Source organism: Coturnix japonica, chromosome 5 (genome assembly GCF_054131305.1).
Source record: "Coturnix japonica strain WE chromosome 5, WE-NBRP24, whole genome shotgun sequence".
In the NCBI taxonomy this organism is placed as follows: Eukaryota; Metazoa; Chordata; class Aves; order Galliformes; family Phasianidae; genus Coturnix; species Coturnix japonica.
The window spans coordinates 22,077,172-22,365,529 of record NC_140667.1 but is presented as its reverse complement, the minus strand read 5'-3'; the positions used below and the strand labels follow the sequence as shown (position 1 = coordinate 22,365,529).

The following is a 288,358-nucleotide window of genomic DNA, read 5'->3' as shown; positions in this document are numbered from 1 at the left end:
ATCTCCATCAGATTTCCTCCTGCTTTATCCATCAAGAAGCCTCTGACCAACTTTGCAGTTTCAGTGCTGAAAAACTGAGTTTTCAGAGAGAATAAGCAGCAGTCAGGAACACAAGGCTGCAAGTCAGGGAATCCACTGCTGAAACAACAGTTCCATGAAGGATAATTTGGACAGTTGGGAAAACGAAGGAAACAATTGCCCAGAGCTAACTGAAAGGAGTACTCACAGGAGACATTCTCTCAAATTTGAATGTTACTTTTTCAGCTGCGTTTTAGAAGAAGGTTCTGCCATTTCTAATCTGGAGATTGAAAGCTGCATGGAGAAAAAAATACAGCTTCCTGGGGCAACCACAGGCAGGCTCTTGTGTTTTTCACCACAGTGGAAGTGGCTAAATCCTGAAGCTGGTTCAAGATCATTTAGATTAGAACTGTCTGCAAGGCTGTCAATAATGGTGTTGGTTGGAGTGTGAAGTGTGAAAGACTTATTGCTCTATTTCACATAGGACAACATTGATTCTGACTAACAATTACCTGATAAACTTGACTGGGACAAAGACAGATCTGCCCTGTGATCTCGATTTGAAAACTTCAAAACAACATATATTTCTGCAAACAACACAAACAATTCCCAGTTGCAACTATTTCAAAGGAAGACACAGAGATCAGGTGGGTCTCAGTGGTGCAACAAAAAGGATATCATAAAAAAAAATGGACTCATGCCACTCTTTACACTTAACTCATTGTCAGTCATCTTGGTAGAAGACAGCTATTCTGACAGCTGTAAGCTGTTTTCTAAAAAGGTTATTTTTGTAGAAAGCGTTGGTAAGATCTGTTTGTTTCTTGACTGGAATGTCTGGGTATGTGATTTTGTGTACCAACCATTTTTATTGAAGAGTTGACTGAAATTCATATAGCAGAAGTGTTATAGAAAACATTCCAAAAACAGAAGAAAACTTAAGGGTCACACACAACCTCTAGAGGAGAACATGAAAAGAAACATCATTTTTGAACTCCAGCCCTAGAAACTGAGAGTCTCTCTTATCTACAACATTTTCCTGGTTTTCTTTCTGTCTCTAAGTCAATGAGCAGGATCAAGCAACCTTGCCATAGGGAAAACAGTTCCTGTGGTGCTCTTGATATTAATACTACAAAAAATACTGCAAACTGATTCACCATTTAGAAATATGTACTACCACATCTGAGGTACTAACAGCTTCTACTGATACGAATGCCCAGCAAAACACCCCAATATGCTAAATGACCAGAGAGAGACTGGCTCACAGTCTGTCTAGTGTGACTTCTCACCAATGCCTTTCTGACAGACAGAGGAAACGAGATGAAATTTTGACCAAAATGGAAATATGGAAAGATAGAACAAGGGGTCAATTGTTGCTGCCAAACTGTCACTTTGCATGAGTCACTGATTCAAATACACATTCATGGAATAGAGCCTATTTTTTTTCAGGGTTTTACCTAAAAAATATAAGAAAAACCAGATTCGTACAACAGGTGGTTCCTCCTATAATAACCACCCAGGATTAGACCACAGGCCTTAGATTCATTCTCCTCTCCCTGACAGGGACCCAAAGCAGCTGCCTGGAAAAGCACATAAGAATAGGGAAGCACGTGCAATATTTAACCTGTGATTTGAATCTGAATCCTTCCTGAATCTTCTCTGTAACTTTTACAAGGAAAGTTGGAATTTAATCTCTAAACCAAGCACATCCAACCCACAGTCCCTGGGCAGCACATGGTCTGGTCCAGCCTGTCCTGCAGCCATCCCCTGCCCTGCACCATCATGGCAGGGGCTCTGCCCTGCTGAGTGGCATGGCCCAGCCCTGACCACGCATCCATTGCTCACAACAATCAAACAGCGTTGTGTGGTTGGAACCATCTGGGTTGAAACCATGGGCATGGGGAAGGGGCAGTGCACTGCTGACTCAAGCGATGGCAAATAACTTTGTGCACTTTGATACACTGGCTAAACACAGCCCTGTGAACAGCAAAACACATGCAGCCTTGCCTTCTGTTTTGGCAAAGAGATTTCAGAATAAGAATCAGTTTAAAGATCGTAAAAAAATAAAATAAAAATAAAAATAAAAATCAGCAACCTCAGGCATGGCTCCCATGGTGTTTTGCTGCAGATGTGAATGCCCAGCTTTTCAGTAAGTCAGGCCACAAGGTATCAGGTTGGGTATACAGGAAACAAGAATGATGTACCTAAAGATTGTGTATATTTTCAGCTGCATAAACAGCAAGATCAGCTTATATTTGGAAACTTATTTTTCTTCATTAGTTTCTTCACTGAGAGGGAAGGGAGCATATAAGACAACTTCTTTCAGTATGTAACACGGATTCATTTACAAAATTTAATCAGAAAATTATCCAGAGATCACTCAAAATAGCTTATCCTGTATGTAAAGATTTAAAGGCAACTCCAAAATAGAATTGGATAGAACTAAGTTTATAGCCAACATCCATTTCATGGCTTTGGGATCTTAACACAGCTAGAGACCTCATTTTAGCTGACAGTACAAAAACCCAATGCTTCTCTCTTCAAAATACCCATTATAGCAATGGAACCATAAAAACCAAAACTGTACTGTAAAAAAAACCAAAAACAACTCTAAGAAGAAAGAGTAAAACAAATATTGTTGCCTCTAGGAGGCAGCATTTTATTGCAAATACACTTAATGTATAATTCAGTGTTTTGACACCACAGGATTTTCAAATCTCCTGTGATTATTAAAAATTATATAGCAGAAAAGAAATAAACATTTACACTTGCAGAGGAGATATATGTGTAAATATGAGCTCTGCTTCTCCAACCAGACAGATCCAATTCTTAGATGAAATAGAGAAAGTTGGGCACAAAAGTGTTCCTTGCATTCCTGTTCTCCTAGGTTTTCAATAGCGAGTTAGAAGAATTTGACAGAGAAGCTGAATGTTTGGCTCACTTATCTACTCTCAGCAGGATACCCTCCCCATGTAGGAAAACAATTGCTCATTTGCTTAAGTCTCAGCTGTTAACAGGACTCAAACATAAGCTTGCATGTGCCAGTTTCCTGAACTGCATCCTTCAGCTGCACTGGCAGTGATTTGGCTTTCTTTTATTCATACAGCTCTAATCTGAGCTGGAGATATCATTTTCCTGCAGGACCATTATTACTAAGACACTAAGATCTCACGCTAAAGCCTTACACCTGAAGAATCATAGACCTTGTTTTAGTGCTGGGCTTTGTGGTGTGATGCGAGCATGGAACAATAGAGAAGGCAAGAATGGTTTGTGGCTTGTGTCTTTTGGACACATCAGAAACTAAGAAGCTTTCATGACAGTGAGTTGGCTACATCCTTGACTTCAGTGGTCTCTAGAAGGATGTAAAAAATTATTTTCTAATTTATTCTCTGATAGCTCAGCAATGCAAATTGCTCCCACAGTGCAGTTTGGTAATGGGGACTCACTGTGGTCCTCTGGTCCAACCCTCTGTACCACTCACATACCATTCATCTTCTTCAGTTTAATCATAGAACAGCCTGTGTTGGAAGGGACCTCAAAGATCATCTAGTTCCAGCCCCCTGCTGTGGGCAGGGTTGCCAGCCACTAAATTGAGCACTAGATCAGGTTGTCCCAGGCCACATCCAAGCTTGCCATTAACTCCTTATTGAATGAAAATAGTTCCTTTAAAAGCAAGTTGCACATCATCAGCCTCCATTTCAAAACTGTCCAGTATGGAGAGCCCTCCACAATTCCTTGGAAACATTTCTCAAGGAATTCATGCCCACTGTTAGAAATCTGCAGCATGTTTCTAGCCTGAGTTTGTCTGCCATCAGCTTCCACCCACTAGATCTTGTTAACACTTTGCCTGAAAGAGAACCTCTATTATAAAAGACTTAGGTATTTTGGCTGAGCAAACCCTTAGCCTTTTCACTGACCTTGAATCACATTCTAATTCACTGCCCCCTGAACCTCTATCATCCATATACCTCTTTCATGATCTCCTTCCAAATTGCCCAGTGAGTTTGTGCTGTGTACCAAAGAGCGGGGTGCAGTGTTGTTCCACAGCAGTCCCACCAGTGCCAAACTCAGGTGTTTCACACCCTTCCAAATTCTTCTCAGTTTTTCCTTTTTATCTCCTATGGATCACACTACTTGATGGTGTTTGCTTTTACAGTTTTGTTTTTGAACTTTCTCATTTCATTAACATTGAATACAGAGAGCATGTGCCAGGCTATCTGATACCATTTAGTTTTATAATTAAGACAGTATTGCAGGATTTGAGACTCTGCTTCCCAAGTATGCATCTTATGATGCCACAGGGGACACAAGTCCTGTACCACAGCCAGATTTACAGTGGATACTGATGATGGAAACCACTTAGAGCACTGTACCACTGTACCCATTTACACCAGCTGAAGCACCGCAGCTTGAAGCTCACTTTTCTTGGGACTGAGCACTGTTTGTCTCCTGTTCAGAAAATAATTCTTTGTTCTTGTCTTAATACTTTCATTTACTTGACTAGTATGTATGGCTCTGCTTCAGCGACGGTGATGGATAGGCAAAGCCCACGTTCTTCTCACAAATTTTTTTTTTTTTTCTTATAATAATGTTGAGACAACTGCTTTATCTTATTGGGACTGCTAAAGATTCTTTCAGTTGTCTGCAATATTTCACCATCTGGTGAAGTATTTGTAAATACTTCACCAGAAGACAAAATCCCTTTCTTAAATCTCTTATAACCTGATGGCACAGCGTACAAAAACTTGAGGAGGGGGATATAGTCATCTTAAGCATAAATCTTTTACCTTCACTTTTGGTTTTGCTGTGCTTCATTTTCAGATGAAATGCATGATAGCCATAGATGGTCCTTCGCCATCAAATGACTATCTCAGTACCTATGTGTGGATGGCACAAACAACTTGCTATTAGCTAGCAAGCTATTTTAGACCATCACCCCTTTCAAACAGTCCAATTTCCATAGCACTGGATTTCAGATTCTCATAACAAGTCAACACAAGAGAAAACATTAGCTTAAACCTTCAGGCTAATTTTGCTGGTATGAGCATTTCTCTTTCCTGTTTAACTCACACTTCTGCCTGTTGAAATGCCTCAGTAAGAATCAGAGTATTTCTGCCAAATACCAGCCCTGACAGAGTGGGTTGACTCAGGGAAAAATGTCTGCAACCATCATCTTTCATTCAGATGTATGTGAGTTTCCCCTTATGACAGGGAAGGATCCTGGGAGTTCACTTTGTGTCTTCTACTGATAGAATAAAAGCTGCAAACCACTGACCTCCTTATTTTAATTGTTGGCAATTGCATTAAGGAGATTTTTTTTTTGTGTGTGTGTGTGGTAAGGCATGAACTGCCACCAGGGAGTATAAAAGCCCTTCTAATTCTCCATGTGATTTGTACTAATAATTCTTCATTCACAGAGCTGATGGACAGAAAACCCCAAAATATCAGTGGAAAAATATCAAAGAAGAAAGTATAAGCATCACAGATTGGCCAATACCTTACATTTTGTCATCACCGAACATTCATATCCTGAAGTATCAGAAGCTGAAAATCATGCTGAGGAGACAGTTAACAACTGAAGGGGACGAGGTACATTCAGCTTCATTTTTTTCTCTGATGTTAGCATTATTTTCAGCCTAAGGAAATCAGTTGTGTTTTCATCCAATGTAATGTCAGCACAGAAACTCAGACTCTTGAGCAGACCTACAGCACTGATGTTGTCCTTAGGCAACTTACCTCTCACTTGGTTCTGGAAATTATATTAGGTTGTAAAAATCAGCAATGAAACTATCAGCCCCACAGCATGATCCCAGAACTGACAGCAAAGAGAACAGTGGAAATGCTGTAGTGCTCAGGGTAGAAGGTGGGACCCACCACTCCTACTGCATTCCTTCAGTGCCCAAAGGAATGATGGCTCTGTTAACAAAACCCATGTCTTTCTTTGCTTTACCTATAAAGATGCAGACTACTGTTCAAGGTGCACACTTATTTTCCCTTGTCTTACATCTCCTTGGTGGTATTAATAAATCTAGACAGTGCAAATCATAGAAGTAGAAATGTGTTGTATGCTGGAATTCATCTTATAATCATGTATATGCTCTGTCATTCTTACATGTATTCCTGTACTAGAAAATACATGGTTAGAGAGACTGTAAAATATGTTTTAAGGTCTGAACCAGCTCATAATGTTTAGCTTGCAAATACAGGCTTTCATCTTTTGACATTGGCAAGTCTCTTACCAAAGGTAGATACAACAGACAAAATAAATAAATAAATAAAATACACGTGGTTCTGCACCACTTCAATGTGACTGTTCAGAAAGTAAGTTTGTTACCCTGGCCTCCTTTTAGCTTATAACTGCCTAAAACAAAAAGGAGAGATTGTATTATTTGGTACTGAAACAAGTAGCAAGTGAAAACCTGCCTCTGAATTATGTTGATTGCCCACTTTTTTTTTTTTTTTTTTTTTTTTTTTTTTTTTTTTTTTTTTTTAGAACAGGATGTGCTGAAAATAAGCAACCTTTACAGACATATGCAGTGACTGGTTGTGCCAAAGCTAACTGAATTATATATCTGTACCAGTTATATGCATCAGTACACCCAGAAAATCCTGCAGTCTTTGGCCTGCTGCTTGTAAAAGATCAGATACTGCTAATATTCCATGCTTAGCAGGAGTTTTGTTTTCCTAGCAATAGCTAGGAAAGGCAGCAAATGGTTGCTACATTGCTGTTATTATTAAAATATAGCATCTTCTGTACATTTTACATTTCACAGTACATACAATTTCTGGCAGTGGAAACTTAATCTTCATGTACGAGCCACTAGAAAACATCTTGAAGATATATATTATTAAACTATTTCTTGCAGACAATTTTTATCTGTCCTTCTTTCCACAGCCTGTTGTAAGCAGTTTTTTATGTAATTCTCAGAACAGCTTGTAGCAAACACATGAAAATTGCATCTCATGGATGGGCTGGATGCCTTCTCTACTCCAGATCTCTGCCAGCATATTCTACCCTTAACAATGTCTTTTTCCTTTCTGTATGATTTCCAAACATCAGGGACCTCTGGTTTAGCTGTCTCAGATTTCATTAGCACCTTTAGAAAGCACCCATTCCGTAGAGGAAACCAAAGACATTATAAACACTGCATCCTGTCCTTTTTGTTCTCTCACAGATTCTCCCTTCTCCTACCTCCTTCCAGCAGTCATGAAAGACCCTGACAACATGGCAAATTCACAGAATCATAGAATCATTAAGGCTGGAAAGACCAGTAAGATTATCCAGTCCAACCATCAGCCCACGCCTGTTACTGCTCTAGACCATGTCTGTCCCTCAGAGCCACATCTACACCTTTTCCAAACATGTCCAGGGAGAATGACTCCACTGCCTCCCTGCGCAACCTACACCATCTCACCTCTTTTCCTGAGAAGACAATTTTCCTAATATCCAACCTGAAATTCTTCAACTTCAGTATAAGCCCTTTTGTCACTCTAATTACAATGTAACGCTTCAACTTTGGGTGAATGATGTACTTGCACATATTTGGCAAGTAAAAAAATATTACAAAAGTCTGCCACTGTCACATAAAGATCAGCTCAGCTGAGTAAAGCATGAGGATGCTGTTCAAGGCATTAGAAGCTCCTCAGCCAGGAAGACTAAGAAGCAAAGAAAGTGTTTATCAGACTACTGGATGTGGTGTTCTTCCCACTACTGAGATATGCCAGTGACCCAGACTGCTCTTTTATGCTCTCGCATAGGCAGAAGACAACTCTAGGTTTTCCTTCTGTGGGCAGAGCTGGTAAGGTCTGTTTCCATGGGCTCAGCAATATAGCAGAGAATTGTCTCTGAATAAGGAGTATATCATGATCCTCTTCTTGAAAGGAACCAAAGGAGTTGGAAAGCAAGGGTCAAAGCTCGTATCTGGACAAGCCTATTGAGCAAGCAGGGAGCAAGATGATAGAATATGCAGTGTTAAAGAGAAGACTTTACCACTGTGAGTTGGACGTGCAAGGGAAGGTTTGTGAGAGGAAGGTGAACATGTCATCTATGATTGAATAAAGGTGAGTGAGTGGTCATGATTAATGAGTAAAAGAACCAAATAAGTTAAAAAAGTCTAAACTTGAGCTACGAAAAGTGTGTATATACATATACATTCTAAACAGTTCTATGTATAGAGTTTACTCTTTTTCCTGATCCACAGACTGAAGCTGTATTCAAAAACAGAGAGACAAAGAAAATAGAACCGGCTACTTTTTCCAGACCCATTTAAGGAACATTTGGAATCTTGCTTACTAGTTTCACTCCGGCCCAGTTATATACTGACCCAGAATTAGAACCATCTTCAGGCTGCTGGGTAAAAGTAAAGTACCTTGTAAAGTACCCCAGGAAATGGTTATTCGTGCCACATGAAACACACTTGGAAACTGAATTGATTTTCCTCTTCCCCAACTTGAGCAGTCTGAGAAAGAAGGAAAAAAAATAAATGAGTCAAAGCAAGTCTGAGAGAAGTGTGTGGCCCTGCAGGTCTATTCAAGTGAGTTCTTTCACTCTGTTCATTGGCTCACTGCCTGACACTGGTGTAGTAAGCAGTATGACTAATACTCAGCATATGCTGTTTGCTCTCTCATTCTCTCCAGAGGAAAACGCATATGTATTAGTGAGCCTTGTTTGATAGGATTTTCTGCTGTCTTTTGGACAGAAATGTTGTTCTGCACTAATGCTGGAGAAAGAAGCTCTGAAAGGGGCAGACCTGCACTCAGAGGGGGAAGGATATGATGTGTGAGACAGTGTTTAACTCTTGCAGTTGTTCATTCCCCCACCCTTCGAAGAAAGGTGTTTTGCCTGACACAGGCTTCGTTCTGACTATAGCACTCTCATGCATATCATAACCAGGGGAGTGCTTTTGACAATCACTATATTTACGTTAAAATAGAAAAACCTCAACCTCTTGAGCAAATGAGCAGGCTAGCCGTCAGAAAGACAGCTGGAGAGCTGATCAAATATTTGGATGCTCTTTCTCTGAGTTAGCTAGCAAGGCCCAGCCCCTTCTGCTGACGTCTTTCCTCTTTATCACACATCAGACTTTTCCCAGTGGAGATGGAGAACAGGCTTCAATGAAAACTGCCTGTTTGCAGCTATATGGATATTACAGCCACCACAAGCACTATTTCCACCACCTGACCTGGAGCAGAAACATCATTAGCAGGATAGAAAGGGAATCTTGTTGCCTAGCAAAGGTGGAATGATTTATCTCTGTCTCTAGATTGGTCCCTTTTCCTTGCTGCACTAGAGAATTGTTTTCAGACTTCCAAGGAGAATGAAGCCAGGCTAGAAATCGGAGTGGATGTAAAACAGCTGTTCTCCCAGGGAGGAGAAGGAGTCACAGGTTTTCATTGCTTTTTGTTCCTGTGCAGCTCAGGACAATGGTTTTGTCTGCCCCAATTATTGCCCTTGGGGCTACCTTAGGGACTGCAACTAGCATCCTTGCCCTCTGTGGTCTCACCTGCTTCTGCAAATGCAAGCAACCTGGGAAAGAACTCTCAGAAAAGGACCAAGACGAGGACACAGAAAATGCTAAGCCCAGTGTGCTTCAGCCAGCCCAGCAAGTAAGACACTATCTCTCACTCTATGATTATTTTTTTTTTCTTTAAATGCTGGGGGAGAAGGTGTGGGGGTAGAATGCAACTTCTCTATTAAGCTGTTCAGCATGTATTTTATGCTGCCTATTTATTTGCTTACTGTGTTCAGAATATATCACGTTAATGGGAGGAGGACTGAGGGGAACAGAGATAGGAGCTGGGTGACACACAGAATTATCAGAGCAGCAGATAGAGAGAGAAAGCTGCTAATGGTAAAAACAGGGGAGGAGGTCTGGAAATGCTGCTCAGCTGTCAGTCTGGTCAAGGGAAATCATTTCCTGATAACAGAAGACTGGACTTTACCAGGTGGCACACAGCATTACAAAGACAAGACTCCTGCCAGGATCTCCTGTACCAGCTATTTACCTAGCTCTGTTCATAGTGTCTTGTGGTTCCTGCAGGATAGTTCCCTCTCAACAGCTGATTTTCTTGTTAAAATCATCCCTCTTTGTCTCTCTGCCCCTCTAACAGGGGCGATTAATTATTGGTGAAGTTAAAACCAGGCATTGAAGTGATAATAAAAATGATAGTGAGAATCTGTGTTGTGATGACCGGACAATCTCAGCATGCTAAGGATTGCTTTGTTACTCATTGTAAGAGCAGTGTGAAATACTAGTAATGCCAGGCATCCCTGCACAATCCTTCTTTCTTGTTAGAATCCAGAACATCCCCTTATTTAGTCTTGAGACCAGTGCAATAGAAAGCAACAGGAATTACAGGACCCTTCTAGTACATTTATTAAAGGGAATCTCTCCTTCAAAGGGAATTGTTTGATTTGGTTTATTTTATGCTCATTGCCATCAGCATGAGCTATAGCAACCTGTATGTCTCTGAAAGTATTACCTGTTGGCTGTTGCTCTTGAAGCTTATATGTGCCTAAGCCCATATCACTCCCACCTGACTGTTCAGCCAAATGTTATGCCACAGAAACCAAGTTCAAAGGCTGGTGATCCTCTGTATAAAAGCCTTCATTTGCCTTTTAATTACCTGAACTGCTTATTATTTTTGTACTAAAGATAGTAGCAGGAGTCCTACCTGATCTCCTCTGTAATGTGTATAATTGTATATTTAGTCTTTCTCTGGGTATTACTCTTCAGATCTCAATAAAGAAGAGCTTCACTCATGCTCCTGTTGCAGATTATTCTGAGGAAAGATGACCATATCTATATGAATTGTAGTGTAACATATGATGCAGAATAGCATCACAATAGGTTCTGATTGCTGGAGGATGGGAGGAGACTCCACTGACCATGACTGAATGAACATCTGCACCAAGCTTAGGACTTCTCCAGAGATTGCTGTTAATTCTGACCATTTTTCCACAAGTGTGGTCAGCACCTTCTAATATTGGCTTGCATTCTCCTAGGATGAATTTCAGCTGCTCTCTGCCCTCCTTGCAAAAGATTTGACAGAACTATCAGTCTCCTTTCTTTCCTAACCCATACAACTTCTGTATAAAAGGGTGTGCAATAATGTTGAGATCTTCCAAATTCACTGTTAAAGTGAGTGAGAAGTGTGGATCTTTGACAGTCATCATCACTTTGCATAGCATTTCCCCCCCCCCCCCCCCCCAGTCTTTTGTACAAAAGATTTGTTGTTGGTTTTTTCCTCTTAAAAACATCTCAAATTCAGACAGCCTTTTGTGAAACACTTTGGTAAAGCATTAATAAACACCAGAGCCTGTCCTTCAAGGTGTTACCCTTTTTGCATGACTGAAATAACACTAAGTTATCAAGTCCAACCATGCCCCCAAATACAATTAAGACTTCATGGGTTATAGTCCCCACAACATTTCTACACATATCAGGTTTTGCCACAACATAATCCAGTGTTTGACCAAATTACTCAGCCTATTCTCAGTGAATAACTCTTACCCAAATGACTTAATGTTTTTAGCATTATAGACCTTCTTATTTTCTTTAATAAATCTGGACAAAGTACAGCAGCCAAATGAACATTCTGTTACAGAAAGAGCAAAATGTTCATAGTTTGTATATTCTGTATCTTTAACAATTCTTTCCAATTTAAATAGTTTTGTTGCCAGGCACGTGCATTCTCCTGTGCTTTCACTGAATCAGAATTAGCCTTCTTTCCTTGAAGGAATAAATCTCAAATTGAATTCTGAGCTTGTGCCTTAGTTACATCCTCTGCATCTATGTTTATAAATTGTCCTGTTGGGACTTCTTTCCAACTGCATTAGCTTTATTATACAGCCTTAGCGCTGTATGTCCTAGCCAGTGTTTGGCATACTTAATTACTGGAGCTTATCAGGGCCACTGATTCTGATAAACAGAGATGACAATAGAAAGATTAAACAAGTCTGCATTTTGTTTACTTGGCACATTTCCCATACCACTGATGCTTGTATATGCTATAGATAGAGGCTCCCCATGGACGTGCCTGCATACTTGAGAAGGAAGAGTTCAAACAAAAAGATATATCTACAGAACTATTACTAACTGCTGTAGATGTGCAAAGTATCAGCAAAAGGTGCAGGTTAAAAAGCATAAACACATCCATCAGTGGCAGCAATCTGATGCATTGGCTGAATGTCAATATCACAGACCAAGAAGGGTCAGCTGAAGCCTCCTGGCTAATTCACACACGTTATGCAGAACTATATGGTTTTTTCTGTATTTAAGATATTGCTGCTGCAAAGAGAACTTCCATAGAGCACAGCTCTGCAAGTAGCTTAGCAGACAACACTAGGGAACAAATCTGGCAGCAAAAACAATGAACAGTTGGAAGAGGTTGGTGAGCTAGTCCCACTGTGCTCACATGTCTCTCATCTTTAATTCTACTGAGCAGACATGCTAGAAGAATATTTAGACCCAGTGGAGCTCTTAGTTGCTGAATGCTGATGGATTTCCTGGCTAAGCGTCTTCCTTATAGCAAGTGGAGGAAGAGACTACACTAACAATACAACAAGTTCGCATGGTATTTTTCCCCATCCCAAAGGATTCCAAAGTGTTTTACATGTGAGATGCCCATGGCTTGCTGTTGTGGTGGTCAATTGCTAGAACAGCAGCCTCATACAGTGGGGTCAAAAGAGAAAGAGTAGGCACTGGTTGCCATAACACATGCTTTGAGAGTTTAGAGTTGCAGAACAAAAACATCCTGTTTCTTCAAGCTATTGTCTACTAGTTCCTAACACATTTTTGTTGGTCTTAGATATGAAGAATTTTGATAAGTTACTTCAAACTTCCTGTGTATTTTAGGACTGATGAGCCTTACTTCTCTAAAAGAGGGAATCTCGCTACATCATTATTATAAACCAGCACTATATGACTTACATAATGCCTAAACTTGCTGAACGCTAGGTGGTTATCTGCATACAGTGATGCATTTCTTTTTCAGCTCACTCCTGTTTCAGTGTCCTTAAAATTAGGTAAGAGAAAATGCTGTTATATAGTGGATTTCCTAAATATCAGTGCACCAGCTGCCTTAAGATAGATTGAGGGACCTAATTAGCTCTTTGTCACTGCAAAAATCCATGTAACTGCAGTGCTATGATCTCCAAAAGCAGAGTACTGACTCAAGATCTAGAGACCAAGACTGTTCTCTTTCTTCAGCACTACTTCTTGAGGAATAGCTCAAGATGTACAAATTGGGACCACAAACTCCCAACACAGGCAAATGCTCCAGGGCACCATCTACATTCTTTATTAATAGAAAACAATGACACTAATGAAAAACTTTAATTACCATTACAAATACTTCTGGGCTCACCTCCATTCTACACTGAACATAGAATAAGTTAGCAGGCAGTGGGGTTGGAAAGAATCCCAGTGCACAGTAATCAAACAAGATGGCAGCCTTACTACCACTTTTTCATGCTTTGGAAATATTAGCAAAATCTGATGAGAGGGTCAGACTCATCTGCTAGTCAGCTTTTGTTCTTTCCTGTTGATGAAGCCAAATATAAATGAATCAGGAGCAATTCCAATTGTAAGTACATGGGAGCCTTTCATGAGATATGAAGAAAAGATGACTGTTGTATTCCACTAAAATATTTTTCATTGCTAGGAGAGAATATAATCCTTTATGTCAACCTTTGCCTAGTCTGTCAAGGCATTACAGCATTTTTCAAGGTCTCCTGTTGCCATGTTCAGCAATCATCAGATAAATAATGTTATAAGAACAATCTCAAACAAAACGTCAGTCCCCATATAACAAAGGAGCAACATACTTCTAAGATCAGGTAGAACTCTGGTCCTCAGAGCCAACAAATAATTCCAGAGAATGGTAGGGCCACCAACTCTGCTATTTTTGGCATGCTATTGCAGGGCTGGTCTGCTAAAGCATGTCTCGTTCAACATGATTGCTACATGTGCTATGTGAGAGCCATGCCTTTGCCTTCCTAATGCTTTCTACAAGTTTACTTGAAATGCTGTATAAAACAGAGGTAATGGTAAACTCTTAGGCAAAAAGACACACACACCAACTAGACAACCAACAGATTTGGCGAGAAAATCTCTTGACACACAGGAAGGCAGTGGTTTCCCTAACCCAAGAAACAATGGCAGCAAGAATGACCAGGGACACCATCTTATCTCCCTTTGTATCACCTCACTTGGCAGAGGGAGATTAAGAAGAATTAGTGAAAAATAATAAATACTGTCTTACATTTTCAGTTCAACATTAAGAAAACTGCAGAGCCAGTCCAGCCTCGAGCTCTCCTGAAGTTTCCTAACATTTATGGCCCCAAGCCTGTTGTAACTTCACCTGAAATAGTTAACTACACGCAATACTCCTTGAAGACAACAGAAGAACCAGCCACTGTAAAACACGCTGTTTTGGATGAGAACAGGATGAAGATACAAGTCAATGAAGAATTGTTTGTTCTCCCTCAAAACGGTAGGAACATTTGGTCTTCAGACTATCAGAAGAAAGATTTCTATTCAGAGTGTAGATCTTTAAAACTTTTGAACATTATATGATTGTAGTTAGAGTAATAAATGAGGAAATGAAGACATTGGGTGCTTTTCACTCCCCCATCATGAGTACTGTGAGCTCTCTTTTTAAATGCATGTGTAAATATTAAGTAATCATGGAGCACATCGGGAAATTTAAGTAACAAATCCATAATTACAACAGACTGTATTCTTTTTACCTAACTACTTGGTTGTCATTACATTGAAAAGCATATATTCAGTGTGAAACTTTACCAAGAGCTGCTGCCACAATATGGGTGGAATACTTGGTCAAAACTAAGCGGTACTGCTCCTCTAGAAACCCTGTCAGCTGTCCAGCAACAGCCCTTATCAGGGACATTGGTGGAATGAGTTCAAGTTTATACTTCATTTGCCCTGCCTCTTCATTCCACCAGTTCTATGAGATGTTCTTGGTTTGCTGTAATGTGAAGCGAAACTATAGGCTGACACCACTTTTCTTTTTTTTTTTTTTTTTGGCCATACAGCATTCTTGTTTCTCAGCCAGCCCAAAAGGTAGCATGCCAAAGCCCAGAACATAAAATTCCTGGAGGCTAAGAGAAAACGTAATGCTAATTATATACATCTGGGTTGCTTCCATAATGATTTTCACCTCCATAGTTGTCACTTTAAGCAACATAATTGACTCTTATGGGTACTATGTTACCATACTAATGAAAACTTCCTGACAATTTGCCAGAGACACAATGCTATCTGTCATAATGTTTTTTATTGTTTTTGTTGTTGTTGTTGTTTTTGAAAGAGCTCTTTTTAATTATATTACCTGTGTATGTATTTTTGTCCTTACGGGAGGAAGAATGTCATATTAAAAAAAAAAATCACTTAAAGCCCCTCCACTTAACACCTGCAAGTACAGAAAACTAAGGAGTACCATGGTATAGTGCTACAGTATGATGAAAAGTACAACAATAACAGTGCAGCAAATCAGGTCAATCCCAAACATAACAACTGTAGATGGAGAAATAGGAAAAAAAAGAAAACCTACTTACCTTTAGAAGACCTCAGGTAGGCAAGTCTCCAGTAAACCATCCTTGTTTCCACTGCCAGCCCTTAAAAGAGTTCTGTAAAGGGGTGGATCCTGGCTCCACTCCTTCCGGTCACTCAGGAGTATCGCTTGCAGCTGAGCTCCCCTAGGTTGGCCCTGTTTTCCCACCAGCTGCTCTATTATTTTCTATGTGAGTCAGAACTGACCTTGCAGATGAAAGATTTTGATGACAGAAAGATGTGGCTTCCCTTTTAGTCTTGCCTCTTACTTTATTTCAGTATAAATGTGTACACAGCTTCAAAACTGTACACGGAGAAACTGCCTCACACCTTCGCAAGCTCACTATCCTCAACATGGTCAATTGCTATTGGGATAGATGTCATATTGGCTTTCTGTGTGAAAAATACTGCAGTGTTAAAATAAATTTTAAAAAAGGTTATATAGGCTTGCATTAATACAGTTGTGTGGTAGCTCTAAAGCAGACTCAAATTCTCATTAAAAAATACAAATGTGTAATACAACAACATGCATAAAAGATTTATATAAAACAATACGGTAACAAGCAAATAGTTTAGGCACCTTGGCTTCAGCATAAGGTGAAAGAGTAAAGGTGAAGCACCTCAGAACACATGGTGGAGGGAGCAGGAAACTTATCTGGGTGCTGTGGAAGGAACTGGAAGTGTGAGAAGTCAGCAAGAAGGAGATATGATGAGGGAAGAAGGAGGAACAGAAATGATATTCCTGCATATAAAGTAAAGTGCAGGAATAGTAAGAGATTTAGATTAATTGAGTCAAGACAAGGTGGATTTGTTCTTCCTGGAAGGTAAAGACTTCCTTGCTAATGAGGTTATTTCAGTTCCAGGTGTGGTAAAGGATGTGTGTGTCACAGAGCACTTGAAGCCCGAGCGGGCAGCCAGCTGTAACCAGGTCCCTGAACTGCGCTATTCCCTCACATATGATCAACAAAAAGCTGAGCTGCGTGTGGCCCTTCTGGAAGGTAAGGGGCAGTAATCTGTTACTGATTATACCCTACTTGGACTTCTTCAGGACTATCCTTTGTGAAAGGTATTTACAGTCAATCTTTCCTTTCCAGCTATGCACGGCAAAATGAGCATTGACCAAGATGCTGGCTGCCATTGCTACATACTGGGCACACTAGTGAGCAAATCTGGCATGACTGAAGCCCAGACAGAGCTGAAAAAGAAGGTGCTTCACACCCTCTGGGAGGAGGCCCTGCGGTTCCCGTTAACTGAGGAGGAGATGCAAGAGGGGACTCTGACTCTCACCTTGAGAAACTGCGACAAGTTCTCCAGACACAGCATTGTGGGGGAACTCAAACTGAACCTTGCTAACATGGAGGAATTCGGGATGGCCCAATGGGAAAGACTAAAGACCCCAGAGAAGGTACGGACTCAGTCTGTATCACTAGTCCAGAGGCTCTAGTTATTGTGTGCACAAGAGAAGCCTTTTTCCAATACAGCTGCATGTCCGTAGGTGGGTGGCTTGTTGTATCTGGACCCAGGTCTGGAGAGGCAATGTGTGACTGCAAAGGTGATGTACTAGAACTCTGTGTTGACCTAACCGCTTCAGAAAGCAATCAAAAGCCCATCAGCCCATCCCTTTCATCTACAGCTCCCGGAATTTAAGATGTGTTAAACCTCCCTTTCCTCCTCCCTCAATTACATGATAATCTAACACTGATATCTGCAATTCAAAGCCTATGTCTGGAAGTTACGTGCGTTTCTGTGTGTAAACAATGTAGGGACTGTGGTAGCAAAAGTTCAGCTGCTACGTTGTGCCTCCTCTGCAGAGCTGGGTGTGGGTAAGGCATCTGATAGCAGCCTACTTCATACTAAAGAAAGATCTCTGGCTGAGAGAAGGGCAGAAGATCTGGCAACTTTTGCTGCTGAAAAAAAATGGAGGACTAAAATAAATTATTCTCATGTGAGTCATAGTTACTTAAAACCTTGAACCATGATAAATAGAGCCCTCCATTCTCCCCCCATCTACTGCAGTATCCACTCACTCCATTAGCGACAAGTTCACAGAGATGGTTGGTTTTCACTCATGTATACCTGGCAGAGTCCTGGCATACAGGGTACTCCACGTATACATAGAAACAGGACAACACTCATTTCTCAAGCAGGCTGACAGTGCAAGGTTAATGCTAACCATACTGCTGAACTGTACTGCCCCAGTTTGAGCTGAGGATGTGCAGTGAAAGCTGAATTTGCGTCATCTGGGACCTAAGAGAGCCAACCCTTGCACAGACAGCTTCTATACAGATCCTGAATCATTCATTCAGAACCAGAGCAGGAGGCAGTGAGGAAGAGCTGATCAAAAAAAGAGCAGCTATTTTTGACAGCATCCATCCAGGAACAAAGTTAGTGGGCTTTGTTTAAAGTCTGACATTTCCTTGAAAAGCCATGAGCTGCAGAAATTTCATTCCTGTACTCTTGGTAATTCTCCCACACAAGGGAAAGAGCTCAGAGGGGAGCTTGCAGCTAACCAGGTAATGTAATTAGTATTCAGGAATTCACAGAGTGCTGTGGGCAATGCAAATCACAGATATTGCAGTCTGATGTCCTTATCTTGTCTTCCTTCCCTCCCACTGCTTTGCTAATGGCAGTGATGATAGTGGTTGCTTACATAGCACCTTTCCTTTTGTGATTTCATGGTGCTCTGCACAGTAACTCACCACTGTCCCCGTGATGCCTGTTATCCTCAGTCCACAGAAAGAGGGAGAAGGAAAAGAACCTCTGGCTCAGTCTCATCACGCAAATCTCCAGCAGAAACCAACCATTACGGTTTTGGTTTCATGTGGTTACAGGGTGGTCAAGAACTCGATCAGAATATTAGAAGATAAAAAGACATAAGCAGAACATGTGGTGTGTGTGCACAATGAGTACATCTGCACGTGAGTGTATGTGCATTTACAGCCTGCTGCTGCACCCAGCTTCTCATCCTCTACAGCATTTGCTATGCATGGAGCTACAGTTACCAGCTTCTAGCCAAAAGCTACAGTGAGGCTTTGTGATATACAGGGTGGATATGTAAACAAAAGCAGTTCATAATTTGCCAAAATTATGGTCTTGTATTAAGATGATATTTGTATTTGTCAGGGACACACAGCCATTTAAATCTGCCTCTTTTTTTGTTTCTTTCTTAAGATGCACTTGCATTTAGGGCAGGATTTATTTAAGTGAAACATATACAAGCCCTTTGTTGCTACCTGAGTGCATGAAGGAAGATTTACTCGGACTGATCTGAGATTGAATTTCAGGCTTCCTTGCTAATAGCCTCCCACCTGAGTTGTGCACAACAAATAAGTCATTCAAACCAGACAGTGATGACAGCCAAGCTTTCTGGAGAGTCAATCACCTCACAGGGAGCATATGGAAGGCTTGTCCTTGCCTGTAGAAAGTAACCCGGTGAAAACATAATTTGAAATATTTATGGCTCACTTAGAACTGCAAGTGGAGAGCACAGAAATGGCCTAGAGGAGGGCAGTCTGTCCTAAAGCTTGTAGATCACACTAAGGAGTCCAAAGGGAGTCTATTGAATTGGCATTGGTTTCTGTGTCTCTTCTGGATCATTAACCTCACACTAAAACAGATTTCTGTCACAATCTTGCACTTACGGAGAGTAACTTACATCCTTCTCGCCCCTCAACATTTCCTTCCTAGCATGGCAGAGGTGCTGCTTTCCAAGGCAAGCTCAGCTGGCAGGAGGTCGTTTCCCTCTTTTTCTGCCTTCAGGGATATTTGTACAGTACAAATGAGAGAGGGGAATAAAGGCCAGGAGGATAAGAGGACAATTGCTAATGGGAAGAAAGGAATCAAATAATCCAAAGCTAAAATACATGTGGCCCCGTGAAGTGAATGCTTGATTTTACAGAGCATCTGCCCCAAAGATAATCCTACTGGGCAACAGGGATAGCTGTTCACAGGCTGCAGGGAGGCTGGAAGAGAGGAAGAGCACTGTGCTGAGCTGATGAGGGTTTTAGGTTGGCTGTTTGTTGTTTTTTTTTATCACCAGATAAGGTTAACAAAGAAGGTTCAACACCAGCTCCAAGGTAGCTGGGTGGCACAAGCCAAGGCATCACCTACTCTTTCCCAGTCTGACAATTAAGCAGTGGGGACCTGGGACCATGTCTGGTCAGAGACCCCTCACAGGAGTGATGAATGATTAAAAAGAGCAGTAATTGAAGTAGGGGACATAAACCAAGTACAGCTAGATAGTCTGTCACAAAATGATGGAATACTTACACAGAGTTCAGCCCCAAATTCTTGTCTGATTAAATATTCCACTGGAAATAGCTGTTAGGAAACAGTACATAGAATCATAGAAAGGCCTGAGTTGGAAGGGACCTCAAAACCCACTCAATTCCAACCCCTTGCCATGGGCAGTGCTGTCACCCACCAGCTCAGGCTGCCCAGGGCCCCATCCACATCCAGGGAAGGGGCATCCACAGTTTCACTGGACAGCCCCTGCCAGTGCTTCACCACACTTTGAAGAAAGAATTTCATCCTAACATTTAACCTAAGTTTCCCTCAGTTGCTTTCCAGTAGCAAAAGAAAGGAGTAGTCAAAGTGTTCTGGTCCCAGTAAATGAGGTCTCTTGAATATGTTGCCTGGTTTGTTCTGATCCAGTTTAACTGGAAAAGTCTCCTGTACTGAGACAGGGAGACAGTTTGGTCAGTCTATGACCTTAAATTCATCCCCTTGTGTTATTTAGTTTTCCTAATGTTAGACTTAGATTGCACACAAAATTAACTCTTTATACATCTCAATTTCCAGGAGCCATCTACAGGCCATGGGGAAGTTCTGCTCTCTATCAGCTATCTGCCAGCTGCAAACCGCCTGCTTGTGGTGATTATTAAGGCTAAAAATCTCCATTCCAAGCAGCTGAAAGATCTTCTTGGAAATGGTGAGTGGGATAGCAAGAAAAACTGAGATTAATATTTCTGCTATGAAGTAAATCTAGAAAGAAAGTGGAAAGTATGGTGTTTGCCAGAAAAACGTTTGGTGTTTGCTAACGAGATTTGAACAATTTTTAAAAGGAAAAGCTAAAAAACCCCAAGATCAGTGTTGCTCATATTCTCTTACTCAGCCTGTTGTCAATAGTTAAAGTTCTCTTGCATTCATTTCATTAAATGTTCATTAATACAGTCTCCCTGATTTCTTTGTAGATGTTTCTGTCAAGGTGACCCTGAGGCACCAGTCCTTGAAGCTGAAGAAGAAGCAGACCAAACGTGCAAAGCACAAGATCAACCCTGTCTGGAATGAGATGATCATGTTTGAGGTGCCTCAAGAGCTGCTGCGTGCCTCTAGTGTGGAGCTGGAAATGCTGAGCCAGGATGGTGCTGGGCAAAGCCAAGTGCTCGGCAAGTGCAGCCTGGGTTTGCATGTCACAGGCACAGAGAGGAACCACTGGGAAGAAATGCTGAGGAACCCCAGAAGACAGATTGCCATGTGGCATCAACTCCACATGTAGGCATGCTATGACTACTGCCAACCAGATTTCCACCAAGCCTCTGAGCGTGGGGAAATAAGCTGCATTTCACCTTCCACTCTCCCATCCACCAAGTGGCCCAGCACAGCATTCTTCTCAGGCCACCCGCTCTGATTGCCAAAGGAAACTGTCTGGAAAATGTACTTAGAGGACAATGGCTCACCCTACCAAGTGGTTCTCTTAAACAAAGGGCCTGGCTGTCTGGGTGATTTGAATCACTTTTGTTAGCTTGCCCACTGTCGTTTCTTTGAGTTCCCAGTTTCTGCAGAGAAGCTGAGGGGATTAGAGGGATCACAGAAATCTCAGCTGTTCTTTGGCATCTGGCACTTTCACCCAAGCTCAGTGGTGAGGGCTGGCTCCATAACATGCAGCAATCATTTTGCCAGTCACTGTTTTTCATAATGCTTTGTAAGATTGTAAGAAATGAAGATCACAAAATTAATGCTGACTTCTGACCCAAAGCAGTAGTATGGAAGAGAGAGAAGCTAGGTGGAAGCATAGATGAATGTGCATTAGACGGATATCTAGAAGTACAGGAACAGAGGAATAAGAGAGACAGCCATACTGTCACCCAGTGTAGTCTTTGAAGCAAGCACTGCCAAACAAGAAGTCAAATATTTTTCTTCACTTTTGTTTATTAGAGTGTTTGATACCTTAGCTTTAGGGTTCATGAAAACTGTTGAAAGCATGAAAGTTTCAGAATCCTCTACATCATCCATGAAGACCCTAAACATGGACAGCAAGTTATTACTGATATTACTTCCAAAAACATGGACCAAATCCTTCTGCTTACTGACCTTCTGTTTGGGAATTTCTGATCTGAAAACGTTTCAAATACAGTAATTGTATTCCAGGAAGTATCTATACAAAAGAAGTGGGATCCTTTCATACCTTAGCATTTGATTGATGGTCTTGGTTTGAAGTTAACTATCACACCCAATTCTCATACCTGCATTACTTGAAGAAAACCCTTCAGAACGGTCATATATTTCATCACTTCCAGACAGAAGGAATTCACCACCCAGACATACTCTCTAGAGCTTGCTTTTTTTGTGTGCACTTTCAAGATCTGATGTGGCTTAAATGTTACTGTTTACTGTTCTTTTTGTGTCTGGATGGATTGAAAAGCTGGCACTGCCAGCAATTATGTTACAATCACATAAGCACAGATTGTTCTGCTGCTTTATTTCAAGTAGTAGACACAGCTTTGAGGGACTTGTATGGGGACAAGACATCCAAAAGTCTGAAAACAGGATCATATGTTTTGTAGCACTGAAATACTCTGAGAACTTCAATTTTTGTAGGGTTAGTATGATTCCCTGTTTAATTCAAAATATTAAACTGGGCTTTATCTTGAATACATTCCATTTTGCTGATTTAGCCAAACAAGTCTAGTAAGTTGTCAGGTGAAGGCTAACACCCTGCAGTGAAAGGGGAAACAACCAGAACCAGTCTCTGAAAATTGGCTGAAGTGTCAAGCACAGAAGTTTGTGAACAGAGGAGTGAAGTTCAGCTGGAAGCCACTCACTAGTAGTGACTGTGGTGGTATTGGGGCCAACTCTGTTTAACATCTTCATTAATGACCTGAATGACAGGACAGAGCACACCTTAAACAAGTTTGCAGAGGATACAAAACTGAGTGTAGCTGTTGATACACAAATTTCTTGTGCTACTTTTCAGAAGGATGTGAACAGGCTGGAGAAATGGACTGACAAGAATGTTTAATAAAATGAAAGGTAAAGTCCTGCAGCTGAGGAGGAACAGCACCATGCAACACCACAGGGCCGGGGAAAACCACCTGGGAAGCAGTTTTGCAAAGAACTTGGGGCCCTGGTAGAAGCCAAGTCAAACATAAACCAGCAGTGTACTTTTGCATCAAAGAAGTACAACAGTGCCTTGGGTTGCATTATGAAAGCCATTGCCAGCAGCTCAGTAGGGGTGATTCTACCCAGCACTGATGAGGACAGACCTGAAGTGCTGTGTCCCGCTCTTGGCTTCCAAGGTGAGAAAGATTTGGATTTACATGAACAAGTGCAGCAAAGGGCCATGCAGATGATTACAGGAGATAAGCATCTTTTGTATGAGGAGAAGCTGAGACCTGACACCATCTAGTCTGGAGAAGAGAAGGCTCAATGTGTATAAGTACCTGATCTGGAAGAGGAAAAAAGAAGAGACAGGCTCTTCTCAGTAGTGTCTGGTGACAACATAAGAGGAAATGGGCACAAATCACAATACATATAATTGTAAGTAAATGTGAGAGAAAAATTCAGACAGAAAGAGAGAGAGAGAGAGAGAGAGACTGAGAGAGAGAAGATGATTAAACAGTGGATCAAGTTTCCAAGAGAAGTTATTGGTCCTTGGAGACCCCTGAAACCTGACTGGACATTGTGTAGTAGATGTAGACATCTACTGTAGTTTATACTGCTTTGAACAGAGATGGGACTGGACAAGGTGTTCTCCAGAGGTCCTTTCCACTCTCAGAGGCTGTGTGACTCTGAACAGATCAACAAGGTCAATGAACAGTGAAGAAAACTATCTTTACATTGCTACTCTCATTACTGGGTGGCGTAGCAGCGAGTTACTTGATCGCTTTGAAGAAAGAGATAAAAACAGCTTTGACCAAACAAACAAACAAACAAGCAGACAGAAAATTAAATAAATGAATGAATAAATAAGCTACCGAATCTTATAAGGAATGGTTTAATCTCTGCTACTGCTCCACTGGCTAGGGGAGGTTTAATTAGAAAAAAAGAAAAATGACTTTGTTTTATGGATTTTTGTTTTATTAAGAAAGAGCTGTAGGATTCTGTGATTAAAGTAAACATAGCAGAAACTTAGTTGATAGCAAATTCTCAGTAGTTTCTCTGTTCTGTGTTCTGTTGTCTGAAGATATGCCTATAGGTTTGGAATAATTATTTCCATTTAAGTGCAACATTTGTTGTCATGTTGGCCTGTTCTTCCTATAGTTCCTGGCATCAATGTAATTCTTCCTTCCTTTTAGTATAATGATAAGAAGAACAACTTCATGGTATGATGCTATTTGGCTGGCAATGAAAAGCCTGAAGGGCCAAATATTTGTCTTGCTGCCAAGAGATTTCTCCAGTTCTGCCTCCTGCTTATTTTAATGAACCTTTTATAACATCTTGGTGACTGATTGTAAACAGCATTATCTGCCTCTGCCCCTGGTGATTTTGGCACACCCTGTAATTAGATAACAATCCTACAGCACCTAAGAAATAGCCCCTTGAAATCTGATTTTCCTGTGAAAAATATAATGTCCTCTTTTATAGAAGAGAAAGATATGTGTAGACACTTAACCACAAAATAGTCTTAAGGCAAAAGTGGTGTCATCAGAGTTAAAGGCTGGTGTTGTTCCTTCCTTTGCTGTATGCAATTGAAACAGAGAACAAATGTATGCATCTCTCCTGACTGGATCTTTTTTACTGTCTGGCATTTTAGCCTAGGAAGAATGCTTTTTGCATTCAGCTTAGTCTTAAGAGGCTGCCAGGTGTTGATTTAATGAGGCAGGAGCTGTTCTAGGGACTGAAAGGCAGTGCAGTTAAGGGTGCTGGCTCCCATGAGCAGAAGGAATGTTGCGTACGTGTGGTACTGGAGGGGCAGGGACGCCCAACCCTGGCCCTTTTGAACTTTGTTAATAGGAGCTGTTTGTCGTCAAATTCCTGCTCCTGTTCAGTGCCCTGCTGTTATGCCATGAAACTGCCTGTATCAGGCAGTGCTTGAATGCCCCGAGCCCCAGCACCCCATGGCTGTAGGAACTAAATTGGCCTGAGCAGATCAACTGTAGAGCTACTGTGTGAAATGGCAGCATATTATATATATAAACAAAAAGTATCTGGAAATTCCCTGTGTCATCACGTTTGAACTAGGTGATCATAGTGGTCTTTCCCAACCTTAATGATTCTATGATTCTATAACGGGTGACAATAGGTTATGACAATTAATGTTCTTAAGTAATGTGTTTGACCAAGAAGCCAGGTCAGTAGATTCCCCAGTGGCAATTCAGTGGTTGCACTGATCCTTCTGCCTGCTATTAACCCATTAATATGAAGAAATGTTAAGGCTGGAAGCAAACAAGCTGTGGAGATAAAAAAACAAAACCAAAAAACACTACCACCATCAAAAACAATAACAAAAAATACCCTTAGGAATTTGTGCTACTGTAGGAAAGATTAAAAAAGCACACAGATAACTGATAGTCCCTAAAACACAGAATCATAAAATCACTAATGTTGGAAAAGACCACTAAGTTCATCTAGTCCAACTGTCAACCCATTGTCATTACTACCCTTGGCACTTTCTCCAGTTATAAGGGGCAGTGGTTGCAGTTGTCCTGTAAATGGACAAAGTATTTCCTTCAGTTCTTGTCCCAAGTATACTTGAATGCTGATGGAAACCATGTTCACTTTGCAAACAGGAAACACATTGGAAGTTAATGGAAAATTCACTTCAACAAGTCTGGGATAAGGCTGGGAATACTTTCAGGTTCAACTCTTCTCCCAGGCGTTATTCTGCTTTCAACATTCTGAACAAAAGCACTTTGAATTTTGCAAGGATTTGTCATCAGTACTGTGTGTCCTGAGATACATTTTTTATCAGAAAGGAGGAGTTTGCAGTTTGAGCTTTACAAATGCAGCCTGAAGTTTGTCCGCATTTTCCTGATGTCTGTGAATCTGATTCTGGACATGATCCCCACCAAATGGCATGCAGGAAACTGTAAGTCACATTACTTACCTGATTCCTGTAATGCCCACTTGAAAAGGCAAATTGTGCAGCAATTTCCCCCCTCTGCAGCATGAAAACAGGAAGGCTGAAAGTTGTATACTACGCATTATAGTCCAGCTGCCCATCGCTGGCAAGCACAGGAGGCACAAAGAGCAATGTGGTGGGAAACAGTCTAAAAATGATATCAATAGCAGGGCTTGAGATAAGCACAATGACATTTAGTTAAATCTGGGAGCCAAGGTGCCTTGGACTACACTCCTTAGGAGGTCAGTTTAAAGTTTGGTGGGACTGAAGGGCAGAACTTTGGCAGTACCTTTTATGAATTCTCAAGTGTAACTAAATCTCAAGATAAATTTAGTTCATTTGCTGAACGATAAGCATGATGAGCAAAAACTAATACTAGACACTATATTGTTTCTTCTGTTGGTAATATCAAACTGCACAACAGTAGCAAAGTGAAATAGTGCTTCATGGCCTTCCAGCATGAGAAGGCTTTTCTGCTTACTCAGTCCTTCAGCGTCCAAATGTGTGTATTGCACAGAGCAGATATTGTTTGTCAAGATGATATTGTATGCACAGTCCAAAGCACAAACAGAGCATGAGATTCAGTCTTTGTGTCTACTGTTAGAGCACAAAATGTAAATCACCACAAGTAAATAATTCCAAACTGTGTGCGCATTGTGTCTGTTTGTTTACTGCAGGGTAAGGCCCCTGTGCTGAAGCTCACAAGCTGAGGGGCAAAACACTGCAATGAGGCAACAGCAAGTCCTGTGTGCAGTCCACCAAGGGCTGGGTGTGTGGTGAGAAGGGAGCAGCCAGGAGGGGTGTCCTGTTCCGGCCAAACACAGGAAAGCTGTTGGCTTTCAGCAGGGTGGTAACTAAGCAAAGCTATAAAGGTTTTCCTGCAGCTGCAAAGAGGTTAGGGAATGGGATCTGGCAACCAGCTTCCTTCCAGACACTGGCATCATCTCTGAAAACAAGCTAAGAAGTGAATTTGGATTTAGTCTTGTTGCTGGTCTTTGTACTTTCAAGGGAATGCTGATGATACTCTGCAAACCGTGTACCTATGAGAAAATTCCTGCTTAGCTGACCTAATACCATCACTGTTTCCTAACAAGGCACAGAGATCAAAAGCTGTACATAAAAGTAAGAGAAAAAGAAACTGGGGGCAGAAATGGGAGATATTTACCTCACTGACAGTTTGGGGGCACTCTGTCAACCACCACAGTCAATGTTCAAGCACAAGAGAAGCCAAAAAGTGAGTCTGGGAGGGGGCAGGGGAGGTGGAGGTGTGTGGGCTGCTGCCGGCCCCACAGAGAGGGCTGCACCTCCTGTGCCCACCATGTCCCCCACACTACTTGCCTGCCCTGCACCATCCCCCCAGAAACAGCGAAGGCTGACAGCAGCACAGACAACAAACTTGTTTTTTCCCTTGGATCAAAACAACTTCAAACGAGGGACTTCAGAGAGCTGAGAAGCCTAGTTAGCACAGATGCTGTTCTGCGGGAGCCTTTGATTGCCGGATATTTTTAGAGACCCTTTAAACGAGCTGTGGCTGCGTTCATATGGCTGCAGTTCTGCTTGCAGCAGTCAACGTTTCTCTGTGCCTGCTGCCCTGAGCTGCCATGGGGCCAGCCCTCTGCCACAGCCCGTTTTCCCCACAGACCTGCCACTTCCAGGAAGGGACAACACCTTTGTTTTTTTGCTAAACTAAGTTCTGAGTGCCAGCCTGTAACCACAGCCATCCCCATGGAGCATGTCCAGGACACCAGCAGAGCTGGGGAAGAGCACGCCAGGCGTTAGTGCTATGACAACCATCACAGAGGAATTTTTCAATTTCCTTTTCACTCATACTGACATGAGAATTAGTGGTCCTAAAAATGAAGGGCAAACTTAGTCCTAGATCAGATAAATTTGTGCAGGCTTCCCTTCCTCACAGTGACTCAGACTGTGCACTTTGCGTGAAGGACTCTTGCTTTTAAGTCCTTGGTTTGAAGCTATCAGCAAGGAGGCAGTCACTGCCAACAGCAGTGGTCAGGTGTCCGCAGCACAAAAAAATGGAAGCTAATAACAAATCAGCAATGGATTTTGATTGCTAATCCTACTCTTCACGCACTGTTGACCTACTGAAGACAAAGCACTGTCCTGCCTTGTATGCTACTGATTGATGAGCAAAGATGAAACTCTAAGGATGAGTTTTCCATCAATGGCTTTGGAGTGTCCAGCAAACCCTGTGCCTGCTGAGCTGGATCTAAGCCCTGGGTGATGCCAGGTTTTGCTGGGTTTACTTACTGCTCAGAAACAGACTTTAATCACTGCAGTGAAAGCTGCCAGGAAATGGCACATTATTTGTAATTGCTCCATGACTTCAAGGTATCCACTAAAAAAAACCTTTTATAAATGAACACTAATTTTTGGCTATTTTAATTTCTGAGTCTGGAAACTGCCTCTTGCTTCCAGTCCCTGTGGCTCTCATTGTTTTTGGCTGAACTGTGGGGAATTCAGTTCTGAAACCAATGCACAACCATCCTCCAAAAACCATTTATACCCTTGAGTGCGTGCTTTCACCCAAGGCCCACCTCTCTCCTCAGCTTGTGAGTCCCCTTAGCCCAAACCTCCTCCAAGGCCAGAATTTGCATTTACTTTCATCTGGTACCAGCAAATTGCCCAGCACCAATGTGTTGTGAACTGAGCAAACATGACTGGGCACAGCAAATCACCAGTTTAAATCCTCAAAGCAGAACCAAGCCTTTATACCATACATAGCTGCTGGAGACCTCACTGCCATCTTCCAGTACTAGAAGGGAGCTTAGAAGCAGGAAGGGAATAGACATTTTACCTGGATTGATAGTGATAGGACAAGGGAGAATGGCTTCAAACTAAAAGAGGGAAGATTGCCAGCAGGCTAAATAACTTTCCTATATCACATAACACTGGTTATCCATGGGTATCCATTTTCAGGATCAACTGGAAAACTGTAGATCCTTCCAGATCTTTAAGTTAACCTCCAATCATAATATAAAGAATTAGCAACCCAACTAGATCAATTTAAATGTTGTTGGTTTTTTGTTTTTTTTTTGTTTGTTTTTATTAACAATCATTTTACATTACAAGGATAATATGACAAAAGGAAGTTCTCGTGTACATACTATGATATATCAACATAGCTCTATTCGTATCCAGTGTCCTAGGTCCTTTCACACAGGTACTATAAAGCATAGTCTGTAAAGTAATAACATTTTAATGTTCTCCAAAAGAGTGATATTAACATATTAATACATATGTAGTAATAGACTTCTAGATATTTTTCTCTCATTGTGTGTGTGTGTGTGTGTATGGTGGGTGAGTGAGAGACAGCTTGAAACAGTTCAGCAGGGCTGTGCTTGGGTGGGGGTACAGAGAGGTCTGGGACAAAACTTTCTGCTTTCTGGAAGCAAGAAAGAGAAACACATCTTGTCAACAGTTGGGTGAGGACCCCACATTGGCAGAAAGCTTTGCAGCCCTCCCATAGCATCTGGGACATTACAGCATTGGAGATGCATTCCCCTACCTGGCACAGCGAGCTTATTTGACGTGAGGTGCAGTGCATCAGAGTCCGTGGCCTGGCAGCAGTGTGCCCGCTTGCCAGGCCTGCATGAGTGTCAGTGGCATCTGGAGGAGGGGGCTGGGGAGAGGAGACCCTCCATGAGGTTGGTGAAGAACGGGGCCGGGAACTGCCCGCAGCTGAGGCGGGACACGGCTGAGGTGGATTACCAGTTGTGTGGAGGCAAGAAGCCTGGGGGTGTGGAGTTTGGGGGAGCTCGCACAATGCGATACCAGTGTAACCAACGGTCAGGATAACGCCCACCCTCCTCCCAGAAGAAGGTGAAAATGACAACGGAGAGAGCAGTGAGGGGCTGCCAGGCCCCGCCAGTGCCTGCCAGCCCAGCAGCAGCCTGTCTTTGTAGCAGCCCACCATGTGGCCGGGCCTCTGAGGAGAGGTGCATGGACACAGCATGGCTGACGTGCCACGGCCACTTTGTATTGGCTGCTTGGGCTCAGCACAGTGCCCTGCCAGCTCTGATCCTGTAACCGTCCCTCATGCATAAAGCGTTGGCTTTCCTTGCCCTATTCCAGCTCCATCGCTGTGCTTCTGACCGACAGCCACATGCGAAAGAGGGCACAAACACATGGTTGTTCCGTGCTGTGCTAGCGATGGAGGATGGGAAAAGCAGAGCCACATTTTTGCAGCACGGGTATGCTGAGCTGCCAACCACATCCGTGCAGAGACAGAAAAGTGCATATGAGGGTGGGATATGTGTCTGTCCAGCTGTGAGCACGCTGGACCTTACAAAGGCTTACTCAGAAGACAAGGATACTTGAGCGTGTTCCCACACTGAGACATTCCCATTAGACAAACCTTATCAAGCACTTGGTTAACATGCCAACAGGGGACCCACTGCCCTAACTGCAGCTAAGCTTCCCCCTGCAGAGTGCTGTACATGTAAATGTAGGCCTCAGTGTATGGCTAAAACCATCCCAAAGTCCAACGTCTTCAGTGTTACATGCCTTGTGCCAGAACACAGGGCCAGCCTTACACAAGGTTGGTTGATTCTATCATCTCTATATTATATCTTTATATCTATTGAAAACATAGAAATATATAAATATATAGGATTTTATTTATAGATATATAAGCGTGTGATTTTATCTTTTGTATGGTGTGTATATGTACTGGGATGTGCGTATATACAATATATAGACGGTATGCATATGTACTGTATACATACACTAGCTTACATGCACACACATCATACATGTCTCCAAGGGAGACAGGAATTGCATAGGCATTACTGCATTGAATACAATGGCTGGGGGAGCAACGTACCATTTCTCTGCTTTTAAGACCTCTTTTGACAGGGCTGAGAGGGGAATCTGCAAAAGCAGAGCATGTTGCTGCTTATTTGCAAGCCTGTTTTGGTTGTTTTACCCATTGGTCAAACAAACAGCAATACGGATAAGATAAGAAGGAAAGGGGACACCGAAGACCCTGCGGGCCACCTGGTTGAGTTTGTGCTATGAGAAAGAGATAGATGGAGCCTCAATCATGACTCAGAATTCCTATCAGCAAGAGCTCAACTGGCACGGGGGACACAGCCAGGGTCAGCGCAAGCCCCAGCGCAGAAGACACGTAGGTACCCTGTCCTCTGCCGCTCATCCTGCGGCTCCCGCGTGCTGCTGCTGGTATAGGAAGAGCTTTGGTCTCTTGTTTCATAAAGATTATCCCTGTTGAGTTCGGTCTTGTGGCCGGAGGGCGCTGGCTGCTCCAGCCATCGACGAGCCCTGCAGAAGGACACGTCTGCATGTGCTTCATGGGTTCTGCTTTGCAGCAGGCGGTAAGAGTCAAGGAGCCTGAGCAAGAAGTGGGTAGGGGAAATTGGCAACCCAAAAGCCCACAGGCCAGAAATAAAAGCTCTGGGGTCTGGAGAAGTGCGTATTATTCACAGTCACATGCCCTAGCTAGGAAGGGGAGGAGAAGATAAAGACTTCATCTGAGAAAAACAAAACCTTCTCTCTGCTACTGCAACTGCTCATGAAACTGTGAGCAACACATACAAAACAGCTTCCCCTCTGTTCAGAGCAGCAGGAAGGCACTGATTAAAGCTGAAGTACCGCGACCTCCCACTTGGGTCGGCCTCTCTCTGCCCTCCAGGTACCCTCCCTGCCTCACAGCCCGGAGCTGGCTGCACACAGAGCACCAAAAGGCACCTGCTCTCAGGCAAGGCTGGCCAGACAGGGCACCGAAAAGCCGAGGGCGCTTTGCATTGTTATTCCTCTCCCCCTCCCGCAGCCTTGCTCGTGCCGGCAGTCACGTTTCCATCCACAGGACTATCCATGTGAGTAATAGCTACAGATCTGAGATAGGCGGATAAACCTGGAGGGAAAGCTTGCAAAGCACCTGTGCTTGTCTAGTACAAAGGCTGCGTCTATTTTCTGATGGGGGATGATGGGCAATTGTTTGCATTATTGCTGCAGCACCGAGCACTCATTTCCCCCAATAACCAATGCAAAGGATCTCTGACCTTTGCTGTTCACAGCTATCTGCAATGTCCAGTCATGGGAAAATGCTCTTCCTGTGGACACTGCTGCTCGCAATTGCACGCAGAGTTATCACAAAAGAAACAAGTGCTTTCCCTTTTTCTGCTGGAGAAAAAGCCACCCACTGCTACTGGGAATAAGTACCTGGGAGAAAGATGTCACTGATGGGAATGGGATTTGCAAAGCAACCAACAAGGAGAGACAACAGGAATCATTTCTCAACAAGTCCCTGGTGGCTTTTACCTTGCTGATCAAGGCAGGGCACCATTTTCTCCCCAGCAGCAAAAAAGCAGAAGTGCTCAGAGTCTGCACGCAGGTGGTTCAGGTGGCTCAGAACAAGCACTGGGATGCTGCCCCTGCTTACTGAGGTTCCTGGACACTGTTGCCAAGTGCTCCTTCCCTCACATAGGCCAGGCCATTTGATGGCCTCCATGAAAAAAGCCATGTTCCAAGGAGCTTTCAGTGCCACTAATAGAAAGGCAGATCATTTCCTTTTCTCCCCCGCAAAGAGGTACAGAGTTGAGCAAAGAAGTAAATTAAAAAAACATGGGAGGAGGGAAATTGCCTTGCCAGCCTCCCTAGCACCCAGTGCAGCTTACAGAAAGTCTCTTCTTGTTATTTTTACTCCCTCTGCCCCAGTTTCCCATGCATCTGTGCACACTTGAGCAGTACTTTTCCCCATCTGCCTGTCTCTAAACATCCAAGTTTACCTCGCTCATCTCTGGGCCAGAGGCTCATGAAGCAGCAATTCTTCTACAGGGACTTGCTTTTTGCTTTTTACATCTCCTCAAAGCGTATCTAATGGGAGGACCTGCCAGCTCCCTGGAAGGAAACAGCTCTGGCAGCTTTAAGGCAGCACCATCAGCAGAGCCACAGACATCTTGTGCACAGAGATCCCTGTGCTGTGACCACACAAAGAGCTGCCTTGCTCACTGTGCCAGAGGGTTTCCAGCTTAACTCTTGCTCCTTTAGATAAATGTGTCAATTTGATCACATAACTTATCAGGAAAGGCAGGACAAAAAAAAAAAAAAAAAAAAAAAAAAGTAATTAAAACAGTTTATGCAAATGAAATAATTTTTTGCTCACTAGGTGTTGCATATTGATACCTAGGCTTAATGCCCTGGCCTTGCTTGCAACATGCCTAAAGGCTACAGGAGGCAAACCAGGGGCCCTGGCACGTTTGCTCCAACTGTCCCAATGAGCCAGAGATGGGCAGCACGTGCTGTCTGAGGTACAGAATGGGGGAAAGTGAGTAAGTGCTACAGATCGCAACACACTGGCCTTGCAGGGGCTGCTCTGCCCCTCTTCAACTGCTTTGGGGCCAAGCCAGAGCAGAGGACGGAAGGGTTTGCCCTGTGAGTGCTCTAAGCAGGCTCCACCTTTCCTCCTCTACACAGGGATAGAGGGGAAGCATTTCCAAAGCTCTGACAAACACCAGGTGAGCCGTGTCCATGAGTCTGAGAGCTGATATGGTTTGCAGTGGCTTTGCTGCACACTGGTGTCCATTGTGCAGGTCTACTGAGTTCAAATGGGTTAGTGGGAGGTGAGATCTAGGTAGAAGTGCGTGTTTTCCTGGGGAAGACAGTGTGTGAACCCTGGCAGTGAAAGTGACTCCGAGAGAGATCGGTTCCAAACATGCTACATCTCCATTGAAAACAAATGAAAAAGTTTAAAAAATAAAATAATATTATATATATATATATATATATTTATATAAATGAAAAGCTATCAACTAGCAGCAATGGTTCTAGAGATATCTTAGCACCAAGACCAAGGGCAGGGGGGTAACAGGAGAAAGGACAGGTTCAGTGTTGCTGATACCACCATCATGTTTCCAAACAACACAGCTTGGCACAAAGCTCATCCCTCTGGGAAGTGAGAACTTGTCAGCTCAGAGACCTTCTGAACAACAGCTTCTCACTCCCATGATGGTCTGGTCAGGTTGGTGCTGTCCATGCCACATCAGCGGGGCAAGGCACTAGCATCTGTGGAGTTTTTGCACCTTGTTAGTTTCTTTCTTTTTCTATTTTTTTTTTCTATTTTTTTTTCTATTTTTTTCTTTTTTTTCTCTCTCTTTTTTTTTTTTTTTTTTTTCTTTTTTCTTTTCTAACCTGAAGTGATACTGTGTGAACATGTGGAGCTCATTTACTTTAAAAGAATAAAACAACAAAGAACCCCAAGCCCACAGAACAATCTCCTCTGTGATAGAAGGTGCAAGTCCCCTATTCACATTTTGGCTGGACTCCGCATCCCTTCAAGAAAGGAAGAAATATTTCACAGGAAGAAGCAGAGCATCCCTTCTTCCTGCTGTCATCAGTCTGCTGTGCTGTGGAACATGTTACCTTGGTCACAAGAGAATACGTGAACCTTTACAGGACATCATCACATGTTTATAATCCAAGATAATCTTGCATTGATAGCCCCTGCCACCAAACTGCAGCAGGTTTTTCTTTCAGTTATTCCAAACAAAACAAAACAAAACCCCCACAACGGTCTAGGATTATAAAGACATAGTATAAATAACGTAAATTTAAAGAATATAATTTTTTTAAGCCTTTGAATCTCTGCCCAGAGATGGCTTTTGACTCATTGGCTGTCTAGCTTCCACAGCAGCCCTGGTTTTGTATGAATAGTTGTGTGTGTGTATATATATATATATATATTTATTTCCTACAATATAAAAATATAAATGCAAAAATTTCCCCCTGCCTTCTCTATTTTGCTATTTTATAGTCTGCACATGACATCATGTTATAATATACGTATGATAAACTGGTACTACGGTTATCATAAAAGGAGCTGAAAGCCAAGTATTACTCTACAGCTCAAAAGTAGGGAGAACTGAGAAAGGGGTATCACAGTTTAGTGGAGGCATCTGTTTCTGAATCAGAAAAAAACCAAAATCCTGGCCCCAGCCTTTCCAGAATCCCAGAAGTCTCTGTGAGTGCAGAAAGCTTCCACTCCAACAGAGAGAACCAGATGGAGCTGGAAGATCCAGGGACAGCATAAACACACAGGATGCTCTGTCGAAAATCAGAAATCTGACGGTCGTCAACAAAAGGTTCAAATGGCTCAATAACTGAACTGAACTACGAAAAGAGAGGCAGAGATTGAAACTGAAAACAACAAAAAACACAAAACCCAACCCAACAAACTGACAACACACATATAAAGGAAACCGCCGGGAGGAGAAGGCCAACAAAGACCCGTCATCTAGCTTATAGATTGTTAGGTTTGAACATGTAGAGTATGGCCCCAGCACATGCTTCTAAAGAATGAAATGTTGCCACCTACACTGCAGCTGCCATGGTCGGAGACACCAGTAAATTTCTAAACATTGTCTCAATCTTTAAAATTCTGCTTAGCTTCTATCAGACGCACATCGTCTTATTTTTAAAATTTTCAGTGTGGGTTTTTCCTTAATATATATAATATATATATATACTTTATATAATATATCAAAGTTTAGAGTATAGATTAAAAAAAAAAAAAATTCAACAGCTTTCAGATCTGAGACATTCCTTCCTAAATATCGGGGTAAAACTCAGAGCCATGGTCCACACTCTGCAACATCGGCTTCTGATCGAGAGATGACATCCTGCTCAGCATTTCAGCTGACAGCGCATAACTGTTGCCCGACTTTTCCTCGAACCAACTATCTAGTGCCCGCTTGCAATCAAAGTTGGCAATGGGTGGCCCGTTGACAGCAATCGTCAACAGGTCACTGAGCTGCTCCAGTGTGAGCCGAGAGCGGTTATTTTTGCGCACTCTCTGCAGGGCATTGCGCCCCTTCTCACAGCAGGCCGATGAGGTGGGAAGGACTTTGAGGATCTGAACTATTTTATTTAAGAGAGGGAATCTCTGTTTGTATTTACAAATGTGACTGAGTAAGTCTTTAAAACCATTTTTGGTATAATAATCCACCTTGAGTTCTCGCCACTCCATCAGCAAACTCCCTTGGGTGTCCATTCCCTCTCTGCAAACCTCTCTGGAAAAAGATGGGACTGTCTCCAGGTGTTCAAATATTTGTACCATATCCTCCTTCCCATAGCTCATGAGCTCATCAGTGCTTCTGGGCCAAGCTGCAAGGTCAAATACCTGACAGGCTTTCACAAATGTCCGGCTACGAGAATCGAACCTTTGGGCTAGGATCACCTGGGTCTTCTGGCAGATCTTTTCTCTGATTGACTGGAATTTGGCTTCAGCCACCCGTAGGTTTTTCACAGCAATACCATTAAAGCTTTCACGGAAGTTTTCCTCAAATTCCTGCAGGTACTCCCCTGGTGAGTCTGCTAGCCGACTGATCTCCTGAATAGCTTCCTCTATTTTATCATCCACTTGCGACACAAGAAGGTACTCCCCTTGGAAGACATAGGCAAGACGTGAAAGTACAGCAATCACATCCAGCAGGAAGTAGATAAGTTTAATTGACTGGTAGTCCATCAGGAACTGCAGGAGGGCCAAGGCAATCGCAGAAGCATCTGCCCTTTGGGTCTGGCCGCTGACATCCTTGAGATGGGCCACAACCTCAAGGTAATCCTTGATGAGAGCGTTGAGCACATTCTGCTCCCCAATGATCCATTTCACTGCTCGAATGTCACCCAAGAACTCAGTCTCCTCACACAAGGTGGAAGCAGTGACCCTCAACTCGCACATGAGTCGGGGAGAGTAACGATAGAAACTGAGCAGCTGTTTCAGATTGTTTTCCAGCTCCTCCAGGCATGGCAGTTCTTTCCCACTGATTGCATCCAAAATCTCCAGATGGGGTCTGTGTACCATAAAGGGCAAACAGAGAAGCCATGGCAAAGTCTTTCTGATTGTCATGAACAAGTTTGCTCTCAGGCTGGCGGTAATGTTAGCACCATCAACACCCAAGCCAATAGTTGGCTTCTCATCCTGCAATCGAATTCCCAGGCTGGAAAAGGCCCTGTCTAATGCTTGGAGGTAACTGTCTGTTGTAGAAAAGCCCAGTTCCTGAAGAGACAGGAATTCAGTTGCTGGAGGCCCATCACTGCTTGTGTACTGCACATACACTGCAACTGTGTCAGCAAGCACATCATCACTCTGCCCATCCAGAATGATGCTGAGGAAGGGAGACTGTCGGATGCGTTCAACAAGGTCCTCCCGAAGAGCCCGGGCAATATGGTGGATTAAGATTTGGCAGTCACCTTCATTCATGTATTGATCTACTACCTTGAGTTCACACTTTCTCAATAGTTCTGCCAGAGGCCGAAAGTCATAATAGGGCCTGCCCTCCAGTGCCAAGTGGTAGGCTGTATTGAAGAGCAAAGTCATATTTCGGCACATCTCTTCTGTCTTCTCTGGGTGCATTCTGAGCTTGTAAAGCTGCAGGCACTTTTTGTGGAGGTTGCTCTGGCTGTGAAGTTTTATTGTGTGTATCTTGAACTGCTTCGAGCCAATGATGAAAGCTGAAGTCCGAGAGGATTGCACTGTGTATTGCCTACAGACATGGCACCACATTTCATTCAATGTCGGGGAGTACCGCAGAAACCAGAACTTCTTAAGCCACTCTTGCTTAAACCGCCGTATCCTCCGTCCCGTTGCAGAAGACATCTTGGAAGGCTCATCTGTAGCAGCAATCATTTCATTGGAAACTGATTCATCAGCAGAATCCACCTCCTGGTCATCATCCTCCATGATGGTGGGAACAGAGATGATACTTTCTGAAGCTGGAAGAAAAAAAAAAAAGGAAAAAAAAAAGGTATAATAAGGCATTTACCAAGACTCTAAATTAGAGAAACACCCTACAAGTGATGGTAGAATGCTGCCTGACAAGCTGGCCACACTCTGCCCACAACCACAACAGTTAGAATTTGAATAACAGCTTTGAAGAAAACATTTATCAATGTATCTCCTTATGAACTTAGTCTCCAACATGCCACAACAGACAGGAAGAAATTATATTACATCCTGACTATTTGCACAATGCATGGTGTGACCCAAATGTTCCCTTGGTGAAGGCTCCTGCTGCTCAATAGCATGTTCCTGGAAGAAATGAAACATCTTCAGAAAGGGACACATGTTTGTGTTAAGGCAGTGGAGAAAACAGAGTGCCTTCCAATGAGGAACACAGCAGGACATCATTTCGTACACAAAGAGCATACATTCCAGTGTTAACCACTGAGTCAATTCAGACTTTCAAGCACTGTTTCCTGGTAGCATGTAAGACACTGTGGATGGGATTCCGCTGAAAAAGAATGCATCAAAGATACAGCAAACAAACTGTCTGCAATGGAATGTCTTTTTTATTGGCAGTGCATGATTGATTACAACGGCAACAAATAGAGCAAGTTGTCGTACAGAGTCTTTCCCATACTTCCCAGTCTTCCACAGTGCCCACAATGTCAGCTGTCCCATTCGTTCACAAAACCTGACAATGAACCTCCTATGGAAACATTTGTTCACCTGAATACTCAGAGCAAAATGCTTTAGATGGGTACACCGCACACAGGCATCTCAATACTTTCCTTAGGCAGGGTTTGGAGAATGCTGATACTTGGCAAGGCTTACCTGTGGGGTCTGAGAACTCTTGGAGCTCAGATACCTGTGGTGGTAGCACAGGTGGCTCGGGTAATTTCCCAGATCTCAGCATGTCTAACTCAGCCTGTAGCTCTCGGATTTTCTTCTTCAACCGGATGCAATTCGGGCAGAAGGAGGTGGTAGGAATTTCGTGGGAGTTGCCTTCTGCAGAAGCCAGTGACAGCTCGGTAGGGCTGTCTGCTTTCAGAGACAGAGGCTCTTCTTCCTCATCTTCAAGGACTCCCACTTCTTTGGCAGAATTGAAAGAGGAACCATGAGCGGCCTTCCACTCCTCTTCGCTTCGGTTTCTGCTGAGGTTTAGGGAGCCGTGCTGCATGGCATTGCCACACCTCTCAAAGATCTCTTCAGCATGGTATTTAGATGTTGCTCTTGTGGAAAGCGGTGTACTTGTTGCTAACTGTTTCTCTTCAAATTTGGCAGACTCCAAAGAAGCCTCCAGGACATCTTTGAAGATGAGGTCAATCTTTTTTTTCTTGGTTTGGGGGTGGGTTTCCCCCTCATCATAGCTGCGCTTATAGGGGCTCTTCCCTTGCTTCAATGTGGTGAAGTGGAGTGGACCCCTTGTGTCTTCTTGATTATCTGCATTCTTTTCTGACTTTTCCTTCTGTAACTTTTTGTCTCCTAGAAAGGAAAATGAGGGGTGGGGATTATCACTGGGAACCAACCAGCATCTTTCAATCTAAAACTCAAATGAATAAAAAAGAACAAAAAGGCAGACTGAATCCCCGCAGATCTGTAGGTTGTGTTACAAGCCAGGGAATTGAAACAACAGTGGAAACCGAGGCTCGCAAGAGAAATAGCCCTACTAATGGGCATGTCTGCAAAAACAGAGACAGTCCTGGGTAGCCACAGCAGAATAGGACCCACACACTTTAAAGAGAAGAGAAACTATAGGCAGCTTATTTAACGTAGTGGTATAACCAATCTGCGCTGGAAGGAGCCTACACAGTAATCACAGTGGAACCTAACACCCAGAGCCCAGTGCCACTTTGACTGGCTGGAAGACCTGTGCCTGTTTTGACTTGGTAAAAGGTATCAAATGCAGTGCAGCAAGAGATTCAGACTGTTTCACGAGAACCCCAGCATCAGTGCATGCCACAGCACAAAGATTGCAAACCATATTACTCTCCTTCAGCTTGGAGGCTGCTCCAGAAATGCAAAGGCAAAGGAGTAAAAATAACTTGCACATTTAAATCCCAAGGTATACAATGTCAACTGAGCTATAACAGGTGTATGCCTTCCAAGGATTGGGCATTTAGCTTGTGCCAGCAAAGTCTAAGAGCATGGCCATTCAGTGATTTAAAAAAAAATAATAAATGCAACCTCATACAAATTATTAATTCCTTAAAATAAAGGGAATAGCCATATTTCCTTACCTGGAAATTCAAAAGACGATAGGTTTGGTTCAATTTCCATCATTCTTCTATCTTGTAAATAACTTCAAGCATTGATGGCTTCCCAAACAAGACGCTGCTTTATGCTGTATTTGCTTTTGTATGCTTTTAAAGAATATTCATGCTTTCATAAGAGTTACGGAGCAAAAGCTACCACTCCCCTCTAAGAAGAGCAATTCTAAGAATGCAGAAAAGATGCAAGACTCAAAACAGTTAGAGTAAGGCACCGTAAAAAGTGCTGGCCTGGATGGCAGGGGTATGTACTGGGTTTCGACGCCAGCTGGGAACCCCAACCATTTCTTGTGTGAATTCGTAACAACAGATCTGGTTTGCAACACGTCCTGTTGAAGATTTTCTATGGACAGAGCTTTGGGTCTCTGTCCTAACATTTCCCCTATTACGGACTGTAACAACTACTGGAAGGGATTTAGAGAATGGATCCTTCTTCTTTTTCTGTGATTTCTTCCCCTAGCCAACCTAACGATTTGGCCCTACGAGAAAGCTAGAAAACACACAACAATTCCTTGTATTACAGTTCTCAACTCCATTAATGAGGTGGCTCAGAAACTACTAACAGAAACAGAACCTGGGGACCATGCTACTTTTTTTTTTTTTTTTAAGTTAGTAGAGCTTGCCACTTCACTTGACAGGCTCACCTGCAGGGAATTTAGAGTCTTTTAAACAGAAAGCAGACATACAGATTTTTATGCCTTTCTCTGATCACCTCCAAGTGCCTGCCTGGCCATGGCTGCAATGCTTCTCCAGCCTAGCACGTCATGCTCGCTTTGAAGAACACCTCTGCGCTCCTTTAGCAAATGCATCACAGAGCACAGCTGGCTGCAAGATAAGCTCATGGAGATGTCAGAGGTTTCCAAGAGGGTCTCTTCAGCCACTTGGGCTTCCACTTGAGCGTGTGGTAGAATATGGTGGGTCCACAGGGGCCCAGAGGCAGATCTCTACATACTCATAGCAGCTGAGCAGACTGTGAATTATCACTTCAGTTCACACAAACAACAGCACCATGACAAACTGACTAAAGGCAAATGCGGTAGGACAGGATGCTTGCTTCTGCCCCTCTACACTATGGCTGCAACACAGCTTCTCTGAGGACACAGCCAGTCTTCTGCAGTACTTTCAGACAGTATTAAGTCATCTGGACAACTAACATCCGCATGAGATGTGTACCTAACCACTCAGTGATTTATAAGATGATTAACATGAAAACACGCATTCACACCAGTGTTAATTCAGATGTGGGAATTGCCCAAGAACAGCCATCAAGATGTAGTGCTGCAAGTGCATAAGAACTCCAAGGTGATGGAGGACAACCAGCTTTTTCAGGACAACTCGTCCACCCCATGCTTAACGAGGAGACACCTTTTACCAAGTCAAGGCAGCAACCGCAGCAGTGTAATAATATACATGGGACTCTTAATTAGAAAGTTATATTTAGTGTGGCTGCCCCTCTGAGGCCCTGCTGCTCTGTGGCAAGGCCTGGAAAGAAATGCCCTTAAATTAACTTCAGGTCTCGGCATTGTACAGATGAACAGATGCATTAAGAATTTTTGCCTTCCTCTAAAGCTTCCTGTGTTGCTCACATTACATTGACCTAAAGGACCGCTGGGTTTGTTCCAGCATGACTATTGCTAAGATAAGATAATGATTTTCATCCAGGGAAGAATAAAGCTGACAAGTACAAAGCCTCCTGTACTTTGTACAAGCACTCTAAGGTTGTGAGACTAAGGAGTCTCTAGCTGATGTCGCGCTGATCCCACAATATCTTTCTGAAGAAAGAGGAGATAAATTAAGCCAGGAAAATGAACATACAAACATACCAAGGAAATCTCTCTTACGCATACACACAAAACCAGCCAGAGTTTCCTCACAAGAGCCAGAGAAAGCATCATGGTCAAAGAAAAACCCAGTGCCATGGGATCACCAGCTTGGCAATTCTCAGGTCACAGAGTCTTGTGATGGAGGAGCTCTGTGCTCCCTGGGCACCGTATCAGGCTCTAGCAGCACAAAGACGATACAACACAACACGATACAACACAACATGACGCAACATACATAATTATTTCATGAACTCCAAGATGGTGTTAACATCATTCTTCTTGTACCCCCATACATTGCAGAACTGGAGGCTCTTGCCAAGACATGAGCTGCTTGTAGAAACGCAAGTCTCCTTGCACAGGCTGGGCATCACCTATTTCACCCACTACACTTGGTACAATGAGGGTGATGGGCAACAAAGACTGGGGAGAGGGCAGAAAGAGGGGGACTCACCTGTTGTGAGATTTCTGTTGATGGTCTCCTGGGACATACTATGCAGCCGCTTCATGTAATCCTCACTGTACCAGACCCGCAACTTCTCCCCAGGCCGGATGTCACGACAGGCACGGAAGTAAATCCTCTCACTGTGCTGGAAGGCCATCAGGTTCTGCTCCTTCTCCTCCCGGGATATGATCACGTACCTGAGGGTAGGGTGACAGGGCAGGCATGAAGCACAAACTTCTCTCCTACAGCCCCCCTTGCAGTGGGATGATAACCACGATGAGACCAGAATGACCTGAAGAAATAGCCATCGACACAGCCAAACTGGAAAGCATGAAGTTATAAGTAATGGTGTGCAAACTGCCAGAGGTACACGACAACAAGCATGGACACCCAGGGAACACCAAACCAGTGAGTCCATTTCTGCTGGGAAAGGGACTACAACAACGTACATCCAACCTGAAGGAGTATCTGCCAGTCATAGAGGTACAGTTTCTCAGTGGCAGAAGCTTCTTTGCCTAGTGATAAAAGCAAGGACTTCTGGATTCTCCACCATCACTTCACATCCCAGGCCTCCCTTGTTCTTGGGGACATCCTGAATATGGCAGGATTCTGCCAGTCTCTTCCCCATGCATCATCTTCATTTCTAAGAGAGTCTGTATTTCCTTGCTTCTCTCCTCTTGGACAAGCAAAACTGAGATGCTCAGAGAGAGATACACATTCAGTGTGCATAGGGGTATTCACTGACAGTCCAAAAGGAAATGAAGGTGTCAGTACTGGAAGGTTTTGCACTTGGACATTCAGCCCCGCAAATCTGGAGAAATCCTAACTGCCTGAAACACAACACTGCACTGCAGGATCTCCCAGCAGTGCTGACAAAAAGATCGCTTTCTGAGCATGGGATTTGTTTTCCTGATTTATGTCAGCAAAGTTTCAGCACAACAGAAACACAACAATTCACCACTCCAACCAACTTTTCTTCTGTGCACATTGATAAGACAAACATCTACAAGCAGGACCATATTATTCACCCTTTCACTCCTTGTTTTCTTGTCAGCAGACACGAAAAGGCTTGGTAATAATGGCTTCAGCTGCTGCCACTCACAGACTGATAACAATTGCCTGGGACTAGAAGACCTCAGAGCAGATCTGACTGGTTCACAGCTGAAAACTGCTTCCTGTCTTATGCCACTTGCCTCATTTATTTAGCACTTCCAGCTGCAGTGACACTAATGGAGGTGAGCACCATGCTGCCACTAGTTCTTGACCAAAAAATTGCTTATGGCTCACGAGTATTTCTCTGGCTTAAGGAAGCTGTCAATTTCTCCCCGAATGCTCTCTCCTTTTCTGGCCACAAGCATGCACGGATAAAGGCACTTGCCCTTGTGCATGAGATCACACTAACACGTAAGGTCACAAGCTCACTCAAACTTCCCACAAAACACAGAAAACACACTGGCAGTGTGTCAGACTGCCCACAGTTCAAGCAGTTCCAGTTTTAATGCCAAGCAACTGTGCACATGCCTGCAATCAGCTGTATTTTTCCCATGTTTGTTACCAGGATGCTCTGCAATCTTCAGCAGCTATTTAAGCAGCCAGCACAGGCGTTGCCAAAAAAGGCCAAACACTGACTTTTATTAACACTTTTTTTTTAAAAAAAAATAAAAATCACAAAACCAAATAAACCTTAGACCTCCAGCTTGTGCATTTGAGAAGGGATTGGAGCAGTGGGCTGGGAAGGAGGTTCTATGATGGTGCTCAGTTGCTATGCCAGGCTAACACTTCTGCCATTATTCACTGCCCTGCTAAAGCTGTGGTGGGCATTCAGACGGCCCTACCACAGCACTTTTGAGATGCGGCCATTTGCCAACATCAGTCTGATGCTCTGCAGCACAGGTGATTCTCAAAGACGCTCCCCCCAGTACCAGCAAAATGCCATGCTGCTTTCTAGTGACAGCCAAGGAGAGATCTTGCAGCTGTTCCACATCCCTCTGCTGCCCATGCCCTGCAGTCCCTGCTGCCTGCTAGCAGCACATCACCCAGCCATGTGCTCTAGCCTCCTGCCCGATGGCCACCGGAACTTGGAAACCTCACCAGGAAAGAGCCCTTAGCTGACAGCTGCTGAATAATCTGGCCTTTACTGCATTTCTTCAGCGCTGCTGGCAGCTAGGAGATGGTTTTGAGAAAGAAAGGTTTGTATCTGCAATGCTTTCCGGAGGTAATGTGAACGTGGATGAGATCATCCAATAAAAGAACATTTTTCCTGCCAACGCTGTCCAGCCCTGACTTGTTAGCCCTACAGGCACAAATTACACAGGTTAGGAAGGACTGTGACAAATCTATATGCCACTTTCAGACTAACGTGCTGCACAGGGCTGCTGCACATCATGGGTTTGAGGCAGGAGCATTCTTTTGGCCATAGGGAGCCATCTAAAACTCAGAGCCTGCTCAGCAAGGCAGGGACATGAACTGCCTCCTGAGGAGAGCCCCAGCCCAAAGCTCATAGCACAGAGGCAAGAAGCCACCTTAGTTCAGACATCTGAGAGAGGCAAGGCACCTCCAGGACAGAGAGTGTCATAAGAGCCCCCAACCCCTGCAGAAGCCAAGATGGGACCACCACTGTGGCAGGCCCTGCTACCTGGAGCTGCCAACTCAGACAAAAACTGCCATTTTGTCTGTCCTTAGGCACAGACCTCCCAGTACTGGGATGGACCAAGCTCATGTCAAGGCTTGAGAGCAATGCAGACTCTGTCCAGGCTGCTCAGGACAGGCCGTGTGACAGTTCTGGTACCAAAGGACAGCAGCTATAAGCTCCTGCTTGCTGCTGCAAGGCTTGGACCAACCCCACAGCTCCTTGCTCTGCAGGACCACTCTTCCTGCAGCCTTTCCAGCTCATCATTCTTTTCTAAACCACAGCTCTCTCAGGAAACCAATTTACCAAATTTTGGGTTAGTCCAGTGTGCACACTTTAAAAAAACAACTATCCAAGTGTTTTCTAGCTGACAGGGTACATTTTACCCCAGCCTCAGCAACCAGGAGAGATGGTGAGGAACAAAGGGAGACCCCCACAGCCAGGGGCTCAGGCCTCTAACCCTCTCCCCAGGATTTGCAGTATGCCTTCCCCTTCCCTCTGCTGACATCCTGCCAGCACAGAATACCACCAGGAAAAGGCCACATGCCTTTCCAAAATGGATGTGAGAAGCATCTCTGCAATGGGAGGTGCTGCAGCAATACTGCTTGAGGCCTATGGAGTGCCATCAACACCACACTCACCTTGGCCTTCTGATGCTGAGCACTCCTGAAGAGATTCATCACCTGTGACGGGTACAATCCAGAGTGACTTGATGCATGTTCAGACAAAAATTTGCTGAGAGAAACAAATGACTCAACGGCAGCTCTGTTAAAAGTGTTATATATTTATTGTAATCGTAACAAAAATACTTTGAGAATTTTTTAGCATGGACAAGACATGAGGATAGTGGGTTGAGCACAGTAGTTTGCTTTGACACGAGCACTTACTTCAACAGCCAGTTAACATACTGTGTACAAGAGTAAGTATCCTTAGCGAGCCAGTACAGAAAAGCCACTCCACTGAGGGGTCTACACAGGACAGGCAAGAAATCCCCAGATCTGGGCCAATTTGCAACAGTTCATAGAGGAAACTGTGGGAGAACAATCTACAATTTCCCCCTGTGGGGGGCTGTACTGACAACTGCAGTTCCTGTGCCAGGACTACACATTCTCTCTCTAAAGCCTTTTGCACAGGCAAACTGATGGCAGCAATGATACCAACAGCATTCCTAATTCCCCAAGAGCTCAGTACTGCAGGGAGCCTCCTCCTCTGCTGACCTGAGGGTTCCTGCATGGAAGGAACTTCCCCCCGCACCCTCAGACAACATCAAAGGAGCTAATCGCATCAAGTATATCCATGGGAGAACATCAGAAGGGACCAAATATTATAAAAATATAAAATATTATCTCTGATATATAGCAGCAGCACTGTAATGACTCAGAAAGCCTTTAAAACATATCACCATTTTTCAGTTCTCTGTGATTCATATTATGAAATCCACTTCTAGCATTTTCCCCAACATTTCCTTTAAGAAGCCATGTTTGCAGAATACAAACAGTACAAGAGAAGTAAAAGGATGTCCTCTCAGGAAGGTAAGCACTACAAGGAGCTTCCTCTGTACGAAACCAAAGTGGGCCACTCTTCAGAAGAAAGGAAGGTTCTCTCTTAACTAGAGCTCTGCTTCCTTGAACAAGGGCCTTTTACCACACCACTAAAAATAAATTTCTTGAGTTAGAACTACAGAACAACTAAAGAGAAAAAAAGAAAAAGCACATCAGGAATGTCTGACGCAGGAGACATACAGTCACTGGAGAAGCTAGTGCACTATGTTTTCAAAGGACAGGCCAAACAGATTAATGAAGAAGATCCTCCAAGAACACATATGACACCCTTCTCCTACTCTGTGCTGCCTATGTTCAGTTCCTGCTGAAATTTATACAGCTTTTTGGTCAAGCCTATAGCTCACACGTGGAACGATGCTGGGCACTCACATTGATTTGAATAGTTTTCTGCAATCCATCTGTACCCACAATAGGACAGCCCAGAGTGGTGTGCTAATTGCGTGCAGGTACCACCTCAATGCTCTTCCCTGCTGGGGCATGACATGATAATAACCCAGACATATTCAGAGATGGGGCAGCACAGTAGGTGCAGATGTGCAAATCAAGCAGGGAACAGTCATGCTGTAAAAAGAGCTGCCAAATACATTACCTCCACCTGAGGTGACATTATTAAAGCCTATTTTCAGAATTGGAATTGTACATGGAAACATCACACAGGAGTAAAGAACTAAAATGTTTTAACTGTTCTTTCTTGCATATGTATGGGAGTAGGAAGCAGTACTAAGATAACACGTTCAAGATCTTATACTATATAGCTTGGAATTTAGATGTAAACTTTTCACAATAGGAGACTATAGCACAGATTCCATCCCAAATAATACTAAGCAAGTCCAAAGCAATTGTATTGAAGTCAGAGTCACAGTGACACAAACAAACTGTTCTCAAGGGCAGAAGCCCTGTCTCTTCCCTTATTTCTAGGCAGTCTCTTAGATACTATGGAGAGAGAGGTGGTTCAAAACTGAAGATTACAACACAAAAGAAAATAATATGATATAATTGTGTTTAAGAGCCATCACATACGAAATAATCTCATTTTAACTTCAGCTGTGAAAGGAGATGTAAGTTTCACGTAGACTGGAGGAGAAAAAGATTAAACTCTTATTTGAATGCATGTGGTACTACAGCATGCAGGCACATACCAGATCAGCCCTTCTCAGCAGTCTAATGCCATGAAGAGCTTGGATCTCCTCTCTTGTCATTCTGATGGCAGAAAGATCTTGCTGCATTGTGCTTGCTTCCCTTCCTTGCACATGCTCTGCTTTTACATACCTTTTCCCACACCTATGCCTAAGAGTCACAAGTAAGCCCTGAATTGCCCATTATTACTGAGCACAAGATAAAAATAATGAGCAAGAAATCTTTAGAGCTGTAAAGGATGCACCTATTAGTTAAGACTCCACACTGTGCATATGGTAATTTGCAGGAAGATGATGGGAAATCAGTAGTAGGGTCAATCTGTAGGTTGATAACAAAGCGAGTTCTCTAGGACACTGTCTCAGTAAATAATGATTTGCAGGCACAGTAAGAGATAATGATTCCTACTGCATCCATCTCTTAGCTTATAAAGCACTTAAAGCATGGGGAAAATAGTTATATCTTCTAGTTTCTATGAATAGGAAGATGCCCTACATCCCAAGCTCTGTAAGGCCTGAGATTCCTCTTTGTCAGTGCAGGGGGACAGCCATATTACTCAGCTGCTGTAATTCACAGTGCTTTGTTAGATGTTAGCAGAGGGACAGATGGGTTGGGTTTGGCTGCTAACCTTCCCCGCATAGTCTGAATATACTTGGAGAGGCCATGAGAGCATGCAGCAGCTCTGGACAGGGAAACCTTCTTTACTTTATTTAAAGCAGACTAAATATTGTGTTTTCTCTTTCGTGATCTGGTAGTCCGTGCAGGAGTGGTCTGTTTTGGAGGCAGTTGGTTACACTCTGCACCGGGCTCAGGGGGTGGTTTTGAGCAAGCTGCTTGCAGAATAGGCCCCCACTTGACACTAGGGCTCTGCATCCTATGAAAACTCTGGACTCCATCACGGATTTCTGATAGGGTCTGGCACATTTGGCCAACCTGGCTGGTGAGGTCAGTCATCTTCTGACCAATGACATGCATGCTTTCTGCCATGTCCCTTTGAATAGCCACCAGCTCCTGGCAGAACTGCCTGAACAGGTCTGTTTGTTGCAGGTGGGAATGAAGAAGCTGGCGATCAAAGCTGGAGAGAGGCGGGCTCCTTGTCCGGGGACGTGGGGATCTGCAGGATGAGGAGGTGCGCGGTGAGGGACGGTGCAGTTCCTGCCTTTGGCTGATAGCTTCTGAGTGCTCCGACGAGGAAGAGGTGTGGAGGAAGGAGGGCCTGGAGAGATGACTGATTTCTACACTGGCCCTCTGCAGCGATGAGGAGTGGTGCTCCTGAGAAGTTCCTGGCATCTCCTCCTCTTCATCAGCTTAAACAAAAGAGGAATCAGGAATCATTAATGCGAAATCCCCCACAACTCTGACTTCTGTTTCAAGATATTACAAAAAACATGAAAAAAAGTCTTCCCCCACCCCTGCAGCCTGTAGCTCATGGTGAGTAAGTCAACGTGCACTTGCTGCAATGTTAGCAGCTGGTTAACAAGCCTCATTACAGAGGCCTGAAGAGCAGGTGAACTCATCCAACAGAGAAGGAATCCAAGCTGCCATGGTATCCTGCAAATAACATTACTCATAACTAGAAGATAAGTCAATTTCAGACAGTAGCAATGACTCACTTTCCCCAAAACCACAACTAGCTAGAACACTCCAATTTTTTGGAGGGACAAAGGTTCTTGGCCATTAGTCCAGCTCCAAAACATCCCTGACACATTTTGTTCCTTATGCAGAATTGCTGCACCCATACTATTTCTTACATCCTCATCACCAAGAAAGACATAGACACAGAACTCACTGCTCACAAAGTCTGTACTGCAATGTGGCTTGCCACCTCTGAGCAAGGTAACCACACAGGCAGGCATAGAAGAAAAACAAAAACCAAAGCAAAATAGCACTGAAAATTTCTTATTAGACTGATAAATATCTAGTGATTTGTCAGTTTGTGTGAGCAACCATGCCAAGCATAAGAAAAGATGTCATTTCTCTTGTTACAACTGCACTCTACCTGCTTGCTCAAGGAATATTAATTTTACCTCTGAAACAGAACAACTGGCTTCCAAGATAAATGTAAAGAATGACCACGTACCACTTGTCACTACTTGAAAGATTTTTCTCCTTGCATTCCTACTAGCACTGTTACATCAGATAAAAGATTTTGTCCTTACTTTCCTACTAATATTGTTATGTCAGATATAAGTTAAGATCTAATGTGGTAGGACAGTGCCATCCGTCAAGTATTAGTTACATTGTTTCCAACAAGCTATCCCTTCCTTCTCTCCTGTGTATCCCTAAAAGCTCACAGACCAAGAAGTTCCACTTCCAGACAAGGAAAACATAAGTATGCATCTGGGGAAAGACTCAAAAACCAGTTTGGAGTTCAACACTGGAAGGTATCCAAGAGTTGTAGTGCAAGAAGATTAACTTAGAAAGTGGGGTCAGTAGTTTCTTAAAAGAAATGTTGAGAAGGGAGCCACTACCATCTACTTTTTCCAACAGTACTTGCACTGAGCCTTCAGACTGCTAGCAAGAAACCATTACTGGCCTGGCTTCATAGCACAACTGTTGAGGATCACTGAGCTACCCCCAGGAGCCCTTCTGAAAGACAGTCACCATGCAGTGATCCACTAGTGGTAGGCAAGGGCTCACAGCTTGAGAGCATTGCTATTTTAATGTGATACATGCAAGACGAAGAAATCCTAATCCTTCACAAATACTCCTTCACAGACTGGAGGCAGTTGTTCTTCATCTACTGTTGTTCTCTGTCTTGTAGGATTAGATCAGGCTTATGATCTGTTAAGAAAGTGGAATCCATTATCTACCCTTAGAAGACAGAATGAAAAAGGACTAGATAATCAGATAAGGATGATCTCAACTTTCCTTCAATCCATCTCATCACCCCATAATCACCAGAGAAGGCAGGACTGCCTTGAAACAAAACACTGCAGCACGACCTGGCTTGACGGGCAACACAGCACCTCACAAAACACACAGTGCTCTTCCAGCGTCAAACTGAGAAAGGCAAGCATAAGACAAAGAGGTGTTAAGGCAGTAATACTTACAGCTTGTTGACGGGCTGTCAACCACATCCAGATCCGCTCTCCGGAAGCTGTGCACATGGTGTGATGAATGCAGCGTTGACTCAATAGCTCTCTCATGGGCGGTCAGTACGATGGCCGAGGGCCGCCCCTTGCTGCTGGGGCTAGAAAGGGATCTCTGCATGAATGCCAGTTTGTCCTTGGTCCTTCTCTTCATGTCGTCCCATCTGTGTTTAATGTCTTTTACAGACCTGGGGACCTGGCTGACTGATGTGATCTGTCTGGCTATGTCTTCCCAGATCTTGTCCCTGTCAGCATGAGACAGACGCACTGTCTGCCTCCCAAATAGCATAGCTTCATTTCGGGTCACCTCAGTGACCAGAATGTCCAATTCTTCTTTGGAAAACTTGGGCTTCCTCTTTCGTTCAGCCATGTTCCTTGAGTTGAACATCCCATAAAGCACAATTGGATAAAAGGAAATCAGCACAAAGCATCCCCCTCCATCCAACAACTTGACCAGTGTTGCACTTGGGCAGAGGAGTTTGGTGGGATCAAGCTACCCCCTCACCTGTAACAACCTCAGTTTTCTCTCAATCGTACCACGAAAAGGTAGCCACTTTGTTTTTAAGAAGCAACTTTCAAGCTTTAAAAAAAAAAACAAACAACAAAAAACAAATACCAAGCGAGACCAGTGTGAAAGAGCCTTCCTAGCTTTACAGTTATAATGCAGTTTTACATTTAGCCTGATGCTGTAGCATAAGTATGAGGATTTCAGTACTGCTTCATTATCAGCTTCTGCAGTTTGTGTACAGAAAAAAGAAAAAAAAAAAAGCAAGAAGACTTTCAATTGAATTCATGAATTAGCTGCTAAGGTGACATTGCTTGAAAACAGGCTCCTGAGGAAATATAAAGGTTTGAAACGTACCTTACTGTTCTGCCTGGCAGAACACACAAGGCAAGCTTACATCACCCTCTCTATTAAAACTCATAGAATCTCATGCAGAGGCTACACTAAATTAGATTTTTATTTTTTTTTTTTTTCCCCAGGGTAAAGAGATCTTAAGCAGTTCCATTGGCAATTTCTGTCCTTTGTTCTTCCTAAAGAAAAGTCTCTTCTTCAGCACCAGGTACTGAGCTTCCAACATTTGTCTGCTTCAGAGCGACCATTTATTTTACCAGAAATGGTTGCCATTTCCTATTGTTCTCAAAAGGAATGAGGCCACCCACTTGCTTTTCTTGGCCAGGCTTTGCTGCCATTGCTGCTGACAGGAGCCCGTGCCTAGCTTCTACTGCTTTAAGAGAACAATGTGTAGCCTAAGGCCATTGAGAAGAAAAAAAAAACAAACAAAAAACCAAAGTTTTAGTCCTAAATATTGTTTTTCATTGGGGTCAGTAAGGGGGAAGAGCAGATCTACTCCCTATGGAAGGAGAACATACCACGTGAATATGTTGTTCTATATATAAACAAATGGGATTACAGACAGAGGAGTAAACCACGGCTTGGGCAATGAAAACCTGTGTATAAATAAGCAATGTAGCACTGGAGAGATCAGGCAGCCACAGACAAGCTGGGCCATGGAGAAATCCTAATGCCTGCCTTTATCTGAACACCGGCAGAGCAAAATAAGAGGTCAAAATGTGCTTTAGAAAGACTGTTTTTTCATGTCTTCAAACAGTTAAAAGCAAGTATGACTTCTTTTTATGAGGTCAACTTTTTCAGTGTTCACGTGATACAGTTCTAGGAATTTTAAATGGAAGAATTTTAAAATGAAATCTGTGTCAGCACGGACTTCTGGTTGAGAACACAACAAATTTGAGGTAGAACACTTCAGTGTTAACAAAAATCACTCCCAAAAGTTGTTACTGCAAACCTAGAAAACTAATGTTTAGAAAGGATACCAAAATGTAACACGGTAGAAAGAAAACATCTTAAGAGTTTGGACACCTAACAACCTTAGTACTGCTCTGAAGCATCACCGTGAGATGGAATATCTATCTGCTTCCCCATATGCTTTCTCTTTTTGGTCCTAAATTAAGTGAAAGCAATGAAGCTGTCGTTAGTATTATTGTCATCTTAGGGAAAAAAAAAATCCCACTAGGATAGCTCGGGACTTCCTCTTCCAATTAGACTTAATCCTAAAATCCTGGCTCCATGTCCTCTCACAGAGAGACTTCAGCAACCTCAAAATACTTTCTGAAAAGTTAGTACAAGCCAAAGGCCTCTGCTGTTTTCTTACTCATTCCATGCTGGTGATGGCCCTGCTGGAACCTCTTGCCTTTCAGCACTGCCATGGCTCAGCAGAAATGAAAGGCACACTTCTGGACTGCAGACTAAGAAAAGCTTACAGAAAGGCAAAGCAGCTTCTGTCAGCCATCATCCTTGTTTCTCCTTCATGCTGCATGTACCCACAGAACTATTAAACACTTCATGCATAGAAACAAGACCCCAGTGAAAAGCTCCTCAAGTGAAAAGGAGTAACGATATTTTGTAAAATGTCCCTTGGTAGAGAAGAGCCTGCAAAACATAATTCACTCTGGAGTTGCTCAGACCCTTCTAATGAGATTAGGAAATCCGTGCTCTCTCTACCCTGCAGAATCCATGGCTGCTGTCATCAACACAGCTGCACCAATGGGGCATTTTCACCCCTTTTTGCCCTTCCCAGACAGAGTTATCTCATCAGGCACATTCAGCACAACCTGGGGCAGACTCAGCTTTCAGATTTCAGGGCTTCCTCTCATTAGCTCCAAGAGGACTTTGGTCAAAACTATTTAAGACTATGCAAGTACTGCAATAGTACACTAGCCACATAAAGAGTTCCGGCCACTTTTAATCATGAATTCAATTAATGTTAGCTTCCCAGTGGGAATATTAACCTCCTCCTCCTAAAAACGCAGACAGTTTTACTGCTTTCTCTCAGTGATCTTTGTCCCTTCATGCACTTCCCCTAGCATGCAAGTTATCACATGAAACAGTCACTGTTAGCTGCAGGCACCTCGATGGGGATGTTGAGTGGCTTTTACCAGGCTCCAGAGGAAGCCCAGCAGTAGGGCTATGAATTTACAACTTAAGCCAGGTCAATCTGGAAGTGCAAGACTACAACTAACAAACCAAAAGTGAAGTCATAAACTACAACAGTGGGCACTTGATCACTCTACAAAAACATTAAACAGCTCTACTTTTCTTTGCCTCTAAGAAGCAAGCATGTAATTTCTTCAGAGCCCTGGGAAAAGAAATCTACAGTGATTATATGCTGCAGCACTTCAGTATCCATTTGCACTGCATAGCTTTCAGTCTCTAGCACCTAAGAACCTTCTATCAAGTGGAAAAATTAACAGAGACCAGTATATGAAGCTCAACAAAATGACTCATGTATAGATTGGTGGCTTTTCCTGAACACACAGACAGACAGTGATCCTAATATCTATAAGTATGCATATGTACACAAAATAATTATTTTTGAAGAGGTCTTGTAAAATCAATAGAGCAGTTCATTGCTTAAGAACCTATTGACCCAAGACGGTCCTATTTTGAGCAGGCTAATTTACAGAGATCCCTTCCAAAATCTATTATTCAATGTAGATCAACATGCACATGTCTCCATTATAAGGAGGATAGAGGAAGATACACAGAACGATCTTGTACCCCATGGCCTTTTTTGTCACTGTGATTGGAGGGAGAAGGAGACCAAGAGGAAGGCAAAGGACAAAGAGATGAAGAAATCTTGCACTAACCTTTTCACAGGGGCTGAGGGAGAGGATGAATTTGAGCTGTGCCAGAAACCTGAGAACTGAGATAGTCACATGTAAGAAAGGAGAGACTATATATACCAAAATCAGCCTGGAAACTCCACACGAGGCACAGCACTCCAGCAAGTTGTTTAGGCACTACCAGTTTGCAGATGCTTCCTTATCTTGTACCTCAATCCAGGCAAAGTGATACAAATATATGGTGGGAGAGTTTCCTGGATTTTCTTTCTTAGTGTCTTTCAGTTTCTGGTCAGATTTATTTATTTATTTAAGTAATATACCCATAAACCAAGTAACAGAACTTCCTCAGAAGCAACCAGGAGCAACAGTTGGTGGTTTGTGTCCAAGAAAGCAACAATTTCATCTGAGTGTCACCGTGATTTGTGGTGTTCGGTCATTGAGTCCCCAGAAACGAAACAACAGAGGAGGAGGTTTACACACATCCCTACAGTTCAAAGCCATGAAGTTTTGTACAGTAGTAGAAACAGCAGTGCTTTACACTAGACAAAGCATTATTCTGGTGCCAGTGGCCAGATTAAGAGAACATGCTCTCAGCATCAGGAGCTTCTCGACTGATTGACTAAGGAGGGAAAGGGCAAGAGGATGTTACCATTGCCATGCCATCTGCTATGCTTTGTACTCCTTCCTTCCTTCCACTGCCCTGGGTAAACTTAAAACAGCAAGTGCTGTGATGTACAAATTGTTCTCAGAGGGAACATGAAAATGGACTCAGATGTGGCAGTCAAACAACAAAAACAATAGCCAGATCTACAAGAAGAGAGAGGAGTCAGACCAAGCTCCCCTCCCCATGCCATACCCACCTACCCAGAGGGTGAGTAGATCTGCTTTGCAAAGCACTCCATCTGTGAGTGATGGCAAAGAGCATCATCTGAAAAACAAAAAGAGCGCTGTCTACAGCGTCCTGCAAGTACAATTTCTGTGGGTAATCTCTGTGACACATAACGTCTTCGCACAGGATATCGTGGGCATCTCTATTTGAAAGCTGGTTATGTACAAAAGCAGTGATTATTGAAGACTGGTATCTTCACATGTACTGTCAGTCAGCCTCCAGGTAATACTGCTATTTGAAACATTTTTCAAGAGTAAAACCAGGAAGATCAGTAAGGTTGGTATAGCCTGCACATGCCCTCCAAGACATACTTCCCTGGAAGAGCTGCAAACACCCTCTTAACTCCCCCTGCCCTTTTCACAGTTTCAACTTCCTTGCTTTTCAAGGCTGTAAAAAAATAGTCCAGATCATACTCATCTTTAGATGTAATCATAGCAAATACATGTTTAAATGAGAACAGTCCATTCTTTGGTGCTGGGACCATGAGTAGAGCCCATATAAATCCAGATATCAAACTGATGTCAGCGGTACTAGAAAGAACAGTTAATCATACAAGTTTTGCTTTCCAAGATTGTTTCCTCCCAGTTTCACTGTCATCCAGCCCACATAAAGAAGTGATATAATAAAAGCAGAAAAATCTCACAGATTTCTAAGTTAATTATTTAATTCAATATACACATTGTCCCCTTACCTAATTGTCCCCTGCACAGCTGCTTCTTTTTGGAGCGACAACTCCAGTTTCAGCATAGGACTAAGGGTTTCTCCCATCCAGTAGTAAACTGCCACAACTACCGGAATACTTACATAAGAATGAGATCTGCTAAACCTCACAAGCATACCTGTTAAAATAGCTGCTATCAGTGCACAGACTCAAATGGAGCAAGAGTTGATACAACCAGCTTTCATCAGCTACATTGGTCTTGCATCCGCCTGTATTTTGTGCCTCTAGTGACTTGACAATTGAAATTCTGAGACATCTGGGCCAAAAAACCAGTTAACTTCAACACTAACTTCATCTTTTAAAAAAATAAATAAATAAAGCCTTCTTGACAACAGCTGCCTCCAAAATTCAATGCCTGAAAGCAGGATTGGTCCAAATGTGGGACTGGCCACAGTATGCAATGATGTCCCAGTCCGGTGACTCACAAGGAGTCCTGCACAAGGACACTTCAGAGCTTTGACTGTGCCTCAAGAGGCTGCAGAAATGACCTACATATGCGGATATTTGAAGCACTGCGTTGTTTTGCAGACGTTTTCTCTTACCACTTCAGTCAACAAACCAGAGCCAGCTGCACTCTTGGTTCAATACTCTTATTTGGGTCCTGCTTTCTCAAGTCCCTGGGCCAGCAGAGGGAGCGCAAGCACACTCACAGTCCCTGCATTAGGAGCTGCAGCAACTCACACCATGTTTCTCTTAACACAGCAGAGCTGATACTACTAATGACAGTCATCACAGACAGCTGTTTCAAGTGAAACTCAGATCGGGGAAAAAAAGCACATCTTTCTATGTCTGTCAAACAGGAAAGGACAAAAACCCCAAACAGAATAAATTACTTTGGGGATCATGCAAAGCATTTTTCAAATTTCTGAACATAAAGGAAAAAAAAAAAGAAAAAAGAAAAAAAAAAAAGAAAAAAAGGAGTGAGATCGGCCAGCATTTCTAAAGGTGGATAAACAGGCTTTTCTTTATCATTTGTCCTCATTCCAGAAAACAACCATCCTCTATACACATCCTTGTTTTAGTTCCTGTCATTGAAACTGACTCGGAAGGGGTTCTCAACACAGCAAACCCTGAAAGAATGTGAGCAAAATCTCCGTGGAAGTATCTGTTGTTCAGGTTTGTTTTCCTGTCACACAAAACAAGGAGTGTTTGATGGCCTCTCTGGAACACAAAGCCCCAGAAGGGTAGAAAGAAGAGAGCTGGACTCACCTCATCCAGTTTGCTTTGGTTTCATCTGTCCCATCAATGGATTTGTAGCGGTTGTTCTTGTCAACTATCTGCAGGACAGAACAAATGCAGCATATGAACTGGCTGGTTCTGACAGAAGGCAGACTTTGACTTCCAGATTGGCTCTGCTTCCAGCCTCAATTCAGATCATGAAACAATGCATGGCAGTTGAATCAATGAATCTAAACTTGCCCAGTCCTGCAGACTGCTGCACTGGATATTTGTGTGGAAGCCACTCTGAACTAAGAGACTTCTTCCCATTACAAATACCTGTAACATGGCACTATGGATGCAGCTGACAAAATGGCTAAGTCCCCAAATACATAAGATGAACCTCCCCTACATGCCAGAGCTGATACACACATTCATTTTACAGACAGAAGAGTGTGAGCAGTATTTCATACTAGAAGCTCTCTTTTTTTCCCCCACCTAGAATTCAAGTCCCACACCTTATTTCCAACAATAATTAGTACTTGTTGATGACTCTGTCTCTAGAGATATCTGTGATATGTCAGCCTCACAGGCTAACAGAAGTCTGTGGTAGTAGAGTAAAAAAAAGACAATATCTGGTACATGTAGATCAGTTCCTGATGGATTGGAAGAGCTGCATCTATTCTTTTCAAAGTGATGATCAGAGTGGAGGTTGTGCTGGACAAAGCTTAGAGACTGAGTGGGGATGGAAGAGAATGGCAAGAGGGAGAAAAGAAGCAAGCTCTGCTTTCTGTAGCTGGTGTCATGACATCTGATCTTCTTTTGCTTATCTATACCCTGAAGCTAATAATTATGGCAGGTCAATCTTTGCCTATCAACCACATGGGTCAGCATAAGAGCTTCAGGGAAGGAGGAAGATGGCTAAGTTCTGGCTCCATGACCCACTAAGTGCCAGCTCTGGGCTGGAAAGTAATTTCCTTAGGGAGACTGCTCACTCACCAGCCACGAGAAGAATCCTGCAGACTTGTCCTGGCTAGAGATCTGCCCCTCGTATGGCCCGAAGATATGACCTTTGGGGATCACCTCGTTCATACAGCGCACGTCGTTCTCCCCACTGGGCTCTTTCACCACCTCTATGCCAGGCGGGATGGTCAGTGCTGCCCGGTCAGGGATGCCAACAGGCACTGGTGTGTCAGAGACGAACACAGGGGGGCCGTGGTTGGGGCACTCATCCACAAAGTATTCCTGGCAGGACTCACAGACTGTGGGAGGGAGGGGAGCAGGGGTTAGGTTGGGCAGACATGACACCCACTCTGGCTCGAACAACACGTGGTGCTGAGGTCAGCTCACCTCACCCTCCTATTCTATCCCCAGCTCAGCCAAGACCAAAGTGGCAGGTAGAGCTGAAATCCCCATCACCATGTAGTCTCGCTACTTGTCTCATCACATGCCTCTCAGCAACCGCTCTGCCCCAGCTCATACCTGTCCATCCCAAACCTGCACGCTCTAACAAAAAAGCTTCTCTCTCCCCTCACACAAGCACCAGCAGTGAATGCTGATTTACCACTGATGGCTTCATGTACAGTGAAACCCACTCACTGTCTGCAAAGTCAGAACAGGGAGACTTGCTGGTCACACACCCAATGGGAAGGAAAACCAATGTCACTGAAGAGAAATACCCTCATACTATGTCCTTCATCCTGATTTGGAGACAGGAGATGGCATTCCTAATCAAATGCATCTTCTTCAGAGAGTAGGCACATTTGTCCCCGGCTTTTTCTTTCCCTGCTTCCTGCCCCAGGACAACAGGCTGCCAGTTAGGGAAGCCTGAGCTCCATACAAACAGAGGTACTACTGTTCTCTCACTAACAGTACACTTACACCAGAAATCCACTTGCTGGAAACTCTTGGTCATGATCAAATCCCGTTTCCCTTTCAGTTTCTTGGGCTCCACATCCATGGACTGTGGATCAGGCCTTCCAGAGCTGGGGAGGAAAACAACAGAAAGACAACTTTAACCTACTAAAACCTGGGAAACCAAACAGAGGAACAGAGAAAACGAGGCCATGGGGGCAGAACAACTCAGTCCTCATACCTGCAGCAGAGAAATGATTCAAATTGTAACCCACGCTGCCAAAAGACAATATTTGAGATACCTTCTGGCTAGAGCCTACAGGATTTTGTGGCTTCAGCTAGAACACCTCCATGCATAACATGCAGCTAGCCCACCCACCCATTAGATACATGCAGAGAAAATTCCCACCAGCAGAAAGGTTGCTTTGCTCTACTAAAGCCCTGGAATGTGTTGGCCAAAGGCAAGGCATGGTTCTCCACACAAGCCAGCACCACAAGGCTGGATGTGAACTAGAGCATGCAGCAGACATGCCTAGCACATGAAAGGGTGACATCCCTGCCAAATACCTCAAGGAAAATCTCACTAGTGAGAGTTTTAGCAGCTTTGTGAGGTTCAAGTATGGATGATGAGAGAAGAGGAAAGAGTGCATCTGACTAAAGCTCAGCTGCCTACCAAGGTTGTCCATACTCCTGGTCCCGGTGTGGAGAGCAGGCCTCTGTTTTTATTGTCACCATCTCTCCTAAGGAAGCCTGGGTCTGGTTCAAACAGTCCTTCAAGTTTTCACTCATGTTCTGAAAAAGGAAGGAAGGAAGGAGAAAAGTGAGCATCCAGGAAATCACAACCCTCCCCGTTCAGATGAGGATCCAACCAGCAGGCCTCCCCACAGCACCAAGAACAGCCATCAGGACAATGCCAGGGCATCATCACACAAAAGTAGGTGTAAACTCCTTTCTACCATGAGAAGAAAACAGCAGATCAGTTGCACATCAGGCAAAGAATGTGAAACACCACAGAGGAACCTGAGGCACGGGGAATGCAAAGTATGCTCCACAGAAAAGGTACATGTGGAATTTAAGACTTATGGATAGGTTGTGTTACTGAAACACCGAGCATGATTATTTCAGAACAAGCCTTTGCAGACAGATTGCCAAGGAGAAATACAAACGGCGATGTGAACCAGACCCTGTCTGCAAATCTAACATATGCCGGTCTTCTTTTGTGAGCAGACCAAGTTTTCACATATGAAGATGGAGCTTTCTGTGTGCTCCGGACACCTCTGACAGGTAGGTAACAGCCTACTGCAAGACCCTAAAGTGACTGCACAGGTCACGTTCCCAGCCTTCCCATCCCTTGCAATGAATAAAGCTGAGTGATCACCATCACTCTTGTAAAGCACAGGGTGCTGCAGTGAAAATGCTTTTCCCTTAACCCTCCACAAGAGCCAGGAACCTCTTAATTATGTAAGGCAGAAAGCTTCAAATTGTTAACACCCCACACTTCTTACTACAGGGTGCTACTGAAAAAAAAATATTGATGTGGAAAGTGATAATAACTCAGAATTAGTTTAGCTAAGATTTTATTGCAGGGTCAGTACAAATCAGAGCATCACAGCTCAAGCAAGAAACGAGGCTGAGTAAGAGCTGCTTGTCTCTTCATTCCATTCATCTTAAGATCTTATCCAAAGCACATAAGCTGGCTGTTCTGAGGCCTAATACCAAATTGGACAGCTTTGCAGCTGCTCCCCAGACCCCATGACCCCCTTTTTCCCTTTTGCTGCACATCCACAGCACCTGAAAGAGAGGCTGCAGCAGCTGAGCTGCCAGCTTCTGTCAAGAAAATCAGTGGAAGAGCTCATCTTCATTATGACTTGACTGGATACCCTTAAAAGTCATGTTCACAGGCCACAAATCCTTGAAGACAGGAATTCTCTTATGCTGCACATGCTTGTGGAGAACTGAGTACTGTGGAAATCTGGTTTGCGCTTGCACATTGTTTACAAGAAGAAGGAAGTCTACTCCCAGCCTTTGCAGCCCTTCTTTGTGCTAGGGGAATAAATGATTAATTTTTCCAGCCCGACTTCTCACATGCCAACCCACTGTCTGAAAGACCTTTACCACATGCATACTTAGGAAGCACCAGTTAATGTTCATACAGCACTCTGAAAGCAGAGCCTCAAGATAAGTGCAAGCAAATAGATACAAACATGCACGCTTTAAGAGACTGTGTTTCATGATGTCCAACACAAGATAACATTTTCTTTTCAAATTACTATACACAGTCAGAGGAAAAGTGGTGGGGTGTCTCAGCATTTCAGAAGGGTAAGCCCCTCACCTGCATTCCCCAGAGCAAGAACAAAGCCTTCTGGTCCTGTCTCTACTGGAGCTACATGCGGAGGCTACTGGCTTTCCTCTAGGAGAAGCAACAAACTTCCTGAGAAGTTTGCAGAAAAGCAGCTCAGGAGAAAAAAAAAGGGCAGCAGCTGCATGTATGTGTGTGGGGTGCTGCTTAAAGAACAAAAAGAAATGGATGCTGCCCCACAGCTGGTAGCTGTGGGGCCTGTGCTGGCACAGGAGAGGAATATGCTGGCAGTGGTGCAGACAATCTGCAGAGAATGCTGCCGAAATAAAAGCTTGGAGGACAGGGCATCTGGAACTTAAATGCTCACAAAGCCCAAGGCTCTTCAGTAGGAAGAGCTGCAGACATATGTCCCTGTGAGCAGACAATGGCTTCCTCTTCCTTGAGGGATTCCTGCTTTATGAAGCAAGAGGGACACCAGGGCTGTGCAGGCTGACCTCCTGTGCAACGCAGGCTGGGGCACTTCCTGGAGTCAGTTCCTGGTTCAACTACAGCACACCTCCAAGATGAGCAGGAGGAAAAAAGAAATAAAATATCTAGTCTTGGTTTCATAAACGGAGGTTCCCATTCCACTGTACAGCATACTTCCCAGCCCTTCATTCTCATGGTCCTTCCTGAAGTCACTCCAACTTATCAGTTACATTCCTGACAGCCATGTTCCTGCGCAGGCTGAAGCAGTACCTTGCACTGAGACACCATCCCCCTGATCAAGATCTACACGTTTGCATCCAAATTCCGCATTTACTTTCTGACCATTGTGCACAGCTGGGATTTTATGTCTGGCAAAACACCTCACAGCTCCAGGAGTCCTTGATCCTGCAAAGCTGTCAGGCAACAACCCCTTTCCTGGGTGTCCCACTAAACATAGGTTCACCTAGTCTGCTGTTTTCTTATCCAGTAAATGTAAGATCCCAGGCCTGTTGCTAACTTGTTTGTTTTCATCACCTGTGATTCTCCCAGACTTTGTGTTGACCACAAAGATCATCAAAATTAACTTCATGTTTTTCTCCAGGACACCGATAAACTTGTTGACAAATGAATCCTAGCAGACACTGATAGAGATACACCTGGACAAGCGTGGTTCTCATTGTCATCCTGCAACCTTTCATTTGGTCAGGTTTTCACTCATGCAGTGTGCCACATTACATCATCCTGGCTGCTTATTGAGGTACAATTCCCATGCACTAAAGACTTAAGGCATACCAACACGTTTACCTTTATCAATCCAAACCACAGCAATGTCACCAAAAAATAAAAAAGAAAAAAATCCCACTACATCTGAAAATACTTATTTTCTGTACAGATAGAGCATTATAATTGATGTCCCCTTCAACCAAACCAAATCCCTAGCATTATTATATTGTTTTACAGGTGCCTCACTCCAACAACAGGAAGCCTGCATCAGATAGAAGGTAACCTAATATCCCAGTTTGGCCAGAGTAAACTTAGTATTAGCTTACTTATTTATGACTTCATCGCTAGCACTGAACATTTTTTTCAGTCTAACTCATTATGAATATATATATTTAAAAGAAAATGTTTTTAGCATTTCTGGCCCACAGAGAGCTGCTCAGCCAGCATTTTAACATCCCTTAATTCAAGCTAGACAAAACAGATAACTTAAAAATGTTCTGCTTTAGTAGCTGTTGTTTAGTTATTTCCCAAGCTACTGTTACAACAGAGAGCACTGCACTGCTGCTGTAACTGGCTGACTTAATCGGATCACAATACTATTCCTCGAGGGAAAAAATATTCCCCATTTCTTCAGTTCCAGGTGCCTGTAGATGACCCTGCACTTAGGACTCTTCTAGGTCCTGGTGCATGTAAAGCTGTTGTTAATTTTTCTTAATTTTACTGCCCACTGTTTCTTCTTGCTTGCCCTTTCCCCCTAGTTTTCCACAACTACAAGTTTCTAAGGCACACTCCACACATTTCACATCCTTCCTGTACTTCATTATTTGAGCACTGATTATTTATTTTTTTAGCTATGTTTTTACACTTAAAGATGAAGTTCCTTTGGAGACTTCAGATAACAGAGAAGCAGTATGTAAGCACAAGCAGAGTGGACTGCTTTGGTTAGCTGCTGAAGGCATTCCCAGGACACACATGTCCCTGCAGCTACCAAGACACTCAGCCCTCCTAATGCCAGCATGCACACAGCCTACTGCAACGTCCCAGCAGCGCGTTGTCAATCCCTAAGTCAGAGGGATGCTGTGAGGATTCAGGTGCTGTCTGCACACAACAGCAGCTCCTCTGGACAAGAAAGGCAATCATGGTAGGAGGCACAACAACCATCTGAAGGCCCCAGACACCAGGTGGCTGCTGCAAATCCCAATGGGCGCAGACAGTGCCACACAGTCTCCCATTCTCATTACAAAGTATACAACAGCCTGTAACGTTGTAACACACCTACAGTGCCACACAGCCTCTCCCATTCTTATTACAAAGTATACAACAACCTATAACATTGTTACACAACACAACTAAAGATCTGCCTGGGCATTATAATCTCCCCAACAATAAAGGAAACAGTAAACACCAGCCCATCTGAGATGTGAAATGCGTGGAAAAAAAAAAAAAAAAGAAAGAAAGAAAAAAAATCCAAATGGGCTCTGGCATGAACAAACCTGTGAATTCCTGTCCTCAAGAATGCCGTCTTTATCACTGCCCCTCTTGTAGTTATTAGTTAACAGCCACAGACTCTTATCTGCCTGGATCAGGCTCCAAAACAGAGCTTTAATTTTACATTTTACTGGCACGTTTCCCAGATTTGGACATTCTTGCATGTGAAATAGCCATATAGGAATCCATCCCCTCCTCACTGCACAGCTCATTCCTTCTATTTCTCACTGCCGGCCTTCTAGAGGTCATTGCCTCTTCTTCTAACATTTTGCACAGCTTGTATAATATTTCAAAGTGCAGGCCCATGCATTAAGATGAACTTTAATTCACACTTTTTTCTCTAGTTGCATATTATTACCAGAAATAGTAATCCAGAACACTCAGCTACTGATAAGCCAAGGCGGGGAATAAAGCACTGCATTCAAGGCTCTGAGCTGCCCCCCAACAGCCACCAACAACCTGTGGAGACAGTTTTCCTCAAGATGCACTCACTTACCGAGGTCCTTGGTCATGCCAACCCTTTCAGGCCACTTAATAAAGTATCAGCTGGCCATACAGCCCATGGCACAGACAACACACACCTCAGGAGACCCCACCAAGTAACTGGGAGAAGCAGACTGTTTGAAGGAGGACCCTCCACGGAGAGCCTAACCCCGCACTATGATTCCTTGGCTTAACATCCCTCTGTCAAAGTACAATGCTCCTCTGGGTGAAGCTGCACTGCGTCCCAAACAGTGACACACTAGTGACCTGCCCCCTGCTTGCTACAATGTCAGCTGATGAGTACTGGGCTCTTCCATAACAGCTGCAAAGCACGGCTGAATGCATCCTTGTGTGGTGGGATGTAGGCTGGGGCACTCACAAATTCAAACTTCACTAATACAAATTACAGGGCACAGGCAATGCTGGACTTGAGCAGCGTGGCCTGCAAACAGGACATGGCTTAATCGTTACCAATTATTCCACTACAATCAGTAGCCGTGAACTCAACAAAAGCATAAGACATTTTCTTTCAGTTTTGAATTGTCAAAACACAGAATAAGACAAGGACTACAAGAATACTGGAAGCACCACCAATTTTGCTAGAGTTTTCTGAAGAAGTTTTGAGAACAACCTTTAAAACCATGGGACTTAATCTGTTTTACAGCAGGGAATGCTGTGAGTTGTCAGAGGTTTCAATGACCAGCTCAAGACCAGCAAATGAGATAACAGCATTTGGGTGCCATGACATCGATTTCCCAGTGTCGTTCCCATTGCAGGAAGCCAAAGAACATGGAAATTTCTATCTCCTCCATTTGTTTCCAATAGATGCAAGATAATTTATCACTCTTGTTTTTCCATGGTCTGTTAGCAAAACACACCATTGAAACCTGTCACCATCTTCCTCAGGATAGACCTGTTTCAGAGTAGGAAGACAGAAAAGTACTTCTGAGCTAATCCCCAAATTAGGATAAATTAGTTTGTCTTATTGAACTCATGGTGACTTCTAGTCAAGGTGGAAAACGCACTGCTGAATTTAAAGGATTTGACATCAAATTCTATATTCCAGTCAGTCCACAGCATTTGCCCTCTGCTGATCCAGGAGCACGAAGCATTATGGATCAACAGAAGGCTCTGCAAACTGGATGATTTGGTGTAATTTCTATACATTAAGTGTTGAGTAAGGATATATTTGCACAGCAGGATGCTGACGAAGTAAAGCTCCCATGCAAACCAAGCCTCTGAAACAGCTCAGTGTGCTGTGGAGCAAAGACAGCTGCTACTGCAACTGGAAGAATTTGCAAGAGACTTGCGGTTTTTAAAAGACATTGAAAACAATTCTCTTAAACTGGAAACTTATCATTTTTGGTATTTGGATCTCAGCACAGATCGCCCAGATTCATAGTTTAAAGGCAGAAGAGAGAATTAGGTCAACCTGACTGATCCCTTGCAAGTCACATGCCCTTACCTTTAGCCTATAAAGCCTATACAAAAATCTCCCAGTCTAGCAAGGAAGGGGAAGAGAAGCCAAGAGCATTTCATTTCAATTGCTAATTGCTGTCGCTGACAAGTTATGCATGAATCTCTTTAGTTTTGGGCACCAGTCAGCAGTTATTTTAAAGTGCCCTGCAGCCTTCTGGAATTGACTGAAGCACTCAGTGCAACAAGGGGCTGCTTTAAGCAAATGGACAGAATTACTTTTGGAGTTAATGGCTGTAAGAAACCTCACCATCTTTGGTCAGGACTGCCAGTTGCACTCCTTTGCCTTTGGCTTCCCCAACATAAATACACACCTACATGCACGAAGTTAAGCAGGAACAAAAATTCAGTACTAAAACAAGATGCCATTCCACCAGCATTTTTCTACCCGAGGGCAGAACAAGAACTCCATCAAGTGACAGACATAAGTGTTGTTCCTTAAGGCACTACTTAAAGGTGTTTTGATGGTGATAATGGTGTTGAACAAAAACATACAGAACTGAGCCTTGGATATATCCCTGTTCAGAACCTTCACAGCTTTCCAGCAAGGTGATCTTCTGTGTCACTGTTCCAATTTGCCCTACATTATTTTAAGATGCTGGCATCAGAAAGCCACACTGATGTAAGGCTGAATCTGAAATAAACAGGAAGACTACAGACATAAAACCTTCTCCTTGACCCTACTCATTATTACATCCCTATCAGCACGTCCACACTCATGGCAGTCTTTTTCTGCTAGAACCTGGTACAGAAAGCTTTGGTGAGCTGCCTGCCCGTTCTGACCCATTCTTGTAAGTGACAGATTCACAGATCAGGTTCAGGTCACCCCTCTCCAAGTTCATAAAACCATTTTCAAACAGACAAGTGGAGTTATCTCAGCAAGGCCACCTACCAAAACTAATTGCATAGCTGTTCTGCCTCTGTAAATAGTTCCAGATCACCAAACGTATTTCAGCTACACATTTCACCAGTGGTGAGTCACACTTTCTTCTACATCATGGAATAGGTGTCAAACAGAACTGGCTTCTCTCTTGTCCTCATTTGAAGGGAAAGGGTCACCAAGCCTACTTCTTTAAAAATGCAGCTCTGCATATCATATTGCAGAGACTCTTCTGTAGTGATCAAGCCCCAGCTTAAAATAGCTCGATTATATGCTCCCCTCATCTAGCACGGCAATGCCAGAGACTTGATCTTTCAGAGGTGAAAAACCACTTTCTACACTCATCTTAATCCACACGCAGCTGATTTATTTGCACTCTAATTCTGTCCTTTAGCTCAAAGCATCCTCAGAGCATCCTTCACCCTCCTCACTGTTTATACTGCCACTTCAGTTTACATATTGGATGCTGACTCCCTATCAGTCACTACCTTTAGCTCCTAAGTCATTTGTATTTCACTGGCTTACTCCAACGTTAGCTATTACTTGGGTTTTCATGCACTGAGTTAACTGCCTTATGTAAAATCTAAGTATATCACATCCACGTAAATTTCTTTAAACCAACAGTAAGCTTCATAAAGAACAAAATACCGTTTGAGGAGTATAAAACACTTTCCATAACACTGAGTCTCAAGCACAAATCGCTCTACGCTTACCCTGGCCCGATGGCATACCATCCAAGCCATCATTTCCTTGCCCATCCACGTGGCTATTTTCAGGACTGTCTCAACAAGATCACTCTTTCAGCCTCTTGGACTTTCTGTGATATGTGAAGAGAGACAAAAAATGAACATCAACAAGCTCCAAAGACCCTCTCATTAATCTAGTGCTTTCTTTGCTTCAGAGGAACGTGCTCAGATATCTTCTACTATTCTTGCCTGCGGAAAGATAGGAAGTTTGAAGTGAGGCCACAGCTCTAGGCTGGGAGAGGGAATAGACCCTTAGAAGAGGTCCATCAACATTCCACAAGGCACACAGAGGAAACCTAAGCCACTATGCCAGGCCCTGCCAGCCTGGGGCCCCACTGGAGGCCAGCTGCTCCAGCTAGCCCATGCCCTACATGGGCCAGCTAACACTGGCCTCAATGCATTTAACATTGGTGGAGGTAAACAGGGAAAGGGAAGGGAAGGTGTGGGGGCGGGCAGGAAGCAAACCCCAGACGCTGCTTTCTAAATAGCAGATGTGGCTATTCTGGCTAGCATACTTCCACTTTAATTTCTAACCCACAGAGATGGGAAATGATTCATGAAAAATCAACAGGATAAAATTAGCTGGAAGGCAGAGAGATAATTCGTGCAACCCAACCGTCACGGGCTGAAGTGCCAGCACTACCAGCACTGCCTGGCATTTTAGCCTCCGGTGCCCTTCAGTGGCTGGCATCAGGCCAGCGATCACATATATTTCCTTAGTCTCTGAACTATCCCCTCTGTAGAGCGTATGCACCTTACAGTCACACAGACTTTCACTCAACACTTTTAGTTCAAGGGTTTCTTTTTCCCCTGCTACCTGCAGTACTGCTTTTTTTTTTTTTTTTTTTTTTTTTCCCTCCTGCTGGTGAATGTTTTGTGGTGGTGGATGGGGCAGACAGGCAGCACAGAAAGGCTTGCACACACGTGGCCAAGCAATGCACGAAATTCAAACCGCCCGACCAAGTCCAAAAGTTCAGCGCGCTTCACCAGAGTGCCCTTTCCCTGCACAAAGCCAGGAACAGACACAGCAGCGATACCAACAACAGCTCTGTCTTTGTATAGACTACTGATTTTAAAGAAACTGCTTCTGAATTTTGTCACATGAAAGCACAAACCACAATTTCATCTTTAATATGGCCACACGATATTGGGTTTTTTGAGCAGCTGGCATTACTTACAAAACACACCCACAGTTAAATACCCTGAAGGCAGGTGAGACACCCTCAGCCTCCCATCAGGCCCCAGGGCTTTCAGACTGGCCCTATCCCAGCACCCCAACTTCAGGCTTCAGGTATCAGCTGTCAAAGCCTCTGCAGCAGAGCACGTCAACCCTCCTAGGCAAGCAGTCCTGATTGTAATGAGAATGGCCATTCTCTGGGACCTATGGGTACAGATGCAACAACATAGAAACCTGGTATTGTTTGTTCAGTTGGTACCTGTTCATTTCTGTGGCTGTGGCTCCTTTCTTCCTATAGATTCTACCTTCCTCCTCCTACACCCCAAGTTATGTGGGTGGAAAATGTAAAAGTCAGAGTAAATCATACTTTCAACTGTTCCTAAAATTCCAACAAACTAGCTCAGCCTCTGAAAAGCACTAAGGAACACAGCAAGCAGAATGAGAGCAAATCAATTGTTCTACAAAGGCAGGGAAAGCAAAAGCAAGAGCCATATTTATTTCTTCTCGTTTGTACCCTCTCGCAGGCTATTAGGGAGATAAGATCTCACAGCACAACAGACATTATTCAGGGCTGGTAAATCTGTCTGCAGGTTAGGGGCTCATATTACACGGCTTGGACAAGCACTGGCCAAGCATGGGTCACCCCGACCCCTTTCCTTGGTGCAGGCAGCAGTCCAGATACTCCCAGTGTCAGATCTGCCAAGAAATCAGATATCCGTGTGCTGAATTCACCACCACCATCACTTGATCCGCACATTCCCTTCCATACAGAGAGGGGTGTTCAGCCCCCACACATCCTAATGCAGCAAAAAACTTTCCAGTAGGGGCTAAGTACCTCTGGTCCACCCCTTCAACACCCCCATCAAGCGCGTCTTCGACGTAAAGGTGTTGGGTTGCACAGAAACAGCTAATCCTTTACACTGAGGGCATTTCTAAAACGCTGGTTTAGTGGAAGCACAGAAGAAGTCGTTCAATTCCAGGCCAAGAAGAAGAGGGAGCACACTGCAGTGACTTTGTGCATGCAAGTCAAGGAGGCTACAAAAATTCACTGACTACCTCAAGAGAGCTCAAGGGCAACATTTCAACACCGGACTGCAGAATGAGACTATGGTTAAAGAGAAACAGAACTGACAGCTAAGTCCATCAGAGCTGAGGAGCACGTTAGCATCTGATTTAGTTGGTGCCAGCTCTCAACACATCTAGGGGATGCATGCAGTAAGCGGATCCACCTTTCTGGAGGTGCCGTCATTGCAATGGCAATGCAGTGCTGGCTGGCAAGGCTCTGCAAGAAGCCAGGTCCTGCCGTACCCCATCAAACAGTCCTTCTCTGCTTGGCTTAGAAGAGATTTGTTGAAGAACAGAGCAATTTACCTATATGCCATACATATGAAACCTTTCTGTGCAATCATAAAGGGAATTTAAAAAAATAATAATAAAAATCAGTAACCAAGAAGTTTCTATTCTTCAGAAACTGACTGACCTCATTATGGGCTCAGAAAACCCAAAAACAAACACTGCATGCCTAGACGAGTACATGACAACTCCAGAATGTATTTTATTGTTCACAAAAGTTTGTCATCAGTACTGGTTTTTCCTTCAGATGGTTTCCAAGTGTTTTCATTAATTTCCACTGGATGGATGAGAAGACTGGACCCTGCAAACTGCGGCATTTTTAACATCTGTGTTAGTCTTTCCAAACAACATGTCTCCAATTTAAGGAAAACAGCAGACCACATGAAGTCATCTCCAGCAGTTTTGGAAGGAAGAAACACAGGAACAAAAACCTACCAGAGACCCTGAAGTACAGCGACACGGGGATGCCAAGGGTTATCTGAATGAAAAGTGTAAAGAGCATTGTGCCAGGAGAGAAAAGGTAACGCCGGGCAAAATCAGGATGCCCTTAAGGATGACGGTACATACAACCCATCTGTTCAACTTTCCAGTTGCAGGGCTGCATATAAGTCCACTCAGCATATTAATACATAGTTTATACAACACATTTTCAAAATAAAGCCTCATTGTACTGAGAGGGAATGCACTGGACAGTGTTTCAAGCCTGGAAACAGCTGATGTCCCTGACCAACACTGGCTCCAATTACTGGCCTTCAATATGATACATATTAAAACAGAGGTCACTGGGTGCCAGCACACACCACATGCCCACAGCACTCCAGCTTGCACTCAGGAGGGTTGGGCAGGGCTCACCTGGGACCTGCATGCACGTGGGCTCCTGGAGCAAGGCAGGATGCTGCTGGCAGCATAGAGGAGCTCAGCCTTGTCACTGCTTACTTTTGTCCCTCCATTGGTGAACCCTTCCTGCAGCACCATAGGACCTGGCTTCTGACAGATGCACCAAAGTCTGGAAATCCATTCTCCATCAGCCTCAGCCCAAGACACCTATATCTCTTCTGAAATTGATCCTCTGTGCCAACATTGCACCAGCCTGAACTCCTTCACCAACAACTCTTATTATCATGCAAGTTCCTAAAACGTATTTCTCAGGGGAAAAACAACTACCAATGCACAAGACATGGTGAGCTTTGTCCAATAACAAACTAGTTTTTCCTGTGCAAATGATAGATGTAGAACTACCCTGGCTGAAGAGCCAAAGCCTATGGAGGAGAGAAGGAAGGGGGCAGAGAAATGAAAATGTCTGTCAGTGTGCTCAAATGGGATGACTTTGCTTGTAATACCCTTCTGATGGGCCCCTTATTGATGGCTGTTTGTGACCGAGGGATTGTGCTGAAATGCTGCTCTGCAGTATGCATTACTGATCCCTCTCTGGAGGCTGCCAGTTCCTGCAGACTACACCTTAAACCTTAAATTATACGTATAATGTTTTTACCTTCTGACTACAGAGAAGCTGTTCCGAGCGTGAAAGGCTGGAGCGCTGCCTCCCTGTGCTGTGGGCAGAGGAGCCCTTTGAACAACAGCTCCCGGGGATGTGGGCTATTCCTCTCACAAGCACAGCACCAACCAGGAAATATAACTGCAAAGGCTTAAGAGGCACCTGACTTCGTGAAATAGTGCAGAAGTCAGAGAAAGGACAGGAGAGACTCCTCAAAGAGCCCCAGGCTTCACTCAGCTGCCCCCCACCAGTATGGCTCTGCCTCACCTCAGCCCTGGGGACAGAGGGACCCGTGCTCAGAGAGCTCCAAGCTGCAGTAAGGATGCACTTCCAGCCTACCCAGGTGTGGGCCAAAAAGAAGAAAGCTGACTCTACATCTCTTAGAACGCCAGAAAGCTGCAACCCAAATTGAGGAATAAAGACAATTCTTCGCTTGTTTTGGCTTTCTAATGAAAATTTGTTCTTCGTAGGTCACAGATATGCATTCTCAAGGCTAAGGAAGTGTCAGAAACATCCACCAACTTTCTCACCGTAGAGAACAAGTCATTGCCTCTCAGTTACTCAGCCCTGAATCCCCAAACCAAGCTCTAGCAGCCTCTCTCTTCACTTTGAATGTCAGTGTTATTACTCAGTTATCAACCAAAAACCCCAATCATTTTGTCTTCAGAACAACTTTTAGTTTCTTCATGCAAACCTTCACACCAATGCCAGCATCACATCAGCAACAGCCACTTCAAAGATGTAGTTCAGATGCCACGAACCAAAGGCATGTTCCAGTGGCCAAGGAAGCATTTTAAGAGCAAGTTATTCCTACCAGCAACCAGCAAAGCTCACAATGAGAAGGAATTCCTCACAAGCTGGCTCAGTAAAGTGCTGTGCTTTGCACTTGGTGTGCCAGGTTGAACTCCAGCATCTCCTGCTGCTACCTCGAATCCCCTGCCTGCGAGCCCAGCCAGCCCCAGCCTGCTTGGCCAGCACAGCCCTTCTGCAGCAAGATGGGCTGCCCCGATGCGGTATCTCTGACTGCAGCATTCCCTGCAAGGAGCAGACACACACCATCTCAGTACTTCCCTCTCTGATTACAATCTGCACTCAACAATAAGAATGCACTGTCCTCATCAGGGATGCATTTCTATTGTCAGGTTTATACACAAGGCTTTAGAAAGCTTAAATAGTCATTTCCCTTTCCACTTTCATTGCTTATAGAACTCACCATTGCACAAGGGGAAATTTAGGGGTTTGAAACCTTGCCCAGGTGGCCTTGCTGGGAGCTGAGTCCCAGGGATAGCAAACAGGCTGCTCAGCACAGCACACCTGGAGCTATGCCTTGCTACCTGCAGCACAAAAAGCAACGCCTGGGCTGGCCTTGCGTGCTCTGTATTTCCTGGTGCTACAGAAAGACATTAATTGTGGGGAAGAGGAAGCAGTGCCAAGCCAACAGCTTTGCCCACGGGCACCAGCAAGGCTGTGTGTACACAGCTGGGGATCTGCAAGGGGGAGCAGAGCTGGAATCCCCTCAGGGACACGCGGAGGAGGAGACGTGGGTTTCCTTGTGGCTCCAAACATCGGCTGCTTACGGAGCGTTCACGGAGAAGTAAAAAACATTTATCAGCTGAAAAAGAGTGCTGAAAAAACACCGTCGGGGCTCCGACCAGGTGAAGTTTTTCACGCAACTAAACACACTAGTTGGGGCGGGCAGCGCAATGTCAACTTTTCCACTTCCCACCGAGCGGGATCCGGCAAACAAGCGCGCTGTTAAAGACAGGACAGACGGATTTTCCGCAAGCACAGAACGCAGCCAGGGCGTGCGGCAGGAGCTGGCCGCATGCAGCAATCCCGCGCCCGACCGGGGCTGGAAGCGGTCCTCAAACTTCCAGCCCTGCCCCGCGCCGAGCCGAGTCGAGCCGCGAACAACTTCCAGCCCCACCCGCGGGTCGCTCCGCCCGACCCAGCCGGGCCCCGGCTCCCGCGCCCCCGGGGAGCGCCCCGCGCCGCCCCGCCCCGCCCCCGCCGTCCATTGGCCGCCGGCTCCGTCACTCGCGGGCCCCGCTCTCCGCCGCGGGGGGAGGGCGGGCGCAGCAGCCGCCGCGGTGCGGGTGGGAGCGGAGCGGAGCGGCGGGGAGTGGCGGGGCAGGGCCGGGCGCCTCCCGCCGGGGAAGGGCGAGGGGGAGAGGGGCGCAACCGGACGGCGGGGCGCCGCGGGCTCCCCGTTCCCGCAGCCCTCCGGCGCGACCCCCGGGCGGGGCCCTCGTGCCGCCCGGCCCCTTCGCCGCCTCCTTCCTTCCCCCCCACCTCCCCCGCCCGTTCTCCGCAGCCATTTTCGTGGCCACCTTGGCTACCAGCGGGGCTGACTCACCTCGGCGCTGCGGGCGCGGGGGGCCCGCCTCGGCGTCCGGGGACCCGCTCCGCCCTGGGGGGGCCCGGCTGGCTGCGCGCTGCCTCCCCGCCGCCCCGCCGGCCCCGCTCGCTAGTCGCAGGCGAGGACGGGTCCCGGGGCCGGGCCGGGCTCGGCGGAGGCGGCGGCGGCTCCCTCCCTCCCGGCCGTGACCACCATCTTATTAGCACAGGAAATGACATGGAGAACGGAAGAGAGGGGCGTTCGGGGGCCGAGCCCGGGGACCCCCCGAACCGGGGGGAGGCGCCGCCGGCCCGCCCGGCCCGGCCCGCTGGGGCTCCCCGGGGCCGCCGCGCTCCCGCCTTCCTGCAGCTGCCCGCCCGGTGCTGGAGCCCGCGGGGAAGCGGGAGGAGGGAGGGAAAAAAACAAAAACGGCCACAAAACCCGCACAAAGCAGAAAAACAACACCAGCGAAATCCAAACCGTCCCCGCTTCCCACCTCCTGCTCCGGAGCCTGCGAGTCCCGTGCGGAGCCGGCGGCGATCTGTAGCCGCCCCGGGCGGGCAGGGGCTCGGGAGGGGGGGGGGGGCTTTTAAGGACTGAAGCGGCTCCCGGGCAGGGCGCGGGGGGAGCCCGCGGCTCAGGGACTTGGCCCGGCCCGGCTCGGAGGGGCTGCCCTGCGCTGGCCCCGCGCCGCCCTCCCGCAGCGGCCACCTCTAGCACCTGCCGCCGGGCCGGGCTGCGGGAGCCGCGGGGAGCCGAGTCTGAGCGGCCCCCGGCGGGCGGTGAGTGCCCCCGAGCCCCGGTGTCGTCGCGTCCCGTGGGGGACGCGATGTTCCGTGCTCGCAGAGCTTCGCTGCTTTCAGCCCACCGCCCCATAAAGCAGCCCATCAGACGGCAATGCCACACCGAGCCGTGCCTCGAGCTCTGCCCCCAGCTCTGCCATGAGGCCGGGGGCAGCGTGCTGACTGACAAAAAGTAGGCGTAATTTAATCAACAGAGGAAGCATGTCTCACCAATAAAACAAATTCTAAATAAAACCATCTGCAAGCATTAAGTTTGAAACAATGCGAACTGCTTAGCTGCCCTGCCAAGAGAGGCACGGTGGGGGGTAAGGAAGGGGGTAGATAAATGGCCGTAATTTTCAAGTTCCTTTGGTTGACAATGGGCTTGGATGCAAGCAGGGCTGCGGTGACAATGTGCCGGCTTGGGTGCTCGGAGCTGCTTCCTTCTGCAGCCCTGAGAAACACCCTCCTCCGAAATCCCAAGGAGTAACATTCTTTCCTAATATCCTCCATCCTGAGGTTCACGCTTGAAGGAAAAAATAAGTGAGGGTATGGAACAGCAAAGCACAAAGCAAAACCGAGGCCCTCGTCTGCCACCCCTGAGCTGCTCCTGCTGCTGTCACGGGAGGCTCAGTGGTGGCAGAAGCTCTCTTAAAAAGACTGCTTGGGTGATTATTCTGAAGCTTGTTTTCCAGACCCCCAGCTGCAGAGCGCTGTTTATTCCCCGTTTCTAACCTCTCCAGGGAGGATTCCTTCGCAGAGGGTAAATCTGCTCTGTAATTGTACCCCTCAGCAGTAACCGCAGATAGATGGACGTCAAGGCACTTGCACTTGCCTGGGACAGGCGTACCATGAGCTGTCAGCACCTTCCGGCTCCTCAGAAATATTAGAGATCCGAGCAGAGCTGCCCTGGTTTGCAGTTTCTGTGTGCTGAAATGTGTGAGAACTTCACTCCGCTGGCAGCCGGTCCGACAATGGGCTTGTAAATATGATTGATGAATGAACTGTGAGAAAAAGTAATAATTAAAAACACAATAAAAATTGTGGAAGTAATACAAACGCGTGCTGAACGCCAAGTTAATTTGAAGTAATAGTTTTGTTGTAGCTGCTGCAGTCTGGGGCTGTAAGAGCAGGCTCGAGGGGAGGCATAAAGCTTTTATTTACAAAGAAATATTTAAGTACAATATAAATAACAGCTATTAAGTCTCTTTGCAAACATGGGCAATTGGGAGGGAGACCCGTTGTCTTAATGTGAGCCCCATATGTTTAATAGTCAGGCAATAAAAAACCAGTAGAGGTGGTTTTGTGCCTTTTTCTTTGAGAAGCTCATCACACAAGGAATGTAGTGCAAACTTGCCATATCTTTACAAAAGTATCACCCTTTTGGCTCAGAAAGGCACCCCTTCTTCAGCAAATCACCTCCTCCCTCATTTAGAAGCTGTAGGATTAATCTTTCCTTCGGGTGCTTGGGCACTCCTTGCTGCCATTGATCATGTTCAGCCTCAGTCCACCAGCACAGCCATCCCCCTTCAGCTGCTGCTGCACTTGCAGAAAATAATGTTAAAGAAGGAACTGCCAGTTAGGAATGAGGTAACGAGGTGTCAATTTTCCAGTGTTAGACTGTCAGATCTGTTCCTCCATGAACTGCTGGATGCTCTCCCAGAGAGACAAAAGGGTTCCTTTACCAACACTGAGCTTTTGGCCAATGGCATTAAAAATACCGTGTGCAGAAGTGGATGACACGGAATCCAGCTTGCCAACAACTGTGCTCTAGTGGCTGTCAGAGCTAGTGATGCTGTGGGCTGAAGGAACTTCGTACTTTTTCTCATCTTGATGTACGAGCCTTTCACCATTACAGGCAGATGTGTTGGCAATGCAGTGCTCTCCAAGGCTGCATGGATGTCACTGGGTTAAGCCTGATGAACAGGCCACTAGAAGGCCACAAAACACTGCTGAGTTCAGTAGCAAAGCAAGAGGCTGGTGGGCAAGAGTCCAGTCTGGGGAATGTGACCTATCCAACTTTTTCTCTTCTCTGGTCCCTGCAGGACTTCTTCCACACAGCTGGAACCTGAGATTGGCCTCATATTTGCATGCCCACCATGGGCAGTGTTGGCTGTAGGACTTCCTGCTCTGCCCAGCCCCAGAGCTGTGAACTACTGAGTTGCTATGAACTCTCCTCAGTTTTCCAGCGCCCCCTTTGAAGTACAGTTAGGGTCTACCTACCCTGAAATACATATGGGTACAAATGGCTTGTTTATTCTTTGCTTTCACATCAGCTCAGCATTGTGTCATGTCATTACTCTGCGTGCCCCCAATGAACTATCTATCCTTTCATACTCTTCAGAGCCCATTGCCCAAGGGCTGGCCACTACCCCATGGGGATGGGCTCTCCCTGCACCCGTGGCATTGCCATTTCCCTCAAGACCCCTTTTTGTGAATGGGCCCATGCTTGTTAAATCAAGCACTCCCAGATCAGATAGCATGACACTGCCTCTTCCCAGCTTGCTAATCTCTGTGTCACTTGTGAATTTTATCAGCAGTAATTTTATATTTAACTTTCTGGTCGCTGGTTAAAATGCTGAATATGTTAGATATAAATACTCCTCTTTGAAAGTCCATCTCTATTTGCTGGGGGTTCTCCACTGGCAATTACATTTTAAGAGCTGAAAGAAAACCAGCTCTTCATCCACCTAATGGGTGCATTTTCAATATAAATCATACTATTGTGTGTCACTGGCACTGTTACCAGGTTTCTGTAATGGTGATGTGCAGTTTATTCCTGCTCCAGGGGGTTTCTTTTTGCAGAATCTGCACTGGCTTCCCTTGAGCTGCATGCCAAGTGGTGGGACATGAGTACTCCTGCCATGGAACCAACACACCATTGAGAGGAGAGCTGCAAATGCTTTCAGCTCCATGGCACCTTCTGTGGTACAGAGTAACTCCATGCACTGCTGCATTCTCTCCTTGGGATATTTAGCAGTTCATCACCAGGATTTTATCAGTCATGGTACATTTATTAACCAAGGGGCACAGTTTGTGTGATGCTGTCATTGCTCTTATACATCTCACATTGTATTCTACATCTACATCAGCTTCTCTGCATCCCCTATGCACTCTTTACAGCAGAGGCTGAGAACTCTGCTCTAACTGTATTGGAAGAGAACAACACTGCTCAAGAAGCTCTCACAGGTGAGACATGCAGCCATCCAATGCTTCCTGCACACAGCATTTATTAATACCTCATTTTACTGGGAGGTGGCAGGAGTGTTGCACTCCCATTATTAAGACAGCATGTTACAGGCAGTCTATGCCACAGTTATCTATTGTATGTTATCACTAACGAGCTACTTTATTAAAGGAATTAATTCACTGGATGACCAGAGTACTAACGCAAATTGTTCCAGCAAACCTTTGCAGGCAGAGCCTCCACCTCTCACTGCTGCCCGAGTGTATTATGTTACTGGCACTACATCATGAGAACATGATCTATAAACCTCAGGATTCTCTCATCCAAACAGGAGATGTGTAGATCAAATTTAGCTTTGAATTAAAGTTTTATTTAAAGGAAGCATTTGTCTACGTCAAATAAATCCTTTGGTGTGAAGTCCTCGAGAAAAAAAAATATGTATATAAATAAGTAATTTCCAACTATTTCATACAGTTCTAATGCTTTACAGTCTGAAGATAATTGTAAGTAGAAACTAATTACAAACAAAAAGGAAAATGACCGTCCAGATCTTATTGTCTGTAATGAGTGGAAAATTGGATATAATTATAAACCTCTGATTTTTGCTGAACTCAGCTGCTGATAATTGCACAATAAAGATAATCAAATTGCTTTTTAAAGCACGTTTGCTTAAAGGGCAGCACATTGCCCTTATCTAAGGCACTGAAGAATGGAAAGGGAAAACAGCCTTGATTTTCTATTAAGCTCTGGATCTGAAAACCACAAAAACAACAGTGGCACAGGACTATGCTTTTACCCGCACGCGTGACACTTGGTATTTTCCTTAAAGCATCTGATGACACAGCTTTCTCAGCTTTCATTTTAAAAATAGTGCTTTCTTGTCCTCTGACTGGGAGGTGGCAGAAAGCCCGAGCTGATACACAAAATATTTCAAGATTCCCAAGCCAGAAGTAACTAAAAGGCAACTGCCTTTTTGTACTTCAAGTGCTGTCGCTTTAAAGCTGGTTCTGTCTGAGTGGCTGTTGGTTGTGTTTTGTCTTATCCCTCCATGCTCCCAGAACTCCTGCAGTGAGATTGGGGCGAGAACCATCTTCTATTTGTTATTTGCAGGTGCAGCACTGGGAGCTTCTTACAGTCTATATATTGTACATTAGTACTAGTAATATTAATGACTATGACGACTGGTGTTTTAAAGCCCAGAACTGACTTTCTCTGAAGCAAGAGCACTGACAGTACAGATCCTTTTTAAGAGGTAGAGCTCCATTAATGTTCCACTGAGCTGAAAATCATATTTCCATAGACCTCTAGGAGCTGCACTGCAAGAACTTTTAGAAAACACTTGAAGATTTATCTTGTTTTCTTAACACTCCTTTTCTCAGAGCGTGAGCTTCATCTTTCAGGTGCATTTCAAACTGGATTGGGAGGACTGGTTTGAGAGTTTAAAAACAAAATAACCAGCCTAGTTTTGGCTTCTGCAAAAGGTAGATGTAGTCATCTTGTAGTTTCCATTGCTATGTGCCTGGGATGGAGTTGGTGAAGAACTCAGGGTCTGTAGGTGAGATTCAGTCATGTGCTGCCAGAGGAAGCTCTAGAGTGTGTTACACTGCAGTTCGGAAAAGTATCTCCCTCTCTTGTGGATAATATGCTGAGCATAGGACAACCCCTGTGGGAAATATTTCTGTCCATTCCCAAGCATTTTCTTCTTGTTTATTTCCTTTGTTTCTGGCTGGTTTGCAGAGCCATTTCCAACCATGTTTTCTCCTTTCCAGTTTCCTGCTTGACAGACATCTTCCAGACAGTTTTTCATTCTGTATTTCTTTATTGATTTATTATTATTATTATTAGATAGAACTAGAGAATATGAGAGTTTCTCATGGAACACAGAGATTCCTTTTGAGAGTAAAGTTCCTCCCTTTTGGTTGTCAGAAATTTGAGGCTACACACATTTCTTAATTTGGAAGATTAAAAATTAAAACAAAGGACGTCAGAAAATTAGGCATTTGTTTTTACAGACCGAGATTAAAAATGATTTTGTTTAGGGCTGCTTTAGCAATTTCATTACCAATTCCCTCTGGGCTGCTTGGTTACTATCACTACCGAGAGGCAAAGCAGAAAGGAGGAAATGAAATGTTAAAAGATGAGTCCACTCACTTTATTCTCCATTAGGAACACATTAAATAGCAAGCAGCCACAATCATGTTTGCTAAATATATAGTTTTTTAAAGATGAATATTAAAGGATATTAGGATATTTCAGAGCAAATAGAGCTATCTTCAAGCAGGCAGCCTCAGCATGGATGCGCTCATGCTGCAGTCACAGCACTAGGACCACCCACCAGCCAAGCAGAGAGCCCTCAGCTTTTACATACTGTACTTTTACATCACAACACAATAATTTCTACGCCAAAACTCTTACGATCATTTCCTGTGACTTCCTGTATATCATGGGTTTCTGAAGTGCTTCTTCTCATTTTAAAAATATGAGAATTTGCATTGTGTTTCATCAGCCCAGATGGGGTAGGTCTGTGTTAGCTTACATTTTAAATTGTATGGTTTTCTTTGATATTTTTTACTCCAGGAAATGAGTTTCCAAAGATCCCTTTATATACGGAGATACTGATCCATGATGGTCTTGGCTCTACTATTATGATTATTATTACTATTATGATTATTATTAATATTATGATTATCTACCATCCATAATACTCTTTAAGCTAAAGGAGGAGAGATTTACATTACATGTCAGGTGCAAATTTTTCTCTGAGAGAGCAGTGAGACACAATTGCCCATAAAGCTGTGGGTCCCCCATCCCTGTAGGCATACAAGGCCAGGTAGGCTGGATTCCTGGGCAGACTCATAAGATGGGTGGCAGCACTGCCCACGACAGGGGTTTGGAACTGGATTGGCTTTAAGGTCCCTTCCAACCCAAACCTTTCTATGGTTCTATGATTTTCTGCACGACCAGACTTTGTTCAGAGTTCTGTTGTTACACAGTTTCTCCAGCAAGGGGCAGGGGAGATCTTCATCTGAATACTGAAACTACTGCAGGGGCTTTCTTGCAAAGCTACTTCTTGGAAGTCCAGGTTCTACAGGTTTTTGTGTGTCTGGGCCACCTAGAAAGGCTGAATCAAATAAATACTCAAGATGCAGGCTGTTCTGGTGCTATCCCCATGGTATCATTCACACTCACTTTCTGAGCAACCAGCTGACCTTTGCATGCTCAAAGGAGCCGTGATCTGACCCTAAGGGCTACCAATGAACACCATGAAAGCCCTGAGTGATGTCTTCCCCTTCTTAGTGCCCTTCACACGTGAGCACAGCATAAGCCTGATTGTAATTGCAAGTTCATGGAGGAACTGCACAGTCCAAGTATGTCCCTACTGCAGTGTCAGAATCTTCGGCTGCTGCAGCAGGTGTGTTGGACAAGAGAATAAGGAACAGCATGGCTTACTGAGCTGCAGCTCCCTGGGACTCAGATCAGCTGTCACAGCTAAGTGGGAAGCATTTCTCGCTCTCCTACAGTCCCTGATAGCAAAGGTCTTGTGTTTTTTGCTGAGATTCATTGGGCACCACTGCTGCTTTAGGTTTGGTAACTGCCTGCATTTCATCTTCCTGTCAAAAGCTGACAAAGCTTTTTCCCGGGGCCTGTGTTTACCTGCCTGCCTGGAGAAAACGATGCAGTGAGTAGATAAGTCAGCCTTCATGCCCAGGAGGAAGCAGGGAAAAAGCTCTAAATGAGCAAGTACTGAAAGAAATAGCAGGTGTTCAAACACCCGAAGGAGAGCAATATGTCTTTCCCAGTTCCCCACACACAAATGCTCACAGACGATTTCCTCACACAATTCCCCATGTCTGAGTAACTTGGGGTTTCCTCTCCTCTGCACAAATGCATTATTGCACCACTACGTGCACCCTTTTCAAGTGCCCAGGTCCTCCTCCATTAGCTGAAGCTGCACTCAGAATCATGGAAAAAATAGAAGGATCATCTTCCTTCTCATGTCCTCATGCATGACCCCAGTGCCAGAATCCCTGTTACCCAGAAACACAAAGTGCAAGCTTTGCCAATTGATAGAGAAAACAAGGCCCATATGTTCACTTACTTGTGCCCTTCCTGGGATGCAGCCTGCCCTCCCAGTGCTCAGTCGTACAGCATTTGGGAAGATCTGCCTTACTGAAATCCAGCACCCAGGCACAACTCAAAAACTAGGAGAGCTTTTTGGAACATCTGCCCTTGCAGAAAACTTGCTGGCTTTTTATTTGTCTGTATTGCCCACTGAGTACATGCCTGGCCAGCATGTCACACAGCTGTGTGTAGGATGATCCAACCAGGGCACCTGCTAGGCAGGACCACATCTGTGTATCAAAGTCTACATTTTCCCTCTGGCCTTAGCTGCCCTCGGCAGCCCATAACTGTTGCCCTGTCAGAGTCTGTGTTCCCACAGTACTGCTCAGAATAACATTTTTCTGAGTGCAGCCTTCCCTCTACCAATGTAACAAAGTTCACCTGTGCAAATACTCCCCATCACCTGCACCCTGATGGTGCTTGTTTTGGTATAAGCATTATTCTGAGTGCATGTTCTGAAAATCCCACTGGTTAATTTTGTACTCACCACATCCTGTGTTGTATTGCTCATTGCTTTGCTTAGAATTTGTTTTTGGTTAGCAGACTGACAGGTGCTTTTGTTGTCCTGTTCATGCTTTACAGGTGCTAACAAAGTTTACAGCCCTCTTTCCCAAATCTTATTCAAAATTGGCATTAACTCTCCAGAGAAATCTTCAGGGAGCTTTTAGAAACCTCTTGTGCATTATCTGATTATCCTGACTTAGGAATATTTAATGCTAGGAAATGATATTCAGCAACTTTTCTTGTTAACATAAAATAAAATCATTCATTAATCTCATAGGATCCAATATGCCACCTAGTTTCTGTAAGAAAACTGAGGATAGAGATTTAGTGGGTACTGCTGACTTTTTTTTTTCCCCCACTGCAGCAATATTAGATATTTTGGAAGATAACTCCGTATGATAAAAGATATATAACAATTTCAGGATTTCCTTTGTTCTCAGAACATTTTTATCACATTATCTGTCTCAATAGTGTTGAGTCATAGATATGCCAGTGCTCCTTCCAGCTCCCAGTACAGCCTCCTCTTCTTCCCTTTGGGGCTCCCTTGCAGAAGCACTCACAGGCAGCCTGTACACTCATTATTCTAACTGTATGTCTGCAGAGCTCTCCTCAATTTAGATATTTTTCAAAGAGCAAATATTTTTAGCTACTGAAAAACTATGGTAGCTTTTGTAATCTGTAGGGAAGGTTTGTTTGTGGGAAACTTTCCTCATAATTACTTTAACTTGTAGGCACTGCCTGGTTTTACACTGTTGGGTAAGGACTGCAGTGTGTATGCCCACTACAAATTTACTCTGGTTCTGCTTGTATCTAATATATAAATAGTATAATCTGATGGCACAGGAACTTCTGCTTGCTTGGCTGAACCACCCAGCCATGCCTGTCGGCACAAGATGGGAATGTGGAGGAATAAGTCACAACCATATCATTGAAAAACTGATATGGCCAAAACCACAGGGAAACAGCAGCAAGATTTCTCACATTTAGGCCAGATCCCCAGGCTTGGGCTGCATAAACGTCCTCCCCCTGTGCTTCCCTACAAGCACATACCCATACATGTAGGATCTGCGCTGCTCAGCCTATGAGGGAACCAGAGACATGCAGTGATGTTCCAGGACTCATGTTCCAGCAATTAAATAAAAAAAATTCTCTTTCCTGCATTTTCTCCTCCTGTCAGTACGAAGCCTAGTGAGCACACTGAAGTCCTGGGTGGCTGGTTTTGTTGCAGCACTAGAATGTGGGACGATTATTACCTTGGAAGAGAGGAGGAAGCCTAGAGAAGGTATCTGAATTATTCAGCTCACTATAATAAGAAGAGAGCCGCTCTTTTCTGCTTCACAGGCACCTACTGGAATTATGATCTGATTAAAATGGAAACAAGTTTTGGCCTTTACAGTTCTCTGCTCTCTGAGGAACAGAGGCTTAGAGAAGCTTTTTTGATAAGCTTTGCTAAAATAGGAGCAGAGCAGCATCTGCTAGCTTAGCATTCTGCCTCTGGTTTAGAGACCCAGGAAAGTCCACAGGCTGCTTCCATGGGACCCAGGGAAGGAAGAACAGGAAAACTGAGCCAAGGCTTTGCCTAAATTTTCTGCGATGCTACCTGTCTGCCCAGGTTGCTGAAAAAATTTGGAGTCCTCAGCAGAATATTGGTGGAAAGCTACGAAGCACTGCATTGAAAACAGGGGGAAATGGGCCCTTCTTGAAGGCTTTAAAGGAACACGAGGGGGAGCCAGACTGTTGGGTGGCCCCTTCTCAGCAGCAGAGGGAAATCTGCCTTTATATGGTGAGACCTGCTTTCAAGGGCAGTAAGGATATATGGAAGCAGCCCAGACAGACTAGAAAGCTGTACTTAACGCTGTGTGTTAGATCTCTTATGCAGCTGAAACAAGAGGTAGAAACAAAACATCTTTTCCTAACCTGGAATAGTCTCAGGACAACAGATCTTGTTGGAAATATGGACAGCCTTTTGATGACTCATTGTTTTGAGATCTGTCTTGAGGGGTTCAAAGAAGCACAGGAGATTCATCTATATTTAAGCTGTTACACAAGAGAGACATGGCTATGTTCCTAGCTAACACTGAGAACTGCAGCCTTGGTTCATCCAAGAAATAACAGAATGCACCTTCCTCCAGCTACAGGGAAATTTCTTGCTTCTTCTGTGGGATCTTATGGTATTGCACACAAGCAAGCAGGTCCAGAGAATCTCTGGCTGACATCAACAGCACTCCAGCTGGGAAGTACAGGTAAGAAAGATTCAGGAACCAGCATATGGACTCTGAGCATGTGCTGAGATAGAATCACAGGGATAAGTTGGGAAGCCAAATTTCAGTAAGACTGAAAAAGTATATATACAAAAACAACAACAAACTAGAAGAGAGAATCTGTATCTTGTCTTTTCTCAGGGAAATGGCCCAGAAGGGCCCTACTAGGGATGTTTAATTCTCACTCCCTGAAATAGGAAGATTGTACATCAATGCAGTAGGCTTTCCCTGGGGCAGATAGATAATTTTTCCATTGGCTTCCAACAATTGCAATTTAATAGATGTTAGTCTGTGTTGGCCCTTAACCCAGCAATCTGCCTCTCTTTCTGAAGGGCAGGCTAGGAAACAGGGCACTTACCTCATGGGCACTGATAACTTTGTCTTCTTCCTAGTCCCTGGAGACCAAAAGAGAAAAGAGAAGCAAAACCAACTAAACAAGGAAAAAAAAAACAAACCCAAAACCAGCCACAAAAAAAAATACAAACACAAGCCATTCTATCTTCAAGCATGATGTGGTGGAAGTATCCAGAAGCTCTTAAAGAGCCATTATACCAAGGATGAGTTATTATTCACCTGGAAGTTGTCACCAGAGGCATGAGATACAGTGCTCACTTTCTGCTAGTTATTATTCTCCAGTTTTGAAGTTTCAAGACTACAATCAGAGAAAGAAACAAATGTGTACTGACCAGCTACATATCCACAGGCACAAACTGTGACGCATAGAGGCAAAACAGTCTGAAAAGAAAATTCAGCCAGAGTGCTGTTACTCTCAGAGATGAGAGCTGTGTGCAACATCCATGTTTTAACCATCTGCCTTTGAGTTAAAACATGGTGGCAAAGACCTGTATCAGAACACCAGGTTTTCAACTCCCACTTTTCTGGGTTAACAGGAAACAAAGCACACTGGAGGCAGCAACTACTGAGAACACCCAAGAATATCACTGACTGGCACAGGTATCCTCCAAATCTTAAATAATCAGATGAACATAGGAGTGAGCACTCAATGGAAAGCTGTCTTCTACAGCATCTTCCAAATGATTAAATCATTGCAGTGAAAGGTTTTCCTTGGCAGAGCCTCTGTAGCTTTGGTCTTTGTTGTTCTAAGCTCACCCTCTTCCATCCCTGGATGTTTTTTTCCCCCCTCAAATCTGCAGGAAATGAAGCTAATATTTCATTCTATCTGCCAGCTTGTTGTTCTACAAAGCAGCATGTGAGAAAATAAATGTGGCTGTATCCTGACCTGCCTGCCAAAAAATCTGACCCTCTCCCTCCACAAATACACACATTTCTTGACTTGTTTCTTTGAGGAAGAATGCGTGCAAAGCCAGATGGAACCAGGAGAGAGAATGAGTTCATGAGGAAGGATATTCCCATATTCCCATTTCACTGGTGGCTTTTAATAAATAAATACAGCAATTAATAATTAATAGACCTAAACTTAAAGCCCTTACTCCAGGCAAAATTCTCCTTCCATGAAGGTTTTACTTGAGCAAAATGTAGGTCAAAAATGCAGATCTAGCATGAAGATGATGTTAATAAATAATAATGTCGGGCTGACCCACCCCTCTCAGAAGAAACATTAACTGGAAGGGCCACATGGGAAATAGAAGCCTGTATTATTCTGCTGGATCTTCTTCAGAGCTGAGGAAATCAGGAAGTTAATGCACGAGCTGAGTCTCACCAACACAAATGCATTCATAAATACAGCTGGGGAATGGTACTACAAGGCCTCATGAGCACCCCGCCTTGGTATAGCAAAGGAGATGACCCACCAAATTTCCACAATGAAAGGAACCATATATCACCAGGTTCACCACTAATTCCATGTGGAAAAATAATCTATAAACTATCCAGGGGAATTTTTTCACTTGCTGCCTGAAAGCATGGCTAACAGTTTTGGACTAAAAGCAACACAAGTAGACTTAGATTTTCCCATGACTGAAACCAAAGCTCCATCTGGTAATGGTTTTACTCAGAAGACCACGAGGATACATTGCTATAATGCAACGGAAAACACAGCAATAATAGCAGGGCAGCAAAATCCTAGTCTACACCAAGTGAGAATAAGCCCAAAAGCAGTAGCCGTGGACACAAAAACAAAGGGAAAAAAAACCAAAAACACAAAACAAAACAAAAAAAACAACTGCTTACACTTAGAAGACCTCAGGAATGCAGAGACCTCCAGCAAGATACCTTCACCTCCACTGCAAACACTTAAATGAGATCTTGGAAGGGGTGGATCCTCTCTACCCTTTTCAGTTGCTCTAGTGCACTGCATTCACCTAAGCTCCCCTGGGTTGGCCCTGCCTTCCCACCAGGTGCTCAATCAGGCCCTGATTTAGCATTTCCACCGCACCTGTTCACTGCTACCTCTTCTTACTCTTCTTATGTGCATTTTTTCTTCCATTTTTATTTCAGAGGTCCTTGTAAAAATCAGATGAAACTAAGTCAGGATTTTGGTTTATTTTTGTTACTTCCTTGTTAAATTCTCCAGTTCTGGATATTCCTCAAATATTCAATAATCCCAACAAAATTATCATCCAAGAAATCTATTCTTTAGTCTGGCTTTCCTTCTCCCAGCTTTCCTAATACCTACACAGTGTTTCTCCACAAGTTCTCCAACCACGCTTAGTCTCCTCTCTTGGTCCCTGACCGTGCCGCATGCTCCCTGCTGTGGACACCTTTTGTGTCAGTTAAAGTTCCCATCTCCATCTTTATCTCCAGGACTTCTATCTGTCCCACACATCAGCAACCATCATGTATTGGCTTGTCTGTCCTCCTTGCTCTTGATACCAGCATAAACTCTGCTGGTCTGCTTCTTGCAGATCTTCTGAATTATATACACAGCTGCTCTCCTGAGCTAATCCAGGAGCCTTCACTTCCTTCAGATGTCTCATTACAAATCATATTCCTGCTGTTTGGAAAGACAGTAAATGAACAGGAATACCAAACAATATGCTGATGACAAAGCTGTCTCTTTAAGTTAGAAAGATCAAAGGGAACTCAAAGCAACTTCATGTAGGATCCACCTGGTAAATGGCAACAAAAGAAATTCAATGTTTTTCAATTCATTTTTTTAAAGGCCTAATGCAGAAAGGCTCTTCAACTGTTCGTACAGTATAAAAACTTACATATTACCTCTGTCAGCTAGGGAAAATAGCAAGGCATCATTGCAGACAGTTCAAAAGAGGACTTTTTGACCTCATTCAGAAAAGCTGGCTGTGGCAGGGCACAAGAGGAGGAGAATGGAGTAATGCACTGAAACAAACCTGTGACATACTAATCAAGTGACATAGGGTCAGCCAGGTCTGGGGATCCAGCTTTGTCCTGGGAACAACAGACAAGTACTTTAATCAGCAGATGACAGGAGACAATATGCAACAGCAATATCTTTTCCTCCAGCAGAGTGACTCATTCAGCCGTGGCTGCCAGCTGGGGCTCATTAATTGCTTTAGATATTGAGGAGCAGACTGATTTGTGATTTGCTGAGGAAATATTAATTGCATAAAAAGATAAACGTAGAAAGGAAATTCACTTCATGAGATGAGTGTTTTGAGAAGGTGGCAGATCTAATGCTAGGGCAAGTGGATAATGCAGGAAGCCCTGGGTATTACAGTACAGCAAGCAGTTAAACACATGCTCCTGGCTGAGCTGTGTTTATAAACTGAGCAGCCTGTGAATCGCTCTCATTGAGCACACTTGAGATTTCATCTCCCTGACATATTCACTGCCATATAAACACAGCCTCCAACATGATTAAACCCCAGGCCGCACCAGAGATGGGTTGGCTTTATGGCAATGACAGTGCTCTGGAGAGCCATGGCAGGGGACCTTCTGGAGTGAAGTGGCATGACCTTTGCCCAGGCGAGTACTCTCTCTGACATAGAATCATCAAATATCCTGAATTGGAAGGAACCCATAAGGGTCATTGTGTCCAACTCCTGGCTCCAAACATGTGCCTCTTCTGTACACACATAGCTAGGTATCAGCAAGTCCCACCTGTGCCACCAGCTGTAGGGATGGGCACTACCTGACAGCCAGTTGCTGGCCAGAGGGCTGTAGTGGACAAAGAAGATGAGAGAAGAAGGAAAGCCTTCTGTCAGGATGACAGCAGTCCCTGCTGTGAAACCATATGTCTATGGCTCCTTCAAACATAGCTGAGACATCATTTTCTTTCCACAACACAGTACCTTCATGTAGCAACAGGATGCAGTCAGGCTGTTTGCCTATAGGCAGTGGCTAAGAGGGACCTATGAGGACATTAAGATCTCTGCTAACAATCTATGTGCAATCTGGTGGCTGTTCAGAACCCCTCTTCCCTATGTGAGGCCATGAGGCTTTTCTACAGAAAGCACAGGAGAGCTGAGTATGTAGCAAGATAAAACAGATGAAGATAGCAGTCAGGGAAGATGCTAACACAAAATATAAGTTTGAAGATTTTCCTCATCCAGCCTTGAAATATCTCACAGACTAGATCTGGCTAGACCTGTTTTCCCTTATGCTTCTACCTCTTATCCTTCTACCCCTTATTACAGTGATGTTTCCATGTATAGTGAGGCTGGATGCTGTAGCAAGAATAACTCTCACTCAGAGAGCTTTGCACCAGGGACATGGGGATGACAGAGAAGAGAGGTGGCTTCTGCTCACACAGCAGATGAAACCATCACGTCCTGTAGCAGATTCCAGACTTCCAAATCCAGTTCTAGTTCCCCAGCCTTTGTGTCACACATGATCCACTTGAATTTCCTTAGTAAAAAGTATCTTTGCACATGGGAGACAGAGACTGCAAAAATGAAGAGGAGCTGATTCAGATTCAAATGTCCCTGCAGAACAATTGGTGCTATTTATAAAAAATGCACTTGCTGCAGTGTATAATTAGAAGCCTTGCTTTCCACACACAAATTGGAGATAATGGCTCTGAAAGAAAGCAAAAGGAATCCAAACTGAACAATTTCTGCCCTGAAACACACTTGCTAAAAACTCAGCTTTCCCCTGAAGTCTGCTTTGGGGCCTGTGCACTTGTGCCCCAGCTAAGTGACTGGTAGACCATGGGCATGGAAGCATCACAATGTGTGGAAGCTGATTTTAATTAAATCTGGCAGGTAGCAAAGCTCTTGGAATCCTGACACCCTCTATGCTTTTGTGTGGGCAGATAGCAGCCCATTCAGGATCTCAGTCCCTGACAGCAGGTGAGGAACTGCCAGCTGCATTGATTTGCCTAGTGAACTCTGCTTACAAAGCATAAATTTGTAATAATCAAATTATTTTTATATATACAGAGCTGTACAAAACTAAAAAAGCAATGCCTTAAACAGAGTGAAGGGAATATTCATGATTTCCCTTCAAGTGCATCTCTTTATTAGCTCCTGTTTTGGACAGAAGTACTATTGATTAGTATAAGTGTCTAGTCTGGAGGTCACACAAATGGCCAGAAGTAGCACTTGAAATAGAAACCAGGAAACTTCTTTTTCACTCTGCCTGCTTCTATGCCATTCATTTTAATAGGATGAGAGGTAATGGCCTCAAGTTGCACCATGGGGGTTCAGGTTGGATATTAGGAAAATTTCTTCTCAGAAACAGTGATGAGGCATTGGAATGGGCTGCCCGAGGAGGTGGCGGCGAAGTCACCCACCATCCCTGGAGGTGTTTAAGAAATGTGTACATGTGGTACTTAGGGACAGGATTTAGTGGACAGTACTGATAGTAGCTGAATGGTTGTACTAGATTATCTTAGAGATCTTTTCCAATCTTAATGATTTTCCTTCTCTGTGAAATGGGAAAAATAAAAGCTACTGCAGGAGCAACACAGGTTTTTGGTGATGGAATTCTTTGAAAGGCCGCAAAGAAAACATTTCCCTCCTCACTTTCAGCTTTGCATTGGCTCCCCTTCTCCACTCACAACAGGCTCTCAGATCTTCTGTCCCAAGGAAACATGATATTTTCATTTCTGACTAGCTGGATGCCAGGAACTCCTGCAAGCCTCAGGGCTGCCCAAGCATCCTTTGGTGAGAGATGGGAGAATCCCTTCTGCACACCAGATGCACAGCACCAGGCTGAGCCTTTCTGCTATCCTGCTTTCCTCCCCAGCTCTCCCTGACCAAGTGTAGAGCAAGGCATTAGCTCTCTGTCCCAGTTGCTCTCTCTGAAATCAGAATACACACCATGGGGACATGTTCACTCCTGATCCCTCAGCTGCTGCAGCAGCACCACAGCAAATACACTTATCACAAGGTAATCGCTGTGCTGCACCTCTAGCCAGGGACCTCTTTTCACACACTCATGTGGCCAAAGAGAAGATGGGGCTGGGATGTCACTTGTAACCTTCGCTGTGATTTTATTCATTCGGCTGAGTGTGGATAATTCCTTAGGCAGATGGTGATCAATAGGACCTGCTTGCAGCTGGGCCCCCTAATGCAGCTCACTTTCCAAAGAAATGTAGTAATGGAGCAGAACAGGCTATAATGAAACTCTGAAGGACCCCGAAGTAGAGCTTTCTTTTTCTCTCCCTTTAATTGCAAGGCTAATGTTCCACATAAATATCTAGCAGCTGGTTGTTTGTATTTCATTTTGAAAGCCTGGCTAAAAACACAAGAGAGAGTACAGCTGGGAGTCAAAAAAGCTTTCAGAGGAGATAAGGCACTTTGCCACCAGCACTTCATGGGAGGGGCATTCTAACAGTGACATGATTTTAAAAGATTAAGTGCACAGAGTATAAAGTTCTTCCAGAATCTAAATATTTATTGAAGGTAGGGATCAAAAGGAGCTAAAGGTGAATGCTGGGTGGTATGTGATGCTCCATGTGAGGAGAAATCAGCCAGGCAGTGCTAAATGAAAGAAACATAAAGCTCTGAAATGAGCTGGGTGGTAACTGCCTAATGCCAAAAGGACAGAGTACAGAGTTCTTCCCTCCAACAACTTTATTATGCGTAATTAACTTTCAGCTCTAATCTGCAGACATAACTGCTCTGGGTACAGAATCACCCTTTGGGAAGCTACCACAAACATTTTGAAGGCAGTAGGAACACAAGCTAGCCCACAAAATGCAGGATATTTCTTATGTAGAAGTTTCCTATGATTCCTCATGCAGACACAGAAATAAAAATCTCATTATCTGTGTCTGACAGGCAGCCACATTTGCACAATTATAGATTTGCTCATCACAGGCTCAAGGGTCTAGAAACACCTACCTCGAAGAAGGTGACACTCAATGGGAGTGGTGTGTTAACCTGCAGATGTGGTCTGGAAAGCTGCTGAAGCTGAAGTAAACCACCCCCAAAAGGGCTGACTTTCACAGGAACAGGCAAGTAGAAGATAACCTGCTGATCTGGCCATGCCATGAGGAGCAGACAGTGATGAACTTGGTGTATCACACTGGCAGTGCATGTGCTGTTCATGGAGATGTTATGGCTACAGAATGAAAACAAGAAGGAAATGTAAAAGTAATCAAAGGTAAATATAAATTCAGGGGAGTAGTATGGTTTGCTTGGTAAGAAGCAATCCTTCCCTCATTTTAGATCAGAGGTTAGGCTGTAGGAAGGGTTCAGCTACTACAGACAAGGACCTGTTCAGGAAGGTGGGTGCAATATCAGAGGAACTCAGACTTGATGCAAGACACAGTTTTTATAATCTTAATCAATAATACAAAATACTGAACCTCAGATGAGCTGAAAATGTTCCTACCGTCTTACCTTAGCCTAAGTAATGTAAAAAGTATGTCTACTGATACTTGCCAGCAATCTGGCTTGTTTGAACTTTTTCTCATGGAAAGTCCTGACTCATCTCTGTCTCTCACCTCCAGTGTTTGTCCATCACCTAGATTCCACTTAGCTTAACAAAGCAAAGGTGATATAAAATGCCTGTCGCTGTTCCTCATTCACGCTAGGCTACTCATTATATTCATGCAATATTCTTCTGTATCTCATGGTTATAAACATTTTCCACTATAATATTGGTTTACAGTCTGCTGTTTTTAGGCCAACTGAAAGATCTATCCAAAACTGAGATATTCTTATGTATTTTTCTGACCTCTTAGCACAAAAAACCCAAACTCGTCTCTAAGAGACCCATTTTCTAGCAGGATTTTATTTCCTTTTGAACCTATGAAACACCAAAGATCATATATTTATTTTTTCCTTTTTTTTTTAAATGCTCTCCAAATGGGTCCTGTGAACACATCAGCATGGACAATCCCACCACAGACAGTCTGTAACTGTGCAGACTCATGACTTTCAAATACTTGCACTGTGGGAATGTGGGTATACAACTGTTTTTCTTCCCAGGAAAGCATGATACCCACATCTCTCAACATGGCTTTGCCCCCCCCCCCTGCCCTCCAGTATTTTGGGATAGCTGTGAGAATGGGCCCTGGAAAAAACAAGGCCTGACATTTTCTTTATGGATGCTTTTCTTCATGTGCTTTCTTCAAATATTCATGGGAAATAAAAGTGATCTGGAAAGCCAGGGTAGGGAATTCACTCAGAGGAAAAAGTCATCTCAGAGAGACTGCAGCTTTTCACTGCTCTTGTCTGCTGTGGCCTGCCCTGCTCACTTACGTATCTGGGCACATTTGAAATACACACCAGGACTGAAAGTATTGCTGCCAGGCACAAGCAATAAATCCTTTCATTTCTAGGTTGCTGTTCACAGTCCTGATGAGATGTGACATTTGTTTTGATCAGATAATGGTTTGCTGTCTCTGAAGCAAGAGAGAAGGCATTGCTGCGATAGAGGATGAGTGCTTGGAACACTAAAATTGTGACAGGATGGACACAACAGATGGGACAAGAAGGCTGGTTTCTTCAGGGTCCCTTTATGGTGATTGAAAAAATTCCTTGAGGAGAAAAAGTTCTACAGAATTGGGGGTAGAAAAAATCCAGTCAAGAGAGCTTCAAGGAAAAAATGGTATAACTTGTAGCAGTAATGCATTCTCTATTCTTGAATACACATTGACAAAAGCTGCACAGGACCCCCCATTAATGTCCATCTTTGAACCCTATCTTACTCTCTTTTGTAAGGTTTACTCATTTTCTTGGCTAAGACAGTATTTCATGACTTTTCTTCCCCTCTCCATCTATGCAAATCTGTGAAGGATTATCAAGAGCTTATAAAAGAAAGACACCTTCCCCGAGGAAAGTGAGGCGTCATCTTTCAGTCAGGCAAGAAGTGGTTTGCCATTTAGTTGCCAAAAAAAGCAGTTTCACAGGTAATCTCTTTATGTCAGGCAGTTTCGATTGAGATGGCAGGTTTTGTGGTAGAAGTTTCCAGACATGCTGAGCCATCTGAAGTAGGTGGATAGATATCAACAAGCCTGTCTCAAAGGGGAACGGGACAGAACAGGCTGAGAAGGTCATCAATTAAGATGACAATCTGCTGTGCCAGACTTGACTCAGGTTGGGCTTGTGCACATACCGAGGTCACTACAGCACAGGTGGTTCAGAGCTCATAGAATTTCGAAGTAGTGCTGGGTTTTCAAATGTTCAAATATCAGGCTTACATTGCATCTAGAGTCACTAATGCGTTTTGATCCCCTCAATTTAGAAATGACAGGTACATAGGGAGCAGCCCATCTCATGGCTGTGAATGTGGTAGGAACAAACTCATGAAGGATTCTGTACAAGTATGTACAGCTACTATAAAGCCTCTGATTGTGTAATACTTTCATTTCAGAAGTTGCTTTGAAGCAATTCCAAAAAAATCAGTCCTGACATATGAAGGGTAACATTCTGACCTCTCTGAAGTCAAAGAGATTTGGGGTGTTTAATGCAGAGGCTATGCAGGTCAGTGTGAGTTACAGTTTGTTTTTAACACTTCAGTCTCTAGCTAATCTGACAAGGCCTTTTGTAAGTACCATTCTAATGCCCTAGTGACCTCTTAATTTCACATCCTTTTGTTCTGTTTGTTCCCCCACAGTAAACAAATCAAGTCTTCCCCCCCTGTAGGCTCTGTGGCAGGGCTACACAGTGCATCAAGCTGCTGTGATTCTCTTAATACATCAGGGTTATTTTTCCCATCTGCCTATGCAAGCCAGGCTCTTTTACTGCTCCATCAGAAAGCAATCACTGGGGAGGCAGAGAAACATCCCTAAACAGGGCACATTACTGTTAAGCAATTATCTATGCACAGAGCTGAAGCCTACTGAAAGAAAACATCTATTTTTCATCCCCAGAAGCTGAGTGGAATTGCTTGAGCCAATTAAACTACATGGTCTTGTCCAGCTCAAGCTCCTACACATACATGATCAAATATTGAATTTTTGCCTGCTGGGTGTTATGCATCATTACTGCCCTTTTCCAGAGGTGAAGTGGCTGATGTCCCCAGCTGTGACCTAAGTTGGAAGCTGATCTCTGAGTTTTAAGTGGGCTTGGACAGAGATCCATCTCTCAGATACATTTTCTAGTGGACATGGAGACCGCTTACACATCCCACAGAAAAACTCTTTTCTCTCAGTCGTGAATTTTCCTGTGACTGTTGGTGCCCCACTAAGCATTTTTGTTTTACTTTATCACCAGAGCAAAAGCAGACCAGTCTGACAGCATTGCCAAGGCAAGCAACCCTGAGGCTTCTCTTCTTCCCAAGTTCCAGCTGGGAGAGATGGAAAGATGGAAGTCTTCACAAGTTCAACGTGGAGAGGTGCGCATGGCACAGCCCCGGTGCCTATTCCAGTGAGAAGACATGAGAGCTGCTTGAAGGAGAAGGATGGGTCTGCTTGAAGGCCTTTTAGCTTCTGATTTTTCCTTTGAGCAACCTCCTGGGCTCATTTGATTCAAGGGTTCTTACAGGGTACTGCACAACCACTTCCTGTGGGCTATGACATAACTGCCTGTGCCAAGTAGGCCCCAAACAGACTGCACTGAGCAATTCTGAAACCTCTCTGTGAAACAAGTGGCCTGTGGCAGAGAAATACTGAAATCTATCTCTAAAAATTTTCTCTCTTGGGTGGTTTTCCAAATCTCAGTGTCGCTGTTTTGTCAGCAGTTTTTCTTCTGTGGTAGAAACTAAAATGGAGGCACTGATTCGTACGTTAAAACATCAAGGTAGAAAAAAAAATGCATCTGACTGCACAACAGCTGCTCCAATCTCAGCTACAGCCAGGGTGTCTTCACTGGCTTCACTTGATAAATTTTTCCAATGCATCCAAGGTCCAGCCTGAATTCAGGTTTTCCTTTTTTCCCTAAACAAAGATAAGGTTGTATTAAACATCGTGCCTGAGTAACCTCTGTAGATTGGATGTGGGAAGCTTGTAGGTAAATGATGTAGAGGGCCTGAAGCAATGTTTGTGCAGCTAACTTTTATTGTCCTACCATCAACTGTACTACTTCAGATATTAGTTTTGGTAAAAAGTTCTGGATTGACAACTAAGGGAACTGAAGATTTGTTTTTGCACTGAACAGAGACAAAACACAGCACAGGGAATGCTTCATCCTCAGTACTCTCTGCCAGCTCTATGCTTATTACCTGGCATTCATAGTGAAGTTCAGGAGCTCCAACCAGTTTACATACCCTCTGCCAAGTACTTTAAAAATAGATGACCTCTTCCATTCTAGCAAGCAGGAACAGGAGAGCAAAGCATCTTCTAATCTTCTCAGAGCACTGCTGTAATTGCAGCTGCATGCAACAGATTTTTCTGTCCATACCAAGATCTGCAAACTAATTTTGCTCAGGGAAGAGCATGAAAACCTGGCATCAGCAAGTTACTCAACACCTAGGCAGGTTTACATAAAAATGCTGTATTAGCAGGACCCTGACTTCAAGCCATGACACATTTCCAAGCAGAATGTGTGCTAAACCTAAAGAAAAGAAAGATCAGGAAAAGTAAAACTGAGAGATGAGAAAAGTTAGTGGAGACAGTGCTTTACTGATACACCTGTTTGGGGCAGGGGTGGCAAAACAACAAAAAGTTGTGAAAATCACCTTGAAAGGTCCAGGCTGAAGCTGAAGAACATGACAAGATCTTGATTCTGGAGGAAATCCAGTGAAGGGCAATGGCATTCCCATTTGGAGACCATCCAGTTCAGCACTCAGAGACACAAGTACAGCCCTTCAGCATAGATCACTCTAATTGCATCCTATTTACTGTGTAATTGCCCTATAAACAGATACACTCATACAGCATAAGAAGAGAATTGGGATCTATAATTATATGCAATTAGTCGCATTCATTGCTCCCAGCTCTACTTATCCCTAATGAATGGCCTGTGCAAACAGCAGGCTTGGTACTGGGACAAATTTGTGTGTGACATGGGCAAAGTTAGCACCAGAGATCAGCACCATTCATCACAGTCCAAGCTAATAGAAGAGTATTGTGGCCTAGCACAAGGGATGAGCAGGTCCATGAGGACTGGGGAGGAACTGGAAGGACAGAGCACAGCCAAAGAACTGCAAGGTCTGCTTTTGGCCGTGGCTGTGTGCTTTCACAAAAATTATTCCGCTGTCTGTCCTTACGCAACAGCTTTCTCACCTACAGGATAAGTCTGCTGATCCTCATCTTCCCTGGAATAGATATGGGACACAGAAGAAACATTTTCTGGAAGAGGTGAAGGATATTACTCTCCTGGCCTTTTTATACCAGAGTCAGTAGTCATCTTGAAAGCGTACTTAGTGCAAAAGAATTGATGAGATACCACTTAGAGGTGCTAGCACTTTAGCTGGTGAGGGAAGCATTGGCTGAAGGGATACATGGGGTTCAGGAACTTCTCCCAAGTAAGATATTTTAGGGTTGGTCCAAACTAAACATGGCCAAAGTGCTGGTAGCACAGCACAGCGAAACAGGGACAGCCTCCTCACTTAGGGCTTATAAGACAGGGGAATAAAATGTTGGAAAAATATATCCTTGAGTGGAAAAGAGGCCCTTCTGTGCCTGACAGATGGAGGAAATGGTGTTTTCTGTCCCCAGCAATTATGACTCAGGGAAACCGAGCTGGGACCTGAGTGAATCAAAGCTGTCTGCAAAGTACTCCAGCAGATCTGTCATTTGCTCAACACTGATGATAGTGGTTTAAAAAATACTCATGTGCTAAAGAAATCTGCAGAAAAGGGAAACCACCCAGCTGGGCTTTGGGAGGCCGCCTTCCCACTGACAAATGTGAGCCAGTACCTCCTTGAAAAGAAAGAAGTTAACCATGTTTTATGGCTCAGCTCTCCTGTGTCCTCTCAGGGGCAATTTATCAGAGAGGCTTAGGGCTGCTTTTTACATCCTGCATGGTGGAGATCCTTGATGCTGTCTGGCTTAGCCCCAGGAGATTTCAGAAGCACTGAAGGCGTACTTCATCTATGCAGAGCAAAGCGTGAGCCATGAACAGGCAGTCAGTGTGCCCTGCTCTGGTAGCTTTGGAATCAGTGAGGGAATGCCAGCAGAGGCTGCTCCTGGTTCACCCCCTTCCTCACACATGCATGGTTTCTGGGGCCTTTATGGCCATGAGCTAACTGATATTGGCCAGGTAGGAGCCCATTGACCTGGAGGAGTTCAACAATGGCCTTGCTTCAGCTGGGGAGCTCAGAAGGGCCTCAGGGCTGGGCAATGACTGCAGCCTGTAGATAGGCTTGATGGTCAGCAAGTACTGTATTTATTTTGGATAAAATAATTAGAGATATTGCATTTGCAGAAGTTAAAAAGAAAGGACTCCCTGCACCTTTCCTCTATGTTACCACTAAGGAGCAGTGTTTTCTTAGCATTATTTTCTCATCTAATCTTAGAGAGATTAAGATTTAGATTAAGATTTAATACCTGATCTTTACCTTGAAACCTGCCCAGGAAATGAAGTAAATGTTGTGCCTGGGTCTGGATTTTGGAAGTCTCTTAAATCAAACATTTTTCATCAGGAAAATTATTTCATGATTTTAAAAAAAGAATAGACCTCACAGCAGCTCATAACAGTATGTCAGAGAACAGTGGGCAAGCTGAAACATAATACTTTACCTGGACTAACTGACTTCAAGGACAGAAGAGGGGGGAATACACCATGACGAGTTCACAGAGTGTAAGGAAGGAGGAGGGAGAGCACACTGACCAGACGGGCACAAGAGGTGAAGGGAGAACTACGGCATGAGAATCTGCTTTGGGAGACAAAGCAGAAAATACCTCCCCAGAGTGATTTCTCTAAGGGCATGAAGGTAATCAGAGAAAACAGAACCAATCCCAGGCAAGGGAAATCTGACTGGAGCCAGCTGGCACTTGTTACAGAAAATGGACTAGTGGGCTCAAAGCAGTCTCTTTCCTTGTTGCAAACAAAAGCCAACATGCTGGATTTTCTTGGAGCTGGAGTTGTTCTTAAGCTCAGCAAAAGTTACACCAGCATTATAATCTGGGTGCTTGACTCTAGCTGTAGAATCCTTCTGAATGCATCTAGTTCTGTGAAATGCTAGGCCCTGCTTGCCTGTGCCATTTTACTGCTCAGTTTCTTATGCAAGTAATCTAATTAGACTGTGGCAGATAAGATATGCAGAGTATCACTCTGCTTCAAAGATAATTAATTTTATGATGCGTTTTTGAAATAATTCATACACTATTATCTATTCCATGTTTATAGACTCCAAGGTTTTAAAGCCAGAAGGTACATGGCAATTCAGCCTGACCACCTGTTTAAGCAGGCTGACCAGACTGTCTTAGCCAACAGTTTCAGTTTCCAATCAGCAAACATCTATTTCAGATTCAGTGCTTCTGATTTTTCTCCTTTGTGTCCTCAGAGCTCATTGCAAAAGCTCTACCAGCACTCAGGTACAGATGAAAGCATTTTCAAACTGTTGTCAGACTCTGGGCTTTTCCAGGTTTGATAGAATTTAGGTTTTCCCTGACTGGTGACTGTTCCCACCAGTTCTAATTTCCACCACCATCCTAACCAAGGACTTGCCACAGCTAAAACAAATTGCTCAGCAAACTGTCACTTCAGCATGAAGTGTGATCTTATGCTCTTTAGGATGGAGACTGGAGGAAGCAGAGGCTATGGCACAGCTGCCTTTCACTTACTGCCATGAGATTTACTACAAGCTTTGCATTCCCCCCTTCCATGTCTGACAAGGTTAAGGTATTTTGGTCTTGCGAGAGGACTGGATGAACTGAATCACTGGAATTTCTGAAAGGCAGATCCACTGCAATGAGCACATACAGGGATGTGTATGAAGGATTTAGAGATGTGATATGAAATCTTGGTCACTTCCAAAGCCAGGTACACTCAATGAAATGAGTGGATCCAAATTGTTAATTTTAGCCAGGAGTAAATCTGGTTGTCTGACATGGTCAATATATCCAGTGTAAGTTATACTGACCCAGTGAAGACCAGGACTTGTGTTATTGATAGCTTGAAAAGGACAAAGTGAGCCTAGGCTTCAACTGTATTTTCTTCTCCATCACCAGAAGTTTTCTCTGCGTCGTGTGAAATGAGATTTTACTAATGCTATTTGGAGTCTTTCCCCAGCTGTGGGGGCTGGCACCTTAATTACAAACATTGCTTTCTTACACTATGCTCTGACTGCTCACAGTCACCAACCACTGATGCTTGCTTTTCTTTAGTTCCTTCCTTTAATGATGAATTGGCCTATATAATGGTGGACCCACGGTGAACATAATTTTCAGGTAGATATCTATGCCATAGCTTTCAATTATAAAAGCTGTATTTACCGAGTTAAATTATTAGAAAGTATTTCCCTCCATCTGAAATTGCAGCTGTTCTGAGAGGAGGGCAATCATCCACGCTCACAAATAGCACTGGAAAATCCACTGTAGATCCTGCCTGGAGAAATTTCACTGGCTGCTTCTACACAACCTCTTGGCCATTTCTTAGGCCTGGAAAGCAACGCAAAGCCTACCTGTGCTGGCATGCAAAAAAGCCTCGAGACATATCACACACCATATGGATAGACTAAAATGTAAAAGTAATTCTAAGGCAAAACCAAAAATCATTTTAAAATGATTCCAAATTTGCCTCTCCAGGACTCACATGCAAGGCTGTATGGCAGTAACTACACATACAGGAGTGGTTGCATTTCTCTCTTCATTAACAGAGGATGCTAGGATGCTCCAAAGTCATAGAATTGTAGAATGGGTTGAGTTGGAAATAACATTAAATTCATCCACTTCCAACTGGAAAGCAGACTCAGTTTAGAATCTCATGGAAGTTCAAAGCACAGAAAAAAAAGTCGAGGATTACTTTCTGTTCCCAAATGGATTGTGCTCCTCAGAGCTGTGAGGCTGACAAAGGTCAAGAAACCGGACCTAACCTCCGGGCATTCTCCAGAGGTGCAATCCAACGTAAATTAGTCCTCTGACACCATATGGAGCCAAAAGAGCCATGAATATTCCCAAAGCACCCCGTGCAAAATGCTTGAACATAGGCACTTAAAGTTAGGTTCCTAACCTTCAGGCAAATAAAAGTCACCAAACTTCCCAATCCACTGACATAAGTGATCTGTTTTCTCTTTTAAAAGCATCACTGCTCACTTTGCCTTTCCTTTGATTCATTCATTTTTTCAGTTTTCCTGTGACACAATAGTGAAGAAATCTGACTTACCCACTAGACCCACTTTTGCACATAAAGCATATTTTTGTCATTTTGAAATCTATTTATCTCACACGGGATCAAGAACTGAGCTGTTTAAAGGCTATAAATGAATGAATGAATGAATGAATGAATGAATGAATGAAAGAATGAATGAAAAAGAAGAAAAGTGATAGAATTCCTAACAACAGTGTCTCCTGCTGACACACAACCCATAGGCAGGAACTGTAAATCCTGGAGAAATATCCAGAAGCTCAGTGCGTAGATTCATCCCAGGCATGGGTGAGTCAGAGTTAGGATCTTTGCTCTTTCTGATTCATTAGGTGGGCAATGTTATTTATATTTGATATAGAAGTGACTGAGCATAACCTGAGATTTCTGTTCCAGGATCAGAATCTGAAGGACACATGGAGGAAAAAGCCAGTTTTGTTTTGAAGCCTTCACCCAAAAGCACACTCACTTGAATCTCAAATGAAATGACAGATCTGAGCCCATAAGCCAGAGAAATGTACAGAACTCGGTTATGGTGGTAATGCATTTGTCTCCTCAAACAAGCACATGCTTACAAACAGAATTTCAGTAGCTACACAAAACTGGGAATCTTTTCTGAACAGCACAGGGGTGCAAGTCTGGAGTGGAAATGAAACATTTCAAAATGCGGTTTGGCATTTACAGCGAGGCTCCTCAGTTTTTCCTTTGGGCCGCAGTTTTGTCCACCCTTTCCCTTCCCTCTCCTTGGGGCCATGACGATGCATAGGCCCTTCTTTGTGCCCATCTCTGCTGGGCTCAGATGTGATGCAGGGCAGCTCACATCCTGTGCAATTCAGCCAGATTACAACGTGGCCAGGTGGCCTGCTATGCCACGAGCTGTCCTTAGGACCTTCCTGCTGACAATATGAGGCTGTCATGAGAACGCCTTTCCCTCTGTGTAGGCTGGGAACCTCACCTAGTGACAACCAGGAAAGAAACTATGCAAAAGCAACTTCTGAGAGCTTGTACAAGTGTCATTCCTGTCACAGTGCCAGATTCCTCAAAATTAACATGGCCCTGAACAGCGCCGCTACTAGCTGTTAGTGTTCAACAAAGCCAGAGGAGAAGATTGATGGGGAGAGAAATGCTCTTTTCAGACTTCTGAAAGAGCACTACAGGCAATGGGGAGTAAACAGCAATATTACAGGTGAATAATAATGCTGCTTGAGGAGTCTTTTAAATTACAAAGTAATAAATATGTTTTTAATAATCTACTCATTTCAGGAGTGCTGGGTTTGCATACGGATGTAATTTTATCCACTGAGTGTGGATGAGAGGATGTGTCTGAAGTGCCTGGGGACTTCCTGGATGAGAACAGAGCAGAGCATCCTCCGATTGGCAAGGATTCACTCCGAATTTACTCTCAGAGATGAGAAAGAGTAGAAAAAGTGGCCATGTCTGAGCTCCCTTCCTGCTCCCTGATCCCCCCAGGGTGACTGCACAGGCTTCAATGAATGAGGCAGAGCATCAGCATCCCGGCTGCACTCTCCTGCGTCACTCCCCCACAGGGTAGGAGCTCTTTCCCATGGAGACCATCTCTGTGGGAAGCCCCAGCCTTGGTGACAGCAGCAGGTCAGCTGGCAGGGATGCTGCAGGGACACATCCTGATGTATGAGGGTCCCTGTTTCTGACCTCTGCCTATGTTGTGCAGGGTCTCTAGTAAAATGAACAGAGTGCTGCTGCACTGTCAGGTGAGGGTGACTGTGGAGAGGGGGGGCAGACTTTGGATATCATCATCTTGACTTCCTGTGCTTTTTGCCTTTAAGTAAATAAACCTAATAAGATGCTGGGCAGCAATTCAATCTGTCACGCTTCACACTCAGAATAATTCAGCCAGAAATAGAAACTGTTCAACCCCCATTAGTGGTAGTGCCCTGAAGAAGCTGATTTCTTTCTTGTAATATATTTCACATCAATTATGCACTGCCAACAGAAGCAGCTTTGTGCCAAGTTGTGATCTGCTTTTCACTCAGAGATGTTCTAGCCACTTTACTTTTCCTTAGGCTGTTGGCAAGGTCCCATCAACAGGAAAACCTCAAATATGTGCAAAAGTCACACATGGCTTCTCATTCCCAGTAATTCACATTAGCTCCCTTCAGGACATAACCTCCACGCTCTGATCAACTCCTTACAGGGTGCCTTAGTTCTCTCTGACCTCATTCCATTTGTCACCTAGCTGCTGCCCATCAGCACTCCTTGATGAGTTCCCGATGCACAGGTGGGGCTCATCTGTAGGAGGTGGTAAGGAGAGGAAGGGTGGTACCTAGAGGGAGTGCAGCTCTTGCTGCAGGCTCTAAGTCACCAAGGGTCTTGGGTGGCTGCATGTTCATTGCACATCCACACTCTCCAGCGTACTCTGCTCTAGAGAGACAGAACATTTCTGCATTGGCAAGTTCCTTCTGTACCCCTCTCCATTGCTGCATTGTCATGGTAATGTGTCTACTTCAAATGAAAAGTGATCCATTATTTATTACTGAATGAATTCTCTGGGCCAAATTCCAAATCAATTTGCTTCTTGCATTACTGCTCACGGGAGAGGCAAAATATTTTACACCTAAATTGCACCTTGCTGAAAAGGTGCAGAACACTTGCAGGAGGAGAGCAGGGGAATCTACAACCCCTCCATGTCTCTGCCCTGAGGCCTGTACACTGCCATTATGCTGCTCAAAGAGCTGTGGAACAGGACATCATATTCACGCTGTTTCTCTGTCATTTCCAAATGTGTGCTGATAGGATGCAGACCCCGGGGCTGGTTGGAACCAGACGATCTTTGAGGTCCCTTTCAGCCCAAGCCATTCTATGATACTAAGGAGAGGTGAAGGGTCCTGCTGGCTCTGGCCCTTCCCTGATTCAGTGACAAGCAGCAAATGCACAGCTTTGTCAGCAGTGTTTCCAGGAGAGGGAAGGCATTCTTCCTGATGCAGTTGGAAATCAGCCTTGCCTAGAAGCACAATGATGGCCTTATCTTGCAATTATTTCCTAATGAGCATCATTTCACATGCAAATCCCATCCATACAAAAAAAAAATTTAAAAAAAAATATTAATCTTTTAAAAAATCCGAGTAAGTGACAGGGTCTGTAATTTATAATTTCCTGCTGCAGCAGAGCTGCACAGTGCAATCAAGCAGTGTGGTGGTTTCAGCTTCCACTGGTCTCATTTGCCCACACAGTGGATTTATGAAACCATCTTTTCCAAATTATTCTGTTAAGGAGGTGAAAGGAGCTGCCAGGAGAACAGAAAAGGGTCCCTGGGATGTATCAGAGGGAAAAGGTGAATGACAAAGGGTTGGGAAGTCAAGCAGATGGGTGCCAGCTGACAGCTTATGCACAGGGCTAGCATAATACACACCATAGACACCCTCTCTGCCATTTCTGTCCAGGCAGGATAAATATCTATTTCCTCCACTAATTTTTTTACAGTCCCCCATCCATTCAGATATTTTCATACAGAATTATTTAGGATATTTTGGGGACAACTAACCTTCCTCATTCGCTGTTTTCATCATCACCCTCTTTCCAGCGTCACTGATAGGTGAAATGAAGAAACCCTACATCCCCACTGTGGATGTCCTGATGACCTGGTGAGGACAGCACAGAAGAAGGATGAAAGGTAGAAGGTGCTCTTCAAAGGAGCTGGTGGTGGCTGTCTGCCCACCCTGAAGGACTTTTTGATGGGGGCTGATAAAAACGTTAGAATTAACTTTCAAATGTGTCTGGTATTTAGATGATGAAAGAAAAAAAAAAAAAAACAAAAAAAAACAGCCAAACTCGCTTCCTTCCTGGAAGATGGTATTTTAAAGCAATGAGCACTAACAGTCTGTCGGTACTCATGTTCTCTTCCTTGATGACTCCCCTGTTGGGTCTTAGGCTGTATGAAACTCACAGCTCTGCTCTGGGCTCATGCTGAGTAAAGAAGAAGAGAATTCATAGAAGAGGGGTCCGGGTATGTGGCCAGTAGCATGTTGAGCATATTCAGCTTTGAGTTAAATGCAAATTACATGAATTGACAATTAAAAAAATGCCCTGGACTAGAATATCCATGACCAGAGAAAAAGCTAAGTATTGTCCAGACAGCAGGAGAGAGAGAAGCAGGCTTGAACACTGGGAAACCTTGTTTGTTGGTTGTTTTTTGTTGCTGTTGTTTTTTCCCCCTAATAGGTTTCTTTCTTAAAACAAAGTTAAAGAAGGATTAAGCTCTGCTCACTCCAGTGTATTTCCTGGTTTGGCATTAAACAACAGGAGAGGCCCCAGTACAAAGCTTTCCTTTCCTTTCTAGAGAAGTTTCATTCAAAATCAATCCAGGATAAACAGCAGCAACAAATTACCACATTGGAGACCTACATGTGAGCAATCCGTGGCCAGCAGCTGGACCTGACTGGAGTCGCTTGCACTGCAGGCATCTGCTGTTTCTTCAGAACAGCACAGGCATTGCAGAGTGGTCTTGTGAGAGAGGGCAGGACCTGCCCTCCTGCTTTGAAATGTTTTCCTCAAGGCAGGAGGTGTTTTAAGTAGCTTTAAGAACTGTGGAGAAAGTAATCTTTCCCACTGATGGTATGCTCATGCATTTATATCTTACGTGCAATATTTTTGTGATGATATGCTCACGCAAATAAAACTACTCTATCTGAAAGTCATTGCTATGCTGCTTTTCCAGTTTAAGGCCCTGTCTCCCTTCCAAAAGGTCCAACGCACCTTTGAGGATGCACATTAAGGAGAAGCACTACTGTGTGGCAGCAGTGATGGAAGTTATTTTTATGCAGAGGTTAAAAAGAATGAAAGCCTAAAGTTGCCATTTTCTTCCTCATGCAAATCTTCAGGGAGAATGATAATTTCACATGGACAAAGGAGAGGAAGAAAGCCTGAAAACAGCTGTCATCTTTGCGCATAAGAATGAAGGATGCATTAAAACCCCAGAGATGATCTAAGGGGGTAGCAATCCCAGAGAGTACCCTGGGGTTCTAGGAGGCAACTTGATCATCCTCAGTACTGGAAACTGCTTATTTTACAGTCCAGAGATACTTGAAAATGACCTTACTATGCAATTTGGGATCATAAATCTACACAGCGGTATTGCATCAGTGATAGCCCTATAATTCCAGCCTGTTTCCATTGTTTTTCTATAGCACCCTTCTTTGTAAATCTCCATCTCAACCTTCTCCAGCCCTTGATTATGTGTATCTGAATTATCTTTCCTTTGGTATTTTTTTGTTTCCTGAAACGCACATATATTTTTTCCCCCTACAACAGAATCAAACAATTATGATTAGTGAACCCTCAATCATGTTTACTGTTGTGTCCCTCCTTACAACAGTATATGGCCATGCTTTGACCTCTTTTTATAGTTGTCCTCACCTTGCTTTAAGGTTCAAAAGCACTGTTCCTCTGGTGGTAGAGAAGCAGCAGGATTTGGCCTACATTTCCTAGGAAGTTTATGCTTGTGTAAGAAATCAGATTCAGACTTTCAAAATCCTTGTTTATTGCCTGAGTGCTAACTCTTCTGAGGAAACCCAGCCTCTGCCCAATACTTGCCGCTGCACTGATTGCAGCTGTAGTTAGGGTAGGGCCAGTGTGGACTCCCTAAACCTAGCTCTAATCCTAACCCAAACTTTTACTCCATGTTGGAAGAGGACTCTCAAATCCATATTCTCTGCCCTAATTTTAGCCTCTAAAGGTGGTCTTGCTGAAGGCAGGAGAGCAGCCTACTGGTTGCTGGGGATTTCCTGTCTTGCACAGGATGTGCAGTATTACCCATCTGAGCTTATCGCTCCCAGCAGAAAGGTAAGATGATAGTTTTCCAGTTCTCTGAACCACTTATAGCAATAGACCAGCATTTAGTGGAAAATCACATTGACTTTACTGCAGTACATGACCTAATGAAATTGCTGGCATTTTAGAGACAGGCTCCTCTGACTCAAGTCTCCCTCCAAGGCACTTCTGCACCTCACTTAGTTACTCAAACTGAAAATCCTCCAAATAGAGTCTTTTTCTTCCAAAAGATAAGTCCTAATCCTGTGCCAAGCTTTTTCCAGTTCTTTGCCCTCCCTAAAGCTCTGGTTGTGCAGTATGAAATCTCCCCTGAGCATTCTCCATCAGGATTTCTGCTGAGCTTATTCCCAAAACCGGGGCTTGCCATACCCCCTGGTCCTGACAAAGGGGCCACTAAGCCCTCCAGTTCTGCTGGTGGGACTCTGCCTGACACAGTTTTGCCATTTCCAGGTAAAAATAACACCTGTCCCAGGTGGGCAGATCTCAGCAAGCCTTACCTCCCCGCAGGCTGTAAATAGCCCATGAAACCTGCTGCTTCCCAGCAAACAGATGGGTACCATCGAATTTAGCATCTCTAAATAGACTTGAACTTCTGTTGCTTGCTTCTTAGAATTTATCAGACTCCCTGGGGAAACAAACATGTATGTGAGGGCTAAGGAGATCCCCATGGCTGACAGAGGCATGGTGACACATCAGGGCTGACAGGAAAGAAAGTTCCTTGAAAGATCGTACTGGAGTTGGGGATAATGCTAAAATACAGAGCCAAGGTGCAGAGATGCCATGTAGCAAGGCACATCCTCTGGCTTGAAATAATAATTCAACTGAAATACAGTTCAATTTAAATTATGTAATTAGATCCAAATAATAGCACTGCAGCATCCACTTCAAATTCCCAGCAGCAACAAAAGCTCTGTGCAGACAGCTGGTGTTGGTCCTCATCCTAGACAGCCCTTGTAGGTTCAATTTAGGGTTGACTCCGGGGTCAAAGCAACAAAAGAAGTAACAGTGCATGTAGCAAGAAGTATATACCTCTGACAACTCCAGACAACTCATTTTGGGGAGACAGTGAGGTATGTGCACCCATACCCAACTCTTTGTCACTTAACATGCATTGTTTTAGCTAACAATGTGATGGGATTTGATTGTTTGCGATTTACATAATTACAGCACTCACGGTATTTCCATTGTTCATAGTGTCTCCTTGTGGGAGAGATTATTCTAGTGAATGACACCAGTTGTTCTTCTGTGACAAGTCTCGATTTAAAAAATAAAAAAAGCTAAATATAGTGTAGCTGACAGATCTTAAACAATGTGTCACTGACACTTGCTGTAGCAGAAGGAATCATTTGCGAGCCATAGAGATTCACTGTTTTGGAATATGCAGCATACATATACATGTAGTATATGATACATTGCAGCAGAAGTAGGCTGCAGTGATGCAGAGGGGAAGTATTGCATTTAACAAATGGCAAAACTTGTAAGCTTTTTGTGAAACAGGTGGAAAAGGACAAAACTGTGGGCGCCCAGCTCTAAGTGGCATACTTTAGCTAAAAATCCATGGCATGTACTATCGCTATTGGGCTGCAACACACTGTCTTGAAGTAGTAAACTTAACTCCAAAGTGTCTTAGAAGGAAACATCTGCCTGCAAGATCAGACTCATGGTTTGTAGAGTTAAATACCTCAGCTGCTGCCCTACCAGATAAGGACTTAATTTCATCAAAACCTCCCTAGCTTGCCTCTAATGCACCTATTTTATTTTCCTACCAGTTTAAACTGTCAGCTGTATTTCCCAGATCTAATATCTTTATAGAAAATGAGATTCACTTGCATCTAAAATGTCATGTAAATTAGGAAAAGAATTAATAAGATGCATTTCCTCCCTTTTTCCCCCCCATCAGGTCTCAGGTAGCAGTACACACTCTTCAGAAGTCTTGTTTAGGCAAGCAACTTTGATACCACAGAAGTATGAAGATTAGAGAAGCTTGTTGGAACACGTTAGACTTTGATCCTTGACAGTGCAGATATTATCATCTTCATTTCAAGTTTCCTGAGTTTGAAAGAGAGTGAGGAAGAAGCCATGTGGGAATGCTTTTGCCAGCTTTCCAGGAGCCCGTGCTTCACACCAGAAGAGCAGACACCAGAATGGTAGTCAGGACATTCAGTCCTTCCTTCCAGCAAGGTCACCAGTGTCTTTTTCCATTAAAGGAAAGGTCCATGAGGTAAACTCATTTATATTCATAGCTTCACCTGGGAAATTTAGCCCCTGGGAACCCTCTAAGCACAGTCCATGCCCTGCCAACCTGGTGCATCACTCACCCTGCTCTGACATGTTCATTCATTCAGCTGTTCATTCATTCACTTCCAGATCACACCCCAACCTGAACATGTTTGACTTACTGGGCTGGGAACAACAGTATTTGCCACCATTTCTCTTTCTGAGGAGGGTTTCTACCTGGGAGGAACTTTCATATTTCAGTTCGTGACTTCATACACTTAATGAGAAACAAGCTGCTACTGTTCCTTACATCTCCACCTTCCCAGCTGACCTGCAAGTGGCACTGCCAACCTCTGGCAGAAGAAGAAACCAACACATTGTATCCACAGAGGAGATCTGACTAGGAAAATGTCACCCAGACAGAAGCCCTGGAGACACCTGCAGGACATGATTGGCCACCCATAGGCTTCAATATCCCTAATGATACAGGAAATGAAAAATACCAAGTTACCCCAGTGTGTCAGTGACAAAGACTGGGAAATCAAGATAAGCAAGACACCCTTAGTTGTTGCACTATGCTTCTACCACCTTCATTTTCAAGAGTTCACATTCTCACTGGCTCATCTGCTTATTCTTCCTGCTCCTTCTGAACTCTTGTCCTTTGCAGGAGACAGAGGCACCCAAGAAGCCTCTGTCACTTTCACAGACTCCTTCACAATTCTTCTCCTCTATCTTTTCATGGCCAGAATGCTTTAAAGGCTCATGCAGTTATTTTCAGCATGGCAGCCTGTAGCACATGTGGTCCTCAGTGGAAGGAAGCAGAGGGGTGGTCTGAACATAAACTGAGATGACATCAGTACCTGGGTCAGAAAGATGAAGGTGGGAAGAAAACCTGCATAAATAGTGTTTCCTATAGACTTCTCTGCTGCTGTTATAAGTTGTGGTCCCTGCCCTGTCCATTGCTCCAGATACCAAAGTCCTTTCTCTGTGCCAACCAGTAAACTGTTAGCCTCAAATAGTTTTAACACTTCTGGTCTGGAGCAACAACCAGGATTGCTGATGTTATTGATACCACATTACCTGAGCCTAATTATACAAACAAGCTGTTAAAACAGCACCATCAACCTACAAAATATTTTCAACCAATAACAGATCAAAACCTCAAATCACGAAGAAATCAGTAGGCAATCTCCTAAGGTCAAAATGGTAACAGGTTTGGTGCACAATTATTCTGTGACATTCCCTAGGCATGTCACAACCCTCTTGTCACCACAGTCCTGGCAGAAGTATTGAGCTGAGGAAACACATAGCCTTCAGGGAGCTTCCCACTGGCTCTCCCATTAGAGTGCTCTCTGATCTCTTGGAGGTGAGACATAACAGGGAACCAGGGAGCTTCCCACTGCTCAAGTTGAGATCCCACTGAAACAAAATCATGGTGTCGCTTTCCATACCACCAGAAGAGAGCTGATGTATGGCATTAGCATTTAGATGTGCCCTAGACTAGCAGAAAAAGGCAGGAAAACAAAACTCACATCCAAGGTCTTGTCAGCTGCTGTAACCAGCTTAGACAGGAAAAAATATGTCCATATATGAGTGCAGCTCTCCTCTATATTGGAGCAATTTTTGACTTCTTAAAAACAAACAAACAAAAAAAAAACATAACACCCACACTCTTAGTTGCATTGTTTCCTTTCAGTCTTCACTGTGGTTTGGGGTTTTCTTTGCATTTGAATATTTTCCACTTAAGCTGACAATGGAAAAACCCACTGTGGCCTTTTCTTACAAGTCAATTCCCAAGCCAACCAGCCTGGCCCTGGGGCTCCAGCTCACATTAGGGTAGCACTGCTGTGGTGGCAATCAGTGCAGGAGGGGAACAGTAGGGGCAGAGCATTATAGCCACACCATGCTGTGGGGCAGTAGTATAGAGCTAACTGAAGCCTTGCAGGTCTTCAGCGTCCCCTACATTGCACACTGCTGGGTTTGAGGAGGGAGTACCTAAATGCCCCTAAGCACATCAGGAGAATAGGAACAAGGACAGTGAGGGAGGGGGCAGGCAAAGCTTGGACATTTCCCTGAAGGAGGCCTTGTCCCAGAGCAGAGGAGGGAGCTGGGGACACCCTGCCTATGTGCCTTGGAATAACCCCCAAGCAGCCTCAGGGGAGCACATGCCTGTCTTGCAGAATGTTATTAGCCACAGCCTGAAAGAGAGGTGAGGCTATCTTGGCAGAAAAAAACACTTTCCCTCTCCCTCCACCTCTCTATTTTAATGATTTCATTCCCAGAGCAAGAGATGGCAGGTGGCTTTCACACTTCATATGGTAAACTTGTAGTGCATCTGTGCAGAAAACCAATATTCTGACATCAGCACTGGGCTTTTTTGGGTCAGATTAGGAAGTAGTAATTCTGGACATACTGTTTAACTCCCTGTATGGCTGGGTCCATGCTCTGCTCTCACAAATCACAGCACTCTGGTTTTAACACCTTGTCCATCTATTCCTTGCTACAAACCCAGAGGTCGTTTGTTTTGCATGGCAGTTTTTCCTACACTTGAATAGCTTTGCTGGGAGATGGGTGACTTGCCAGCAGGGATGTCTGGACAACTGGAACAGAGGAGTTTTCTCAGCCCCTTTCAGGGCAGCTCCCAAGGAAAGAGCAGAGAAGCAGATCTAAGTTAATAAGCTACCAACTAAGAGAGAGTAAACATCTTCAGGCCTTCATCCCCCTTGGGTTCCTTTGCCTGTAAACTGCAGAGGATGTAGAGAAGCTGAACCATCCATCATGCAATTTCCTGATTTAGGAATATCAGATGTACTCTTATTTGATGTTATTATAGTATTACTTCTACATAGATATATTTGTGCAGGGACTTCTGGATTTGCTGAAAGCACTTGGAAATTGCAGGGAATTTTTCCAAGCAAAACTATAAAATATTTTTGGGAGTGACAACAAATCAAAACCCTCTGTTATTCAGCCAGCTTATGGAGAAGGGGTAGGATGTGGGTACAGGCTCAGTAGAGAGTTTCTGTAACCCAACACGGGAAAGAAATCAGATCTATGTCCACAAAGCTGAACAGATGGGAATACAGTTTGTACAAACTTTGTGAACATAAGGCAGGGACTAGTATGGGGAAGGGAGAAGAATACCCAGGAGCAGCATTAACTCATATATTGTCCTGTCTGGCTTAAAAGCATGTTGTGAGCCCTAATGAACAATCACATCAGTCTTCATGAATGACAACCACAAATGCCATCCTCCAGAGATGATGTCTTGTTCTGCCTGAAATAACCCTGCACTACAAAAGCGCACATATATACAGAACAAACAAAACAGGGAAATGCAGTCTCAGCCAGCAGGAAATCCTCAGACACATCAGGGAAGCTGACCGCACCAGGAAGACATTTCATACATGATATTACTGAATTTAGAGGCAAAATATAATCCAAAGGTTGCACGTGATGAGGAAAAGCACACAACGTCCTTCTGATAAACACTCCCAGATGAGGGCATCTGCATTCAGGATGGCACAGAACCACATTTGATTTCCAACTCATCATTTTCATAACCAGGAAATAAATGATTCTCCTTTTTCCCTGTTGTTGAAGCTTTGGGGAAGCTGCATCTTACCACATACACCCACCAAGTGCAACATGACAAGTGGGTTTGCAAAGCCCTTGGGGACTCCACTGCTGGGGACATACCCTTGGTCCCATCACTCCAGGCACAGTGCTGCACAGTGCTCTCACTGAACTGACTGAGGAGACAGTAACCTGAGAGCCTCACATCCTTAGCTCCCCTGAACTGGGAATTATTGAGTCACCCTAAGGCAGCAGGAGGACAACAGCTCATAGCTTGTTCTCACAGTGCAGCTGTCATCCTGTCCAGGTTCTGCTCTTGTAGTTCTAGGTTTGTGGGCAGGTTAGCCTCATCTCCTGGGTTATCTCCTGCAGCTTGTTTCCATTACAGTAAGCTTTGTCGCATGTTTCTATTTGTTCCCTTTAGCACATGTGAAAGCATTTTCCCAGTGGACCCCATCGTCTGACAGGTACTGCTGCTGTTCCACTGGCTTCACAAACAGAGTGTCAGAGGCATTTTCTGGACAGTAATCAAAGCAATAAGAAGCAGGTCTTGAGACAAAAAAATGTCCTGGAGCACAGAGCTCAAGGAGAAGTATGTAGGTTTCTTCTCACACCTTTTCTTTGTGATATTTTAATCACATCCAGCTGTTTTTTTTTACCTTCTGACACTATCTCAAATAACACAGCCCAGTGTCAGTGTTTTGGGCAGGTGTTGTAATATGCTGCAGCAGGGCATGCTCCCAGCCTACAGGGAGGAACTCTGAGGTGAGGCTGAGTTTTTGGATCAGGCAAGGAAGGAAGGAAATGGCTGACCCCCATGAGACTTGGGGTTGTGCTAGTGAAGGCAGGTGGAGGGAAGGGATTGTCCCACAGGAGCAAGGAGAGATAGCACAGAACCTGGAGAGAAGCCAGTGACCTTGATGGCATAGCTCCATCTTTAGTGCTAGACAAGTTAGTCATCAAGGCCTACAATAGCAATGTCATGACGTAAGTTCACCAGCAAAACATTCTCAAAAGTGAACAATGAAAAAGCAAAGCATTAGAAGGCAAACAAAAGACAAGATGCCTTTTCTTGATCTTCATGTAGCCACCTGAAAATGTCCAAAAGAGACAACTTTAATTAACCCCCCAGGCATTTTTCTTCTGCCTGTGGAAATTCTTAATGCATTTTTTCTTGAAAGCATAAAGCGTGGAGGAAGAATTAGTCCAATCTGGCACATGGCATAGATACATGCCATGCAAAATGATCATTTCTCAAATCCATGGTGTAAATCAGTCCCTAGGGAGACAACAATTGATAGTTCCCTTTCTGATCAATTGCTCACAGCAGCTCGCCCTCAGATCACCTCTGAGGATGACTGGGGGAAGAGGAAAAGATCCCATCCCTCTTTGTGCAGGAACCTGAAAGCTGAGCATTGCTTATGAACGTGTTTTTGCCTTTCTGAGGAAATGCTTCCCAGCCAAATGCTTTGCATTTCTTCAACACAATTAAAGGAAAAGGAAGAGGCAGGCTTGGCTCAATGAAAATAGGCAGCAGATGCTGAAGGAGAAGAATGGAAAAGGTTGTACTCTAGAGCAAAGGGAAGAGAATAGCCCAGGGTGAGTGGGCACAGCTGGAGAGGGTCACAGGCCCTGAGCTGTTCTGTCCAAATCTGCAGCCACACCAGCTTATGTGTGGAGTGGGACAGGTTACAAGTACCACATGTAGAAAGTAAGAAATAATTTCTACACAGCAGGGATGTAGGAGATCCACACAAAGGTGAAGCTATCTAATCCCTAAAGAGAGAACTGGCTATATCCAGGACCCCTTCTTACAGCACTCTTCTTCTGCTTGGATTGGGAGGAGTCATTTTTGTTTCTTCTTGAGTGTCATCTGCAGGCATTTCAGATATTCTGTGCAGGGGTAGGAAATAGCAGGCCTTGACCTATGCATCTTGCAGTCCAACTGCATAATATAGAGGACAGAAGATTAAATGACTCACTGATTTGCACAGCCAGGTAGCACTGCAGCTGGTCCTGGAAGGAAGGGCTCTGGGGTTGCATGCAAGCCCATATACTCCCAAATAAGTCACCCTGCTCAGGCTTCCTGAAGCACAGCTCCCTGTGACAGACAACACCAACAGAAAGTGTGTTCTTGTCCCCAGGAACAGACCAGGTCACACCAGTTTATAAAGAGCAACAAACATGGCCCCTTCACTGTATAAACAACTACTAGCAGAAAACACCTGCCTGGGGGTTGCATGGCAAAACTCCACAGAAATTTATAAACTTGGTTAAAGTATTACTTTGTCATTCTTTCTCGGTATTGACAGGCAGAAGTGGCACTTGTCTTGTGCAGCTAAAGCACGAAATCTTTGCATTCTCTGTGAGATACAAATTCTCATTACTGAGTTGTTATGCACTTGTGTACCTATACAGCAGCCCTCACTGGGGTTTTGCTGACAATCTCCAAAAGCTGGGCATGCATCAGCTTCAGCTGTGTGCAACAAAGGACATGCAAAAGAAGCTATTCCAATTATGCCATCATTATCCTATTTGTGAGTGACCAGCAATGGTTACACTTGCAAACCATTGCTCTCTTGGACCTCCACTACATAACCCCATGCATGGACACACATGCACACCACATCTGCAACAACTTTCTCTATCATGATCCCTACCAGCTGAAAAAGCACCGGAGCTGCTATGGTCTGACATCACCTCTCATCTGAAGACCTAAGCCTAACTTTCACTCCTGAAAGTATTTTCTGAGAAAATGCACATGGCAACATCCCAACCCAGAGGGCCCATCATTGTGAAGGGCATATGTGAGAAGTTCTCTTTACTTAGTGCCACCATATGAAATTATTTCTAAGTGAAAGCCTTTCACACAGTGGGAAAACAAACAATAGAGCTGGCCTTGATGATCTCCCAGCGCACTGGGGTTTGTGATTAACACAGCTGAAAGCAAAGGGAGGGTATTCACCTCTCTCACTGCTTAAAAAATAAAGCATAAAAATTAAGGAACTGTTCCTCTGCAGCAAGCTGTATTTAACTTTAGTCAAGAAAGGATTAATGAGCATCCTTTGTTAAAACATGAGCAGGAATCTCACATTACAGAAAATATTCAAATCTCAAACTGGAGAAAGGAGAAATTCTGTGTTTTAATGAAGACAAAAAGAGACAAGGAGTTAAACATCTCTTCAGCCTTACCAGGATGACTTCATTCCTACATAGATGAGTACAACCCACAGACCCCAGCACCTCCTCACTCCTACTCCAACATCTTTTAAACTCTACATTCTCACACAAGCATCTGCAACCACCTCTTTTCAGTTATTAAGCTAAGAATATGTGTCAGCAAAACATTTTCTAATGCTAGTCTTCAAGATTTGTTTTATACACAGGAAGGCAGCACTGGTTTCCAAGTCTGCAGTTCCAGGAAAGCTAATAAGAAAAGATCTGTGTAACAGTTTGATAAACAGAAGATTGGAATACACTGTGAAGCCTACAGGACTGGCTGCCCTGCCCTCAAGGATGCTTATGTGAGGTGGGCGCAGCCTCCCAGGCCTGCTGGCTTTGTCAGCAGCAGATCTCAAAATCCATGCCCAAGTGAATGGTTTCATAACATGAATGGGAATGTCACAATGCAGCCCCATAACAATATATGGGGCTGAGACACCCACTAGCTACCTGGCCACAGCTTCTCACTGAAGACATGAGCAGCTGCATGCAGCCCCTGCTAACACTAGCTGTGCCCCCATCCCACATTCTCTCCTTCTGGTGCAGGTGGTGCCCTTCCCCTCCAGCATGGAGCATCCTGATCCTTGTCAGCATCAGAGCACAGGTGCATTTCCTCAAGGGCTGCATGCCAGGAGGATTACCTAACCTACATCTTGAATTCCTGACATCTCTGGAGGACAAGAGATAAGTCTTTCACTAGGAAAGCAGAAAGATTTTTATTTTTTTTTTATTATTCAGAGAAAAGCTAGATTTTACAGCCCTTCTCTCTAGTGATCACTCATTTGGATCTCAGCACCATCCTGTATCTCCATGACTTGTGAGTTATGCAAGTAAACGCCTGTACTTCTGAGCCTTGAAAAAAAAAAAAAAATCAGCTACAAAGAAGAAAAACCCTCACAGCCTTAACTAGGAGCAAGCATCTTTCTGTTGTGATGTAGATTAATGTAGTGGGAATAGAGAGAGATCAAAAATGGTAAAGGCATGTGGAGACTTCTATAGAAAGACACTGAAGAGACAAACTGCCTGTTTTACAAAGAAAATTAGTAAGAAGGATGTACTGCAACTGTATGAAACACAAACAGGCTAGCAACAATAAGTCCTTAATGCTTTCTCCTAGAAGAAATACATCAGTGAAACTGATGCTCAGTATATGCCAAACCTTGGAAAAACATGATTTTTACACAGTGCACAGTGTGTGAAACTCAGCAGTACTGATTCAGGAATTCAGTGGGACCCAGTGAGGGAGAGCACCCTGAGCACCCCACATGCAGAGCCAGGCAGGCTTCCTGCCTTCCCCTGGATGAGAAGCTGCACTGAATTTGTGCAGCTCCTACACAGCCCTGCCCTGCTGAGCATGCACAGCCAAGAGAAGCAGCCAGACCACACATCCAACCTCCTGTCTGGTGCTGCTCCTAGACCACATTCTAGGATCTCTGAGCCAATGCCATAGCTCTGAGTTCTTCTATCATTCATCCCTGATGGTAGTGAGTGCATTAATTCCTGCTTAACTTCAGCCTTTAGAAAAATCAAGTAGATAACAATTTGATTTTTGTGTCTGAAAGCTTTAAAGCTTTATACAAGCTATTCACAATGTGTTCTGTTCAATTAGATGAACCCTAGTTTAATGTTATACTTCTGCTACTCATCGGATCAGAAAAAAAAAACCAAAACATGTTATTAACAACTGATGCTATTTGACAAAAGTAATAGCTTCAGTGGTTGTCTGTCTTTGTCAGGGGTGACAACTAGCAATTCCATCTCCACTTTAATTATAATGGTGACTTCTCACATGAGGCAAGCTATGGTGAAGAATGTTTCTACAGGCAAAGAACTGGCTCTGTGGCTGTTTTCCTGGTCTTCTTAGGGCAAGATAGAAACTACTTTGAATGCAATCAGATCATCACATACCATCACTAATCAGCTTAGCAACATCTTTCAAGTGAGTCACTGAAAATCTAGTATTTTGAGGGTTGAACATTACACTTTCATAGGCAAGTCTCTACAAGAACTGTCACCACTGACTAGTGATGATGTCACACCAGATTACACAGGTCTAAGCCTTCTACCCTGAACCTCTTACTGGCTTCATACTTATTTGCAGCTCCCCATGCCTGGCACCTCACATTCTCATCCAACTTCTATAATTCCTTGGAATTATGCAGGAGAAGACACAACTCCTTATTGCAGAGGCTGCAAAAGGACCCGCAACCCCTTCACAAGACACTATAATGTGACGGGAAACACAGCAAATAACAGTACAGCAGCAGAGTTCCAGGCTATAACAAAAAAAAAAGATAAGCTCAAGTGCAGAAACTACAGATACAGAGGAAAGAAAAGGAAAAATAAAAAACTGCTTACCTTCAGATGACATCAGGTACAGAAGGATCTCCAGCAAAATACTCGCACCTCCACTGCCAACCCTTAAATGAGGTTTGGGAAGGGGGTGGATCCTGGCTTCACCACTTCTGGTCACTTAGGGGCATTGCATACAGCTGACCTCCCTTGGGTTGGCTCTGCCTTCTCTCCAGGTGCTCAATCACTGGTTCAAGCCATGACTTCCACTACAAGGTGGTACAGCTGAGGCCTCTTGGCCCTGAGTTGAACTGTAATGAAGTAGAGGTTGGCCTCTTCTCCCAGGTATCAGTAATAGGACAAGTGGGGCCTTAAATTGCACCATGGGCAATTCAGTTTGGGTACCAAGGCAAATTTCTTCTCAGAAAGAATGGAGAGGCACTGGAAAGGCAGACTTTTTCAGGGCAGTTTCCCAAATCCTCTCCCATCCTGAAGTTCTCAGTCACTGGCAGGGCTGTCAGATTTCTCTGCTCTTCAGCTTGGGAGAAAACAGCTCTGGGCCCTGAGCCATCAGCACAGTTCTGCAGCTCCAGCTCTCGCAGCATCTATGCCTGCCTCTTTGCTGCCAGCCTGCTATTGCTGGATAGCCATTCAAGCACTGGGCATGTGGGGGCAGGAGCTGGGGATTGGGCTGGGGGTGGCCACCTGCTGTGACAGGTCACCTCACCTTCTCTGCCCCAAAGTGACAAACTCAGCTCTCCGTTCAGTTCAGCTGCTGCGCCTTTGGAGGCAGGGAAATAGCTGCTTCTGCTGATTTTGTCTGCCTTGCCAAAGCAAATTTCACGCATGAAAATGTGAGATAGGTTTCTCTCCAGCACTTAGGGATAATCAGCCAAGACCGATTAAATAAAAGTATGAAAAATAAAGCCACTTGGGGATAGCTATCTTTTGAAGGCAATGCATTTGGTTATCAGGTGTGCCTTGATTATGCTGTTCTAGCAGCACTTGTTTTATTTCTTCTGGTGCTCAGATCAGTTATAGGATAACCCAAACTGCTTCCTCTGTACTGACACTGTGTTACCACATGTGTGCAAGTGTGAACATAAAAAGAAAAACGTGTGATGTTGCCCTGCAATGATGAATACTATGGAGCAGCTCCAGCACCCTGCTCATGTCACATCCATCGAGCTGACAGAAACCAGGGTTCATGCTCTGGACTAAATATTTTTGCACAGTTAGACATACCATCTCTATGACAATCTATTCCTGGTATCTAACTTATCTCTTATGTATACATAAGCTCAGTAAAGTCCTTTTAAACAAATTTGGAATGCATTAATAATAAGAGAGATCTATGAGACATGGTGCATACTTGCATGTTTGCCCAAAGTCCGGAAAATAATTACTAATTGTACTTAAGTGGATCTCTTTTTTTTTTCCCTTTATCCTTTCTGAAATATAATCTGCCTCATGAAAGCTAGCAATTATCCCAGTTTTCTGATACTTTCCCAGTTATCCAGCTTTCAGTGTGTATGCCTACAACACATGTGATGTTGGTGGAGCCCTTCTGGCAGCACCACATGGCATTCACTGCTCAGAAACCTAGCAGTGACTCTACTTGTTCTTTTCTCTTGTGTTATGCTGAAGATGTACAAGTTGCTTTGCACTGTGTAACCTAACGCTGATGACTTTACTGCCAAGGTGCACTTTTACATTCTGATATTAAAGGTTAAATTTTGATTATGGCATGACAGCATTATAGATCTGCTTTTCCATGCACTTTATTTTGTAAATTATCTATTTGCTTTCTTATCAAGACATGAGGAAAGACTTTATTCTCCTGTCAGCCTTCTGAAGAATTATTACTGTGATCCCTTTCTGTCTTGCAAAATCTATGAGATTTCAACATTCGCTTGCCAATGTTATCATGTATTTTCAGTCTTCTTTTAACCTCCACTGCTAGGTGATCCTGCACAATGTTAAATTAGCTCTTAAACTACCGAATTCACCTTTCTTGGAATGAGTTTAAAATGGACTCATCTGTGAATACAAACAGGTGCTGTTTATTTGATGTTGGAGGGTAGCATTTTCTGTTCCTGATGCACTGCTCTGATAGTGAGTCCAACTCAGTCTCTGATACAATTCCAGAAGATCCCTCATTGGAAGTCTGTACAGTAACAGACTTCCCATAACTTACAGTAACACCCATAACTTGCTGAGCTGAGCACAGTGATTTATGAGGTTGTCTCTGAAGCTGTGAATGTGCTGGTGTCACTTTCACAGAGTTGTGTTGACAGGTACAGCTGGTCCAGTGACCCCAAAACCTTTCTGCAGCATCTGTGGCAAGAGCAGCTCTTCCCAGCCTATCTGTCACCAAGCATCCTGCATCCCACATGGTCCCATTGTTGCATCTGGCATCACGTCTGCAGCTGCAGCTCGGTGTCACTGCTGCCAAAGGGGCTTGGCTGTGAGCTCTGGGGCTTGCAGGGCAGGACTGGGACTGTGTGGGCAGATAATAGCAAGTTTATTGTCATCACATTCCTCTAATACATGTGCTCATTCAGAGAGTTACACAAAAAGCTCTTTGTGCTTGCAGATGCATTGCTTCCATCTGTTTTCACAGAGAAGAAAATGATACCTGTGTGAGGCAGCCCACAGCCATTTCCCTGCTGCAATCACTGCTGAGAAATACTTCTTAGATGGACACAGCCCCCAAAAGCAGCTGTGTATGAGTATAGCATCTGCAAGGCATCAGACAAGGAGAGTTTTACTGTTGGTTTTGTCTGTCCATTTGTTTTGTTTGTTTATTAAGAAACAACTCCAAAATCTAGATGGAGATAACAGCAATTGGCTGTAACAGTAACATCAGAAGTCTCAGCCCAGGGTGAAATCCCTCATGCTAGGATCCAATCCGATGCAAAGAGAAAAGAAGTTCTGTCTCCAAAGTGCTCCTGGCCATGATCTGCCTGAGCTTGCCAGCCCACTGGAGAGCTGCCAGCTCCTGCAGATGACTGAGGTGCCAAAGGGGCACTTAAGGGGAGAAACAGCTGAAGAAAACCAAATAAACAATTTGCATCAGTGTTTATGGTAGAGGAGTTCAGGGAGGCTTCTACAGCATTTATTTTATACAGGGGCTGAGCAGAACCCACTCATATTAATTCGATGAAATGCTATGAGATATGGTTTAGTAGCTTAGCAGGTAGTAAAGGTGATAGGAGAATGGTTAGACTAGATGATCTTGTAGGTCCTTTCCAGCGTTCTGATTCCATGATTCAGATGCAGGGAAACTCTTAGAACAAATGAATGAAAAGAACAGAAACAAATCACCACGACCAGCCACCACATGGACCTTACAATGTATGTAAATACAATAATGTTGAACTAAGTGTTTTGGGACTTAGTTCCCTAGACCTGCTTCTTAAATTGGTCTTGATGCCAGAAGAGCTGCAAAGGGGATCCGTGGCACCGTTTTCAAACCCAGAAGTCAAGAAGTGATGGGAGAAAATATAAACCAGTGCTTCTGTTGTCCATGCCATTAGATGTGAATGGGATGGAGGAGAGGAATTGCCATGGTTTCTGCAAAGGGAATCTGTAGCTCCACTACCTGTGGGAACTCTTTGAAGCAATCCTCATCCCAGGTGCTGTTCAAAGGTTGTCAGCCCTGAGCACCTTGATCTAAGCTGGTCTGCTCTTAGCAGGAAACTGAACAAGACAGCAAATAGGACTGCAATTCCATAGTCACAAGTGACAAGAAAATACACTAATACTGCACTGTAACCAAACAGCAATATTCATTGCCACAGGACAGCATTCTGATCACAAGTAGAAATGATTTTAAAGATACAAGCATATTAACTGAGAAAAGATCTGTTGATAGCAAAACACACAATGATTTGGGTTCACCTTCTAGCATTGGAGGTATCCACAATATATGTGTATGCTGAAGAAAGCTCAGTCTTGTTCCTCCCCTGTTTGCTATGCACACTCTGAACTCCAGCTGTAGCTTACTGGGAGGGTTACAGTATTATGTAGGGTTTTATTTTGACCACTGTGGCTGTTTTCATGCATAAGGAAGCAAGTGGTGTATGTAATGTTGTACAGGGGGAAGAAAGCAGCAGCAAAACCAATGTGAATCATTGCTTTTGGAAGCTAATTGTCATCAATTAACCTTTCACCTCTGGCTGACAAAAACCACCTCCTGAATATTCATTTCAATTAACTTCCCTTGACCAGGCTCTGTCACACTGGGATTTGTTTCCCCTGGACGTTGGCTGGCACAGGACAGTTATTTTGGCATGGAGGGTTATGAATGGGGCTGCCAAAGCACTGTGCCTGGTTATTTGTGAACAAGAAGCTTTAGATTTGTGCACTCAAGTGTTTATGTTAGGAGCACAGAGCAGGAAGCTGGTGCAGTGTGGCTTTGTCAAACAGGCTCAGTAACAGAGCCTGACTTGCAGGGAGTTGTTAGCAGCCCAAGAGGGACTAAAAACAGAAAGCTGTGAATGTTGTTTGATGTTTAAAACAAACAAAATGAAAGAACACATAAAAATATACAGTCAAGGGAGAAGAGACTAAACAAATAAATCCTCACTGACTGCAAATCATTTGCTCATTTCTTCCCGGCAGGAAGAATTTGCCCTTCTCAAACATTTTGGAAAGCAAGAGGCTTCTCAAAATCCAAACGTTATGTCATGCAGCCACTTCTTCACCACTATCATCAGAGTCCCCACAAAGTCCATGAGCAGGCTTGGCTGTGAGGCCAGTAAAGCTGACGCATGTGGAAGGATGTGTCCCCTGAGCTGAGATATGGCAGCTGAATGGCATCACAAACCTGGTGCTTTAGATACCCAGTGCTGCTGTTTTTCCTTCTCTACACCAATCCATCTATTGTATCACATCGCTCCAGTCTGAATAAACCATAGACCCCAGCGACTGCATCTTAAAAAGCAAAACTCAAGCTGCCCTGGCAATGTATAAAGCCCTCCTCACCCCTACCGCAGTGGTAATGCTTAAATTTGGCTTCACATGCAGCAATTGCAGCTCCCAATCACTGGAAACCGACATATCTATTCAGGGCACATTCTGTTCCTCCACAAATCATCCACACATTTCCTTCCTTTCATAAATGCTGTGATAACAGCTGAAAAGTGAAAGAAAAATAAAGCTGTGTGATATATGTGAAATGCAAAATGATTGCTCTGTTCTGGCACCATTTATGTACTCATTTCTCCCCATCAGCCACAAGAATGAGGGTCATAAATAGAACAAGGCAGAGACTGTGAGGGAAGGCAATGTCTTTAGTTAGGTTAACTGGTACAGTTAGTCTCACTGTGACAGTGGACTCTTTTAACCATAGTTGTATTGAAAAGCTATCCTTGGAAAATAGTGCTCAGAAATTCAGAGAGCATTGAAAAACGGAGATATGAAGAACGATGGGAGATGCTTCCTGCCTTCCTGAATCACAGCACAGGAATATAGTGTCCTGCTTCCTGACCATCACACAGGCATAAAGAACATCAGCATTGTCCCTTCAATTGTAATCACACCTGTCCCAAGAATGTTCCTATATGTTGTATCAATAGAGCCAACTTCAAAATCCCTCAGGGAATAAAATTCATACTGGGACAGAAATCTGTGCTTCATGCAGATAACATTAGATCTGGCTGTCAGACCTCTAACACATGACATAATAATAATAATCAGATAATACATTGCATGTTCTTTGGTCCAAACAAAATAGTCCCCAGTCTCTTTGGCTCTGCTCTGGACTGTGGGGTTTGATCAGGCGAGAATGGTGGTGGCTCCTGTAGAGGAGTACCATGGAGCTGGGCTCTTTAACAAGCTGAGAAAACTCCATCCTAGGGGATAAAGCACCACTGAAGTCTCATTTTAATGTTGCAGAGCTGAATAAGCCTGCAAACAAAAAATATATCATTATCTGGCACATCTTGTAATTCTTGTTCAAGCATTTTACATAATTTGCTGCTACTTTCAACTTGTCTGTTTCCCATGTGGCACTGTTTGACAAAGGGGAGATAGTAAGCTATCTATTCTTGGAATATTTTCCATCTCTTATTGTCATGTGGCTTCAGGCCAGACCCTAATTCCAAGGAGAAAAAGCATGTACATAGCATCAGAAGTATGAATAGGACCATCTAGTGGAAATCAGTGCAGCTTTAAGGAGTGGTTTGGTAAATGCTTCATTACCTCTCTCACCTAGAGCTAGTGGTGAGAAGGAGCCTTCAGCAGATGCCAGATGAGTCAAAGATCAGTCTCATTAGATCCAGCCTGAGCACAGGCTCACTGCTTGTCATTTAAAAATGATGAAGGAAGAGCAAGGAAATACATAAGAAATATCTTTGCCTTACCTGTGTGTAATAGGATGTATCTCTGAGACAGCAACGTCTCAAAACTGGCAATTAAAATCACTTGGGACTCATTAGACAACACAAACCTTTTCTTTGAAGTTTCCCAAGTGTTTGTAGCTACTGAGGGTGGCCCTCTGCTTCCATTCAGGGGCACACAGGGCTCAGGTGTGCCTCTGCTCTGCTGTGAGTGGACAGAAATCTCAGCTGCATGAAGAAGCTCCTGCACCTTCAAGGGCAGAGGTACCTGGTTCAGTGGGTAAAAACACAGGGGACATCTGATATGTAGAATTTTTCCTGTGTCAAAGGTGTAGAAGAAGGTGATTCACTTCAAGCAATGTGTTAATTTGTTGCTCACTAAAGAACAAAGTGACTTTTTTCTCCTGCAAATGAAATCAAACCCAAAGTGTTAATATTCATGCTAAAACATGGAAACATTTGTTTAAAAGTAAGTAAAAGCATCGGTGACTAATTCCAGTCACAACCACCTCACAGCATCATCCATTTTTCTCAGATTAATTCAACAGTTCCTTAGGTATATGTGCAATAAGCACTAATTAAACCTGGCTGGGGGCAATGAGCTTGCCTCACCTTATGTGAAGACACACTACTTTGCAGAGGATACCAAAGCATTATTAGAGTGTTACGATTTTTCTACAGTAAAAGAAAGTGGATGCACTTGGGAGGACACAAATGCTTCATAATAAGACAGATTTGCTGCAATATCCATGTCTGCCTTGCAACACGGCTCAGGCTGATGTTCTGGAAAAAGTCCTGTCTCCAAACTGTTGTAGGAAATCAGCTTTGGGTATTTGTTTCACAGCCCAAAAATGCTCTGGAGTCTTGTGTGAAGTGTTAATTAGAGGAAGGTAGGATTTATTTGCATCCCAGATGCTGTGGCATGTTCATTTCACAGAGAGAACAGAAAAATAGCTCAGGCTGCCACTCAGAGAAGCATCTCATACCGAAGTAATTCCCTGTGTGGCAGTGTCAATGTCTGATGCCCAGGTTGGGCTTCTCCAGGCAGAGTGCCAGGACATGTCTTGTGGAGCACCACTGTGCTGTCTGAATGGTGTAAGCACAGACAGATAAACTCACCTGCTGAGCCTGTGTGAGAGGTCTGTTAACTCTGTTGGCAGATAATCTCCTTATGCTGTCCGCGCTCAGTTACACGCAGCTTTACTGCAAGGGAAGCAGCCTTCCCTGTGGTGCAGGATGCAATTACAGCAAGGCTGTCCCCATGCTGATGGCTCCGAGGCAGTGCTGGAGTCACCGATGCAAGCAGAGCTGCCTGCAGCACCATGGCCCTGTTTCAGCCAGGTGGGACAAACAAATCCCTTCATGCTGTCCTGCCGCTGGGGAGTCTACGTCTGGCAGCAGACAGCTGCAAAATGGATGTCCCCTCAGAGGATGGTTTCTTGCTTTGTTTGCCCTTCCCATCCATTTCCTTGAAAAGCCACTCTGCAGTTTGTCATCCTGCAGCAACAGGACTTACCCTGCAGCAGCCCGCTGCAAGCACAGAGCAGCAGGGAAGGAGGGATGCAAGAAGGAGAGAGAGTCTTGGCATCTTCTTCTGCAATGGCCTCCCGGTCTCAGCTACTCTTAGAGCAAAGGTTGCCTGTAATTTTCCTTACCAAGCACCTGCTCTTTCTGTTGTTTCATTGTATAACGTGGGTGTAATTAATTCCCTCCCTCACGGCTACTGTTGCAAAGTGTTTACAATCTTCCAACAAGTCTCTCCCCTCACCCCTCGAAATCACTCCAAGATGCACGACTCAGATTTCACAGGTCTGGCTTCCTCTTCTCCTTCTCAAGTCTCTCCTCAGTCCTTGTTGCCAAGGCATTTTTCTCTTTGCCCTTCTCAGCAGTTTGTTTTGTTTTAATTTAATTTGTGGTGCATTTTTGTGAAGAGACAAAAATAGAGGAACAGGATCACAGAGCAGTCTTGTCTGTGGCAGCCCCATCCCACTCACCATACTGGGCTGTGCTCCGCAGGGCATACAGAGGTTCCTCCAGCTGCAACGTGTGCTTAACTCCAGAAGAATATCCAATTTGAGCCATTTGCATTGTAGGGCTAAGCTAGGCAAAGTAAACCTGACTTTTGCCTTCAGCTCCTTTGTTAGTTATTTTCATTGCTTAGCTTTCAGATTCCACCTACTGGAGGACTTGCAATAGCTCTGGGCTTAGGTGTGTTTTTTTTTCCTTCTTATTTACTCTGTGTAATAATACAACAACAGTGATTTTAAAGGAGTATTCAAAAATCCTATTTCAACTAACGTTCTGCATTTCAAACCTGGCTTGATTGTGATGATCGTGGAGAAGGACTGAAGGCAGACACAACATGGAGGTGAATTCTCTATCAGTAAGCCATGACAGGTGAATAAACACTGAAGTAATATAAATTATCAAAAGAAGAGAGGATGATAATCATAGCTGTCACTGCTATCAATTTCATATCAAAGAAGCACTGTTCCCTGGAGAGACAAGAACAGCAGTAAAGTAATAAAAGAACAGTATAAAAGGACTACATGCTAAGCTGGGGGATGCAGTCAATGGGTCTAAAAGCCTTCTGCAACAAAGTCCAGCAATGTCCCAGGGCTGCAGTGATGAGTAAGAGATCCCAGCACACCCCTTGAAACAGGCTTTGAGAGACTCACAGAGCCAACTAAATGAGAGGCAATACAGAGTTTTGCTTTCACCCCTCCTGGCTCTGAGTGACATTAGCTGTCCTAAAGCCAGAAAGCTGGAGAGATCTCTTGGTGCAGGGGTGAGCTGCATCCTGTGGTACAAATGCCTTTCTGCCTTTGGTCATGTTTCTCAAGCCAAAGAGGGGTCAAAATGCTCCTGTTTTCAACTGACATGTTTGTTATCTGCCTTGGGATTTGGATGTGCTTGTTATCGTCTGCAGCCCTTTAGATATGCTGTGCTTCTTTACAGGCTTTTGACCCACTCAGCTTGGTGATCTGTGTCTAATAGCAGACTTTGGCTTTATGGTGCATGGAACAAATACATTAACAGGAAATGACCACAGTTATTGAAGAGATGCCTGAAATGACGCCCTGCACAAATTACAGATCAGGATTAGAGGTAATGACATAACAAGGGAAAAAGGGCTGAAATCAGCTTTCTCCAAATACAATTTGGATTCGCGTGCAGTTGCTGAAACAAATCCTATGCACTTCTAGCTGTACTCATTCAAAAGGGCGAGGGTGTGGCAAACATTTTGTATGCAGGCCAGCAGCAATAAAATCAGTTATCTAGATCTGATCAGTTCTTTAGCCAAAAGATTGTTACTCAGTAGATCTCACAGTAGTAACAGCTGCCAAGGGAGGACCTCTTCCTGAGAAAAATGAAATAATCAAAGATTGTTTTTTAAAAAAGAACAAGGAAGTGTCAGGGAGAAGAATTGGCCAGCTAGTGACATGATTCAGAAGTTTCAAATGCAATATGCAATAGGAAGCCAAGAAAATGAGACTGACTTACCAAAGATGCTCTCACCACTATGAGGTCAGGGCCCTGGTGTGCCAGTTTCCAGACACCACAACATCCTTCCTGCAGGCATGAAGAAGGATAGTGGCTGGTCATCAGCCAGGCTAAAGACGAGCAAGGAGTCCAGCCTCAGCTCTTGCAGTTATTATCTCCAATTAATTTAAATACCCTGTGATGCTACTTCTCCTCATGAATAAAGTGTCTCTAAAAGCTGTTAAAAACCTCAAGGCTGTGTAGAAGAACTTATAGCTTTGGTTAAGTGGAGACAAGGGAAGGGTCACTTGTTCAAATTAGACAGGCAGATGCAGAAGTATATTTGCTGATTGAATCCAGAAAGGAAATCTGTGTCCTCAAGACAAAGCCAATTAGCATGACTCGTGATTGCATGTCCCACAAAGGGCATTTTGTGGGAGGAAGAATAAAAAGCCATTATTAAATTTTGAGAAGGTGATGTATTTCTTGTCCTTCATTCTGTACACTGAGCAGAACCTTTTTCTAGTGATGGCAATGGTCTGAGCCTTCTGCTCTTTTGACCAATGTGCAAGACTCCAGCTCCTCTTCTGTGCTACCTCTAGCTCTGCACTGGACCCACCAAAACTTGCTGATCTCCACAGCAAAATTCTGAGAATATGTGGCATCTTTCCAGGGACTGAATACTGGATCTGATTCATATTGCCTATTTTGTTTATATGGTGATATTTGCTACCCACTTGTGCATCAGCATAGAGCATGTCACAAAGTTAGAAAATGAGACAGACTTGTCAGAGACCAAATACAATCCCAGGTTTGACTCAGCAGTGTTTGCGTAGTGCTATCCAGATAAAATGTGCTGCTGCAGGTTGAATGACACCTGAAAGGGCGGCTTGTCAGAGCTTACCAGTTTTTACCTGCCCCCAGAAAAAAAGCCCAGCATGCTGAAATTAATTGGCATCCTCTGATAGCTTCACAAATAACAGAAATCAGTACACGTGCCTTGCAACTGAAACCTCTCTGAAAAGACTTGCTGGCTTTTCCCAGACAGTAGGAATGACTTCCACAGTAGGTGCTCCTCTCCCTCCCCAGACACTTGTTCACAGCTACACGTAGGACACAAGATGATCCTGATTTCAGACTTGCATGTCTGCAAATGCTTGATTCATCTGTGCCCCTGGCTCCAAAGCTGACTGTCTTGTCACAGGCTCTGGGCAGGTGCTCCTGGGAAAGTGACAGGAATGGTGGCTCCAGGAAAAATGCAGGACTGGGCACGATGCCTTGCCTGGGCTGGTTGCTGTGCTCACAGCCACATGCAACCCTATCTGCAGGGTGACAAGGAATCACTACAGATAATACTTCCACAGAGTGGCTTCCTGTGACAATATATCATATTACAGCTCAGGATATGTTGGTTTTATGTATAGCGATATTTATCTCAAATCTGGACCCACGTTTCTATAGCACTCAGCTCTTCCCACTGCTAAGTCTCCAGCTCAGCACTTCACTTCTTTGCTTTGTGACAAAACAGCTACCAGCTATGGAACTACACAGAGTTGTAACCACAGGTGACTACCATAAGATGATGGAGCAGATGAATATTGTCATATGCAGATCCTACTTCTCCATGTAAATTCCCTTAAAAAAAAAAAAAAAGAGGTCCCTGCAATGATGCCTTCGTGCTATCAAAAGGGAACTGAGAGAGGAACCAAGAGAAGTGCAGGAATTTCACTTTTTCAACAAATAGTTTAGATGCACTAGTTGGCCCTGAAAGACTGTGGCTATCAAAGCATTTGGTACCACTAGGTACTTGGTACCTGCAGCAGCTCAGAGCATTGCTCAGTTGGTGGGTGGTGATACCCAGTCTGGCACCATGCCTGGGACTCACATGAAAATATAGGATAACCTGTGACCAAACAAGTTCACAGCAGGGATTCTTCTGTCCAAGAAACCTCCCATATTATTTCTGTCAGAGAATTAATCTCTCGTCTCCTGCTGGAGAACTACTGAGTCCCTCCATAGCGATCCAGCACCATGTCATGCAATGGCCATAATGTGCTGTGTACTGTAGGCTGAGAAAGAGATGGCACTCACATGCTCAAGGCCCCAGGAGAGCTGGTCCTTCCACAACAAATCTCTTCCCTGAATGCAGTCCCTGAGCTGGAGGCTGTAGAGGTTAATGGCAGCATCCTTTTGTCCACAGGATCAGTAATGAGGAGAGGTGGATGTATCACTCTTCTGCCAGGTGCCATTTGCGCTCCCCTCAGTCAGGATCAGTGCATGTAAATAGCAGCAGAGACCATCTCAGCATGTCCCCTGTTTCTGGTGTGAGCAGGTGCAGCTGGATTTTATTTATTTTTCAATTCTATTTAAAGAAAGAGAATAATCTTTAATATATTGGAAAACTTCTGTAATTCCTCAAAGGCACTACATAATATGATAAGAGTCTCAGGATCCCTGAAGCAAGTAGCAGACTAGGAATGCTGCTCTCACTATCATAAATCAAAAAAACAGAGCAATTTTCTTGAATTCAGTCCTGTTACTACAGTTTGCCCCATTTCCAACATGAACCATCAGCCCTCCTTGCTGTATGTAGCTCTGTAATTACATCCCCTGAATCCAAGAGGATATGTTAACTCTCGTAGAGGACAAGATCACCATCTCCAACCAGTTATTCCCGTGATTTGCATTCTGGTGGCTGCTCGGAATCTGCACAGATGAGTGGCAGAGCTCTGAGCAGCTCACAGAGCAAAGGAGCTGGAGGGCACTGTGCGAAGCGATGCAGGATGGGAGAACATAGTACAGAGCCTGCCTTGTGAACTACCACCCTTACTCTGACTTGTGCAACTGCTCTTTGAGGGGAGGAAGATGGAAAACAAAAGCATTAGGGTCTGACCTAGAGGTTGGATGCAGTCTATTAATTCAAGTATCAATTAAGTTCAACTCCAAATATGCCCAATCCATCATTGCATCTGTGTTTCCCAGCCATTCAGTGTCCGATCCACACCCTCTTGCTAAAACTTAATCAGCAGGAGGGAGAGCTGTTGTTCCTTAACATGTTCTTATTTCATTGCTTAAGTCTGGATCCCTTCCTGTTCTTACAATTTGCACATGTTAAATATCGCGTGCTCTCAATATTTACCTATTTTTAACCCTGACTCACTCTGTTTATTTCCATAATGCATGCCTTTCTACATCTTACTTCTCAGTGCTCGTATTCATTTTTTAAACTACAGAATACCCTCATTTATTTTCATTTGTAAGCACTTCTGTAGTTACTATTTTTGGCTTGGTTTTAACCCTTCTTGCCCAGCTCCTGTGTTTTCTGGGATGTGGGAGGTGGAAGGTCTTCTCCAGCACAGAGTAAACAGGGGCTGCTGCAGCCCTCTGCACCCTCAGCTCACAGCAGCTGCCTGCTCATCACAAACACTCACCTTGTTCACACTTACCTCTGCAGAAATGCCAGTGCCCCACGAATCACCTGATTAAGCATTCCATTTCTTACCGTCTCGTAACACAAAGACAGAATGAGAAGTGTCAGGAGACAAATGATCTCTATAGTTCAGCTAGCAAGCGAAAATCAAAATGAAGATGTAAGTGCCAGATCCTGGGGGAAGCTGATGTGGTCAGCAAAGGAGAGAAGCCCCCACCCTTGCACTGCCCGTAATGTATCTTCTTCCTCTTTCAGCTGCGCCACTCCCCATCCCCCAGGGAGGCTAATTACAAATGTAGGGCACGCAGGGGCTGCGTTGACATCACCACACAGCAGATGTGGAACTGGGGTTGTCAGGAGGCCATGGGTGACCCCTGACCTGTGAGGCAGGGCCATGATGAGGCCTCCACCACCCCACTGGAGAGGCTGCCTGAGCCTCCTCCCTGCCAGCCAACAAAGCAGCAGGGCTAATGCTGCTCCATGAACAAACTGGCATCAAACAAGGGAGGCTGGAGGCTTTCTTCCCCTGTAATACAATTTGCCAGCGGCTAGGAGCCTCCCCTTGCATCGCTGAAGCCTTGCTCAGACAAATCAGGGTGGGTGCTGCTTGCACAGCTGCAACGTTCTAGGAGTTATTTTCTCCTCTTTTGTGTCATCCCTGAAAGAAAAAGAAGAAAAATAAATACAAATCCCGTCTGTGCAGGATATGACAGCGAGGAGCATTGTGCTGGGCTCTTGCTCATCCTCCTCCCACCCCCTGGACACGGCGCCCGCCCTCATTAGCTGAACTTTTCATACAGAGGCTGCTGCCTGAATTAATTTAGGATCTGTTAGTGGATCCTATTCAGTGTGGCTTAATAGGGCTGCAGCTAAGTGCAGAGAATCCATTTCTCCCCAGCAGCAATGGTAAGTGCACCCCTTTCAGCATGAACGCTAGCTGGGGAACGGTTAAATAGGGGCCAGCCTCCCCATATGCCAGGGGGCTTTCAGGACTAACCCAGCAGCTCAGCTGCCTGTGCCCTAATGGTGCTGGCTCATAAAGGCATTGTGCACAGCCTCACTAACCAGCCTTCCTCAGGGCACCTCCATGAAAGGGCTTCAGCTGAATGCACACACACAGCGGGCTTGTTCCCTCAGAAATATTTAAACTTCTCCAGAGGGCTTGTCTGCTTACATTCCTCACTGCTCCTCTGTTCCCATCCCACATTAGCTTTAGGGACCTGTGGGTGACAGATAGGCAAAGAAAGTGATGGCGTGGTGTTCCTGGCTTGGTGTCCCCAGGAGAGGCTGGTCCAGGTGCTGATGCTCCAACCACAGGACCAGGAAATAGCAAGAGCAGAGAGATGTCACCTGAGCGGCTGATAAAGGAAGCATGTGAAGGCAGGAAATGGACAGGGATAGGGAAGTCCCCTGACAGAACGGGCAGAGTGTGGCTCCCCAGTGCTCCCACACAAGTTCTGCTATTTAAAATGAATCAGAGAGTGGGGTAAGAGAGCAGAGAGAGCCCCTTAGACAAGGCCTGTAGCTTCTGATCCTTTATATGAAAAATTAGCATCATAATACTTGCAATATCGCAGTGCCTTTGATTCCTCTCCCATTGTCCCTCTGAAAGACGTGAATGGCATAGTCTATTGCTAATTCTCAGCGGCAGAGCTCTCTTCAGCAGAAGCTGACTAGGATCAGGTTTCTCTTCAACCAGCTCCATGGAATCTTGCTGAGCCCAGCGCAGCTGGCCAGCCTGCAGAGTTGCAGCATTCATATTGGTAGCCCAGCATGGTAGGAGAGGAACCCAGCAGGCTTTCCAGCAGAACTCCCATGTTCCTCTGGCAGCTACAGGCATTAATTAGTTCTTCAGTTGAGGATAGATGTCCTGCTGTCTGGTATACCATGAAGATGAGTAGAAAGACAGCGTGGAAACAGCAGCCTCACTGGTTTTCCTAGTCTTCCATGCAGATGGTTAAAAGATTTCTTCAAAAGCACAAAGGATACATTGACACGAAGCTACTCCCCAGAGATAACAGCCACCATGGGTAGCTTTTGCAAAATGGCCCCCAGGCAGAAAAAACCTTTAATTCAAATAAATTGTTACCTTTTGGAGAATTATCGAGCTATGAGCTGAACTTCAATTTCTATGAAAAAAAAAATCATGAAATAATCAATTTAAAAAACTTTTAAGCTACTCAATGATAAAGCTGAGAAAAGTTGAAGTTAATAGGAATATGTCAAGAATAAATCACATCAACACAACCCAATTCCCTCCTTGACAGGGTAATAGGCTTTGTGGACGTGGCAGGAGCAGTCAGTGTCATGTGTCTTCAGCAAGGTTTATGACACTGGTCTTATATGACACACTCATAAACAAGTTAGAGAAGAATGGCCCAAAGGGAGTTTCTATAGACTGGGTATAAAGATAGCTTGAAGCTGCTCAGTTAATTGTCAGGTTGAAGCGATTCATCAGCTGAGATTTTGCAGTGATCTTTCTTGTAGCAGATGTTATTCAATGTTTTCATTAATGACTTAGATGATGGAATGAGAACACACTTATTAAATTTGCAGGTGGCATTAATCTAGGAGAGACTGCAGGCACACTTGATAAGATTAGAATTCAAAATGGTCTTGATAAGATGAAGAAATAGTTTGAAAATAACAGGAGGCACTTCAATAAAGACAAGTACAGAGTGGTATACTTAGGAAGAAACAAACAAATTCTTAAAGACTAAATGGAGATGGCTAGGTAGACAGTGGGTTTGCTGGAAGCAGAAGAGCTTATAAACCATACTGGAATGTATGAACACAATTGGTAAACCAAATGAAGAGAGTCTGCTTTGGCCAAGAAAGGCCTTCCCATCAGTGCTGCTTCCAGCTTTGAGCTCTGTTCCTCCAGAAAGGTGATAATCAAGGAGGCAGAAACCAGAGGAGTCATACAAGATCTGGAAAACACAAGCCATGATGAAGGAATTGGGGTTATTTACTCCAGAAGAAAAGATGAAACTGGCTCTGAGAATTTGAACAGCAGGAAGAGCAATAAACCATTCTCTTTGCCTTCTGTGGATAGCACAAGGCTTAAGGGGTTTCAGTTGCAGCATAAGAGGCTCAAATTAGATGATGCAAAAGCCTTTCCAGCTGCATGGACCACTCAGGATTGACACAGACTGCCTTTATATCCAGGTGGGTGATCATGGAGCTGCCTCCTGGTGCTTTGGGTGTACAAGACCCACTAACTATCGAGTTACCCACTCTCAAAAGGACCAATACTCACAAACAGCTCAGGGGTTGCCATCACTAGGCAGAACAGCAAGTTTTTCAATAGAATGGAGTTTCGCAGTTCTCCTATTCTGGAGCAAGGATCTGTCCCATCTGAATGTGGCTGCCCAAGTCCAATTAGAAATGTGCCTGCTGTCCCCCAAGGCTCCTGTGACCAGTAATACGGCAACAAACCTCCCTGAAATAAGCTTGTTTGTTTTCCTTCACTGCTCTCTTCCATTTGCTAATAAACAACCTACACACATATTTAGTCCCATCTAATCTTATGCTTCACTACAAGTGGAATTAAATTGGTTTCTCTTGTATAACAGGAAAAAAAAAAAAATCAGATACAACCTACACTATTTCTAAAAGTCAGGGGCCCTCTGGAATTCAAGCTGGTCTTTATTTTTCTCCCAGACTCCCACTTCTCTCGACTGTTTTGAGGAAAAACAGTCTTTTTCTTCTTTTCTGCCAGTAAGCATCCTGGAAGCTTCCCAGGACCAGATGCACCGAGTTTCTGGGATTTACTTCAAGTGATGGTTTCTTCAGTTTAAGGAGCACTGAAATGAGCCCAACTGCTGTCATGCCCTGTCCCCTGCTACCTATCCTGCTCAGCCCCATGGCCCTGTGTGGGGACTTGGCTGTTGGCACAGGAGGTGGGCAAACAGCAGCTGTGCAGCTGGGTGCCAGGCGTGCTGCATCACTGCAGGGCTTAAGGCAGCCAAGCCATTTCAAAGCATACATCCTTCATCTCCATGTATACATTGCCTTAGCTTAAAATACCATGAAGACAGCTGGTTGTTATAACCCAAACAATTCCACTCCTACAGAGCACCTACAGGTTTTTGTGGACAGATACACAAAGGTCTTCTACAGTCAGAGCAGTTGTTCTTTGGCACATATTAACCTAATAGGATATTTGCAAATGTACAGTGGAATAATGCAAGAATAGTGATGTACAGCTGGAAATAGTACAAGAATGGTGGTAGATAGATAGCCAAAGGTTATCTATAGAAAAAACTCACCAATTCTGAGGCCTTTAGTCAAGACGGAAAATGCCGAGGCTTGTCACCCAAACTCCATGAAGGAGCAATCTCCAAAAAGAAATGCTGCCTTAGTGCTGGTCAGCCCTGAAATGAAATCTAGGAGAGGTGGAGTCAAGCTCCACCCTTTCTGGGAGCACAGCTGAATTATCTTCACCTGTGTTTCCACAGCTGACCCAACACTTGCCTCAGATGGTTAATCAGAGGTTCAGATTGTGTAAGCAGCATTCTGGGAGTCACACATGTCTTGCCATACCTGCCACATTCTCTCCCTGCATCAGGGATGTGCTGCAGGAGCTGCCACTACTGGTATCCCCAACTGCTGCTCACTTCTGCCCTTGCCTGGTGTAACTTACTTGAAGGATTGGTGGTTATACAAGTGTCCCTAACTTCTGCTCACAACTGACACCTCAAAACAAGGGCTTGCTACGCTCATGCTTACAGGAGATAGCAGAGAGCTCTGCACTAAGGCAGAGTGTGTAAAGGCAACCAGAAGATCACCCTATGTAGTATAATCATTAGAAAGACACGGGTGGACCTGGCAAGGATCTCAGGTCCCTGGGCACATAACTAATGGACATGTACAAAACTGAGCTGAAGTTAGCAGGACAAATCACTCTGGGTTTCAGCAGTAAAGTGTGTGAATGATGTGGGGTTTTTCATACTTCCTCACAAGGATTTTTCACATTAAAATGAGTGAGATTTGTCAGACACGTACCTAGGAAAGGGTCTGAGGGATAATTGGTTTCCACTTCACTTCTGTATCATTTGAGAGTACACAGCCTCTATTGATTCACTTCCAAACACAAGCTGAAGCTCACTCTCGTGACAAGCAAGTTTGGGCAATTATGGGCTTCACAAGCTTTCCCTAATGTCCTTTCCACTAAAGTGGATCTGTACCTGCTAATTGTGTTTCCTCTCAGTATTCCCAGTATTCCCCATAAAGCAGGTTCTCATCTCCCTAGCAGTGTTTGTTTTAATTTTACGCCTTTTGTCTCCTTGACTACCTGGCCCTACTTAATTCTGTGTGCCCCAGAGAAATTATATTTTTCCAAAGGATGGAAAAATACAATTGCAATTTTACTAGAAAGCATGGGCAGAGGTCACCCCCTGCTCATCCTCTGGAGTGCGGGCACATTCCTGCAGCTGGGATGATCAGCAGGCAGGAAGAGGACCAAGTCTGCATATCTCACCTCAGAGGACCAAATCTGCATCATCTTCTGTGTGATGCCTCCTACCAGCTTAGCTTTGGCTCCCTCCTCCCCTAGCCCTAACTGCAAACTCTACCTCTCGGGGCCCATTTCTCCTTGCTCCGCAGACCTTGTGATGACAGTACTGGGAGCTGGCTTCCCTTCTGCATGAGGGTAGTTGTCTGGCTGCCCAGAAGCATGAGGAGGCCAGCTGGAGGAAGCCTACTATTTACTCTAATGGGACTAAAAACACGTTTAGTAGATTAGCAAAATATACAGAGAGCAGAGCTCAACATGCTGGAAAATATGGGAGTTGGCAAACGCATTTGTGGCATTAAAAGTATACACATAAAGGTGCCAAGCGTTATATTTGCATAGCTAGCAGGCACTGGAATGTTTCCATCCCCTAGAGTGCCACCAAGGCACTGCTCTCCAAGGAGAGGTGTCTTCAGTATCCAACCATAGGCAGCCAAGTGCTTCAGGATAAATGCATGCACGTCCAAATAGGTCAGCACCTGGGCATAACACAGCACCTCCCTCGTTGCCCAGCCTCATGGGTTTTCTGTTATTAAAGACTCAGTGAAGGGTCTCCCATGCTTTGCATACAGATGGAGATGCTAGTAAAATCCTATCAGCAAGGGGACTAGGATACCAGAAAGGAAAGCTGGCTCAGCACAGAGTTCCTCTGCTCCTGCTCTCCCTGTGCTCCATTGCTGTGGTTCCCGGAGGAACAGGTTACAGGGTGATACCCACTGTTTTCTTCCTCATCCACTTTGTGATAAAGCAGATTTTTTACCAAGCAGGGAGCAATCCGATCTCATGTTTATTTTCACAAATCAGGGAAGAAATCCTGTTCTTTCCACTGCTCTGAGAATTTCTTTCATCTCTCTGCTTCCATATGAAGATAATGAACTTTAGACTAAATAAATACACAGTTCCAAATTGCAATGAAGCTTTCCCCTTGGTGCTGCTGCTGGGCTGTTTACAGATTGAGTTCAAGGCATGCCAACATCCATAGATGGTGTCAGTGTCTTTTCTTCTTATTGTCCTGCACCTGTGCATCAACTTGAAGCTCTAAGTGCTCTAACTTACAAACTGGAGCACAGATGCACTGGAAATAAATACATATATGAAGACAAAACATCCCAAACAGTGGTGTGACTCCCTGTCCATGCTCCTGCTGAAACCCTCAGAGTCCAGGGGCTGAAGCAGTTAACTGCAGAGATGGCTGAGCCATTAAAAATGATGGCCTATATATGCCAAGAAGCCTCACAGTCGGTCTTTGATGTTAGATTTAATCCTCAGTTAGCTGTGCAAGCATGGCTGGTTGTACAGCTCCTATAAATTAATTACAAAGGCCTTGTCATGCATGCAGAGAGGGGCACAGTGCTGCAAGCACTGCATGCAGTCACGTAAGATGTCCGGGGATATCCCACCAGGATTCCTGCTCAGCCCACAAGGTATTCCCCTCTCTGATGTCCTACACATGAATTGTTAACTCTACTTGAGGAGCACCAATAGGGTTGCCCTAGGTGGGGCACTCAGGAGAAAGCCAGTGTGTTAACTCAGGGGTGACCCTGTGCTACCTCACCTATTTATAGGAATCCTTATGTTAACGTATGCATGCCCCCAGAACAGGCCCTTGTGAATACCAAATGTAGGGCCTTTTGGGACAGGAGCTACAGCACTGCTACTCCCTAGGCTGAGGATGAAACTTGGTGTCTGAACCAGAAGATGTCCAGAGATGAAACACAGATGGTGGTACTCTGAGGTGCCACGACTTCATATCTCACCCTACATGGCTGGTCAACCACTGAAACAAGAGAGGAACCTGAACCCCCATCCCACTAGGTTTCTATCCCCAGGCAGAGGTGGCTGCCAACTGCAGACACACTGTGACCTTCAAGATGTTGCAATGGGACACAGACAGCAGGATGGCTCCTGCCCTGCAGGATGCCTGTCCTGGGAGAAGTACATGTTCTCAAACTTGGAGCATCTTTAACCAGAAGAAAGGGAAGAAGCTGTGACGGATATGAGAGTTTGGACTGGAGGGTTTAATCATCTCCTCTGATCTTACACCTTACAAATGTACCACTCTGTGTTTTCTGAAGCATCTTTCAAAGGAAACCATAGGAAATATTTTCTAGTGTCAGAAAATGATGATCTAAAGGGTGAAAATTGAAGTCAGCAAGATCTCAGTGTGCTGCAGGGACAACAAGATAATCAGATAGAGCATAAAAAGGCTGCAGTGAGGACTCTCATGGCAGCTCAGAGCTGATGGGGTGAGTAAGCAGAGACAAAAGCAGCCATAAGGCAACAGCGAGAAAGCATGGCTGAATTTTGAAAACAAGGATGACAGTCCTAAGGGGTGTGGGAGGCTACTGAAGGGGCAAGGAACAGAGGGAAAACATTCATGACATAATCTTCTTAGAGCTGATGGAGCTTGTGCCCAACCTGCTGGGACGAGGAAGCTTCCTGCAGCTGGTGGGGCGCTGCCCATGATTCTTGCCTGCAGGGACACACTGAGACCCTGGGTGGCACCTTCACAATGGCTGGTTGACTTGGGATTTTTGAGGTTTTCCCCCCTAAAAAAGCCATGTCAGCAAAAACATCGAGGAGGTCGTATGATGCTTCAGGTAAAATTGGAAGAGATTGTTATGTTCTTATCTAAGTGGCACCAAATTCTTCTGCTTAATTGGGTATACACAAAAAAACATTTAAATACAGAGGTTTACATGCAACACCCTGAATGCTCTGAATCACAATGCTTTGTTGACCCAAAATGACAGTTTTTGAGATTTTCTTGAAAAAAAAGGACAGAAAGTACAGCAAGAAAGGTCTGACAATCTGGAACCTACTTTTTTCTTCTTTCTAGGCCTCCCCACTTCTCACATATCAGAAACCAACACTTTCTCAGCACCTTTTCTCTGCAACGTGGATCCATCTGATTGCAGCGCCCTCAAGAGAGAGCAGCCTAGGGACACTGAGCCCACCCCAGGTCTCTGTGCTCCCCTTCCCCGTCTCCAGAGGAGGACTTTCCTGAGCCTAGCACAGGTTAAAGCACAGTCCTTGTCATTATTTCCAACTCCCAAAAGGAGCAGGGTGGGAGCAGGTCTGGTACAGCACACTGGGGCCGCGGCAGCACCCAGTGCATATTCAGTGGTGCGGACAAAGGCGTAGCCCAGGGCTTTGAATTAGAAGCATGCGGGTGGGAGGTGGGACCGAACAAAGCAATCTCTGCCAAAGGCCTCGGGCTCCAGTTTATGGATTCAAAGCTTGTCTGAGGGCAACACGGCCACGTTTGTGCTGCTGTCAGGAGCACCGCGGGAGCTCCTTGCAATGTGGGGTGACACAAATGCTTGGATCACTTCTGCAAAATGGCATTTGCTCTTCCCTGCTCACCTCGAAGCCACAGCCATGACTATTGCCTGAAAAGTGCTCATGGGCTTTGGTAAAATTCTGAGAGATTCCTTTACATGCCAATTCCTATTTTAAAAAGTGAAGACGACATATTTTGACTTGCCTTGTTTGACAATATCACAGTTATTTCACTTCAATAATGTAAAACATGGTTTTCTCATTTTGTTCCTTGTGCTTTTGTATTACACTGCAATACTTCAATATCACAGAGCACAGATGGAGCACAGACACTGTTTCAGCTCTCGTATATGTGCTTTGGCATTATCACACTGAAAATTTTATCGTTAGCACAGTGAGGTGTTTCACCAGCTCCAAGTCAGGGCTGCATTTGTTAAGGCATTTTGAATTTTTTTTCTTTGAAAACATAAATTCAGCTTTTCTTTTTCCTGTTTTCAGCAAATCCAGCCACTGAAATGTCAGATCTTCCCAGAAGAAATGCTCTGTTTCCTACAGCTTCATTGCTTGGAACTCTGGGAGGTCTCAGCTCTGTTCCCAGCAGAGGATCCTTCTGCTTCTCAAAGGACCCCTTGTGCCTGGAGTGACTTCATCTCAGTGCACACTTCAGGACTGCTTCCAATTATGGTTTGTCCATGGGGTCAGAGAGAGTTACAAGGCTCTCACCCCATTCCGCATCCATTTGCATCCTCAGCTGGGCATACTTGACCAGAAAAACGTGCTGCATCACACATACACCCCAAAATCCTTGCTCAGAAAACCGAGTGGTGGCAGCCAGACAGAGACAGGGCCACCTGCCACTGCCACTGCTCTGTGTGCCAACTGTTCCCAGCGCCTGCTATCTGTTTCCCACGTTTCCACTCCCCTCCATTACTATTTCACCTGGCCTGAGCTAACTGAAGTGTCGAAGCTCCTGCGTGCCCCCTCTGGGACCGGCACAGGGAATACATGGAGGGATGCAAGAAGCTGCCCCGCAGCCTCTGTGATGAACAGCAGGAACCAGCCTGGTTGCTGCTTACTGGGAGAAGCACGGGCGAGCCCCCGCACCCAGGTTCTCTTTGTTTGGCTTTCTGCAGGGAGTTATTTGTGCAGCAGGCCTCCGGGCTGAGCAGCACCAACGAGGGCCTCGCTCCCCTTCTCTGCGTTATTACCGGAGCTGGAGACACGCCTGCAGCCTCTGACTTCACCCCGCTCCAAGACAAACTCCCACCTCAGCAGCCTTCCTGGCGGCTTCGGGCTACGCACAACCACTCGAAGCAACCCCCGCCTCCTCCCCTCGGCCGCAGCTCTTTGTTCCCCGCAGCCCACGGGCGACCTCCGCCGGGGCGGGCGGGGGGCGGCTCGGGGGCGCGGCGGGGCCGGGGCCGCCCCGTCGGGCGGGGCGGGCGAGGGGCGCGGTAAAGCGGCGCCGCGCCGGGGGCCGGGCTCAGTCTGCGGGCACTGCTGCGCCGGCGATCGGCTTATTTTGCTGATCCGCATCTCTGTGCCCATGGGGCAGCAGCTCCGGTCCCCCATTCCATCGCCGAGACGCGCGGTAGCGCGGTGAGTAAGAGCGGAGCAGGGAGTGGGCGGTGCCGGTACTGGAGCGCTGCCGGGGATGGGGAGCGCGGGTCCCGCAGACTCCGGGAGCTCGGGGGGAGCCCCAGAGCCGCGCAGGCTGGGATCGAGGAGGAGAAGAGCAACCCCGGCAGTGGGGCCGTCAACGCCTGCCCGTGCACGGTGCAGCGGGAGGTGCGGGCTGGGTGCCGGGGGAGGATGGGGGAGAACGGGGGCGCGGCTGAGCCTTGCGGGGGACGGCGGCTGTGTGCCGCTCGGCGAGAGGAGCGCACGTGGGACCCTCGGCCGGCAGCAGCTTGGGGACTGCTCCTCCCCACGCTACTCGAGGGCTCGGGTCTCATATCGCATCACCTCGTCCACCTCTGCTTGCCTGTGGGGTGACGGCAGGAGCGCGGTGCCCAGGAGTGCCCGGGAGGGCTCGGTCCCGGGAAACGGAGCCTGTGATGGAGGGAGAAGTGTGAGCCGTGCTTCAGGATGGAGCAAGGCACGAGGGGGGTGCGGGATGGCAGAAGGGTTGCTCAGCACTTGGAGGCCCCCGAGCCTCCCTTACCACTGCAGCGTCGCAGCTCCTCGAGCAGCTGCCCCAGAGGCAGGGCCGGCAGTTCGAGCTGCCGGTGGTTACGTGGGTGCTGTGTAATCCATCTCCTCCTGGCTGGGAGGTGGAAGCGCCAGCGGTGACCAAAACTGTGTTGACATTAGGGCCACCAGCAGTACAGCTGAGCCGTGAGAAATCACAGAGTGTGCAAGAGCACCGGCTATTCTGGACTTGGCATAAATAACTTGCTCGGTAACTCTATCTGTACAAAAGCAAGGTCTGCTGAGTAATGACGTCCAGGGCCTGTGGGTGAGTGCTTTTTAAAAATAAATAAATAGCAGTTATCCTTTAGACAGGGAAGTTCTTACCCTCAGAGGAAGTTATCACAGGTTTTGGTGAAAACCGCAAATAAGCAAGTTCCTGAGACTGGGCACGAAGGTACCCAGCTGGCCATAACACGTCTTGTCCCTTGTGCACGCACAGTATGAGAAGTATGCTGTGAGCCAGTGGTGTCCCGGTGCCCCCAGCAGGGAGAGTGGGGTTTGGTTTCTCCCAAGTGTTTCCTTGTTTGTACGCTTGTGCGTAAAGAGGAGGGTGGCTCATCCCAAGCAGGAGGCTGCAGAGATAGCGTCTGTCTGTGGTCTCAGGGGACACTTGTCCCTTCTGCTGGCAGAGCTGTAGAGAGGATTTATTACAGAGAGGAGAGGACAGCAGAGCATCTCCAGAAACATGCCTTGGGGGTCCATTAGATCTGCAGAAGAATAAACCAGTGAGATGCTCTGCCTGAGGCTTTCTGTCCATTTGGAGCTGCTGGAAGCTGATCCAAAGGGAAATTCTACTGTGTTCCCAATGATCACTGAGTGCAAAACGCTCAGAGAACATCTCCAGCTGGTAGTTGCTGGTCCTGCAGCACTCTAGTGGTCCAGGTTAGCAGCAGGGCTGGGCTGAGAAAGGGCTGTGCTAATTGCTGCCCACAGACCACTCTGGGAGCTGTTTGGAAGGCAGTTTGTTTCTTGCCATGTGTGTGCCACATCCAGTACTCAAACCTCTAATGAGATCTGCTTGGATACTGCCTGAAAACAAAAACCACCCGGACTTGGAGCTCATGATGTAGGCTGTACCAGGGGGATCAGTCTCCCATGGGAGTCTGTCTCCTGCTGCCATGCCTTGGGTTCCAGGCCCTCCCCTGGCACAGGGGAATAAAGGCCTATGTGCCGGAGAAATATGCTGAGATTGTTTATGTTCTGATTTTGTCCTCACGCTGGGGGAATGGCCTGGTGATCTTGGCACTACAGGGGCATTATTTATAGAAAGACTTTCTGAGTTTTGTGTGGGTTTTAGGTTGGTTGTTTGTTTTTTTTTTTGTGGTATTTTTTTGTTGTTGTTGTTCTGTTTTGGCTTTTTTAAAATTTTTTTATTTTTTTAATTTTTTTAAAATGTAATAATGTAAAAACAAGTCTTGGGAGAGAAAAACCAAATGTTTTCCCCCAAATATATTGGGACTTTCCCCAGACCAACAAAAGCAGGACCTCAGAGGTCACCAGGTGTTCCCTGCAGCATCATTCCTTCCCCTTTCCTGGAAAATGTGAGTTCAGTTCTGTCCATGGGCTGGCATGAGTCTTCTCTGAGTTGGAAGCATTCATGCTCAAGATGCTAAAAGATGTTCACAAAGACAAACCCACCTACAGCCTGAGACTGCTTTGTAGTTCAGATATGAAGGACAATGATAAACAACCCTCTGGCCTTCTTCAGTTTCTTCTGTTTGTGAGGTTCTTTGCCATGTGCAGGGGCTAATGCCACTCCAGGCATGTCCCTGATGTCCCTGTCCATCGGTGGTGCTGCACTGTGCCCAAAGAGCAGATGGAGAACACCGGGTTATGGGACGTGTGTGGCCCTCCAGGACAGTCACTGCATGGTGCTGTGCTGCCTTGAATGCTCCACTTAACCACACAGTTGATGTTCACCTGGCAATCCCTGCCAGACCGTGGCTGGACTATGTGCTGTATTACCCAGCTCTATGGTGGGATGCAAACAGTGACCCAAAGGGATGCCCAGAGCCGCAAATGAAGGCAGTCAGAAATCTGTCATCCTCATTTACCCCGTGCTCATTTTCTGCTATTGGCCCAGTGGGCTCAGAAGCCTGTGCAGAAGGCTGGTAGCAGGCTCTGTGGCTGCTGAGCTTCCTTGAAGTTACTGTCGGGGATTTGATTTAAGATCACCCAAGTCAAAGGCACTGAGAGCTCACAGGGACAGCAGCCAGGAATCAATCAAACAGTGACCTGGTGGTTTCTTTTAGGGAGTGCCATTAGCAGCACGAGTGATGTAGTGGAGGTGCATGTGCTGGAGAACCCGGACACGCTGCCTGCAGCAGCCCAATTGTTTGTTTGAAGGGATTCTGTGCTTCACAGGGAGATGAGTGCAGAGCCCCTTTGCAGCTGCCTGCTGCTGCCTGCAGCAGAGACATCCCTCCTTTTCTTATTAAAATCAGGCAGCGCTTCAACTGTGAGCCCTGGCACAGGGGGAAAGCAGGTGCAAGCAGAGCTCCACACAAAGGCTTGTGGCTGTGCCACTGGTAGTTGTATCCTGCCTGGGTTGAGAAAGTAAACAGTCTGAGGCCGTGTCAGCATTTGAACAAGAGAGCGTCAGGGAAAACCCACAAATCTTCAGAAAACCCTGCGGGTGACTCAGCTGGTGGTTTTGTCCGAGCTCAAATTCATTCAGTAACCCATGATGGCAGCTGAAGGGCTCTTTTGTTCTGGTTCCATCTGATGAGTGAAATGCGAACCTCTGGTCTTCAGTTGTTCATGGCCACGGAGAGCCTTGAACCTTTATTTCAGGAGTCTCAGTGTTGAGCCCTAAAATCACTCCAGCCCCTGTTAGATGCTGCCATGCCATACAGAGCTTAAGGGAGCCATGTGCCTTCAGAAATTGTACCCTGGATTGTTGACCGTGGAGGAGTTTGGGAATGCCGGGTGTTCTCTTGAGGATCACAGTATTTTAAAGATCTGTGATTTTTAAGTCTCTCTGAATCCTTTTATTGAACACTCAATTTTAGCTGCCTGGCACTTCATGTGGGGTTGTATTTCAAAGAGATGGAAGCATGAGCTGCGTCCTGCAAAGAGGGAGAGGGAAATGCAAACAGCACAGAAGCACTGCATGCAGAGGGGCTGCAGAATGGCGGGGACTTTTCACAGCTTGTTGTGTGCTGTCTGAAATCAGCTGGATTTTGCTCATGACTTGGGAAGAAAGTTACTGCAAAAGTAAGCAGCAATAAAGCACCCAAACTTTGCTTCACAGAAAGCAGAAAGCTGCCAGGAGTCAAAGGCTGCACTTCACTTGGACGAGGTAACTGAGAATAAAGTTAATCTGCCTTTCATGCCAGCACTGAAGTTTCAAGCGTGTTGGCCATGGTTCGGCGTGTTTCTGAGCAGCCTGTAATGTACATGTCACTCTCCTCCCTGCCCTGTGTGTGTGTACACACATTCATGTATATACATGTGCACTGCTGCTGATGTATGATGCTAATATTACTGGAGCTTGGTGTATACAGTATTCTGAGAACCTCCCAGTTTTTTCCATCTCTGGAAGTGACAACCTAACACACCAAGGTTATTGATGCTGTGCTCTGATGCCCACCCCTTTGCTTTCCCAATGCTATAAAAAATCTTGGTTTAGTTCCTTGGGCTGCTGAGCATCCTCTGTGGCTGTGACTTAGGAGCAGGTCTGCTGAGGACATCCCTTTTCCATGCACAGCAGAAGAGAAGGGAACCCCTTTCCTTGTAGACTGTTGTCAGGTTTTTATAATCCCAAAGCGTGACTCTCTACTGTGAGGTGGGCAGAAGTGAGATCGTGTTTGCCTGGAAAATGTAGTGAGAAACTGAATTCTAAAATCAGGAATTCCTATATGTATGTTGCCTATATATAATAGTAACCAAAAGCCTCATCTAACTCAGTGCATGGAAGGAACCTTTCCAAAAGATGATGCAGCCGATCCTACAGTAGGCACCTATGAGGGCAGCTTCCCTTGCCTGCTTCCCAGGCAGCTGAAAATGGGGAGATGAGGAGAATGCTGGGTCCGTGACACATTTCACACTTCCAAGCCCCCACTCTCTTCATCTGTGAAATGCATTTACCCTGCAACAGGAGCGTACTGTCTCTGCTCCTTGCAGGGCACTTCGCTGGCCTCTTGTGAAAGCTGGAGAACACTCTCATCTGAGACGCTGTCTCTTTTTCAGTCTACAGGTTCTTTATATTATCATCTTTTTCTTTTGAAATCTTTCTAAAGGGTGCTTGTGTACTGAGTGCCCATTGCTGATAGCGCACATTATGATTTCTGAAAGGAAGGTTGAGATTAAATGTCACGCACTTCACAGTTGGGGAATTCAAAGTGTCTTGTTGATCTGTGCATAATTTGGAGCCAGCAGCTCATGCATAAACAAACATGTGCACATACACGCACATGCGTGCATGCACAGAGTGCTAGCCAAAGAAAAAACAAAGTCAGGTTTGTGTGAGCTACTTGTCAGGAGCTGAACAGCATCTGTGGGAGAAGGCTGTGGGTTCTGCTGGAGATGAACCTGGGCAGTAGTTCTGTTTTTCCATGAAGAACGGACAAATGGAATAGGGAAAGCTTAAATGGCCTGGGTGAGGCTGCAAAGAGGGGCAGCACTGCTGACTGGCAAGGCAGCAAACCTGTTCTCTTATCACCAGCTATGTAGAAGTTTCCCTTGCCTAAATCAGTGCTATCTATCTCTGTTTGCCCAGGCTGAGGAGTTCTGCATCTTAACGTCTTTAACATTAACCTGTTGCTATAGAAACCAGAAGGGTGTCAGAGGGAGATTTTTGCCACTTTTGGGTAGGCTACCAAATAGTTGCGGTATGTGCTGCACTGGGAGCTCTGTCCCTGCTGGGTTTCTGCTAAGCATCTCCGGAGCCTGTCTGAGCCACTGGGGAGTGGTGCACCGGGAGCCGCAATTGTGTGCAAATGAGCAGGGCTTAATACTGGCAAATCGCTTTGGGAGGAAGTGAGAACGTGGTCCCAGGGTGATTGGTGGGGCTGAGAGATGAAATCTGGCATCTGCCTCCTGCACAGTGAATGGAGCAGGAGGTAGCTTCTCTCCAGCCTCCCACAGCTGGCTTGCTCCCTATGCCCTGCTGTCCTATGAGACTGAGATACAGGTAATGCCAAAATGCTCCTTTGGTCTGGCAGCCCCAATGGCCCATCTGACAACACAGAGGGCAGAGGGGAGCAAAGATCACCTCCTTTCTTCTCATGCTCAGCTCAAATCACATATTTCATATTTAAGTATATATATCCTGTACAAGATATGTGCATATAAAAGCACATGAATATGAATTAGTAGGATGTGGGATGTAGCCATGTGGTATGGGAAATACCCTACCGTATAGGGTTAGTGAGAAGTCAGCTGTTGGCTGCTGCTCATCGAGGCCATCCCATCTCAGGACTGATTTACAAGTGTTCTGTGTGGCAGAATCAAATCTTGTCGTTTGCACAAGGAAAGACCTGAATGCTGGGGGGTTGGGGGGGTGGTTAACATGTCTGGGGCTCTGAAAGTGTCCTGCTCAGACCAAAAGGCGCTCTCCCTGCTTAATGCAAATATATTCGTCTGCCCTTTTCCCCCTCTTTGTGTGTGCCTAGGCTGCACATCTGGTCAGATCAATGGCAGAGGATGGGAGAAGAGGAGCCCTTTGTTTTTTCTTTTCATTTCTTTTTTTCCTCCATTTTACAAAACTGGAAGGAAAAAGACCCTGCTAGTGCTGGGGATTCTCCGAACCAGCTGTTCTCAGGCTGGGGCTGCAGATCCACATGCAACACAGGTCAAAAATCTCCTGCTTGTAGGATGCAGAAGCGGTACAGCCATATTGATTTCATCTTCCGTTTCATGTTCGTAGGCATTGTAGTAGTTTCTAAATTGCAGCCATTACATTGTATGAGTTAACCTACTGGATTGTGGATGTAGAAATAGTGTTGCTGGAGATGTAGTTCATCTTCTGAGGGAGAAGCCATCAAGAATGGCTTTGAAATTACAGTCTTGATGATGAAATGCAAAGGGACATTGTGCTCTCATGTTGCTGAGGGGGCTGAGACTTCCCAAATGTAATTCTTGTATTATTTCCTTTGGAGTTCTGGACAGGGGCAGAGCTGGATGATGGTTAGGAGCAAAGGGCATCAGCTTTGTGGAGAGTTTGTGAATGGAAATTGTGAAGGCTTTGTGGGCACGATGGAGAGAAAATCAGGTTTGAAGTTGGTGTTGGAAATGCAAGCAGCCCACTTCTCTTCCTTTTATTTTTTATTTTCTTTTTTTCCTCCCCTTTTTTAATCTGTGTATGCATGAGGGTTTTATTTTTCCTTCTAATGTTTCCCTCTAGAACTCATCTGCAGGACAGATGGCCCACTGAGCTGCTGGGCCTGTCTCTGCAAACACCTGTCTGAGACAGCTGGGAAATCAAAGAGGAATTCTCTTTTCATTCCCTTAAAGAAAAACAGCCCCCATTCCCGATGCATTTCATCTCCTCCTTCAGCTTCCTGGCTCCTATGTGCCCCAGGGAACTCAAATCCTTGGGGTCATCAGCTAATGATGTCCAAGTCATCTGTGTTCCCAGCACATGTGGGTGCTATGTGTGATGGTTGCTGTGGGTCTGCAGGTTTCCTGCCTGAGTGTGCTGGAGCCATGGACTTGCTCTGTATGCTGCTGATGGGTGCAGAACAGCATTTCTTGCCTGAGGTGGAGCTCAGGCTCACTGTTGGTGTATTGCTGCAGGTGGTGGTTAGCCAACCAGCAGGGCCGTGGTTGCTGGATTTAATTATTGTTCCTTCTTGAGAAGCAGACTTTTTTTTTATTATTTTCTGTTGGGAAAACGGAGCCCTTGGCAGCTTTGGATTGCTGTATAACACTTCCTGTGATACGGAAAGAAACTTTCCTGTTCTCTCTGCAAGAGGAAATCGGAAGCCTATGGGCAATGAAAGAGGCGGGGCACACACCCCTGGTGCTACAGCTGGGCCCTGGTTCACGGTGCTCCTGGTGGTGGGGGTTCTGCGTGTCTGGCTTGTTCCAGGTGAGAAATCTGGAGCAGCCTCTTTTCTTGGTTGTATTGACTGTGCCAGACTGGTCAGGAGTGGCAGTCCCATCATGCTGCTCTGATGATTGAATTCTAGTCATCGTACTGCATGGGCATCCCAGTATTTTCAGCTAGATCAGGTATGGCCCTGTGCACTCTCCGAGGCTTCCTGACTGCAGAAACTGCTTGGGTGTTTCTCTTTGCTAGGCTAGTGATCTGTACCCTTCAGTCCGAGCAAGGGTTGCTCCCAGCAGAAAACATAACTGATCTTGTTATTTTTTTAGGATCTGCTGGTAGCCCAGAATGTGCAAAGCTATGTGCTGCAGCTGGCATGGAGCAAATCCACTGGGAAGTGGGAAGAGCAATGCTTTGCCTCAGCTGACTGGTGGCAGAGAGGTCTTAATCATTTCAAATCCCAGCTCTGGGTAGAACTCTAGGAAAGGGCTGGCTCACAGATGCAGAAATACAACATGGAGATGGCTGTGCTTCTGTTGTTACCTTGACCAGGGGGAGCTCTGCCTCAGGTGTCTGCTCCATCACAGATATCTTTAATCATGCTGTGCCTTTGTGTGTGCGAGGGAGTGTCTTAGATCCCACTTACTGAGTCAACAGTCAAATGTTTGCAAGAGCAAAGGTGATGAGTACCTCTGTGGATGCTATCCTTAATCTCTTTCATAGGAAGTTCTGTCCTTGTCAGACATGTCGTGTTTCCTGTCAGAGTGCTGGAAAGAGTCATCCACTGTGCGAGTATAACACCATCTTAGTTAAATGCGCGGGACCAGCAGATCATGGTGGGCTCAAGACCTTAGGTTTCCTCTGGTATACTGACTTACGAACTCTGAAACCAGCAGCTCCAGCTGCTGAAATGTTGCCATATGCATGACTGGAGCCTGTGAAGAAAAGGGCTGTTGGAGGAAAAGAAGCCTTCTTTCATCTGCACTAGGTGCTGCCCATTGCAGGGGGATGGAAGGGGTGCATAGGAATTTCCTTTGTGTGCTGATTGATCTACTCAGCCACTGGGATACTGGAAGAGAGGACTGAGGAGAAAACCAAGGCAGGATGAGGTGGAGGTTCCCTTTTGAGAACGTACATGCTAATAGAAAACTTCCTCTAAACTCTCAGTGTGTCAGGATACATTAATGTAAGTATAACATTTTTCAGATCCTCGGCGTCTTCTATCTGAATGCCACTGAATTAGTGCTAATGCATTCATTAGCTCATTATTCATTAATATTTGATATTCATTAGACTGGCTCCTTCCTTGGAAGATGGGGATAATGAGACGTGGGATTGGCTGCAAGGCTGTGCCACAGCTGTGCTTAGCACAGTGGGAGCCTGGTTTCATGTATCAGAATGGCCTTCGGTGATTATTTCAGTGGCATTTTTAGCTAGTTTATGCTGTCCCAGCTCTTAGCCACTGGTTTGCCACAAATTAGTGGAAATTCTTAGTGGGAGAGCAGTACTAATTTATCGACATCATCATTTCCACCAACTCACACCCTGAAGGCAACTGGCAACACAACTGCTGAAACCAAATTTTGATCTGTTTGCCTGCAGTCAGAATTGCAAACCTGCCCATGTAATCCCAGAGCTATTTATCTCTCTTTAGCCTACAAGTCCTCCCTTTAACTCCCTCCTCCCCTTTACAGCTTGCCCTCAGGATTCTCTACATCTGAAGATGTCTCTTTTTCCTCTTCGCTTCCCACCTAAAGATGCTGAAAAGCATCTTGCCTGGGACTGTTGAAGGGATCTTGTTAAATGTTGGAGCACTCAATTCAGCCTTTGCGTTATCCCAGCAAGTTCTCCCAGATTTGCATTGCGAAGAGTTATGTCAGTGTGCTTGGGGGGCCTGCAGAAACAACTCTGCTCCAGTGGACAACACTGGATAAATTTTCCTGAGAGGCAAATCCTTTGCGAGGCAGCAGGAGAACACTTGTTTGCACAATGCCAACATAGCTGACACCTCTCATTTCATGACTCTCTGAAGACTCATAAACTCTTTAGATGCAGGCATAAATTCTGTTCTCCTGGGACAGCTGTGAGAAAGTGCAGCTGGAGTGAGGGATTGCCTGTGCTAGAGCCCTGTGCTTACTGGGACCAGGCGAGCCATGTCTGGTGCCTGTAGGGGACTTTTCTATGGCTCTCCTGGGGGATGAAATGGCAAATGGAAATATATTTTTGTGTTTTGCTGAATTAAGATGAAAGGAAAACAAATTGGGAGGAAAGATTTCATGAACTGATTTTCCTGGGTTTTAGGACTGATGATGTCTACATCATCATCCAGACATTCTTGACACCTCCACTCTTAGTCAGAAGTTGTCTTTCCTACCTCAGCTTCTGTCAGTTACTTCTGCTTTGTTCTTTTCTTAGCCAGTATTTGTGCTCTGTTTGCTGTTGTATTTGTTTCCCAGGAAGCAAATGTCCTCACAGAGGATCTTGCCTCTAGAATCCTGCAGCCATAGGGACGATGTGTTCTGGCACCACTGGGCTGCAGTACCTGGGGGGAAAAGCAAACAAGTATCTGAGATCTGTATGGCATTTTGCCTAAGATAGAGCTGAAGGATGTAATGCATGGTGAGGAGAGAGACTAAAAGCAGAGCATCATTTAGTGACTTCAGTTCCTCTCATCTGAGGAGTATTTAACAATAGTTAATTGCCTTAGCATAGGAAAAAGCAAAGAGGTACCATGTTCCTAATAGGTCATGGACACTGCCTTGCTCTGGGATGGGCTGGAGTGTGCCTTGATTTGTGGGCATGGCAGCGATGGGTTGGTGGGTGGACTTAGATGATCATGTTGGTCTTTTCCATCACTAAGGTTGGTTAGGTCCAAATAGCTCACAGCACCAGCACATGCTGGTGAAGCTCAAGGCTGCACTCAGTGCATAGACACACATACAAGGCATGCTATGGGTGACAGTACGGTGCCCAGGCTCACACAGCTCCTCTGCCCCTGTGGCAGGGCTGATGGCAAAGGCTAGCCAGGCAGGGCAGCCCTTTTGGTGCCTCTGTGGCCAAGTGCTGATTCTTTATTTTTATTTCCTCTCTGGCAGGTTGTGGTGACAGCTGGTGCCCTGCTCACAGACCTGGACGACTTCCCCACAGCCAGCATGGGCAGCCTACAGCTCCCTATCTCAGTACCAGGGCGATGAGGAGCCATCTGCTGGCCTAGAAGGACGAATTTTGCGCTTCTTTTAAAAATTTTTTGTTTTATGAATCCTGTGAGATTTCATGTGAAAACACTTCGTGCAGTATCACAGCTGTGAGCCCTGTGGGCTTGAGGTGGAAGCCCTCCATTTGTGGCCAGCCCAGCAGAAGAATTGTACCTTGGGCTGACCCACAGGTGTGGGGCTTGGCCCTGCAGCATTCCCAGACAGCGTGGCTCAGGCTTCTCCCCTCAGTTCTCCCACCAGTGGATTGGAGGCCTGCAGCCCACACACTGCCATGGCAGCCAAGCAGCCCCCACCACTGATGAAGAAGCACAGCCAGACTGACCTGGTGAGCAGGTTGAAGACACGCAAGATCCTGGGGGTCGGTGGTGAGGATGATGATGGCGAGGTCCATCGCTCCAAGGTGAGAGGAACTGAGTCACCATCAGTGCAGGGTGATGTCCCTGGTCCCACCTTGGGGTGCTCCATGCTGCTCCTTGCAGTGATGATGCCATTGCTGCAGAAAGGTGACCAGCGAATCTGTGAAGTGCCCTCCACTGTTCAACCGCACCATGCTGATAATTTTCCCCTTCATTTTCTTCATTTTCCCCAACACCTGTCTTCTGCAGCCTCTATGGCAAAACCAGGGCTGCCAGCTCTGCTCTGTAAGGGCAACAAAAGATTGTCACTGCCCCTTAGCAGGGCCAGGCTGTGTAGCCTGGTGTATACATAAAAGCTGCCTGAAACCACTTTTCATGGTAATGCTCTGCCTTCAAGTTGTTTTAATTCATTGGTGAAATTTTATTGTTGAGACACCCATTACCCAGCTCAGTGCCAGCAGAGCAAAGCACAGCCAATTATGCTGCTCATCACATACCAGTACCTGTGCACTGCAAATTGGAGCAGTGATTCAAGAGACACAGCGGCGCCTCTCTGAAGAGGTCCAAATTACAAATGAATGTGCACAATCTGTTTCAGTAAAATACCAGAGCTGGAGAGCAAGGGCTCATCTCTCAAGAGCCCTGTCCCAAGTACCCTCTCGAGCTCTGCCCGGCTCCTGTCCTCCTGTGAACCATCCTGCACCTCCTTTCTATGCAAAATTCTCAAGCAGCTTTGCCTCCACTGCTGTGGTGGCTGGTTAGTGAGGACCACAGGCTACACGTGGGAGGTGGCAGGTCCCTACTTACATAGGCAACAGGAAACCAGAATTAACATTGGCCCAGCCCTAGCAGTCCTAGTCAGGGAGCAGTGAAGGCTGCAGACCCTAATGAAAATCAAATCAGTCTTCAGCAGGTTTTGGGACTAAGGGATCACAAAAAAATTCCTTTTTCTTGTCCTCCTATCAGATCTCTTGAAGATAAACTCTCACCTAGGATTAAGGTGCGTCCCCAGGAACAACAAATGCTGCCTAAAGGCTGGGGAAGGGTCTGCTCAGTCACCCTGTGCCTTTTCTTTGAATTTCAGATTAGCCAAGTCCTGGGAAATGAAATCAAGTTTGCTGTCCGGGAACCCTTGGGGCTCAGGTAAGATATAGGGACACCTCAGAGCCGGCCTATCAGAGAGTGCCTGGCCGCGTTCTTCCTGCCAGCCCTGTCCCGAACACCAGCTATGCTGCCATATACCCTCACTGCTCCCTTCTCAGGGGTTTCTCAGGGCTGCAGAGCCAAACTGGCCCTGCTTTCTTCCCCCGTGAATAGATTGAAGGATATGGGCTCTGGTCTTTTGGCAGGTGATGGAAGGTGTGGGGGCAGTTCAGGGCCAGAGGTGCTCCCTGTCATCCCTGTAAGGTCCTTCCCCCCTCTGTGTGTCTGGGGGTGGGGGGTGGGTGTTGAATTTCAGCTCTCCCTGGCTAGTGAGGCTGGAGCAAGTATTGTACGGGGGACCCGCATCCTTGCGCAGAAGACCTGTGGCTGCCTTGGCTGCATGATGACAGAGAACGAAGGCTAATAACCATACAGTCAGGAGGGTGTTGCAAAGCAGGGGAGATAGGTTTGCCTCTATGCTCACTGTAGGTCCTCTGTCTTCAATGCAGGGTCTGGCAACTGGTTTCCGCCGTCATGTTTTCTGGGGTGGCCATCATGGTAAGTGAGGGTGGCAGCCTAGGTAACCACCAGCTCCTGGATGCCATGGTACGGGTCCTCAGCCATTAATTTCTCTTTCTCTGCCTTCTATAGCCACCACTTCTTTTTCCTGAGAGGCCTTTGCCCTTGCTGTAACTCTGCAATGAGTTTACCAGTAGCGCCCTTGGCAGTTTGTTCCCATTTCCAGGGTCTGTTTTTATTAGCAGATTCATAAACCACACGTGGCATGACAGCCTCACTCATAGAAACTGGCCTTAGAGCAAGTAGCTGACACACTGGTATCTCTCACACCTCCTTAATTTCCAGTTTCCTGGCCAACAGCTCAGATCACATCAAGTCTCAGTGTCAGAGCACCACTTTCCCCTGCCTGAGATAGCACGTTCTGATGGTGCTGGGAATGTCCTGCTGAGTTTCTCCCATTCCTTCTCCAGGCCCTGGCTTTCCCTGATCAGCTCTACGATGCCATTTTCAGTGAGGAGTCAGTGAGCAGTAAGATTCCCATCCGGCTCTATGGAGGAGCCCTCCTCAGTGAGTGTCATGACAGCAGTGGGTGTGGAGTGATAGGGTGAGAGGGGAACAAGGGCAGGGGGTGTATTACAATCAGAAAGGTCAATGCAGTCAAAGGGGCATAGTAGTAGCAAAGAGGCTAGCATGAATAGAATGGTGTTACAAAGGAAAAGTGCTTACCTGTCTCTGAACAGCAAGACTCCTAGGAAAAGCTCCACAGAGGAGGGATCTCCAACCAGAGGTTCTTTCTCAGTGGCAGTCAGTCCTTAAATGAGGTCTAAGAGAGGTGCATCTAGGCCCCACCCCTATGGGTCACACAAGGGAATTGCTTTCACCTGTGCTCCCAGGGCTGACTGGGTCTTTTCCCCAGGTGCTCAATGAGTGGTTTAGGCTGTGATTGAACAGTTACCGTACATGATGGTATCCTGTGACTGCTGTGCTCCTGTGCTGCACTGCTAGGAAATGTAGCTGTTGGGCACCCACTCACCCACCCTCCTTTTAGAGGCTAGTAACTGGTGGTGCCTGATGCAAACAGACAGCTGGGTTCTGGCAAGGAGTGCTTGTGGGGGTGGCTAGGACGGAAGGCAGGCAGCAGGGCTTGGATGCCCTCGCATAGGTGGGCTGTTGGCTGCCTTCTTCCTACAGGCTGCAGCAGCATCTCGTGGGGATGGCTGGAAGTGCAGCAGCTGCAGTGGGCAAAGCAGGGGGGAAACTGCTGGCATTGCTGCTTCCCCTGCATCCACCCCATGGGGGCCGAAATGCTTCACCTGGAACAAGCAGGTGGGCTGCCTGGTCTTGCTGATCCCTGGCCCTTGGTGCAACTGTGCTGTTGTTGCTTGGCAGGCATCTCACTCATCATGTGGAATGCTCTGTACACGGCTGAGAAAGTCATCATCCGCTGGACCCTGCTGACGGAGGCGTGCTACTTTGCTGTGCAGTTCCTGGGTGAGCAGCTAAGCCCGGAGGTGGAAGCATGGGGTGGGGTGTGAGCTGTGTCTCTAGCCCACAGTGGGTGAGAAGGGTTGCGCCTAGCACCCCATGCTCAGCTGTCCCTGTGCTGAGTCGTGCCAGCATTACAGAGTTCCTTTGCTCTGTCACACAAGGTAGAGATTACCTGGAGACACCTTCTCTGCCAGCTTCTCTCCCTTTTCCTTCCCCATGAGGGTAGTTTCTGCCTCAGGCTACTCACAGGAAGGCGACCAGGTGAAGGGAAAATGCCAATTCATCTATTTGCAAATTATTCCAATTGCTACCCTAGAGCAACCCGGCCCCTGTAGCCAGCACAGACCACCTCCTGGAAGGGCTGCTGAAATGTTGGGGCTGACCAGAGGAGGCTGTAGTAACCTACATAAAAAGGGAGGGAGTTCCAGCCTTACCAGCACAGAAGGTCATAGCCCAGCTTGTTTTTTGGGGGGGCATATCTATTTTAGCACTGAAGGTTTTTTGTGTTATGTGTATTGGCAATTCACTAACTACGCTATAAAGTAGCTTGTGTTTGTAACAGAAAAGAGATGCTCAGGAAATGGGGAGTGGACCGTGTATATCTTATGGGCGCTTCTACATGTGACAAATATTTATCAGCACTGAAGGGGTTGAACCACAAAACAAGCTTAAGAGTAGCTCCCACAGTTAACATTTGAGTTCTGGTGTCAGACTGGCAGTCTGTGTCTGTACAGAGCTATCTTTAGAGAAGTGGTGCTATTAACGGGAGCCTGTGGCTAATGTTAAGGCTGTGAAATCAATCTACCTAAGCACTTGTGTTGTAGGTTTGCTGCATGTGTGAGGGTGGAAAGCTTCTGCCTTCCCAAGGCTCAGCAGGTCTCTCCAAGAAGTTGCCTTAGAGGGCAGTAGAAAGCAGGGATGTACTACTGAGTTTGCTTTCCACTACCAACCTCTGCCTCATTTTCCCCCTTCTCTTCCAGTTACCATGGTCTCCCTGGTCGAGAGCAGCCGAATGGCCACGGGTGCTGTGCTCCTCCTGGTCAGCCGAGTCTTCTTTGTTCTCATCAGCATTTATTATTATTACCAAGTTGGACGCCGTCCCAAGAAAGTCTAATTCCTGGGCTTTTTGTCATGGGAAGGGTGGGAGGGGGGGGTTTGTGTCGGTAATTTTGCATTATAACTTTTCTTTTGTTAGTCCCTTTTTGTTATAAAGTGATATACTTCTTTTCCACTTACCGGCATGAATCAGTGTGTAACCCGGTGCTGGTGGCACTGCCAGGTGATGTGTGGGGAGAACAGCATTTTGTGGGCCCCCCAGCAGTCCCCTCTGCAGGGAGGCAAGTGAAGTGCATGAGATGGGCTCAGGGAAAGAGCCAAGTTTCTGGAGAACTGGTCAATGGGATTGTAGGCTCTGAAACTCTTAAACAAAGCACAAAACAAGAAACCAAATCCCTGTCCAGTGAAGGACTCGTCTGCTCCCCTCAGTGGGTCTCGTGTGTGCCTCTTGGCATGCATCCTCACGTGCTTGGCCCATGTCCCTGTTAGCACATGCTGACTGCTTGCCTGGCTGGGAGCTGGTTGGGAGTCAGTGCTGCTGAGTTTGCAGACAGCTGTTCTTTCCTCACTGCTGGAGGTCCAGCTCTGGTTTTGTTTTTGCACTGGGTGCTTGCAAAGCTTGGCAGGAGAGGCAGCAAAAGAAACTCCTTGCTTGTTCCCTCCGTAGGGATAGCACTGGGAACAGTGTCACAGCTTGAATTATACTAGGTGAGAAGTAAAGGAAGCTACTGGAATAAGCCTGTTGAACACAGACATCCTTTTGCTTGGGATGTTTCATGACATTCCTAGGCCAGCATTCTGTCTCCATCCCAGAACACTTCCTACAGCTGCAGCTTTGCAGTAGTTTTGATAGTGGCAGCCGTGAGGCAGAAGGGATGAGGCTTTAGTTAAGTGGGGACTGGAGTCTGCTGTGAGAGCAGTGATCTTGTTGGACCAAAGCTCGTCCCACTGAGATGCTTTAGGATACTGTTTAACTGCTACAGAGAGCAGCACGGGTGGAGGGGCATATGAAGGCATTATTGTCAATTAGAGAAGGATTGAATGTGCTATAGCATTTGCTGGCCATTTTCTCTTATATCATCACCTGGGCTTAACAGTATCATCTGCCCAACTTCTTAGTGCTTTCCTTGTAGATTATTCCTGCCCACAGCTGGAGGCTGCATTGTTATTCTCTGTGGGACTGAAGCCAGAAGGGCTGCATACAGGATATGGACTTATGGACTTATGGGCTACTGCTGACAGGATCAAAGTGAGCCCTGGAACTGAGCTGACATCCCATAGTCCCAGCAGAAGGATGCCTGCACAAACAGTGCTTGTGTGACCAGCAGACCTCAGATCACTGGTGAGACAGGGAGCTACAGCTGTTTGCTGTCTGGTACCTTCGTAGAGTTAGAAGAAGCTAGCAGGTAGTAACTGTATGGTGTGTTTGTGTTGTTGGCGTTTAGAAGCAGCTGCCTCATGTGTTGCACCTGTTGGCCATGCAAAGTGTCAGGTAAGAACACTGGGAGTAGCTGAAACAGGAAACACTGACGACATCCAGCAGAAGGCTGAATGCTGAAGATTCCCACCCTGCCAAGCTGCTCTCAGTGTGTTCAAAACAGGACAGCAAGCAACTTAAATTGCTATTTAAGAGCAGCCTTCTTATTCAGGTGGAAGAGTTAGGCTCTGGGAGGGAGACAGTCTCTCTTTGAGATAACGACACAGAGCCCTGAGGGCAGCACAGAGCTGGTGGGAGAGCTGTAAGGTGTCAGCCATGGCTTCTGCTCCCACCCTGCACACTGGCCACATGGGCAGCACAGTGCTACAGCTGCAGTTGTTGGTATAGGTAAGTGAAGCGTGAGTCTTTGTGTTTTGGGGTCACATGAATGTATACAGACTGATCATGGGGTGAGGGGGTGGGAAATAGCAGTTCTAGGAAAGACAAGTAAAACTGACCAAGGGCAATCTTACAGAAGAGGAAATGGAGGGCCTTTTTCATGCTGTCCTCTCCCCTTCACTTTGGCAGCAGACTGAGGATCTTAGTTGCGTTTTGACTTTAGGGCTGTTGCTGGCTGCTGATCAGGGTACCTGGAAATGCCAACTAGCAAGTGAGAGAAATGAGTCAGCTTTCTAAAGACTTCTTGATGGTTAAAGTAGATGGGGGCACGGTGAAAGCTTTCCAATACAGCTTTACACCAGGTGAGGTCAGATTCCTCTTTAGCTCCCTGTTGTCTCTGCAAGACTTAGAGCAGCGAGCCACTTCTGGTTTTGCCATTTGATGTCTCTGCAGTGCAGACAGAAATCAACTGTGGCTGTTTGTCTTCAGCAATACGACAGGGGGGGAAAAAGGAAGGGAATGCTGAAGCTTTTGTATTGTGTCCCTAAGGATAGCAGCATTGGGATCATAGCTGCAGGTAGCAACTGCGTACATAATTTGGGATCAAAAGCCTAAGGCATCACTTCAGGCTCTGATGTGCCGAGAGAAGATCTCCATTGGCATCAGTTTCCTTATGTGCTGAAATGTGAGAAAAGCTTTGGACTGCCGTCATCTCCCCAGGGATAGTTTGCAATTCACCTGCTCGTATGTGTGTATCACCAAGCAGGGCTGCAGGCTGTGCTCTGAGCAGGCACATGCAGGACGGACCCTGTTCCATGGGGGAGACCCAAACCCTTGCATTCCTCAAGCCCTCAGTTTTGAGGGTGAAGAAAGCTTACATTTACGGAACTCTCTGCATCGCCTTATTTACGCCTAACCACCATCTGGCAAACTGGAGCTGGTGACAAAAGAGAGGCTGTCTGTCTGTCTGTCCTAAGCTGGCCAATTCTTTCTGGTCAAGGGTTTTTACTTGGGGTGGTGGGGGGAAGGGGAGAATGGGACACTTGAGTTTATACCTCATTTTGGCTGCTGTAACTGACTTTATTCTTTTTCCTTTGGTAAGAAAGTGACTGTACTTAACACCAAGCAAATAGTGAAAATTAAAGCCGTTTCACTTCACTGTCACAATATCTTTCTTTTATTTTTTTACTCTTTTTTTCCTTTTTTTTTTTTTTTTTTAAGAAACGCACACAAAAACCGTGCAGAATGCTTCAGCCTTGGGTTCTGGTTTATATTACCAAAAAACAATTCCTTTCAATATAAAAAAGCATTACAGTAGGGAATACAGGATAAATTAGCTCCACTATCTAATAAAAAGAACATTTACAGGTTTGTTTTTTTTTTCTTTTAAAATAGATTTCCAACATCATTATTTCACACGCAGCCCTTCTCCCAGGCATTTGCGACAGTCATTTGAGCATTAAATAACAGCCGGGGGGCAGGGATGGGGGGCTGCTCTCCACTATTCCCTCCAAGGTGCATGGGCTGTGCTCACTGCACTGCAGCCAGGCAGCCACAGCCCCCCCTGTTCCGCAGCCAGCAGCGACTGCAGCCTGAGCCCCTGACCCCCCAAGATTCACCAGAGCTGCTAAAAACACCTACAAAAATACAGCTGCTTCTCCTGCCTACTGCTCTGAAAAGAGAAAAACTACTGTACAACAGAGGGGGTGGCCACATTACCACTGGACAAAAACAACAAATTGACATGCTTTGCCATACAACAGGAGTCTGCCTTTTGTGCTCGCCTGTTCATTAGCTGCCCCTGGGATCAATTCCTTCTGCCTGTTGCCTACTTCCACGGTACTCTAAGACTTGCCCTTATCTCTACAACGATCTCCATTTCTCATTTAAATGTGCTGCCTGGCCTTTGCGGTGGTGTCAAGCTGTGCTCCCAGTGGCACAGCTGTGGAGAGTTGAAGTCTTAATCCAGAAAAGAGCAGTGAAGGAGAAGATAAGAGGGGGGAAACAACTGCACAAAGACCAGGACGTTAGAAGAATAAAGGGTCTTTTGAAGGAATAGGGACAAGTGATAGGGAGAGAGGGAATATCAGCTAAAACCAAAGAAAACAGTACAGAATTGGGAAAGCCAGAAGAGAAATACACCTGCAGCTATCTTACCTCAGTCTTTTGAAGTATTTCTGCTTCTCTTGCTCACCTCTATCCAAATTGCCATCTCTGCTGATGGGGTCGTTCCTCCCCTGTGAGGGGCTCTTTCAGAACAGCCACTGACACCAGCTCCTGAAGCAGAGGTAGAGCAGTTATGCTTCCTTCTCTCTGTTTGCACTTGGCTCCGGTGCAATGTTCCCATTCCCTGCAAGACCAGCGGATGCAACAGACTTCTTTTATCTTAAGAGCAGCACCTGCTGTTTGGTGAAAATACCGCTGGTTTTGGCTAGAAAGCCGTTTTCCTTCATTAAATGACAGGCCAGAACTTAATGCTAAAATGCATCATTAAATACAGGTCTGGAGGGAAACAGTTCAGAAAAGCTTTTCATGAAGTTTAATGCAACATCTGAGGCCACTCAGCAATCCTGGCCTCACACTGCTGCTGATGCAGTGCAGGTGGGCTGCTGCTCTACCTACCCCAGCCCTCTCCTGCTTTTCTCAAATGAAGCCTGGAAAAGCTGTATGGCCTCTTTCCCATTCCTTAGTATCCCAGTTCTCCAGCCAGGATCTTTGTTTATTATGGACCACTCTTTCTTCTGCTTTCCTTTCTGCTTTGCAGCCTGCACATCTATTCACTTGCATCTGCATGGTGGACACAGACCCCCAGTGTAAGGAATGTCCAAAGCATATGTGCTGCTGCCAAGCCAGGGCAGGAGGCTGCTGCTTGGCTCCTCACTGCTGCCTTATTCTCTCTTTCCTTCCTTGGCAGTGGCTACAGCTTTTGGATGGGCTGGTTTAACCCTATATAAAAGTGCTCCTTAATCTAAGACTATACAAAACTGTAAGCTAAACAGAAAAACACAGCCCCTTCCATCCTTCCCCCAGGCAAAGCGAGTTTGGAGTCAGGGAGCAACCAGAGGAGTCACAAAGCCAACAGGGGCTGAGGCTTCTAGAGGAGAGAAGCCAGTGACCTGTTTTTGTCGATGACCACAAACACTGGAGAAGCAGCTGGAGCAGTCTGGCTGCACACTGAATGCTCCCAGATCCTGCCTGGGGCCTCAGCTCCACCTTAATATCTCTGACCAACGTTCAGTCCCGGGCATATTTCTCAAGTTAATTTCCAAATGATTAAGTAGATAATAATCAGCAAAACGTCAAACCATCTCAAGGGAGGAAATGCTCTCAACTAACAGGCAGACCAGAACAATCCTGACCTGATGCTTTTGTTATGAGCCCATGGGAAAGCCTCAGGGGAAATCCCCCAAGCAGAAATGACACCACGAGACAGCGTAAGGTAGATGGCATGGGACTGGCTGATGAACCTCAGGCTCTTCCATCCAGTACCATGCTTGGAACTCCTGCTGGAGCAGTAAAGCTTGTATAAATCCACTGCAAATATACATAGGTTGCTCCAAAAGTAATGCCTCCTATTTATTTCCATGGAAACTACAACAAAGAGCACAATAACACCATTCGATAGAGCAAATTCTCAGCTACAGACCACTACTTATCATCGTAATCATTACCATTAGCTGTGTATTTTCACTAGTGATGAACAAGAGCCTGCATGCCACACTCATAAATATCTGCACCAGTGGAGGTGGCCCACTGTTGCCACTGCTGAAATCACCCACTGCCTCACTGTGCTCACATCCACCGTTTGGTCTCCATAAAGATTCAGCAAGTATCAATGAATGTCAATGAGTGCCATGTTTTCCACAAGGATGAATCCTAAGACACATCTTTGCTTCATATGCACTTATATGTCTGACACCATTCTGTCAAACTGCCCCTTCTCCTGCCATCTGTTGTAGAGCAGTGACAAGTAACGAAATTCTGGTGGGAAGGTTCAACCTTTACTGTCATGCCACCAACATCCACCTCTGACTTGTGGGCAAATATAATACAATAGGAGGCTTTACTTTCAGAGCAGCCCTCACATGTTGATAACAGCACCACAGAGTGGTTTTTGCAAGCATGAAGTGAAAGGCTGACAAGTATTAAACACTATTACCTCCCCTTTCAGGAAGGCAGCAGAATCAGCTATTCTTGATCAGGGCCATTATTTTTCCCAGGGAATGGGAACACAGCAGGGAACAACTTGCTCTCTCTTTTTTCTTCCCAGTAACACTGAACAAAAAAGGAAAAAATCAGAAAGGCAGGCTCCAAACTCTTGACCATCAGCCAGCCCTGGATGAGTCCCATGTTTAAGTGAGATCACTCTGCCCCCGTTTAGGGCTCCAGAGAAAAGCCAGACTCCCTGAAGTATTTGACTCCTCTGACAAGTTTCAGGCGATAGGGGCAAAGCTTACACACATGGAAGAATGTATTTTTTCACTCTGTGGCTAGGAGTTAAAGCCAGAATCACACAAGCAACAACTGCCTGCTTCTTGGATGAGCTGCCAGCACCACTTCTTGGAAACACATGTGGGCAATCCCAGACTTCGGCCAACCTTGCTGCCTGACCCAGCCCCTGGGTTGCTGTTCTTCGGTCCTTTGCTGTCTAAAACATGATGAAGCTGTGGATGGCAGGCACAGCTTCACACTGACAGGTGGGAGGGGAAGTTGTGCTTGTCCTCTCACTCCTCCCCACAGGCTCCATCTGTCCATAGTGTAAGCGGCTGCACTGGGCTCCTGCTCCACAGCTGCTGCGGGTGGCTCTGGGCAAGGGTCCGGTGTACAGTGTAGTGCACATCACCTCAAAGTTCCAGCCCCTGAAGTACAATCCTTTTGGTCATTCATATATTACAACCCTCTTTTTTTTTCCCCCCTCCATTTTTCCTCCCTACCCCATTTTGATAAAAAAAATAAAGTTTTTTGTGTGTTTTCAGGTTGTGTTTCATCTGATTTTCCTTCTTTCTTCTGAGCATATTAGGAACGTGGCAGTTCATGGGGTGCCTCTTACTGGATCCCTCGGAAAAGACACATGGCAAAAATCATGGCGAACAGCTAGGAAGGGGGAAAGAAAAGGGAAGAAATAAAATGGAGAACGGTAAGAGACAACTGCATTTTCCAGAAGAATGGTGCAGCGGGGCCTTCATGGGGGCTGCTGAGGCAATGCCCAGCTCCCTTGTCCTTTGCACAATATTGGCACTGGAGAAAGCACCCAGTGTCTCTCCAGGACTAACATCCTGTCTGGGGGAAATCTGTTCCACTGGAATGCCACCAAAGAGCTAATGTGGGATGATAATGGAGATACCCCTAGCCCAGTACAATGTCAGTCTCTAAACTGAAATTTATAAAGCAAAGGCAGAGTTTGAGCACATTAATCATAGGAGTCAGCTTGCTGGGATGCAGCTGTAATGGGAATAAGAATCATGTTCTGGAGCATATGGTGGGGTTCCCAAAACCTCTGTAGACAAAGTATCACAGCTGCAAACTCTGTGCCAGAGCCAACACAAGGCGGCACTGCAGGCTTGAGACAAGAGGTTATTTCCCTGCCTCTTGCTGCAAGGGACCAAGTGCCTGCCTGTTTCTAGGCAATTAAAACCACAAGTGGATAACCTGCTAGCACTCTGCTGGAGCAGCTCCCGTCTCGCTGCTGGACATCCACCAACACTGCTTTTATGATCACACTGTACCTCAATGGCCAGCACTCCGATGGCCAGGGCTCCTGCAAGGTACACGTAGGTCTCAAAGGAGTTCAGGATCACAGTGTAGCAGCCCTAGGAGGGATAGAACACAGTGAAATACACAGCTGAGCAGCACAAGGAGTTGCTCTCACAGCACAGCCTCCCCAAGCCCTCAGCAAGCAGGAGGAACTGTAACTTCTTGCAGGACAGAGAGGAATAGCAGGGGAGAGGCATTCCCTGTGCAAAGGGAAGAGGCTAAGCACAAAGGAAAGGGCCCTCTGGGCACATGACAGGCAGCTGTGTCTGACCATAGATACAGACTATTTATTTAAAGCCAAGGCAGGAGATTCTTTGCTTGTATTTCAGTCACAGCCAGCAGCTATTTCACATACTGAGACCTTCTCTTTGAGACTTCTCTCCACACAAACATGGATGAACACCTGCTGATCTTCTGGATATAGGAGAATCAATGTCATGGAGAACTCAGGCCCATGCACTACCATAACCCTTCCATTTACACAGCACAGCTACCAATACCTTTAATGTAATTTCTTATTACTTATACAATTAACAGAAGGCAGACACTGCAAAGTTTTCAGGGTGTCTCAGGAAATCACCAGCTTATCCTGGCCTCATTTCTCCCTAAAATCCTCACTTTTCAGCCTAAAATTCCAACCCACTAGCAAATTTCTGACAATGCATCACATATAAAGAGAAAACTGGACTGGATTTTTTCTGATGTAAAACGTACCTATTCCATTCACTAAAAATACACAAGGAGTCCCATCCATTTATCTGCTATGTTTCAATCACCTGATTTTTTTGTTTTCATCTAAAAAGAAAATATCTGAAATGCAGAGATGGCAATGACAGCTACATGCTGATGTCAGACTCTGCTCGCCAGGAGTGAAACAATCAGGGAAAAGCAAAGGAAAGAACAGACTCACTCATGCCACAAACCCAGGGAATGAAGATGACTGGGGCAGCAGCACTCTTGTCATCATGAGGTTCTGCTCCTGTTGTCTTCTCAGCCCAGTTTTCAGGAAAAAGAACCCAACCCAGCAACAAGATGTCTGGGTGCTTGCTGGAACTCCAGCCTTAACCCAACTTTCAGCTCAGGGGGCCAAAAACAGGACTGAGCACAGATGTGCCAAGCACTGCCCCATTAGTGTGGTTTCCCAGTGGTCTGACTTTGCTCCAGCAATGCCTGAATACAGCTGACAGTTCTTTGGGAGCATCTTTCCCATTTTATATAAATGCCTCATGGTGCTTGGTGATGTTTGCTGTGCACACAATTTCTCCCTCTGCCACAATGCAGGACAAAGACTCACAGAAAAAACATCTCTTACCATGGAAATGGGAGACCTCAGTTTTACCACTTAGAGAAAGCAAAAATTTTAATCTGCTTTATCCCTGTTTCTCAAAATGCATTTATTTCCCCCTCCCTGCTGTTTGTCACCTCTCCTTCTCTCTCGCTGCTCCCCATCAATTCATGGCAATCAGACCTGGCAGATGCAGTATGGCGCTGTCTGCTATGATCTTTCACCCAGCGTGCCTCTGCCAACTGTTTCCAGCTGCCAGACAAGGAACAGTTCACCCACTGCTTCCAAACTCCTTTACTCTTTCACAGTCTGCTACTAAGTGCTGAAAATAGGACTGCTAGTTAGCATGGAGAGAAAAGGCTTGTACATAACAAGTCAGCAGAGAGTTCAGATGGCTTGCTAATGTGGCAATGAACACAGTCAAGAACTTTGCTAGAAAGTTTCTAAAACTTCAGGTCTTGGGGAAATTGTAAGGAAACATGGGTGCTAGTAGTATCAGTGTCAGTGAATTTACTCTGAATTGCTTTTTCAGTCTCGTATAGAGAATTGCCAAGCTGAGAGACTTGCCCAAAGAAATGCCCTCTTTTCACTCTAATCAGTGAAAGGGCAGAAAAACACAGATTTCCAACACATCTCTTTCATGGGAAATAGGCACAGTCTTCTGTGTCTGTTCAACCCTCAATCTCTTGGTCAAATATAACGTTGATGAGGAGCCTTTGTGAAGTGGAGCTCCGATAGCAGCCAGTAAAAGCAAATTCTATCCCATCTTCACTGACCTGCAATGGCTTGTCAGCTAACTTGTGATAGACAATACTAACCTTCAAAGCCACAGTAAAACTTGACATAAACGTCTATTCCACCTCTTAAACCCCTGGGAAAATATCTCTATTTCTGCTGATAAAGCACAGCATGGACTTAGCAGTACACACAACAAAAGGGGATTTATAGGATCTAATATCCATGACTTTAAAATTTGTTAATAGTGTAAGTGCAGTTACAACCCCAGCTACAGTCAGAATGGCACAACCTGCCACCTTCACAGGTAGGTAACCCACAGCTACCACAGCCATCCCTGCAGGGGAACCCTTTCTCCAGCCATCTGGCTGCCCTTACCTGCCGGTTCTGAAATCTCTCAATGCCTAGGAGGCAGGCTTCCCTGTTAACAAACATCCCTTCCCGGCTCTGCAGCTTTCGCTGGCAACAAGCCTCTGGTGTGGTCTCTTCCAAAGGCAAGTGTGGAAGTAGAGGGACAGCTTCAAAATCTTCTGGTCCATTCACTCCACAGCAGGCAAACTGGAGAGAAGAAAGGAAGACAGAGTTTACACTTTGGCCTCAAAGGAGATAGCAATAATCTTCCAAAGATCTATTTTTTTTGCAGGGATCAAAGCTTTAGTCAAAGCAGAGACAAAACAACTGTTGTTTCTAAGGAAGCTGATTGCACTTATACCTTGGAGCTTCTGTTTTATCAAAGCCCCTTCTTATACAGTCCCACTGCTCCCCTGTTACACAGTAGACTCTAACGTACCATAGGGAATATTGCCATGAACTACACAGGACTTTGGAGTGCATCCAGAATGACTCGCCTGAGATCACCCAGCAAGTCTGTAAAAGAGCCAGCAGTGCAAACCAGGCTCCTGAGTGCTCATTCTCCCCAGAGCTAATGGCCAGGACTGCTGCTGCTCAAAGTCACTGCTAGGTGATCCAAGAATACTCTCTTTTTAGGATTCAAGTCAGGTTCTTTTTAAGGATTCAAGTCATACTCTGTCTCCTTTCAGTCACCAAAAGGAAATGTCTTTATTGAAGTCCTGAATCAGCATGAAGGGCAGCAGTCATCTTTTTCTTTTAAGATTAAAAATGACTTTTTGTCTGCAGAATCTGACATCCTACTCCTCGTTTCTGAATAGCTACGACATGGGCTATGCCAGGCACAAAGTTCACATGAACATACAAACACAAGCACACACAACTTTTTGCAGCAGGCAGTCCTCGTTTGTCACTTACAATCTCATTTCACAGGAGTTAATAAGAAGCTATTAATTAGCACCTGTTCTGGCTGCTGTTGGCTGGAGATTGGTTTGAATTAGTCCCAAAGGTGATGTATCTAGGGTAAATATGTGGAGATTCTGGCCTATTTGTCACAGGCAGCTGCAGAGCTTTCTGTATCCAGTTCTAGAGTTGGGCACAGTCAGTCAGCAAAGTCCTTGGACTTTGGCAAACCACAGTGGGTGACAGTCACTGTGAGTGTTATTCTCAGCACCAGGAGGAGCTTGTTGCAGGAAAAATCTAGCTGCCAATGAACGGTTGCCTCCCTCCCACCACTGCCAGGAGGAGCCAGGAGGTATTGGCTGAGCATAGCATGGATTGCAGTTGACCACCAGTAGCATGGGACTGGCATGGCCCGACTTACTGTGATCATAACAGAATTCCAAGTGGAGGAGAAGACATCTGTGTCATTGTTCCTCACATAATGCTTCTTCAGCTCCTTGGTGAAAAACTCCCTTGTCAGCTGGAAAACACAGAGACAAGTGGGAACGTAAAAGGTTACTGCCAACATCTCTCTTTCAAGCACTTCTCAAGTCTCCCCATTGTGAATGATGGGTGTTGGTTGGTTTGATTGGTTTGGTTTTGTTCTTTGTTGCAGACATCAGAACAGAGACATGGGAAAAGCCACTGGCTGAACCATTACTATGCCCAGGGTGTATGGAACTTGTTCAAAACTGCTCATTAAATATCAGGGAGTGAATTGTATCTATATTTGCCAGCTAATGTGTACATTTAAAGGTTGGTGGGTTTTGTTTGCTTATTTGTTTTTAATATTGAGTATTTGAAAGTGTTTCATAAATTGAAACAACTAAAATAGATTTTAGAAAGATCTTCAAATCCAAGTCCAAATGGTAGCTTAACTTACAATACTTCCTGAAGTATCAAGACATGATTTACCCCTCACCTTCATTTCAAACCAGTTAACTTCCAACTAATGTCAGGGGAATTCTGAATATACTTCCACGTGTGAGAAAACAGAATGAAGCCCAAATACTAAAATTCCTGGGAAAGAAAAGGAATTGAAACACATGGAATGATAAATGTTCAAGTCAACTCACAAATCAGAAAAGAGATTGTTTCCCTGACAATGCTTTGGAGTACCTAAACTCATTCACACATGAAGAAAAAAATCCTCTTATATTTCCAATGTTTAGATAATTTAAACTTCCTTTTTTTCCTAAGGTCAATGATAAAAATGAATGGAATTTAATTTACTCCTGCTTACATTTATAGTCAAATAGAAAAAACAAACCAACATTTCTGCTCAGAGACTCCTGAAACAGTCAGACACCTTGAAATTACATTTACATGGACCACTCTCTAGAGGACCAGTAACTATGCAAACTTAAAAGTCCTGCTAAATTGAGTACTTTGATTCAACCTTGTGCCCCCTCTATCATTTCAGGATGAAGACTTCAAGGCATCACCCTCTCTGTGTTCCCAGCAGGCCTTGACTTGTGTGGTCCCGTGTCTAAAATACCTTCTGATTTGTGACCCACACAGGCACAACCTCTACATCAGCACAAAGCCTCAGTGAAAGGGGTTGGACTCTGCTGGATACAGCATTACCCTTGTGTTACATATTTGCTGGGCTGGGAAATAAGCTGCCTGAAGAAGAGCCTTTTTTTCTCCTGTTGTTCACACAGCATTGCATATACACTAACACAAACTGCTACAAGTTTCAAGTTCTTGATACACAATGTGAAATGCATACACATATGTATGAGATGTATGGGTGGGCATGAAAGCACAAGCACAGACTTGACCATTTCCTTTATAACTACACCACAGACCTTAAAGAAAGCCAAGAAGACCGCTGTGATTCTTTAAAGGAGTAAGAATACCACTTCACATTGATTTCTCTTTTGCAGATACAAACTAAGGCAAAATTTAATGACTTCATCAATACTGGGTAGAACTCTGTAACAAAGACTTGAATGGCATATTACTTTTTAACTAGATGGGCTGCTAAGCTCCTAAATCACTTTTATGAGACAGATCTTTAACTCTTTTTTATTTTTTTGCTTTTGAACATTAAAATACAAGAGAATCAGAAAAGACTGAAGGACCGGCATTTTCCTTTGGGAGTCTGGTGCCCTGGGTTTGAAGATGCTGAAACATGTCCTTGGTCTTCCCCTTTCCTTCCCTCTCAGTGCATACTTCACCCACCCAGCATCCTCTCCTGCAGAGACAGCAACACATTTTGTCTGATGATTGTCTGTTCCTGAAGCGCAGGCTTTGAAACTGATATTACAGTTGGTAATAATCCCAGCCGGCTGCCTTTGGCTGGGTCTAAAACAAAAGAGTCATTTAAATATAAAGTGAAACCTTTATTTTGACAGCAGCAATCCCAGAGGAAATTGTTCAGAGTTTGTGTGCGATTTTTACGAGACTTGGCCCAAAACAAAGCCTAGCTCTGGAAAAGTATGTCTGCCAGGGAAATAACTGATTCCATTTTGCTGCTCCTAAATCGTCTGTCCTGAGTATGTGAAGTTCAGAAAAAAAGGTTAAGAATCAGTCAGTAAAGGTAAGCTGCTGACAAAGTAGGACAGCAGTCAGTAAGACAGACCTTACACAGGTCAACATAAGAACAGACTGTGCACTTTCTTTACTTTTCCCTCACGTCTGAGGAAACAGAGCTATCAGAAACCAAAGCAACTCATCTTTCAAGTGTCAAAACTGAAGATGAAAATGCAAACATCCTGACTGTTCAGAGCCCCGCCACTGGACTCACCCACCCCTATCATCCTGTGCTTTCTTGCTTGCTAAGGCAATTCATCAGATCTCTCAGAAGGACACAGTCATTCAAGCACAAACTCTCTTTGAAGAGAATGAACCTCAGCCACACAGAGTTTAGGTGTAGTCATTAGCTCTATCACACAGAATGCCTGAAAAAGAGTCCAGCACCCTCCATGGCTCTTCCCATCCAAAACACTGCAGGGCACATGGAGAGCAAATCCTGAATACAAGTCAATTCTTTCTTCCATGGACTCTAAAGCGATGCTTCTCATTGTTGTTCACATTATTTATGGAGAGTGAGATAACCAGCGTTACTGAAAAACAGGGTTCTCTGCTGCCCCAAATCTCCTTTATAAAGGAAGAGAAACTCTGGTACTCCCACATTTGATTAACCGCAGTCTTCCTCTTCAGAGATTGCTTTAAAGTAATAACGTGGGAGTCCCAGAGGCCTTGCGTGGCATATTAGCTCATCACTGCTAACATCACTTTCACTCACCTCACTACCACGCTGTGCTTCACAGACTCTTCATCTCACCAATCTCTGCAGAAAACATTCCTTTCCTCCCTTCTGCGTCTTAATTTCTCTCACTCCCACAGCTATCAATAATTAAACTCTTCTGAGTGTTGGGGAGATAGTTCGCATTTAAAATTACACAAGAGAAGGCTACACCAAACATCATCTGGAAAGCAAACAGACAGTATCTCTGTCTTTTGTCTCCCTTTATACACCCAGTGTGGCCACAGCCATAGGGACTAGTGCAGTGACCACAGTGAGAAAGCATCCAGCAGCTCTACAGAAAATGTAGGTTGCCTAAATGCGCACTTACTGCAAGCTTTGAAAATAACTTGTTCTGTGGGGAAGAGAAAAGCACATAGGATCCTGATCTTCCGTGGTCACAGAGAGATGGAAAATTCAAACCCCTGACCCCACAGACATTCTGTCCAGTCTTCTAGCCTCACACCAACTCAGCAATGACAGCAATGTTAGTTCTTAGTAGTTATCAAGCCAGAGGAGCTGCCACCAAAATACACAGTAACGGCAAAGCAAGACTTTGTTCAGAAAAAACCTTCAAGAGAAGACAAACAGCAAGGATTTTCAGACTGGGTTTAATGTCTAAGTAGAGCCATCTCCAACTGCTGGGATTCTGACGTCCTTCATTTCTCCCTTTTTTGCCTTTCCTGTCACTCATTCTGACAGGGTGGGAAGCTGGTGATTCAAACAAAGAGACAAGCTCAGGAAAGATAAAATAGTTCATTTTCCTACAGGTTTTGACTCACAAAACATCACCAGATGTCACAGAAGTCTGGAATAACCACCGTGACCTTATCTGTGAGAATCACATCATCACATACCCCACAGCCACCATGGTAATGGAAGATCACAAGGCTTTCCAGGATTTTTGAGGCTGAGGGAAGAAGGCACAGCCACTCCACATACAGGAGGCATTGTTCCTGTCCTGTTTCTCATGCCTGTTCTAAGTTCCCCACATGCCATTTGCTGGGATTGCTTATATCTCCTCCACAAACACTGTACCTGGGTCTGCAGGGCAGGGCTGTACACAAAGCCTTCAATGTGTGCGGTCTGCTGCTTGTGCTGTACCACAGGAATCCTCTAAAACCTCCTAACAGCAGAGCTGTAATGACCAAAGCACACCAGACCTCCCGTGCTGAAATCTACTTACAGAGCTGTAGCTACTCCCACAAAGGCACAACCTCAAAGCCTGAGCTGTAATGGAGTTCCTACACTGTGCACCAAGTGCTGCTCTTTCCCAGCTCTTCAAATCTGAAAAAGACCACTGACTTTTGGGAACAAAAAGGGGGGAAAAGTAGAAGGGAATAAAAAAGGGGGGGAAGGGAGAGAGGATAAAAAGAGGAAAACTACTTCCTCCTGCCACCTCCTCCCAGACCATCTCACCATACAGCCATTTCACTGTGAGCTCCATAAGACTTAATTCTTTGCTTATCAAAATCTCTTTATATGAATAAAACTACAGGTATATACTGCCTCAGGAAAATGAAAACCGTTACCATCATTTTACAAAGTACTCCTCTGCTCACACTACATTTCTATGATGATCAATATGGGTAAAGTGCTGAAAGTTCTATAACTACTGGCAGACACCAAACAAACAAAATAACAACTAACAATCACCAGTGACCACTGCTGCTAGCTGATGCTCTCTCACAGCCATCACTCAGAGGCACATTTCAGAAGCGGACTGCCTTGAGAAGGATGGGCCTTGTTCAGCCCACCTCCTCTTTGTGTGCATGTTGTCCTGTGTTTGGCCAAAAGCCACAAACTCCTGCAGGTCTGAGAAACATGAGACCAAGCTTACTGCTAATGCAGGAGAGGGATAACGGGCATTTAATAATATATGCTCAGAAGCAGTGTAGAAAAAGGCTACATCATATGAAGCTGTGCAGAGTAAGACTAGAAATTTGTGAGCAAGTCTACATGAAAAAGAATCCCAACAGGACTTCAGAAGGGCCAGGGAGACTCAGTCAGAGCATTTGGGGAGGCATATCTTGCAGGCAGAATTGAAAGGAATCTGGCAACTATTAGAACATGAAAATTCAAGAAGAAATATTGCAGACAATGCACAAGAGAGGTTTTGCACTGCAGACAGAGGAAGCATTGGTTCTGCTGGGGAAACAGGAGGTTTCACTATTAATATTAATACTAAACACATGCTATATTGCAAAAAGAAAACAGTTGCTTTTAACCGTAGTGCGACATTATTGCAAAACTTTTCCCTGATGGAATGTGCAGCTGGTATGGCTGTGAAAGAATTAAGAAGACTAAAATCTTCAGAATTTAAGTAGTCCCACGATGTTTATATCCTTAGTACATAAAACATCCACCTTGTACATGCCAGTCCAGCTAGCATTCACTGGCTTGCTGGCAGTTCTGCAGACCTAAGGTAGTATGGAAGCAGGTTTGTTGGTATTTGAAATAGTTATAGTACAATGAAGCAAGCACTAATACCATGCTCCAGTTGGGTACAATCCCACTGGGGCTCAGTCTGCCCACCACAGGTTACTTACATTTTCTCTGAAGATAAAAGCCAGGATTGCAGCTGAAAGCTCCGCCAGGAAGATTAACAAAATGAACATGAAGAACTAGAAGAGAGAAAATACAGGGGGGGGGGGAAACAGAGACATTTCATTAGGAGAGTACAATAGGCAGAAGGAACACAAGCTTTCACAAGTTTTACCAAAGAGATGGAAAAAATAATGAAAAAAATCAATGGCACTATAACCTGGGGCAGTTACAGCCATCTGCTGATCATGGCACAGGACATGGGAACTCATAGCATGTTCTGCCATGTTCCAATGGATGAAGCAGACGGCACTACAGAGCCATTAGCATCCCCTGATGAATCTGCACCAGGTTAAAACAGTAAAGCCTGTTTTGGTGGAAAATGTTATATGATTGTGTAGATGCTCATATAGGGTTGAACTGTCTTGACACAGTGAGTGGAAATGATGTAAGTAACCCACAACATGTATACATATACATACGTATATTGCTAATCATAATAATCTTCACTGTAATATAATCACTGCTCATTTTGTGTTTGGAAGAAGGTAGTGGGACATACACTGAAATACTTACACCTGTGACCAAAACTGGAATTTAATAGAGTTTATCTCAGGACAGAATTAGCCTTTGTTAATAGCATCCCCCTCCACACAAAGGGGTTGCACTGGGTACATTAGTTATTCAGCTGCTATGAAACAATATAACTACATGCTGATATGGTTCCCCTACACTGAGAAACTGCAGCCAAATGCAGGGGTACAAAGGCAGCACAGAAAGCCAGTCCACAATGTGAGGTACATTTTGGAGAAGAAAATGGTGTTGAAGGGAACAAACCTTCCAGGGAAGGAAAGAAGAGAGGGCTCACATTTCAGACTATCTTTAGGACTGATCCTAAGTTACACTGATGCCTCACTCCAGTCCATAACAAACACTAGAAGAAACAGGCAAGGATATGTTCTTTAGCATCTTTCAAACAGCAGTTGTTGATGCTGAGGAACACTGAGGGGAACAGAGCAGAAAGTGGTAAGGCTCACAAGTTCTCCTGAAATGGCATTTCTAATTCTCACATCTGGAGACAAAACACTGAGTTCTGACTTACAGTTCTTCAGAATGGGCATTTTTTAGGATACTATGTTCATACAAAGACATTATCAATTGAGAAACATAAGGATTCCAAGATTTAGACCACAGGCTAAGATGATTTTACCAGGCTGAGTGGCAGTTTGGAAATGACTTTGGGTTTTCATACCACATGTATAGCGAACCCAGTAAGACTGCTTCATATGGAAGGTAACAAACAAATGGTGCAAGTGGTTGAAACAACAAGCAGAAATAAACACAAAAGAGATCTTGATTTATTTATTTTTCTTTTTTTTTCTGCATGAAAAGGCTATCGAGGGTCTTTCTGAAACAGAAGGAAGGCAGATGGGGCCAGAAGTGCTATTTAAGATCCCCAAGCAATGATTTATAAACGACGTATGGAATGCCATGCACCGTGTATTTTGGTAATGGAGAGTAAATTCAGACTACCTAATTGGAATGGGAAAATGTTCTTTTGGTGTCAATTACCAGAGCTGCAAGTGATCTTTCCCAACTGGAAAAGTGCATGCACTAACCTGCCCCCTTTGTCTTTCTGCCTCTGCAATGGAAACAAAAGAAAAGGATCCCAGGCTCAAATGACAAACAAGGCAAGTCACATGGAGAGGGGCTCCTAACAGAATAACATTGCTCGACTTGCTGAACTAGTTAATTCTATAATTTATTCTTACTGCTAGACTTTTATACGCAGCTCCTATTTTTCCTGCTCAGAGACTATTTTGTTTTTAATTTCACCACAGGAGGGCAAAGAACAAGTGATGAGGATGAACCATACTTGCAAATCCACATCATCATCCATCAAGGGATCTCAGCATAGCCACTAAGAGGTCTAAGGTGGTGATCAAGTGATTAATCTCATCACCTAGCTAATTGCATTTCATTTACTGATTACTGGGAGATACAGTTCATATGAGCTCCGGCACAGGTCTGTGCAGAAGTATGAGCAACCATCCCCAGATTACCTCTGATAAGGTTCATTATCATTCTCAAACTGATTTACACTTACACTGTGCATTACAGATTTGAAACAGTTACCATAGAAAACACAGAAGCAGCTATTGAAGGTGATGAGGAAAAAAAAAAAAAAAAAAAAAAAGGGGATGGATGATCCGTGTTTTAGAACTTGCTCTCATTCTGCATTTTAAGGCAACACAACATCTACTTTTTATGTTTTGTCTCACAGAATTAAAGTAAGCAATTACTGAAATACGAGCACACTGGACAGCCAACTGGTCAATGCAGCTGGGCCCTTAAGTAAAGGCACCCCAATTATCCAAGGTGCAAGTCTGAATATCATCCTTAGAGGTAGGGTCTCCTGTTGTGGTCAAAAATCCTACCTCACCTCTTGGTGACAGCTCCACATTTGTCAGAAGCTTTCACAAATAAATGTTTCACAATTCCTTCCCACAACATGCCTACTTGTTCCAGCTTTGGTTGTTGCAGAAAGAGCAATCATTGCCTTTAAACCCAAAGGACTTGTGCTTTCATGTTGGAAAATTGTAGGGTCTACTGTATCTGCATTACAAGAATGCAAAACGGGACAAATCAAGCTAATGCAGACTTCTTTATGCAAACCTGAATTCAGTCTCCTGCAGCAAAACAAATACATTTGCACACATTTTGTTTTGTGCATAAGTGTGGGTTATTGGCATTGGGTTGTTTTTTGGTTTTTTTTCCAAAAGAGAAGCAGCTTAATGTAAAATAAAAGTCATTGTAAACACAGAACCTAGAGAACATGTATGTGTGCATCTGTCTTGTCCCTTCTACCCTTTATTTACATTTGAACTGAAAGCTTCACATATACATTATGCATCACTGTGAAATCTCACACAAGCAGCCCTGGCTCATCAATTGTTTAACAACTTTGTAAGAGGATTTGATTTGATCAGGCAACTTCTCCCTAAGTACCACCTCTAAAGCCCAACACTCTCAGTTCTACAAGCGTGCTCCCAGTCTCACTGGCATACGCTCATGAATGGTTTGCCCTTTCTATGTCTAAAACACTCCCATCAGACTTCTGGTTTCACAGATCTTTTGTGCACTTTAAGATCAGCTAGTCTGGCCTCCCCAGAAGCAGAAATTCACACAATGCCAAGTGAGGTATCAACATAAATCACTATGCAAGTGCTTTGCTGCTATTGGACATCAGATGGCAGGTTACGAGAGCTGACCTTGACGTCAGAAGCTGGAATGCTAATTTCTCATCCAGTGATTACTTTCTGAGTTCCTGCTAGTTCCAGGCATTACCTCCAGCCCATTTAAGTCTCACATTCCAAGTATAAAATAAAATAATACCAAAAATAAAGCAGCAGGGCTCAGAATGATTTCTCTGAGTCAGAAATAATAACCACAAATTTGAGTGCACTGGAGGATAAATAAAACACAGGGAAGAATATTCAAACAACCATTGGCCTCATTGATGCTATGTCAGGAAACTACAGCACAGAAGTTCCTCCTTCCAGCCATGTCCTCTACCTGTATGCTGCTTACGTCACCCAAACTCAAAATCTCTCTGTCATTCACTTGCAATCAATACTTCTCATCAAATGTAACCTTTAGTTTCTTAATCTAGTTAAGTCAGGCTTTGGAGTAAACTCAGGCTCATTGGGCCTGATTCTGCACATTATGTGAGGCTCCTCTGGGCAGATTTCCCTGACTTCACAGGTGATATATTGAGCTTTCTGATTTACTTCTGAGATGATTCATTTGTGATCCTACCCACAAAAGCTTCCAGAGGGAGGCTCTCACATGTAGGTTATAAAGTCAAGGGGTGGGCAGGCCAAGTGCTGGAGAGAATTCAACTCAGTGGAGCCAGGCTGAACTCTAGTTAAAAATAGCTTTGTTTTTAAATAAGTGGACTTTCCTGTTCTGTTAAGACACAAGCCTCTTTTTCAATGTGAAGCAGCTGTGTAAGACAGAATCATAACAGAACAGTGTAAGATCAACATTTAAACAAAAATAAATAAAATCAAACCAGCAGATACTGAGCAAGAAACAAAAGGCCACAATTGACCAAATAAAAATAAAATAAAACTACTGAGTTTTGTATTTTAACACACAATCGACAGTGTCTTGTGCAAACAGATAATGATTGGAAACCCTGCAGTATAGGAACCTAGGGTAGAGGTCAAAAAAAACCTTTATTTAAGTATTACCTGATGACCAGAAGGGATGAAATTTAACTCTTTAGGTGGAAAATTGCCTGAAAAGAACAAACTTGGTTCATTTCAGCAGCACATTAGGTTGCATAAAGGACCAACTACCTATTGATAGCTGCAATGCAAGGCCATCATCCAAGTTCAGAGCTGGGCATTTTTGCTGTGGGGCGTCTTTACATAGATGCTTCACTCTGTATGTTCTCTCTGCTCTGTTGTGAACCAGTAAGAAATGAATCTACAGGTGGAGCTAATGGTTTTGGATGGCCAAAAGTATCCAGTTTTTGATCACTTTCTATGCTTTTGAGACAAAGCATGACAGAGTCAAAATACAGCCCCAGATTCAGACTCACAGGACTCAAGCCTCGTGCAGGAAGGAAGCAAATTCTCTGTATCTCCAGCTGTGCATAAAAGTGCTCTAAGCCTACTTAATATCTAAGGAAACGATGACTGAAAAAATGGACACCCATTCATGTACTATTCACAGCATCACCTATCTAGCTTAAGAGTCACCCCCATTCTTGGGAAGCACTAAAAGGCTCATCAAGTGCAAGGACACTTACGAAAAGTAGGAGGCATTTGTTCTCACGGATGGCACCACAGCAGCCAAGGAAACCCAGCAGAAAGAGCATTGCTCCCATAGCCAGCATGATGTATGCTCCTGTGAAGAGCAGAGGGTTGGCAGCCACGATCTCTCGAAAACCTGTTGGATCCACGATGACCCAGATCCCAACTCCTAGCAGGCATGCTCCTCCCAGCTGTCACAGCACAAAGAGAGGAGAGGGGGGAGGAAAGAAGGAGACAGGTCAACATTAACAGCTGTTGCGGGAACGTTGGTTTCATCAGCATCTTTTGATCAAAGGTGTTCTGGAGAATCTGTTTCTGTGGCAAACATTCACTGCTGAGCAGGTGACTGCTGACATGATGCTCTCAGTGCTTCTTGTTCACTCAGTGAAACAACTGCAGCAGAAGTATCTTTTCTTTCTTAATACTTTGCTCTACTAACTGTTGATTCCCTGCCAAATGCTGAAAGACTGAGTCTTGAGTCACCGTCACATTTGCAGGGGAGAGACCAGTGAAGAGGCACAGGAGAACCCTCTCCACCACAGAAGGGCACCTTGCCCCACTTGGGGCTGGGTGGCTGGGTGTTTTCACCCTTCCCAGTAAAGACAAGAGCAACACGGGTCACCAGGAATGTGGTAGGAAAATCTCTGCTAGTGAAAACATCAGCGAGGCACCCAGGACTAGAAAACAATTTCTTCCACTATTCAAAAACAGGCCACGAATACAGGTTATGGCTTTCCTTCTTTGTATTCCCTGCCAAGGACAACCTTAATGCAGACAGCAGTGACCACCACGCAGCTTTACTGAACGTCTTAGCACCTTCAGACGCCATAAATTAATATCCTTGGTGAATGCCAGTGCAAAGCTGAGGGGATCTTTTGTGGCAACTTTACTGAATTACAGTCTATTCTAGGTTCTGCCGAAAACAGAAGGAATCAAGAGAGAAAGGAGATTCCAAATACTTACAAATATAAAAAAATTGAAGAGAAACATCAGGTACTTCATGCAGCTGAGACAGTCTCCCTCCATGATCTTCAGGCTGCTTGATCCAACTCTTCCTGCAAAACACCAACACTATTTTAGCACACTCAATTTTATTTGAATGACACAGACCTATTTCCATTTCTATTCCCTCCAGACCCTGTGGAGTTCATTATACAGAAGGGCTCATTTTTCTCCTGAACAGAGTACCATAGCACAGGCTAATAAGAGATAATGATCACTGCTAATTCCCTTTGCATTCTTCCAGGTGTAGAGGGGAATGCAAATGGAAAGAGAAAGGTTGAAAGAAAGCTTCAGTATTGCTTGCAGGGTCCATACAAGCCTCCCCTACAGAATGAAGCCATGTGAACAAGAATATTTTCAGGGAAACACCAAGACATTGAGATTGACTGCGGTATGTGAATGAGAGAGGGCTTGAGGAGGCCATCCTCAGTTTCACATGCGGGGGCACGCCACCTGCTTGTCATGCAATGTGACACATTAGTGGGCTGCTGAAGTCCTGTTATTCAGACTCCATCCTGCACAAGACTTTTGCAGGCAGAGCCTGTGGATAAAACATGGTAAGCTTTTAATCACAGGAAAAAGATGTCCATTTAGTTTTTGTATTGAAAGAGCAGCTAGAAAGTTTGACCAGATGAAGATGCAATGGATGAAAGTTCCTGTCCCCAAAAGCTTGCTGTTTAATGAAGTGGCTGCACCTTCCAATAAGTAATTTCTCCACCCATCACCTTACAGGGACAGATGAATACATAAAATAGTAAAATTTTCACTGAAACTGAAGCTAATGAGGTCACTGCACCTTGTACAAAAGGAAGCATGGATATGCAAACAGAAGCACAATTTTGTTAAGCTCTCTAGAGAAGCCCTCCCAAAGCTCATGTGCTTCTTAGCCCATCTCCTCCCCTTACACTACAGTGAATGTCATTCCCAAATAGACATGCATTCGATTATATGCTGCTAGCAAAGCACACTACACTCCAAATGAAATGAAAAAAAGAAAAAAACAAACAGAAATTACACGAGGTTTTCACCAGACCAGAAATAAAACTATTTTCTTCACTCCTTCATTGTTATTGTTAAGCCACAGAAACTTTGGAATGCTGTCATTCCCTCTATGGCCATGGAAACTGCTCTGCTTTAACCAGCAGGCTGAGAAAACCCCGAGGCAGGCAGTGCTCCCAGCAAGAGGATGCTGGGGTAAACAGTCAGATTCACATTGTGTGTGTTTGCTTGACTTCTTTGACTTGGTTTAAAAATCAACACAGTTCCTTCCCAGTGGCAAAACAGATAGAGATATGTACAGTGTGATGTAGAAACTGGTGTAGACTATAAAGCATATGTGTAACTGCTCCTCTGCAGCACCAGTGCTTGCCTGGGACAGCATTGCAATGTGCCTTTGCTGGCCTGGGGCTGCCTGGGGAGCCCCTTTGTGAGAGGAATCCTCAAGTGCATCCAAAAAGCCAGTTCTACAGTCCACCTTATTTCTAGAAGAACACCAATTGGAATTGGAACCTGAGAACAAAGGCAGTATTTTCCTCTTCAACATTTGTTTCCTTATACTTCCTATATTCAACTGTTCTACCCAGAGAGACTCGGAGCCCAGCTGTGAATACAGGAGACAGAGTGGGATACAGAGCTCTTACTTGGGCCTGGAGGAGGTGCCCACATCTTCCTGTGGCATTAAAGCCATATCTGTAAATCTTTTAGAAAGAGGAGATCTTGCGACATAGAAGGGTCAGGAGGAAAGGAGGGAATTTCTCAGTTTCATGGAAAAGGTAAGCCTCCAGTTCCACAGGCTCATGAATGTGGACACTACGGCAAAGAGGCTATGAAAAAATAGATTTGTAAGATACTGATACTTCAAGATCCCCAGAATTAGTGTCACTCAGGTGTTCCCATCATCACACAAAGATTATGCTCCAGCAAAACAAAGATGGCTAAATCACATTCTATCAGCCACAGCCTGAAAATTATCAGAGAAACTTCTAAGGCCTGCTGCCTTGAATGCCCACACATGATAAATATCATAGTTGTCCTAGGCAAAAAACGAACAGACAAGATAAACAGGAAACTAATTCAACTGTATCATGTCATTTTGTGTCATGCACACTCACCTCACTGCAAAGGCACCCACATTAGAAAACAGCAACTCCTGAGTCTAACCCTGTCGTGACACTTGGCAGAGTTGATAAAACACACTCCTGCCTTGATTCACTATCCATGTCTGGGTCTGCTTCCTCTGCAAGACGAGCTCCCTTGGAACAGCTTCTACTCATGTGTCTTTTCAAACACAAGCTACCATTTCTTGTGTTGCTCCTTTTCATACTGGGTATGTAAAAACGTTTTCTAGGTATGAGTTAGGAAAGGAAACTAAACCTGTTGAGCAATCAGGTCTTGAAAAGATGTGTGCCAGAGCCAGCATGGCCATGCAGCCACAGTCATATGGGAGCACTAGAAACAAATACACATTTGGCTTTGGGCTCCCTTGTTCATCTGAGTCATAAATTTTTACCAGTGCTGTTTCTGGGCTCAGATTTGTACTTTCTAAAACTACCAGGCTTCACACAGCAGAGCAACAAATAAATACAACCTTGAGCAACTGTCTTAATACCTACAGCCTGGGGGCACCTGCACAGAGCAGCATGATGCACCCCTTCCAATTTATTCTGGGCACACGTATCCACAAACAGCACATGAATGTTCACCATCTGGGTGACAGGGGACATTAACCAAGAGCATGATCTGGTTTCTTACATAGGACTTAAAACCATTTCAAGTCAGAGTGGAAGCACTCCAACAAATCTGAAATATATTACCACCTAGTTCACATATGCTTAGTGCTTTAGACTTGAAATAGTCTATAACTAATGTTATTTACAAACAAACTCAAACTCAAGCAAAATGCAAATATTATTCCTTACAACTAATGTAATTATTAAACCACATTACATGAAGTCACTAATCACAGGCTGAAAGAAAATAACTGACACAAAAGGACAATCCTGACCCAAGAGATGCATTTCCTCCCACTTCTCAGCCACACACACAAGAAGTAAAATTTTTTGTTACTCCTGCAGCACACCGTTGCAAGTGAGATAAAATCTGAACGCATACATCTTGATCTACCCTTTAAAAATATCTTCTCTCCCCTCCTTCAGGCCTCAAATTTGCGACAGATTAAGTTCTCCTCTGCAAGAGACATTTAATGCTAAGCAAACATTAACAGTCAGAACTGCAGAAGACAGCGGCTGACAGATGCTTTCCCTGGCTTGTCCCATCTCAGATCTGTGAGACATATGAGATGCATTTGTTTTTGTCTGAAATGTAGCTATAAAATGTTCCACTTTCTCTTAGGCAGCTTATTCAACATTTTCCCCCTAATACGAATTTTATCTTGGAAAATGATGAGGAGGCTAAAACACCCCAGCAGCACGGCCATGAAACATACTCCAGCTGCTCTCATCAGTTAGGAATACAGTCTAGGTTTTCAAGGCAATGCAATTTTTTTGTTCTCCAACCACCATTTGTTTCCTTCCTTCTGACATTCATTTTTGCATGCCTTGAAGCCATACCTTGAACTTCACATATCTAAAGGCAGCTGCTCAACCACTCTCCCAAAAACTGTTTACACATTTCTCCTTGCTATCACTGACATTCTCCTCTACTCCCACATCCCTTTCACACTGGACTGAAACCTGTGGTTTCACTTCAATTGCACCTTCACCTTTACCATGAAGACAGACTCACAGAAAAATGTAGGTTTGATATCTCTGGATGTGCTGAATAGAAACACCCACTGTCCCCAGCCTGGGCCAATTTCAAGGTCTGATACAAGTCTAAAGTTTGAACAGACTGCTCAGGGTCACCTTTTGTTAAGTCCAGAGTACCTGAAGGGACTGAGACTCCCTAGTCTCCCTGGGCAGTTCTGCTGTATCAGAACTGTATCTGCTGCACAAAATATTAGCCAATGGCTTAAGGAGCAAATGGTGCTAACTTACACCTACTTTATGTTCACACACAATGCAACCAAGTAATAGTAGAAAACATATTTGTTGAAGCTCTCCAGAATCACTGACAGTCAATCCTTAAAGGAATTAGAAAACATGGTCCAGACTCTCTTCCATGTCAGTAAATCAATTCCCAGGGACTGTCCCAGTGGAGATGTCAATAGAAACATCTCTGAAGCTCTCAGGTTCACTAGTGGTGAAGGACTGCCACAGCCTGGCTTTGCTCTACTGCATCCTTTCCTCAGCAACACGGTAGCACGCCTCTTGGCTTGAAGGCCTGGAAATTTGGCTCAGCATGCTTGCCTGCCTCCAAAGTGTAGCCTTCTTCCATGGGGATTTCTATGTTCACTGCTGGTGAGCAGTATCTATTTCCTTTTAAACAAAAGTGGTTGGGTTCTGCTAAAAAAGCTTGTCTAACAGATGGCTCCTTCCAGTAGAGTATCACTCTTGATAGAACAGAAACAGTGGCAGATTTATAACTAGGAGACTGAAGGGGGATGACCTGCTGCGCTACACCTCACAGGTGACTTCACCTAACAGCAGGTGAGCTGTGCATTTCTTATTCCTCTCCTGCATGCTATAGTTACATCAAATCAGCCCTGACAGGAACAGAGAGAGCATTTGAGATGCAGAAAAACTGAGCTATAAGTAAGCTTCACCTTTGCAATTCTCAGGACTTGAAGCACACAGTCTTTTCTAGTCTTTAATTGCCTATGCGTCCCATATATCTCTCTGTCGCCTGGAAAAGAAAAATACGCAATTACTGCAGAAGTCAATAAAATACAGTCATGTTAAATACATAACGTATTAAAACACACCGCTGCCTTAATTAACCACCTTAATTTAGTGTACATTAGCACTAATGAAGAGCTTTTAATACCCAGCGAGGGATCTGATTCCTCAGAATCTCTCTAACAATCTTTGGGGTGTTTTTAATGCTCACAGACCACACGTAAATCCATAGTGCCATTATGTATGCACCTCATATCACAACAGCACTAGATTAATCACAGCTGCACCTTCAGTATTTCATAGGAGGTTTAGACAAACTTTAATCTGCTGTGACTTTACAGACCGTTTACTGGGAAAATGGAAAAAGCAGAGGAAGGGAGATGGGATGTACTTCCAGTAGGCCCATGAGGAGCAACAGCCAGAGATGCTGGATGCCTCCCCAGCCACCTCCTGCACAAAGCTAAGCAAACAGCTTTCTCCCACTGTCTGAGAACAGTGAGAGAAGAACAGAGAAGCCAACGCACTGCCTGCCCTGGCAGCCCCCCCTTGGCTGCTCTTCTACCTGCCCCAGTGCCACTACCAGGTCTTCAGGCAGCACAGACCCTCATCCTCCATCAGCACCTCGGGTCACAAGGGCCCAGTGTGCAACTAGGATTCTGGTTCATCCTCCTCAGATGATGATCCTCAGATAGTTTGGGAGTACTCACAGATATTCCAAACTGATCAATAAGGCATTTGGGCCTCTTTCTGCTCCCCTGAGGTGCAAGCATGCCAGAATATCAGCACAATCTCTGGATCGGGTGTATCTAACATCTATTCCCACTAACATTTGTGAACCTGCCTTTGAAAACTGCCTCCAGTAAAGACTTCTGTGAGTAGAAGTCTATAGCTTGCTGTTGGCAGAAAGCAAAGAGTTCCAAGGTAGCTGAAACTCATACAGTATAAAACATTTAATGAATATTCATAGCCTTTTTGTTTTGTGTTAATCCCTTATTTTATGTCCTTCCTCTGTCACCATGGAGCTAGTCCCTGAACAACAGTGAGGATGATTCCCATTTGGAGACATGGAGGATGCAAACAGTCTCAGCCAATTGCCCTGCTGCAAAGTATTTTGGGCATTGCCAGCAGCTGAGCCACACATCCACTTCACCACCAGATGGGTCCCAAAACAATACCACGTTTGGGGGTCAGTGCATTGTCAGAACATATCATGCAACCACATGAGCTGGCTGCAGCATGCATGGAAACCTCCAGAGGGTGGCCTGCAGAAGCTGTAGACAGAACATAAGCTGCCATCACTGCCACACGGTGGTGAGCTCCCCTTCTGGCACACAGAGCTCACTCTCACCTTTTTATCTTTTTCTTTTGCATGTGGTGAATGCTTTGTCTTCAGCTTTGCACATGCAGCTGAGAGACAATTTCTCCAGCTGTTCTATCCCGTGATGCCTTTACTCCAGGACAGCTGCTGCCAGGAAAAGATGCCTCTAACTTTAAAGCAGAAATGGCGCTGTGTTATAGAAACCTATCATTAGGAAAATCGCCAGGATGATGGGATTCCTGCCCCTACTGCGTGTGCATATAATTACATCCATACAAGCCCTCAAAGGTCTGTGTGGGAGAGAAATTTTATTTTTTTTATTCCCCTTAAGTCACAATATTTTAAAAGAAATTACAGCACCACAGAGAGGAAGAGCTTGAATGCTTCAGAGGCACCAGCAGGTGCTGTGTCAGAAGGGATGAAAGAGCACGTTTGGTGCCAAACAATAGCAATACTCAATCTTACTCTGCAGCCCTAAAGGGGAGGAAGTCCGTGCCAAACAGACTCACTTTGGTTAATAGCTACGATTTTGTTATTAGGGAGAACTGCAGAAAGTGCAAAACCACCATGCCTAATTGTGACTCGAGCAAGCTGATGCCTCTAATTACAGTCACTGGGGAAACAGTGGAAGCTGGAGCTACGGTATAGGCCAAGCCTCCTTCCTCAGGCCATGCACATGCAAGCCATGCTGCCTCAGCTGCTGAGCAGCTGTGTCTGGCACACTGTCCTTGTCACCCTGCCCGTGTCATCATCCACTGTTGCTAGCTCCATGCCAGCACTGACTTCTTGCATTCACTGCTTGCAGAGCAGCTCTTTATGGAGATCATGTGTTGATGAAGGAAAAGCAGCTCAGCTTGAGGCTCTTGTTGGTCTCTGCAGTTTGGCAGAGCTGAAGAGCCAGAGCAAAGAAACAGGAGGCAAAAAGCAGCTGATCGAGTCTACAGGCAGCCGTACGAGAAAGAAAGAAATGAGATCAATGGATCGTGGAGAAACATCTGACTGGTTTTGGAGAGAAATCCAGTCTCTTGCATGTTAACTGGTGCAGAAAGACCACCAGAAGAAGAGCTTATGGGTGCCCTGGTTTATTTAGTGCCCCAAGCTATTGCCAGCCCCCTTTGCTCACCACATCTGCAGGTTCTAGGAAACAGAAACACATGCCAGCCCACATATCCAGCCAAAGGGGAACTGAAGGCAGCAGTTGCATCCTGCTGCATCTCCCCAGCAGGTCACAACCTTTATACTGAAGTGTAAGGTTAAACATCTCTGTGGCAGCAGGCTCTTTCTCACATCAGTCCCATGCAACAGCTTCAGAAAAAGGTAAAATATTTGCCATTCCTGAACTAGAGCTTGGCACAATCTGTCAGTCCCATGTATTATCCTGTAACTAATAGCCTCTATATAAATAACTAGTTGTACTGGAATTTCATAGTGCTTACATAGCAAAGTCACTGCTGTGACACAACTCCATTACTGCATGTAAATCCAATTAGATCCCAAAGTGCGCTGTGCAACTATAATCGGCCCCTGTGGAGCAGCGATGAGGGGACCTGCACAAGGCCATGCAACTAGATACTAAATTACAGTCAATCTACCTCCTCCTTAGTTGCATTAAAATGCTAATGTCACTGTAATATGGGCCCATTTACCAGTGATGACTACCTTGCCTTGCAACACTACAGTGAATTAGGTTGTTGCACTGCCTGAGAGCATTTAATTCCTCAATACAGTTGAGCAAGCAAGGCCCGTAGGGGCATTTTATATCTTAAAACAATAACTTCATTGGCTTTTATAATGCTAAAATCATATGAGGCTGGGGATGGTGTTCATATGAATCTGAGCTGCTGCTACAACCACCCTAAGTCTCATTACCAAGCAAAGTTCTCTGGACAACTGGACCATGTTCCCCCTGATCCTTGTCAGTCTGTTTTTAATGAAGACATTTCAGTAACAAAACAGCTGTGCTTAAGAGCACACCAGTCACACAGAAGAGGACAAAGAGAGTCGGACTGAACACCTTAAAGCTTCATATAAATAACACCAGCTACGCAACAAGAGCAATAATACAACACTTAGCAGTTAACTTTTGTATTTACAACTGTGATTTGCAGGTTTTGCACACAGACTACATGGAATCATATGGTGGTAAAATCTCCAACACGTCTGCAAACATTCCAGATGGAAAGGCAGAAATCCCAGAATGGAACATAGTCTCCTAAATGTTGTAACATTGGAAAAGTGCTCATGCACGTGTCTGAAGTACCAGCAGAGCATGAGGCCACAAGCCACCCCACTCCATTTAGTGGAAATGTGCTTACAGCACTATTCAAAACATGAACTGCTCACTTTGGCTCCTTCCCAAGCCAAGTTTAATAGATAATAGTGTCTGGCTCTTTCATACAGCCTTTCTCACACAGGCATCAGCCACCCTAAGTAAGAAGATCTGTGTACAGAACCAATGCAGCTGATTGCTTGCAACTCTTTTAAGTTCTGTTCCTCAAAGAAAAAAAAGAAAAGATAGCTCACAGGTGTACTTTCTCTCATATTAACCACAGGACAACAGAACCATATGGAACAGATTGTCTTTCTAAACAGATAACCCAAAGATTATATGCGCTGATAGCATAATAATATTAACTCTGTTCATGAGATAAGAAAACCATGGCTAGAAGGGGAGTGGATGCGCTAGACCTCCTGAGCCAAGACGCAGCATGCAGCTCCCCAGTCCATTCTGAGACCAAGGGAAAGACTGATTGTTTCTTGTTGACAACTTCCACTCCTTGCAAGGCGTTTTCGGTCCCACAGAGAAGCTTACTTAGCATACAAAAAGGAAGGTTGATAACTCTGGCCTCCTATATCTGCAAATATTTCCCTCCAGGATGGAATAAATGAAATAAATGTCACCCACAGAGTGGGTCACGCAGTGGCATCACAAGCTGAGTGACATTACTGTCACATCAGGTGCTGCCAAGTGTTGAGATTCTCCAGACATTTAAACAGCACTCCAAACAGTTAGGGCACTAAACATAAAGCATAAATGCTTGCTACTTCTTCCCGTAGCTTGACAAATCTCACCTTTACAAACACCAGCTAGCTTCTCAGTGCTCTTTTACATTCTCTTCTTCTATAGTCATGCTTTGTTTGCAGCAAGTGGCTTGGCAGCCTGTGACACTGGTGATTGTTAGGAAAGATGCAGGAATAGATCTCAGAAACACTGGGCAGTTACTGTGGCAACCTTGTCCTCTTCAGACCACAATACCCAACATTTTAAGAAGTTCTTGGATACTTTGCAGACTTAAGGGAAAAAATGCAGTGGAGAAAAATGAATGATTTTAAAGTAAGGAGGCAATCAAAATGGATCACCATGAGCCATAAGGTGCCCTATCAAACAGATGATAACGATCTCTCCTTGGCAAAGAACAGCAGCAGACTCAGAGCAGCATTGTGGGGCACAGGCAATGGCCCGTGGGCAAGGTAATTTGAAAACCCCTGCATTTATCATCTGTTTTAATGCAGAACAGAGCTCCAGAGAAGAGGGTTCTTTTTTCTTCGTTTTGTTTTTGTAAAGGAAAGGTGGGAAAAATACCCCTAACCCTTTAGCACCTTTTAAGTGGGGGCCCAGTAATCTTAATTACTTTTAAAAAGCCCCAAAAAGAACAGAATGCATCAGCTATCTTACAAAATAACGATAACAATAATAATAATAATCTCTTTGTTCCATCTGCCTACACAGATGCTAAAATGAAACAGTTTTGCCAGGTTTAGGCAGTTTAGAAAATCAAAGGTTAGGAGAAACATCCTGTAAAAGCTGCTTATCATAAATGAAGGATCTCAAGAATTCTAAATGAAAAAAAACTGCTGGAAATCTGAGAAGTGACATTATTTATTGGATTCTGGTCATCTTTTAAATCCTGTTAACAATAAGAAAAACACATCTCAAAGTGCCATGAATTCTATACACAATAGGAAATTCTTGAGCCCACAGAGCTCACAACTCAAAGTGATGTAGTTCTTTAGGAACTAAATAAATCTCACAAGGTATAGGGTCTATATTTTAAGTAAAACTTGAATGCAACAGAGGTGGTGAGAAACTGCCTAGTCAAAGAGAGGCTGACATGTAATTTAAGTTATTCTGCTTAGAGCCAAACTGATACGCATGCCACATATTGCATGTGTAAATCTAAACTTAGTTTCACTTAATCATTACCTTTAACTTACTCCAGGACATACAATCACAGCTAACATGGCGTTAAAGGTCAATGCAAGTCATCTCAAGCACACTTGTTCTGATTAAGGTATGAACACACAACCATCCACCAAATAAGAAGGTGAAGGAGCAGAGGGAGAACCACAACCACAGCCCACAAGAGAGTCTCAGCTGATCTACGGGAAAATCAGTGCTAGTTAATGAATCCCATAATCTTGGCATATGTGTCCATAGCTGCTCTCCCTTCCCTCAGAAGCAGCCCTCCCATCTGAACAGCTCAGATGGGGGGGGGGGGGGGGGGAAGGAGAGAAGGGGGGGCAGGACTAAGCAAGGTCTAGCCAAGGCGTGCAGGCTGGATCCCAGCTGCTTTTGCTTTCCCAATGGATAACAGATACTGCATCAAGATGCACAATGTCATGCTGGTGAATGTGCTGCTCTCATAACACCTCATTTTTCTTTCCATCTCAACTTATTCTGAAAGTGTGTGGCTCACTGTTCCCTTTCTTTTCCTTTGTCCTTAACGTGTGGCAAAGGTAACACAAAAGAGAGGTGGCTGGTTATTGCTAATGCATTTGAAGGCATGACCATTAAAAAGAGGGGTTATTCTGGAACACATCATGGTTTTACTTGCTGTTTGCACAGGCGGCTAATGATCACCCTAATAGCTTCTATCTCTGAAGTCATAATAAGCTTACAAATGAACCTATTCAGCACGTATTAAAAAGCAAGAGATATTAAAAAGCTCCTTTGATTACAGCCTTTATGGAACACGGTATGCGTTTATAGAGGAGGTGCTGGGTGCTCACTTGCCTGACAGAGCTGAGTGCCACATCAGAGCCATCACGTCTGCTGCACCCATGCAGACGTTGGGGAATGTGGCCACCCAGGCCTGGTCCATGCACCCCAGCACTTCTGGGGATTAGGGAATCAAAGGAGCCTAACCCAACCTCTTTTGCAGACACCTGACATGATGAGCAGTCAGTGCATGTCCCTGGGCAGCTAGTGGGACCTCTTGACAGCCCACTCTGGTTACGAGGCATCTGTCTGAACCGGCAGTAAGCTAGGCAGGACATCTATCTCTTTGAAAGGCGAAGGCCTTGTGGCTTACAGTAATCCATTTTGATTGCCTTCTTTCTTTAAAATCAATCATTTTTCTCCACTGCATTGTGGCTTTGCTTTCCTAAGGTGAGGGTAACAGGGAGCTTGTTTCTTTTGTCACCTGTAATGCTTTCTCCACTATAACCTTATCCTTAATACTTAACTGCTCAGAGCCTGATCTAAATCCCACTCACATTGCTGACAGACTTAAAAATTCCATCAGGAAAAGAATAAAAAGAATTTTTCAGGTGGGAAAAACATAGTAAAATCTGAGAGTTCATATTATGGTTCTGGGTCAAATATTGCACATTTGCAAAAAAGTTAGAAGAGCACACCTTTATTTTCCCTTTGGGAAAAGAACACTGCATACAATATATACGCGTTCCCAAAATACCCTTAATCCCTGAGCACAGTGTATCTGCAGGGAGCTTAAGTAGAGAGATGTGGGGAGTGAGTCCTTTGGCACACGAGAAGTGCAGCCTGAGTGCTGAGAGAGTGGATGCAGGGCTTCCCGACAGCCTGCACGGTGGGGCAGATTTCAGCCGTGCTAAGTATCACATCAGCTCTTAGAGAGCTCATCCTCTAAGTAAGCACTTCTGTGTTGCCTGAAAGACAAGACCTCTGTGTGGAACAGACCTTTTCTGCATCTCCAGGAGACTGGCTGGGGTTAAGGCAGGTCAGGTGATGAAATACAGATAGCTTTGTGTTGATACTACCCACGGTGCCTATTAGGAAAGCCTTAATTGTAAGAAAACATTTCTCAGCAAGGATATTTAATACAGTGCCAAAAAGTCTCCCCAGGCAGGCTTTGTTTTAAGGTTTGTGAGCTCTGGGGAGAAAGGATTGTATCTCTTGTATTGAAGTGGTTCAGGGCCAGCACGGTTTTAGCTCCATTGTAATCAGAATAACACACAAAGGCAGCAGAGGAAACTTCTCTACCAGAACCATTTGCAAGATGTTGGGAATAGCCTGGGGCAAAACCTGAAGCACCATCAATCATCCCTATATGTAAGAACTGGCGTGCACTGACAGGGTGTCATAAGGACTCATTCAAAAATGAAACAGCAAATTTAAACGTGGAAATACTCAGGATGCTGATGAGTTTTCTTTTACTCAGCCTTTGTTAATATTTCACCTGTCAGGAGTAAGTAACTGAAGACATAAAATTTCCTCTAACCCAAATCAGGGGGCTGGATTAATTCCAAATGTACCAGTGAATGATGAAGGCAGGATCTGAAACGCCAACCATGAAGAAGCTCACATGGTCTCCCAACAACACAAAATCCATTCTGTGACTGGGCAGCAGAGCGCCTTGCCATTCACACCCAAAGAAGCAAGAACAGAGTTGGATCTGGTCCAGCAATTCCTATTTTTACAAAGACTAGATAATCTTTTCAAGGAGAACAATGAACAGAACATATCGACAAAATCAGATCTCCTGCAAGGGGTAGGTCTCTGTCAACTAACCTCCATGTCAATTAGGATTGGTCTGAATTCTGTCTGCAAAATCACACCAGCTTTCGGTGGCTGAAGCTGACTATATTCCACCTCAGCTGTGCCTCTTTCTCTTGATCAGCATGACATTTGAAAGCAATGCTGCCTTCCAGCCAAAACCAATATATTTTTCAAAGCATCACTGGTATGTTTGGAGGGCAAAAAGCCAAAGCAGCCCAAGTTTAGGCTGAGACATAGGGAGCAGTAGATGTCCATGCAATGCCTAGCGTGGCCAATCAGGCACCTTGGGGCATGCTCCTGGTTAGCCTGATGCTGCTCTGAGCTCTGCACCCACAAGTCTAGAGCAATACAGCATTTAATGGCCTCCTCACCCATCACTGATGTCAGCATGGGGAGAGGAATCTTTCTGAAAATATTGTGGAGTTTTGCTGCATTTAGAGATAAATTATGACAAATATCAAAGCATGACTTGTGGTCACTATCTCACATCTGATGATACATGAACCACTTTGTGTCATTAATATCACTTCAGCATTGTGTGCTTTACACATTACATTGTGAGAGCCCCTTATGAAGCCCTGTGACTGCCTTCCTTTTACATGCGGGTAGGAGATCCAGAAAGCCCCTTTGCCTTTGTTCCTAGTACTCAGCAAGTGCTCCATGCAGCTTCTGCAGCTCGCTGCTCTAGTGTTCTTTTTTTTTTTTTTTTTTTTTTTATTTCCTAACTTTACCTCTCTTCTGCAAATACACTGCTTGACACAGGTATCTGCACTATATATCGGATACCACATTTTTGCTTGTCATCTGATTTTTACATGAAAGCTAGCAAATTCAGCCATCGTGACTTTGCTCAGAATCATCCAAAAATCTCTGAGCCGAAAAGTATGAACGAAAGAATAAAAGTGGATGCCAAGCAAGCCCACATTTAAGCACTTCACATATTCTGTATGGAAACATCAGCTCCTGAAATTCGGTCTTTGGTGGGATGACATCTCTTTAATAATAACATCTTATTTTTCCACTATCACTGGGCAAAATAGCTCAAGTTTCTCAGCTAATACTTATCCGCCACTTTTCCTGTTATCTTGGAGGATTAGAAGTGAGTAATGCTCCAAAGCATTTTGGGGGAATAGCCAGATATCCTCCTAGCAAAGTCAGAGGTGACCAGATAACTACGGAAGCTATCAGTACAGACTGGGGGGGATTCATTCCTCTAAGTTAGTGTAATACTGCTAAAGCCTGTACCAAACACCTGGAACAATGACTTTACCACCACTTAATCTTAATCGTTGGCTCAGTGATTCCAAATTTAGTCCCTTCAGCTGGACTAGTGCTTGGGCGACAGATTTTTTTTTAAAACAAATTAATTAGAGGGCAGGATATTTTTCTAATGTCAGATCTCATTCGGGAAAAAAATGACCACATTGGTGGATACAGCATCAGCAATTAACCAACAAAACAAACTGATTTCAATTAGGATGTCAGCTGTGCAATGGTTTGGCCAAGGTCTCTGCCTCTAGTGGTATTATACATTTGCAGGAATCATAGACGAGATAAGGAGGAATTTGCTTCACACATCCCTTATTTATTTTGAAGAAATAGAATGCAGGATTCAGTTCATGAGGTTGGTTTTAAGCACCACTTGTGGTTACTACCTTAGTTTTGTTTGGAGACCTCCATTTTACAGCCTAGATGTAGCAGCTTATAAAAACAAAGGAATTTGCCTGGAGCAAAGTGTCTTTAACCTCAGTGTGTTTGAGTTATCTTTGTTCAGACCCTGTTTCACTTTTCCAATCCCACAACCAGACTGTGGTCTGATCAATCAGCTTCCCCTCCAAAGGAAGCCACATTTTTCTAGTTGAAATACATATGTAAGAAGGTATGTCATGACTACGTGTTCCCTTTCCAGGATCTTACTGCAACTAAAGGCTTAGTGAGTGTTTTAATAGAATCTTTAAAATATGGGGGCATTTGCCTTTTGAAAGATGATGTACAATTTTTGTTAAAAGATCTAAATGTAGATACACCAGAAAAAAAATTGTCCTTTCCCATAAGCTAGGATAAGCCATGACACAGTAGGGGATTTTGATGCTCTAACTACACAGGAAGAGCTAAATTAGCAACCCTGCATAGCGTAGGACAAAGTTTCTTAGCATCTGCCCTCTTCAAACAATGTACAGTTTGAGCTCTCAAACCAACGCAGCTTACTCCAAATCACAGCAGAAAATACAATCAAAAGCCTTTTGCTCCTGCCTGTTTAAACTTGGGCACTTTTAGCCATTTAAAAAATACACCCACGAACAAAAAAAGGAAGAGAAAAAAAGGCCCACTTAGATCTGACCTGCGAAAGCATTACTTTACACATTAAATTAGACATCTACCATTAATTACAAAGCTTAACAGATTCCTCAGCCGCCACAAAATAGAATATGCACTTGTAATGACAACTGAAAAAACTACATGAAAACATCAACCATTAACAGGATATACTTTAAAAAAATGGCTAAATCATGACTTACCAATTTTCCTCGAGTTCATTCTGAAGGTAAAATGCAAACAGAGGCCAACTTCACATCAAGTCGAAAGGTCAAGCACTCTGCCAGGTTCTCACCAGCCCCTAGGCAGCCTGTTCCTCCACAGTGCCAGCTGTTAGAACCCCAGGCAGCAATGAGCTCTTCCAGAAATGGGCAAATCCAAGACCTAAGCCAAGTTCTTATACTTGGGATTGCTGCACAGAAAGAAGCACCTGCAAAACTGGATGCATTTTGCAGCCTTAACTCTTCGCTGGCAGAGGTTTCCAAAATACCAAAGACAGCTAACGAGTAAGTGCAAGCAAGAAGAAAGTCTTCTTGTCCTTCCAGCTTCAAGTAATACCTCTGCGAAGAGAACCTTACAGACCTTGAGTATTACATGACCTACACAAGAGCTGAGGCCTTGAGCTCCTTCTCATAAGATGTTCTAAACAAAGCTGAGTCCCACCAGCTCCTCTGACTACCAGCAAAAGGGACAGCAGAGTATCTGCTAAGGAAGTCTGACTCTGAGAATATGCACTATAGATGGGGAAGAGGTAGTATAATCACATTAGTAATTGGAACTGAAGGCACTGCCACATCATTGTTTGCTCCTTAATTTAACAAAAAAAAAAAAAAAAGTGAAACATGGCTATAATTGGTGGGGGGGAAAAAGGTGAAACCGTTCTGTTTTTGCATAAGTCTGACTGTAATTACAGAAGGCTGGCACATGTAAGGGGGAGCTACTGAATATTTAACCTTTGAAATGAAAGCTTGGTTGTCTCTTGTCCGTTAACATCCACATGTATCTTCCATTAACTCTAATTAGGGTTAACAGGATGTTCACATAAGTACCTCCATAATTTACGCTAATTGTAGTGAGGAATAAACACTGATGGGAGACAAAATGCCAAGTTTCTTCTGCAGGGTTAAGCACCCAGAGCCTGGATGTCTCTCATTTCCATCTTCTCCCGTAAAGGCCCCTGAAACAACCGCACACATCGCAGACAGACTGACACACTGAGTCTTGCAGCAGGAGACACACAGAGTCATGGGTAACAGCAGACACTGTTATTTATATGAAAAGGAAACGTGGACACACAAAGCCTGATACATACTACACTGACTCACTTCCAGATGCTTGCTGCTGTTACAGGCCTCATGGTAACACAAGACCAGTGCAGACTGACACTTCCCCTCTCCCTCTGAGATGTCCAGGCAGCACAGAGGAGCAACTTTCTTCTCTGTCACATATTAAGATAAGTCACCTTCAATTAACAAACTGAAGAGCAAATAAGATTATCACAACAACCTCAATTACCCTTACTATTGCCATTACACAACCCCTATTTGATAGGCTATACAATATTCCTAGATCAGACATTAGCAAACCATTAAAACTGTAAATGAGAAAAAGCAAAATCATCTGCCATCATCAGAACAGCAACAATCATGCACTTTCTGCAGTGCTCCTGGCTGAAGCCCTCAGCAGCTCATTTCAAAGCATTAGCAGTCTCCTCTCTCATCCCATCATAAACTGAGAATTTCCATCAGATCTGTGAGATTCTGAAGCAGAATAGAGTTGTTAGCTGTCTTTAGTTGAGCAAGTATTTACAAAGCCTCTGGGAGCCTGAGGAATGCTCTGCTGTTTCCCTCACAAGCTGCAGATATTATTAGTAGAAACCTTGCAGTGCTGAAGCCTTACTGTGGGGATTTTGCAGGGGGCAAGAAGCATCAGGAGTTGTGGGGAGATTCCATGCAGAAGCCACACAGGAGGAAGAAACAGGATACAGTCCTGCTGGTGCTCAGTGCTGGGGCTAGAGCTGGAACTGTGGAAAATCTGACTCACCCATCCATACCCTCCCCGTGCCCCAGTGCTAACAATCCTCCGTCCTCAAATGCTTTGGGACAGCTCCAGCCACAAAATGCATGTGGGCAGGAGTCCCACTGAAATTAGTAGGTGCTTTGTCTAAAGGACAAGGAAAAAAAATAAATCAATTAGTGTATTTGTCAGCTAACCAACACCAACTCATATTGCATTTCTGAAGAGACACGTCCCCCAGGACTCACATCAGAAGTGGACATGTTTTGGCTTTGTTACATAAAAACAACTGCTTTCCTTGCTTTACTCGCTGCCCTGGGGAATTAGTGACTCAGGCAGGATGCTGAGCACTCAGTGGGATTTATTTTCCAGCATGTTGAGGTCTTTTTTAATCGGGTATGCTGTCTTATTAATGCAGCTCCATTCAGACTAAGATTTTCAATAAATCTTCCTGCCTTCTCATTTTACCGTCACAGTTTTTCAGATGAGCTTGGGGGATTACTGCTCAGGAAAGCAAGGAATAGAAAACACAGAAGGCGGAGACTCAAGGTATGCCCACTGCCTGTGAAGGTGACAGAGCCAGCTGTGTTTCTAAGGCACCAAGCCCTGTGCCATTCCCTTCTCAGCTCCTTTAATCCAAAGGGAGCATCACTCAGCCCCAGGCTGTGCCCTTCCCATACAGGCACTGCTTTTTGTGGCACTTTGCCCCATACTACTTCCTCTCCCAGGTCCATACTCCAGCAGACATTTCTGAAGACAAATCTGTGTGTGTAGTGGTTAAGCAGACACCTCACTGCAGAGTGTCACAGCCCCACAGCTTTGTGACGGACCAAAGTACCTGCAGGAAAAAGCCCTGCCCTTTCCCTTGGCCAGGGTTGTTCACAAGAAACACTGTTCTGTATCCAAGCAGCTACACTCAGAAGAGAAAAACAGAATATTCTTGCTGGGGAGGTATGGGGCCAGCAAACATTTTAGCTGTGCTCTTAAGTGCAGAGACCATTTCTTCCTAAACAAAGGCTTGCTTTTTTAAATGCATTTTGAGTGCTCAGATACAGTATTTTTTACAACCAACCAAAGCAGTGGAAAAAAAATTTAAAAGCAATGGAACTAAAACCAACCAGGACTGTACCACCTCTCCACTCTGGCTCATTTGAAAACACACAATGAAATAGAAAACACAGTCGATTAAAAGTAACACTTGTAAAATTACTTACACTTTAAGATCAGTATCATAAAGTAGCAGGTTTAAAATAAGGCAAAATGCTAAGCAGCGAGTTGCAAGACATTTTTATAAGCACTGGAACGAAAGACCAATAAGTGTTCACAAAAACCTGAGTTAATTGAAACTTCTGGCTACTTTGTATTTTAACTGGATGGCTGGCACAGCTTCAGCTCCTTGCCAACAGGCTGACAGAGATATTGGAAGAGAGAGCAGGAGAGAATCAGCCAGCTGCAATGAGCAGTCAGTATATAAGGGGCTTGTTTATCTTTTCTCCATTATTACTCAATTTAGTGAAGATACTCTCCATGAAGCCAGTTAATATTCTCCAGGGTCCTGTGAAACACAAAACTATATTGGCAATACAGGTAGTACAAAAAAGATAGAAATAATTCGCTCTCACTAGGTATTTTTTCCCCTTTTCCCTGAGCAGAAACAGGAATGATAGAAAAATTGTATGATAACTTAATCAGAAACTCAAAACATGTGTTCCACAGTATATTTCATAGTTTCTTGACATCTCTTTGTCTTTTTGTCAATCTACTGCCCAGCTCACCTTCACAGCTCTTCTGTTCTATTTAGCTCTAAAGAGACAGCCTTCCCTTATGAAGTGTATGGAAATGGGATTTGTCACAGTGAAGGCTTATGCTTATCTAGGGATGCAATCCGATTTTGTACAGGTTAGGAAATGTGCTTGGAACATGTGGGTGTGTTGGGAACTTATGGAAAAAAAGAGCATATAAAAGAACTAAGCAGATAGATGTTACTATCTTGCATGGAGCACTGCAACTGGACACTGGGAGATACACTCCAATGCAGTCACTAAAACCAGCTGCAGACTTGCTGGTATAGCAGAAACAGCAGAAAGCTTCTGCAGGGAGCATGGACCCCACCTAACTTCTCAGGAATTCACATCAGGCAGATGACATGACTTTTTGCCCTGCCAGATCTACCAGTCCCCATATAGCTCAGCCCTGCTGCAATGGAGCAAGCACGGGGCACTGTGTTTGGGCACTCCTCCTGCAGACCAGCTTCAGCCTCAACTGCAGGGAAGGCACCAGTGCCACTGCCAGCCCAGGCTGGCATTGCTTAAGGACCAGAACTAGCCACAGAAATCAACTGCACCCAGAACTCTCACACACACACACACACACACACACACAGATCTCTTTCCAAAATAAAATTAAACACAGTTATAATCATCTTAACCGTAGCAGATACTTCAGCTTCAGTGGGCAATAAATCAGACATGTCGTTTCCAGCAACTCATCACTGGGGTTGCTTGCTACATGGCCAAAATAAATAAAGAGGCTTTTTTCCTGGTGATGCTAAGAGCCAAGATTTCTTGTGTTGGCTCTTCTCTTAACAAGCACTCCTGTAAATTACAATTGCATTCAAATTTTGCATTCAGTTCCTAATTATTTCTATCTAATTACCGAGTTGCTAGTGGGTTTGGTTCTCATACACTGATATACACAGTCTTATGTATTTAAAGAATTGAATTTAGGTTACCCAACTCCAAATGTACATATTCAAAGTCTCCACTACATTAACTCACCATTGTCGCAGAAACCACACTGAAGGCATCCAAGACCTTCTGGTTTCCAAGCATATTGTCTCAAAAGAACAACAACAAAAAGCAGTAATTGGCAAAAGAAGCTTCTGCAATGTCATGAAAAAGGAGCCAAACACTCTGAGGCCATGCCCATGTTCAGCTGCAACATCCCATCCCTTCAATATCACTCAGAAGGATAAGAGAACATTTTCAATAAAGCCACAGAGAATGAAGGTTTATACGTCTTTGATGGCCTACAGCTGGAAGGAAAGACAGCAGTTAAAAGTCCACTAATCTCGTACCATTTCTCTTTCATTAGGTTCAGTTTGGAATTTTGGATAATGCTGAATCAAGAAAGAGAGGTTAATTGTTTAACCTTACAAAAACAATCATGCCTCTTCTGGCGCCGCCTTTTTGCCTGCTTCACGTTTTTAGTTTCCCAAAGGATCTGAAGCTCAACAGACTGATAAATTCTTTAGTGAATACTGTACCCGTGGAATTGCTACATAAAATGAGACAAGATTTCAAGTTTTCTACAGCCCCTGGATCTACCTGTTGTATGTGATCTGGAAAAAAACCAACACCCTCTATATGTTTGAAATAAAATTTGAAACCATGTACTTTATCTCCATTCAGTGTTTTAATATTGCATATGTCCAATTCAATCACCATCACGCCACTTTTTACAGGTTGGCTAGGAAAAGACAATGTATGGGATGTTGTATGGGATAGCTAACACTGATTTTCACTCTCTCAAACAGCTCTTTTAATGAGAGTTTGTTGCAGTTCCATGACAGTTTATCCTTGTGTATATTGTGAGCTATACTTTTTCCCATACAGAGGTTCTTAAGTAGTGATAATTCCTCTCACTCCCAGTAATGCCCACCACAAGGTACTTTCCCAACATTCAGCTCAGTCTTGTCACTCACACAGGTCTGTGTGTGTGTGGGGGGGGGAGGGGGGTTAAGAATTTCATCTTTGCCCAGTCAGTGCCTTTTCAAGTTCCTCCATGCTAATGTGGTTCCCCAAAACCTCAGAATCCCAGAACGTTACTCCAACCTTCATTTCAGCAGGAAATGAGTACACATCCACTCCTCTCATTCACTCATTCATTCCAGAAATCATGCAACCCTACTGCCTCCCGCCTACATGAAACAAAAGGAAACACAAAAACACATCACAGACAGAAAGTAACAGGGAAGGAAAAGGGATGTGCTTTTGTTTTAAGTAAAATTTCTATGGTGTAAATTGCTTAATGTAAGAGTCTTAGATGTTAATACTAAAATCTGGCTAATACTTAGTATTTTATTGATACGCTTAGCTTGCATGTACTTTGTTTTATCAACACAAAAGAACTGATAAAACACCAACAAATCCATTTGTCAAGACAGGAGGAATTCATCGATCTGAAAAGAAAGCCCCATACCAGTTTACAGCAATCTTATAGCCAACTCTGCCTTCAGTAGGAGCAGGAAAGAGGCTTGCACCTTCTGCTTCAAACAGATACTAAGCTTCTGTGAATAGTGTAATTTGCTGACAATCAGTGGCTTTGTGTCCGTATTTTCATTTATGCATGTATGTATATATGTATATTTCTACACACACAGAGCCTATGAATATGTAATGTTTCCCTCCCTTCCACTCAGAAAAGTCAAGGCAGAACAGATTGCAGCCTGCAGCCTGTTTTTTCAACAGCTGTGTCACAAGAAGTCTCCATGAGCTGTATCCTTCAAACCTCTGCCACTCTTCATACATACATAAATAGAAACACAAGGTGTGCATAACGCTGAAGTGTGATGGAAAGCACAGCAATAATAGCAGGGTGGCAAAATCCTAGGCTGCAGCAAGTAAGGATAAGCCCAAACACAGCAGCTGCAGAAACAAAGGAAAAAAGCTGCTTACCCTTAAAAGGTCTCACTTAAGCAGGGAACTCCAGTAAAAAACCATCACCTTCACTGCCAACACTTACTGGGAGCCAATATCCACACCTTCCAGTCACTCAGGGGCAATGCATGCACCTGAGCTCCCCTGGGTTGACCCTGCCTTCCACCAGGTGCTCAATCACTGGTTCAAGCCACAACTTATCATTTCCACTATAGTGTTACAACATTAGAACAATGCACTTTATAATACTGCTGCAGTGGAAATAAGGTGTTCTCCTTTTTCAGCTACAAGGATGAGCCAGTCTTCACACAAGACAAACTTTGCTGAGCTCCATCTCCCAGAGAATACTGTGATATGTTTTAGAAACCCAACGTGGAAGCTACACGAGAGCCAACTCAGTGCCTACTAAGGTCATAAGAAAGGCTTACTATACAATCTATGGACTATGTACTATATAATCTATGTACTACACAACAACACACTGCTAACGATGAGCTTTCCAAATGCTCCATCGAGAAGCAAGGGGAAAGTTCCTGCTGCACAGTTGGCCCTATCTGAACACAGGAATAATGCATGATGAAGCCAGTTGCTGTCACCAAGCAGTGATGTGTATGAAGTGCAAAGAGCATTTCCATGTTTGAGAGGAAACACTTGACTTCAAATATTCAACAGTCACTTGTCTTTTTCGTTTTGTTCTCCCAGAGCCCAGCTAGATGGAAGGCAGCTCTCTGGCTCCGACACTGTATTGCCAGGCAGGCTACTTGTCAGTGGTTGTAGCATGAGCGACAGCAGGAGGCTCAGAACAAGTGTGTGAAATAAAACGCTTATTGAAGAGACAGCACAATGGCTGGCTTTCTAAGTGGCATGGGGCGCTTCACCCTGCGGGAGCCCTCACACCTCAGCACTGAGCAGCTGGCTTGCACTTTTCTCCTATCAATAATAACGATAAATAATAATAATGGCAGCAAATAAAAGGAAACCCTGAGCTGGCCAGCTGCACCAGGTGATTACTGCCCCTGTCTCCAGGGCTTAATTCCCTCCTCATCTCTCCAGGCTATGGGTAGTGATAAAGCTCTCTTAGCCCCTGCAGTGCCCCCAGACCTCAACAGTGAGAAGGATTCTTTTATACATCCTCATTTTAACAAATAAAGGCAGAGCATAAAGCAAGGACTCTATCTACCTTCTGAAAACAAAAGAACATTCCCTGGTTTCCCAGCATTGCTGACTGGGAAGGTGTCAGGGCCTGTCCTCCAGCTTAATTGTGACTTTCTCCTTTACTCCTCAGTACTGCGCAAGCTCTCACCTAGGTCTGTTTCCTGTTACAGTAACCTCCCAAATTTACCAGCCAGGAGACAGCACTCAGTTCCTGAACCTGTGCCTTCTCCAGGCAAAATCTACCTGAGAAAAAATGGGTATGGTCCTTCTTTGCTCCTTTGTGGGCATTAACAGGGAACATCAGAAGGGACTGGTTACAGGGCACATTATGCAGGTGCCCTTGAGTCAATTAACTCATAGTATGCAGCTCCCATTACTGCTGTGAAGTGCAGCTGTAGTGTCAGGAGGCCAAATCCTCTGCAAAACACAGTGTGTTCTGCCCATCCAATTACACCATCTCTAGAAACATTTGCTTGCAGAAGTGTCAGCCTATGTCTGGGTATTGTGTACTTCTGGCTTTTAATTAGTTTACCCACTGATTCACTCAGAGGGAAGGCAAAGTTGTCTTGATCTTTTATGTCAGCCAGTCATCCTACCAAAATTCCTTCATTCCTACACGTACAAAAACTGTCTTGAGTTACACAAATCTTTTTTATAGCCTTTCCCTTTACATGTCCTTATATTTTGGGGGGATGGGGTGGTGGTGGGGAAAGGAGTAGAAAAAAAAGCCCTTTGCAGAATCACCTCAGCAAAAGCACAACCACAAGCAGCTGTTTGCAGCAGAGCCTGGCTACGTCAAAGAATCAGGAGACACAGAAAGGAGGCAGAGGAAGGGTGGGAAATGTGATGGATCAGAGGTGTGGCACCCTTAAGAGCTGACAGGGAAGGTCCTTCCGGTGCTCCAAATGGTAGCTCACAGCAGCCAGGAGCACAGCTTTGTCCTGATCTAGGAAACCACTGAAACATTTGGAGTACATTCAGCAAACCCCAGCACCGCTGCCTTTTTCAGGACCTACAACTTCAAACACACATTTTAGTGCTGTAGAGACAAAGTCCTTAGCCCACTGTACGACAAAACTTCCCTGCCTGCATGATTCGAATCTCCGTGCAGAAATTAAAACCAAAATGGGTAGCACCGAGAGAACAAGACAGAGCAGCTCCAACAGGGAAGAAACACAGAGCGACACTGATTGATTATTCCCAAAGCACCTACCCCAGAAGCATTAACAAAGTACGTGCCTGGGACAGCAGCCTCGAGCACTGCATGGAAACATTTGCAGGCTCACTGAGCCCCCCTCCCGGCACCCGCAGACCTCCCTGCTTACTGAGCACTTTTCAAGCAGCTCTGCAGTGCACTACAGCCTGGGTCCCCACTAAAAACAACATTTCCTTCCCGTGTCTCCTCCCTTTTAAATCAAGCCCAAACCCCAAATCCAGCAGCACCTCCATTATGTATATAATGGTCTCCATCCAACATTCCTCAGCAATAGCATCACTTGGGATGGGAAGGGGAGAGCTGCTCCTCAAAGAAGGCATCGTGTGAGGGACATGAACAAGAGAGGCAGAATACAGGCAATGTCCTCTGGATGTCTCCAAATTGGCCCACCATGGATGCTGAGAGCAGTCAACTCAATGCCCAGCTACAGTCACTGGGACATGTTCAGAGGGAATTAGCAAAGAAAATAGTGCTTAGTAGGTGCACTCATGTTTTATTCCCTGGTTGCAGCTGGGAATGATCAGTAACTCAACAAAGCTGAATGGGGAAGAAGGACAAAAGAAAGCTGCGGCACACAGGTGACCTGCACCTGTGGGGACAACAGCAACCTCTGCAGCAGGAAAAGGAGCAGGAGGACAGCCCTAAGTGCCATGCTCCTGCCAAACAAACTCAAGCCCTTCCAGCAAGAAACCACAAGCATGCAAAAAAAAAAAAAACAAAACAAGAAAACAAGACCGTGCCAGTACCATCAGAAGGAATATGTCAGGATGATCAACAGAGTTTGTAGTTTTAGTGACAAAACCACAAAACAAAAAAGGAAACAAAAAAAAAAAAGAGGGGTGGGGGGTTGGGGGTTGGGGGGGTAGGGCTGGGAGGGAGGGGAAAAATGCTTCAGTTTGAACTGGGAAAACTTTTTTTCTGGAACAAAGCAACACAAAGACATTTCTTCACCCAACTGCCCAGTTTAGTTCAACCTGAGATGAAACTTTCTTCTTTAGAAAAACATTCCCTCACTTCTTGAAACAAAACCAAACTCTTCTTATAAAACATTTGGATCGTGTATGAACAGGAAAATGTGGTTTTGGTTTTTAAAAGTTGAAAAGAGTGGCTTGGACATTTCTAAAACAAAACTGTGCTCCTTAAAGAAAATCTGGAATCAAATATCTGAATGTTTACAAACTTATATATATATATAACCCTTTCACTGACCGAAACAATTCGCTTAATTTCAACTTGATTGCACAAAGATTTACAGCCTCCATGAAGATTTGGGGGGGGGGGGGGGGGAAGCTGCATAATTTCCTTCTTCCATAACAAAACAATCTAGTTCAGAGGTGTGAATCATAGGTCTGATACACACAGCTTATTTTCTGTTCTCCAAAGAAACGGATTGCCACACTTCTAATCAATTTCCATTACTCTTGATCAATAGAAAAAGCACTACTGAGTGTCCATAGGGGTTTATACTGCTATCCTGAAACATCTGAATTCTGGTTTAGATATAAGTTTTGCAAGTGACTCATTTCCAACCAGATCTGAATGTACTGAATGTTATCCACACTGGGGTCACACTAAGCTACTAGGAGAATCAGAGCTTTGATGTGCTGATCTTCAGGTGTTTCAAATGACCATAAACTGCACTCATGTAAATAGTAAAAATGTACACACTCTTCTGCCTACTGGCCTTTGGCAGAAGGAGATAGACGAGCAGAATGCCAACTCCTGGTTCTCATCAGTGCAGTAAGAGTTTGGTCTTAGTGCAGCTACCAGATAACATGCAAAATCGGAATACGGAAAGGGAAATGGATCAGCAAAAGCAGTTCTGGCAAGGGATTCCACTTTCCAGTAACATAATCCATACACTAAAGTCAACTCAGCTAACAAGCCAATAGCTCGTGATAAACATTTAGTTCCATCCTAAAAGCTGAATACTTAAGCATGGGAAAAAACGGACAAAGAGATTCTCTGTCTTCTCATTGACTAAATACTTACTGGAGAAATAGTTTTAAATTGAGAATATTACTTTAGCTTCCTTGAAATGTACTTTGCAGTCACAAAGATTATAAATGGCATGGATCAGTTTGAGGACTCCGTGACAAATTCTGCCCTGAAATATGTCATTTGTAGAGCACAAATTTGGGAATGCCCAAACCCCATAACTTGCCCTGCTGCAGAACTTGGGAAAATGAGTGGGGTCAGATAGCCACAAACTGCAATATCCTGTCATCAACGGTTGCCAGGGAAAGCTGCCAGAAGAGGCTCAAGATGACAATTACAGCACAGGCAGTTCCCAGGAGAACCATCCTCCTACCCTCCTGTGCTCAGCGGATGCTTTATGCCAAGCAGCAAGGAAGGACCAAGCCCATTACAGATCTTAGGTATTTTGACACTTCAAGCCAGTGTTCCAGCAAGTCTGAAAATTAACACCTAGTGAGTGCTGGAGGATGTGAAAATAAACCTTTCACAAATAATTTTTAAAAAGGAAGCTGATGTTGCTTAAACATAACTACTGTGGAACATATTAATTTTTGTATGTGCTACTGGGGGGTTGGTCCACTCCTAGAAGTGCTGTGCTGTGCTTTTTCAGGAAAGAAATAGCTGCAGACAGAGCTCAGTTTCGCTCAAGACCTCCATAGGCTGGGCACTAAAGCTAAAATACAGGCAAAGCACTGCCACTGTATGCCACTGTATCATCCAGCCACACAACGCCTGCATTTTATCTGTACCTTCCCGCTCCTGCCACATGCTCCTGAGAACCATCCAACTGTCCAGTACAAGTGTGCTCAAGTTTTTTCATATTCTTCAAGTTATTTTGAATAAGTCAGTTATTTTGCTTTCTTTTCTTTAAGTAGGAGATACAGACACTTTTAGAGGGCAGTTTATCATTATTTCTGGATTACTTCTGTTTTTTCACCCTTACCTACTCCTGTTTTGTCACAGAAAGGATTAGCAACAGAAAAAAGAATTAAAAAAAAAGAAGAAAAAGAAGAAGATAAACCCTCCAGAAAACAAACAAACAAAACAGCCAAGAAAACCAAGAAACTTCAGGTTTCTCTGAAAATGAATGCAAAGTTTCTGCACAAAATAAAATACCAGTTTCTGCACAAAATAAAATACCTTAATCACAAGTTTCTACAGCAGAAAACTTACCAGCTCTCTTCAAAAATTCATAGAATTGTTTAAGTTGGAAAATACCTCTAAGATCACCAAATCCAACCTCTTACCATCCCTGTAGAGATGAGAAAGAAAGGCAGACAGGAAACAAGCTGCTTCCGCCTGTCAGAATGCGAGGAGCAGGGCTAGGAAGTGTATGAACAACTGCCAAAACCCACCGCATCTCTGACAAGATAATATTATACGTACTACTGATTTTAATAGCACTTTTTACTGATCCCAGCTCTTATTCAAAAGCTAAAGGAAAAAAGCTTCCAATACATGCATATACACACCTCTTACGCATCTGCTCCCTGAGAAATCTCTGCAGACGGAAAATAATTCTACCTCTTAAACTAAGTCCCAGGTTTCACTTATTTCACAAATAAAAGCAGACGTCCTTATGGAGGTCTCAGCCTAAGAGACGTAGAGCCCAGCTCACTTTGCACAGTGCTGATGTCATCATTCCAGGGCTCAGCACAGAGCTGGAAGGCAGCTCTGCCTCCCTTCCCTGGCACATGAGCAAACACCATCATCCTTTGGCAAAGCACCTTGCCCATGATATGGTTGAGTTTGCAACAGTGAGGAGCATTCGTACCATGTCAACTCAAATGGCCAATGACAACCGTGTAAGTGCCAAAAATCATGAGCCAATTCAATGGTAATTTGAGAACTCAGAATACCATCCGCTGTCCATGATATCATATTCTTATATCACAGTGGGTAGTATTTAGGAGGCACCAAATCACATTTTGTGAAGAGAGTTTTCATGTGTTTTTATATGAGGGCATTCCCCTTCTGTATTGATGCAAACTCAAGCATCTCAGGAAGCTCTCACAATTTAGTACAAGGGCAATTTTTTCACAATAGAAGGTTATCTGGAAGACTTATTTTGCAGAGGGATGAGAGTAGCACAGCTTTTCCAAGCAATTCAAGTCACAGTCTGAAGAGAACTCACAGAAAATAACAACCTCCCAAATATGCTATCTCTCTCCTTTAGTCAATGCGGCCCCAATTTAAATGCCTTCTAAAAACTAAATATTTCAAAAAGTCCACATGTAATTTGCAGAAAATGGCAGTTTAAGTATTGTCTCAACATTTCAGAAAGGAAAAAATGGTTGATTTCCAATGCATACATAGTTCTTAATAGTACCAAACAACTAATATTCTGCAACAGAAAACATTAATAGAAAGTATTTTCCTTTCTCCTGTTGCAAACCCACTCCAGGACATTACTGTGGCAAACGAAACCCAAAATGCTGCTGCTTCTAAGAGGAAACATTCTTTTTTTCTGCTCCTCCTTGTTTTGTTTGTTTGCTTTTGTTTTTTAAGAAGTTTGCAAGATTACTGGTTGCTAAACAGATTTTTAACAGGTTCTTACAGTAAAATAGGCAGATTGTTACAAGATGAATCAATAGATTCTTAAAGGAAAGTCAGCTGATTTTATAGGGCATCCCAGGGAGTCAGAAGTGCTGGTAACCACAGGGAGCTGTGCTGAAGACTGTCTCCCAGCTACTCATACAAGAGGATGATCTTCAGACCCCATGAGTTTTGCACAGTTTTGTACACATGGTTCTGGAGTCTGCTGTTTTCCTTTAGATCAGAATTTTCAGCAAGAAAAAAAAAAGTAAAGCAACTGTAAAAAATCAATTTTTAGAAAGAATGCAGCATGATGCAATTCTCCTTATATGGTGACTGGTATCCCATGCGGGTCTCACACAATAGCCAGTCTGGCAGGAGGTGGAGTAAGAAGATGACTTGGGGGGGAGCTGGAAATCATATATATATATATCTATATATATCCCCTGCTGGTCCTCACCCTCCATTTCCTCTTGGATTTCTTTGTGACTGCACTGAAAGGGGTCAATAGCTCCCAGCTTGAGAAATGCAGCTTTTAAAAGGACTATCACCAGCATCTGTATTTAAAGAATGCTTTTTACTTCACAGCCCCCTAGCTAATGCAGTGCTTTTAAAAAGCGAGAAGCGAGATAAACTTGCAAGCAACAGAAAAAGGCAAGAGTGAAGGAGAAAGTGTAGCTTTTTGCCTTGGGTTTACTGACACTTCCGCAAGAATGAAGCTCACCAGGAAAAGGTGGGGCAGGGAATGTATGCAGCTATGGATCATTGCACCCTGCTTCAGTCACCACCTTCCCATCCGTTAAAGTATGTTAGAAAACCACATGAAGCAGCCAAACACCAAGCCTGAAAAGAATTTCAACCACTTAAAAATAATGGGCAAATTAGCACTGGACTCACAGAACACGTCAAAGCTTTGTAACTCAATCTTCAGTTTAAGAAATTCTGATCCAATAAATACAGGTGAACCAGTCAAATTTTAATAGGCTTAATTAACTTATCTCAATAATGAAATGCAGAACTAGTGGATATGCTTGTACTGAGGCTTTCTATTTAAAGAAATAGTCCAGAAAGGGTACGGCACATTAGAGTCAGGGATTTACGGGAAGGGAGGAGGAACAGGATTGTAACTTCTCCCTTAATACCAGTGGATAAGGCCGTGTGGAATGCTGGCCTGGCTCTTCATGACCCCTGCTTCACATTGCATTCTTAGTCAGACACCCATCAACAACTACACTGCAATAGCTTCCAGTCTGATCGTGTGCTTTAATACACTTTTGGAATGGATGAATCCAAGCATCAGTCTGTACAGATCAGCTGGTGCTGGAGCCTCCCTGTGTGAACAGGTCCAAACCCCAGCCATGTGCTTGAGAAGCTGAGTGACAGTTCTTGCTGCTAGAACACTTCCAAATCTAGGGAGCGAAACGGGTGAAATGTCACAGAAGAAAGCTCAGCTTCTTGATGAGTGGCAACACAGGCTAAATAAAACCAGCTATGGTTTTCATCTCCAATTTATTTGGCTTTATATTTAACTGGTTATTTCACTAAAAACTTTCTGCTAGCAGCAGCTCACAGTTTTTATTCAAGTCCTAAAATTCACAGTTGAAAAGGTGCACTGGTTCCTCCATCACCACTGACACATCAATCAATCAATCAATCAATCAATTCATACAGATCCCACCAGTTTGTTCAGGACAGAAATCAAAAGCAAGGCTGGAGAATGCTCCAGAAATACAGACTCAAATCGGCTCATGCAGCATATGAGACCGCATTTAATTTTAGCTTCCAATCATACTGTTTTTTCTCACAGGCATTCAAATACATTAGTCCATGCCTTATCAGATCCTGAATTACGACTGTAGAAAAGCTCCTATGAGTCTGAGAATTCTAGTTCAAAGACGTTTATGAGGCTGTAATGAGTACTGACAGATAAGCCACACTCTTGCATGCACGCTCGCTACCGATGTCTGGTTTAACACAATACAGCCCTAAGCCTTCATAATACAGCATAGGAAACAGAATCCTCCCATTGCCTACTACTAATTGCATCTGCAGTGGTCAGAGGTTGAAAGAGAAGTAAGCAGATTAATTCTATTAGACTGTGGAACAGTATCCCAAAGGGACAAGGGAAAATCCCATCATTTAAAACAGGACTGGTAGGCATTGCTGGGAACAGTGTTTCATACTAGTAGGGGATTAAGGGTTTGGACTAAAGAGCTTCATCTTTTCTAGATCTGGTTTCCATGAGTCATCGCAGTCAGAATTACAGGGCTTTTCTGTTTGGTTTTTCTTTTCACTTTTGGTTGACCTGAAACATCTTCCCTGGTCAAAAAGTAAACAGTTCATTTCATTTCTTACTTAACCACTTTCTTCCACATACATTTCTTTCTTCCTTTTCTTAAAAAGCTTTCTGTTTATATTAAGATAATGTTCAATATGAAGTTATTTTAGAACAAAAGGTCTAAGTTTTGCTTTATTAATAGCTTACACATATGTATGATTTTTCTTTTTTTTCAGTATACTCCTCCCACACTTTTGATCTATATTTATCTTATCCATACAAGCAGTCTTGCTCCTCTTGAAGTACAATTTTGATGAAAAGCATTTCCTGCTCTGTAAACACAATGTGAAGTTCCACCTCTACAGCTATGTCAGGCAGGGGTGACAGTGCCAAGTTAATGGAAAAACCCTCTGCTCAGCCCGCTGCAGCAAGCCCCAGACAAGGCAGAGCCCAGCAGAAGCACAGTCTGAGCAGCAGCAGCTCTGCCTCTTACCTGTGTGCTGCTCAGAGGGACAGGCTTCCAGGGAAGTGCTTGGTCACCGGGATAAGTCAGGCCTTGCTAAACACACATCAGTCAGTCTCCTTGCTTCAGGTCCCCAGTACAGTGATCTGGGCTGCTCAACCTGTCAGAAACAGCAGTGACACACATAAGACTGGTACCTTGATAATGTGCCCAAGGAGGACTGTGACCTTGTCTTAGTCACTTCCTCCTATTCAGGTAAAGATCAACTCTTTTCTGCACACCTGCATGTGGTGTGGCAAAAACTCTGGCAACTCTGTAAGACAAATCTAACTTTTCATTCCACTTAGTGATGATAGAAAAGAGCTTTTACCAGAGAACAACAGGAAAATGAAAAAGAGGGCAAGGTGATGGAACAGAGAGGCCAGGAGTGTGGGTTAAATATACCAATGTAGCCAGGAGGAGAAGGGTTCGGTGGGAGATATTCAGGTGGTGACAGCAGTGAGCAAGCAAGAGAAGGTAAATCAGAGCCTGGAGAAAGGAAAGGAAGGCCAATGGGAAGAGAGGATGGCTAACAGCTGCCCTTGTCAGCCTTCCCCTTGCAGAAGTCAGACAGACCTGGGGCAGAGGTGGAGCCAGTGCTTAACAGAGCAATTTCTCTGTAAGCGCATCTCTCCAGAGAACAGCACTGAGCCTGCATCTCGTTCTCCCTGACAGCTCCAATTCAGATGTTAAGCTGGCGCCATGCAAACCCATTTCATAGCATTGCTCCTCTCCTCTCCATCCCCATGTAACTCGCTGCTTTGCTCTCATAACAAGAATCCTCTGGCACAGCCAGTCCCGACAACATCCCAAAGCTGTGCACATGCCCACCTGGAGCACAGGCTGCTCCACTGCACCACAGTGTTCAACAGTTCTCCCAAGGTGAAGGTGACAAGTTGGGGGCAAGGTCCCTTCTGCAAGCACTCCCTGCAGGACACTCAGGCAGGGCAGCAGCCAAAACTCCACATCACAGGTGCTCATTTTATATGTGATCTGAGCAGGGGAACGTCAAGCCAGTACTTGTGCGGTTGTTCGGGCCCACATCCCTAGTGAGCTCACACTTCTTCAGCTGTGCTTCACCATGCTATTCTGTTTGTTTACAAGCCTGTTCCCTGCTCTGTACAAACCAGCATTTCAAACACACTTGCACAAACCACATCCTGGCTTCTTAAAAGGGGAAGTGAAAGTATCTGAGAGATACAAGTGCTTGTGTGTAGAAAGCAGCACCAGGACAAAGAGGCAGCTGCCCCACAGAACCCTGCCCTGTTGAACTCGATCCTAGCCCTTTCAGACAGATGTTACTGGACAGCACCTCCAGCTTTCAGAGACAGACAGGGAAAAAAGAAAAGATTTGTTCAGTTTTGTAATGTGCTCTGAAACCATTAGACCCAAAGTGCCACAAGCAAGTGAACAAACTACTAAGAGACATCAGAAATGTCATTCAAAGACATTTTTAGTACCAGTTTTCCCTTTCTATTTATGGGGAGAACCATGTTGCCCTTGTAGGCAAAATCCATTCTTTCCCTATTACTATTACAGCTGATGTACCACTGTGATCAAGAGCAGAGGGATCTAATACATTTAGGGCTGCTAACATTGCATTTTGTCTTGTGTGCATACATGCTCAGATGAGAGATTTCAATCATCTCTCTTCAAGGTACATTAGAAAACAGGAGATACTCTGGGTCACCTAAATCCTCTGCTCCAGTGGAGGATCGTGCCTTCCCTCTCTGCACGGCTATGACCCTATCTAATCTAATTTAGAGCATCTCAGGAAGAGGGAATATTCTCCTTTCTCTCAGTAGATCTCAAAAAAACCTGACAGAGTTGTCTTCAGGACTTGCCACTTGCGTAAATAGTTTGATTTTTGTTAATTAGTGTGATTCCTTTGCATCTCCCTACAGCAAAATGAACAGCATATGTGACAAGTGGATGAGGACAATAAAAAGTAGGAACTTTCTATAGGGTTGACAGAGAGGGACAGAGAACAGGACTGTAGCATCATGGGATCCAAAGCTTCCTTTAACCACATAGGTGAATTCTCAAAAGAGGAGTTAACCCCATAGATTACGGGTCATCTGGGATCAATACATTTTTAATATGAAAACAAAAATAAACAGAAGCTTACCCTGGCATTTCTCCTGATTAGCTGCCCTGCTTGTATATTCTCTCTAACCCCTGCTGGCTACTAGCAGAGATAAAGAGTCTGACTCAGCCCAGCAGCTCACATCCATCCCTCCCACAGCACTGCACTAAGGTGCACCCCTGGGGCTTTGGGCCCTGCCTTTTTAGTCTGATGGGTCATAAGGAGTCAATTGGAATGAATTGGGTTTTGTTTGTTTTTTTCCATCCAACCCTGATTCACAGCTTCTTCCCCCACTTTGGTGTTTGTTCACTTTAGGGCTCTGATGGTGATACATTTTTCAAATTACTTTTTTTACATCCCTGAATACTTCTGTAATCGTACACATCCCTGCAGAAAGCCACTTGATCAAGCATAAGGAACAAGAGTTTGCACTATCTCCTGACACAGAGATGGGAAGGAACACAGAAGCATTCATGTTTCACATTTTATAAATTGCAAGTAGCGCCAAAACAGATGTAAAACAAGCCAGCTCCTCATCCTATTTTATACCCACCACAACACAAATCTTTGTGCATTAAATGCAACTGAAAGGGAGCTGTGGAGCTGGCAATGACTTGACAGATGCTGAGACAAGCTGTAGCAGAAAGGAATATTACAGCCTGAAACAGCACATGTTAAAAAGGCATCTGTTTATTGTTTGATATCTGTATTTATTTACAAAGACAGCTTGCAGACATGCTGACAGGTTGGGGAGGTGCTGTAGGCTGGCATTTTGAACTCCCAGAAGGCGCTGGGAGAGCAGTTTGTCATTCTGGGGTCATGGCACAAGCTTGCACTTTAATGCAGAGAGGTGGTAGGAGAGTAGAGTGGGTCTTTGGGCCTCACTGCCTTTGATATAGATATGAGAAGTCCCTTAGAAGCAAATAGAGAAGGCTCCTTTTGCATTAAAACGAGAGCTTTCTTAGCAAGAAAGAAAATTAATTAAGTGGGTAAAATCCCACAGGTTGGAACAGCAGCCGAGGAATTATCATTCTATTAGGTTGGTAATGAGGACTAAAAAAACCTCACACAGACATTAACAGCTTTATATGTGCTCATTGGCATTCCAGATCAGATGCAAGGCTTGGCATTCCCAGAGCAGCAGATGCAGCTCCAGCTCCAGACCTCAGCTTGCCCTACTGAACAGCACCAACACAGAAGAACAGTAAACAGAGATGCATTTGCAGTACCACTGCCACAGTGGATGGCTGCCAGTAGGTACCTGTGGAGCCCACTGACACTCACACCGAGCTACTAACAGGTTAACTTCAGAAATGCATGAACTTCCCCGGCTACTAAGGTAAAGGAGTTCCTTTAGAAAAAGAAAAAAATAAATAAAAAAAGGTGTGTGGGGAGGGGTGAGAAGGGGGAAAGAAAAGAAAATGACTGGCCCTCTTTCCAAAAGTGTGCCTCCAGACACCTTTCTGCCTTCTAGAGACACGGGTGACACAAGAGTCCCAGGAGGCTGTGCCCAAAGAGTTTGCTGCCTAAAAAGACAAAAAGCAGGAAATATTAACATTTCCCATACTGCAGATGGCAAGCAGAAATGCAAAGAAGTGTTGGAGGAAACCAGGGGCAGAGCCCTGAGGGGAACATCTCCAGTCTTTAGCATGGAAATCACTGTTTCTTCCCGTCCTGTTCTCACATCTTTCTTCTTTCTCTGTAAGTTTTTGTTGTTGTTGTCATTATTATTATTGTTATTGGTTTGGGGTTTTTGTTTTTGTTGCAGATTCTAAAGTTCATCCCTAAAAAACAAGGCCCACAACCTGCTGACTTAATTCTCATTTCCAGAGGGTAAGTTTATGGATTCTGAAACAAATAAAGTCAACACATTCTCAGCAGTGCCCAAAAACTGCCCCAAAGAGGCAGATTTCCCCCTTGAAATGAACAGCAAATGCTGCTTTGTGCTGTTTCACATGTAGTACACCTAGTTGCAGGGTATTCAGCTGACCAAGTCAGATGAAACCATGCTAGCTCGTATACTTCTGAAGCAGGTGTTTTGTGTTTTACCTGTATGTCATTAATCAACACAGATGATACCCCTACCAGATGAGATAATTATTTTGCAATTACACTGAAATGAAAGCTACTGCTTGCAAAGGTTTCACTAATTACCCAGACTTACCAAAGGGTATGGATAACAGAGTATTTTCCCACCATTTTTGCCTCTCATTAATCCAAATGCCCTCTGTGCCCTAAACCTAATGTAAAGAGAAACCAATGGCACTTCCTGAGCAATAGAATTGAATAACCTACTGGAAGGAAGCTGGGTGTCTAACAAAAACATTTGCATTTCTATTCTTTTTACTTCTTTTAATAGGGATTTGAAGCATTTGTTGTACGTAAACATTGAGCTTGTTTGTCAGGTTACAGAAATAAGGCTTTTTGTCAGTTATTTCAGGTCCACCACCACTGCATCATCCTCACATAACTAAAGGGCTGACAGCTCTCTGGGATACTGCAGCACGGCACTTGTGCTGTCACACATGGGTTTGTAACTCCATTAGCTCTGGTAATTGAGCTGTTTTATATCAGTATTTTTCTAGGGCTCTCATCTGTCTCTCATACCTCTTCCCTCAGATCCACCTGAGCAGACACAGACACCTCTGTGCAGGATGTTCCCAGAATTATGAAAGCATCCAAGGGTGGAAAGAAAACAGGCGCTGGAGACGCCATACCCTGTGTATGTCTGCTACAAGCACTTTAAGCATGTGGCGGCAAAGATGTTCATTTAGAAAGGCTTGGATTGCTGCTGAGAGAATTAATATCATTTGTTCACTCCAAGAGAGAGACATGGGTCACTGGTTCCCACAGGTTTGTATATAATATAGGTGTGTGTGACTCTGGTGCTTCAAAAGATTTCTAAGTGAAAAAATAATAATAATATAGAACAGAGCACTCTGTAGAGCAGTATAGCTCTTCAATTATCTTTTGGAATGCATCATCGGTTCTGCATAGCTGAGTTCTCTGCTTTAACTTCTCCAGATCCCCTTCCTTTAAACAAACTCCAGATTCCCATCGCCCCCCAGAAATGCCTCTTGAGACCTGATTGTTTTTCTTCAAAGACATAATAATTTTAAAGGACTTAGCAATAGTATTTCAAGAGGAAAAAGCACACAAAACCCAATAATCAAATGGTAAAGGCCACGCAGAAAGCCATGGGCAGCTATGGAAAAGGATATGCAATGCAGTCCTATTATCCTCTTGAAATGAAGAGTAAAAGCTTGTGAAATTCCATTCCAGTGCCTGCAACTCAGCCTAAATCCTACTGACCACAGTAACAAAGCCATCATATCACATTTTGGCATTTTTATCGTGTCCCAGGCATCTAGCACAGGTCTCATAGCTTTCAACCCTTCGGGCTGATGAATCATGTGATCATGAAATCAAACTGACAAGCATAAAACGAGAAGGAAGACAATTTTTCAGGGAACAGAGGAAGCCTTCCTCTACACTTATAATGTGCTCCTTCACCACCAAACAGGCCGGGCCTCCTCCCCCACATGAACATCACACAGCACCCAGGTCTCTGCTGTCCTACACTGACTTCTTCACAGCACTTCAGGTTACCCTGCCTATGCTTTCATCCAAATAGACCACAGTAGAAGTTTACTCTGTGTTATAAGGAACACATAAGCCAGAGAAGACACTTAGCACACACGGAAGTATCGTTCAACTGCCCTTGTTAGAAATCACACTATCATTGAGGAATAGGCTTGTTCATGGGAGGAAACTGCAGTCAGTGAAGAGCTGGGCCCTAAAGAACTACGTATGGGGTTTTCAAGAGCGAAGAATCTAATGCCAGAATGTAAATATCCTTAACAGTATAAATCTTAAAGTTTAATCTGCCTGCATGAAAGAAAGGCAGCTATTCAGCACAAAACCACTGCAAGGAATGGAGAATACACAGAGTCAGTGGGACAAGCAGCAGCAAAGGAAAAACTCCATGATAATGGGGGGCAAAGAAAACAAAGAAACATCTATTCTGTTCTTCTTCTCTCAGAAAATACAAATAGAAAAATATATTTTAAGAGATTGGCTTTTCTTTTTACTCACTGATCCCTGAAAGAAAGGGAAAATTTCTCATCACCAGAGCAGACTTAATAGACATTTTCTGGAATACAATGTAAAAGCAGTCAAAGCTCTTAATAAAACTACTAGTATTAGTATTCACAGTTCCAACATGTGGTACAAGTACAGAGATGAGGCTTTTTTTTTTTTTTTTTTTCCACAGCTAAGCTTAAAGCCATTTTATACTGCACAGCAACATAAGAGTGCATCAGAAAGCACCAAGAAGGACCAAGAAGGTCTTTATTTCTGGCTGGTGTTTTCTCATGATAGTGCTCTTGAGGACTCTTACCTGCTTTCACTTCTAGAGCGCATTCCCTGTCTGCTAGTGTTTTTCAACACCTTCCCTTTCCCCCACTCCATCCCACTGTCGTTCTCTTCTGCCCTTTCATTCAAGAGCTTTAAGCAGCCACTAATCAAAACCAGGATGCATAATGGAAGTCATGAGCATGCATGACTTAGGGCAGGCAGCTTAGCTTAGGGACTATTGTTATTACAGGGCACAGGAGGAACAAAACACTCTCCAGGTTTTGCAACTGTACTGAATAAAGCCAGCTCCCAAAGGATCTCCATAAACTTGAGAAATAGGAAGCCACTCCCCTGAAAGCTGCAGAAAGAGTGCTCTTTGGTTCACATAGTGTGTCAGCACTAAACTGTCAGAGCAAACTCTTCTTAGAGGGGTCTGTTAGGCCATTAGTGGAGGAGCACTTCTGGCCTGATGAACATGAGAGGAAGGACAGCCAAGCAAACTACAGTTCCACTGGGAACAATTACAAATGTCCTTGTGTCCGCAACAGGAGCATGACCAAATCCCAGAGAGATGGATGTGGGAATGCTTCAGTATAAAAGATGGAGCTATGGAAACAGTTAGGGCTTGGGGAACTCCATCTATAAAAACATCTCAAGCTGTCTACCTGAGGATCTTCATACAAGAAACACTCAGCAGTTTCTGAAAACCTGGCCCTCTGAAAGTATGGAGCCTAAAACTCTTAGGCACTCCCAAAACTTAAGATGTTACTGCAGAGGTGGGACTTCTGCCTTGCCAATTTATCCCACAATCTTATAAGGGTTTCCAAAATAGAATACATACTGGTTTTATGGTCTGTATTGCTCTTAGAGCCTGGTCAAGTTAGGGAAGCCAAAATGGAGCTTTCTATCAGCCTGTGCAATACAGAATGTTCTGACTCCAAGCTTTGCTCCTGACAAGACTACAAGTGCTCTTATGTTACTGTGAGGGCTACTCCTCCCAATCAGGACTTGCAATGTGTTTTTCTATTACTGAGCTCCTTGCTAAGGTACTTCTTGAAAATACACACAGATTCACCCTTGTCTGACCTTCCTGTCTATCCTTATTTATTTATTTATTATTTCAACTTCAGCCTTTTTAAACATCTCAATAAGTGGCACTTCTGCACTTCAGCGTTTTGCACCAGACTAGAAACACTGACATCGACAGACAGAGAAAAAAATAAAGAGACTGACACTAGTTGTAAAAGACTGAGAAAAAGTGTGAAGCAAATGAGCCTGTTGGCCTTACAATCAACCACAGGAGCTTTTACAAGCACTTAGCTTCTGAGTGCACAGCTCCATAAGGGTCTTCAGCAGGCAGTATGCAGGCTAATGAGACATGGACTGCACTCTGAAAACCACTCCATGACAAAAGCATCAACTACACAGAACCCCTCCGCTGAATTATTTGTTAGGACTCTGAAAAATAAGATATGGCTGCCGGCACTGTCATGGCTGAGCTGCTAAGAGAACACTACCTGCTTCTGCTTCCTACAGCCACATTGTGTTTAGGATGAAGGTATTTAGAGGCTTTCTGAAAGCAGATTCTAGCTGCAGTAAGCTGAGGAGAGCTTCTCTGAGAGGAAACGTTTGTTCCCTTTTGGTTCAACTGCTGCTTACAGCCCATGACTACTTCAGTCACCTGGCTACCAGTCAGCAAGATGCAGCAGTCTGAAGACAGCTCAAGCCAGGACCAGTACTAAATAATTTCCACCATCTGTCCAGTGTCTTCTGGCACATGAGGAGTAAGCCCAGCAATTGGGAGAAAGGGTGAAGCCTTCAGAGGCTGTGAAATTTCCTTAGTTTACCTGGAGGTAATGACAGGTTTCAGGCTTTGAGAGGTTTCTCAACACTTGCACAGCCTCAGTCCATTTGGATGGACATCTCTCCAAAATCACAAAAAATAAAATGGTGTCATCTCCTCACCAAGCTCTATTCTGCCAAAGCAATCACCAACCAATACAATAAGAAAGCCCTCACTAAAAGAGGCCACAAGATCCAACAGCATCCCTCTGTACGCAGTGCTCAACATGGCCCTTCCCACAGTCAGAAAATTTAAGCCAGACGAGGAGCTCTTCTAGGCAGACACTAAACATTTACTTGCAATAAAGACAGCCCTGAGCTCCATGGACCACAGTCCTTGGACTGAAATATCTCCAAGCAGGCAATCTTTGATCCTCTCTCCCCAGAGAGGGGGGGTAGGTGGGGACAATAAAAGGAGGAACGGGCAGAGCCACAGCAGCCTGGAGACGAAGCTAGGAGGGTGCGAGGCTATTACTTCATTAATTTCACCTTGTCCAGTTACAGTGAGGGAGTATACATACTTATTAGTTTTATACTCGCAGAACTGATGGGTTCTAAGGACACGGGAGAAGAAAATTCTTTTAAAATCAGCTGGAACAACACAGCCAGCACTGACAACACAGGTCACTATATGCAGTTTCCACAGGAAAGCTTACAACTATTAACAATACATAGGTGGACCTTGTTCATACAGTTGTTTGTTTCACATATAGGAAAAACAAGTATGATAAAATTAATATCAGAGTTAAGAGTATGGCCAAACTGTAAAGTTCATAAAAATGAAGATGAGTGAACAGCTGAAGCTTTACAGCGAATTTGTTCATTTGTGGCAATATCCACTGTGTGTTTCCATAAATACCCTTCTAAACATGATGATCAGTGGAAAATGAAACAATTCTTTTTAAACAAGTGTTGAAAACAGGCTGAAGAATAAGAATTTTGTCATTCAATGCAAATAATTGTGCAAGAAGCTGGGTCCTATGGATTATATGCATTTAGTCAAGAAGAAATAGTATTGTGTGACCTCTATGTCAAAATCCAAACTGAATTCTGCAGCTGGAAGCTGAACACTTGAATACTGAATACTAAAAAGTAGTTGCTTGTAAACAACCAGCAAAACAAGAAAGAATCTCTGAATAATTTCAAATAAGGCATGCAACTGAGAAGTCAATAAGCTATTTGTAGACAATTTGTCAACAGAATATCTTACATAGAAAATTATATTTTACAATCACTACAAATTATTCATGTAGCTATCACAAGAACATTTATGATTCATCATGAAGACACAGAATTAAATACGCCAGGGGTCGAAAATGAATTTTCTTTCGTGTATTATATTCTGTAGCCAATCAGCTGCAAGAAGTTAATATTTTTACCTGTTTCTGCTGATCCCCCAAGGTGTAAGCAATTAGTGAGTGACAAAGACAAGATGATGTAACTTGAAAGGTAAGTGGTCACTTGGTACAAGTGCTCTCACTAAGTCTGAGAAAAATCTGACATCAATGAAGCCATACTTTAATGAAATAATGCCATTATTTGCTTTCATTTTCATGGATGGTCATACCAAGTAATAATTTCATTCTGCAGGATAACAGTGGTGTCTTAACTCAGTGCAACAAAACTCTTATAGCCCTTAAATACTCAAAGTACCTGATTTGTCACTACTGTCCAACTGAAAAACACAACACTGCACACGCCTTCCTAGAGCCTGATATTTCAAGAACCCTGAAGAGTTCTCTAAGAGCTGTGGGACTTGTCAAATCTTAGAAATCAGAGCAGCAGAAGTGGGTACCACCTTCTTCCCAGCCAATTTGAGGGCACTGTTATTCTTCATGGAGTCACAGACCTTCATGCATTCAGGGTTCCACTATGTGTCCCTCCTTGATAGGTTTCTAACTCCTAACTCCTTTCAGAGCGTAACATCTCATCTCCACTGCCTCCAAAACATTAAGACATTTGGAGGGATGCTTATAACCATGAGACTTACAGTACAGTATATTTTAGAAGCGGTCTCAAACACTTGTACTCTCTCCTTTAGGTCTGGTGCTAGACCAGATGAAGAACTTGCCCTCAAGTGCAACCTGGTAACTCCAGAAAAGCAGCCTAAGCAGATGGTTCCTTTTTGCCGAATGCTGCTTTTCCCTGTGACTGTACCTCTGCTGGCCTGCATGAGATTACCCTGGGAGTAGATGCTCTAATGAAGGTAAATTACGACTTGCATTAGCACAGCTGCGTGGTATAAGGAAGCATGCAGACAAGGCTAATGTATTTGCAATTCAGAGACAGAGGGAAGGTAACTGAAAAGGTTAGGAGACTGGTCACAAATATACTACACATTAAGTGCAAGGTTCAACAGTCTGAAGTGGCTCTGGTACAGATGCCAGATGGAGACGGTGCTGAATCAGTACAGCACTGCTTCTGGGCCCTCCAGGAAACTTTTCTTTAAATCTGACTTCTAAAAAGTAACTGTTTAAAAGTAATTAAAACTTGCTCTCCAGAGACCTTTACAACAGCCACTTGATGCCATCCCTGAGAGACAACTGTATTACCTCTGCTCTACGAATATACCCTAACTCATCCCAGCTTCACAACTACATTTTCTCTAACAGATGGTTGAAGTCATTAACATAACTTTGCTAAACTCAGAGAAGTGTTCTCGACATGTATTTATTTAGTTTTGAAGGCTGACGATTCTATTTCAGACATGAGAAACAACACTTGCGTGTTTAAAAGGTCACCTCCCTCAGCAGTATCAACAGGCCTAATAAAAGATACAACCTTCTATCCCTGTAAGCCTTGCCCAAGGAGCTGCCACTGCAGTGTGTATTCCAGTACAGCTCTTTTTGCTGAAACCACCCGCACTTCTCATTGCTGACCTGTGTTTGTATTTCAGTCAATAAACACCAGAAACAGCAGCTTTCCCCTCGAAGCATACTGAGGCATTTGCCTGCTGTAAATATTGTATTTGCCACCAGCACAGACAGCATCTTCTCATTCCTTCCTTAGACCAAGTGCACAGGGAGGCAGAAGAGCAGCAGGAGCAGAGCCTGCTCTCACAAGCATGAGGCTGGCCTTTCAAGTCCCTTGTACAGTATTTATAAAGTATCGATGGAAGCAGCAGGTAGCAGCTGGTTAACATCATGTAACGCCGCTACAGAACGGTTCTGACAAGAAGTTAAAGAGAGCACATAATTAATTGAGGCTGAAGGAGGAACGCAGGCAGACTGACTAATTACCTCGAATGCTCTGGCTGAGGTGCTTGCTGCTGCAACGCGCGTCAGGAGATCTTCAATGCTTATAAGCAGCCAGGACCTCTGCTCCACATCTCCTCTAAACACACATCTGCAAACACCTCACAGGTCTCCCCTAGCCCTCATTCTGTGCCCTAACACAGCATCCACCACCTTCCTTCCCTTGACACAGCACAGCCTCATTCAGATCTGCCCTCTGCTCCTAACAACTGCAGTAAGGCTTTCCTGTTATGCACCAAGTGACAGAAGAAACAAAACATGAAGACTGAGGTAAATGATAAGTAGGAAATAATGTTGCAGTTGCCCCCCCAGCCTCCCAACCTAGACATTCATTTGGTGACAATCAGCAAATCGTTCTTACACTGAGAATGCTGTGAAGTGCTACGAAATGAGCAAGAACCAAGTGAATCAGAGGTATGAGAACTCACGTCTCTCCAGATGGAAAATGGAAGGAAAAAAATTGATTGACTTTAGAATTACTTTCATACAGCTTAGGCCAATATGCCTGCTAAGGATACTTGTGCAATAAATCAGCTTCTGATTTCTGCTCAACTCTAAGACCTTTTAAATCCATGAGTGAAAAGCCCTTTGGTAGGAAAAAAAAAAAAAAAAAGAAGAAGTAAAAGGAGGGATCAAGTTAAAGAGTTCACCTGGAAAATACACATGAGGCTTAAAAACCACCAGTCTCACTCCCCCGCCTTAATCTGCAGTGTAAAGCAAAAGATGCTAATGATTTCTTTCTCACCCCTCCACGCACCAACTCCCTCTTGGTCTCCTCAAGGCAGAAAAATGAGTAATAATAAAATGCAAGTTCTCCTTTCATTAACAACTCCAAGCTCTTATTTCTGAGTCAGTATTAAAACATCAAAAACAAGCACCCCAGCCCCCATCACCCAGGGTGATCAATGCCTCTTTGCCACTTAGGGAAGATCTAAAGAGGCACCTAATACATTTATTATGTTACAGTCAGCAGCACGAATTCTTTTCAAAATGTAATAATCCCCTCCACGTGACACTTAACTCCCCAGTAGGTCCTTTTGCAGTCAGGTTAATAACCTTCACTTTATGTAGGCAAAGGAAGATTAACAGTGAATACGTTGAATCCAAGTTTGTGGTGCTGTACCTCCTCCTTTTGTTTGCTTCCAGGCCCCGCTGGCCTCTGTCTGGGACTTGACAAATAAATCCTATTTGGCGCTGCCAGCAAACGTTTCTTGATTAAGCATTTGGGATCAAAGAGGGTCTTCTCATTTCCTTACATTGCAACTCTAGAGGTCTAGTCTCAATATAATTTGTCTCCTTAGTCCAGCAGAAACAGGATGAGTGAGGGAAGAAGGCAAGTGAGAGAATAATTTGTTTCCCTTAAATTCAGGTTCCCAAGATTTATTTCTAAGTACTGCATTTATTACTCAAACTCTTTAGAACAAAAGGCAGTGATAGGCACCCGTGTGCCTCTAACCTCACAAAATCCTCATCACAAGGCAAAAGGGCAAGCTTTACATTTTGCATTCTTAACAAAAGGTAGGTGCTTTCTCTCTCCTGTGTTTCCTTCTGGAAACAGACAAACAAACAAAAAAACATGGCACCCAACAAATCTGCAAGCATAGCCTGTTTTGTCCAAGCCAGGAAACTCTCAGAGCTGCAACCTCCTCCATCAACCAAAGAAGCATAAAGTCTCTTTACATATCACAGTAAGGTGGGAGCAGAAACCACCACCTTGTCAGGCTCCCAAAAAACATCCCCACTACCTTCCTGTTACAGCTTGTTCTCCTCCAGGCTGTTCTACAAATCAGGTTCTGCATTGGTAACCTGCAGCAACCTGGCACAGGCAACTGCAACTGAGCTCACTCTGAACAGAGCAGAGACCACAGGAGGTGGCGAGGGAGAAAAAGAAATATGAGATAATAAGAAAAGGTGACAGAGCCTGAAATTCTGAAGTGCGTTAGCATAATGAGAAGAGGATTTTACAAAGTGCAGCCATAAACCTGGTCAAAAATCATAAACATGTGAAGGAAAACCATGCTGCCAGAAACCACCTGCCACCACACGTACGGTTACAAATCTCTCCTCCACAATGGAAACAGAACCTTATATTCCTGGGATTCAATTGTGGTTCCAAAATGAAGCACAGCTGATAATAAAAGAGACCCCAAATACCTATGAAACACAGAACTGTTCATTGAACTAAGTCAGACTTGCAGCTCTCTATTGAAAGGCAGTCACAGAGGACAAATCCCTGCATGAAGCCAGGAAAAGCCTGCAAAGCAGCCAGGGACTCATTTTTGTTGGGTACTGTCAGAGTTTCTAGCTGGATTAGGCAGAATCCCTAATCTTTCTGCATCCGGCTCTAGTAAGGCCCCGGGGATATGAACTGCAGCAGACAGCCTTTCAAACAAGTCCACAGTGAGATGTAGCTGAGAGGTGGAAATTAGGATTTCCTTATGGTGTTCACTTCCTCAGGTGGCAGAATGCACATCACTGCTGTCTCTGAGTTGAGGTGGACAGCACTGGTGCTGTGAACATAACCCAGCTGGTCTGGAAACATCCTGTTGCACCAAAGCAGGGAGCAAAGCTTTGCAAGGATCTGTCCCTTTCTGGGTGTACACATGTTGAACAGACTCAAAGCCCTGTCAGACTTCATCCTCTTCAAAACAAAGGGTTGGAATGAGGAGAGATTATTTGCTTGTTTTTAGTGATAATGTGTTGCGCTTTTTTTTCCCCCCAGGCCACAAGCTTAGATGATATTTTTTAGCCATAAGCTCTTCTGTGAACTTAAACCAAACCAAAACACTACAGCTCCAAGACTGTCCAGGTTTTAAGATAACAAATACCTACTACACCAAAGTTCCACAGAAAGCAGCTCATCTTCCTAGGGCTCAAAGTAATGGGGAAGAAAAGGCGAAGGAGCTCAGACAAACCATGTACTGCTGGCTCAAACTGAGCTGAACAACCAGGAGCACTCCTACCTCAGACTCGTTGGCAAGAGCCTGCTGTCTCTGCCAGTGTAAGCCCTTCAATACTCAGGCTTGGCACACACAAGGCAAGCACGATGTGTTGTAGAAAAGCAAAGGAAAGCACTCTTCCTGCCTCAGTGCATTTACATTCTAAGGCCATCAGTCTCATCCTGACACTTGGTACATGCAGCAGTCAGCAAGCAGACTGCTGTCAAAGCACTGCATCCTTTTACTGTTTCCATGCTAGAGAGAACACATCTATATTGGGTGACTTTTCTAAAAACAAAGCCGGTCAAAACATTTTGAGTTGCAAACTTTATCAACCGAAATGAGGGAGAAAACAATTATTCCACAGTAATTTCTCCCTCTTTCCCAATCACTTCATTCAAAAAAGAGCTTTGAAGAAAATAGCATTCAAAGAGTATTTGGAGCCGACAGAGCACAGCTCACATGGAATCAGATGAGCCTGAAGCGTGCTGATCTTTCCTTTGGTAAGGAGGCTGTTATTTATGGGATTGCCTCAAAAGCAGAGACAGGCATCACTCTGCAGTGTGACCACCAGGTGCTCCAGACTTGGGGGATTCTGGCTGCAAACATACATTTATGTGCTAGTATGGGATGGGATCTGAACATTGGACGTAGCTCTTTTGAACATACATGTAAGAAGTTCATGTAAAAAGTTGAAGCCCAAGCAGGCAGCACCACAGATTAGTCCCTTAAGGACACTCTGCCAGGCACAAGTGATGCTGCTCTCCCGAGGTCTCCACAAGAAGAGCATTCTGAGGCTGAGTTTCCTCTCCCTCTGATGGCAACAAGAAATCCTTCGACTGACTGAGCTGTGCTGAGCATGCTAGAAGTCAAGGTGGCAAATGACAGCACTGTGCACTGGAACGTAAATTATTTAAAAATATGCTTGCAGACACACTGGGAGTGTGGGGAATCAAACTTCTTCCCACTGAGGCAGGCATTAGCTCTTTCGTGTGTGCCTGCAGAATACTTGTAATCCCAAAAGAAAGGGATACACAAGTCCAGAGAGAATAGCCTTAAATGTGCATATGATACAGAACATAGGCTGGATTTTCTTCTCACTGACTTCAGCTTCTCTGCCCTGTGACTCCATTTGCATTGCTGGTGTCAGTTCTGCTTTGGGAGTGAGAGAGGGACAAAACAGGTCCCTGGAGTACAGCTGAGGCACCAAACTGGAACTGTTTCCTGTACAACAGTTCACCATGTTCTGAGAAAATAACAAGAGCCAAGAGTGATCTTACAAGCCTAGAGGAAAATGTCTCAAGCGAGACACCATGGCACGGGCTGCACAAGACACAAAGCTGACACCAGTTTGCGTTAGAAGACTTTCTGTTTCCAGCACAGAAAAAATCATGTCCTTACAACAGAAAATCGAGAGAACGAGGAAACCATCCTGACAAGAAAACCTACTTTCTATCCCCATTAAACCTGAATCTCTTTCAAGCATCCTCTAGCAGCAGCAAGCATCTTTCCACAGGTTTCTAGGACACCTGCTGGTGAGCCACACACCACAAAGCAGCAGCCCCTGAGGATGCCTGTCCTTGCAGAAGGGAAGGCAGAGATCAGATTTGTCAAACTGGGATAAGGAGCTAACGGGGCCAATAAGGTTAGACATGGAAAGCAATCCAGCAAACAGTTCTGGAAAGAACGATTAGATCTAAGCATACTAAGGATGACAAATGCTGACTTTAACTGAATTACTTACAATGATTTTAGAGGTCTGGGAGGAGCTGAGCACTACAGCACTGTAATCAGTGAGCACACACAAAGCCAGGCATGCTCCCTGTCTCAGCCCACCTCCCACAGAACCAGAAATTCAAGCTGAGCAGAACTCAGAGGAAAAACGGTCTTTGGATTTTACTAAACTTAAAACGTTTGCCTTGACTCTAGATTGGTCTTGGCAGAGAGGAACTCAAGATCAATTCCCAAAGCTACGCTTTTCTTTTTTTCCTTTACAGATAGCTATCTCTCCTCAAAGACCTTTATGACCTTACACAGCTTAAAAGACAATGAAAATGCAGTCTTGGTTTCTGGTCTTCCAGAAGAAAATTTCTTGCACCTACAAGTGACATCAACTGGAACAATCAAAAGAAACATTTGTATCAGAGAAATTCTGATTTCCTTTTTCTCTAAGCTACCTCATGGATGAGGATTCTTGTAACATCAAAAGGTTCCTTTAGCATTTTAGTAAAGAGCAGGCACACACACGCATTGATGTGCTTTAGGTATTTTGGACAGGGACATTTTGAAGGAAATTGCTTGGAGAGGTTTATAAAACTTAATGCTATTATGAGGACTTGTAGAACACAAATGCAGCTCCCAGCTATTTTTAATCTTTAAAATAAAATAAAATAAATCTTTTGCACATTAGGAAAAGCCTTGAAGTTACTGCAAACTGGCATACTCCACACCCAAGGATTATTCTGTGGAGAAGAATATGAAAATAGTTTTTTTTTATTGCAAGCATCCACAGCTGTAACATTCTTGAATTATGCTGGAAGCTTGAAACAGAGCAGAATGTAAACAGGATGCACCAGCACATCATGTGCCAAACCAGCAAACTGAATACAAAGACAAAGGAAAGAAGCTTGCTCCAATGCTGTGCCCTCTCTTGCAGCTACAAGACCGGGGTGTCTCACACATGTTCGCTCCATTAACTCTGTGATGAGCCAGGGCACAGCCAGCTAGTAAGAGAACACCAGAGCCAACCCAGCCAGCTCTTTGTCTTTTTTTTTCTTTCCCCAAAGGAAAATGTTAGTCTGGTAAGTAAGAGAAGGATGGGTTACATTTGTTACTACTCATCTAAAGATACTTGTATCTCAATGGCTTCCTGGACAGATATTCACCTACCACGCACATGCTGGTAAATACAGGCCAGAAAATCATCTCGGGACATGGAGGAGTTTTAATCAAAATATTAAGAAGAGCTGATCATCACCAAAGCCCTGAATTTACCCATATGTTGAGAGGAAAATAAGAAAGACTGGTCTCCAAAGAAACGAAACTGTGTTTAAGCGTCAGCTACAGCATTTGATGGCACACTCAGCAGGGACTAAACACAGCTTTGCCCTTGCCTTGAATTTCCACAAATTACAGCAGTTCCTTGGCTTCCAACTCTATGCTCTGCTAGCAGCTATTCCTGCTATGTGGACTGCACCCATGGGAGAAAGCAATTTTCAGAGAAAGTACTTCAACCAAGAGCTGTGGTTATGAAACCATTTGGCCCTCCTCAATCTGCAATTTGTTTTGCTGAACTCTTCTTCAAGAGCTTGGGCTCATTAGAAAGAATTTCTAAGTAAAGCAACCTCAGGCAGTGAGGGAACTATCTCAACCTGCAAGAGTCATCCTGCAATACCACGCAAGCTCTTAGTACTGCAGTGTTTCTTTTCCTGCAGAATTAGTTCCCACTGATGCTCATCACATTGCAGGGGAACAAGCATGGAGAAAACTGCAGGGAAGGGGAATCTCCCAACCCTCCTTACATGTACATGATATAGAGCAGCAACTCTCTCCTATCCGTTACATTCACCTCTCTCTCTCTGGGGATTTCATGAAAACCCCAGTAAAGCTAATGGCCAAGCAGGGTATGAGGAAACAATAGGATAAGGACAAGTATAATATTTGAGGGGTGAGTGACTAAAGCGTGAAACGGACACACATCTCCCTCTGCCCTTGAAAAGTTCTTGTCCTTAGTCACAGGTATTAGTTTTCCATCTCATACACTGCAGAGGAAATTCAAACTAGAAGATAAATACATCCTCACATCTGGACTTGGCCCCTCAATTTGGCAAAAACATAAACAGATATATCTTGGTGAAAGGGTATTGAAGATGGCACTGGTAGGAAAGTAAAGACAAGAATTCCTTGTAAGCACCAGCCCCTGAAACACAGCCTAAGACATTGCTATTTCTAGTACAGTAGTCAAGAACAGTTTTCATATATTCATTCCTCATAGGACTAGAACGATTTCCTTTCATTCCACCTTTAGATTTACAGTGGGCTTTAATTTCCTTCAAGGAGTAAGCAGTACCCCCATAAGAGATGGGCAGAGAATTGAGCATACAAGACCGCTGCTGGGATAACATTTACTTTAGCTCTAATTGTCTGGTGACATACAGAAAAGTTTTAAAATAATAAAGACTGTCAAAATATTTTCCACAACAAACTCCTACACACAGCACGCTCACAAGACCAGGGTGCTTCCCTACCCAGCTGGTACGCTGACTGCTATAGGAGATCCCCTGTGTGCTGAGATGCTGCTCAGCCCAGCGGGAGCTGCCCGCTCACTGCCCTACCTCTCAGAAGTGGTGCATTCGGGCAGAGCAGAAGTTCTTATCTCAGGGCTCACTGCTGAACCCAAAGGTATCCACTGCCCTAGGCAGAGGAAGGCAGAATAGCTCTGCAGCAAGTAATGCACCTGGGTAAGCCGGGGACAACAAGGCTGAGGTAACTCCATTGCTTTGCTTCCTGCTGCCATGGCTGTGGAAGTAGCAGGGGTAAGGCAGATTTCCATTTTGCGAAGCATGAGTGTCAAGGCAGACAAAGCACACCAAAAAGGTGCACCCAATTTGAGAACAGCAGATTCATTCCTAACAGGAAGCTTTTCTCATCCCTAGCTTGGGATACAAGCTCTGGGATAGAGATCCTGAGGCTTTGTTATTTTGGACGTTCATTCAATGCCTTAGTAAAGCTTTTATTAAAGCCTTTTTTTTTTTTTCTTTTTTTTCTTTTTAATTGGGGATGTAAAAAGGGAAACAAACAAAAAAGCCCTCAAAAACCCACAACAGGGCGAGGCGCCCATGCTGTCTGCCGTAATAACATTCACTAATTAAAACACAAAGCAGCCAGGGCTGCTGGATTAATGGACACGGTTTCCTCTTTTCAAGTCTCGCCCGCTGACAGATCGCCTCATTCCTTCCTTGCTCTTGAACCTCTCAGGAAAAAAAATAAAAAATAAAAAATAAAAAAAATCCAGTTTGCTTATCTTACAGTGTGGGGTTGCCATGGGAACCGCATCCCCCTGTGAGATGCTCTGTCATAACATTTCAGCACTGTACGGAAGGCTTAAAGACACAGCATCCCCTGCTCTTGGGGCTGCCGAACAGCCCTGCTCTGCAGATGAGCAGCTGTCAAAGCCTGCCAAAGTTTCAACTTGCGAGCAAGAAAGAGAAATAAATAACAGCAGAAACATTTACTTGCCCACTTCTTTGCAAAAACCTGCTCCTTGAACTGTTGATTAATACCAGCAAATATTTCTATTTGGTACAAGACATTTTGCTTTTTGGAGAACCTGCCTCCTGACCGCTTTCTGAAAGTGCTGGCACCAAAACGTAACCCCACCATTCTGCCATGGGCCAACACAATGAACCTCTTTTGTAAAGGTTTTCGGTCCGATTAGCCTCTAAGCCCTCATTCCTCCATGATTTTGTAAAAAAGTAAGAAGAAAAGTAGCAGCCACAATAATTGCCTTTAATGGGAACATGCCTCCTATAGCCCACTCCTTAATTACAGGGATGGCTTCCAGGCTGTAATCACCAGGGGTCCAGATGGAAGTTCTCCAAGCTCTTTGAGGGACAGAATGTGTCAGTTATTAATTAAACATATGAGGCAATTAGCCTCAAAACTTTGTAGTAAATCACTACAGCTGTGTTACTTTTGCTTTTTCCTTTGGCGAATGCAAGCAAATGCATGGTGCATTTCCCAGGGGGGGCCCCGAGGACCACAGCCAAAAAGCATTCCCAAACAAGACCTTTGTTGTTGGGTGGGAAAAAGTATCTGCGGAAAGCCTTTATTTTTTTTCTTTCCAGAAGTCAGCTACTTCACAACCCCATCCCTTGCAAGAGATGATGGTTTCTGCATACGGCAGCTATTCACCACTCAAACTATTTGGTGTGCAGCACAGCTGAATTCTCTCTGCCACCCCCAAGCAGCAGCCTGGTGTACACTACGAGCAGCTCTGGTATATCAGGAGGAAGCAAACCATTCCTGTGATTCCTGTGGTTAACACTGTCCATATTTCAGCATCAGATATCAACTATAATTCATTGTTTTCAAGCTTGCCAAGGCTTCCAGGCCTGCAGACTCTAGCGCACTTAGGCTCTTGCTGCTGGCTGTCACACATTTTAAAACAAGATGCTGCATTGCATTATTCGTCCATCCCTAAGCTCAAAAAATGGACCAAAACTACCATTAGTTAAAATCCATTTAGTGATTTATTCCAGTTCCTGTATTCATAGACAGAAACATCCTCCTGGTCACACCAAGAACATCCAACATCAGTGCATTCTTAGCCTTCATTTTCCTACCCTTCTGGCTCAGTGTGTGGTCTGGCACCTGGCTGCACAACCTGTGCCATGCTCAGGGTAGACTTTGTAACACTTGTTCAGTCTCCCAGGAAAATGATAGAGAGCAGGGTTGAAAGGACAGTTTGTATTCCATGAGAACAACAATGCACCTAATTTTCATGTATTGTTATGGTTTGTACCAAGGGGAGACAGGAACTGAGTTACTTGTTATCATCCCCATATAGGAGACAAGCATGGACCCTCAGCAGACTCCAATTTAAAGCTGGGCTACAAGATGAGTGTAGAAAGTCAGCCACCCTATGGTCCTCAGATTGCCACAACAGAGGTAGTATTTCCACTTTCTCTACCCTATCCTCCAAAATATTAGCATTAAATCTTAACAATGAAAGTAATTTAATCATGCTAGTACATTCAAACCTTGAAAATCCTTTGACATCGATGAAGGCAGGGAAGTTGTTCAGTATACAGAAGGTTACCCAAGAGTAACCTGATAAAAAACAAGCAACAGAATAAACCCAAACATCAAAAGAATAATCTCTAATTAAATATGCTAGGGATTTTGTTAGCCTATTACCAGACTCTTGATGATCTTCTTCTGATTTCCCAGGGCTCGAGAAGGAATAACAATATTAAATATTCTGTGTGTACTTGAAAGAAAAGAAATGAGAGAGAACTGATACAAGCAACTTCAAGTAACTCCTAGGACCCCCTGCCTTGCAAATACAAAAAGATGAACTTCTGTGTGGTCAGCTCAGAATATATTGTGACTGCCAAGTATCCTCTGGAGTTGACTGGCAAGAAGATACCGCACCACCCTGTGATGCACAAGCCGACTGCTTTTGTCCTTCAGAGCTTTAATTATTTTTTATTTAGTTCCAACACTTCTGGACCTCTCTGCCTAATTGCACCCACTTCATCCGTGAAGAGGGATTTACAAGGGAACACAATTTTGAGGGATTAACTGTGATGTTGTTACACGGCCCATCCAGAAGTGACAGCAAAAAATTTATATTAGCTGCTGCTCTTGCCAAAGAATAACACAGAAGCTTATTACAGAGGCAATCAAGCTCCCAAATTAGTGCTGATTTTCACCCTATGCCACTTTAGTGCTGTTAACGATGGAAGCAGCAGCAAATACAAAGCAAAAAGCCATCAGGAAGCCAGCTAGCTGTCAGTCTTTATTATTGAATAGGGTGACCACAGCCCTCTCTCAGGTACCAATCTCATCAAATGCAGTGAGAGCTGAAGATACACCACAGCAAAATGGCAGGAGTGATCTGCTGACCAGGGCCCCCACTGGAAGGTTCTTGGGGAGCTTCTGGGTCAAAGTGGTGAATTTACAGGGCTAGGAAAAGACCAACCTTAAATATAATGTTCACCATTGCACTTCTACTTGAAAAAGCATATAGGTAGGAAGGGCTCACCCTAGACTTTCTCTACCACAGATTTCTTGGAACAGAGTGGAAGTAGACAACACTTTCACTATAAGCAAGCTGTGAACTATGATTCTTGCAATATGAGCATTGCCGCGCATCAATACCAGCATTACACCATTGACAGACCTGAACCACCAGAAGGAAGATAAATTTTGGGAAGAAAAAAAAAAAAAAAAAAAAAAAAAAAAGAATAAACTTCATAACTTTCAATAGAGGAAAGGAAGGTTCTCTGGGATCTGTCATCTAAGAAACGCCCAAAGGCATGATCCAGATGAAAATATACAACATACTATATGTTTAACGACAAACAAGGCTAGAAGCAAGCCACCCATACCCTAAAAAGAGAGTGACACCAGAAAGCTAACACTGATTGCATTTGTCTTTCCTTCAAGCAGATCCTGGCTCCCCAGATCACCTGAACAGTTTCCTATTCACTGCTCTTTCTCATGCACTGTTGATTCCTCCTTGCAGTTAGTTAGAAAACTCCCTGCTTTCTCCTTATTTTTACATTTGTATGCAAGAGGAAGCTTTCACAATGGACACTTCCATATGTCCTAAGTAATTTCTGCTTAAGTTCTCTTTCAAAAGCAGACTGATGCTTTTCTTGGCTCTCACTGAGATCAGCTGGATTTCCTCCACCATGTTACAAGCTGGCATGATCTTAATTAAAAAGTTATATATACGTAAACATGTCCATACTTTGTACAGAGTTTCTGGAGATTAATCCAACTGAATAAAGATCACTGTCATAGATAACTGAAGCCCTGTAACATGAGGAAAGTCTTCTTACAATGTGCCTAAGAGGTTACAAGTAAAATATCTATGACTTACTGCTATGTGGCAGTGTGCTTTGCGCAAGGCTTACTTCTTGGCCTTGCCAATAAACCTCTCCACACAGTCTGTCTTAAAATAACCTTGTAACAAGACTAATTACCTCCATTTGCACTACGTGTGGCTATTGCTATGGCTGAGCAGAACTAGTTTATGGTCAATACTCAATTATTCTTAACAGCTCCAGCTGCTACCAGAAGAAGGCACTGCAGCCAGAGAATGCATGGGAGAGATCCACACTTACATCAGCTCGGGTACAGGAATGCCACAGTCATGTCATGTACTCCTGACATGGTGAGATCAAGCTGACAACTCTGTGACATCCCTTCTGTTCACTTGCTAATAGAGTCTAGAAAAGCTTTTTATGGTAGCTGGCAGAAACAGTAATAGTAACTTGAGATAAGTTCGTGCTACACTTACTTCACTCATGTTTGGATTAATGGTACACTTTCACAAATATACACCATAGGCCCCTCTTACCAGAGAACGCTCAGTTTATGGGGTCCTGCTCTTGTTGGTGATGAACTCAAGCACTCAGCATCCCACCATTCCACGCAGATCCCTTAAAAAGCCCTACACCTCCCCAGCACAGGATACTGCAAAGGGAGGTTAGACCAGAGCAGGATTCAGACTTGAGGGGTTTATTTTTCTAAGAAGTAACTATGATTCACCACTGTGAAAATAAGTAGGTAAGTCCTAGGTAGAACATGCAGGGACTATCAGAAGGTTATTTAAGTTACAGCTTCAAAACAGCACCAAAGCTGCAGTACCACGGCTGACAACCCAGAGGGTAACATTAAGCAGGGTGGGTGCAGCTATGAGCCGCATGAGACAAGGAAGGAGACCCGTGAGGGTATCACATGGTGGGGGCACTGCAGAGCTAACACTGGGGAAGGAGAGCTAGCAGGGACTGCAGCTCCCAGAGAAAGAATAGGCTGCTCCTAGTCTCCAAAAGCATGCTTTCCGTAAATCAGCCAACAGCTCCTTAATGTACAGTTTCACCATCAGCACTGCAACTGGGGATGGCTCAGAAGTGCTATACCAGCAGAAGCAGCGAAGTGAGTTACAGCACTGGTCTCAGTGCCATTACAGGAAAAACAGCTGGAGACAAGGTTCTGAAATATGAATTGCTCACAAAGAGCGAACACTGACTTTAATTCAGATAGCAAAGCACATTTAATATACGTATAGCCGTGATGCCTGATAACATAGGGGCCCATTAAAGGACCGAAGACTGACAAAAATATACTTCAAGTGGAAAAGAGAAACCAAACCCCCAAAAAAGCCACACAGTGTGAAGACAGGGCTGGTGGGGCAGCATTACATCCCTATCATGAGGCCATGGTCCATACCAAGGAACCTTCTGGATCCCGAGCTCTGCTGCTGGACACTCAGATCTGCAGCTAAGTGGATCTGCACCCTACCTACCTGAGGCTCTTTTATCAGCCAGTTTGATGCAGCTGCACAACATCAGTTCCAAAAGATTTCTAAACATCAGTTCCACCATCTCCTCAGTGAGGTACAGTCAAGAGTAAAAATAGCTTCTATACAGCTTTACACTTCCCTTCTCTGCGTATTTCTGTTTCTCATTTTGTAAAGAGGAGAGCAATAACAGTTAAGTCATCCAGCAAATATAAAGTAGTTACGGTTCCTTCTATAAGGGGCATTGCAGCCATGAAGCTACCATTGCAATTAATGATTTTAGGTCTAATGGAAACAGCAAACTACACTGTGAACGTTTCTGAGAGTACCTACAGTAAGCATGACAAGCACACATTAGGCATGAGGCAGCTGTGGCTGTACCAATTTATTTCAAGGTCCCAAGGCGACTTCTGCATGTATCTGAAAGGGTGAGTTTCATTCAGCCTTTTTAACCCGATTGAGTGGAACAGTCTCAGTGGCTCTCGCACATGAGGCATACAAGTTAGCAACTATGAGCACACTCTTCAGTGTTACATTCTTGCCCTTAAAGCTTGCTGTAGATATCACATGAAAGCTTCATTATACTATCCAGAGGTACAGGGTTGATTGAGACAGACATTGTTGCAATTGCAACACCACGGGACACAAAACACATTTTGCTTTCCGCACTGGGCTGGTTTTGGAGCTGGGAGATGACAGCCTCGACATGGGATCAGGAGTTGCTGCTAGCTTTGCTGGCTCTGGTGCAGAATTCCTGATCTTGCTGCATGCGGCTCTGCCTTGGTAACTCCCATGGCAGCCCACGGTGCCTTTGTGTCTCGGCTTTCTCATCCATAAAGCAGGGGGAGCACACAGCATTTCTGTATCTCACCAAAGTGCTGCATTAGGCACTGTTTGCACACGACTAAAAGGAGACCAAACAGTGTGCTTCCTTGGGCTGACACATCAAGAGACAAGTGCTAGTCCCAGCTTGAAAGATACATGAAAAATTAATATCTTTGAGCCTCCTTCATCCTCACCAGCAAAACCCACCCACCAGCACAATTTGCTTTGAAATGAGGAAAAAAAAATACTAATTGTTCAGAATTATTTGTTGGCCAGAACACCAACATCTAAGAGCACACATTCTCTGCAGACATGAACTTGCTCCATCCCAGTACTTGGGAAAGTACCAGCTTCCCTGGTGCGCAGCAGTCTTTTGAAAGCCTCACCACCATGTGCACTACATGAACTTGCCTGCCTGAACTTAGAAGTTTAAATCAGAACAAAATATATTACTGTAAAATAGGCAAGACGTGCCTGAGCAAGTTATTTCTAGACGACTTTCCTGTGAACATCTAACAAAACTAAGTTTACGTTAAATATACACTGAGGATTTTCTTTCTTTTGAGGGCAATCAGCACCTGAGTTGCTCTGCTCCAGGAGGTACTGGCACAATCCACACTGATTAGACTCAGGAGTGGGAGAAAACAGACAATTACTCTGATAACAATCTTATCTTAGGACAGAAATGAGATTAGCTGCCTAGCTGCAGTGATTCTTCCTCAGACTGAGTGTTAGGACTGACTAATGCAACATGGGATAGAGGGGAAATTTGCCTATGAAGCACACTGGCAAGTTAAACGGTGAAATTCTTCCCCTGCTGGTCCCTTTCAAGCAGGCAGCATCATCTGCCAGGACAAAGTGGTCACACATGGCACAGGTTCCCAAATAGACACCTTCCTAAAACCACAGTGAGGCAATTTCTTCCTTCTAGTTTTCTACCTCACAAGTAGAAAGGAGTGAGTAAGATTGGCTGGGACCCTTCCCTACCTGCAGAAAACAACTCCCTCCAGCCACACGTTCTTCTGTGTTATTTTCACATACTATTCTCAAAACCATCAGATGGCATTCTCATGAACCCAATGAGAAACACTGCTGGGAAGTTCTCTGGAGACAGTTTTGATTTTATATCTCTAATTTTACACCCTTTTTCTTTGTTACTCCCTTTACAACAGGGCCACTAATCCCTCTCCCCCAGGTGTTTACAGCCTTCTCATCTCTGGAACCATCTCAAATAACAGAGGGCAACATCAAGGGGTACTAACAGAACACCCCTGAGATAAGGATCCCAGATAAGTCTGTACTTGAAACAAGTTTCACAAAGAACAGATGATTAATATAGTAGTAGGAGAGAAGCCAAATGGCTCAGGAAGCTGCTTACACCATACCCACATAAACGGGTTTACACTGGGGCCTCCCTGCAGCAAACACAATGGATCAGTCTTCCAGAGGTGCCAACTTTGCTGCTGCAAGTTCAGATGCTGAGAGCTCAGCAACTGAAGTACAGCGAGATGGATCTTCAGCAACTGGGCTACAATGTTTAGATCTTCAAAGCAATTTCATCAACTCTTTATGTTGGCCAACTGCAAGAATGAGAAAATGATCTCCAGAACACATTCACCAGAAATGTTGCTACTATCTCCCCCCCCCCCCCCAAAAAAAAAAAGAAATTAAATGAAAATAAAGATAAAAAAATCCCAGACCAACTGACAGAAACCTGAAAAAGAAAACTTGCTAACAAAAAGGCAAAGTGGTAAATTTCCTCCCTGAAACACATGACAGCATTTTTCTTTACACATCTATTTAAGCTAAGATTAATATCCTTATTAAAAATAAATAAATACAGAAGCAAGCAGACACAAGAGAGCCAACTGCTACACTTCTGCCCTGCTGATCTGAATTTGCAGCATTTATTTAGTTATAATCCTTCACATAGGAAGTTTATTTACACAGACAGGGATTTCTGGAATTCTGCAGGATTAGTCAATCTACAGCATTCTCAGTGCATGAGTTTTAGCATCAAAATTACCCTGCTCAGATATTCAATGCCTAGAGTAAATATTTGGGCTGATGAAGGTTAAATAGATTAGCCAAGATGAAGCCAGGGTGCTCTGCTAATTTACTCAGTAGCCTAAATGTTGCTCTTCTTAATTTAAGAAGCCTAGTTGAAAAGAAAAACACACAAAATTAACTACACTCACCCAACTGCAGTGAGACAACTGTCACTGTCAGCCTGGTACCCACGCGACAAATCTCACATCTCACACCTTGGCCTCAGTATGGCAAAGACAGAGGAAACAACAGTTTCAGCACAAGCTGAGTTTTAACTGCATAGGGGAAACGGGATAAACAACGGCCCTCCTCAAAGAGTGAAATAATTGGTGTGAAAGCCATTTGCAGCTGAGTTACACTTTTGAGTTGTAAAGATGCAGTTATGAATAAAACCACTTGAGACCAGATTGTGTCCATACATCCTATTGCAAAGATTTCCAAATGCTCTCACCAATGTTACACATCAGCTTTACACCACAATCAGCAAGAAATCTGCACCCATTACCAGTGGAGCTGTGTTAAACTAGTTCCAGAGTTCTAACTCCTGTTCCAACCTGCTCTGTCCTTTATCTGCACCATGCCAGGTGCCCAGCTCAAAGCCCCCTCACTGCCAGGAGGGCTTGGATAACACAAGGAAGGAACAGTAGTTCGACATTAAAGTCAGGAAGCAAAACTGGTTGATTTCACCTTTTGATACATACAGATTAAGATTAAGACTAAAAGGAAAAGGCATCAGCAGCTACAGAAGTAGCCAAAGCTGAGTTTGAGGATGGGCAGGCAGGCATTACAACAAGTTCACATTTCAGTCAATTTCTTCTGTTTCAATTTCAGAATCAATTTTATTTCAAGTCACAGACATTAAAAGGTTTTCTATTAAGGCACCAGAAAAATAAAGCCCATGTAACAACTGAATGCCTCTGCATAACACCACTCCCCACTGCCAGCTTCCAGCCCTCTGCTATGATGTGCCATCCATGCCCACCGAGGTCAGGTCTTGTTTACTGCACTCTCAGGGTGATTTAGGCAGAAACTTTGGACATTTGGAAGAGGAAGAAGTGTCCTTCCTCCAATCCATGGTTGCTCCACATAGATGTAATGTTTCTAAGAAGCTCTCAGCCAGCTGCCTTTGAAGCCTGGAGAAAAAGAGGGAAAAAAGGCTAGAGCTTGAAAGCTACATCTTTTTTCCCTTAAAAGAAGTCACCTCCAGGGCCTCTTGAGAAAAATAAAAAGTGAATTCTCCAGATCTTTATCTCATGCCAGTTTTGAGAGGCTTTTGTTTATTTGCCCCTGTTGTGGTGGTTTGATTACAGAACTTTCACAGACATACACACTGCCAGAGGCTCCCTGGCCCCCCTCACCACCTGCCCCACTCCCAGTCCTGTCCTGAGGCACACAGCCAAGCGTGACACGACAGATTTTATGGCAGGCAGCTTGCAAAGAGGAGTTTGTTGAACATAAAGCACTGACCCAAAGTGAATTCCCACCCACATGCACGGTCACAGCCAGCTCCCTGTACGACAGATGTGCTCTTGGCAGTGCTCAGCACAGCCTTGCACACCCACAGCTGATGTGGAACCACACCGTGGCCTCTCACACCCCATGGCTGGAAATCCCGCTATTTCAGTGGTACACTTACCCCAAAATTTCTGGTGGTGACCACATTAACTTTAGCATGACAAAAAGGTGCTGCAGCTCCTGTTCTACCTCCCTGTGTGTGCTGCCATGTCCTCTGCATTCCTCTCCTCCTCTCCCAAGCTCAGCTCCTCCTCTGTCAGTCTGCCCTATTAACCTTCTCTATTTCCCACCCACCCAAATTTGCACATTATTAAGCATCCAAAGCCTTTTGTTCAGGGTCCTCAAACAAAAGCGTAGCTATGGCGTTTCCTGGCAAGAGGTGCCTCACATCCAGCAGTCACTTAGGGCAGCTTTAATAGACTAATTTCTCCCAAACACAAAAAAATGGGGCATGCCAGACAGGCGAATTCAAGGACATGTCCTTTCCTGAATTCCACAGAGCAAGATAAGCCTGTGAGCCTTGCACTTACTTTATCTATACTAAGAGGCTTCCTCCATTCTTCCAGCCAGTAAAAGACTAATTATTTACCACCGAGGCACGGAATAGGTTAAAGTTTCCTCTGTCTTGACTCAGCTCCCTTCACAGATTAGGGCAAAACAATGAAGTCTCCGCACTTTGTGATATTGCTAATGCTTCCTGTGGGGATAGCAGCGCCTGCTGTAAAGAGGATTATGATTACAGTTTAAGAGGAGCGTGCACAGCACTGCCGCAAGAGGCACGGGCTTATCAGAAAAGAAACCAAGCTGCCCCCAAACTATGCATGTGGGACTCCCTCCCGCCTTCAGCTCTAGTTGCTGGCTCTGTCTCAGATCACACACCCACTTATCAGGGGTGATAGAGTGGCAACTGAGCTTGTAGGGAGCACAGGAAAGACCAGGGGGATAAATGAGTAACACACTGCAAACATCTTGCACACATTCACCAGCAGAACACGCAACAGTGTTTACAGATCATCCAACCACATTCATCTGTATCAAAACACAGGCACGTCAGAGCACAGTGGCTGCATGTTTCTGGCCACAGTTGGGAAACCCTGAAGGAAAAAACTGCTGATGGAGCTATGCTAGCTGTGGTGACATCAGCTGGCTTAGCACAAGCAAGACTGCAGAAACAGAAAAGCAGAGCACCATCTGCTAGATCTGCTCTGAGCACTTAGCTTTGAGGCGCAGCTTCACATGCTGTTGAAGGTCTCTTGGCAGACCTTTCTGTCTTACACAGAGCTGACTCCACTGGAGAAAGAATAACAAATTGCCACTGTGCATTTGTAAGATCCATCAGTCTGGACTCTCAAAGGTACCATCAGCAAGACAGCTTACCCACACCCATCCATTTCTACCAGCTACTACAGAACACACACAGCACAATTGCTTTTTTTGTAACACAAAGGGAGTCAGCCAGAATAGTTGTTATAAATTCCTTGACTTCGAGAAACACTCAGCCTAGCAGCAGTACACATCTCTGACTAATGCCCGTGTCAGCACAAAGACGACTCAAAGCCTCATGCTGGATGAAGTCTCACGTTTTGGGACAGAAACATTCTGCTTATGTGAGAAGGTTTTTGTTTGTTTGTTTTTAAAACTCTGTCATCATGCTTGTTCTTCTCCAAGATGTTTACACAGATATTCCCCCTCGTCCCAAGTTCTGCCCAGAGGGGTATAACGGCCCCTATCTGCTTACTAGAGGCTAGGACTGAAAGCTAAGGCACTAATGCACGCACTCCTGAGGTTTTTTTACAGTTTTAGGAATCACAGCTTCACTCGCCCCAGGGCTCAGCTCTGTCTCATTACACACTGTTGTTCTAAGCAGTCCTTGCCACCTCCCAGCACACACCAGAAAAGCCATAGACCAAACCCTCCAACCACTCATATTACTGAACAAAGCAAGAGTTTTAAGATACTCATAAGGCTCTTCCCTGAACTGTGACATGACTTAAATCAAGCCATTTGGTTCCTGCAGAGGGCTAAGGTCTCCTAGAGACAGTTGGATGCTTTTAATTAGCCAAAACAAACCTTCTTGTGCTGGGACAGCTCACACAGCTCTCGACTAACCTTCACTGCTGGGTGCCAGGCTCCTTCAGGTTCTCTCTTTACCCACTTTTTCTTCTCATTAATCTCTGTGGAAGAGAAAAAGAAACAGAGCTGAAAGAGAGAAGATTAAGCTGGATTATAGCATCTAAAAACAGAGCACATACTGAAGCAGTAACTTTCCCATTAACCTGCCTTCAACAGACTTGTGATTTTGGAGGGATTTATGAACCACTGTATAGATCCGAATTTGACACTTGCATATTCTCTGAAATGAATGGGAAGTGGGGTGTTGGCAGCAGTAGATTAAGTCACTGTCTTTCAAATTTTAATCAAGTCATCATGTGGGCCTTCACTCTTGGAAAGGCAGAACCTTCAGTGCCTTTCTCATCATTGCATCAAATGACAATAAGGTGACATAGCTAACTTAAGAATCCTCAGAAGAAACATCCTCCCTTATGGCTGATGCTTTGAAGATTAATTGTTTTAAGAGGGGCATTTGATAGTAGGCTTGGCACAAGGTGGTGGTGAGAGAAAAGGCAAGGAGGAATAACAAAAAGCAACAAAAGCAAAATGAGATCCATCAGGGTGGGGGTTGAATGAGTGGACATATAAAAAACAACAGAGTAGATTCAGGTTTTGATAAAGGTTCCTATTCATCATCACCTCTGCAGATAAGTCATTGTCATTTGGGCAACAAAGATACTGAACTGTATCAGCAGTGTCAGGTCAAGTTTTCAACACAAATTGTCTGTTTCTTCCAGCTTCAGCAACCCTAATAGAAACTTCAACTGACAGTGTCACACAGCACCATTTTATAGAAGCCTTTGGTACCTTCTGCAAAGGGAATACATTCACAGAATGAAGATTTGGTTTAAAACAGAGGAAAAACAGAGAGGGCAAGCATGTCATCTTTCAGGCTACTGCTAACAGCAGTGCAGATGGAACATTTTGCAAAAAACAGCTGTCAAAGTTTGGGCAGAATCAGACAAAACTGCTATCCAAGAAAAGGCTGGAAGGGGGCAATCAAAAGCAGATATACAAGAACACCCTAAGTTGCAGGAAGTCTATAAGGATAATTGAGTCCAACTCCTGGCTCCACACAGGACCACCCTTTATCTTGTTTGAGAATGCAGGAGTAAGCCTGCTAAAACTCTACCTTAACTTGTATTTACAGTTAAATGTTGATTACTTAGATGACTAAATGTCTGACTTTCACTCCAGACCAGCCACACATAAAATTGCACAGCTGCCACAGTAAACCAAAGCAAGAATTAACCTCAAAACATGCTTTACTCCAAACCTGCTGTCAAATGCAATGATTCATATGATCTGCCCAGACTCACCAACTCAATTCTCACAGACTGTCTCTACCATAGAAACAATTGAACCAGACAGGAGAGAACTGACCACAACACACCAGAAGCTCCACACCTCTGCAGACTCCTGAGCTTCCTTACCCTAAAGACATTCTGCACCCTGAACCACTTCAAACTAGCTAGTGCTTGCTGCCCCATACAGATGTATCTCACTCTGCCTATATGGAGAGAGACATACAATTTATCCATTTATAAAATCAGTCATAAGCTCTAATCTCTTACAAAAGAACATGGAAAAAAAATTAGTGTCAAATACCCATCAGATCCAGGAGCATAGGTGAATAAATTAAACGTCTCCAATTGACACAAGGATGAGAAGAGCATACACTGTTTTGAAAGGCTCTGGTTAAAGCTCTCTTAGTATCAAAATTCAATTTCTTTCAGGTTTTGCAAACAACGGCCTCAGGCTGAATGCTGCCAGCCTGCCTGCAGCCTTTGAGGAGATTAGGTTATTACCAGCCAACTATGAGACTCTTAAATCCAGCATTAATCCTAATTCCCATTTAACCAAATCTTCATTGTGCAGCGAAAGCTGGCTGTGCATGCATTTCCACATATATCCTGCCATGTGCAGTGATCTGTGTCACAAATAACAGATGTTACACCTCACGTATGCTTAAGAAATACATCCTGACTTCAGTTTCCAGAGAATCCCAGTAAAGGAGAAAGATTGGAGCTGGGGAAATAAATAAATAAAAAAAATAAAAAATAAAATAAATAAACAGGCCAAATTGAAACGATTTCTGGGAGATGATGGGAGCAGGATGGCTTACCAACCTCAAAGCTTTTAGCAGCCAATAACTAAAGATGTCAGCCCTGGCTTGGAAGAAAGCAGCATGACTCACCAAATCACAAGGGTATAGAGGTAAATGTGACTCTGGCCTCACAACACTGCAGTGGTGCCATGTCAAATGCCTAAAATCATAAACTGTAATCGTAACTTGCAAATGCAAAACCACCTTAGACCCTACTGAACACTTTACTCCAATTTCTTTCTAAAACCCTCTTATGGCTGCCAAATTGTACATGGCTCCATGCTACCAAAATTTGCTGAACTGCCTGTGGGCAAGACACTCTGCATGTTCTGCTACTCCTGGGTAAGGTTCTGACACAAGAGACAAAGGAACTTTCGCTACTTGGTATGCTATTAACAGGATGATTTTAATCCTGTTAGAAGTTAACATAGTTATTTCAGGAGGGTGAAAACTGCAATAATGTTTCCTGTTTTTAAAGCTAGAGGATGGACTGGAGATAGGGACCTTCAGGCCAGCACATTCCCAGGAGAACAAAGACGTGTTTGGCACCAGTACCTGTTACAGTCAATAGGTCCTCCTATTGGAAGAGGAGTCTATAACTGCTGGAAAAGGCAAACCGCTCTTTCCATCAATTCCAAATTCAGTACACTGACCACTTTCCCCCTCCCCCCCACCAAACAAACAAACAAACAACCACGCACAACAAAAAACCAAACAAACCATATGAGATTTAGGGGCAGCATTCACTAACTGGTGGTACAACTCAGCTTTCCCTCTCCTTGCAGCTGGCCATACCTGTCACTTGGTCACCAGGCCACACAAAGGCTGCAGCAGAGCTGTGGTACAATGCAGTAACAGCCATTCACACACCAACCAAGACGTAGTAGCTCCCTAGGTGCATGTTCCTGGCCTGCAGCTGATGGGAGCCCATTTACATTAACGGGATAGAGTTCAGCTGAACTACATTAACCTGCATTTGCCATGAGTGAAGGCCACACATGGACAACAATCACAGCTCATCCAACAGCTGGGAATTTGAGCACCTGGATTTGGAATACTGCAAACTGGTTCATAGCTCCTTTTTTCCTAACTTCAGGGCAAAACTTGAACCAATGATTTTCTCAGAAGGCAGCCTATCCATCCTGCTGGTGCTTATCCTGGGTATTCTTCAATCAGAGTCTGGAAATAGGAATTAATGGAACTGTTGGAAAGAATGACTGCTCTAACAACTACAGATATCTCTCTGAGCACAATAGCTTCAATATGCCAAACCATTATTCCTCTGACACAAAATCACAGATTGGTCCAAGTGAGAAAATAGAGAAGCTTTCTCTGCCACCTGTAATGGGCTGGATCCAAGATTCTTCTCACCTCAGAAAAAGACCAGTACACACAAACAGGGCCATCAGTTGCAAACCAGTACAGATGACTTGCAGGTTTTAGACTGTGCTTTCTGATAAACAGTGTTTCAGTGCTCCTTCGTTCTGCATTCAGTCATCAGCAGGGAAAACTGGGACTTTTAAATTATGCAGGCAATTAAAAAAGGAAGAAGTCAGGCATTCCCATTGTATTCTGCACAATAATTACTCTCCCAAGGCAACTGTAAATAAAACAAACACCTGCACTGTTTTCCATCAAAGAGAAGGTAACCCATTCCCATGTGAGAAGCACCCTCCACAGCTCAAGGCTGTTGGTCCCCACTCCTCTTTAAGCAGTTCTACAGCCTGTTTCTCAAATTCATCCAAAGGCCCAGCTCTGAATGACGGGCACCTTCAGAAGTGGTAGAGGATTTTATTTTGCATTTGTGGTTAGTATTTAATCTGCAGATTAACTGTATACTTAATCACGGAAGTGAGGCTAATATGTCACACGCATAAAGTCCTTTAAGTCCTACTTTTCCTACTGCCAATAACGTCATCTATTAGCATGGAAGAGGGGGTTGTAGTGGTTGGGAAAATGCAACTCAAGATCCACTCTCCTTACATATGCAAAGCTAACTACAGAAACAATAAAAACAACATCTTTATGCATACAGTCTCAAATCTTCAACATAAACCAACGTACACTTCGTGCAAGAAAATAACTCAATGTTGAAAAAAAAGTAATGAGGTTTTCCCAGTAGAACACTAACATTACAAAGGAAATAATTATTATTAAAGGTACTGTTTCAAGTACCTAAACCTGCCTAATGTGAAATGTAAGAATCAGAGAGATAAGCCCAATGGAAATAATCTTTAAGCATACATGGCAAGCAGACTATAGCTGTCCATGCTAGGAAAAATATAAAGCACAGGGAACTAAAATATAAATCTGCTCCCTCTCACAAATATATACATACACACACTCCCCAAAGTGTTTAAAGTCACACAGGAAATTGTGGTCAACAGACAGACCAGATTTCAAAAGTTCCCCATTCCTAGCTCATTATGCAGTAGCTTTATCTTTATATCAATTAGAACAACCCCTAAAGCTGATTTCCCCAGCTTGAAATACCTCAAGCAGAGCAATACTTCATGATATCCTTTCCAAAGGGGAAAGAAGAAGTATATTCCAGCCTTTCTCTGCTAACCAGTCCATTTGCCTTTGGCTTGCTTCATCTGCCTTCCTGGCTCTGTCCCCAGAGCAGACCCCTGCAGCAAGCTCTCCGCTACTGCCAGCCCCTAGTCCTGCCATAGGATGTGCTCGCAGTCACTCTCCTCTGGGTAACATGCAAGAAGGAAGGCACTGCTAATTTGAAGCTGTGAAACAATTGTGCAGAGAGCTAATATTAAAAGAAACTATGCCTTAGAAACAAAACAAACACACACACTGAAAGTTCACTGAAACCTAAACGACTCGGTCTTAATGGCAAGGATGTCCCTGCAGCTCAGTGATTCAGGCACTGCTGGGGGCTGAAATTACCCGGTTAGGCCTGATTAAAGATAAGTACAGACAGCTCCATTGTTCCAAGACATTTCAGAGACAGCTAAAGGAATGACAGAATCTCATGGGTTTAATAATGCTCACAGTTTCAGCTATTTATATTGCAAGTTATCTAAGTGTTTACCTGGCTCCAAAGCACAACATTAACAGAATCTCTATAGAGCTGAACGAGATATTTCCAACACGTCAAAAACCTCAGCTGAAAACCTAAACGAATGGAGCAGAAGTTTGTCACAGCTACAGTTAATATCCCAGGAGGAGGATGCCCTCCCCGCCTCCTGAGCAGGCACAGCAGCACAGAGCTAGGCAGGTTCTTGCTCCCAGGTCACAGATGCCTTCTGGCAAACACACCCAACTCTCCCAGCTGTAATCCCAGAGTCTGAGCCTTCCCCAGTGAAGATGGTGAGGTACGAAATCCAGGGGAATCAGACCTACATCTGGGACCACCTATACAGTGCCAGGATACGGCTGGATGGGATGTGCTGACAACAAAGCAATGCAGACCCCTCACACAACACATACACCTCCAACACCGTGGACAGGGTACATATCCTAAAAGCTGACTGGGGAAGCACAGACTGTCTGTACTACCATTTACCAAGCCTGGGAAGGGTCATCCAGCCTCATTTCCACTTCCTTTTTCCTTCAGTGCTACCCTCCCCACAGGGTGCTGGTTGCAGCTTTTCCTGACTGACACCACACCTGCAGACTGGAACAAATGAGCCTGGAACGGCTCCATTATTGATGGGAGAAGTTGTGGCTAACAAAGGCAAAAGGCCACTTGAAACTTAATTTCTGTCTGGACCATCCATTTGTGGTTAAATTCTTCCCCACCACCACCCCAATTGCTCTGTATGTTGAGAGTTAAAATAGACAGCAGAACCATTAGCATTTTGATAGCTTTCCACACATGTATAGCATAAAGTCTTTAAAATTCATTGCATTGAGATAATCCTTCAAGTCTAGATTTCCTCCTCAGCTTGAGGCAACCAAGGGGTTTTCTATCTCTTAATACCTTAATAGGAAGCTCCAAGGAGCTGGCAAAGTAGAAGTCTCAAATACATTCAAGAAAAGCAGAGTCCTGAAGTTCAAGAGAAGCCATGTGAAATGTCTGAGGTCTAATTAAGAAACAAATGCAGGGGCATCATCTTAGACACTGCAGTCCCCCAGAGACCCTGGCTTCTATATACCACAGCTCACAGCTGCTGCCTTCTTTTCAGAGCACAAAGCACTCCCAGCTCCCACTAATTGCAGCTACCACCGAGGGCACTTGGCATTTCTTAAAATGAGCAAATTAAAAACCTTGACCTGGATTCAGCACAAGCACAGGGACTGGAGGCTCCTCATCAGGATCAAGGCTGAATTTGTTAATACTAACTAATGTTTTAAGAGCAAAGCTGTGGCTTTGAACTGTGCAATTGGCATTAATACCCAGCAACTCCATACCTGTGCCTGGAAAGTTTCTGTGGCGCGTGCCTTAAGAACTCCAAAGCACATCGCTTTCCCAAGGAAGAGCCTAGGACTGCCTCAGGGGGAGGAAAGCAGCCATCTCATCACCTCCTGCCAGTGATTAGGATTTCTGCAGCAAAACCAGCTGGGTGCTGCAAGACAGCCTCACACCTGAGGTATCACCGTATGGTGGGACTCGAGGAGTCACTGACTTGTTAAAGACAATTAGGCCTGATTATATCTTCCCCACACATACTCTTTTGGGAAGCAGTATGTTCTAAGGAAAATGTTTGTTAGAAACCTGTGCACACTTATAACGAAGGTTAACCAGTCAAAAGCACAGTCAAAAGAAGCCAAGAGCAGCAGCACATGCACTGCAGTGGGAGCCAGAAAACTGAGGTTCAGATCCAAGGGCTGTGACCCATAGTCTCCCACGCTCCGTTGTGCATCCCCAAACCACAAATGCGCATTAATTTGGCTGAGATAAGAATCTTCAATCAATTGTCCCAAAACTTCAGAAAGTTTTTCCTATGAGAAACAAACATCCAGAGCTTATTTTACAGAGAAAAAGGTGCTTTATACAAATTCTGTGAATGCATAATTAACACAGTGAAGAAAAGGGAAGACTTGAACAACAGAACACTGAGCTATCAGGACATTCAGCTCCATGAGATTAGAAGAGAAAGCTATTTATTTAGCTGGCATAACTCTCCCTGTAAGACAGGAAATATTCCATTCCCATTTTTCAAGCCCAAAATATCTCTTCTAGGATAGGCCCTATTAAGGAAGAAAGTGATTATGGCTATTTGTAAAAACAAAAAACCAACAAAACTTCCTATTTGCTTATTTGTCCCAAGTTTCTTGCATTACCATGGTGAAGTCATTCAGATTGGACACGCATCAGTAGAACAGTTGGTGGTAAACAGAACTCACTGCCTCCAAAAGGTGTCATAAAGACAGAGTCCATTTGCAACTGTGAGATGCTGTGGACCACACATAAACTCTTGATAACAAAGCGGCAGGCAATGACTGCGATGCACAGCAGAGAGGCTATATCTGCCAGGATGATCTGAACACCACTCAGAGGGGGAAAGCACACAGGCAGTTCAGGTGCCTGCCCACACCGCTCACTCAAGCGAGCTGCATGCTTCATTATCTACCAGTCAATCTCCAAGTGATGTCCAGGAGTATACACATAATAACAAACACTTCCACCAATGCAAATCTTCTATCAATTGCATTTACAGCTATCAGAAGGGTGAGAAAATTACCTTATCATCAATTTCAACAACTACATCTGTTTCACCACTTCCTTGCTAAGTAATAGTGTATCTGGACATATCCTTGCCATTCTTCATCACAAGCAAAAAGGCTCAGGGAGGATAGAACAGAAGAGATGGAGGAAGCAATAAATCTTGTCCATGCAGAGTCCTGAAGCTGCAAGATAGCCAAACAGAGGCCCTCTTGCATTTAATAACATTCTATTTGAAAATCAATGTTTGGGCTCATTCCATACTGTTGCACTTCATAAAGAATCAATGATGAGAGCTGAAGGTTGCAGCTTCATGTTAAAGGACAGCATACAGGTACAATCTTATAGGATGCTGGGATATATGTCCACTCCATGGCTTCTTTTGGGCTGCTCAGCTTTACGTGACCTGCCCTAGACTGCAACACTGAAGCCTTAAGGACAGCTACAGCCAAAGAAAGGGTTTTGCATGTCAGTTTGAGTGTGCAGCCCTCACCTGAGATCTAGCAAAACCTCAACAGCGCTATCCTTCTGTGACCTCCTTTTAGTTCATCATGGCAAACTTGCATGCAGCTTGAGACACGCATCTAAGTTGTCAACTTAATGAAATCATTTTCTCACTAACCTCAATTTTTTCCAGTTCTCCACCCCTGACCCTGGAGAAGAAGAAAAAGGTTTGAAGTCTTAAATCAACAGTTTATTTTTCTCAGTAATTAATGTATATTTAACTAATAAAAAGAACACATACATGCAATGGATGCAGAGCAATCTGGTCATGATTAGAACACGCACACTGACCATCCCAAAATACCAGCCATCATTCAGAGCAGAATCTAAGCCTCAGAAGAAAAGCAGCAGCTTATCTTCATCCTCCTAGGTACGTAGGAAACCTAAGCTATCAGCTTCTTAAAGGTTCCTTTAGAGGTTCCTTCAATGACTGCAACCAAAGACATAAGAGGCAGAAAACTGCTGATGTTTCAGTTGAAGATAAACTTAGACTTAATTAATTAAAGAGACTGATCTAAGAAATAACACTAATCTAAAAAATAAAAACTAAGAGATCATTGTCATCTAATATTTCAAAAGAGATACAGTCCATTCATCACCAAAAACATAAAAGCAAGGCCTAAAGTATTTTTGTTCTCTTTTAAAGGCTTTGTATCTGGAGTCTGCCACCCCTCCATCACACACATTGGAGCTCATCTCACACCCAGGAGCAGATTGAGTTCACAGAGGATCCAGAGCTGACAGCTGTGCTGTGGGTCCCAGAGCCATCAAAGGTGCAGGACAGACATCCTGGCTGTGACTGTCAGCCGCTCAGGCTGTCTGCTCTCCTGTGCTTCCACATGGTGTGAACACAACTCACACCTCCTGTTTCAACTTGAAGGAGGAAGCAAAAACAAAAAGGTAAGCTTGAACTCTTCATCTACCACAATGTGAACAAAAATATTCTTGAAACAGGTCAGCAGAGACCATCAGAGGATACATTTGGCTTTTGGAAACAGGAAACTCCCATTATTTAAACCTCAATTACACAGCAACAGCTTGGAACCTTTTGCCTTTAAAAGGAATGCTTTCTCTTTGCCCACGCAAAGATGCAGCTTTCAGCTTTCCCCACTTTACCACATCTCACCTTTCCTTTTTTGAAAGCTGGAATTAAAATCCAAAGAAAAGGCAGAGTGGGATTCTCACACAGTGAGATCTGAGTGATCACCTTATACAGCACATCGGGATGCACATGGCTGAGAGGCTCAGAAACTCCCACAGCCTGCAGTCTTGGTCACGCAGATGGCAACTGCAGAGAGTAACTGCCCTGGGTAAGCACACATCTAGCTTCCTAGAGACCTCAGCTTGGCCACCTTCTTGCTCTCCGAGGAGGATTAAGAAAGTATGAAGAATGGACCACATCCCTCTCCTCTCCATTAAATGGGAGGAGGGAGGAAAGTGGAGGAGAGAGGCCTCCTGCTGCAATCACGTGTTACCCCTGGCTCTGCTGAACTCACCACAGTCAACCAGCAGGCGTGTGTTTCATCCTCTTCCAAGCAGCTCCTCTCTTGCCCTAAGCATTATTTTTTCATACCCTGCCCAACAACAATGGCCCAGGCAGAAACATATCAGCAGCGCTCAGCTCTGTTTTCCTTGGCTGCTTCAGGTGGTTTTCTAACAATACTCCTCAGAGAGGGCAGGGGCTTAAGAGCATTTTCATCCTATAATCACTTGTGAAGTCCTGACCCTGCCAAAAAACCACCAGAAGTGCTTCATGGACAGTCGCTCTTCTTTTCTCTCATTCCCTTAGGGATGAAGCTATGAAATTTACCTAGGAACTCTTAATGCAAAAATCCTTGTGAACTGGAACACTAGTATTGTAGTTAGGACATGCATATCTGGAATGCGAGGAACCTGCTTTCAGGATCCCATTTTGGATTTGCATACATAGGTGAAAAACCCAAATGGCCTGACGCCTGGCCAGCATCTCTGTTTTGACTATGAAATTCTGTTCCAGACCCAAGAAATTCACCCAAGGAGAACTATGAGGAGACCAGCCCTTCCCCACAAAGCAGCACTGGTTTCAATAAATCAGCATTTTTCTGCAGGCAAATGTTTCCTTGAAAAATCTCCCAGCCAGTCCCCAGTCCTGAGCAATAAGTAATGTGGTTTCAGCTGAGGACGCACACCGGGAAGCAGCCTGCCCAGCAGCAGCTCTGCTCAGAACAACTCACCTTCCCCAAGCCAAAGGAACCAACAAGGCTTCCTGAAGTGTGTCCTGACACTTCAGGTTTCTCTTGTCTTCTTAGTGTATTGTTTAACAGCGGAAAGGAGGCGTGGTGGGAAAACCTCACACACTCCATTCCTGTTTACATCACTTGTTCCTTGGCCCATGTAAATCTGAGAGTAAAAACGTTGCTGATGTCCAGAAATACGTAAGCATATATACATGGGGGAAAGCTCTGGAGCTCAGCCTGTGCATCACACGGGCCACACACTAGGGCAACTTTCTCCTCTGTGGCTGTAAGGAGAGGGAAACCTGACTAAGAGGGAATTAAAAGAAAACACATGGTAACAGCACAAATGTACCTCCGTCTGTTTTGCTGTTTTAAGATGCTTCCTGTGAGCTCATTTGAAAGTGCCTCCAGAAGTAAGGCCTTCTTAAGCTAGGTTCTTCAGAGAGAATGCTTTTCCCCCTTTAAAGGCAGGGTTTTATGTGCATTACAGGATTACCCTATATAGGTCACTGACACTCCATGGAAACTTGTAAAAGAAGAACTATTTAGATAGACAGCTCTATTCCCACAGTCAGTTTTTTTGGCATCTCTTCCTTTATTGCCATGAATATTTCAAGTGAAACAACAGCTTTGTGCCTTTGAGGTTATCTGCTCCCACTGCCACTTCCCCACCTGGAGCTATAATCCTACGTTTGTCACAAACCCAGCTGCTGTGGCAGAAGTTATTACGGTTACAATCTGCAGATTATAGCAACTTTTAATAGGGGATAAGCAGCAGGAAAAGGTGAGCTTAAGCAGCAAAGAGCCTGCTGGTTCAAAGGACTCTATTATTAATATTTATTATTTTTAAGCATTCGCTGAGTACTGTAGAAGATAAAAGAATGAGCTGAATGCAAGAACCAAGGAACCAAGTTGATACAAGACAAGGCAATGAGAAAGCATAAAGAATGAGCACACTGTCTTGGAGAGGAGGGAAACTGGAAGAGAGGCAGCAACAGCCAGGAAAAAAAAACCCATACCTTTTATAAGCAAGATATTCTTAATAGTAAGAAGTCTGAAGAGAATTAAAGAATTCCTCAACATCTAATCAGAACTGCTCCCCATAGGGGATTTTCTGAACACTATTACAAGGCATTGGCATATCTTTAAAGAGAAGAGCTTTGATCATAAAAAGCAAGAGTGTGGAGCATGGGGGAACTGGAAAAACCACAAAAGGAAACACAACTGCATCACCCTGTGGTGCAAAGGTGAAATCCAGCCCTGGACAGATGCTTTACAAAGCTCCAAGTAAAATCCATTCAGACTATATGAGGAATACTCCTTATCTGGGTTCTCTCTTAGGTAAGTTCTTCCAGCCCACAGATCCTTTGACCCTGTTGCTCTAGAGTTACTCCAAACTGGTACTTCTCTTCCCTAACAAATATGCAAGCTGGTGGCTTGCACCACATTGAACCTCCACGCTTCCAAATTGCAGACCACAGGGCTTCTCAGCTCCAGTCACTTTTTCAAGATCAGCCAACAAGAACATTTATCATACTCATGTGCTGAGGTTTCTGTCTCCACTTTCACAGCTGGCAAAGCAGATGCTCAGAGAAGGAATGCAAGCTGCCCTTAGTCGAGGAGACTTTATTCACAGCAGCCTGATCCTAACAGTGCTGGCATTTGGACTGAGCACAAGTTCTGAGGAGATGGACTCAGAGATCCTTATTAGCCTCTTCCAACCAAAGATATCCTATTATTCTATGAAAATCAATGTCAGGACTTTAGATGGAGAGTCCACTTGTTTCCCAGTGTCTTCTGTTTCCCAAAGCTTATGTGATAATTCAAAGCTGCTCCCATCACACTACAGAAATACTAACATCCTCTACATACTGATGCTTGAAAATACCTGCAGTGGTGTTAACAAATGAAACTGATGTTTTAAAATTAAACCATCTCTTCTCCTGCCAAGGCATCTTCACTGCAGTATCAAAACACAAACACAAAATGCAAAGCACGAAACCTTCTATTCCTTCCAGTACGGTGATGGAATAATAAAAAAAAAACAACAATAAAGACCCTCATCCATCCAGCTTTTGAGAAGTATGTTCCTTCTTAATCTAATCAGACTGTTGCTGAAGACTGATGTGACCCATCAAACATCTAAAAGAACAGAATCCTTTCTTCATACCTGGCAAAGAGCCACTCTGAGCTCAAATCCTCCCCAGTCTGGAAGGTCTTATTTCAAGACTGCTGACCCAGAGTCAGCACATCAGCAAGGAATTACATTGTCAGTTCTCAGGCTGCTGAAGGAAAACATAGGTCAAAGATCTATTGGTGCTTCCAGCCTCATGCCTCCAGCATTCGCAGAACTAATTGCAGAAGAATCCCAGCATTTCCTGTATCTTATCTGTATGTAACAGTGTGGTTCAACTCCAGAAGACCCTTTATGTGTCTGTGCTTCAGCCACAGCCCCATAGGAAACAGAAGCTTTGCCGATCAGCACAAGATAAGCACCTGCTTTGACAATCCCCTTTGACATTAACAGGAACAAAGGGCACCCAAGAGTTCAGAAATACATCAGAGTCTGCCCATTTTAAGAACACTTGAAGGCATTAAGTCCTTTGTTCTCATGCATGTGCTTTGTAGACCCTATTTAACCCCCACCAACTATTACCAGCCAAGAAGGACACAAAAAGCACTGTTTTCAGGCACTTACTGAAATATGAACATCAGCAACAGTGACTTCCACTGCAAATGCTGAGTGTCCACACTGCTATCTCATTTACCCGGCAGCGAACTCAGAGAAGCTCACTGTGAAGGTACTGTGAACCTCAGAGAGGTCTCTGGGCAAGGAGTTCCCAGCAGGTTTGAGCCAGTCCAGCCCAGCCGCTCTCAGTACAAGAGGATCTGGTTCCCTTCACTCCTCAAGAAAATGAGATGTGCCATTAAGTGAGCCAAGAACAAGTCCCCTTGCTGCTTTCCCAGCATACCATGTTCCAGCTCAGTGCCCAGCCAAGGCCTTGTCTCAAGAACAGGCACAGTGCCAGTCAGCTCATATGGTCCATTTTTTCCCCTGAAGAAGCATGGACATCACCATCTAGTGCAATCTTTATTATACCAAACTCCCTCCTCATAGACTGTCTTACACTGAGCTTTTCATAAGGAGTAAATATAGTAACTGTTTCCACAATAATGTTAAAAATACACTAACAGATTCAATTCAACAGATGAAATAGGGCCATAAATACGTACGTCTAGCAGCATGACCAAAATCACCCCTCTTCAAACTGGGCACAGGGCCATGAAGGAAAGCTGCTAGTGCTACAATTTCATTGCTGAACCCTGTGAGAAGCTTGGAGCTGGAGCAGTCAGAGTCAGCATGGGAAAGCTGCATGCTGTACGCAGCCCAGGGCCCCTCAGCCCCTGCCAGGCTGCGCCTGAACCGCAGGGAACAAGTCACCATATGGACCCACACACCACCCGCTCAGCTGTCCCCTTGGCTTTCCAGGCATTTGGAATGGCATATAATTTATTTAAAGCTGTTTATGACTCAAGCAAGAAGTTTGAAAGAATATAAGAGCTATTATTATCTCTGCTGTACTCCATGACTTTTCGCATTAGCAGCTTGGTGCCATTACATTTCCCCACGATCAACAAGCTGCTCCACACACTGCTTCCCCAGGATCAAATCGGGCAAGCTCCAGACCATGAGGCAGCACAACAGCACCCAGAGATACGGCTGCTCCAACAGAGCTGTACTCAACCAAATGGGAGAGCAAGAAGGACAGAAAGAGGGGAACTAGCTGAACACAGTTAATAGCTGAGCTGAGAAAATCCAGACCTACGTCCTGATTCACAAGACCATGCAGCCCCTTCCATAACCATGACCACTAACACTGAGGGCACAGATGACAGTTTCAGTGTGGCGTTTCATCTAAAGCATCCTCTCTTTCTTCCTGAATTGATACACTCACTGCTCAAGAAAATTGAACTTCGTGTGGGTTTAACAATGTGTACTTCTACAGTGACCTGTCTATTTATTTATTAGACAGCTGCATGTTTCCATTTCAGACCAAGTTTGCATAAATATATGGCAAAAGGAACATCCTGACAGCAAAATAAACCACCAACAAATATAAATGACAAAAACCACTAAGCATAAACTGATTATAGGGATCCTTGACGGACAGACTACATAGTAACAAGGGATCCAGTGCAGAAATAGGAGCCTTACCAGAAGCTTGACTGTTCTATCATCACTAAGGACAGCTACAAAATACCAGGTTTTTGGTTTCCTTTGTTTTTTAAACTTAGGTTGGATATCTGCAGCTACCCAATAACATCCACTGCACATTTTAAGTACACTCTCAGTCCAGCAATCATGAATCATCCGCATAAGGGATGTGATCATCCAAGGCCTCCTGCATCAAGATACCCCAGAGGTACCAGAAGGGAGTATGACCTCAAATCACAGAACTCACTAGAATTCCTGGCCTCTGTCCTTAGCTCTGCAAAGACCTGTGAGGAACACTACTAGCTGGAAAAGCCCTGGAAAACACATGCTGTTTCCTCTCAGTCTGGGCTGAAAGGACCCCCCCACCCCAAGCTTGTTCGAACAGATCAAAGGCAGCAGAGGTGCAAAAGCAAATCTCATCTGGGGTCAATTCATAAAGTATCTTTACATCATTTGTTTCTTTAAACTTCATTTGTGCAAAAATAAATAAAAGCATGCCAACAAACTAGCCCGGCAGCTGGTGTTTTAACAAAACAAGATCAATGCAACACCTTCTTATGGCCTCTTCTTTCAGTCTCGGGTCATTTATACTAAATCAGACCATGAGGGATCTGCACTCACAGCTAAGCAATGGCTTAGTGCCCTGTGGCAAGTGGTGGGGGGAAGAAGAAAAAATAATCCCATCAATTATTTGATAGGCACTGAATTCATGTGAATTCTCTGGAACTAAGGGACAAGGTAATTCATGCTTCATTTTGGAAACTCAAGACTCCTCAAGTGCAGGGAATAGAAAATAAGAAAGGTTACTGTAGGGGAAGGGAGTGAAGGATGCTGAGCCTTTCCTTAGCAACAGGACTAGAGGGAGTGACCTCAAGTTGAGCCGGGGAGATTCAGGTTAGGAAAAATTTCTTTCCTAAAAGAATGGTCAGGCTCTGGAATGGGCTGCCCTGGAGGTGTTCAAGGAACATTCAGATGTTTTACTGAGGGATATGAATTAATGGGGAAATATTGATGGTAGGTGAAAGGTTGGACTAGATGATCTTGGAGGACTTTTCCAACCTTGGTGATTCTATGAGCACTGCAGCCCTAAAAAATGGTAGGGCTGAATGCAGCTCCGCTGTCGTATCAGTCAGAAACAAGACAGAAATGACCATCAGACAACAAAACTCTAATTATGTGAACATCCCTTCCTTGGAAACATAATGAAAGTCCAGCAATATCTCCAGTGGTGGGAAGGGAGACAAGAACACAACATACTCAAGTAAGCTTTAGAAGGAATAAGTATCATGGGACACAGTAGAGGTATCTGGACCGACTTTTCTGAGCAGCCTTCTTCTAAGGAATAGCTCACAAGGGAATAAACAAATAGCCTACCACTATATACCTTAGGGCAGAATCAAGTAGGCTGTGCCCTTTCTTCACTAATACATTATTTGGTTTTAAGTTTCCATTTTGAAGTCAAAACTACAAACTTCTACTTCCCAAAGCAAGTGTCTTTTCAGCTCTCATTTTATTACTAGAAAAACAAGAAAAACGGATTTAAAAATCTTTCTCTTGGATTTTATTGATACCTATTTAAGTCTGGGGAAATAATTACATGAACATTAGTCAGAAAGACTCTTTAAAGAAAAGCAAAACTAGGGTTTATCTTGTAAACAAGCACCAAATGAGCTACTTCAAGGATTACCAAGAAGTATAGATACTCATCTGGTTTAATTTCAGCTTCCAAACAGACCTTGGATCTACCACCACCTCAGGCAGTGACTCATCCTCAAGATGTCAAGAACTAAGCACTGCTTCACAGAACTGCCTGAACACAACGTGGACTACCATCTGCTTATTTAGGTACCTGGAGCCTCAGGTTTTTTGTGGCATCTGAACTTCTTGTTTCAAGTCCTTCCTGAGCTAAGACCTACGGCCCCATAAAGCCAATAGCTTCTGTTTGCAGAACAGTGGTGTCTGTTTTCCTGCAGCCTGGTGAGAACGGACAGGACTAGAGATAATTAAATAAAAACACAGGAACTGCATTATTTATTTTGAAGGAAAACGCGTCTTCTAGGAAGAAAGTCCTTTATTTGGGCAAATCTGTAAGCTGTTTATCAGCTTAAACTCATTATCTGCCCATATGGTCTTTAGCACTGTGGTTTAAAAAAAATGGGCATGCACTAGCTGACGAAATGTCGTCTGCCCTTATGCCAGAACCCAGTACTTTTGCATTGACGTCAGATTAGGATCTTTGCCACTAGCAAAGGGCTACTATAAGGATAGTCATAATATTTTAATTACAAAAGGATCTTACAGAAGGCAGCAAGGAAGGCAAGAAAATCCATTCACAAAAATCACCAAGACAGTTAATTCACTTTTTTACTCCTCTGCTCTAGTTATTTTGTTTGGGGAAGCAGGGTGGGAAGAGAGAGCTAATTTAAAGGAGAAAAAAAAAAAAAAAAAGGCACGAGAATGAGAAGCTAGAGCCAATAAACACACATCAAAGCATGAAATGGCTCTGCTTCAACTGACTACAGTATTCAACCTGGGATAGATTAAGGGGAGATAAAAGGTCCTAGGCGGAGAGAAAATGCTGCCCCTACAGCAGCTTAGACCCCTCACGAGTTCAGCCCCAAAGTGCCAGCCCCTCCAGGTCTGTCACACTGCGAGTGGCAAATGCATGAGATAGATGAGTTCACAGGGACCCAAACTAAGCAAACTCAATGGGGTTCTGCTGCACACAGCAAGGAGGTCCAGAGCCCCTTCTGCTCCCCCACTGCAGAGCAGGAGCTGTATCTATCGATCCTGCTAGTCACAGCAAGCCACAGGAGGCAGGAGCAAAGGTTTAGCATAGGGCATTAAACCTGGCTGCCCGAGCTGTCACCTCAGTTATTCCACAAACAGAGAAACAAATTGGAGTCACAGTGACAGATGTTACTCATGTTTTATGAGCTGCAGTGTTATTCCTAGTTACAGCAATTGTTTCTGCCTTTTAACAACAGACCTGCAATGCTGTGTGTATGAAATCATTTGAATTAAACAGCATACAGACAACTTGGCAAAAGAATTAAGGATAGCTCAGCATTTTCATACACACACAGCCATTCCTGTTTCCCTTCTGCCCAGCCCCACCCTGAGAAGTATAATGCACGTGAGAGCAGCCAAAAGTGAGATCATGCCAGGACAGAGCTGTGTGTTGCCATCAGCTGAGATGCAAACACCTGCATTTCTGCTCCTCTTTGTGGAGGGAAAAAAAAGAGAGAGAGAGAGAGAAAACACCCCTCAGCCTCCTCTTGGCATCCAGCATGGCAGGGAGATAAAGTTGCTGGGCTCCATTTCTAACTTCTTAGGCAAGACGGGAAATGACAGTCCAGCGCTCTCCCCAGCACACTGCATCCTCATGGCCCAGAGAGAATAAAGGGATTTCCCCATGGTTTACAAAGGAAATACAGTGTTCCTTCCTTAGGAATGATGGCAGGCTGCAAGCTGGCTGGCTTGCCTGTACCTGTGGGGCCAGCAGCTGAACAAGGTATGGGGATCCAGCATGGCATGCAGCCCACCCATTAGCATCAGCCTCAAGGCCAGGCTCCCACCTGGGGCTTGGTTCTGCCCTGCCACTCAGATGCACACTGATTTGTTGTGCCTCCCCTATCTCCATTCACCTGTGTTCCTTCTGGGGCTAGACACAGCTCCTGTAGTTAAATAATTTGCAGGAAACAGAAGTCTTCTCATGCATGATGTTTGGGCAGCCTAGGCTAACTTAGAGAAGCTAGAGCTCCTTCCTTGCTCCTCCTTGCCCCCCAACCCTTGCATTCATGGCAACAGCACTGCTTGGCGCTTCAGCCAGCGCCAACAAAAGCAGCGCCTCGGCCACAACAAACATGAAATATTAACTGCCTTCCCAGGAGGGTCAAACGGCTGAACCCACTAAACACACGACACAAGTACTGCAGAGACAGCAGGCAGCAAAGAAGCACATAGATCACACTGCACAGCCTACTCTTGACAAATTCTCCCCAAACTATGTAAAAAAGAACACGCACACCTAGGTCTTCCAACAACATTCCTATCGTTTGCTCTCAGCTTGTGTACTTTTGAGACTAAACAACTGCTGCTCCTTATGGAAGCACTGAATACCACTTTACTGGCGGAGCCCATGAAGCATTCGAGCATATCCCGTGAAACTGAGGCAACTGTACAATAAAAGCACACACTTTTGACTCGCTAGTAAAAAGCCACGGCAAGCCGGTGCTCAGAACAGAATGCAGCCAGCTGGGCACACAGCCATGGCCAGCACGCTCCTGCCCAACCAGTGCTGGTAGCCACTGGCTATTTCAAGGAATGTGTGCCTACAGCCTATTAGTTGCATCAAAATTCTCTGTTATTACAGAAATAAAAGCAGCCTAAGCACAGATCTTTCTAATTGCCAAGAAAAGCATTATGGAGAAATGAATTATACTTACCAAACAGCACAATGCACAGCTAACACTGCCTACTCGCTTACCACAACATCTAAAGGCAAAAGTTAGGCTCAGACTCCAGGTGCCGGATGCACGGCTTACAACACTCACCCATCCCAGCGGGGTGGCAGCTCACCAACGTGCTGCTACCACCCTAGATCCCTATCAGACAGCGGGGACGGACAGCAGTCTGCACATCAGCAGCGAACGGCACACTCCCACCACCAACTCTCACCCTTCTCTCAGCCGGCTTCAGGGACATCGGCGCACCCGCAGCACCACCGAGAAACGGCACTCAGCGAGCCCTCCCGCTGTTTTTGCGGGGACGGGGCTCGGAAACACCGAAACGTTGAGTGCGGGGACCGCGGAGCCGCCGCTTGGAGCCTCCAGCCCCGGGATCCCACCCTCCTCGCGCCTTCCGAGCCACCTCCCCGTGCCCCGGGAGCTGCGGAGCCGGTACCCCGGAGGGCACCGCGGGTCTCTGGGCAAGACGTGCAGAGCGCCCCAGAGCAAGCCCCGGCCCCTTACCTGCCGGCAGCGGAGGCGGCAGCTCCCGGAGCCCGGCCGAGCTAGGGCGGGCGGATCTCGGCGGCTTCGCTGCGCTCCCGCAACCGTACGCACCCCGTGCCCAGAGCCACGGAGCGCCCGAGCCGCCAGCGCAGCCGGCTCCACCTCCGGCCGTGCTCTGCTCTCCGCCCCCGGGCCGGCCCCGCCGCCTGGCCGCGCCCCGGCCCGCACCGCCCCGGTTCCCGGACCGGGGGGATGTGGGGAAACCTCGATGTCCCGTGTTCGCAGAACCGAGAGCGGGATGGGAGGTTTGCGGACCTGGGACTTAGTGAGCGCTCCTGAAATGCGCGCAGAGATTTGCTCGTGAGAAGGGCACCGCGGCACTCCTGGCAAACCTTTCAAAAGCACACAGCAAGGCAAAGACAGCCCGTGTTTGTGACACAGGAAAGCCACCTTTTAAGCCTGGTTTCCTAAGGAAATCAGGCAATGTGGTTGTACTCTGTGTGCGTGCCAGCAACTTCCGAGCCTGGTGAGCAAATTCAATCCAGTGCGGCAACTACAGACTTCAGGAAAACAGATAGCTGTCTGGGAGAGGTCATCTCTGGCTCTTGCACGCAGAAAGGCTATCCTAAGTCCAACAGGATCCTATACCGAATCCACAGGGGATTCATAGGGGCCTTTACCAACCTAAGTGACTTGAAATCATAGAATCATTAAGGCTGGAAAAGACAACTAAGATCACCCAGACCAACTGACAGCACATCTCCACCATGCCCACTAATCACGTCCCTCAGTGCAACGTCTGCATGTTTCTTGAATACCTCCATGTTCAGTGACTCTACCACCTCCCTGGGCAGCCTGTTTCAGTCCCTCATTATTTCTTCCAAGAAGAAATTCTTCCTAATATTCACTCTGAACCTTCCTTGGTGCAACTTGAGGCCATTGCCTCTTGTCCTATTGCTGTTACCAGGGTGAAAAAGCCAACCCCCACCTCACTACAACCTCCTAGGCAATTGTAGAGAGCAATGAGGTCTATCCTGAGCCTCCTATTCCCCAGACTAAACATTCCCAGTTCCCTCAGCTGCTCCTCATCAGACTCGTAACCAGTCCTCTGGGGAAACAGCACTTCATAAGGTCACAGAAGTACTGGCTGCATTGGTGGGAAAGAAACCAAGAGAGGAAGAAACATGCAGAAGTAACGCCATTATTAACAATAACAATCAATACTTGGGAGCAAGGGAGTTGCTAAAGTGATCACTGCACTCACATAACAGAGCTAGGACTAAAGGATTTGCAGTCCTGCAGGGCCACATCCTGCCAGGAAGCCCTTGCTCCAATGCTCTACATGATGGGGATGTGGATCTGGGTCCTGCCAGCTTAGCCGAGAAACAAGCTTAGCAGTTTCTAAAAGTATGGTACAAAGGCAAAAAGATCTCTTCATCAGCATCTCTGTCTGATCATTTTTGCTAATGCCTCACATATGGGAAAATGAAGAGATAGAGGGCTCCCTAGGTGCAAATGTTTGCTGGTGTTAGTTTTTGAGGGTTTTTTTCCTTATGTGATAAAAAATAAGGAGATACACAACAGAATCTAACATTTACAGACCCCACATATATTTCTGTCTAATAGCAAAACTAGATTACACAACCAGATCATATTTGTAACATATGTTTTGTTACAGTCCATTGCAGCAATCACTTTAAGGTCTGATATTTTCTTATAATGTTTGGGCCATGTTTTCCATTGCCATTTCACTATTCATTTATTTGTGTCACAGCATGAGCCTACCTCAGCTCCATCTCCGTGGCAGTGCAGGGGATTTACATGTCTTTATTAGACACAGTGTGACATGAGGTAATAGCCTAGTTCCTCATCTGATTCCGGCGCACAGGGCTCAGCATGCAGCTTTGCAGACTTGTCACTCCATGAGCATTTCAAGGCTCCTTTGGGCAGAGACAACGCCCATTCCCAGCAGATCTGCAAGTCCCCTGTGCCAGGCAGTTCTGCTGTGTGCAACGCATAAGCTGGGAAAAGCCTCAGTGCATGAGTCGTGCCCCGTGTCATGGCCTCGTGTGCAGGTCTTGTGCTGAGGGGTCCTAGGGAACCAGGTAGCCTTGGTCCTACCCAAAACACTACAGTGTTAAACAGCTCCACTCTATAGACAAAATCCCTTCCTCCTCGGGGGCACCCTTACATTTTTCCAACAACCCCCTGTACTCCAGTGACATCATTATTCTGAAACTATTTTGGAAAAATGCACTGAGCAATGTACCCAAAGGCTTATATGTGTTTTCGGTTTTCCATCCTGATTCTATGAAACAGTTTTGTAAATGAACAGAAGTCAACTAGACATGACCCCGGCTTTCCATCTTCCACATGCTCGCATCAACACAATAGCCCTCTTACATGCTCAACTGTGCAATTTAAGGGGCCATGGCTGAGAATGAGCTTCCCGAGCTGATCGTGCTTTCACTGCCATGAAGGAGCTCCTTTGTGAATTCTGGCAGCACTGAGCTGAGTTTTGCATTTAAAGCCAGGGTTCACATTTGTCATTGCATGTAAAAGATATTGCATGTCCTCTGCAAACTGAGCATATAGCACCAGCCCTGGATAAAACTGGTTACATCTCCTATCGTATTTCCAATAGATACAAGTTTTCAGGCTGCTGTGCTGAGAAGCCATAAACAAACTGGTGCAGAATGCTCACTGGTGTGACTGCATGGATGTCGAAGAAGTAGAACTGAACTCCACAGTACAACCCGGCACTTGTAAACCCTTTCCTGCCTGTGCTTCATGCTTGTACCATTTTCTTTCTGCTTCCTTTCCTGTCCTTCCCACCTTCCCTCTCACTTCCACTGCCTGCAGACTGCTCCCTTTCTTTCCCTACTATTTTCTCTTAGCGCTCCTCCTAATGTCTGGAATTGCCATAAAACAGTGATTCAGCCGCACCCAGCTTGGCTGGGGTCCCCAGGGCTGGCCTGCCCCCAGCCAGTTCTGTGCCCAGCCACATGGGCAGAGAGAGCTGCTGGCATCTGCCTGCTGGAAGTTGAGTGTCAGTCTATTTCCAGATATCTGTGGCACATTCCAGGAGCAATCTGTGCTCAGCAGAAATCGCGTAGTATTATTAACTCTGCCACAAGACCAAATGGCACTTCTGAAAGCTCAAAGCAAACTCAGTCTCAGCCCCAGAGAGCAACAAACTAACTGTCCAAGGCCCATCACCTGCTCCCGGATAAGGGCACCAAAGTAAGCAAGCATGCTTTTCCAAATGTCAGGCACTTGTGTGCCGACTGAAGCTCCATGGATCAGGCTGCTGCCATCTCACTGCATCCCGGGGCCCTCTGCCAGCCTGGGAGAGCAGCAGGAGCAGGCAGTCACTGTGCTGGTAGCAAGAGGTCTGAGCAAGCTTCATCATTACAATTGTAATTGAAACTTTGCCAGAGTATTTTTCAATCCAGTTTTTCTTTCCCAGGCTCAGCTGGAAAAACTGAAGCTACAATGCCTATGACTTGGTTTCTTTGTCAATATCCACATTTCCCAATCTTAAGCCAAGCAACAGCTAGCATTCTGGAGAAAGAAATATCAGGCCCTGAGGCAGCTTTGCATGGAATTTTTTTTAAATGAAGAATTAAGTTGTTTTTTGAATATTCAGTAAGAGATTTATCTTTTTCCCAATTTTGTTTTCATATTTGCTTGATCCCATTAACATTCCTGTATGTTTTTTCTGGAGGGAAAAGCATGCTGCAGCACAATTCCATATACAGCCTTCTGTGTCAGACTCATGGTGACTCACAGACCATAACATGGGACACTGGCTCCTAGGGCAAAAGACACACTCTTCCTAAGATGTTCCAGCCCATGAAGCTTCATGTGCCCTGACACACACAAACAATTAGCCATGGTTTAGCTAACCACTTGTCTGCATGTCCCCACCCTTCTTTGTCACAAGTAAGTAGCAAGATCATATAAAAGAACTGGCACTGGTGACTAAAACCAAATCCCACAGAGCACTGGGTAAATGAACCTTTGGATGTTGTCCATAACATTCTGAATTCAGAGAATTCTTGATATTAAATTTAATATTCAGCTTTGAAGGAATACTTTTAAAGAAAACTGACTATACTTAAGGCGACAAACATTTCTACTGCTAACAGGAGGTAAAGCTGTATATTATTGAATTGAAAAAAACCCACACAAATCCAGCTTTGCTATTTTTTTAAGTTTCCTAAAATGGAGATTTTGCCCAAACCTATGATTTTCAACGGCACATCTTTTGAGAAAGTTCTTGACTTTCTTATTTCCTCTGAAATTGCAGCTGATCTTTTTCTGTACTTCTTGAACTTGACAAGAAAACAAATTTTGTTTCCCCACAACCTTTTTAGTTGTTTTCACTCATTAAGGACAAGCCACATGGAAGACTCTGTTGTACCAGATGGTCCCTTTGCCCTGAAGAGACAACGACAGAGCAACAGCTATCCTAATATACAAGCAGGACAATGAGGCACAAAGAAAGAATGAATTACTGGAGGTCTGTGGCAGCTCCAGGACACGAGCAAGGAGATCCTGGATCCCAGACAAATGCCTTACTTATCCAAACATCTCTCCTGAAATGTTTTGATTCTCCTTGGCATTTGTATTTCTCTTGTACCATGGGATAAGGGATAAGGCTCAAATGCACTTATAGAAGTCCAGCTGACACTAAAATACTGAAGCTATTTTTGTTTCTGTAAGACTTCACAAAGCATCTCTTTCCTCCTTTAAAAAAAAAAAAATAAATAAAAAAAAAAAAGCTAACAAACATAGCTTCAGGGTTTATCATTCCAGGAGATGTTCCAAATAACACTTTATTGGACAGCTAGGGTTCTTCATGCTTTTTCAGACAAATAAAAGGGATGTAGTGCACAGATATCTATAGAGGAGAGCAGCAACTGCCAAGAGGCAGATGGAAGTGTTGAAAACTTCACTTCTGACAACAGCGAGATGGTCACCCTGCAATTTGTTTCAACACAGCCAGTTGTGTTGCTGTAACTTGTTAAACATCTGCTAAAAACATATGGAATTCTCCTGGGGGATGTAAACTGATGCCATTCATCAAACTATTTCACAGCTTCCCTCTCCCCAAACGACTCCCTCCAGAGAGCCATCTGAAGCAATGGATCTTACCATCTTTGTGCACAAAGGATTCCCTGGCCAGAAAAGTGCTGAGAGCTCCACTTGGACACAAGAGATGGTCCCATCCAGGCATATTCTTCTGAAGCACATGTAACACGCCTAAGGGAAAAGCAAAAGAAGGTCACGTCATCAGAATTCTGAATCATCCATCCTACCAGCCTCTTCAGTGATGTCCTCCAGTGGTGTCCTACAACAAAACCAGTTCCTGTTCTGCAGGAGTCAGTGTCCTTGGGACTGCTGAGTTAACAGGGAGACTTGAAATACTGATCTTTGGTAGGATAGGACCTAAAGTTTTTCCCGGTGTCACATAAAATAGAACTTTATTAAATCTGGAACACTGGACTGCCCAGTGCCTGAATGTGGGGATAAACACTGATGGTTGTATAGAATGACTGTTGATCACTGTGTGGTGGGACTGAGGGCAGACTTTGGCCTAGGTTGCTTTACTTTTAAAAATGTAGTGATGAAATGAGCAGTCCTTGTGAATTCTTCACCAGACACTAATTAATTAGCCTACCATTTTTACAAGTGAGGACAAATGAACGACAGGGATAGGTAACAATTTACTCAAGAGGGCATCAAGATTAGAACTCACAAATCCTAACATGATCACACCTCTCAGCTGTCTGAGACATGAGGCTTCTTTACTTGACAATAGAAACCCTTCCATTGGGTGGATACTCATTTATCAGAATGACTGTTACACAGATATGGTTATTTTGCAACCAAAATATGAATTATTGTAGGCCAATGTGGAACACGGGTTGGAACTATGCAAGCCCCTTATCTGATTGATTCCTGCTGTGAATATTCTAAACAACATTGTAAGTTGCTGGCTGCTGTTTCCTATCAGGAAGAGATAACTGGATTTATTGAAGGTTGGAGCCAGCTTCACCCCTGGTTTAACTAAACCAATTTCAAAAGAAAAATGCCAAGGACACATCCTCTAAACAGCCCTTAGCTACCTACCAGGATTCCTTTATGGTACATACATTACAAAACCTTATAAAGCAAAGGGGGAAAAAAAAGCTTCTCCATGTTTCCTGTTTTTCCGAACTACCCACAGAGATGGATCCAGAATACAGGCTATGCAGAGTCTGTTTTCAAACATCCCCAAGATATTCTTTTCAGACCACTAGAGGTTGAATCCAGTATACCCTTGAAACAAACTTGGCAGACGCTCTGATGCTTCCTGCTCCTCCCTCTCATAACCAGCCCCTCTCAGTGGCCTTTCATGCCATGGTTTGGAACTTGTGATACTGTCTGCGATAATGAATTGCAAGGAAGACTGTGAAAGTTAAAAACATGATAAGAATTAGCTGGACTTTCTGAAATCAAGTGAAGTACAGATGAGAAAAGACTCAAGAGTTTAGAGTCAAATAGGGGTCTGCACAAACTGTTTCTGCAGCACTGCTTTTAAGGCAATTGCAGTTTTTCTAGTAGAGGTACAGAGAGAAAAAAAAGCAGTGCAGACCCCCAGGTCAGTTTTCTCTGTGCAGTTTGCAATAGACTGTAATTTTCTGTATCTCTCCTTCTCAGCCTGTACTCACTGTCTCTCTCCAGCTTTCATCTCCTCTTGTTTGGGCTCTTTTTCTTTTACTGTCTCCAGCTATGTTCTGTTTTCTGTATGACTTTCACTAATTCTTCCTTTTCTTTCATGTCTCCCATGATAGCCTCTCAATCACTCTCTGCCAGGTCTCTCACAGTGTTCTTCCAGGTGACCTGATTTGGGTTCCATAGGGAGGGACACAGAGACTGAGCAGGGAAAGGGAGGTCAGAGACGGAAACAAGGGGCTTTTCTGTTTAACCTGACAGAGTGGGGGTGAATACCCCTGTCTTGAGCAGAAGCAATAGCGTGTTAGAAAGGCTGAGAGCAGAAACCCTTGCTTCCTTGGAAACAGACACTGAAATGAAGCAATACTTTTGTGAAGGCCAGGGTATTGATAGAGCAGCTGGTCTCCTTCCAACTGGGATCCGTGATGTTCCAGGGCTGTAATCAGGCAAGTACAGAACTTGCCAAGCAAGGCTTGGTTCAGTGTGCCAGGGAGCAGCCGTCCCGTACCTGAGCCAGAAATGGCTTCACTAACACTCGGAGTACGCATAAGCTGCTAAAGAGCCCTCACTCTCCATCAGTCAGAGCAGTGCAGTTGGGTGTGCAGCAAGATCTGCAGGGGTGAGGGGGTGGCAAGCTATTAAGAATGAAGTCTAATGGCCCCTTGAGAACTTCAGGAGTGGGGAAATAAAAATAAAATTAAAAAAACCCTTCACCTGAATTTTAATCACACCCAAGGGAAGACACGAAATTTAATACAAAACATTACACAGCTGCTTTGCTACACGAGATTAACTTCATGTAACAGGATGAATAAAAATATTCCCACTCCAACTTTCTGAAACATTCTGCCCTGAGGCAGTGAGAGAAATGGCACAGAATACAGAATGAGGCGAGGAGATGAGCTAGATGCTTTTAAGCTCTGCGTAAGTCACCCAGCCAAAGCTCAGCTCTGACACAAATCTCCTTCAGCATCTGAAATTAATAATTCATCTTTAGTTGGGTGATCATTACAAGATCCCTTTTTGTAGACTGACACAGATAGAACAAATATAAGAGTTAATGCAGATCAGCAATACTGTGAATCTTTGAAAGCAACAGGCTGGGATCGCGCTTCTCAGGTCCCCTGAGTGCTCTGTCGGCAGCCTGGGCATCTGCAACAGACTGCATATGTGCCTGTGAGAGGAGTGACCCACTTCTGCAACTGCAAGCTGGAATGCCGCCCAGAAGCACACATGACATTTTGGTAACAGAGAGAATAAAGTTCAAGGAAATTGGTGAAAGAGTTCAATACAGGAGTGTGAACAAAAATGCCAAAGCAGCAAAACATTCACTTCAGAGCTCTTTGAAATAGCAGCCTGGGATGAGCTGTTATCAAGGTCACAGGATATGTCTGTGGTAGAGATGAGGAAACTTCCCCTTTCCGCCAAGAGAAGTTGTAAGCTCTTGCCACAGCCTGTCAGAGTCAGCAGGGATTCTGTTAGAGATTGATTTACGAGAGCATCAGCTGGAGAGATAACCTTTTTGCTTTACAGGCTGCAGAGCAAATTCGTGTCCCTTGACAAGCAACTTTCCCCAGTAACCCCATCAAGCCCTTTACGAAGCAAGAGTGGTGCTTCCTTAGGGCTCAGCAGGACAGGCATGGTGCAACTCACAAAATACACCTCCAGAATCAATGATTTCTGAAACTCCTATGCCTGATTAAAAAAAAAATATATATATTAAAAAAAAAAAAATCAGAAACACGAAAGTGATCACTAAACACACTGTGCACACATCTTCTGGGGGAGGCAGTTCCTTTCAGTCCTGGAATCCAAGCAGCTTCTAGCTCCTAGGCCTTGGAAAATAAATCTAGATCTCCACAATCACTTGTGACTCAAACGTCATTTTCTTCTGTTACTCCTGATGAGGATTCCCAGCATCAGTGTGATGCCAGTCACAGCAACAAGGAAAACAGCTGCTATGACAGCAGTCTGCTCAGGAGCAGCGTGCTTCCTCAGACCCTGCTGGCACTCTGGAGAGAGAGAGAGCGCCTATAGCTGTGCAGCAGAACCTGAGGTAATTCCAAATAGGTGGAGCTCTCACTTACCTGAGCTCTCAGGTATCTGGTAGCAGCAGCTGAAGTTCCCCAGTGCTCTCCCTTTCAGCCTGCAATTACAGTTCTATCCCCTCCTCTTGCTCTTTCCTTGCCTGTGGAAAAGGCAGTCTTGCCCCAGTCTTCCATCTTGAAGACCAAAAGATTCGACCTTGTCTACACTGTTGAGAAGCCCTGAGTCACTCCTGAGCTCTGGTGATGCCCTGCGGCTGGAGGTGTTCTGAGTGAGAGGTAAATGAAGACACTTGGTCATAAAGCAGAAAGTGTCAAGATTTGGAGGAAAAAAAAAGAGGTGTTATCTTTAGCAACCAGGCCAAATGCCAGCTCCAGCTAAGATAACAGACATTCTACTGACTTCCTGCAATTTTCCTTCAGTGAAATATTATCCTCTTTACTTCCTGCCAGAGTGTCATTTAACACTGTTTTGCCAATCTACCATGATTCACCTAAAGGAAACTACATTTCAATAAAGACTGAAGTAATTCCACCACATTAGAGATACATCCAGACTTCCAAACTGTGAGATTGAGATACATATTCAAGAGGCTGCATGAATTCCAAGGTTTAGTGAAATTTTGTCAGCCACATTACCAACGCTCTTTTTCTGCAGGAAGAAAGCAACCAACCAGTTACATACTTGTATGAAGTGAGCACTGCTGTCTGTATCCAGCAAGTAGATGTCATTGTGTCTCAACAATCATGCCAACAGCATCAGCTTCAGCAGATCAAACTGCTTTGTCATAACATATCACTTGAAACCAAGAAAAACCTACGCCAATGCAAATTGTCCCTACCTGCAGATTTGCCCTGGAAAATGGCCATGTACAACAGGAAGGCAAAGTGGCTCCCAGAGTAGGCAAGAGGAACTGTTCTTTTTCCATTCACAATGGGTTTCCTCATCAATCAGGCACGTTCATTAAAGCTTGCTTCCTCTAGCAGGATCACTAAAAAGGGTAATTATGGAAAAGGAAAAGGAGTGCAAACTCATGACTTATCTTCCAGGATTCATCCTGAGGATTAATTGAATTCACCACTTTAATGAAGCTGAGTCCCCAGTGAATGGGTGACCAACACCTTCGTATTCTAATGTGACTTCACAATAACAAGACACCCTCTGCACTCATCAGACTGTGTCCATAGCAGAAATATTACATACAGAACACGAATCATGGGACAAGGAGGAAATGTACAGCTACTCACTGAAATGCAGGTAGAATTAGAGCTCCAGCATCCGTAAGGCCAGTTCTACTGTAGCTAATTGGCAATCTCTCCATTAACTGTCAGACTGTTGTTGTGTTCCTGCTTCTCCCCCTTCCTCCCAGAGCAGCAGTGGCATTGCTGATGGAGGTGGGATTTCAGCCAGCTGTTCTCTGACATGAGGTGCGTCAGGCAGTGGGACGCTGCTCTCAACTCCAGGAGCTGTCAAATCCATCATGGATTTATGTTCTGTGTAAGTAATTAGGGACTCCCGCTGCTCCTGTGCTCACTGCCCATTTGTAGGGCAATCACATCAGACAGAGCTGTGCTCAGTGCACACTGGCAGCCTCCCCTGGAGCCAGTGGAGATTATTAAGAGAGGTTACTGGGGCAGATGGAATATTCCCCAGTAGGACGCAGACACAGAGCTATAGATTTTGCCCTTGAACATAGCCTGTGGCCATTTCCAGCAGATAAATGAAAGATCCTCTTCTCAACGATTTTTTCTTTAACAATAATTTGCATCACCTCTTCCTTCTGTTCATAGTGGTCCCATCTCTGCTTCATGGTACAGACACTCACTTGCTTTCTGCCTTCTCTGTTTGCCAGAGTTTCTCTTTTTCTGGTTCACAAACCCCGCTACCAGCACAGTGCTGAGGAACCACTGGGACAGGGAAGTCTGCAGGGCAGCTGCTGTTGCTGCTCACTGGACCCCTTAGGATAAGTTTTGCATAGGGAAAGGACAGTCTTAAAAACAGTTAAGTGGATTTCTTCAGCTCCCTTGGGCCCCTCACTCCCCAACAACAACCAGGCCCATCAGCACAGTGGTATGACCTGAGCTCACATTATCCTCTTGCACCAGGCGAAAGCCTTGACAGAGCTGGAAGTTTCCCAGGCAGTAGGCATCCCTCTGTGGTGTGAGGCCCACTGGCAGGCTTGACCTCTGGGTTCTGCCAGGATGAAAGGCCAAGCTTTTGCAGCTTCCTGCCCAATAGTGGGTCCCTGGTAGAGCCCTTGCCCTCCCCCCTGGGTGAACTGCCATTGACCCAGCGAATTCAATTAGAATGGTTCTTCCTTTATCAAACAAACCCCACATGGCCCAAACCAAACAGAGCGTATCTGAAGACAAATGGATTGAAACAGCCCTAATCCACTCAGACACTCTCCTGTGTGCATGTCCCCTCTGATGCAGCCTACCCACAAATACAATCAGAGAACAACCAGGATCCCAGATCTGGTCTGCAAGGCGAGCAGGGAACCTGACCCTGCAGAATAAAGTGCTGCTGACCAAGGTCTCTATCACACAGTTACAGCATACAGAGATGCCCTTTGGGCCACTTTCCTGGTTTTCCCGCTGTTTAACCCCTAGGGAAAGTACCTCAGCTGGAATCCTAGGGAAGAAAACTTGTGTGAGTTTAGAATCACAGAATCACAGGTTGCAAAAGACCACCCAGATCATCTAGTCCAGCTGTTGATCCACTACCATTGTGGCCACTAAACCACGTCCCTAAGCTTAACCCATAGTATCTGCCCCCTATACAGTGGTGCACAGGACCATCACAGACCACATGGCTTGAAGCACTTCTGTGAGCCACTGTACAGAGACCACATCGCTCTGCCTGTAAGGCTCTAAAACACTTCAGCCACCCCGGACATGAAGATGCAGGAAGTGCTTTCCCTGCTAAAGTTGTCAGTGCTGTGATTATGGGACACACTGCTCAGGTACATCAGCCATAGGATGCATGCTTCTAAGAAATCCCACATCAAAGAGGAATTCCCTACCTGACTTGCACACAGGAAGAACACAGCTACGATGAGATGAGAGGCATCTTGCTGGCAGATCTTTACAGCCACGCATGCTGCACCTACGCTTACAATCAGAGACAGTACAGACCCACATCTGGAAGTCCTCCAGAGGCTGCTGACTGTGTAAAATCAACTGCCCCTAGCACAGCCTGTCCTCTCAGGCTTCCTCCACATAACATTTGGGCAGCAGAGCACCATGGGCCATGTCCATTGAGTCACAGAGCAGGGGCTTCTCCTGCAGCCACTCGGTAGCAACCCAGAAGCAGGCAAACAAGTGCCAGGGTATGCAGTCATGGCGGGGAGATTCAAAGCCAGTGAAGCCAGGAGGCAGGATGAACGTAGCCCTGAGGGGGCACACGGTTTACTCCACCAAAGACAGGAGTCGGTTTTGTTTTGTTTTTTTTTTTTACCATCAAAAGACAAAGAAGGCAGAAATGAAGGGGGAATATTCCATTGCATGACCAAACAACACTCAAAGAGCCATTAGTCAAATGCAAGAGGCGGTTGCTGAGCCCCAGGCTCACTGCAGTGCTTGGGGCTCTCTGGGCTCACTGACAAACAGGTAGTGCATCCACTGCTGCATTTTTTCCCCTACACAGCCTTCTTGCAGGAAAGAATACATTCCAAAGCCCCTTTGGGAAGACCTTCTGAGGGAGCTGCATGAAACTACAGTCAGCACTGAGTGCAATAGAATCCACTCTGAAAATGCATGGATCTGGTTCTACTGATTCTGAGATTTGAACAACTCGGGAGAATGTGTGAAGTCGCTCATTTACATTTTGTTACCCAGCATGCTGTTCCAACTCATCTATTTCCCACAGGCACCAACATCAAAGCTGAGGAAACAAGCTATCTTTGCATGAAGGTTTTTCTTTTTAATTAAACATTATAATCTAAGGCCAGAAATTCCCTCTTCTGTCACAGCTGGAGAAAGCATAAAGGGAGAAGCGAGGGCAGAGAAACAGAATCCATCAGTCACTGTACAGAGAGATTGCTTGGCCCTGCATGCTTACAATTGCCTTCTGACTGCTTGGCTTATTTGTGCAGCATATGGCAAAGCGTGGAAACCCACCTTTAGCCCAAAGGTCACTGTGCCACCTGCAGATCCCCGACAACACGCGGCCTTGCACAAATACACATGGAAGTAATTAGGGAGGCAAGGGAGCTGGGATATGAAGCGGAACCCCCTCAAGTCTGCTGCAGTAATTCTTTCAGCTGAGCTGGAGGAGAAGTCAGAATTCCCAAGGGTCTGATTGCTGAAGCCTGGAGCCCAAAATGGAATACAATTATTTACTGCTTCTCTGCCACTAACATGCCATTGCATTTGTGGGGTTGGGTGAGAGGAGATCCAAAGGGAGTTGCAAGGAGTGAAATTTACTTCCCCTGTTACCTGCACAGCTCCAGCATAGCAGGCTGCTTTCCTTTTCTAGAGGCACTCTTCCGTGCATGCTCAGTTTAAGAATTACATTTGGGTTGCTCTTCTTATCAATTTAAAGTTAAAGGTGGCAATGTCTTTGGGTCCAGTGTAGTAGATTGGATACAGAGATGCTCATTGACAGGGAGTTTCAATTAGTTTATCCCCTGTAACATTGCGTCCTCTAGCAGTCTTAAGCTGTGTACCACGATCCTCTTCCCTACACTTTACTGATGAGAACTGCTGCCACTCTCCCCAAAAGAGATGAAGCGTCAGTCAAGAAATGACAATGATACAGAGCCTAGCTGTTATCTGGGGACAAGTCAGCACAGTACAGAAGTATTAACAGACCACACGGCCAGTGCACACCTCTCCCTTCTGCTGAAAATAGTTGGTTTTGCAGCATACCAGAGTGAGCAGTCTGCAAATCGCTGGCAAGTGGCACATCACGCTCATCTCACTTCATCACATTATTCACACACACTTAGTGAAAAACAACCCACTGCATTCATCTTTGTGCCTCCTTTAATAAATGAGCATATATTATAAGCCCAACCATCGACAGCGTTTCTATTTCTTCAGTCCCCTAGAGGTTTCCTATCTAATTTTAAACTAACTGTTTACATTTTCTAGACTGTGTCAAATAAACAGACACTATGTAGCAGATCAAGATACAGGAAGAGGCAGGCATAGGAGCACTGCTCAGCTCAGCTCATCTCTTACTGGAACTAAGCACACAATTCCTAGTCACACCAGTTCTGTTCTTATGGAAATATCTGGGCAAACTCTGGCCTCACACAGATCTGTCTCTGCTTCCTGAAACACCAGGCAAGCTCATGGGGTGCAGTTCTGGTTGAAGGGCAGAAATGCTTCCACTCTACCTCACTGTTGGGCAGTGATTTCCAGGAACTGTGCATGATGCACTCACTTGAATCCCAAGGTCAGGGCTCTCTCTCCTTCATGGTGATTATCACCATGGGTGTTAGGGTGGAAGGAGGCAGCTGCTCCTGCTGAGTCTCCAAGCTCTGTGCATTTTCTACCCAGCTCCCAACCAAAATAGTTATCTTAATTGAACAAGATTCTCTGTATCCTGTTGAGAGATGAGAAGGCAAAACGTGCAACAACTGCAAAGTCAGAACTATGGGAGCTGCTATGTATTTTTTCTATCGTATTGAGGAAATCAAGGCAGAAAGGTGCAAGCCACACAGCAAATGCCCTTACTGAGTAAGAAGCGAGAAACTTATTCTATGTTTGATCTTATGTTCTTATTTTGGACTACCATCCTAAGCTGGTCTTAGCTACTTCTCCTTACCTTTGAAAATGAAAAGCACATCTTGAGATGGTCTAGAACAGATATTATTCTGGCTAGCTAGCAGTCACATGCCATACAAATAAAAAAAGAAGCACGAAGATCACAAAGTGTTCTGGCTTTCTAGTAATAAGTGTTACTGAATTTCCTATATGAACTCAGTGGACAGATTTGTGCTCTGTTTCAACTGCATTTTTCCCCAGAGATACATTTTCCATTCTATCTGTAGGGTCAGTCCGGAAAAGAGAAGGCTCAAGGGAAACCTTATTGTTCTCTACAGCTACCTGAAAGGAGGTTGTAGAGAGGTGGAGATTAGACACTGTGTTTGGGTAAGTAGTGATAAGATGAGAAGGAGTGGCCTTAAGTTGCACTAGTAGAAGTTCAGTTTGGATATTAGTAAAACCTATTCTCAGAAAGAATGGTGAGGCATTGGAACAGGGTGCCCAGGGAGGTGGTGGAGTCACTATCCCTGGAGGTGTTCAAGAAACTGGTGGATCGGTCACTGAGGGCCAGGGGTTAATGAGCATGGTGATGATGGGCTGATAGTTGGACTAGATGATCTTAGAGGCCTTTTTCAACTTTTATAATTCTATGTTTTCTCCCTGGTGAAAGATTAGGTTCTGTGGCTAAGGGCAAAAGACTGCATCTTCCTGTGAGAGAGCAGTGGATTTCTGCACCATCAGACCAGTCCACAGTCAGGACACAACCTTACAATTGCAAAATGGATGCACAGCTCACCAAGAAACATATTTCATGTCTGATTTTCTGATTTTCCTAGGAAATAGAGGTACATACAATTGCCTGCACTAGGGACTTGCAGCACTTTACAGGAACGATTAAAAGCCAAATCCTCTCTCATTCTCAGCAGAACATTTTTCACAGGCAGTTCAATTTTTGTAGAGCCATCAAGAAATACAATGAGGCGGTACCCATTTTCTCCAAACACACTTCCTCTATATCACTCAGAGGAGAGCAAGTCTGTTCTGAATCACTTCCCATCAGTTCAGGGAAAGAGCTGTAAGTGGTTAATCACACCCTGCAGAGCCAGTGTCACAGTGACAGCAGAATGGCTGAGGTGGGGTCTGAAGGAGTTTCTTCTCAGTGTTCATATGTTAAAATGATTATTACAGTAGTCAGGCTTGTTGCTGTAAGATTGATATGTACCCAACACTAAACACATGCCTGACTCTCTGGAGTGGTTGGAAGCAAACAAGCTTGCTGGGCTGTACTAAGATCCTGCTCCTACTGCTGGCTAAACACTGTGTAGACGTTCACTGCCACAAAGTTCACCTTACCAATAGATTCTCTATACAAAATATAGTTACAGCGTAGGCACAGAGAAAGAACGTGGGATTTCCTCCAGCCAAAACCTCCTTGTGAGCAAGATAAATATAGGTGCCCTGTGCAATGATCCATCATCAAGGATAAAAACTAGCACAGTGAGAAAAATCTTGAAAGTGTATTTTGAGCACATGGTCAAAGTTTCTTACTAGTTCAATTCCTGTTTGGGCCAGGAAAAAGCTAAAATGTCTAGCTGAAAGCTAACATGTACTTTTTCGCTGTTCAGATTTAGCCAAGAATGTTTTCCCACCTCTGATAAATCAGTGTCTTGGCCCTTCCTTCCATGCCAGGGAAAGGAGGGTATGGCATTAACACAGTTTGAAAGGCTCTGATTTATGGCTTAGAGAAACAATTGCAAGTAAATTAGTTACTACAGCTTAACGAGTGTATATCAACTGAACTGATGTAACTGCGAACAATCTCAGCTCACAGTGAATGCCTTTCATGTAACACGCACATAAAATGGCTAACCTGCTGAGTCTTTCTGGTTGCCTTTGCAATAGAAATAAGGACCTGCTTTTAAACTCCTTTCTTCTGGTGACCATAGTTATTTGTGCCATACGCTCCCTCCTCTAAATAAATCTCTTTCAGAAGCAAATATTCATGAAGAAGGGCTCAGCCAAGCAATGCAGCAAGCTGAGGCTCTGGAAACATCTAATCATCAAACACACTGCAGCAGTCACTGTCACCATCTGCCATACCAGAGTCAAGGTGCACCACTACATCCACTTTTGGGCTGGAGGCTGTTCCAAGTTTTAATCAACATTTGGAAGCAAACAACCACCAGACAGAATAAATGAGAAGATCTCCATTATTCTACACTATAGGTGGCACTTGGCTGGTTTCCACATTTGCGTGCCTTTATGTAGCACTGTGCCTTGCATCACTGCATGTGTGATGGGGCTGTCAGAATCCCCAGAAGCACTGCAGATTGGACATCCCCCTGCCAGGGAACAGGATACATGGTTTGATGGAGGTTCACTGGAGATGGGATTCTGAACTGTCTAGTCTAAGCATCCATGTGGATTTTGCAACTACTTGAACATCCATAGCTTTCATCCAGAATAAGCTTGAAACCCTCAGTATTGCAATGCAGTCTTAATGGGAACATGAGGAACACAAAACAGTGAGAGCAGGAGTTGGCACTGGATTAAAATTCAGCCCTTCTCCTCTCATCCGCCTGGATTTTCACTCTCAAGCTGAAAACTTAAGTGGGATAATTATTTGAAAATATCACAGTGAAAAATGAATCACTCAGCTTTATTAAGCTTTAATGATTGTTTTGATTGCTCTGATGAGATGACAGGGCTGATGTGACTGTATTTACTAGACCACTTTAAAACAATATCAATAAGCTCAACATCAGACCTGCTGATCTTCCTGTTCAACACTTGGCCAGCAACCCAAACTCTTTGTGTCTGCACGCTGGCTTATGGAAAACATGATGGCATGACGCCACAGCCCAGGGAAGTGTTGTCACCCATAAGAGAATGATTGATTCAAGAAGGGAAAATGAGCACTACTAGGTTACTGTACCAGAAGCTGCAAAAGAGAAGCCTTCACAACCCTATCCCACATGAAATAATTTAGAAACACCCTGGAGTCTGGACGGATGGACATTTCCTTTTCAAAAAAGATCAAATCCCACTCATCCTGATTTTGCCAGATGGCTCTCCACATTCTGTTATGAGACCAGCAACAGCAATTTCATCACACTGGAGGGATTTACAGATAGGCTAAGAGATTTTTACAGCTAAGTTGCTCTACAGATACACATGTCCCAGTTCTCTGTTGTGAAGGTTCGAGATTGCCGATGCTGTTTGTCACACTCTTTTTGCTCTGGCAACAGTGGAAGTGCTTCTCATGGAGTGCTATATTACATAAGATCAGATCTTGTGAGCCACTTCCAGTGGTTACTGACTTTTTTTGTTCCATTTTAAACCTTAAGTTACTGAGGTCAAATACAGTGACCCTGGCCTTCATTTGGCATCAAAGGGTGGGATACAGCTTTTATGCACTGTGGGAGCTGCAGCTTCAAAAGCCACAGTGTCAGTGCATACAGGAAAGTGCCTCCAGCACTTAATCATTACTAGCTGAGGGAAGGCAGGATTTTCCTATAGGTTCCCTGTGGGCCCAGGCACGGAGAACAGCAGCAGAGTAGGAGCAGCAACAGCTGAGGACAGCAAAGGCCATACAGAGCGGCGTTTTGTAACCCTTCCAGCCAGCAAGTTCCATTAGGATGCAGGCATTCCTGGGAATGCATCAGTGGGCACACCCTGAAACTTCATGTACCACAGTGCTTTGCAGATGTCCTCTAAAATAATATTGAGTATCACCATGAGGAATCCCTGAGCTATCAGCCACCCACATGCCACTCAACCAAGAGCATCATCCAGACAGTTATCCTCCTTGGAAAAACCTCTGTCATGGCTGCAGCTGGAGGGAAAACCACTCTTCTACTGTATGACTTCAGCTACGCTTGTAAGTCTGCCTTCAGTTCACATCACCTGGACTGCACTTCTCATCACTTCCACACCAAATCACAGGTAACAAGTCTGCCCACCAGACTAGACTACACCTGGACCTTATACAGCCCATTTGTCCTTTTAAGCAAGCTCCCGCCTCAGCTCCCAGAGGGCTGCCTCTTAGTTTTTGGATCTGGGAATTTTTCATAACTGCAGGGAAGCTGCTACCAGTAAGCTTCAAAGTGACACTGACTTACGAGTTTGCCTGCTGCTGGGCTGTGAGCAGACAGTAGGGCTTGTGGGTTTTTATTTTGCTGAATCTCAGGGAAGAGGTGATATTTTAAAAGGATTTACTTGACATGCTTTCCTCGCCATACTGTAGTTCTTTGTTTTGTTCCATTTCTATTCTCTGCTAAATTATACAGTACATTGTACTGTCAGTTGCTGAGGTGGCCTAGCTTTAGACACAGATATGTAAATGCAAAGAGAAATCACTGAAGCTACGGGAGTGCTGCTGGGAGCTGCATGTCTGAATAAACGTAGTCGACCATTTCATTTAATATAGAAAATATCTCTAGAAAAATGTAACAAAGATCTTTTAAAACAGCAACAAACCAACCAAAACCAAACAAAATCTGTCACCCTGCAGGAAAGCTCTCCCATCCCAGGAGCATGAAGGTAAATGTCTTTTCCATCCACTCCAACTGTGATCAAAGGTTCTTTAGCAACTGCTTTTATACTGCAGTCATATTGCCAAGCTCAGATGCTCACTTTGAGAGCTACAGCTCACTCTGACATCCCCTCAGGCCCTCATTGGGAAGAGTTAAATCCCCTTTTGATTTGGCACAGAAACCAATGGTCTGATAACATCAGCTAAAGAAGGCACTCCCGGGCTCCTAAATAACAATCACCAGAAAATATCTGGAACTAGCACTGATTTGGTCAGGGAGAACAGAAAGAGAGAAATAAAGGGATATCAGGGCAGCTCATCACAGGTCCCTTGTTTTGAGACAGCCAAAGAGGGCCCTAACTGACTACTTTATAACATATCCTCATAAAAGAAATATACATCATCGCTTAAAAAACACACTTTCCAACCATTCTGTCAAATATTTCGGTTGAATACTTTTGTGTGCGTGTTTTGTTTTTTTTAAACTCTTCTAGCCTTTGTCCATGGCTGCTTCAAACAATGGCATATTGTGAGGATGTGGAACAAACAAGCACGATTCTTTTCTATATGTAAGCTGCAGCAGGAACAAGCAGGGAGAGCTCAAAGGAAATTCTAGTTGAGAATAGCACAGGTGAGAGGAGAGGCTGGATGGAGTGGCTTTTGCAATTACAAGCCAACCTTTCTTTGCCCTGCAGAGGAAGTGAGAGAATTTTCACCCCATCTAAGACCCTCTAAAAGAGGGAGGAGCCTCTAAAGCAGGAGGCTATTCTCAGTCTACCTATAAAGTAAGGTTGGATTTTCATGCCTCTATGGAGGGCACCAAAGACTGGGGAAAGGGGGGCAGAAAGGCAATCTCCTCCTGACAAAGTTTTCTCTGCCATTTCTGTTTAGAGTAAACAAAGTTGGAGGTGGGTGAATTCTGAGCAACAGGAGAAGAGACTTGCAGGCTGCAGAAATTCCTCCTAACAATGCCTTGGGATCACATAAACAAAGTTATTAATAGAAACCTGCCTCTCATGCAGCCCTCAAAGGCAGTTTCCTCCCATTCTTCTAACTGCACCAATTCAAGGCAGAGAAGCCCTGGCTTGAGAAAACCTCATTTGATCCCCTCTTGTTTTTATCTTTCCCTCCACTGTATTTCCTCCTGAGACTGCAAGGTCAGAAAAGCCGGAAATCTCTCTGTACCTCTGACTGCCAAATTCTGACCAAGAAATACACCCCAGAGAGAGCTTGCCAGCCCACGCGCTCCGGTGCGCCATCGCATCAGGAGAGCAGAGCGCAGGTGGTGGGGCAGCAGGGCTGTTTGTCACCAACAGCTCAGAGTAATGAGGGTGAGGGTGGGAGTGGAGACTGCTTTTCCAGTTGTTCCAAACATGCCAGCATTCCTGCTTTGCAACCACGCTGCATGTAGATGATTTGACCTTGCTTTTCCTGACCCTCCCAGCAAACATTCCAACAGACAGCCCCAAAACATTGTTTTTCCTCTTTCTGAGTTCAGAAATCCCAGTGTTTTTGCTTGGAAAAGGCAGAATTTCACTTGCCCTTGGACTTCTTTAGGGAATTGACATACTCTGAAATAATGAAGTATTTTATACTTTCCAAGCTTTTTGGTTTTTCTTGTTCTATTGTTCCTGAGATTGCAGCCATATCCTTTTCCAAAAGTTAATTTGCTCAGTTCCTAGGATTATAAGAGGGCTGTGGGATAAAGAGAAAAATTTACACAAACTCCAGAATTATCACATACCACCACACATACCTACCACATAGAAAATACAAGCCTCTGAAGTCAGATGAGCATGCAGAACAAAGGCGAAACTATTATTAATATTGCAGAAGCACAAAAGATCAAGAGAAGTGTCTCTATATCCTCCTCTAGCTTCTGATAATAGTTGGTAAAGTTAGATTCTCTCGAGTAATGACCCAGTCAGAAGGTAGCAGGCAAAAGAGAAAGCAAACCTGTGACATGAGGCCATACTTTGACCTGATGGCTTCTTCAAATTCAGACCTAACAAGCTGTCAAAACAGATGCTGCCCTGAGGATTAGACTGCTGATCCAAACCACATACCACAGAGTAAGCATATGCTCCTTTGCCATTCCACCTTTCCATATGCCATCCAGAATATCTGGGCTTTCCAGGTCTGATGTGATACACAGGTTGCTTGAAACCGAAAAGCATCTCCTGAGCATACAAAAAAAAAAAAAAAACAAACCAAAAAAAAAAAAAAAACCAAAAAAAAAAACAACCAAACCTCTTCCAGTGCACATGTAAAAAGAAGCAAAAGCTGACATTGTCTTTATCAGTAATAGAACAGCAAAATACATTCAAGGATTTACCATACCTCATAAAGGATTTACCATTACCTTAGTGCCAGAAGGAACATCCCCAGAGCATTCAGTACTAGGTGAACAAACAAAAAGAAGCCGGTACTATGCTTCACTCTATGGCCTTACAGGTTCAGGACTGAAATCTAGCCCTGATCCCATCCTCACAGATCTTACAAACACACCTCAGCAACTCTGCTGGAAAATGAGAATTGGGCAAGCACAGAAAAAGACTTTACAAGCACAGAAGAGGAAGCCAGAATCAGTTCATTCATTGTCAGGAAATATTTTCACTACTGTATTACTAACTGTTGAGACTCACTTTTACTGCTGTCAGTAGACTGACACTTGTACAGGTAACAGTACATATTAGGTTACTGTAAACAGTGTAAAATGGATAAAGAAGTGTTAATCCCATAAATAAATTTCTAACCGCCTATTGGAAGATGAAACTTGCCCTCTTCTACTCATCAGTAGTGACCCTGTATTTTCTGTACTTTTCTCTGAAGCTCTGCTTTTGGGTACTCTCTGGAGACAGGCTTAATGTCATATATGTGTGTGTGTGTATATATATGATATATGTATGTATATACACACACACACACATCATATTTTCATATATCAGTCTGGTTGTCTCTTGCATAACCCACCAGAATCACAAGATCCCATTTGCATGGGAAGTCAAAAAACAAAGGAAGATTTGCTCACAGGGAAAGCAGGGAGCAGACCCTGCAGGGGACCTAGCTTTTAAAGGAGATATATCTCTGCATTTATTTCCTTGTCTATCATGTTATTTATTGACAAAATAAGGTGGGAGAACACAGGGAGCAAGTAGATCAGAGCAGAGAGAAGTCTGTACATCCAGTTGTAATGTTGATCTGTAGTTGTATTAAATCTTGTTGAACCGTAATCAAGAAGATACATAGCTAAACAAAGAGGTCAGAACCTCCCTTATATTAAACATTCAAAATTCAAAGGGACTACTCTCTAGGCACCACTAATGACAAAAATCACAAAGAAGCTCAGGGCATACAGAGCAGCCCACAAATTTCCAATGTCTGTTCTCCAAGGACAGTGTTACTTATGGCAACCAATACCAAGAACAGTCATGCTGATGGCACTCCTCCAGCAAAATGTTATCAACACTCTACTTCTGTACACAGCTAATTATACCATGCCCAAATGCCACAGGGAGATGGTTGCTCTATCAGGAAATGCACAGAAACATATGCTACCATATGGAGGAGACAGTCTACACTGGGCCTGCTTCTCTGTGTGAAGAAGGCCTCCCAGCCCTATTCCATTACTGCTTATTAAACAGCTCCCCTGGAATATAAGCAGGACAAGAGAAAGGCAGAGGAAAGAAAAAAAAATAAAAGGCAAGGAAAAAACCTCAAAAAACACAACCTCTATCCTTTGGGGTAAGAACACCTGCAAGCGGGAAGGAAAGTTGTCCTAGGGAAACTGTAGAAGAGATAACAAAGCTTGCGGACACAATGCATAGCCCTGTTTCCTAAACAGAAATTTCACTTTGTTGTAAGAAGCATTACACCGATATATCCTACAATGGAAATTTAAAGTAACTCAAGGCTTATGCACCACTTAAAACTCATAAAAACTTAATTAAAATGCAGTTGTACCAAACTAACTGGCTCAATTTCTAGCAGCAGGTTGGTAACCAGCCAGTAAATCTTAATTAGAAACTGTCAGTTTCGTGCTAACCAAATCCCATTCACATTTTCGTCCTCAAAAAGCAATACCACTTGCACAGCAGGACTGAGGGTTTTCTCAACACCATGATCTCTATCCTCATTCTCCTGTCCAGGTAGGAGGAAATTAAGGGACTCCTTTGTTACTTGTCCTCACACTTAGTGACCCCTTAGACAGCTGCTGTAACTACCAGTTGTCAGCAGTCATTTAGATTCACAGCAGAGTCTGTAAGAGGACACTAAGTAAGAATAGTAACAGCTTGCAACAATGTAAAAATTGCAAGTAACAGAACTACTCTGCTCATCATCTCTGTTTCCAGTCCCAGATAAGAATTTGCCTTTCACCTCGTAGTCTGTGAAACTGTATCTTTGATATTGCCAGGTCTTGGTGCTTATGACAGCAAAGTCTATCTACACCTGTGAGATACTCACATGCCACTCTTAACCAGCGCAGCACAAGATCTGAGCAGAAGACCAAAACAGTTTCACTACACACATGCAACCTATTTTGAGGGCTGTCTCATAAACCTCTCTTCCCATGGCACATGCCCATTCTGCCTGCAAGACTCCATCAATCAGGATGAAACAGGAGAATATGGTAAGACAGCTTTCAAAGTTGCAAACTAGAAGGCGGTTACCAGCAAGAAGCACTTAAATCAGCCAGCGATAGATAAAAGAGCTGAGCAGGATGTCAGCAGGTTCTGTGTGCTCAGTCTTTCTTGATTCCAGTTCAAATTCTTGACCTGGAACCATCACAAGAGAATGTGAGCCAGTTCCAGTGGAGCGTGCAGAGGCAGTAAGCAGTGACAGCAGCTGGTGAGAGAATCAGACAAGGAATTCAGTACTGAGAGGCGATAATGATGGCAAGCGTGTGACAAACACTTCTAGCTCTCAGCTGAGTAGGTGAGGCAAGACTTTCTGAATACTGTCAAAAACCTCATTCTAGCTGATTCTAGCTGTTGTCATTAGATGTCTTCCTGAAGCACCTTTGAAGAAAGGAGGCAGGGGGAAGATGTTCTTCCAGGTCTGCCTGTTATTTTAAAAAATGCTCCTGTAACACTTTCAGAAGGTTTACACCCACTGTTTCCCACCAGGACTCTCACGTTGCTGCTTACAGATACCAGCTCTGAAGAAACGAGGCAACCTACGGCAACTTGGAGTTCACCAGCTTTCATGTCTTACATTCAGTACGCATTTGAAGCCTTCTGTATGGTTACAGTTTCTAAAGTTTATTATTATTATTATTATTTCTCTGCCTCTCTCCCCCAAATCCACCCACCTCATGGATTTTCTGATGTCTATTACTAGGTAAACCAACATTACCATTCTCCTTGAAAGAACACTTACCTCTTCCTAACCCTTCTACTTTCAGAAAAACTTGTAGTAGCTTACAGTCTCTGAATGCTGCTTCTGAAATTGGTTCAAGTATTACCAGAACAAACAATGAAAAACATTTTTGCTTTCTACAGGAAAGCACTGTCACAGAATCATAGATGTTAGAAGGGACTTTTGAGCATCATCTAGTCCAACACCACCGATAAAGCAGGTTCCCTACACTAAGTTACATAGGAAAGCATCCAGGCTGGTTTTGAATGTCCATAAGAAACACCACAGTCTCCCTGGGCAGCCTGTTCCAGCACTCTGTAGCCCCCCAAAGAACAGAATTCCTCCTTCATTTATCTAACAGTCAGGTATAAATTTGTTCCAAATGAACTGTAATAGAATTTTATTTGTATATTATGACATGAATTCTGTACTGTACTGATTCACTTGGAATGTAGGAGAGTTTCTGTAAGTGGTACATTTGATGTCAAAAGTTCTGCAGGAAAGCTTCCAGTCCTGACAGAACTTTCCACTGACTCACTATAAGAACAAGTTTTTCCCTGCCCCATGCCTCATCCCTGTTATCAGTCTGTTTGTGGGTAAAACAATCCCAGTTCTGCAGGAGTCTTGCAAGATTCTGCATCTGCAGAAAATACGCAAGTGCTAAAACAGAGCTGGATGCTGAATTGTTACTCTGTGCCCTGTGCTTGATTGAAAGGACTTAGGCACCTCAATTACAGGTCTGGAATGTAGTCTCCAGCACAATCTACCTTTTGTTCATGGATGGATGCACTAATAAGCAGAGCTGGACGTAATCTTTTTGATAGAACACTTTTCCATTTGAAAAATGCCAGTTTAACAGAATCAAACTATTTCACAGGAATGTACTTTCTTAATTGAATTTTCTGGCAGAAATAATCCCATTTCCTCACAAGTTCTCCTGTGTACCTGATCAGTGAGTAGCACTGAGAGCCTGGCAAACCTACTTCCAGCTGGGATGATAAAGACTTTCCTGGCAGGAAGCCTGGAAGCCGAGGAACCCTGCTTGAACCAGGGCAACTGGGAGCCCAGCTGTGTAGCAGCAAGCCCAAAAGAAAGTTGATGGCACCTGTGAGCCATTTGGACAAGTCTGCTTCAATTCAAGAATTCAGATGAAAGCTTTTTGATTTTCAGATTGGAACAGAATTTACAGCTTTGGATCTCTTGGAAAAGTAATAGTTTTGATGTTAGACCTTTCCCCAAAGCAAAGTCCCATGCTGCAGGCAGACCTGCAGTCAAACCTGCAGTTTTGATTTCCCCATTGGTTCATGTTCACACCTGGAGGTGAGGGAGAAAACAAGAACAGTTCAGCTGGAGTAGAGAAAGCGCTTCTGAAGATGATTGTGCTGATAGCAGCCCATCTGGGCTGGTTTCACAGACAGGTGGTAAGGGAGGGCCACATTGACCTTGCTAGAGGGTTTTTGATTGCTCAGTCTACTGGTGTTGATAGATTATGTGAACATCCAAAGCAGAGGGTCAAAAGCCACCAATTACTTGAAAAAACTACCAAAGTGATAAGCAGCAAACTGGCAAGCTAAGCAGCATACAACATTAGAGAAACAACGTAACAGAGCCACACTCCTTAGTGATCTCTCTGGGGAGCCGGGAGGCTAACAGATGGGTTTCTACGGGTGCAGCTGGTGTCCCTGAGCCTGCTGGATAGATCTGAGCAGCACTGTACAAAACTAGTCCTACACCTCCATTTGGATTCTTCTTTTATTTCCATGACTCTTGCTAGAGCCTTAAACTCACTGCTACTAAATCAATCAAATACACTGTCCCTTTCTCCCTGCAAGTCTCCAGGGTTGTAATCCAGCTGTTCCCACAAGTATTCAAGCTGTGTAAAGGACAAACAAGATGGTGGGAGGAAACAAATCCAGGCAGTAAAGAGTCCATAAAGAGCAAACTTCAAACTCTACAAGAAAAAATACAATGCAATAAATCTCTGCAAAGGCCTCACTTCTCAACCTGTCTGATCATAGCTCTCAGGCCCCAAAGCCTGAGACTTTCTCCTACATTTGAATAAATCTGAGTTTGAAAAAACAATTACTCCAAGATTCTTCTTTTAGAGGGGAAGCTTTCTACTGACATTTTCAATGTGTGACCCCTTAAAAAT

The 288,358-nt window shown here is 44.3% G+C and overlaps 5 protein-coding genes and 2 long non-coding RNA genes across 22 annotated transcripts; 2 read left to right on the top strand and 5 right to left on the bottom strand.

Annotated features, from left to right (window-relative positions):
- Positions 1-6,480: 6,480 nt before the first annotated feature.
- On the top strand, positions 6,481-26,520 carry SYT13 (synaptotagmin 13). Of its 2 annotated transcripts, none has more exons than XM_015864558.3 (6): positions 6,481-9,621; positions 14,289-14,511; positions 16,454-16,588; positions 16,685-16,995; positions 20,391-20,520; positions 20,783-26,520. In XM_015864558.3, exons 1-6 carry the CDS (start codon positions 9,439-9,441, stop codon positions 21,085-21,087), a joined length of 1,287 nt encoding a protein of 428 aa, XP_015720044.2. In that variant the 5' UTR covers positions 6,481-9,438; the 3' UTR covers positions 21,088-26,520. The 2 variants fall into 2 exon arrangements, with proteins under 2 accessions (XP_015720044.2, XP_015720043.2); XM_015864557.3 differs by having other exon boundaries at positions 16,448-16,588.
- A 2,375-nt stretch (positions 26,521-28,895) lies between these two features.
- Positions 28,896-74,376, bottom strand: PRDM11 (PR/SET domain 11). 4 transcript variants are annotated; one of them, XM_015864486.3, is made up of 8 exons: positions 74,266-74,376; positions 59,517-59,635; positions 58,871-58,974; positions 57,989-58,251; positions 57,041-57,108; positions 42,169-42,356; positions 38,459-39,109; positions 28,896-37,617 (listed from the first exon to the last, which is right to left on the bottom strand). In XM_015864486.3, the coding sequence occupies exons 2-8, from the start codon at positions 59,630-59,632 to the stop codon at positions 35,453-35,455; spliced, it is 3,555 nt and encodes a 1,184-aa protein (XP_015719972.2). In that variant the 5' UTR covers positions 59,633-59,635; positions 74,266-74,376; the 3' UTR covers positions 28,896-35,452. The 4 variants fall into 4 exon arrangements, with proteins under 4 accessions (XP_015719972.2, XP_015719971.2, XP_032301072.2 ...); XM_015864485.3 differs by lacking the exon at positions 74,266-74,376 and adding an exon at positions 73,788-73,927; XM_032445181.2 differs by lacking the exons at positions 38,459-39,109; positions 74,266-74,376 and adding an exon at positions 73,788-73,927.
- On the bottom strand, positions 45,557-55,145 carry LOC146760717 (uncharacterized). Its single transcript, XM_085548691.1, has 4 exons — positions 55,086-55,145; positions 54,246-54,301; positions 50,538-50,950; positions 45,557-48,791 (listed from the first exon to the last, which is right to left on the bottom strand). The coding sequence occupies exons 3-4, from the start codon at positions 50,944-50,946 to the stop codon at positions 48,205-48,207; spliced, it is 996 nt and encodes a 331-aa protein (XP_085404817.1). The 5' UTR covers positions 50,947-50,950; positions 54,246-54,301; positions 55,086-55,145; the 3' UTR covers positions 45,557-48,204.
- A 45,881-nt stretch (positions 74,377-120,257) lies between the features above and the next one.
- Positions 120,258-121,732, bottom strand: LOC146760716 (uncharacterized). Its single transcript, XR_014946545.1, has 2 exons — positions 120,857-121,732; positions 120,258-120,718 (listed from the first exon to the last, which is right to left on the bottom strand). It is a non-coding gene; the product is annotated as an uncharacterized LOC146760716 (long non-coding RNA).
- Positions 121,733-126,696: 4,964 nt separating this feature from the next.
- LOC107314847 (uncharacterized) lies at positions 126,697-131,743 on the bottom strand. Its single transcript, XR_014946544.1, has 4 exons — positions 131,492-131,743; positions 130,137-130,407; positions 128,067-128,135; positions 126,697-126,798 (listed from the first exon to the last, which is right to left on the bottom strand). It is a non-coding gene; the product is annotated as an uncharacterized LOC107314847 (long non-coding RNA).
- Positions 131,744-141,755: 10,012 nt separating this feature from the next.
- TP53I11 (tumor protein p53 inducible protein 11) lies at positions 141,756-160,216 on the top strand. Its single transcript, XM_015864506.3, has 7 exons — positions 141,756-141,871; positions 152,552-153,071; positions 154,112-154,170; positions 154,680-154,728; positions 155,160-155,256; positions 156,079-156,180; positions 157,158-160,216. Exons 2-7 carry the CDS (start codon positions 152,943-152,945, stop codon positions 157,289-157,291), a joined length of 570 nt encoding a protein of 189 aa, XP_015719992.2. The 5' UTR covers positions 141,756-141,871; positions 152,552-152,942; the 3' UTR covers positions 157,292-160,216.
- On the bottom strand, positions 160,204-270,873 carry TSPAN18 (tetraspanin 18). 12 transcript variants are annotated; one of them, XM_085548689.1, is made up of 12 exons: positions 261,850-261,959; positions 250,563-250,593; positions 242,208-242,272; positions 211,191-211,320; positions 184,399-184,478; positions 179,697-179,788; positions 178,730-178,924; positions 173,916-173,990; positions 168,496-168,594; positions 167,202-167,381; positions 164,776-164,859; positions 160,204-164,143 (listed from the first exon to the last, which is right to left on the bottom strand). In XM_085548689.1, the coding sequence occupies exons 6-12, from the start codon at positions 179,757-179,759 to the stop codon at positions 164,096-164,098; spliced, it is 744 nt and encodes a 247-aa protein (XP_085404815.1). In that variant the 5' UTR covers positions 179,760-179,788; positions 184,399-184,478; positions 211,191-211,320; positions 242,208-242,272; positions 250,563-250,593; positions 261,850-261,959; the 3' UTR covers positions 160,204-164,095. The 12 variants fall into 12 exon arrangements, with proteins under 12 accessions (XP_085404815.1, XP_085404814.1, XP_085404813.1 ...); XM_085548688.1 differs by lacking the exons at positions 184,399-184,478; positions 250,563-250,593; positions 261,850-261,959 and adding exons at positions 266,992-267,099; positions 270,642-270,873 and having other exon boundaries at positions 242,169-242,272; XM_085548687.1 differs by lacking the exon at positions 184,399-184,478 and having other exon boundaries at positions 242,169-242,272.
- Between the last annotated feature and the right edge of the window lie 17,485 nt (positions 270,874-288,358).

Excerpts from the sequence above, each read along its gene's own strand:
- SYT13 (XM_015864557.3), top strand. The coding sequence starts at position 9,439 with ATGGTTTTGTCTGCCCCAATTATTGCCCTTGGGGCTACCTTAGGGACT. Across the intron at positions 14,512-16,447 it reads GTTTGTTCTCCCTCAAAACG|TTCCAGGTGTGGTAAAGGAT; the intron begins GTAGGAACATTT and ends AGGTTATTTCAG. Across the intron at positions 20,521-20,782 it reads GAAAGATCTTCTTGGAAATG|ATGTTTCTGTCAAGGTGACC; the intron begins GTGAGTGGGATA and ends ATTTCTTTGTAG.
- LOC146760717 (XM_085548691.1), bottom strand. The coding sequence starts at position 50,946 with ATGGCTGAACGAAAGAGGAAGCCCAAGTTTTCCAAAGAAGAATTGGAC. Across the intron at positions 48,792-50,537 it reads TGACAGCCCGTCAACAAGCT|CTGATGAAGAGGAGGAGATG; the intron begins GTAAGTATTACT and ends CTTTTGTTTAAG.
- PRDM11 (XM_015864486.3), bottom strand. The coding sequence starts at position 59,632 with ATGAGTGAAAACTTGAAGGACTGTTTGAACCAGACCCAGGCTTCCTTA. Across the intron at positions 58,975-59,516 it reads CAGGAGTATGGACAACCTTG|CTCTGGAAGGCCTGATCCAC; the intron begins GTAGGCAGCTGA and ends TTTCCTCCCCAG. Across the intron at positions 57,109-57,988 it reads CAGGATTCTTCTCGTGGCTG|ATAGTTGACAAGAACAACCG; the intron begins GTGAGTGAGCAG and ends TCTGTCCTGCAG.
- TP53I11 (XM_015864506.3), top strand. The coding sequence starts at position 152,943 with ATGGCAGCCAAGCAGCCCCCACCACTGATGAAGAAGCACAGCCAGACT. Across the intron at positions 154,171-154,679 it reads CGGGAACCCTTGGGGCTCAG|GGTCTGGCAACTGGTTTCCG; the intron begins GTAAGATATAGG and ends TCTTCAATGCAG. Across the intron at positions 155,257-156,078 it reads CTATGGAGGAGCCCTCCTCA|GCATCTCACTCATCATGTGG; the intron begins GTGAGTGTCATG and ends GTTGCTTGGCAG.
- TSPAN18 (XM_085548688.1), bottom strand. The coding sequence starts at position 179,759 with ATGGAGGGAGACTGTCTCAGCTGCATGAAGTACCTGATGTTTCTCTTC. Across the intron at positions 178,925-179,696 it reads TCTTCAATTTTTTTATATTT|CTGGGAGGAGCATGCCTGCT; the intron begins GTAAGTATTTGG and ends GTGCTGTGACAG. Across the intron at positions 173,991-178,729 it reads ACAAATGCCTCCTACTTTTC|TTCTTCATGTTCATTTTGTT; the intron begins GTAAGTGTCCTT and ends TCTCTCTTCTAG.